At 50.1% G+C, this 262,016-nt stretch overlaps 75 protein-coding genes across 77 annotated transcripts; 38 read left to right on the forward strand and 37 right to left on the reverse strand.

Moving 5' to 3' along the window:
* The first annotated feature begins 308 nt into the window (after positions 1-308).
* On the forward strand, positions 309-2,389 carry PV10_04037 (GTP-binding protein ypt1). The gene is made up of 5 exons (XM_016368557.1): positions 309-563; positions 736-859; positions 911-958; positions 1,009-1,236; positions 1,287-2,389. Exons 1-5 carry the CDS (start codon positions 553-555, stop codon positions 1,479-1,481), a joined length of 606 nt encoding a protein of 201 aa, XP_016224345.1. The 5' UTR covers positions 309-552; the 3' UTR covers positions 1,482-2,389.
* A 553-nt stretch (positions 2,390-2,942) lies between these two features.
* Positions 2,943-5,080, forward strand: PV10_04038 (uncharacterized protein; the record flags this gene model as incomplete). Its single annotated transcript, XM_016368558.1, has 3 exons — positions 2,943-3,730; positions 3,795-3,934; positions 4,214-5,080. Exons 1-3 carry the CDS (start codon positions 3,121-3,123, stop codon positions 5,078-5,080), a joined length of 1,617 nt encoding a protein of 538 aa, XP_016224346.1. The 5' UTR covers positions 2,943-3,120.
* Positions 5,081-5,988: 908 nt separating this feature from the next.
* PV10_04039 (uncharacterized protein) lies at positions 5,989-7,890 on the forward strand (the record flags this gene model as incomplete). Its single annotated transcript, XM_016368559.1, has 1 exon — positions 5,989-7,890. The coding sequence occupies one exon, from the start codon at positions 5,989-5,991 to the stop codon at positions 7,888-7,890; it is 1,902 nt and encodes a 633-aa protein (XP_016224347.1).
* A 405-nt stretch (positions 7,891-8,295) lies between these two features.
* Positions 8,296-10,985, reverse strand: PV10_04040 (uncharacterized protein). Its single transcript, XM_016368560.1, has 11 exons — positions 10,709-10,985; positions 10,620-10,655; positions 10,465-10,558; positions 10,388-10,410; positions 10,306-10,324; positions 10,117-10,239; positions 10,038-10,060; positions 9,948-9,985; positions 9,760-9,897; positions 9,265-9,684; positions 8,296-9,198 (listed from the first exon to the last, which is right to left on the reverse strand). Exons 1-11 carry the CDS (start codon positions 10,748-10,750, stop codon positions 9,150-9,152), a joined length of 1,005 nt encoding a protein of 334 aa, XP_016224348.1. The 5' UTR covers positions 10,751-10,985; the 3' UTR covers positions 8,296-9,149.
* Positions 10,986-11,668: 683 nt separating this feature from the next.
* PV10_04041 (uncharacterized protein) lies at positions 11,669-14,039 on the forward strand. The gene is made up of 6 exons (XM_016368561.1): positions 11,669-12,210; positions 12,264-12,460; positions 12,535-12,893; positions 12,987-13,112; positions 13,215-13,710; positions 13,819-14,039. Exons 1-6 carry the CDS (start codon positions 12,024-12,026, stop codon positions 13,939-13,941), a joined length of 1,488 nt encoding a protein of 495 aa, XP_016224349.1. The 5' UTR covers positions 11,669-12,023; the 3' UTR covers positions 13,942-14,039.
* Positions 13,967-16,161, reverse strand: PV10_04042 (uncharacterized protein). Its single transcript, XM_016368562.1, has 5 exons — positions 16,006-16,161; positions 15,693-15,920; positions 15,139-15,624; positions 14,254-15,083; positions 13,967-14,192 (listed from the first exon to the last, which is right to left on the reverse strand). Exons 1-5 carry the CDS (start codon positions 16,100-16,102, stop codon positions 14,079-14,081), a joined length of 1,755 nt encoding a protein of 584 aa, XP_016224350.1. The 5' UTR covers positions 16,103-16,161; the 3' UTR covers positions 13,967-14,078.
* Positions 16,162-19,313: 3,152 nt separating this feature from the next.
* PV10_04043 (calcium/proton exchanger) lies at positions 19,314-20,711 on the reverse strand (the record flags this gene model as incomplete). The annotated part of the gene is made up of 2 exons (XM_016368563.1): positions 20,251-20,711; positions 19,314-20,192 (listed from the first exon to the last, which is right to left on the reverse strand). The coding sequence occupies exons 1-2, from the start codon at positions 20,668-20,670 to the stop codon at positions 19,314-19,316; spliced, it is 1,299 nt and encodes a 432-aa protein (XP_016224351.1). The 5' UTR covers positions 20,671-20,711.
* A 3,911-nt stretch (positions 20,712-24,622) lies between these two features.
* Positions 24,623-26,123, reverse strand: PV10_04044 (uncharacterized protein). Its single transcript, XM_016368564.1, has 2 exons — positions 25,727-26,123; positions 24,623-25,616 (listed from the first exon to the last, which is right to left on the reverse strand). The coding sequence occupies exons 1-2, from the start codon at positions 26,027-26,029 to the stop codon at positions 24,696-24,698; spliced, it is 1,224 nt and encodes a 407-aa protein (XP_016224352.1). The 5' UTR covers positions 26,030-26,123; the 3' UTR covers positions 24,623-24,695.
* Positions 26,124-26,513: 390 nt separating this feature from the next.
* PV10_04045 (uncharacterized protein) lies at positions 26,514-29,568 on the reverse strand. The gene is made up of 2 exons (XM_016368565.1): positions 28,845-29,568; positions 26,514-28,781 (listed from the first exon to the last, which is right to left on the reverse strand). Exons 1-2 carry the CDS (start codon positions 29,040-29,042, stop codon positions 26,760-26,762), a joined length of 2,220 nt encoding a protein of 739 aa, XP_016224353.1. The 5' UTR covers positions 29,043-29,568; the 3' UTR covers positions 26,514-26,759.
* A 1,175-nt stretch (positions 29,569-30,743) lies between these two features.
* On the reverse strand, positions 30,744-32,823 carry PV10_04046 (uncharacterized protein). Its single transcript, XM_016368566.1, has one exon. It carries the CDS (start codon positions 32,516-32,518, stop codon positions 30,926-30,928), a length of 1,593 nt encoding a protein of 530 aa, XP_016224354.1. The 5' UTR covers positions 32,519-32,823; the 3' UTR covers positions 30,744-30,925.
* A 460-nt stretch (positions 32,824-33,283) lies between these two features.
* Positions 33,284-35,226, forward strand: PV10_04047 (uncharacterized protein; the record flags this gene model as incomplete). Its single annotated transcript, XM_016368567.1, has 6 exons — positions 33,284-33,421; positions 33,469-33,606; positions 33,668-34,108; positions 34,160-34,581; positions 34,632-34,833; positions 34,888-35,226. The coding sequence occupies 6 exons, from the start codon at positions 33,284-33,286 to the stop codon at positions 35,224-35,226; spliced, it is 1,680 nt and encodes a 559-aa protein (XP_016224355.1).
* A 2,529-nt stretch (positions 35,227-37,755) lies between these two features.
* On the reverse strand, positions 37,756-38,662 carry PV10_04048 (uncharacterized protein; the record flags this gene model as incomplete). Its single annotated transcript, XM_016368568.1, has 3 exons — positions 37,756-38,178; positions 38,238-38,554; positions 38,617-38,662. The coding sequence occupies 3 exons, from the start codon at positions 38,660-38,662 to the stop codon at positions 37,756-37,758; spliced, it is 786 nt and encodes a 261-aa protein (XP_016224356.1).
* A 1,380-nt stretch (positions 38,663-40,042) lies between these two features.
* PV10_04049 (uncharacterized protein) lies at positions 40,043-41,998 on the reverse strand (the record flags this gene model as incomplete). The annotated part of the gene is made up of 7 exons (XM_016368569.1): positions 40,043-40,157; positions 40,219-40,633; positions 40,687-40,825; positions 40,879-41,030; positions 41,085-41,693; positions 41,745-41,831; positions 41,881-41,998. The coding sequence occupies 7 exons, from the start codon at positions 41,996-41,998 to the stop codon at positions 40,043-40,045; spliced, it is 1,635 nt and encodes a 544-aa protein (XP_016224357.1).
* A 4,396-nt stretch (positions 41,999-46,394) lies between these two features.
* On the reverse strand, positions 46,395-47,786 carry PV10_04050 (uncharacterized protein). Its single transcript, XM_016368570.1, has 3 exons — positions 47,569-47,786; positions 47,177-47,515; positions 46,395-47,112 (listed from the first exon to the last, which is right to left on the reverse strand). Exons 1-3 carry the CDS (start codon positions 47,673-47,675, stop codon positions 46,533-46,535), a joined length of 1,026 nt encoding a protein of 341 aa, XP_016224358.1. The 5' UTR covers positions 47,676-47,786; the 3' UTR covers positions 46,395-46,532.
* A 960-nt stretch (positions 47,787-48,746) lies between these two features.
* Positions 48,747-50,452, reverse strand: PV10_04051 (uncharacterized protein; the record flags this gene model as incomplete). The annotated part of the gene is made up of 5 exons (XM_016368571.1): positions 48,747-48,787; positions 48,842-49,379; positions 49,476-50,043; positions 50,111-50,209; positions 50,295-50,452. The coding sequence occupies 5 exons, from the start codon at positions 50,450-50,452 to the stop codon at positions 48,747-48,749; spliced, it is 1,404 nt and encodes a 467-aa protein (XP_016224359.1).
* A 601-nt stretch (positions 50,453-51,053) lies between these two features.
* On the forward strand, positions 51,054-52,199 carry PV10_04052 (uncharacterized protein; the record flags this gene model as incomplete). The annotated part of the gene is made up of 5 exons (XM_016368572.1): positions 51,054-51,095; positions 51,151-51,413; positions 51,476-51,630; positions 51,774-51,938; positions 51,991-52,199. 5 exons carry the CDS (start codon positions 51,054-51,056, stop codon positions 52,197-52,199), a joined length of 834 nt encoding a protein of 277 aa, XP_016224360.1.
* A 1,973-nt stretch (positions 52,200-54,172) lies between these two features.
* On the forward strand, positions 54,173-54,554 carry PV10_04053 (uncharacterized protein; the record flags this gene model as incomplete). Its single annotated transcript, XM_016368573.1, has 2 exons — positions 54,173-54,462; positions 54,521-54,554. 2 exons carry the CDS (start codon positions 54,173-54,175, stop codon positions 54,552-54,554), a joined length of 324 nt encoding a protein of 107 aa, XP_016224361.1.
* Positions 54,555-55,037: 483 nt separating this feature from the next.
* On the forward strand, positions 55,038-56,048 carry PV10_04054 (uncharacterized protein; the record flags this gene model as incomplete). The annotated part of the gene is made up of 1 exon (XM_016368574.1): positions 55,038-56,048. One exon carries the CDS (start codon positions 55,038-55,040, stop codon positions 56,046-56,048), a length of 1,011 nt encoding a protein of 336 aa, XP_016224362.1.
* Positions 56,049-60,709: 4,661 nt separating this feature from the next.
* Positions 60,710-62,080, forward strand: PV10_04055 (uncharacterized protein; the record flags this gene model as incomplete). Its single annotated transcript, XM_016368575.1, has 8 exons — positions 60,710-61,106; positions 61,160-61,413; positions 61,466-61,493; positions 61,544-61,612; positions 61,663-61,703; positions 61,755-61,786; positions 61,836-62,005; positions 62,058-62,080. 8 exons carry the CDS (start codon positions 60,710-60,712, stop codon positions 62,078-62,080), a joined length of 1,014 nt encoding a protein of 337 aa, XP_016224363.1.
* Positions 62,081-72,279: 10,199 nt separating this feature from the next.
* On the reverse strand, positions 72,280-74,874 carry PV10_04056 (uncharacterized protein; the record flags this gene model as incomplete). The annotated part of the gene is made up of 9 exons (XM_016368576.1): positions 72,280-72,538; positions 72,609-72,748; positions 72,818-73,502; positions 73,555-73,735; positions 73,806-73,930; positions 74,007-74,111; positions 74,175-74,600; positions 74,674-74,738; positions 74,793-74,874. 9 exons carry the CDS (start codon positions 74,872-74,874, stop codon positions 72,464-72,466), a joined length of 1,884 nt encoding a protein of 627 aa, XP_016224364.1. The 3' UTR covers positions 72,280-72,463.
* Positions 74,875-75,394: 520 nt separating this feature from the next.
* Positions 75,395-76,755, reverse strand: PV10_04057 (uncharacterized protein). The gene is made up of 3 exons (XM_016368577.1): positions 76,139-76,755; positions 75,952-76,071; positions 75,395-75,894 (listed from the first exon to the last, which is right to left on the reverse strand). Exons 1-3 carry the CDS (start codon positions 76,590-76,592, stop codon positions 75,422-75,424), a joined length of 1,047 nt encoding a protein of 348 aa, XP_016224365.1. The 5' UTR covers positions 76,593-76,755; the 3' UTR covers positions 75,395-75,421.
* Positions 76,756-77,286: 531 nt separating this feature from the next.
* Positions 77,287-79,582, reverse strand: PV10_04058 (uncharacterized protein). Its single transcript, XM_016368578.1, has 2 exons — positions 77,848-79,582; positions 77,287-77,793 (listed from the first exon to the last, which is right to left on the reverse strand). The coding sequence occupies exons 1-2, from the start codon at positions 79,009-79,011 to the stop codon at positions 77,563-77,565; spliced, it is 1,395 nt and encodes a 464-aa protein (XP_016224366.1). The 5' UTR covers positions 79,012-79,582; the 3' UTR covers positions 77,287-77,562.
* A 554-nt stretch (positions 79,583-80,136) lies between these two features.
* On the reverse strand, positions 80,137-83,938 carry PV10_04059 (uncharacterized protein). Its single transcript, XM_016368579.1, has one exon. The coding sequence runs from the start codon at positions 83,322-83,324 to the stop codon at positions 80,673-80,675; it is 2,652 nt and encodes an 883-aa protein (XP_016224367.1). The 5' UTR covers positions 83,325-83,938; the 3' UTR covers positions 80,137-80,672.
* A 4,171-nt stretch (positions 83,939-88,109) lies between these two features.
* Positions 88,110-90,680, forward strand: PV10_04060 (uncharacterized protein; the record flags this gene model as incomplete). Its single annotated transcript, XM_016368580.1, has 7 exons — positions 88,110-88,628; positions 88,689-88,918; positions 88,967-89,099; positions 89,157-89,651; positions 89,735-90,049; positions 90,124-90,321; positions 90,378-90,680. 7 exons carry the CDS (start codon positions 88,110-88,112, stop codon positions 90,678-90,680), a joined length of 2,193 nt encoding a protein of 730 aa, XP_016224368.1.
* A 3,539-nt stretch (positions 90,681-94,219) lies between these two features.
* Positions 94,220-95,628, forward strand: PV10_04061 (uncharacterized protein). Its single transcript, XM_016368581.1, has one exon. The coding sequence runs from the start codon at positions 94,316-94,318 to the stop codon at positions 95,045-95,047; it is 732 nt and encodes a 243-aa protein (XP_016224369.1). The 5' UTR covers positions 94,220-94,315; the 3' UTR covers positions 95,048-95,628.
* Positions 95,629-98,666: 3,038 nt separating this feature from the next.
* PV10_04062 (uncharacterized protein) lies at positions 98,667-101,159 on the forward strand. The gene has a single exon (XM_016368582.1). The coding sequence runs from the start codon at positions 98,965-98,967 to the stop codon at positions 101,101-101,103; it is 2,139 nt and encodes a 712-aa protein (XP_016224370.1). The 5' UTR covers positions 98,667-98,964; the 3' UTR covers positions 101,104-101,159.
* Positions 101,160-102,187: 1,028 nt separating this feature from the next.
* On the forward strand, positions 102,188-103,488 carry PV10_04063 (uncharacterized protein). The gene is made up of 2 exons (XM_016368583.1): positions 102,188-102,334; positions 102,422-103,488. The coding sequence occupies exons 1-2, from the start codon at positions 102,303-102,305 to the stop codon at positions 103,209-103,211; spliced, it is 822 nt and encodes a 273-aa protein (XP_016224371.1). The 5' UTR covers positions 102,188-102,302; the 3' UTR covers positions 103,212-103,488.
* A 2,787-nt stretch (positions 103,489-106,275) lies between these two features.
* On the reverse strand, positions 106,276-107,815 carry PV10_04064 (uncharacterized protein). Its single transcript, XM_016368584.1, has 2 exons — positions 107,280-107,815; positions 106,276-107,219 (listed from the first exon to the last, which is right to left on the reverse strand). The coding sequence occupies exons 1-2, from the start codon at positions 107,591-107,593 to the stop codon at positions 106,568-106,570; spliced, it is 966 nt and encodes a 321-aa protein (XP_016224372.1). The 5' UTR covers positions 107,594-107,815; the 3' UTR covers positions 106,276-106,567.
* A 665-nt stretch (positions 107,816-108,480) lies between these two features.
* On the forward strand, positions 108,481-109,780 carry PV10_04065 (uncharacterized protein). Its single transcript, XM_016368585.1, has 2 exons — positions 108,481-108,798; positions 108,855-109,780. Exons 1-2 carry the CDS (start codon positions 108,739-108,741, stop codon positions 109,368-109,370), a joined length of 576 nt encoding a protein of 191 aa, XP_016224373.1. The 5' UTR covers positions 108,481-108,738; the 3' UTR covers positions 109,371-109,780.
* Positions 109,781-109,782: 2 nt separating this feature from the next.
* PV10_04066 (uncharacterized protein) lies at positions 109,783-110,775 on the reverse strand (the record flags this gene model as incomplete). The annotated part of the gene is made up of 1 exon (XM_016368586.1): positions 109,783-110,775. The coding sequence occupies one exon, from the start codon at positions 110,773-110,775 to the stop codon at positions 109,783-109,785; it is 993 nt and encodes a 330-aa protein (XP_016224374.1).
* Positions 110,776-110,862: 87 nt separating this feature from the next.
* On the reverse strand, positions 110,863-114,366 carry PV10_04067 (uncharacterized protein; the record flags this gene model as incomplete). Its single annotated transcript, XM_016368587.1, has 1 exon — positions 110,863-114,366. The coding sequence occupies one exon, from the start codon at positions 114,364-114,366 to the stop codon at positions 110,863-110,865; it is 3,504 nt and encodes a 1,167-aa protein (XP_016224375.1).
* A 323-nt stretch (positions 114,367-114,689) lies between these two features.
* Positions 114,690-115,772, reverse strand: PV10_04068 (uncharacterized protein). Its single transcript, XM_016368588.1, has one exon. It carries the CDS (start codon positions 115,675-115,677, stop codon positions 115,096-115,098), a length of 582 nt encoding a protein of 193 aa, XP_016224376.1. The 5' UTR covers positions 115,678-115,772; the 3' UTR covers positions 114,690-115,095.
* Positions 115,773-115,956: 184 nt separating this feature from the next.
* PV10_04069 (uncharacterized protein) lies at positions 115,957-119,083 on the forward strand. Its single transcript, XM_016368589.1, has 2 exons — positions 115,957-116,304; positions 116,762-119,083. Exons 1-2 carry the CDS (start codon positions 116,104-116,106, stop codon positions 118,889-118,891), a joined length of 2,331 nt encoding a protein of 776 aa, XP_016224377.1. The 5' UTR covers positions 115,957-116,103; the 3' UTR covers positions 118,892-119,083.
* A 21-nt stretch (positions 119,084-119,104) lies between these two features.
* On the reverse strand, positions 119,105-121,109 carry PV10_04070 (uncharacterized protein). The gene has a single exon (XM_016368590.1). The coding sequence runs from the start codon at positions 120,901-120,903 to the stop codon at positions 119,275-119,277; it is 1,629 nt and encodes a 542-aa protein (XP_016224378.1). The 5' UTR covers positions 120,904-121,109; the 3' UTR covers positions 119,105-119,274.
* Positions 121,110-121,397: 288 nt separating this feature from the next.
* On the forward strand, positions 121,398-122,620 carry PV10_04071 (uncharacterized protein). Its single transcript, XM_016368591.1, has 2 exons — positions 121,398-121,980; positions 122,031-122,620. Exons 1-2 carry the CDS (start codon positions 121,929-121,931, stop codon positions 122,525-122,527), a joined length of 549 nt encoding a protein of 182 aa, XP_016224379.1. The 5' UTR covers positions 121,398-121,928; the 3' UTR covers positions 122,528-122,620.
* A 162-nt stretch (positions 122,621-122,782) lies between these two features.
* On the forward strand, positions 122,783-124,714 carry PV10_04072 (uncharacterized protein). Its single transcript, XM_016368592.1, has 2 exons — positions 122,783-123,052; positions 123,104-124,714. Exons 1-2 carry the CDS (start codon positions 123,037-123,039, stop codon positions 124,186-124,188), a joined length of 1,101 nt encoding a protein of 366 aa, XP_016224380.1. The 5' UTR covers positions 122,783-123,036; the 3' UTR covers positions 124,189-124,714.
* Positions 124,715-124,738: 24 nt separating this feature from the next.
* Positions 124,739-127,621, reverse strand: PV10_04073 (uncharacterized protein). Its single transcript, XM_016368593.1, has 3 exons — positions 127,321-127,621; positions 127,031-127,262; positions 124,739-126,818 (listed from the first exon to the last, which is right to left on the reverse strand). Exons 1-3 carry the CDS (start codon positions 127,377-127,379, stop codon positions 125,349-125,351), a joined length of 1,761 nt encoding a protein of 586 aa, XP_016224381.1. The 5' UTR covers positions 127,380-127,621; the 3' UTR covers positions 124,739-125,348.
* Positions 127,622-128,020: 399 nt separating this feature from the next.
* On the forward strand, positions 128,021-129,474 carry PV10_04074 (uncharacterized protein). The gene is made up of 2 exons (XM_016368594.1): positions 128,021-128,162; positions 128,216-129,474. Exons 1-2 carry the CDS (start codon positions 128,122-128,124, stop codon positions 129,417-129,419), a joined length of 1,245 nt encoding a protein of 414 aa, XP_016224382.1. The 5' UTR covers positions 128,021-128,121; the 3' UTR covers positions 129,420-129,474.
* Positions 129,475-129,735: 261 nt separating this feature from the next.
* On the forward strand, positions 129,736-133,028 carry PV10_04075 (uncharacterized protein). Its single transcript, XM_016368595.1, has 3 exons — positions 129,736-130,163; positions 130,218-130,335; positions 130,388-133,028. The coding sequence occupies exons 1-3, from the start codon at positions 130,095-130,097 to the stop codon at positions 132,607-132,609; spliced, it is 2,409 nt and encodes an 802-aa protein (XP_016224383.1). The 5' UTR covers positions 129,736-130,094; the 3' UTR covers positions 132,610-133,028.
* A 462-nt stretch (positions 133,029-133,490) lies between these two features.
* Positions 133,491-134,516, reverse strand: PV10_04076 (uncharacterized protein; the record flags this gene model as incomplete). The annotated part of the gene is made up of 1 exon (XM_016368596.1): positions 133,491-134,516. The coding sequence occupies one exon, from the start codon at positions 134,514-134,516 to the stop codon at positions 133,491-133,493; it is 1,026 nt and encodes a 341-aa protein (XP_016224384.1).
* A 2,075-nt stretch (positions 134,517-136,591) lies between these two features.
* Positions 136,592-138,010, reverse strand: PV10_04077 (uncharacterized protein; the record flags this gene model as incomplete). Its single annotated transcript, XM_016368597.1, has 1 exon — positions 136,592-138,010. The coding sequence occupies one exon, from the start codon at positions 138,008-138,010 to the stop codon at positions 136,592-136,594; it is 1,419 nt and encodes a 472-aa protein (XP_016224385.1).
* Positions 138,011-138,400: 390 nt separating this feature from the next.
* Positions 138,401-139,688, reverse strand: PV10_04078 (maleylacetoacetate isomerase). The gene has a single exon (XM_016368598.1). It carries the CDS (start codon positions 139,549-139,551, stop codon positions 138,850-138,852), a length of 702 nt encoding a protein of 233 aa, XP_016224386.1. The 5' UTR covers positions 139,552-139,688; the 3' UTR covers positions 138,401-138,849.
* Positions 139,689-140,079: 391 nt separating this feature from the next.
* PV10_04079 (uncharacterized protein) lies at positions 140,080-141,463 on the forward strand. Its single transcript, XM_016368599.1, has one exon. The coding sequence runs from the start codon at positions 140,173-140,175 to the stop codon at positions 141,112-141,114; it is 942 nt and encodes a 313-aa protein (XP_016224387.1). The 5' UTR covers positions 140,080-140,172; the 3' UTR covers positions 141,115-141,463.
* A 1,308-nt stretch (positions 141,464-142,771) lies between these two features.
* On the forward strand, positions 142,772-144,558 carry PV10_04080 (uncharacterized protein). Its single transcript, XM_016368600.1, has 2 exons — positions 142,772-142,945; positions 142,996-144,558. The coding sequence occupies exons 1-2, from the start codon at positions 142,832-142,834 to the stop codon at positions 144,196-144,198; spliced, it is 1,317 nt and encodes a 438-aa protein (XP_016224388.1). The 5' UTR covers positions 142,772-142,831; the 3' UTR covers positions 144,199-144,558.
* Positions 144,559-146,230: 1,672 nt separating this feature from the next.
* PV10_04081 (uncharacterized protein) lies at positions 146,231-147,504 on the forward strand (the record flags this gene model as incomplete). Its single annotated transcript, XM_016368601.1, has 2 exons — positions 146,231-146,454; positions 146,517-147,504. The coding sequence occupies 2 exons, from the start codon at positions 146,231-146,233 to the stop codon at positions 147,502-147,504; spliced, it is 1,212 nt and encodes a 403-aa protein (XP_016224389.1).
* Positions 147,505-148,010: 506 nt separating this feature from the next.
* Positions 148,011-149,120, forward strand: PV10_04082 (uncharacterized protein). Its single transcript, XM_016368602.1, has 3 exons — positions 148,011-148,133; positions 148,188-148,714; positions 148,767-149,120. Exons 1-3 carry the CDS (start codon positions 148,052-148,054, stop codon positions 148,983-148,985), a joined length of 828 nt encoding a protein of 275 aa, XP_016224390.1. The 5' UTR covers positions 148,011-148,051; the 3' UTR covers positions 148,986-149,120.
* A 116-nt stretch (positions 149,121-149,236) lies between these two features.
* Positions 149,237-151,653, forward strand: PV10_04083 (uncharacterized protein). Its single transcript, XM_016368603.1, has one exon. It carries the CDS (start codon positions 149,473-149,475, stop codon positions 151,531-151,533), a length of 2,061 nt encoding a protein of 686 aa, XP_016224391.1. The 5' UTR covers positions 149,237-149,472; the 3' UTR covers positions 151,534-151,653.
* Positions 151,654-151,729: 76 nt separating this feature from the next.
* PV10_04084 (uncharacterized protein) lies at positions 151,730-155,914 on the reverse strand. Its single transcript, XM_016368604.1, has 2 exons — positions 155,350-155,914; positions 151,730-155,299 (listed from the first exon to the last, which is right to left on the reverse strand). Exons 1-2 carry the CDS (start codon positions 155,659-155,661, stop codon positions 151,928-151,930), a joined length of 3,684 nt encoding a protein of 1,227 aa, XP_016224392.1. The 5' UTR covers positions 155,662-155,914; the 3' UTR covers positions 151,730-151,927.
* A 789-nt stretch (positions 155,915-156,703) lies between these two features.
* On the reverse strand, positions 156,704-158,706 carry PV10_04085 (uncharacterized protein). Its single transcript, XM_016368605.1, has one exon. It carries the CDS (start codon positions 158,466-158,468, stop codon positions 156,816-156,818), a length of 1,653 nt encoding a protein of 550 aa, XP_016224393.1. The 5' UTR covers positions 158,469-158,706; the 3' UTR covers positions 156,704-156,815.
* Positions 158,707-158,896: 190 nt separating this feature from the next.
* PV10_04086 (uncharacterized protein) lies at positions 158,897-162,068 on the reverse strand. The gene is made up of 5 exons (XM_016368606.1): positions 161,846-162,068; positions 161,723-161,792; positions 161,571-161,665; positions 159,751-161,511; positions 158,897-159,696 (listed from the first exon to the last, which is right to left on the reverse strand). The coding sequence occupies exons 1-5, from the start codon at positions 161,878-161,880 to the stop codon at positions 159,528-159,530; spliced, it is 2,130 nt and encodes a 709-aa protein (XP_016224394.1). The 5' UTR covers positions 161,881-162,068; the 3' UTR covers positions 158,897-159,527.
* Positions 162,069-162,685: 617 nt separating this feature from the next.
* PV10_04087 (uncharacterized protein) lies at positions 162,686-166,214 on the reverse strand. The gene is made up of 3 exons (XM_016368607.1): positions 163,725-166,214; positions 163,511-163,673; positions 162,686-163,459 (listed from the first exon to the last, which is right to left on the reverse strand). The coding sequence occupies exons 1-3, from the start codon at positions 165,328-165,330 to the stop codon at positions 163,354-163,356; spliced, it is 1,875 nt and encodes a 624-aa protein (XP_016224395.1). The 5' UTR covers positions 165,331-166,214; the 3' UTR covers positions 162,686-163,353.
* A 321-nt stretch (positions 166,215-166,535) lies between these two features.
* On the reverse strand, positions 166,536-168,250 carry PV10_04088 (uncharacterized protein; the record flags this gene model as incomplete). The annotated part of the gene is made up of 3 exons (XM_016368608.1): positions 166,536-167,174; positions 167,240-167,993; positions 168,042-168,250. The coding sequence occupies 3 exons, from the start codon at positions 168,248-168,250 to the stop codon at positions 166,746-166,748; spliced, it is 1,392 nt and encodes a 463-aa protein (XP_016224396.1). The 3' UTR covers positions 166,536-166,745.
* A 436-nt stretch (positions 168,251-168,686) lies between these two features.
* On the forward strand, positions 168,687-171,093 carry PV10_04089 (uncharacterized protein). The gene is made up of 2 exons (XM_016368609.1): positions 168,687-168,951; positions 169,025-171,093. The coding sequence occupies exons 1-2, from the start codon at positions 168,883-168,885 to the stop codon at positions 170,891-170,893; spliced, it is 1,938 nt and encodes a 645-aa protein (XP_016224397.1). The 5' UTR covers positions 168,687-168,882; the 3' UTR covers positions 170,894-171,093.
* Positions 171,092-172,765, forward strand: PV10_04090 (the record flags this gene model as incomplete). Of its 2 annotated transcripts, XM_016368610.1 has the most annotated exons (4): positions 171,092-171,406; positions 171,476-171,650; positions 171,735-171,880; positions 171,937-172,593. In XM_016368610.1, exons 1-4 carry the CDS (start codon positions 171,218-171,220, stop codon positions 172,591-172,593), a joined length of 1,167 nt encoding a protein of 388 aa, XP_016224398.1. In that variant the 5' UTR covers positions 171,092-171,217. The 2 variants fall into 2 exon arrangements, with proteins under 2 accessions (XP_016224398.1, XP_016224399.1); XM_016368611.1 differs by having other exon boundaries at positions 171,092-171,650; positions 171,937-172,765.
* A 410-nt stretch (positions 172,766-173,175) lies between these two features.
* Positions 173,176-174,904, reverse strand: PV10_04091 (uncharacterized protein; the record flags this gene model as incomplete). Its single annotated transcript, XM_016368612.1, has 2 exons — positions 173,176-173,372; positions 173,464-174,904. 2 exons carry the CDS (start codon positions 174,902-174,904, stop codon positions 173,176-173,178), a joined length of 1,638 nt encoding a protein of 545 aa, XP_016224400.1.
* Positions 174,905-175,642: 738 nt separating this feature from the next.
* On the reverse strand, positions 175,643-177,004 carry PV10_04092 (uncharacterized protein). Its single transcript, XM_016368613.1, has 5 exons — positions 176,779-177,004; positions 176,557-176,701; positions 176,422-176,499; positions 176,270-176,351; positions 175,643-176,189 (listed from the first exon to the last, which is right to left on the reverse strand). Exons 1-5 carry the CDS (start codon positions 176,888-176,890, stop codon positions 175,761-175,763), a joined length of 846 nt encoding a protein of 281 aa, XP_016224401.1. The 5' UTR covers positions 176,891-177,004; the 3' UTR covers positions 175,643-175,760.
* Positions 177,005-179,578: 2,574 nt separating this feature from the next.
* On the forward strand, positions 179,579-180,721 carry PV10_04093 (uncharacterized protein; the record flags this gene model as incomplete). The annotated part of the gene is made up of 1 exon (XM_016368614.1): positions 179,579-180,721. The coding sequence occupies one exon, from the start codon at positions 179,579-179,581 to the stop codon at positions 180,719-180,721; it is 1,143 nt and encodes a 380-aa protein (XP_016224402.1).
* An 8,612-nt stretch (positions 180,722-189,333) lies between these two features.
* Positions 189,334-191,952, forward strand: PV10_04094 (V-type proton ATPase catalytic subunit A). The gene is made up of 3 exons (XM_016368615.1): positions 189,334-189,976; positions 190,024-190,638; positions 190,688-191,952. Exons 1-3 carry the CDS (start codon positions 189,526-189,528, stop codon positions 191,689-191,691), a joined length of 2,070 nt encoding a protein of 689 aa, XP_016224403.1. The 5' UTR covers positions 189,334-189,525; the 3' UTR covers positions 191,692-191,952.
* A 288-nt stretch (positions 191,953-192,240) lies between these two features.
* Positions 192,241-193,854, forward strand: PV10_04095 (uncharacterized protein; the record flags this gene model as incomplete). Its single annotated transcript, XM_016368616.1, has 1 exon — positions 192,241-193,854. The coding sequence occupies one exon, from the start codon at positions 192,241-192,243 to the stop codon at positions 193,738-193,740; it is 1,500 nt and encodes a 499-aa protein (XP_016224404.1). The 3' UTR covers positions 193,741-193,854.
* Positions 193,855-193,914: 60 nt separating this feature from the next.
* On the reverse strand, positions 193,915-195,771 carry PV10_04096 (uncharacterized protein; the record flags this gene model as incomplete). Its single annotated transcript, XM_016368617.1, has 2 exons — positions 193,915-195,222; positions 195,328-195,771. The coding sequence occupies 2 exons, from the start codon at positions 195,769-195,771 to the stop codon at positions 193,915-193,917; spliced, it is 1,752 nt and encodes a 583-aa protein (XP_016224405.1).
* Positions 195,772-196,422: 651 nt separating this feature from the next.
* PV10_04097 lies at positions 196,423-201,334 on the reverse strand. Of its 2 annotated transcripts, XM_016368618.1 has the most exons (5): positions 201,032-201,334; positions 200,548-200,824; positions 199,837-200,294; positions 199,338-199,572; positions 196,423-199,291 (listed from the first exon to the last, which is right to left on the reverse strand). In XM_016368618.1, the coding sequence occupies exons 2-5, from the start codon at positions 200,800-200,802 to the stop codon at positions 197,240-197,242; spliced, it is 3,000 nt and encodes a 999-aa protein (XP_016224406.1). In that variant the 5' UTR covers positions 200,803-200,824; positions 201,032-201,334; the 3' UTR covers positions 196,423-197,239. The 2 variants fall into 2 exon arrangements, with proteins under 2 accessions (XP_016224406.1, XP_016224407.1); XM_016368619.1 differs by having other exon boundaries at positions 199,338-200,294.
* A 4,275-nt stretch (positions 201,335-205,609) lies between these two features.
* Positions 205,610-209,668, forward strand: PV10_04098 (uncharacterized protein). The gene is made up of 2 exons (XM_016368620.1): positions 205,610-205,784; positions 205,844-209,668. The coding sequence occupies exons 1-2, from the start codon at positions 205,707-205,709 to the stop codon at positions 209,432-209,434; spliced, it is 3,669 nt and encodes a 1,222-aa protein (XP_016224408.1). The 5' UTR covers positions 205,610-205,706; the 3' UTR covers positions 209,435-209,668.
* A 5,659-nt stretch (positions 209,669-215,327) lies between these two features.
* Positions 215,328-219,490, forward strand: PV10_04099 (uncharacterized protein). Its single transcript, XM_016368621.1, has one exon. It carries the CDS (start codon positions 215,489-215,491, stop codon positions 219,278-219,280), a length of 3,792 nt encoding a protein of 1,263 aa, XP_016224409.1. The 5' UTR covers positions 215,328-215,488; the 3' UTR covers positions 219,281-219,490.
* A 68-nt stretch (positions 219,491-219,558) lies between these two features.
* Positions 219,559-221,603, reverse strand: PV10_04100 (uncharacterized protein; the record flags this gene model as incomplete). The annotated part of the gene is made up of 3 exons (XM_016368622.1): positions 219,559-220,678; positions 220,766-221,514; positions 221,575-221,603. 3 exons carry the CDS (start codon positions 221,601-221,603, stop codon positions 219,678-219,680), a joined length of 1,779 nt encoding a protein of 592 aa, XP_016224410.1. The 3' UTR covers positions 219,559-219,677.
* A 1,559-nt stretch (positions 221,604-223,162) lies between these two features.
* Positions 223,163-225,277, forward strand: PV10_04101 (nicotinate-nucleotide diphosphorylase (carboxylating)). Its single transcript, XM_016368623.1, has 2 exons — positions 223,163-224,142; positions 224,202-225,277. The coding sequence occupies exons 1-2, from the start codon at positions 223,272-223,274 to the stop codon at positions 224,276-224,278; spliced, it is 948 nt and encodes a 315-aa protein (XP_016224411.1). The 5' UTR covers positions 223,163-223,271; the 3' UTR covers positions 224,279-225,277.
* A 336-nt stretch (positions 225,278-225,613) lies between these two features.
* Positions 225,614-228,616, forward strand: PV10_04102 (uncharacterized protein; the record flags this gene model as incomplete). The annotated part of the gene is made up of 1 exon (XM_016368624.1): positions 225,614-228,616. One exon carries the CDS (start codon positions 225,614-225,616, stop codon positions 228,614-228,616), a length of 3,003 nt encoding a protein of 1,000 aa, XP_016224412.1.
* An 11,298-nt stretch (positions 228,617-239,914) lies between these two features.
* Positions 239,915-241,263, forward strand: PV10_04103 (uncharacterized protein). Its single transcript, XM_016368625.1, has 2 exons — positions 239,915-240,294; positions 240,521-241,263. Exons 1-2 carry the CDS (start codon positions 240,083-240,085, stop codon positions 241,167-241,169), a joined length of 861 nt encoding a protein of 286 aa, XP_016224413.1. The 5' UTR covers positions 239,915-240,082; the 3' UTR covers positions 241,170-241,263.
* Positions 241,264-241,301: 38 nt separating this feature from the next.
* On the reverse strand, positions 241,302-244,247 carry PV10_04104 (uncharacterized protein). Its single transcript, XM_016368626.1, has 3 exons — positions 244,150-244,247; positions 243,007-244,092; positions 241,302-242,957 (listed from the first exon to the last, which is right to left on the reverse strand). The coding sequence occupies exons 2-3, from the start codon at positions 244,069-244,071 to the stop codon at positions 241,803-241,805; spliced, it is 2,220 nt and encodes a 739-aa protein (XP_016224414.1). The 5' UTR covers positions 244,072-244,092; positions 244,150-244,247; the 3' UTR covers positions 241,302-241,802.
* A 638-nt stretch (positions 244,248-244,885) lies between these two features.
* On the reverse strand, positions 244,886-247,836 carry PV10_04105 (uncharacterized protein). Its single transcript, XM_016368627.1, has 2 exons — positions 247,510-247,836; positions 244,886-247,457 (listed from the first exon to the last, which is right to left on the reverse strand). The coding sequence occupies exons 1-2, from the start codon at positions 247,679-247,681 to the stop codon at positions 244,951-244,953; spliced, it is 2,679 nt and encodes an 892-aa protein (XP_016224415.1). The 5' UTR covers positions 247,682-247,836; the 3' UTR covers positions 244,886-244,950.
* Positions 247,837-248,006: 170 nt separating this feature from the next.
* Positions 248,007-250,135, forward strand: PV10_04106 (uncharacterized protein). The gene is made up of 2 exons (XM_016368628.1): positions 248,007-248,718; positions 248,772-250,135. The coding sequence occupies exons 1-2, from the start codon at positions 248,314-248,316 to the stop codon at positions 249,981-249,983; spliced, it is 1,617 nt and encodes a 538-aa protein (XP_016224416.1). The 5' UTR covers positions 248,007-248,313; the 3' UTR covers positions 249,984-250,135.
* Positions 250,136-250,620: 485 nt separating this feature from the next.
* On the forward strand, positions 250,621-252,676 carry PV10_04107 (uncharacterized protein). Its single transcript, XM_016368629.1, has 6 exons — positions 250,621-250,935; positions 250,989-251,025; positions 251,081-251,177; positions 251,227-251,980; positions 252,025-252,187; positions 252,235-252,676. Exons 1-6 carry the CDS (start codon positions 250,839-250,841, stop codon positions 252,326-252,328), a joined length of 1,242 nt encoding a protein of 413 aa, XP_016224417.1. The 5' UTR covers positions 250,621-250,838; the 3' UTR covers positions 252,329-252,676.
* Positions 252,677-252,693: 17 nt separating this feature from the next.
* PV10_04108 (uncharacterized protein) lies at positions 252,694-253,657 on the forward strand (the record flags this gene model as incomplete). The annotated part of the gene is made up of 2 exons (XM_016368630.1): positions 252,694-253,444; positions 253,554-253,657. 2 exons carry the CDS (start codon positions 252,694-252,696, stop codon positions 253,655-253,657), a joined length of 855 nt encoding a protein of 284 aa, XP_016224418.1.
* Positions 253,658-254,191: 534 nt separating this feature from the next.
* On the reverse strand, positions 254,192-256,093 carry PV10_04109 (pre-mRNA-processing protein 45). The gene is made up of 2 exons (XM_016368631.1): positions 255,927-256,093; positions 254,192-255,872 (listed from the first exon to the last, which is right to left on the reverse strand). Exons 1-2 carry the CDS (start codon positions 256,062-256,064, stop codon positions 254,253-254,255), a joined length of 1,758 nt encoding a protein of 585 aa, XP_016224419.1. The 5' UTR covers positions 256,065-256,093; the 3' UTR covers positions 254,192-254,252.
* A 403-nt stretch (positions 256,094-256,496) lies between these two features.
* Positions 256,497-257,698, forward strand: PV10_04110 (uncharacterized protein). Its single transcript, XM_016368632.1, has 2 exons — positions 256,497-256,904; positions 257,101-257,698. The coding sequence occupies exons 1-2, from the start codon at positions 256,604-256,606 to the stop codon at positions 257,511-257,513; spliced, it is 714 nt and encodes a 237-aa protein (XP_016224420.1). The 5' UTR covers positions 256,497-256,603; the 3' UTR covers positions 257,514-257,698.
* Positions 257,699-257,965: 267 nt separating this feature from the next.
* Positions 257,966-258,786, reverse strand: PV10_04111 (uncharacterized protein; the record flags this gene model as incomplete). Its single annotated transcript, XM_016368633.1, has 3 exons — positions 257,966-258,348; positions 258,442-258,529; positions 258,589-258,786. 3 exons carry the CDS (start codon positions 258,784-258,786, stop codon positions 257,966-257,968), a joined length of 669 nt encoding a protein of 222 aa, XP_016224421.1.
* Positions 258,787-262,016: the final 3,230 nt, after the last annotated feature.

Consider the following 262,016-nt stretch of genomic DNA (forward strand, 5'->3'; position numbering starts at 1 on the left):
GTGATCCCGCCTATTCAATCACGTGAATAGTCACGTGTTTCGCTCTTTCCCGTGAATCCGACAAAGCTGCCTTATGCAGCACCAGCCTGATCACAAGGCTTGGTAGGTGTCGGTGTGGGAGCCTATAAGCGAATGGCGCGTGTCATAGGCGAAGGCCCGGACCCAGGAATGACCCTAAAAACTAGTCACCCGCAGGCAGCCTCCAGGCCTCCTGGCCACTGTGGTGCCCTAAAGCGACACTCCCATGACGTTTCAGCACAGGCTCTTATTAGCTGGCGCTGACTCTTGATTGCCACCTGTTGTTCAAGTCTTGCCAACAGTTGAATCTCCCGTGCCTCCCCATGCTGACCCGCGCTTGATTCCCATTGTACACCAAGACACACCATCATCTGAACACGCTCTCTCACACTCTCGGTCTTCACAAATCCCATTCCTATAACACCACCTTCCGCAATCACCCCAAGCCCGATTCTCTTGTTTGATCATTCCTCGACCCAGGCCTCGATTTGTTATCTCAGCCCTGACTTTTGCCCTTTCTACCCGCCCCTCAAGATGAATCCAGAGTGGTCAGTCACCGACAACCCCCTACACGAGACCCTCTCGTCCCATCGGGTTCTCTTCCATGACGCCTGCTAATTCATGCTGACCGTGAACAGAGTATCCAGATCCCTCCTCTCAGCCATGCTTCTTCCACAGCAATCGCTTCTTTGAACCCAACATTGACCTGGACTGCAGATACGATTACCTTTTCAAGCTCCTGCTTATCGGAGATTCAGGCGTTGGAAAGTCCTGCCTGCTTCTGAGATTCGCCGATGATACCTACACCGAGTCCTACATCTCTACCATTGGAGTTGATTTCGTACGTCGAGCGACGATGATGAATAACTAGGCAGAAGGCTGACATGGGCAGAAAATCCGAACGATCGAACTTGATGGAAAGACGGTCAAGCTACAAATCGTGCGTATTCATTCCTCATCGTGGGCTTCACATTCTAATAGTACATCAAGTGGGACACCGCCGGTCAAGAGCGCTTCCGAACAATCACTTCCTCCTATTATCGCGGTGCCCATGGAATCTGCGTCGTCTATGACGTGACAGATCAGGATTCATTCAACAACGTCAAGCAATGGCTGCAAGAGATTGACCGATATGCCACCGAGGGCGTCAACAAGTTGCTGGTTGGAAACAAGAGTGATATGTCAGACAAGAAGGTGGTCGAATACACTGTGGCAAAGGTATGTCCTGATCCGGATGTTCTTCGAGTGGCTACTCACAAAGGCCTCAGGAATTCGCAGACAGCCTCGGCATTCCGTTTCTGGAGACATCTGCAAAGAACGCCTCGAATGTTGAACAGGCCTTCTTGACCATGGCTCGTCAAATCAAGGAGCGAATGGGCACCACAACGGTCAACAACAAACCTACCGTCCAAGTTGGTCAGGGCCAAGGTGTCCAGTCAGGCTCAGCCGGAGGCTGTTGTTAGATGTTTCGTCTATCCTCTTGACAACCTCACGCCATTACATGTACGGAGAATGAGCATGATGCCAGGTCTATTAGCGTTGCGCGAGGGAGGTGCCCTAGGATCAACAACTTGGGACCATTCGCTGGGATCAATTCGAGGCCTCGATGGTCTCAGCGCGGCTTCTACACCCACTATCCTGCTGGCGTTAGGGCGCAACATCCGGTCGCAATTCCTCCATGTCTAGACTTTTTCCTCTGCTTCCGATAGCCATCCAATCTCCAGGGGTCATGTCTTGCTTTTCTTTCTGGATCGGCTGCTGCTGTTGGCAGTGTAATGAAGACCCACGTGGATTACAAGAGGCATTGGCCTGGTTACCGGACTCAAGGACCCATTATCGGTGCGCAGGTCTTTTTACATTCTTCTTGTCTTCTGACGATCAGGGTATGCAGCTTTGAAATTGATATGGAAGTTGAAAGCACCTTTCATTTTGCGCGTCCTGGTACATTGATGTTGCTTCTTATCTTATTCTTGAGTGGTTGTTGCCAATGATGTATATGTCACGTGACCCACCTCTTCTTTGACCCAACATGGCAGGAGGCAGGAGCCCGGAGGCAGCAAGCAGGAGGAAGGCGCCAGTCAATAGGGCGACAACTGGCAGGAGGGCAGCATGCAATCTTCGCGTCATCCTCTTCTGCAACCTTTGAGATACAATGCTTCCATCCCCTTCCATCTCAATTCTCCTTTGCTGATACTCCTTGAAGACGACAATGAGAGGCACAAGGCCTATGTTGTCTCTGAGCAGGAACTGCAGACGCGTGCCTGTGACAGTGAACCATGTTCGAATCCTGCTTCATCTTTTCGCCACTCTTCAGTTCAGACATCAAGGGAGCAGACTCTCAGAATGAAATTATCTGTGAGCCCAAGGCAAGGTATGACTTGCTCCAGTACCAATCACTCATGACTAAGTGTTCTTTTTCCCAGTCTTCTCTTTTTCGGTGCTAATGATTCATGGCGTTTCAGTGCAGGCGGACTCTGACTCAACATGTGAATGTGCACGATGGTCTGTAACGACTGGTGACGGCCTCGTAATTATTCACTACAAGGGAGGCTTCGTTGACTCTTAGTGCTTCAAGCGTTACTATCGTCTCCAAGACCTGTTCCTAGATGACTCTACATGGCTTGGCCAAGTTTGTCTTTCACTCTGTCCCTTATTTCAAGTCCTCCGCCCTTCAATTCTTGCATCCAAGCCAACCTCCAGATCGGTGCACATCTTTGGTCCCCTATTTTCGATTTGGCGAGCTTCGTCCTCTCCGAGGATTGTGGGCTTTCCTAGGTGTTTCTGATCTCATACCACTAGGTTCGGAGATCCGTTGACCGCGCGAGCTAGGTCCCGCTCTGCTAATCAACTTGTGAGCGTTCCTGGGATTGATAAGATCATTGACCTCAAAAGTTTTATTGTCTACTTACACATGCCAGGGGATTGCGTGAGGGACGGTGTTTCTGGCACGTTCATTCCCTCTTACAGACACGCCAGAGTTCACCTCCGCGAGGAACACCCTAGCCAGCCTTTCTTCTCATACTCCTCCCCTCCAAACTCGCTAGCACGCCCGCTCTCGATCTCGCTCTGTGCTAGTGCTGTGCAAAACACGATCATAGTACTATGGATTCCTACGCAGCACAACCTGCACGACAGGAAGCGCCCACAGCTGCTAGCACATTCATGCACAGCACTGAGAAGGCTCCAATGGCGAGAAACTCGCAGAATCTATTGGCGAAGCATGCTATGAACCAAGTCGGCAAAAGATATCATGGCACTGGGAACATTGAACCTGATCATGGCCAGAAGGACTCCACGAAACATATTGTCTCTGTCATGCCTTTCTCAATCCAGCTGGATCCAACTCTTAGCATTGACAAGTTGCTGCTCAAGAAACCCAACAATCCTCTTGACTCAACAGCAGGGCACATGTTAGTAACATTACAAGTCCCCACTGTTGCACGAACAACCTTCACAACGACTTATGCACAGGTAGCAAGTGGCAGCACCAGTATTCATACCTGTGTCCTTGAGCTGGAGAGAGTAACTCTATCAGAGCCGACTGATCTACCGACTAGTACAAGAGCATCTGACTACCCATCGGCCACAGCTGCAGGAGTCGTCATGCGAATTTTCATGTACGAGCTTCCTTCACTTCCGTCCCAGGAAACGACAGCGACCTATCAGTCAGACAACATAATGTCAGATTCACGTCAGACAGTATCATTTCAAGGTTGGCCATCTCCTCTACTCTTTAAAGTTGTCAGTAAAGTCATCGCCTAACTCGGAGAACACAGGCTCACAAGTCGACCCAAGTACCCATCACTCTAGTGGCGATGTTGCGTCTGTTTGGAATGAAAGTACCTCTCTATCAGCAGAACATGGAGTGACCAGTGCCGCGCTTACCACGGACACGTTTCCATTCTCCCCAACTGAAGTGAGTTCCGCGCGTTGGTCATCGATGTCTATTTGTCCCCCTTTTCCCTTTCCCCTTGCCCGACATCTTTACCCACTTGATTCCATCCTCTTTGTTAGGTTGCCACTATTGGGAGACAATACCACACAACGCGAGGCCATGGACTCGTACGGCAATATCAGTATCAACATCGCCTTCACATCTGAAGTCACAGCTTCTCGTGTCAGCTTTATCCTCTTCTCGCTGGAATGGTTGAAAAATATGAATGTCAGAGTTAGTTGACTGTTATGACACCTCTAGACATACAACACCATCGCCACAAACGATATTCCTACGTCATTTTCTAGCTCAGTCATCCCTGTCAGCTCAGTCACTACTATCTTGGGTTCGGCAATCTCGTTTTCGCCAAGTTCAAGCTTTACGGATCTCAGGCAGTCAACAATATCTACCTTCTCGGCTTCTGGCACTACCAAATCGCCCCTGACAGGGTCTTCATCCCAAAAGACTGGAGCTTATATTGTCACCACATCCTCTGACACTACGGCAACCACAGCCTGGACACCTCTGCAGACAGATGCTCCCACGAACGTCAAATCAGGATACGGCAATCTTATTGTCATACCATTCCTACTAGGTGTGATAATACTTATTCTTGCGTCTTTGATGCTGTGGCGCAAATTGCACAGAAAATCGTTCGACAAGTTCATCCGCCGCCTACCACTTTCCGAAACCTGCATTCGCTTGTCACAGACACGAGCAAAGAACCGCAAAACTCGTCAGATGGTTGAAGGAACTTACACTGGAGATAATGACGGTTTTAGTGACGCCCTATACTCGCGTAGGATGCGCAAGCATACCGCCGAGGCTGAGAAGGCGGCGATGAAACGAGATCTTGACATGGCTTCGCCAAGCCTTTCCACCCCTAGAGCCAGCAGAAAAGCGTCTAAAATATGGCGTGAGACCAAATCTACAACCACATCATCATCCTCTGGGACATCTCACAAGGTTCCAGATCGTGCACATGTTGCGTCGGCAAGTTTGGCCAGCATGGAGAGCTGGGAGGAGAAGTGGCATGCATTGGGCAATGAAACTCCTTCGAGGCCCGCGATCAACCTCTTCACAAGTTTTCACGCGGGCGAGTCGCCAACAAACTACCAACGAAAATGAAGGACTCGTCCTCGATCCGGGCCAGGCTCAGCTTTGAATCAACCTCTGCATAGACGACCATAGGGATCATCATTGCCCAGATGTGGTGACTCTGTCATGGAGCACCTACAGCCTCACGTACTACACACAACACTTCAGACCTTCACATGTTCTACTTTCTGCAGCGATGTCCATGCAAATTTCTCACACACCAGTGCAAGGACTGCTATTTAACTCAAAAAGCTACTACAAAGGACAGCTGGCTTGGTCATACCTATGATCATTTTCTTTAATTACCTTTCAGTTCATCTCTCTTGGTGAGCAATGCTCAATCTCGATATTGGGCAACTGGCTTTGATTTCGGTACGCTCTATTGTCAGAGTCACAACTTAGGTCTTGTCACTCACCCCAAGCCAAGTCAACGACATGGAATGGTGGCTGACGGTGAAGATTCTCGTGGGACCGCGAGGTAAGGAAGCTCTTGACTCCTCTTGTAATGTTCTTTGACTCACAGTTTTAGATCTTAGTCTTAGAGACCTGGTGGATAGTGAATTAATCACTGGCCCTGCTGCCTGAAGGTTACTGCCTGACCTCTGTCTTCAATCTTGCCTTCACATCGTGACCTGCAGGTTTGACCACGCATTGAAGCGAACTCCTAGCTGACTCCCTACCTCGCTCATTCGACCACAAACGCTCTTTTCTATTTATTTCCCCCCTCTCATGCCCGATTCTTATCCTCTCTCCCTATCTCTCTACTTAGTAGTTGAGATTCGGTCAGTTGGCGAGAGGTATTCAGTATCTACCCCTGACCCTTCTCTTCATGTTCAGTATCTCACATCACTTCTCTCGTGAGCTTCAACCATACCCCATATGATTGAGGTTCCCTTCAGGTTTTCCAATCTATCTCAACTTTCTCGCTTTCGTCCACAATGGCACCTCTCCCGTTGAGATTTCATCAGGCTCTGCAACTCGAGTTGAAGAAGCTCGAGCGTGAGCCGCCCGGCACAATCCAGCTCCCAGAAATCGCCGTCGACTTCTGCGGTTGGGCCATCGAGGAGCCGATGCCACAACACCCTCGCGAGCAGCTCATCACGGTCCGCATCGACCCAGAACGAGACGTCTACGACCGCATTAACCACTGTACGGGCAATGGCCAAATCTCTTTTGATTGCGTCTTTGGGCGCAGCCTAAACCTTACTCCAGAGGAAATGAGCGAAGGAGGGAGCGAGGCGAAGTCAAAGACTGGTTCGCAGTGTCTAATTGTCGGGTACGCATCAAGCGTTAGTGCGACGTCATCAATGACTCGAGTCTCAAATCCACAATGTCGTCCAAAGTCCGCCGTTGGTGTGGCAGTCCCGGACAACGTTGCGAATCTTGCAACTACGATAAACTACATGATTGTTGTGACACCAATCCTTAAATCAACTGAGATATCCTCCAAGTCACAATCCTCGTCAACATCCTCTTCAGCGCTGGTCATGTCTGCAAAGAAACCACGATTGTATGCAATGTTACGAAAAAAGAATGGTTCGTGTGTTGCCCATCACATCGACGAGTCGCTCGTTTACTTCCGCCATGAGTTTCGGGACAACTCCATCACACAACTGGATCGCCGCTGGGCTTGGGTAGCAAAAGTATCTATGACGGCGGCCAAAATCTCTGGCAGAGCCAACCTTACACACTCGCGTCAATTGACCGAGAAGAGAAATGAGCGCAATCCTGTGAACCTCGATTACAGCCCAAACAGTATAGTTCCACAAGGTCTCTCTCTTGATCAATCAGAGGAACTGCGACGACGGATTCAACGACAAGTGCCTCTAGTGCGTGATGTTCAAACTCAGACCCAGGTTCTGCCGCTTCTAGCACCTCAAGTACCAGTCCAAAACCCTCACGCCCGACTCGGAGCTCTTCAAGCGCAACCTCAAAATGAGCCTATTCAAGTTAGATCTGACCAAGATCAAGCTCAAGCAAAACTCGTTCAGGTTCAGGCTCAAGTTGAAGCTGTGCCTCATCGATTAGAGATTCATCCTCGTCATGAGCGAGTTCAGTCCTTCGACATGCAGATTCGGCCTCTTAATACAGATGTTCAAGGACCGGCTCAACCTCATCCTGGACTCCGAGCACCACTTTTACCTACAATTCACGGTGAACATGGCATGGGGGTTCCTCCTCGGCCACCAATCCCAGGTCAAGTCCACATAGAACCTCCTCGCACTAATATTGCTCCAAGGGGTCTATATCAACATCCACATGATGCACAAGTCCAAGCACAACCTCGACAGCAGCAAAACATCTACCCACAAGGCCACCAGCAGGTTCCATTCTACAATCAATATCCAGTTCCTAATCAGCCTATGTACCAGGGTCAGATGCCGAGACAGATGCCTGGTCAAGCCCGCTTTCCTCAAATGGCCCAGGCTGATCCAGCAGTTCAAGAGCACCATCAACGTGCGCTTGCTCCTGGAGATATACTTGTCCAGCAAGCTGGATTTGTCCCCTATGAGCAAGGTTCCCCGTATGGGCAGATGATTCAAGCAGCTTACTTCGATCGTTTGACTGGGTTAGCCTATCCTATGCCCTTTGCACCGCAGCACCCAGCTCCTCCATACCAGGATGTTATGAATCTGCAACAAGTTGGTCTTCCAACCCACCACGAGATTGGTCAGCAGCATCCTCGACCCCAAATCCAGGACCAGATCGCTGGTCCAGATGAACTTCTAGCTCAGACTCACGCCCACCAACAAAATAGAGATCCTCGAGATGTCCAGCAACAGGCTCCACGACGGAGGGAACCAGTGTGGGGGGAGTTTGACGCACCAAGACCACGATAGTCAGACGTCCATCGGCGACCATGCCTGAGATCAAAGGCCTGCCATTCTTTTGCTTCAACGATGATCGAGTTCTTTTTTTCCCCTTTCGTTTTCAAGTTTTTTTCGACGCGAACATGGCAAAGTTCGAGGGAAGTTTGACCTCATGTTATCTTGCAGTGTCTAAGGGGTTGTCCACCAATCCACGGAGAGAGTGAGAGAGCGAGATGTGCGCTGGTAGCCAAAGACACTGTGAGCAACGATGATGACGGGAACCACCTGACTGACCTCCGCTACGAAGGCCATGCATGTATCATAGATGGGACTCAAGGAGAGACTGTTTTTCTCCAATTAATGTCAACCTGCAAGGCAGACCTGCCACATACTAGGTAGCAACTAGGTAGCACTCGCCTGCATAGGAATGTATAATCTCAGTATAAAAGCAGTAGAAGCAGTAGAAGCAGTACAATCGTGTGTGCTTGTTAAGCCCAAGTCGGGACGAGGATGTAAACATGGTGAGTCGGTGACAACCCTCTCCTGGCCATCATTCATTGAAAGTGTGCATCTCTATGGACTAGATCATCTTTGATTTGTTGATCACCCTGATATATGGCTCGTGGTCCTTATAGGTGTAGGAGAGAACATCCTCGTACTGCGAACATGACATGGACGATACTAGTGCAGGGGCAAGGTTCAGTTCGTGAGCAGGCTTGACTTGCTTCGATGATACAGCGCCTTCAATCAAAGCCTTTGAGGGCACTCCAGCAATGACGCACAGGCATCTCTCCTGAGGCTGTTTCCTCCTCTCCTCTCTTTTCAGAATGTTCTCTAAATTTTGAAGATGTACTCTTCCTCCTCTGTTGGGACGCGGGTGAGGATCATTATTTGGAGAGTCGATCTTTCATGGTATCCATCGTGCAGGTATGCCCTGGCGGCGATATAAACGACGGAGAGCCTGCTGTACACTATAATAAGAGCCGTTCATGAAGGCTCCAATAGCCTTGTGTCATTGATGAGGATGAATTGTCACATGTCGACAGTTCGTAAGACTCGTGACACCGTGGTTTCATGACTCGGCGCGACCGAGTTGATCTAGAGTCACTTAGACCCTGGATTGGATGTCGGTTCTGACTTGGAGGATGATCTAGGTTCAGCTCTGCGTCTGGCTCGGACCATGGCTCAAAGGCGGATAGGATGATCGAGGAAGACACATGACTTCCTCCTTGGATCTGCGCAGGTAAGTGGTTATCGCCATTTTCACCTCAGACGGCGGATGATGACTCTCATCTGGGAGAGGACGACGATTTTGGCTTTTGGCCACATACGACAATGCTATTGGAAGTTAGTTCTGCGGCACGTTTTGATCAAGGAGCTTGCGAAACGGCATATATAACTCACATAGGCCAATATGCATGAATGGCGGTATTGTGCAGGTCTTTTCGAATATCGGTGAGGTAGGCTAGGACTTGTTCTCTGCTCCAACCATGACCTCTGGACAGCAAGGCCATGCTGAGGCCTTCCAACCCACCACCAATGTTGGCCAGCGTCCACAGGCCCACGAGCTTGTGCCTCTTGTCCTTCGGCCAACGATTGGTGGGCCATTTGTAGTGTCGGATTGTTATGTTCATAAAGCCAGCTGCAGCTAGACGATCGGGATGGTGAGCAGCGGCGCCAAGGGATCGCCCGAACTTTTCACTCGCTGAGAGAAGAAGGGAGGACCATTCGTGGATTGGCTGGCCCTCGTGAAAGGTGCCATCGTCTGTTCCCAGTGGAAAGATGCAATCTTGAAGTTCAAGCCATCCGCCAGGAGCCAGGTTTCTAGAGGAAAGGGGAAGAATGCGTCAGTCCAGAATGGTTTGAATGCGCCCTGCATGTGCCCGAACAGTGACTTACTCGTATGCTTTGGCAACAAAGCCATCCCAGTCAGCGAAGCTGCCCACCATCATTCTCGAGAAAATATAGTCAAACGGGTAGGTCCACGTCCAAGCTTGTTCGATATCATCCATTTCAAATGAACAATTGGGTGGTAAACTGATGGTGTTAGTTTCGGGCGAAAAAGAGCAATCCGATTTCTCACCTACAAGTCGGGTTGGATGGGACTCAGGTCGACGCCAGTGACCTGAAAACATGGTTTGTACGTGGTTAGATTCTCTCAATCAAAAGGTTAATACCTGTGCGGCCGGGTGTTCATCAGCTGCAGTCAAGGTTAGTAAAGTGACGAATCTAACTATCTCCTTAGGCGGGGCTTACCGAACTGGATGGCCCATATACCGGTTCCTGTGCCAACATCGAGGACCCTTTGAGCAGTCTCGGCACCAGGGGAGAAGTGCGTCCTTCCGTTGAAAGTAGCGACGAAGTGGGCATGTTGCATGTCTGCGAATGAGTGTTAGAGACATCAATCGACATGTGTCGGAAGTGGGCAAAGGATGGATCACTGACCAAGTCTTTCATTCTCGGCCTACAAAGAATCATGTCAGAAAACTTATGAGACCAAGGATGTCGGTCTGCAGCCCTGGCTTACCTCGTCGTTGGGTAGGATGTACTCTACTTGAGTTCAGTGACACAGGGCTCGGTCACTAAGGGGAGGGTGGACTTTACTTCCTGCACTGAGGGCGTGGTATGTTCTTCCATTTTCCATCTCAAAGGCACGTATACTTGAAGTCAATGATGCAGTGGACATAGCGTCATCATCCTAGAATTTTGAGACAGTTTAGTTTCTGTCTTTGACTATCCCAAAGAGCATGTGGTCGTACCATGCCCAGGGTAGGGTCCTCCTCAGGGTCTGCCTCCTGTAAAGGGTCAGCGAATCCAAATAGGGGCAGTTTGGTGCACAAAAACTTGCCATTGGGCTTTGACGAGTTGTGTCTTCCGAGGATTCTTGCATGATTACAGTGACTGGGGACTTTTTGGAGGGCAAATGCAAATGCAAATGTAAACAGAGAACAGCGAGTTTCAGCCTGTGGGTGATGGATTGCGGCGAAGAGACAGTGAGACGCTTGCTAGAGTTCCAGGTACATAAAGAGAAAACCACAAAGTCCCACAAAGTCCCAACTGTTAGGGGAGGTGACTAATAACAACGTGGAAGGGAGATGAGATGGCATGAATGAACAGAGCGGAAGGGCTGAGATCTTGAAGCTGGAGTCCAGAAGTACAACAAATGAACAATTCGTCATTTAGCCTCAGCATCGGCGTCTTGGTAGGAACATGACATCGGGTTGATGATTGGCCGCCGCGGACGGGACATCACGTGGGTGGATTCGGACGGGAACACGGGAAGGAGGTTGTGAGTTTGCCAGCGCAGCATCAGCGGCACATCAGTGGATCTTGTTCCACGGGCCATCAACAGGGTCCAAGACCAATCTTAACTCGTATATCCTCATGGGGGGCCTAGGGCCAATTCCAAGCTTAAGGGTCGAGGATCTCGGTACTTATCGTTCTAGGTAACTTCCAGACCCTCCCAACGCGAGACCAGCGCCAGGCGTATATCAAGCAACAAGTAGTACAACCCCTCATCAGTCACCTTTTCAATAGATCACTAAGGGAAAAAACCATTTAGAGATGGTAGAAATAAATGATTAGATTCTAGATCCTTGACGTGGACTTTTCTTATTTTTTTTACGTGTTTCATGCACCCGCGGGACAAGACGGACGCCATATGCATAACTAGCACGGAGTCATGAATTGAACAATCTTATCTATTACGACGCTGGGCTTGTGTGTCTAATGTGGATATCAAAAGCCGTCGCTCTCGATTCTCATACTAAACTGCTTAATTACTAGCTAGCTTCGCTCTGACCCCTCGCTCCCCTTGAACCCCTCACAATTGTCTAGACATACATTGAAAAGCTACATCGCCGCCACTTTGTCAATCAACGTCAACAATCGATTCCTTTGACGGGAACATTAGGAACTAAGATGCGCATCGGATCTAGCCGAGAAATCCCTGAGCCGTGACCAAAATCACCTCTATTCGCATTTCCCCTCGGCCCGAAGCAGCTTAAGTCCAGACTCCATCGTATCGACGCCACCTCATTCGAATACCACAGCTCTGACCGACCGTGCTGATGGTTTGACGGCAACTTCCGCAGATCAGGATTTCGGTCTTGACGTTTGAACCCGATCCTGCCTTCCTCTTTCGGTTGGAAGACTGGATAGTGATGACTTTTTGGGCCATTTGCGTGGTCGTGTTAGGTGGATTTGCATCATTCCGCCGGTTTCAGCAATGGGATCGATTACGACATATTCCAGGACCCAGTTTTTGCGCATGGTCGGGTCTTTGGATGCTTCGTGCTGCCTTCTCCGGCACATTGTATGAGGATTTGGGGAGATTGCACAAACAATATGGTCGGATCTATCTTCCCTCCATTCAGACAAAGCCGCTCATCCAAGCCACATAGGTCCGCTGGTTCGCATTGCACCCAACTATGTCATCTGTGGAGACCCAATCGAGGTCCGTCGTATGTGGGGAGTTCGTTCTCAGTTCGATCGCTCTCCGTGGTACAAAGGCTTCCAACTCGATCCACCGCGAGACTGCACCTTGTCCATGCGAGACGAGGGACTGCACACTGCTCTACGGGCCAAACTAGCCCCTGGCGTGAGTCGAACAACATCTTCTGGCTGACAAAGGCATTATGCCCACCTTAGTGTCTGACTGCACGTGCCTTTTAGTATTCTGGAAAAGACATTGTCTCGTTACATGACTCAATTGACGCACAAATCGCTAAATTCGTCCGCTTCTTGGAAACCAAGTATCTCTCAACTGAGACCGAGTTTCGTCCGGTCGATTTTGCTCGCAAGGCGCAGTATCTGACCTTGGACACCATCTCGACTATCGCATTTGGACGTACATTCGGGTTCATGGACCGAGATGGAGATCTGTTTGACTACATCAAAACCACCGAGGAATCGCTGCCACTGATGCAGATGATCGCCCTCTTGCCATGGCTGATTGGCGTTCTACAGTCGCCGTTGTTTAAAGCTGTCCGACCATCAGCCACAGATGCGGTAGGGCTTGGAAAAGTGATGGGGTGGGTATATCCATGACCATTGCCAAGCCACAATATCTGCTTGTGTTTTGTTATACAAGCACGATAAGCTGACCCGTCTCTTCTTGTATCCAGTATTGCCAAAGAGGTCGTTGCCGAACGGTTTGGAGATTCAAAGATCACCAAACAAGACATGCTAGGGTCATTTGTGGCTCATGGCCTAGACCAAAAGGACGCTGAACAAGAGTCCCTCGTACAGATGTGAGCGCCCGATGTGATTCCATTTTTTGCTTGACCTGGCAGCCATTTGTGTTTCCACCTTGGATGTTTATACTGACGTGTTCATTGCTTGTTACGAATCAGAGTGGCTGGCTCCGATACCACAGCCACGGTAATTCGGATCGGCATGATGCACATCGCAACGTCTCCACTGGTGTACCAGAGACTTCAGCGTGAGATTGACCAAGGAATCAAAGCTGGCAAGATCTCATCGCCAATCACCGACGCCGAGGCACGTGAACTACCATACCTACAGGCTCTGATCAAGGAGTGCTTTCGCATCTGGCCCCCCATCACAGGTATCATGCCGCGCATGTCGGACCACGATGGAGAAGTATGTGGTCAGCGTATCCCTGCCAACACCCATGTCGGCTGGAGCGCTCACGCCGTGCTTCGCGACAAGGCCGTCTTTGGACCAGACTCGGAGCTCTTCTCGCCGGAACGTTGGCTGCGAGCATCTGCCGCCCCTGAGAAGCTGCGTGTCATGGAGAATACTGTCGAACTTGTTTTCGGTCAAGGTAGGTGGGGCTGTCTAGGCAAACCCATCTCCTTGCTCGAACTCAACAAGGTGTTTGTCGAGGTATGTATCGTTCGATTATCCATATCGATCGCACGTCGCCGAGTTCGACTTGCTGCTATCTGTCAAAACCGTGCATACATGTCGATGCTAACTCTTGACTCTCTGCAGCTTCTTCGTCGCTTTGACTTCACCGTCATTAATCCCTCTCATCCTATGGATACTTTCAAGTATGGCGTGTCAATGCAGTCGAACCTCCTGATGCGAATCTCTCGAAGGGATCAAGTTTTATGAAGTGGACTCGGAGCTGTATTGCCGATTGTATGAAATTGTGTAGATTTTGATTGGCCATCTCCCTGGCCTCTAGCAATGAGATCTAGTTTCGTGGACTACGTTTTTCTCGAATCATACATAGCCTCCTCATGGTAAATCTACCCCTGCGAATGAGGGGGCATTTCTCCTTTTATGATGCGCTCTGTTGCAATCTCAATCTGACGAGACAGTCGCCAGGGATAATCATATTTGCCCAAGAAAATTTCGCACAGCTGTGAAGGAACGATTAGCATAACATGTAGGTGTGAATGCAGGTTGCCCAGGGCAACTCACCTGTAGTATATCGCCACTCGCAAAGGCCTCGTCATTCAGGACTGCTTCCAATTCTTCTACTGTTTTTGCCGTTCGACTCTTTGCCTTGATTCCGGTATCCTCTCTTGCTCCAAAGAATTCTAGCATCTTTTGATGATCCCAAAGCATGCTGACATCGTTGTATCCCTGATGAGGGCCGTGAATGGCACGCTCGATGGCATAACCGTCATTGTTGACCACGAAAATAATCGGTTTAAATCCATAGCGGATATATGTGCCGATCTCTTGCACGGTCATTTGAAGACTCCCTTCACCAACGAGGAGGATGACACGACCCGTGTGGTTTTGTTCCTTGGCCGCGACCAACGCTCCCAAACATGCGCCTACTGTAAAACCGATCGATGACCAGAACATCTGTGTGATGTATTGAGTGTTTGGAGCGAATGCAATATCAGGCATCCCGAACTGAGAAGTGCCGGATTCTGCCAAAAGGATATCGCCGTCCTTAAGGAACCGAGACAATCGCTGCCAAACGTAGTCTTGCTTGAGCTCTCCACTTTTCAAATCGAGTAGCACTGGGATCTCTAGCTTCGGACCGGGTAGCGGCCGTGGTAGATTATATTGTTGAGGGCTTGCCTCTAATTTTTCAACCAGGCGCGAAAGGATTGGCAAAAAGTGGAAACCGTCATACTTTTCACCTTTGACTTGCACAAAGTCATGACCTAGTCGGACCAGATGTTCGTCTTTGATATAGCGGGTGAATCCTCCCGTATTGGAGTCCGATAATAAGGGCCCGATATTGAGGACTAGATCTGATCCTTCGACGCCCTCTGCGACTCCCGGGAAGGAGACTTTGGGATGTCAGTCTCGGCTTGGCAGATTAGACACAGCACTTGGATGACTTACCTTGACCATTGTACACACCGTTATAGTAGTCCTTTGACTCATCGATGATGCCATGCGATAGAGGTGTTGAATAGCTTGGGAAATGCGTCAATTCGGCCAATTTCTTGGTCAATTGGAGACCGCCATGACGTATGGCGAGGACATCGCCCAAAATGATTGGCTTGGAGGCTTTCTCAATCAAAGACAAAATCGAATTGACGATTTTATCTTCGACAGTGGTATCGGGATTTCGAATCGTTAAATCAAGCGGCATGTCCAGGCGGCTGGCGTCCAATTTCACCCCCACCACGTCAGCAGGGACGTAGATGTATACTGGGAGGCGGCTCTTGACACAGGAAACAATGACGCGGTCAATATCCTCGGCCATGGTGGCGTCCTCCATGAGAAATGCGTAGTCTTTCCGAATAGGCGCGGCCATTTGGATATAAATGGACTGGTCCATTCTAGGTTCCATGGTGTGGTGAAGCATGGTCTTGTTTCGTTGGTCTGGGTCGATGAGTTAGTTGGGCGTTGAGTTGCGTTGAGAGAGTTGATCAATCCTAAGGGCAACTTACGACTTCTGGCAGGCATGCCTACGATGTGAATCATACCGGCCTGCTCTGCATAGGCACCGGCGACGCCATTCATGGCTGAAAGCTCGCCAACTGCATAGGTAGTAATCAGGGCACCAGGGATTCCCCTGATCCTAGTGTAGCCATCTGCTGCATAGGCACCATTTAGCTCATTACAGCAGCCAATCCATTTCAGGCCTGGAACATTGTAGATCTCATCAAGCAGGGTAACTATTTGGTTTGTTAATTTGGTCAGATTGTCATGCCTCGAGAAAATGTAGTCTCCTAACAGGTATTGCTGGGGGAAGAGACTCACGGTTGAAGTCGCCTGGAACTCCGAGAATATGTTCTACCCCGAGTTGCTTGATCCGATGAAACAGATATTGGCCCATGGGTATCGTATTAGTGGCCATGTTTGCTGTCGACTATATTGGGCAGGTACTTTGAAGTGGAGGTATCAAAGAGACTGAAGAAACATGTGCACGAAGAATAAATCGATAGATCAATCATTTCAGCTTGCGAGATGTCGTCTGTTTATTGGGATGCCGATCGGATTGTGATGTGGGGGTCGTGACAGCATCCCTGCACTGGACGCGCCTTCCCCTCAGCCAACGCCTCATCGATTCGATTCCACTCGATCGCACCTTCCCTTGGATGACCGCGGCATCGCTTAACCGCGGCCCATTTTCAACCACTCACAAACGCCGCTCGGGCTGTGAACGGTTGGTTCGCCCAAATGCTTTTCTCACACCCAACAATCACGCCCTATGCATGTCCTCTCCGCTTGTTTCCAATGGCACTAGCACTATACATTTGATTTGAAATAGATATCCGGCTTGCCCTTGGCTAACCGTGCATATCATCGATCGCCTAGGAGGAGATAAATAGTCAAGGCACGTGACCTTATCTGACATGTATTCCATGATGCTGATGATGATGTGCACTTTCCATCGGCTCTTCACGATGCACAAGTCAACCTGCCCCGTAGATTGACGACCGACACTTTGTTGTGGAAAGTTGTGTACTATACTGCATCTTGGAAAGGCACATATCAGACAAAGCCCATATATTATACCTTGATCTGTCGAGTTCGACTTGTACACGTGACCTATTCGCCGAGTAACGCCATAGCCTCATCCGCTTGTCCAACCCAAGGCTGTCCGTCATCTTTTCTCTTCATACCGAGACAAAGTGTGGCGTAAATGCATACTCCGTACTTGAATCATATTAAAAACACACCATGTGGTCCAAGAGATCACGTTTTCTCCGCGGGCTCTGCCTCATGACCCAAGCTTTCTTCCATGGATCTTTCCCCGGGGGATCATGCTTCACCCACGGACCCTCCACGGAACTCTTTGATCACCTCCAACGACAGATCTTCCTCGGACTCCCACGAATCGTTGGCTGCACTGTACCCTTTCCACCTGATTAGGTATTCGGGTGTGCCGTAGCGAGACGTGCGAGAATCCAAGATTGTGTCCACCTCCCAATACTCGTCTCCACCACCTCTCTGCTGCTTGAAGTACTGAATCCACTCTGGTGTCAAGGCGCCTTCGGGCTCCCACGAGTCCTGATTCTCGTTCTGATTTTTCCAGCGGATCAAATATTGTGTCGTGCCACCAGGAAGGACGCGTGATTTCAGAATGTCCTCCACATCCCAGTATTCCCGACCTTTACTGACCTTGACGGGTGACGGAAAGTTAGCACCTGCCCGAACAGCTTTGCCACCAGATAGCTGGAAGCTTTCCTTACGTGCTCCTGCGTCTTTGTAAGCGCCGTCCTCCTCCATGCGGCTATATTTGCCCTTCCGAGCCCCACGAAGTGAGTACCAGCCAAGAACCAATGTTGCCACCGCCCCGATTTCCAGGAGGCCCAAAGCGAGTGCACCCCACCATGCATATCTCATCTGAAAACACAGAGTATGGAGGTTGGCGGTCCCTTCATTGAGAGCATGTCGACGCGCACAGGTGAATGAAAGTAGATCCCAATGCTCTTCCGGCTTCAAGTCGTCCACTTTGTATACAATGGCCACCGCAACCCAGAGGACGATGCAAATGGAGCTGACTACCAGTGTGAAAATGTTACCGACGTTGGTGACATGGCGGATCTAGAAAAGGCGTGTCGTCAGTTCTGCAATTCGCCCTCACAGATCTGTGATGAGGAATAACTTACTACTGCCGAAAAGCTCGCCAAAGAGATAGCCAGGCTAAGAGCGGTAGCAACGCATGCTGCCACAAGGAGGAGAATGGTCGGCGTCATTTTCAACCCAGTCGGCCACACCGGTTGGTTGTTTTGGATATCATTTTTGCTTGAGTTGTACACCCCAATGGCATGACCGAGGGTGACCACGATGGCAAAGGAGAGGATCAACGAAAGGATGCGTAAAGTCAAACGAAGTCGTGACACGAATGTGCCTTTCTCCGGTTTAGAAGGATTTGCGAGATGAGCTTTGGCCGAATGATGAATTGACATGGTACGTTTGAAGAGCGAGTTGGACGTGTGGCCGAGGGAGCGCAGACCTGCCGATGAATGCTTCAACAATGACTTGCCCGCATTATTGTTGTTCTCATCGTCCTCGCGGTCCCCCAAGTGTTCCTCAAAATGAGATCTCGGCATTTTTGAAGTGGGGAGGTTAATTAGAGGGCGGCTTCAAGAAATGACGGGACTCAATGTCAGTTGTGACTCGAATCGAAAGAAAGAACAAAACAAATGCGACACCAGATCCTCTTGACGAGGTCTTGTGGCAGGTAGATACCTCAAGGTGGCAGGACAACAAGGGCAGAATCGATGGGCGCCCGTTAGGTTCTGTGTAATGATAATTAAATGCCATCAGCACAACTCGAGTCCCTACCTATATTTGCGCGAGCTGTCGGCTAGGTCGAGACCGCAATCCTCAGCCTCAGCCGTCGGGGTAAGAACCTTGAAGAGACGGTCTGACTTATTGGCTCTAACAAGGGGACGCTGTGCTTACGCCCCTCGATCTCGAGTGCTAAACCTCATAAAGCACGAAAGGGCTCCGGAATTTTGACCGTTGGTAGCATGCGCCCCTAGGGTGGGACATCTCACCCAGTGACACATCAATGTTCCTTCAAGGGTAGTTTCGAATTGATGCTGGCGCACAGGCTAGATGATTAAAGGTCTGACATGGCAATTCGGGGGCTCTGGAAGTAGCACGCCTGATAGGCCAAGCCGGGGCATTTGGGTGTCATCTCAAAAAGTGCATTGCCCAAGTGAGAAAGATGACTAGGGGATCAAACCGATGGCCAAGTGGCCGAGTGGCCGAGGAGGCTCTATAGGCGTGTGTACAGTCAGCTGCAAGACTTGAGTTTCTAAGAATAAACCAGTCGTGGTTTGAAATCTAGGCCTGATTTGGATTGGCCGACACCCCGTAGGAATGTATGCTTAGTTCATCTTCGCGTTTCAGGAATCAAGTACATTTAATGAAAAGAGACGCGCATATTGAGAGGCGTCAAGGTTGTTATGGCCTTCTTCATCATTTCCGTTTCTACCCTGCCGAGACTAGGTGGTGTATATGGAGTTTTCAGACATTGTAGCCCCTCGATGAAGATCAGGTATCATCTCAAACACCAAGGCGTAATAATTCTACTGAAGCTGAAATCAGAGCTACTCATGTGGCAGTACCACCACTGCCATAATAACCATAGTGTACAAACCAAGGAGAAGTAACCCGTCAAAGTAAGTAGACCGTCCATTTTGGAGTAACAGCACCACCATCATTGAAGAAATCAAAACAGCCACCATTTCGACATGTCCAAAATATAATGACAGCTCGTTGCCAACAACTCTTCCGACGATAATCAACACAGGAACTACAAATAGAGTAATGTTGATCACATTTCCCACTATGCATCCAAGAGCAAGGTCCTGTTTATCTCTGAATGACACAGTCATCAAAGCGATGGCGCCGCCCGCCCCTCCAAGAAAAGGGAGGAGGATGAATCCGACAGTCGTCCTGCTGAGACTTGACTTCTCAGCCACTTCGGGGATTGCTTGGAATAATGACACAACACACCAGGAAGCTAAGCCGGCCGTCACAAGATACAGAATAACTGCAACGAGTGGCTTCAAGGTGCTGTGACGTTCCTCGCTTGTCATGTCAGAGGAATCTTCCTCGGCAAGCGAGCTCTCAAACAAGCTGACATGGGTCCGGAGTTGGAACATAAGATAACCCCCATATGTCACGAGGAAGATAATCGCGGATCCGCTGGATATAATGCGCCCATCCTCTGTAATATGATCGATGTCTTTTCCAGACCAGGCCACTGTTGCCAGAGCTGTTGGTGTCAACAACATGGCCACAAGAATCATTGCAAAGCCGGACAAGGACGAGAGGATTGGGATAGCAAAGTGCTGCTCCTTGTACCGGACTCCTCCGGCCACGCAGCAGAGCCCCGTCACAAGTACAAGGTTGAACAGAAGACTCCCCAGGATAGCGTCTTGCACGATAAGAGTTTCATCATTGCAGATGGCCACAACTCCAATCTGGATGAGAGTAAAGCATCAGTACTCTGGTGTTTCTGTCGAAACGATTTCTACTTACAATCAGTTCGATGCCGTTTCCAAGGACGCCAGCCAAGATTCCTCCAAGTATCAAACGTTGCTTGGCGCAAAACTCTTCCAAGTAAAACTCGAGCAAGGACGCCAGTGGAATGATGGCGAGGAAGTTGAGTGTAAATCGAACCTTTGCAGGACAATGTACCAAGCTCGAGACTATAGCAGGGAGTAGGAATATCAAAAGTCCGTGAATATGGTTGTGGAGGTATATCTGGCGAGCAGCATGGTAGATTTGATAAGACCATTGTTCAGCTCTGGAGGTAGCTATGACGTTACTCTGAGGCAGGAGTGGCGTTGACTCCGAGTACCCATTCTCACTGATATGGCTACCTCCAGCATCATGAGAATTATGGCGCAATTTCTTTGATGTTAAGGAAAATGGTTTCCGAAACAAGTTAGATGACATGGTCAGGGAGCTCTTGAGGCCGTGGAACTCGTGAACTCTGGATGGCTGCGGAAAATATGGCTACAAGGCGAGCTTAGTGATCGAGCCATGGATAAACTTGTAAGAGCTGTCAAGATTTGAGACTGGGCCTTTGGCAACAAAACCCCATTGGTGCATATACAATCGTCGTGAAGAAGCAATATAAACGAGCCCAGAGCATGAGATTTGATAATGACGTCCAGGTCCAGCCTCGCCAATGGGAAGCCAGTCCGCTTTTGTCAAAAAGCTACGGCGAAGCATCTAGTGAAGCACAGAGACCAGAAGCGACCAGTCTTTGGTAGAGTTTGGTAGAGGGGCACGAGGGGCACGGTGGGGCGCGAGGGGCATCCAAGTCATGATGCCCGGCCTAGGTACACAATGTCAGAAGTGAACCGTGCACGGGCCAGATCTCTCATTATTGCAAGGTCGCAGCTGTATCATAGATGGCTTGCTGGAGGGCCATTCTTCATCTCAATCCCCGCAAATGACAATACTTTCGCTAGCATTGCTGGGCGACCGCTCAGGACGTTGAGACATTCGAAGTCTCCCTTGCCCGTCAAAAGGTCTCGCAGTTGGGAAACGTTAAGTGTAATGACACAGTCTTGGGGAATGACTTCCAGCGTCTTCAGATTGCCATATTGACGGGAGGTCAGCACCCCATTGCTCAGTATAAGTGCCCACGCCTCATGCAGATCCTCCAGTTGGATGCCAATGTGAATTGTGCCATTGTGCCGGCAAGCCTCTTCTCCGTTGATGCTCACAGATAAGGCGGAAAAGGAATCCTGGATTGACAGTTGAGGGGGCAGTCCTGCTTGTAGAGGTGAACCCTTGACCATCTGCCTTGGTCCCTGTTTCAGGTCTCGAGATTGACATAGGTACATGTTTCTCCAAAGAGCATTCTCAGACCCAAGGCCCAGGCGTTCAAAGACCTGGGCAAGCGCCTCGCGGCCTTCTTCTTGGATCGGTTGGGGATACTCCTCTTGCGACGCGACCAAGTGACTTAAAATCGTGGCGGCGAATCTCAAGTCACCATCTGCAAAGAACTGCTTCGCCTTTCTGAGTGTTTCTTGTGGTCCACCAAAAGCTTGCACATAACGCGAGCCTTCTTCCTTGGGCGGCCACTTCCAGAGATTTTCTGCTCGGCCATCATACCATGTCATGTAGCGCTGATAGATTCCCTTGACGTTGTGACTAACAGACCCATAGAAGCCCTGGGCGTGCCATGCACGTCTCAGATTAGGAGGAAGCACAAAAGTTTCGGCGATTTCTGCTCCGTTTAGGCCACAGTTCATCAGACGCACTGTTTGATCGTGACAATATCCATACAGATCCCTCTGTTCGGCGATGTATTTCTTGACGTTCGCAGTCCCCCATGTTGGCCATCCATGACTGCTCAGTAGCACATCGGACCCTGCAACATCGCAGAACAATGTCAAACTTTCGTCGAGATATCGTGCCCATGCTTTGGCATCCCTAACCAGCGCGCCTCGTGGTGTAATGATATTGTGCAAAGAGTGGCCTGCACATTCTGCAATTAGAAGGGCACGCTCCTGGGGAAAGTACATGTTCATCTCTGAAGGGGCCTCAGTGTTGGGAACCATCTGGAAGACTATTGAAACACCATCTATGGAGACTTGCTGAGAAGTGTGCGATATTATGGTGGTCGGAGGGATTAAGCTGACCCTTCCAGAAGAAGTCCCCATACCCAAACCGACGCCAACCGAACCGGCGGCGCATCGCGGAAGATTAGCACCGTACATGTGTGCCGCACGGCGACGCATGATCGGGCCTGCCAGGATATTCTCAGAGAGCGCCTCTTCCATGAAGCCTTCTGGAGCGACAACAGGAAGACCATCAGGAGCAGCATCGCCCTTCAGATCAGGGAATAAGCCAGCTGCACCACCATAGTGGTCAACATGTGAATGTGTATAGATGAGCGCCTTGATTGGGCGGTCTCCTCTGTGTTGTTGGTAGAATTTTAGCGCTGCGGTTGCGCATTCACATGAGATCAACGGATCTATAACGATGACCCCGGATTGTCCCTCGACAAAGGTGATGTGTGAGATGTCAAAACCGCGGATTTGATAGATTGAATCAGTGATGCGGTAGAGACCTTGTTTGGACAGCAACTGGCCCTGTCGCCAAAGCTTCGGGTCAACGGTGGAAGGACATGGCGATGTGTGCATGAAATCGAACTCATCATTATTCCACACTGTCTTGCCGCTCGGGTTCTTGATGACGCATGGCTTTAGGCTGGCAATGAAGCCACGATCGGCGTCGACAAAGTCCTGAACATCTGCAAATGACGGAGTGAGCGCACTTGACGAAGGGCTGCGATAGTCTGCCATTGTGTTGGAAGTTGAAGATGATAGCCACGTTCTGAGAGCCGAGGATCTGCGAGCATCTATCTCTGCTTTTGTCTCCAGGACAAAGTGTGGGGTTAAGACCGAGGGTGCCGACTAGGACCCGCACACAGACGGTTTAGGCTGTTCGACATCGTATCGTCGGCAAAGGTCAAATAGTGTCATTCACGTCTTTTTGCCAATCCAACCACGGTGGAGATCTCGAGCATGGACTTGCTGGCAAGGAAAATATGTCCTGGAGCTTGGACTAGAGTTGATGGTTTGCATGGCACTGCTTACGTGAGTTTCTAGATACTTCACCCGCCTCTAGAGAAGAATAGAATAGAATCTGAAGATTAGAACTAGACATAAATCTCCGTCTAACTAGCCCTAAACCCCACTCACCATACAATCAGTACAGATTTTGTGTAACTACTCCGGCAATTGACGGCATAATTGATCCTAGAAAAAAGTGGGGATCCTCGAACGTCGGCCATCCATGTATGTTCGATAAAGAAGAAAGAAACACTGTTAAAGCAATAGGAGGGGACAATTGGCCGCTGTTCTTGCCATACTGGGGAAGACTGTTGAAGCGATTGACTTTAGATGCTTCTCCACGACAACAAACAAAGAGAACAATCACCTTAACTCCATGCGTTTTGTGAAGTTCGAATACCCAACAATGACCATGACAATGAGAAATGAATGAATCGTTCAGTCTGGCCTCGAGGGTTTTGTTTGCTCTTGAGGTAGGCCACCTCCTGTAGTTGTAGGGCTACGGCGTTTATAGAAGCCTCACCACCAGCACTCTTTAGTCCCAAACGCATACATCACACAATACAATCGAAAAGACTTCCAAATCTATCTACTATCCACATACAATCTCTGAACACAGAGTTTTCCAATCTCTAATATTTTACTCTCTCCCATCCTTCGACCGAAAAATTCAAGAACGTTTGTTAAACAAATATATCCACCATGAAACTCCTAGCCAGCAGCTCCCCGGTCCTCCTGATGATCCCACTGCTGCTCCTCGTCGCACGCATACCCACTACGACAGCAACTGCAGTCGGTTTGCCAGATGATATTTCCCACAGTGGCAACCCATTCGACCTTGGAGGTCGGGACATCAAGACAATGAATGGCCAATGCACTAAGTCCGGCAAATGTCGTGTGCCAGGAGGAATTAAGAAGAAGGGCTATAGTTGTCGTAACTCCGAGTGTCGGCCGGAACATGTTGGCCAGGACTGCAGATTGGCCCGTGATGAGAATGGTACTTTCGTCGGAAAGTGTCCGTTCAACCTCTTGGACTACGATTGGGAATGGCCACCAGTCGACTCCAAAAAGGCCAAGAAGGATGAGTGAAGTCAATAGGGATACTACGTTCAAGGGCGACACCGTGGCATGCTTTGGGATATGAGACAATGAATGGCCTTCTTCGAGCTTATTATTGTTTCAATCATCATTTTGTGCATAAGTTGCATATTGAATAGTACTGAGCTATCTAGCCCAAGTCCATTTGTACTAGTCTAGAAGAGCTGAATCAACATCATTCCAGCAGTTTGCAGCGAGAACTTCAAAGTAGCGGTAGAGTGCTCAATGTGTCTTAATTGATATGTGAGGGCCACTAAAGGCTACCATCTATGGAATTATGGAATTCATCTCTCACAGTTTTACTCCCTGGAGTCCTTTCTCCGCTTCAATGGCTTCTTTGTCCCTTTTCCAAATGCCCCAAGGCGAGTAATCGTCTTTGCTATCACCGTGCTCATGTCCATAAACGTCGCCCACCACATCATTTAGATATTTCAGAACTGCGGCTCTCATTTCTACCAATCTGGCAGTCCTGGCCTCGATACTGTCCCCGGATATGTCATGCAAGGCATGCTCCACCACTTGGGAATGGGGAGAGACTATGGCTGGGCTTTCCTCAGTTGACTGCGACTCGACAGCCTTGGTCCAGCGAGAGAGTAGCTGCAGTTTGTTGATGTCGGAGCTTACATGCTCATCATCTCCAGATATGAGGATGAGCATGGATTTCGATTGGCGTTTTCCTCCACCATCTGTGTTGTCCGCTGGCTTAGTCGGAGTCAGAACCCACTCGCATGCGGCCAATTTTCCGAAAGTGCCTTTGAAAACATCATCCCCCAGGTCTGAAGAGAAATAATCATCCTGAGCTGGATTTGAGGGGCTTTCAGGGGAAGCCAAGCTGAGGAATCGTGTGACAGTCAAAGGGACAGGACCCAATATGGGTATGGTGAGATTCCAGGGCAAGAGTGTTTTGGAGTGAGCCTTGTTTGGTGTTGCTTTACAGAACGCCAATGCGTCGTTATACGCAGATGCTGCTCTTGCATCATGGCGAACGCCGTCAAGTATGGCCTCCCGATCGGATACTGGCGCCTGGAGGATTATACCAGAGATGGGAGGACGGGAGGAAGAGGAGGATTTTGTATTTGAAGATAGAGAAGAGCAGAGGTAGTGCATAGAGTCTTGGCAGCCGGTACTATGACCCATGATGACAACAGGGGCGGATGGAGAGTTGATGATGTTGTTACGAATGTAGGTGATGGCTTCGCTGATCTCCGAAACCTATAGGTGTGGATTGGAGTGAGTTTTGCTGGCTGTGTCGATAACAAAAAGGAGGACCGTGTGATCAAGACTGGGGGTAAAGAGGGCTCACGAATCGCAGAAAGACTTACATCGCGATCCAATCCACCAATTCCAAAAGCCCTTCCCGCGGATGAAAGTTGAACATGGAAGACACTCCATTTTTGGGTAACGTCGTCAACAACACCGCCAGTACCGGCAACATCTCTTGGGAACAGCTTCGCAATGTCATCTACATAGCGCGGAGAACGAAAATTGTCATACATTCCACCAATGAAAAGGAGGACATTGGGCGGTTGCGAAAGTGTGGATTTTGGAGTTGAAGTTGAGGTTGGGATATATTCGAGAAGTAGGAGTACTCGTGTGGGGTGATAGGCGTGAAGTCGGACGTCCATGGTTACTTGGACTATGGCCTTGAATTTCTATAAGATGGTAGGGCCGGAGACAACAAAGGGTGGACAGGGATGTGCCCTCAAGTTGTTGAAAGAGGGATGAGTCGATCCTGAACAATCATCACGAATACGAATGAAAAGAAGGTCGAGATAAAGTTTAGCGTCATGGAAGTTTAACTTTATTAATTGGTTGGAATGGTAGAAACGAGGGAAGGCACCACCGACACTGACACGACTGGCAACCACTCCATACGCGATTTGATAGTCAACATGAAATAGGAGTAGTCATACACATATATGTCTATATAACTATGAGTATCAAACAGTCGATTATGGAGACTGCACACGAATGTGTGTGTTTCTCGGCCCCTCGGCCTCCATCTTTCCCCCCTCACACTATCGTACAAAAGAGGTCACCGAGGAGATTTCCAGCCTATGAACTACCACCGCCATGCCAAAAAGAAAAAACACAATGGAATCGACATGGGACACAACATAGTCTGCTAGAGACTCGTTCAAATGAGAGGAGGCCGTTCAAACTCGTACGTGGCTATGGATAATATAATACATTAGAAAAGAAATTGGGTGTGAATGGAAAAGGTCCAGTCTGCCTCCGCTGAAGATGACACAGGACAGAATAGCTTCAGCTTCACTAGCTGGTCATGATATGCAGCAGTTTGGCGTGTCTTTCCTTCCTCCTGGTACTTTGCTAATTCATTTCACACTTGGTTGTTCAAACAGCAGGCCACCTAACCCTCAAGCCTTCACACCATCTTTCGAACAGACTGTCAGCCAGCTGACGGTTGTGTTCCAGACCACCCTGAAAGCCCTTGAACATATCCCTCTCAAGCTCTGCGTCTTCTTGGCTTAGCCCAGTCTTGCGGTGCTTTTCGGGGCTCGGTAAGAAGACCTGACTCGTCTCTCGACTTTTCACAATGGCTGCTTGAGCTGATTGTCGTCGTCGATGGGATTTGAGATGAGGGTTATTTTGTGCGAGCACTAGTTTGGCCCCCATGTTTCCCTTTCCTGTTGGCGTCAAAGGTGTGACCTGACGTGATGCATTTGCAGTGATGGGTTCAGACAGGGGCTGATTTTGTGGTGAGCTGGCATCCTTCTCGGCCGACGGCGTCTTGTCTGGTGGGTCGGGAAACGACTGATGTTGGTCGCCACCAACAGAGGGCAAAAAATTCCTCAGGTCCTTATCACTTTGCATCTTGTCTACGATTCCTCGCATAATGTGGTACATGCCATCTGGGTCGAGGCTTTCCAAGTCTGAAAACGCTTCAGCTAGTCGAGCCACAGCCTCCCTTTTGACTTCATCTGCGGTGTTGCTCAACACGTCCTGACACGTTATTCCGATCGCATTGGTGTATAGTTTCCTTCCTAGGCTAGCCTCTTTGGATTCCGCCGCAATGGTTGTTGCGGTTGAGGAGAACCTAGAGGTCTTGTCTGGCCTCGACCCATGGAGTAAGGAATTGTCCATATCAACCATCTGGTGTAGGCCAGGCTTTGCCTTGGAAGGTGTCCTGATGACACTAGAATTAGGATCCTCGTTTTCCGAGTTGATGCCGATGGCACTAGGGGACACTCGTCGGAATTGTCGCACTGTACTGGGGCTGTTGCCAAACGACATATTCACCCCTAGAGGCTGTCGTGCTTGTGCACTCGACAGTCGTTTTTTGGCGGTCTGTCTTGATTTTGATGAATCTGTTGAGTCTGTTCGTTCAAGATGAGGTTCGGGAATCCGGCGCATGGTCGAATGAGCTTGTTGGTCCTTTTGGGCGTCCTCATTCTGCAGTGCCATATCATGCATCATCTGCGTGGGACTGGTCTCGTTTTGGTCGCCGAGAACGACCGAGGCCGAGCTTTCTACCCTTCTCCTCTTCTGGGTTTGGAAGCCTCGCAAGTCTATCGTCGGCACGGCTCTCACAGTTTCAAAGACCCAGTCGTCTTCGTTTTTTGAGCCGGACAAACTCCTCAGTGTCTCGGCATAGTACTTCAAGTTCCGGTCGCCGCCTTTACCGGCCTCCCAGTCCTGTTTTCTGACAATCAACTCTTGCAAGCCTTCGATCTTGCCGGCAGACCGAATGAACCGATGCTTGAGTAGTTCTTTGGCGCTCGCTCTCTTGTCCACGTCCTTTGTCAGACATGTGGCAACAAAATCGCGGAAGTCCCGTGACCATTGATTGCCCTCTAGCCTTGGGGCTGACTGTTTGGGAATCAGGAACAGAACTTTCATTGGATGGACATTGGCGTGTGGGGGCTCTCCGTTTGCCAGCTCTATGGCGGTGATACCTAGACTCCAGACATCTGCTTTTGCATCGTGGCCTTCCTGCTGAATGACTTCTGGTGCCATCCAGAAGGGAGTGCCGACGAATGTATTTCGCATACTCTTGAGGCCAACCAACTGTGCGGCGACGCCAAAGTCGGCAAGCTTGACACGTCCGTCCATTCCTAGTAACACATTGGCAGCCTTGATATCTCTGTGGAGTTTGCCTTCGCTATGCAGATAGGTCAAGCCCAGAAGGAGCTCACGACAGATGATGGCAATGTGGGATTCGGATAGACGGTGTGGCGGAGGTTTGAGGAGATCGGCGCATGAGCCACCTCCAAGATATTCCATGACGATCCAAAGAGTTTGACGACGAAGGAAGGCTAAACGATATTTGGTGACATGAGGACTTGAACAGGAGGAGAGTACTGAGAGCTCGGAGAGGATATCTGAAAGGTCTTCTTCTGAAGATTCTAGATCAACCTAAGACATGAGCATGTCAGTGATTTCCAAAGGAGTAGTATGGAGGTAATGTTGGCTCCTCACATGTTTGATAGCAACGATTTCGCCAGTGGCTTTCTCGATGGCTTTGTAAACGACGCCAAAGGAACCACTTCCGAGCTCTTCAAGCATTTGGAAGCGATCTGCCAGAATGTCGCCATTGGCTTCATCTTGCTGGATCTCAAAGTGAGGTGGTTGAACCGCCCTCGACTGGCGAGGGGCGGATTCTGAGTATGTCATCATTTTTACCAAACAGTGTATAAGGCGTTGTGAGCGGCGCAGTCTTCTTCTAGTATATTTTGGTCAATCCTCCGAGGTTTCAATAATGGTTCGATGGATGACCCGCAGGAAGACATGTATGGGAGATCGGTGTATGGTGGAGGAAAGAATCTATGTTTCCCGTCTTGTATGCAGATGCAGGCGCCTTGGAAAAATGCAAAGATGAAGATGAGGGTAGTGATACAAGCATTGAGAGAGTGGAGGAGGATGAGCGAGAGGATGTAAAGACGGGAATCAGGGTCGTGGTCGGGTGGCTGAAATGGAGATGAAACCGAGGGATATTGCTAAGATGATAGCGTCGAGGTTGATTGTGTCCACCTCGTGAGCTGGGTGGTGGGAAGTGATAATGGGTACGAGTATCTGGGTATGGAGAAGGTTGATCTCGAGGGGCAGGATGGCGAGGCTAAGAGTGGTCTACCACGGTAGTCGGCACATGGGGCAGCAATAATGCATAGACATAGAGGTAAGGCGTGGCTGGGTAGTTGATGACAGTAATAGCCGGCAAGAGGATGCATGATATCACGGTGCCATGGTGTTGGTGGTGGCAGTGGATTTGGACGTCGTGTCGATTGAGGGACGCAGTTTGATCGTCTGAGGTGGAGAAGGAAGGTGCTTTGTTTACATGGCAACCCATGCCTAATTCGGATTAGTGCGACGTATCTTCCTGGAGTCTGCCGAGTGTCTGCGCCACAGCGAGGTGCCAGGGCTCCTCCCTCCCGCAGCTTTACCATTTAGGGGCCTTCTAGGCGTTCCCTTGTGCCGGTTCATGCTCGATACGCCCACTTCCAGCTCCGAGGGGCCCTAACACTTTCCTAGTGTTGACCCTAATGCAGGGGGCCAACGCCCCCGAGATCCAAAGCACACGTTTCTTGGTGCTGGGTTCCAGTAGAGAGATTCGTTCATCCACTGTTCAATCCACATCTTCTATTTCTTTCATCTGCACAGAATACGGTAGTGTCACCGGTCCCAGGGTCCGTCCCACCGATTCCAAGCCGAGATTGTTGATTCCTTCCCGTTCAGCGTTAGATTTCAACCTGGATGTCCTGACTAGTCTCTAGCCTGCGACTCGTCATCTTGCAGTCCTCCAGGGGTCGACCGGGTGCGCACCGCAGACAGACATTACCTCTCCCTCGTCGTCAGGGAAACACATGACCACAAGTGCAGGGAATTTCTATCCGTACGAGTCTACACAACGTCGAGTCATCTAACCTGCTCCTCTCTCTGCCCAAGCCGTACAGTCAGTCGTGCCTCATGACTAGGTTGCCAAATCCGTCTAGACCGTCAATATCGTCACTGCGGTGGCCCGAGGTCCCCAACATGGTCTAAAACCTCTCTCAATAGTGGGGGCGTCAAGGACAACGTCCCGACAAGATGGCATTTTGGAGCTGGATACACATCATAAAGGTTGCATAATACATCCACATCCCATCGCCCAACCAGGCCAACCGTGTTGGCTCCTACACCCGCACGGCCCTCCCTCTGTCACCCACGCCTCAAAACCGTCAAATTGTCAACCTCACTGACCTCATCACACTTCATTTCCCAGTGCCTCGTGACACATTTCCATGCGAGTGACTATGGCTCGAGCGTATTTACATGCTCCTTGCTCCCTCTATCCATCTCGATCGATTGTGTCAATAAACCCGGAAAATCCGGGGGATAAACAAAACACAAAGTTCCACTGATAACGTCACATATGTTTGTAACAAGTCATGGCTCATAGGCTGATCCAGAGCGTATGGAGTACTCCGTACTCATCCCATGGTCGCTGGGCCTTCTGGCCCTGTTTTCCCCATCCGTGCTCTTCTAAACTCCTGTCATATGCGTATACCTATATCCATTAATTTTTATATGTGTGGGCTGCTCAGTAATGAATCTGTTCCATTCACCAGAGCCTCTCCAGCTTGGGGCCCTTCACGCTTCTGCGCACCGTCCCATTCTCGCATCAAATCACTGACCGTCCGCGTCAATTTGCTCGGCGTGAGTTTTTGGATCTCAGGCCACGGTAGACTGTCGGACATGGTCTTCTGGCTGGGATCTGGAGACGCACCATTCCTGTTACTGACTGGTGAATCCCAAGTATCCCAACCATCGTCCATTCCTTCTGTGTCGTTCCCATCGGGGAGAAGGCTGGGCGGATTTGATGAATCGGTGCTGCTTTTCTGTTGTACATGACGATTACTTTGATCCCGTTTGATTGAGGGTGCTGTATTTGGTTTATGCGGTGTTTCCAATCCAAATTCGTTCCAGAATGAAGGTTCTCTTTCCGTGGGCAGGGTCTGATCCAGCGTTGGGCTTGCTGATTGTCCCTTGCTGGGTGGGCCAGACACTTTCTTCACCGGCCTTTTCTTTGGTTGCCGTTGTAGCTGTTGTTGAGCTGCGGTGCCACTGACCCCTTCCTCTCCCACGGTTGCCTGTCTTATATCTTCAAAAAATGTCCACAGGCCATCTCTGACCCCATCGTAGACTTGTCGGCCTTGTTTGACCAGCAAATCAGTAGCTGCGGGGGGCAATGAGCGTCGGTGGGCTGCGAGATCTTTGTATGTTTTCCCAAATCCTAAATTTAGAGCATCGATCGAGGCAAAACTTTCCAACGTCGGCATTCGCAAAGGCGTCGGCCTGATGACATTACCATCTTCGTGCTCATCGTACGGTTTGTCCCGTTGATGCTCTGACTCGGTCGAAGATCTCACTGGGGACCGAGCGGGTGCCCCGGCAGTTGGACTCAAAAGACTTAGTGTTCGTGTATGTCGTCCTTCAAACACACGTTTCGACCCTTTTCGGGCCAACCCAGACTTTGGAGTCGACCCAGCAGTGACATTGGCTGCGTGACTTCTCTCGACTATTGCTCGTTTTCGCCTCCTTTCTTCATCAATGTCTTCTTCAGCAATCTCAGTGTGGCGTGACCCGGCCGGCACGTCATCCAAGGCAAGCGGCTGCAGCTTCTTGACCAGCTTGACTTCGTCCTTTTTCTTTGTTGCTTCATAACTGGCCCACTGCCGCTTCAGGGCAAGCAAATCAGACTCTGCCTTTTGCAACTCTTCTCTCAGCTCCAACACCTTTCTCTCCTGGGCTGCGAGGAGAGTAAGAAAGTCTCCGCTGCCCTTCGGCTCCGGTTTGACCTTCACATCTTCCTGTGTCTCGGCGTGTCGGAATTGCAAAGCACGCGTATGAGGCGAGGATCGTGATGAGTCAATCGGCGTTGCCAATGCGGACGATGCTGTCGGCGACGGCGAGAAGGAAGGACTAGAGGTGGAAGGAGGGAGGAGTATCGGGAAGTTCAGGGACAGGCCCTTAACATGTCGTTTCGAGGAAAATCCAGCAGTGCCCGTAGTTCGTGATGGGCTCGCTGGTCTTGCCGGGGATGACTCGTTGTCAGGAGGGGCCTCATTTGACGAGCCCATGGGCTGTAAAGGAAGTGGTCGAGTACCTGCAGCCATATCTAGAGACTAGCATAAGAGACCCATTCGACTCGTGGTTGGTATGTGACAGACGACGTTCAGACCATGTGGGTGGATGACGGAGGAGGAACCTGACAGGAGTGACAGGCAGGTGTGGGTTTGAGGTTTGACGATAGCTGTGAGGACACCGTGAGTTCCTCACACGTCAATTTCCATACTGATGGAGGACATTCATCAATGAATCGATATGATGGGAAGCCAAGGGTTGGCCGGTTCTTTTGCTCTCTGCTGTACAAGAGCCAGAGTCTTGAAGAGTTATCCCTTCGTCAAAGAATCTCGCCAATAGTATCGGAACCTTACGGCGCTTACCTACTCTGTCCTTTGTTGTTGAGAGCCGAAAGTGGATGGATCCCAAGATTGCAGATGTCAGATGCGCGAAAGTTGATTTCGGACATCACTTGACTAGATATGGACTAGCAGACTGCCGCTCTAGCCTCCTGAAAGGATAGCCGGTTATAGATTAGCGTCATAACTAAGTCGTACGAGTATCCGACCAATTCGTACGGAACCTACACGTGACTGTCGTCGCCGCCGAACATGAATCAAACGCGGCACCGAGTTTATAACCATCGTCGCATACTGAACTCTCTGACTGATGGCGAACTAAACTAGTTCTTGCCGAAAGATGCGGTCTCAATGCTCTTAAATCTCAGGTATGTCTGACCGCTTCTTTCAGACCCTTTGGCAGGTAGGACAATATACCTGCATAATTCATCAATCCTTCCCTGGCTTTGGTTATCAGTGATGGCGGCAATGCAAGTTCCTGCTAATGCCAATGCTATTGAAGATGTCTTTTTCAAACCAACCAAGACCGTTGATATTCCAACTCAAGATATACTGTCTTGGATATTTGACTCTCCACGTTATCCCCAGGATCAAGCAGTAAGCCTCATGGTTCTGGTGAGGAGGCTTCTGCTGAATGGCTGCAGATTTACGTCGATCCCGAGGATCCAACCAATTCCATAAACATACAACAAGCAAGAAATCTCACTCGCCGCCTCATTGCTGGTTTTCGGTCAACTTCGCTGCAGACAGGTGACTGTATTTGTGTTCATTCTTTCAACAACGTCTGTCGACCCTAGCATAATCGACCATTTCTCGCATCCACTGCTTACCCCAGGATTCTAGTTATACTACTCTTGCGTGTTCCTCGCTGTGGTTGGTGCAGGCTTCGTTTGGGCAGGGACAAATCCTGGGTATACAGACTTTGAGTTGCAACATCACCTGCGAACAGCACGAGCAAAGCTCGTCCTGGCGGAGCCCGAACTTTACGACAGCATTCGTCCTGCAGCCAATAGGGTTGGGATCCCTGACAACAATATTTTTATTTTCGATTGGTCGAATAGAAGATCAGTACCAGAAGCTCCTCCACGGTCCTGGGCCACCTTATTGCGGTGTGGCGAGCAGGATTGGGTTCGCTTTAATGATGAGGCTGTCGCCAAATCAACCACGGCGTGTCGACTGTTCAGCTCAGGGACCACGGGACTGCCCAAGGCTGCGGCACTTTCCCATTACAACCTTGTTGCTCAGCATACCCTACTCCAGGAACAGGTTCAGAAGCCTTATCAGGTACTCACTAATCGCAAATGATCTGGAGCCGATGCTAATCTTTACTTGCAGGTTAAGCGAATCCTCTGCTTACCATTCTTTCATGCGGCCATGGTTCCAATAGGACACATCACTCCACTGAGATCAGGCCATGTCTCATATGTCATGCGAAGATTCCATCTGGAAGACTTTCTCCGTTATACTGAGAAATTTGAGGTAACAGAGCTCTTTGTGGTACCACCAATCGTGGTCTCAATCCTCCAGTCTCCACTGATCAGGCGGTACTCTCTGAGGAGCTTGAGGTGTGGGATGACTGGGGGAGCAAAGATTGATCTCCTCTCACAACAGGCCTTTACTGCGCTTATGCATCCTGACGGTAGCCTCAATCCCTGCTACGGCATGACCGAAATCAGCTGCATTGGTGCTTGCTACCAGTGGCCAGACCAAGATCTTGATGGAAGTGTGGGGCATTTCCTCCCCAATTTGGAGATCAGGTTGCTCAGCAAGATTGAACATTTGAGACACTATACTAATATTCGATCAGATTGGTTAACGACAACGACGAAGACATCCGAAGTTACAACCAGAACGGCGAAATATGTATACGTGGCCCAACAGTCATCGAGGGCTACTTTGACAATCCCGCCGCAAATGCATCCTCTTTCTTACAAGGTTGGTTTCGTACAGGAGACATCGCTTACTGCGATTCCAAGTCGAAAAAGTGGTACATTGTAGACCGGAAGAAGGTACGGTTCTTTCTCGTAGTCCTGCCACACTTCATCTGCTCACAATGTTTTCAGGAATTGATCAAAGTTCGTGGTTTTCAAGTTGCACCTCCAGAATTGGAGGCTGTTCTGATGTCTCACCCCAATATTCTCGACGCTGCGGTGATCGGAATCCCCGCCCCAAGCACCATAGATGGCGAAGTGCCACGGGCATACATTGTTCCAAGGAATCCAGCTGCAATGGACCGGAGTGGGATTCAGCGTTATGTCTCAGAGAGGCTTGCAAAGTATAAACAACTCAGCGGGGGTATCGTCTTCGTCGAGAGTCTTCCTAAGACGGCGAGCGGCAAATATCTCAAAAGACATTTACGAGATCTATGGAAGCGAGAGTCACAAACAGCTCCAAAACTCTAAATGGTTATCAAATGCCTTGATGAATTTACCTTGTTGGAGCACGGCCAGTATCCATGACTCACGCCGCAGCAACGTAGAAACTTACATAGAATTCTTGATGTTAGAGATTTGTAGCCGATGTAAATATGCCCAGCACCGACCATCCCGTTTCACTCACATATACCTTCGGCGACGTGCAAGACAAATCACTCGTAACGGGGCTGGGCCCGTAGCCCTCTATACCCAGCTTTCTCTAATAGGAGACGTATGCTTCCTGCCAATGAGGCGGCTGCGCCTAGCCGACAAACCGAATATGATTTTGTGGGTACATAGGGTCAAGTAGATCGGAGCCGAACTTGGGCTCGGAGCTTGGAAATTGACCCTTCTACGTACTATAGACGCCGAGTTTGCCAACCGAATAACAAAAGAGACTTCAGAGGCCGAGCTTAGTACTGTCACAATACAATACAAAAGCTCAATACTGGCCATGCAGACACTACCCCATGGGGTTGTCGATCAGATTCATTTCCCGAATCAAGAGTGAACAGTAACTCATCTACTCTCAGCTACGATGTCGACCACCAGACCAGAAGGACCGCAGATCAAGGCAATGGACTCGCAGCATTTCGAAGATGCCATTGGTCCTGACCTCGAAGTAAAACGGCTCGAGACTCTCGAAGAAATCGAAATTGATCCCAGTGCGGAGAAAAAACTTCGATGGAAGATTGATTTGTACCTCATGCCTGCCATCTGGGTTCTGATGGTAATGAGTTATATTGTGAGCCCGCTTCCACAATCCGCGTGAATCGATACTGAGACCTCACTTAGGATCGATCGAACCTTGGCAACGCAAGAGTTGCAGGAATGTACACCGATCTGGCTCTCAACGACCAAGACTACTACCATGCCATTCTGGTGTTCCAGCTGGGATATCTCATCGCCGGGACACCTTCAAAGTTAGTCGAGCCCTTGGCCTGGATCAATGAATACCAGTCGCTGATTTGTTTCTCCCTAGCATGATCTTGGTTCGCGTCCGCCCGTCACTGTACCTTCCAGCTCTTATGTTCCTGTGGGGAACCTGTGCTACATGTTTGGGAGCAATCCAGAACAAAGGCCAACTTTGGGCGATACGGTTCTTGCTAGGCGTCACTGAAGCCGGCTTTGCGGTATGCCATATGAATTCAGTACAGCTCTCTACAGAGTAAAACTGACATTTCGTGAAGCCTGGAGTATTTTTCCTGATCAGCTCATGGTACAAAAAGGCAGAACAGTGAGCGATGGGAAATGCCATATTTTTGGTGCAAGCTAACAACCTCAACAGATCGAAGCGTTTCATCTTCTTCCTAAGTGGCTCAATATTGTCTGGAGCATTTGGTGGCATTATTGCCGGTATAATTGCCGGGAATTTGGATGGGGCTCATGGAATCCGTGGATGGCGATGGCTATTCATTGTTGAGGGAGCCCTGACTGTCGGCATCTCTCTCATCGTCCCATTTTTCCTTTTGGACTTCCCTGCAACCTCAAAGAAGCTCAACGAGGAAGAGAAGAGACTTGCAGTGGCACGTCTAGCCAAAGAAAACATCACCTCCAGGGACGCCACACGTGCGACTAGATTGTCACACTGGAAAGCGTTCGTCTCAGCCATTACAAACTGGCGCATCTACTTCCTCTCGGTACCATACATGCAACTGGTTGGCGCCAGTGCTTTGTCTTATTTCTATCCCTACCTGGTCCAAGGCCTCGGCTATACCGCAGTCAATGCTCAGTAAGTACCCCTTGATCAGAACTGATCTGCTAGGAGTCTAATGCAAGTGCAGGTTCATGACAGCCCCAATCTGGGTGGTCGCATTGGTCATCGCAATCCCAATGTCCCTACTCGCGGACAGATTCCATCAAGTTCGTGCCCTGTTTGTAACTGCAATTATGCTTGCCGGCACATTGTTCTGTGCCCTTGCAACAGGAATTCTGGCCTACGTACCTCGATACGTATTCCTTTGCTTCATAAACTCTGCAATCTGGGCTGGGGCACCCATCGCATTGTCGTACGCGACGAGTTGTTTGGGGCCTGTAGATACAGAGACACGAGCTATCAGTTTGGGAATTGTGAATGGGCTTTCGCAGCTGGCACAGGTCTATGCGTCAGCACTGTTCCCAAGCTCGGATGCCCCTGAGTACTACAAGGGTTTCGGAACATACACAGGCCTGTTCTTTCTGGGAGCCAGTGTCATGTGCGCCGGCCATTTCTTGATCAAGAAATACCCATACAGGGCGGACTTTGAATAGCATCTCACTAAGGGGGAGAGCTTTGAGCGAAATATATCTAAGGTAGCGTCAAGCATTCATAGGGTCATATCATTATCAAGAATGGTAAAACTGGAATCCTCGTGGTCCCACACCTTGAACATCAATGTTCGAACATTCCCGATAGTAATAGGCTCAGAATCTTCTTACCATCGCATAGGACGAGTGGCAGCTTACGTGGATCCTCGTACCAATTAGCTTCAACGCTGATGTCTGCTTTGAAGAGTAGAAAAAGAGCAAATGATTCATCTAATGGTGATACAGCGACCAGCCTCCGTCCACTGGTAGCTCAATACCCGTGATAGAAGCAGCCTTGGGCGAAAGAAGAAACACCACTGCGGATGCCACTGCATCTGACGTGATATATCGCCCACTCGGCGGCACTGGCAGAGAGACCGGCCGCGATGGCTGATGATCGGCTGAAGAGCTGAGATCTTCTCCCGACGGTCCAGGACACACACAGTTGATGCGAAACCCTTTCTGCACATAGTCCATCGCAGTGGCCCGGCTCATGCCCACGATGCCATGTGCAGCTGCACAATACTGAGGGAACCCTCGTTCACTTGCCAGGCCCTGGGCAGCCGCGACATTGACAATACTGCAATCACCAGTGCTTCCTCGTGCAGCCTGAGCCAGGAATAAACGGACCTCAGCTCGCATGGCCAGCCAAACCTAGGGATTTCCCAGTCAGCTTTGTAAGGAAGGCAGATGATAATGACATGTGTCCTTACCTTTCTCTGCCAGGCGTCGTTGAGGCGGGCAAAGTCTTCACGCGTCTTGTCCCCAAATGCCATATTTGTTGGCTCAACTCGCAAACAGTTTGCACAATGATTGATTTCTCCAAACTGTTCAATTCCACGTTCAATAAGCTGGTCGAGGTCAGAAGGGTTGCCGGCATCACAAATGCCTGTACAGATTTTGACCCGATCACCCCCTAACCTCTGACACTCTTTGGCGACTTCTGCTAATAAGGTCTCGTTCTGGTCCCCAAGTACTAATTTTGACCAGCCTTCCTGGGCTAATTGCATAGCCACTGCCCTGCCATCCCCTATTTTCTAGTCAGACCATAGAGCGAGGGAGGAGCCGCGAATTCCCACAAGCACTACTTACCCCCACCTGCTCCGATAACCAATGCAGCACCTAAAGACTTTGACATGGCGGTTGAGACGATGAAGTCGCGGGCTATCAGTCACAGAAACCTCATTTGGTTGCCGTTCACCCTTGATAATAGACCTTTGTTTACTCCTCAATGATGCTCGGCATCGAATCTTGGCCCGAGGCCACCGAAGGTTGAAGGTTTGCGGAACGTTCGGCCAGAGGCCAGACCTCGGCGGGCCGAGAGACGATCTGCACTCCTCTCATTGCGGCAATGATTGCAAAACGTCTTGATATTGTTTGAGCCTTTGATGCACCATATGTGAGTATAATTGTCGGAGCACTTGACCAAAACCACTTATGCGGTGGATCACTTCGAATTCACAGGCGCACCGTGCAAATCAGGAAACAATGAGTTTCGAGCTTCCAGGAGTGTGCTTAGTCACAGGAGCAGCTTCAGGTATGTCGTGCGTGCAACCACATATTTTGAATTGAGACTCAATTGTAGCAAGGAATTGGCCGGGGCACAGCTGTATCTTTAGCGCGCGGAGGATGCGGAAGGCTCTTCTTGACGGACATCGACATTGTCGGGTTAAAAGAGACCTTGAAACAAGTTCAAAATGCAAACTCTTCGATTCAAGCCCACATTCATCGCACCAACATCTCTATTGAAGATGAAGTATCGAGAATGATCAGCACCTGTGTTTCCATCTTCGGTCGCTTGGACTACGCTATGAACATAGCTGGAGTGGTTCCCCAGAGACAAGCAATCGCAGATGTTGATGTCAAGACTTATGAACGAGTCATTGATGTGAACGTACACGGGGTTCGTATCGATAGATGTATTGCAATCTCGTGGTCCACCACATGCTGACTGATGTCATTTCCAGACATGGTTGTGTCACCAAGCAGAAATTGCACAGATGAGGAAACAAGACCCTCTTGACGGCCATGGGCAGACTCGGGGGAGCATTGTTACTGTCTCTTCACTCTCTGGTATGAACGCATCAAGCGGCATGTCAGTATATTGTGCCTCCAAGCACGAACTAGTGGGGATGGCGAAAGCAGATGCCCAGGAATATGGACCTGCTGGTATCCGCATCAACGTCGTCTGCCCGGGCATGATCGACACAGAACTTTTCCGGCAAACAAGTCCTCCAGACGCTCCTCCAAAATTAGCGGCAATTACACCCGTCAGACGACTAGGACTGCCCGAGGATGTTGCTGCACTCATGACATTTCTCTGTAGCCCCAAGGCGAGTTTCATTCAAGGAGCGGTGATACCGTGTGACGGTGGATTGGTCTTACAAAGAGGGGTTATATGACGACTACAATGACCCTACTTTAATTGTGCCAGATAGAAAATGATTAGTCGATATGACTTATGACCATCCTGACATATTGATATCACATTTTGAATATTATGGGGAAATATAGGTCCCTATCTCAGAACGTTCTGCTTGTAGTTACCACGCTCGTCAAGTAATGTTTGAGCCTCGTCCCACTCTTCCCTAGCAATACGAGCGTGCTTCTCACTTCGTGGAACAATACTGCATCTAAAAAATACATGTTAGCAGATTCATCAGGCGGGAAGAAAAGCTGACAGCGAGCGCTTACGGGAAGGGAATTGGACGGGCTGCAATCGACTGGGTAACTTCATCTCGGTCAACTTCAATTTCCTGGCCATATTGGTCCCTCGCTTTGTGGATGTCAAAGGTCCAGAGAATTCTAGCAGCGCTCAAGAAAAGGGTCCTCTCAGCAATATGAATACCCGGACAGATGCGTCTACCAGCGCCAAAGGTCCAATTGTCGCGATTACGGAAATCTGCCGCCGCGGCCGCCTCAGAGAAGGACAGGTTTGGATCATGTCTCTCGGGCTGGAACTCCCGAGGATTTGGAAACAGTGCCGGGTCATTGTTTGCAGACCAGACCGCCAAGACAACGGTTGCACCTTTAGGAATCACATAGCCATCGATAACATCATCGGCGAGAGCGGCATGCGGTATGGCGCCACTTATCGCGGTGGGGAGCCCTGTTACAAGGTCAGAGTGTTGTACTAAATAGAAAGCTTAGACGAAGTCCTACATCTCAAAGCTTCTTTTGCAGTTTGTCGAATATAAGGCAGAGATTCAAAATCCTCGATGGTGGGAAATCGATCTGAGCCGACGATTCTGTCCAACTCGTCGTGACATTTCTTCTGCACCTCAGGGAACAGCATCATAGCCTGGAGGGATTAAGCTTCAGCATGTGGCTTGGAGTCGGAAATGGAAGTAGTACCTTGATCAGTCCTGCGAGAGTATTGCTCGTGGTATCTGCCGCCCCTTCCATGGCAATTCCAGCAATGTACGAAGCTGCATGCTCCGTAAGGAGATCCCCATTCTCTGTGCCCTTCCAAGTTTCCCTAGCCCTGCTGATATCTGCCGCGAAGCCTATCAGGCGTGGTAATTAGCAGACGTAAAATTGACCCTCATGTAAAAACGTACTAGGCAATGAGTCGTCTAACTGAGACGCACGTTTGGAATCCTCATACAGCTCTCTAAATTGGGTTCTTTCGCGGTAGAATACTTGTTTGGCTTTTCTGGCCATAGGGTATAGCCATGAAGGCAGATTCCTGACAAGAGGTCGCAATTGAGGATACCAGTCGAGGAGCTTACTGCTGTTGACCATGACGAAGAATCCGTGCGTGTTCTTCAACAACTCCTGCATTACAGGACTGTTGCGGTCGAGAACTCTAAACCCATAAGCCATGCTAGTTGCAACGCTCAAAGTTGATCTTGTGATGAGGTCCTCGAAATTAGCCGGGCTCGATATCAAGTCGACAATCATTTGCTTGGTCTCCAGGTCCTGGTAGGGAATGTACCGACTCGCCCTGTTGATATTCAAAAACTGATGGTACAGCTTACGTTCCACTTTCCACAACGAATCGTAACCTCTCATGATGATTCTGGAGCCCTCCCATATGTCCTGCATATACAACTTCGGTCGATCTGCGTAGTTCGCACTCTTCTTATCGACAAGTTTCTTAATCATCTCCCCGCTTGTCAAGACCACGACCTTTTGAGAACCTAAATTCAGAGAGATGATGGGGCCATCTGCGGAAGTCAGGCGGGCATATGTAAGCTCGTGTATGCTTGGTCACTCACACTGTTGTCCCCATTTTTGATACTGTAAATGCAAATCACGTTTTGGAATTTGGTGCAAATTTCCTATTATTGGAAGGCTTGGTGGCCCTATTGATGCTCAGTATTCATACCAAGATGCATATGGATCTCAATGTACCAGGAGGCGCATTCTTCCATCGAATTGTTGAAGTTGTGAGCTGAAACAGGAATACCAACAGAAGGATAACTGGCGCAACTACCACGACAGTCCCAGCATGGGTCATGAGGGACGACATTCTGTGCGCTGCTTCGATAGTCATTAGAGATGGTTTCGCCTCAACTCACGAGACAATTATTGATGTCCAGAGCTATCTCGACATGTGATGCTATAATGGTCAATGACGTTGCCCAGTCTTGAGTCTGGAGCGTGGGAATGAGGGTGATCGGCCCTGTGAGACTCTTACAAATACCGTGTACCGGTTGCAAGTGGAGCTAATGAAACAGAGTATCAGAGACCTTCTCCGGCCACATTATGTGCTTTAGTTCTGGCCTCACATTAGCCTCGATATGGCATACTTGCAAGGAGGGTCCACTCGACCAGGTCATGATTGAGGAGTTCGTGTGGGATCCCCGCAACCGAGGGGAGAAATGTGAGGCTCCCTCCACGAACGCCGAGGGTTGTGCCTCATCTCGGTGCCGAGCAGTGGAGTCGGATCTACGAGTGTTTGCAAATGAGGATCCCAAGCACCGAGATGAGATCCATGGCAGGATATTATAGGCGTAGAGTGTCTCGATCAAGACCCCTGATGTTCTCGCCATTTAAGCCGGACGATCCCTTTGGTGAAACCGCTCGACTTGGTGGAGGACTAAGTGAAGAACTTTCCCGTCGACGCAATGTCAGTAATTCCTACCTTTGGCCGATCAGTAATACCAGTAAGTTGTAGAATGGCTCCAGAGTCCTCAATTAGCCAAAGCAGGTTGTCCGTAGAAGAGTGTCGTGGATTTAGCTTGTTAGCTTTAGTCTCGCGGGGGTCGTTTCTGCTTATGTCCGACCATGATGCCCCCGCGAATAGCCCCCGGAAGATATCCGTTTATACCCCGCACATTGCTCAGACGCCTGCCTTACCCCAGTTAAACCCTCGGCAAATCAGGCTGCTCCTGCTGGGGAATTCTAGGTCTCTGAATGCCCACAGAGACTTGGATGATGCCTACAAGCTGAAAAGTTCCAAGCATCACTTGGCCGCAAGTTCGATAAGACTCTTTCTCAGTGCTTCATTCCAGGTCGTCGCAGACTCCCCTTCTCCCAAACGGTGCCATGTCATGAAAACACAATGGCGAATGAACATATGGATGGTCCCGTCAGCCTTGACATTCGTCCGGCCAAAAAACCACGCGCTTGCCTACATTGCCACGTGCGGAAGGTCAGGTGTAACGCATGGGAGGTGGGGATCCCTTGTACAAGATGCAAACGACGTGATCAAGCAGGGACTTGTGTCCTGGTTGATGCTTCTCATAGACGTGTTCCCAGGTACGTAAAACGTTCAGATTTCTGGTCCTCAACTTCAACACTGACTCATTTCATATGATAAGCTCGGCAAAGTACAAGAAACAAAGGCAATGTCAAGTAGGCCCCTCGAGATCGACCTCGCATGCCGGCTCAGGCTTGCCTGGATATGTAAGTCTCACGATCTGTACCTATTCTAAGACCCTTTTTGTTAACAAGCATTATCTCCTAGGAGCCTTTACAAGGTACGAGTATACAGCGAGGTCCTCATCACCACGTGTCAGGTTCCGGACCAACATTGCCGAACGGAACTACCTTTTCACCATCACGCGCAGATCATGACATGCAAACCTCGAACCAAGGTCTACCTCTGATGGATTTTCCGCTGGAAGGCGAGCTTACCAGCGAGATGGGCGAGGCAGGTGATCCTCCCGTTGGTGAAGACGATGTGCATCTGCACATTTGTCAGGAAATGTCCCGTGGCAGTGTCACAGCCATGTCGCCATCCCCCCAGGCACAGAAGCTCGACCGACGAGAAGTAATTGAATTCCATGAAGGAATCAACTCGATGACAATTTTGGGAGAAGTCCTTGGTCACCAGCGTCCCAATCGGCTGATCCGTGTAGTCCTCGCCGATGACCCAAAAGTCACCTCTCACCACCGATTTCCTGGGCTCGATGATGCAGACATGGCGTACATCGCCGCCAAAGGGGCGTTGGATTTTCCCTCGCCACATATTTGGTATGATCAACTCTATTCTATAAGGAACTCCGCTTAACTCTGCCAGCGATGAACTTCTCAAAATCTATTTCTCTACGATCTTCCCATATGCTCCAATACTGGATCGCGTGAAGTTCATGCACGATTACAGGGCAAATCAGCATTCACCGTTTCTGATGCAGTCGATACTTGCCAATGCCGTCCCGCATGCGCCGAAAGAATTGTTGCAGGAAGCAGGGTACAAAGACAGAATCACGGCTCAGCAGTCCCTGTTTTCCAAAGCCCGACTTCTCTACGATATCGGATGTGAGAAGAGTCAATTGTGTCTCTTACAAGGATCGATTATGCTGAGTTCACTGTCATTTTCGTACGCAATGGACAAAGACTACCGCCACTGGCTCACCAATGCTGGCCGCATTGCAACTTTGATGGGCCTTCATCGAAACTATGTATCCGAAGCACTCGGTGTACGAACAAAAAGACTTTTCCGCCGGATCTGGTGGGTGTTGTACAACAGGGACACACTGCTTACCATCTCTGGGATTGATAACCTACGAAGATTTCATGACAGATTTTGTGATACCGCACCACTGACCGAGGGAGACTGGGAAGAGGACGGAGAGATCCCGGAAGAATTTTCAGACATCTTACCACCGATGCCCCGACTCCAGAAGTTGTTCATGGTTGAACTCAGCAAGCTCTCAATTATTAGTAAGTCCCAGCTGCTGCTAGAAGCATCCTTAGTAAATAATGTTAATCTTTGACCTTTCAAGGTGGCAATTTCCTTCGAGACTTCAAGGCTCCTGGCGTGATACCCACGACAGAAGACATCGACCGCATGAGTAGTGAAATAAGTGCATGGAGAAAGCAATTGCCCACTGAAATGCAGCTCGGCACATTGCAGGAATGGTCGTCAGAGAATATCTGGATCCTGGTTTTGCTAGCAATGGGTTATCGCCTCGAGGCGGTCTTTTGCAGGGCCAGCAAAGAGGTCTACAAAGCACTGGACGACTCTCTTGCCGTAAAGCGATTATCTCAGAGGCAAGAAAGCGCCATGTTTGAACTCTCCACCATTATTCAGCGGGCATCGATGCACGAGGTATTGCATCTTTGTCCGCTTTCTTTGTTAGTCATGCCCACGACCCAGGGTGGACTTTTGGCCCGCCCTTCAAAATACAAAACTAACCTTATTGTGACAGTATGACATGCGCTTCGACGATATTAGCCATGCGCATTGAAAATGCGCTAGACCCGACCTTGAGTGCACGAAAGCAACTTGCATCCAAGACTCAGATCTTCGCCGAACTTGAATACCTTCGGGAGAGCTGTGAGTACTGGAGTAGCTTGATCTGGACGCTGCGGATGTTTGAAGCCGTCATCTCACGAACGAGACTTGGCCTGACAGCGGAATCTCCAGAGGAGCTCAGAGAGAGTGATGGCGACACTCCAATAAGGACAGCAGGTGAGGATGGTCGAGATTGTGTTGTGGACCTTGCGAGCCGTCCAAGAGAGGCGCTGAGTGGTAACACATTTACAGTCAGCACTTCAGCCGACTTGAGCATGTCCATGGCCGACGATGTATTTGGGATTCTTCCAGTTACCGATAACTATGACTGGCTGCAGAATCTGCTTGGGTCAGAAGGACAAGAGACTACCACGGATTTTCTGAACGAATTTTTATGACAGTATTGAAGAACTGAAAACTGTAGGCAGCTCGCCTGCGGCTCACCCCGACCGTGCCAATTCAGACAAAGTCACCTTACTTGCCGCCCGAAGAAAGTCCCTGATGCCGCGAGGAAATGGACGACGCTGTCGTGCTGGAGTCTTTTGAGACTATCAAGCTTCTTGACAATGGCGGCGTTTGTTTCTTTGGTGGCGACAACCTCATAGCTGGATCGCGGACAAATGCAATGGTCACAGCTCCCGCTTTATCGTCATGATGAATGCTCTGGTGTGCCTTCCATGGTGATTCTTTCTTTCAGAAGGATGTTATTAAGGCATTATCCTCACAAAGCGGCGCATTGAGAGCCTTCAAAGACAGCCTTGGGGGTGGGCGGAACTGTGTCCTCTCCTGCTTTGCTAGTCTGTCACGAGTTTTGTCTTTTCCCGGCAGTAAGTGAGGCTGAAGTTCACTCAAGTGACCTGTGTCTCACGCACTCGGGAACAGGGTCAGATGTTTGTTGTCCTTGGACGTTGTCAATGAATGGTACTGCGGCATTGATGGAAGAGAAACTCTGGGGATCCTAGGAAATTTATAGATTATGTCACACCACAAGAATGTTCAAAGCCAACACCCCTGGATAAGGGTTGGTAGCAACTCCCGGCCTCCTGTACACCGTAGAGCCCTACCTTTGGCTATAGATATAGCATTGAGGAAGCCCAAGCAACTCATTCACCTCAATCTTTGACAAATAATAGAAATAGTCATCTAGTCGCTTGACTTATAGCATAATACTGAAGTATGTGTTGTCCTCTTTTACCTAAATACCCCTAGCCCTTAAGGTTGGATTCGAGAGACCTAGAAGGTGTAGGGCCAGCAAAGTGAATCTTAGATAAATGTCAACACACCCTTAGTACAGTAGGATTGGTGATCTCTTTTCCCATCTTCAAGTCAAGGGGGCAGTGTCAAGGTATGCCCCGAACGAAGCATCCCTCTCGCCACTCACATCCATCTTCTCCACAATGGTCCTTAGAGCTTCAAGCTCTTCCTCGCTCAATTCAACCGTGATAGCTCCGAAGTTCTCCTGAAGATGCTTTATTCTCTTCGTGCCTGGGATTGGGATGATATTCGAACCTTGTGCTCCTAGCCATGCTAGCGCCAATTGTCCCGGGGAGCAGCCTTTCTTATCTGCAATTGCCTCAATCTTATCAACCATCTCCAAGTTCTCCCGTAAGTTATTCTCTTGAAACCTTGACATGCCCGCGCGAGCATCTCCCGGGCCCGAGATGTCCGCTACGGCTCGTAAATGCCCGGTCAACATGCCTCTACCGAGTGGGGAGTACGCAAATATGGTGACACCCAAATCCTTGCATGTATCCAACAGATACGTTCCCCTGGGACCTTCGATGTCTGTAGTCCAGAGGCTGTATTCTGCCTGTACAGCCGCAATCGGGTGAATGGCTGCGGCACGACGGAGAGTATTGGACGAGATCTCGGAGAGGCCCAGGTATTTGACCTTGCCCTGCCTGTATAAAGGCCAGTCTTGTCAGAACGTAATTCTCGGCTGCGAATTTTGCCTCAACGACGTACCTGACAAGTTCTCCCATAACCGCAATCGTTTTCTCGATAGGGACAGCTGGATCCACGCGATGGACGTAGTACAAGTCGATGCACTCGACACCGATCCTGGACAGACTTCGCGTAATGCACTCCTGACAGTGCTCTGGAGACGAATCTGCGACAATACCGGAACTGGTAGCCTTGAGACCAAACTTGCTTGCAAGGAAGATATCCTTTCGACGCTCCGGGTGAAGCTTGAACCACTTTCCAATAACATTCTCTGAGTCTCCGTAGATGTCAGATGTGTCCCAATTCGTGCATCCTATTTCCCACGCTCGGTCGAGAAGTGCAATACGGTCTTCATCAGATCTGGGATTTCAATGAGTCGTAGAATGCCTTGAGATTCATTGGAGGAGACGTACGCAGCCTGGCCATATCCCACGCTCATGCTCATCAGACCCATACCAATGGCCGGGATCTGAGGACCATCCCGACCAAGTTGGCGTGTTGGTGTTTTCGGAGGAGTCATTATCGTGTATACACTTCGTGTTCTTAAGTAGCCGTATTCAAGTGCAACAGCGTTGAACGGGTCTTGGTTGAATCGGAAAGATTTTCTAGTAATACTGAGGCTCGAACCAACATCAAGAATATATCATTGCAATACATATTCAGCAATCAGTTGAGGTGCTCAAATAAATATTGCGCCTTTTAGAGACGAAACCCTCTATGTGGGTCTTCAAGATCGGCACCCGGAGTACCGAGCGCACATTGATAGTCTGGAGCTAAATGTTCTGGTCTTGGAGAAGAGGGGCTAGGGGCCAAAAGAACTGTCGTGGCGTTTTTGGCCCATCACGGGCTGTGGTCAAGGTAAGTCGAATGCGGAAGATTTGTGAAGTTGACTCGGCTCGCTTGTCACGCCGTCAGATCCCAGCAAGTGGGCCATGCCTGATGGCTTCAGTCATAATTCGCCGCCTGATGGTCGCTGTGGTAAAACTTTTCTCTCAAAATGCAAGGCGCTGTCGGCTCATAAGCGTGGGAGGCTACGTCAGCCTACACGTAGGGCTGATATGCAGCGGAATGCAACGTCAAAGATTCCGTTCACTTGGAGTTCACGACCGGAGCTTGTGAGAATGAATCAACAGCAGTACCGGAATCCTTTAGCTTCTGCTCGCGACTTGTCTTCTTCTGCGCTACATGGCATCGTTCGTGAGTATCGCTAATCGTGTTCTACTACGGCAGAAAACTCCTTGTGCCCTCATACACCTCATACAGTCGTTTCACCCGCGACAGGGTGTAGGATTGTAATTATGTTCTTTTACCGCCTTGCGGTTCGGCCTTGAGGGGACTGGCGCTGGAAGGGTCTCGCCGGCTGCGGGCGGTGCCTTGTTCTCCGTATGGAGGACGCTGTTGAAGCTTGTCATCCGTAGAACCAGGAAATTAATTAGAGAAGAGCAAAGTGAGCATATCTCAGATGATGTCATTTCATGAAAGATTCTAGAGTCGTCGCCAATCATTCTCGGGATTCTTACTGTAGAAGACTCTGCCTCAATTCAACAAACTATGGTGTAAACGATGAAGTACATTAGAGATAGCCATAAAATTAAGCCCTTAGTAATGCCTCCGAATTGCTCCTCGAGTTTACTGTTTCTGTCAGCTGATGATCAACGAATTCGTCTGATAGGAGGCGAGCCTTACCTTCAGCCATAAGCATCATGCCAAATTCATCCGCCTCGGCAAGCCATCTTTCGCTTCTGTCGTCCAAATTCCCTTCAAACGGGATATGAAAGAATTCCCCAACCTTGTAGCTATCTCCCTTCCATAGGTGAAGCCACTCGGCATAACGCTTCTTCCATTTCTTTTCATTGGCGGCTTGCCAAAGGTCCTTGGCTGCGGGAGCTGGAAAAGGCGCAAGCTCAAAACATGTGAGGATAGGGTAGCCATGGCGGACCGACCAGGACCACTCGAGATGATGCATGGCGAGAATAGTTCGGCGCTTCGAAGAGACTATAGCCCATTTTGTCCAAGACGGCATACTGTTACTAGACTCCTCTGGCAGGAAAAGTCCTGTCTCAGCCAACTTATGCTTGATGTCCCAGGCTTGTATGACCAATTCCACTTGTCTTGGAGCCGGAGGCCCTTTCCGCTGCTGCTCCTCTCCAAAACATATGATGATAAGTAGCAGTAACACAGACTGCGCAGCGGCAAGCAGATCCAGTTCCGAATAGCTTGGGTGCTATGTAATGCACTCGTTAGATCACATGGGGTCCGCTTGAGGATTAAGAAACATTTTGGTTGCATCACAACCGTTGACAATGGATACCATGCTCACCTCTTGGAACAACCTTTCCAGTTCGAGCATGATCTTGTTCAGGACAATGTCCTTGCTGCCATCAACCTGCCCATACCACATCTTGCACAGTGTGAAACAGTTACCCAGCGGCTTCGGAATGCCATCGGCTACTTGTACCTTGTGTATCATTGGTGGTAAATTAAACGCGGAATGCGTCGCCAACAAAACAGGCCAGCTTCTTAACACTCGAATAATAAATTGCATTGTTCGCTTTGCAAAATTGTCACTAACGTGCATTCCAGGCGCAAAACCCAGAAGCGCTTGTCGTCGCTCTTCTGAAATCATCGCCGTTGCTGGAATTCCATGATGCCTCGCCTGTTCCACAGTGTCGTAGAGGTCGCTGCCGCTAGACACAGATGTGATTCCTGGCGTCGTCCACTCATCTCGCCAAGTGTTGGACGTGTTGCTTGATGGCGCTGTGTCAACCGAATGGGGAATTCTTCGGTTAAAAACTGAGGCTTCATGTTCGCCAGCCAGCTCGATGCGTCCGCTCCCCGATTCAGGGTCCTCGGATGCTGAAGTGTGCGTGCTTGTACGAGTGCCTTCACTGGTTGGGAACTCACACACCAGCGAACGAGCCTCACAGCGACCGCAGAGTGGGTGTTTGAGGTCACAACGCGCCCTGGCACGCGCGCAACATGTGCAAGACTTTTTCCTTGTGGGTGCTTGCGTGCCGCGCAAACAGCGCCGAGAATGTCTTGTCAAGGACGATTCTGCCAATGACGTTAGCATATTGACTACAACCCTGCGAGTTTGAAAGCAGGGAAGCTAGCTCCATGACCGACAATTCGAACTCACTCTGCGTAAAAGTCTGAAAACAACGTGTGCAGCTGAGCGAGCTGCTCGAACCCGGCATGCTGCAACGCGGCATCTGAGTTCTCCAGTTCGGGTATTCGAGGCTTGTTTGGTGATCTGATTCGACAGATGATAACAGATGATAACGGGTTGAATATCATATTTATGCTCGGAACTCCGGTACCTTGTGGGGCCATCCATGGGGAGGTAAGATTTGAAATCAAAGGTTCCACGTCTGCGCTAATTGCGCAACAACGGGTTCACGTACTTGGCAACTTGCAGGGGCACGGCCTCATACATGCCAGATTGTTCTGTCTTTTTCCTGCCCTGGAACGATGCTTGCCCGCTCCTTCATCATTCACGCAGCCTGTCTTGATTCACGATATTGCAAGTGAGCAGCGCAGCGGACTTCCGGGTTGCATTTGACTAGGAGTGCTCGGTCCATAAGGCGTGGTTCTGGCTGCGCGCCTTAGATCCATTTTCAACAGGTCTATGAATGAATCAGCAGAGGTGGGGATAGTAAACCAGCAGTTGTTAACCAAAGTTGAATCATATCAGGCTCAATGTATCATCTTGACGTAATCTCCAAATGCAATAGACTGGGAGTGGTTTGAGCTTCTCGTCATATTATTAAGCCTGGCTCGTGAAAAGAAGTACCTACTTGTAGCTCTGATGTTGATATTTGACTGTGATCTGTTGTTAGAAGGCATCTTTTCCCAGTTCGATACCAACCATTGATCAACATAAACAACTATATTCACAATGCCGAGCTACGTAGTTACGGGGGCATCCAGAGGTCTTGGTGTACGTTGATAACTGTTGCATACCGTTCTCGATGTTAGACTGACAATAAGAAAAGTATGGCTTAGTCAAGACTCTCGCGTTGGATCCCTCAAACACCGTCATTGGCATGGCCCGCAACGTCGAGCATACGAAGGAACGCTTGGAGCGGGATGGTGTCACAAATGTCCATGTTCTGGCCGCCGATATAACAGATAAGGCAGCCCTGAGAGATGCTGCATCACGGACACGGGAAATCCTTCAAGGAAAAGGGCTAGACGTTCTTATCAACAATGCAGGTTACATCAGTGAGATATCTCATCTCAAGGGACTCGATGAATTGTGAGTAAGCCCTTTCTCGGTGCTCGACATTGAACATATCACTGATGCGACTGCATTTATAGTGAGACTGAAGTAGAAACTGTGGTTGATGATACACATAAGAGCTTCGAAATCAATGTCATTGGAGTCCTCCGAACTGTTTACGCATTTTTGCCTCTTATCCAGGCAGGCAAGGAGAAGAAGGTAGTTGCCATTTCCAGCGGACATGGAGACATTGGTCAGTCTTTCCTTCGTGTCTCTGCCCGTCAATCAGACACGATTCAAGACAGAATATGCTAGCGGCTGATGCTAGCGGCCGATGCTAGGGGCCGATGCCATTCTGCTCGTGTCATTACGACATATACTAATGGGTATTCGCAGACTTTGTCAATAAGCTGGGTATTTTTCAGGGTGCTCCCTATGCCATCAGCAAAGCCTCATTAAGCATCCTTTTCGCAAAGCTCCAAGCCTCGTATCGGGACCAAGGAATTCTATTCTTCAGCATTTGTCCCGGTGGAGTGGATACGGCCGAAGGCCCGACGAGCTGTGAGTAACTCCACGTGCCTCCAACGGACAAGATTCTGACCCCATGGAATAGTGTCCGCGGAGGATCGTGCTCGCCTCGAAAGAATGGCTGCTGTGTTTCAGAAGTATGATGGTCCTGTTATGGCTAACAGGTCACCCACTGAGGCGGCCAAAGGTGTTCTAGCTCTCGTACAGCGCTCGTCATTGGAAAAAGGCTATGGTGGATCGTTTTTGAGCCACAATGGTACTCAGCGTTGGCTTGAGCCGGGCACAGATGCTTAATAGGCGCAGAATGGGATGTGTAACATTATTCCTCAGCTTGGAAATGACTGCATCTTTCTTCCTTCCTATTTTCTCTTCTCTTTGCACTCTTCGGGTCGTAGGAGCAACCACTGATTTATAGACAAACCCCCAAGGGGCGGATGACGTACAGGTTAATTTTTTCCCTTTTCTCTCAACGACCTGTCTCTCCAGTTATCTGACCCAAGGTTACGTTTTTACAGGGCAGTTAAGGACCTTTACTTCAAAGATCGCTAGGAATTACTGGTAGGAGACTACATGACAATAAACCCCCAGGCTTCTCATCAGATCTACTGGGGAAACATGGAAGTCACAAAATCCCTGATTGTAGCGTCCTCTGAGACAAACCCGCTCTGTCCAATCTCCTGCAAAATCTGATTGGCACGTGCGATTGGTCTGGGCGAGGTAGCCAGATCGTGACCCGCCACGGGTTGGTCCTCGCCCTGGACCAGCTCTGGCCGATCGGGGAACAGCTCGCGCACCTTGTGGCGCATCCCGTTCCAGGATCGGCTCACATTATACGAGAAGATGCGCTCGTTGCTGACGGACTTCAACGTCAGAGCGGCGACTATGAGGCGGGCCGAGTCTTGTACGTCCGAGAAGTAGGCTAGCCAAGTCAGCATGCTCAAATTGAATTGCATCTATTCTTTTCCACAGGAGACTTACCAAGCTGAAGTCCAATGGCGGCCCAGTTGCCCTCCATGACGTTTTTGAGCTGACCATTGGAGGAGACACCGTGTTCGACATTGTACATGTCCATGACACGACCGAATTGACCGTCGGGCACTAGACAATTTGCCACGAATGGGACCTCATCGTTTTTCTTTAGCCACTCCCAAAATGCAAGCTCATGCAGGGCCCGAGCGGCGCTATAGACCTCCACAATTCTGCCAAACGAGACATCAGTGGAATCACCATTGCGCATGTCCTCAATGGCTTCGTGGTTGAAGGTGTCGACGGTGAGCTCCCGAGCGGGCCTGCTGTAGTCGGCGGAGTCTACAGCCTTGGAGCTGGAGTTGAGGACATAGCGCTTGACGCCAGCGGCCTTGGCTGCCTCGAGACTGTTGATCAGGCCCCTGATGAGTGGATCAACAACCTTGGAGGGGTCTGGATTGAAGATCGTGGGGACCGAAACAAAGATAACACCAGATGCACCTTTGGACAGAAACGCGTTAGCACCAATATCCTCGGGATTCCGAGTACAATGCAATTTGTATTCTTTTACTTGCCCTTAAATGCGACGTCAAAGGCACCTTCCACTTCGAAGTCCGCGACCTCGACCAGCTCAAACATGCCGGGGTACTGGGGATCGAGAATCCCGTGGAGCCTCTGATAAGCCTCATTTAGTTGTAGCCCAATGTTCAAAGGGAACTTATCCGCAAACAAGTACAAGGAAAAACATACGCTGCTGTGCTTGGATACATCCCGCACCGTTCCCCGGACGCGAAATCCAGCCATGAGAACCTTGTCGCAGACCTCAAGGGCCATGTACCCATTGGCGCCCACCACCACAATGGTTGAGCCAAAGGGAATTGCAGGGTCTTGGATATTCATATTCAATCTACGAATGAGTTAATGAACGGGTAGTGATTGCAACGATTAAGAGGGGAACTTGTGGTGGTGATACAGGGTCGAGACCTACCAACAGTGCAGGCCCAGAGCCTCTTTTAACCCCAGGCCAGATCATCTTGAAATGATTGTAAGGACCTTTGGATGACAAATCTCTGGATCTCTAAACCTACAAAGGCCCAAGATTTCTAAGCTACCATCCACGATTGTGGGAGACGCAGAAACAGGGTTCCTCGCGTGAAACCATTCGGCCGAGCGATAATTTCAACCCGTACTTCCTTCTGCAAGCACCTTCACCACAAGCCTTACCGTCCTCTGAAACGAGCCTCTAGCTGTCAGAAGCTGTCTTATATTCTCAATCAAGGACAGTACCCCCTTGGGCAGCTATGGCTACCAAAATCATGCTCTATGGCGGCTCTGGCTGTAGCAGTGGGCTGGCAGCCGAAGAAATGGTCAACCTCAGCCTCGATTTCACCGTTGCCGGGCTATCTGCTGACAAGGTGCAGTCTAAGGCCGCCGCTCTCAGAGCCGGCTCTAAGGTCTTTGCGCTCGGATTGCCCGCAGAGGTCGATGAGGCCATTAAGGTCTTCACCGTCGCCTTCAACGTAATAAGCCGTGAAGATGCCGCTCTGATGCGACCATGCTCCTTGAGAAGTTCAAGCTTACGACTTGAGTAGTATTGCCTATTGGGATTTTGCGACGCCCGACCCACACAATCTTACGCTACTTCCTAGCGCTCAAACATGTAAAGGCACCAAGGATGAGTGATGACAATGGTTTCCAATATCCCTAGGCTAAGTTAGGGTTGTACGTCGGCACCCCGGCGTGGGAATCCTATCTCGCTATGGTTAGCGTCAGGAAAAGAGCAGGGGTGGACTGATCGTCCCTAGGTCACAGTAGAGGCACATGAAGCACCTATTACGATGGCCCCTCGACCTCTTGTGGAGGATAGTAAGCGCTACAACAAGAAGCGAGGAACTTTAATTTCACGACTAGATTCCCGCAGCGACCAACCAGCAGCCTGGACCCCTTCGCCACGCAGGTATACCCGGAGCTCCGTGCTCTGATTAGATCAATAGTCAACACTGCTCATTCAGGACGTGGTCACCATGATTTATTCGCAGACTGACCAAAGAGGATTAACTTAGAGGAAGTGGCCACCAAAAATATTTAAATAATGTAGATTCACTACACTTCTTAAAAAGCAGACATATAGGCTATATTACTGCCTTCAGTTTAGCCACTTTCATCATGGGTCAGACGAGACATACCCTCCTCATCTACGGCGCTACAGGCTACACCGGTCGCCTTGCCTGTGAGCAAGCTCAAAAGGTCGGCCTGGACTTCACCGTTGCTGGCAGGACAGCATATGGACTCGAGAAACTCGCCAAAGAACTTCAAGTCCCATATCACGCATTCGAAGTCAATGACGCAATTACAACCATGCACGAGCTACCGACCTGTCATACCCTCTTGAACTGTGCTGGCCCTTTCTCTCGCACGGCCAAGCCTCTGATGACAGCTTGCATCAGGCACCACATCAACTATCTCGACATTGCTGCGGAGTTAGACAGTTATGAGCTGGCCGAGACACTGGATCTAGACGCCCGTCAAGCTGGGGTGATGCTCTTGCCAGGCTGTGGTGGAAGTGTTGCAATGCTTGGGTGTCTAGCGAGGCGTACGATGGAAATTGCAGCCTCCCCAGTTCAGAGGCTTAACATCGCACTCCACGTTGCAGGCGCCATGTCTCGAGGCTCAGTGGCCAGCGCGATGGGTGGCATGACGAATGCTCCACTCGAGCGACGAATGGGAGAACTAACTGCGATCGAGGATATTGTGCCGATGGAATTCGACTTTTTGGATGGTAGAGGTCGGGTATCCTGCGCTCCAATGACCTTGCCGGATTTAATTACTGCTAGTAAAGTAACAGGGATCGAGAATATTCGAACTTTTGTTAACGTGTCCGCGGTCGCGTTACCCGCCGAAGGTCCCGAGGGAATCTCTGACGGACCCTCAGAGCGAGACAGAGATTTAAACCCATACCACGCCGCAGCGGTCATGGAATCAACCGACGGTAGTGTGGCAATGAAGGTTCTCCACACCGTCAATGGGTACACGTTCACGGTTAAGGCATCTATCGAAGCTGCACATCGGGTTCTTGAGGGGACATCACAGCCAGGATTTCAAACTCCAGCTGGGATCTTTGGAACCGGCTTCGTTGAAAGCATTGCGAACTCAAAATTTATAGATATTGTACAATAATAGCTAGGGAGGAATATATAAAGTCTTATCTCTAACTTCCAGTCGCTGGAAAAGCCAGTCTTACTAGCCGAAGGACAACATACATTGGTGTCATTTACAGTGTGCATATGAGAGAGCCAGATTCGAGATGTGAGATGTTTCAATGTGTTGTTATTCCCTCTTGTTCCCAGGAGGAGGATATTTGGCTGCTCATTGTGATAAAAGTCACAAAATAAGATTGGAATACGCAATATACCAGATTGTCCAGACACCGAGACTAGCGTTTTGAGGCCCACGTGAGAAAAAAAGTATATATCCATCACCAACTAGCAGCTTTCAATGTTTGCTTCAGAATGGAACCTTCCAAAAGCTTCCTGGTCCAGGGTGCAATCTACTTAAGGGCGCCCCACATCTATATACTTACCAGTCTTCTGGAATTGATAGAACATGGTGCACTATACTGATTGGTTCCCCACCAGCCATGTCAACTGTATGCCCAGGCCAGAGTTTATTGGATTGCGCAAGAGTCAACACTTGATTCTGCTTTTCATCGGCTTTGGATTGGGCGGGAAGTGGAGGACTTGAACCTTAGACCACAATGCTTTCAGAGCCGTCGATGTAGTTATCAGTCGCTGAATACGTAGGAGAAGTCCGATGATTAAAGTACCTTTGTCTGGGATTCACAACCAGGCCTGTGTCTTGAAGCGCCGGCGCATCAATGTTCTCAGTATTCTCCATGGACTCAAACCTATCGGCAATCATGTCTAGCCAATTAGCGACCAATGAGCCGCAGAATTTTCTTTTCGGCCAGCATATCTGACATTTGAGATTCCTTTGCGGTTGCAGTCTACGCTGACTTGTTAAGAAACGCTTGAGCAACTTGGAGGGCATGAGAGCCAGGTATCGTTCATTATGCAGATAATTTCCTCGACGCAATAATGCCTCAAACTCTCTTAGCGTACTGATGGTCACATCGACGGCTCTGAAAGCAATATGGTCTTGATTCCGTGACTGGGACTGACTGGATCCGATCTGGGAGCTATTTCTATCGGAGACATTCGCTTCCGCGTCTCGGTCGGAGGTAAATGTGGCTTTCCTGAGGCACGGGGCCCCAACGGATCAAATCCTCCCCCAGAAGTTGGTCTTGGACGATTGGCTAATGTACACTTGACCTGGCAGGTGAACGAGGCGTCTCGGATTGGAAAAGTGCTCATAATTCGTAACTACCGGCGATCCAAGACCAGCCAAATACTAGACTCTACTCCAGCTTGATATCCTCTGTCCGGCAAAGCACGGCGCGAAACATGGCCTATGAAGTCGTCTCATTTCAACTTCGAGATGAAATCGCCCTCGATGAATCGCTGGAGTCAGTCTTGAAAAAATATATTCTCGACTTGATCGTCTCCGAGTCCGGGGTTCAAAGGGCATATTGGGGCACTACAATCGAAAATCCTCGATTGGTGAAAATGTTTGTCCACTGGGACTCAGTCCAAGCCCATTATGACCTACAGAAGAAAGAGTAAGTAACTTGCATGGAACATTATGACTGGGAAATTATTTTTTGAAGGCCATGTGACTGACTTTTAAACCCCCCTTTTTAAGTTACTATATGCCATTCGTGCAAAAGCTCAATGAAATTACCGACTTGTCCAGACTCACCGCGTTCCATACCCATGTACAACCACATCCAGCCGACCAAGTTCTCCACGGCGAGACCTCACCCGCGACGGAGATCTTCATGGCTTATTTCCCCAAGGAATATTCTGAAGCCAGTCAGCAGGAATTCGGGAAACGGATTGAGGAGTTTCTCGCAAAGTGTCAACCTGGAGAGCCGGTGATTACTGGGTTTGCTGGTGGCTGGGCAGTGGAGGATGACCTGCCCTTTCCCAACATGGGATCGGACCAAGGGAAGGCGTTCCTGGGTCTTTTTGGATGGAAATCTGTGGAAGATCACAGTGAATTCGCCAAGACGGACGTTTTCAAGGAGAATGCTCCTCTTATCAGTAAGGCCGATGGACTGATCCAGACGGAAGTGGTTCATTACAGGGGCAAGCGCTTCAAATGAAGTAGACTAGCATAGAACCGAAATCATTGTGAAACTGACCCTGCGTTGAGGTGAATGTACATACTCTTGTCTTTGGCTCATGAAAATGAGGCGCGGATAGAGCTGTGTTGTCAACCTAGAAAACCTCGTCTTCGACTCACACCCCATCCGAGTTCGTGTCAACCAGAGCGAGAGCACGACATACACTTGCGCTTTGTTCAAAGAATCTTAGACAATAGTCCACCACCACGCGGTCTACCGCCCCTTCCTGTGTCGCCATTTATGCGAGATTGTGTCGAGCAACAAAGCCTCGAATCTTCTTCCCATAAATGTACCTGAAACACTGTTAGACCGAATCGACCCGACGCGAACAACATAGAGCAAGACCTACATTGGAATAGTTGTGACCGTGATAGCCGCGGTAATCCCACCGATGGTGAAGAAGACATCTTTTACACCGCTGCCAGCTACCCAATCATTGAGAAAGTAGGTGGCCCCGAATCCGAACATGTTCTTGATCAAGACCATAACCGACACTGCTTCAGCGGCATGTTCATGATGGCAATCGACTGTGTATGTGATGGCGGCGGTCGCAGCAATCACCACACCAAAATTGACGAAACTGAATGACAAGATCACGGGGATCTCCCATGGCATTCCATGACCGAGTGCCTGTCCGGCAGAGAAGAACCCTGTGGCTGTGAAGAGAAGATAGCACACGATAGCTGGTAGTCTAAATTCGGGCTCTTATAGATGTTAACCATAAGTAGAAAGAGAGATTCATATTTACACAAGGGGACCGCGTACCGAAGATGCCACGATTCTTCTTCGCCATCCAGCGGCTGGCTCCATCAATCAGCGGGTACGCTACGATAGAACCAATAATCGAGGCAACGAATGACGATAGAAACGTATTTCCAACCGCCGAGATGCCAAAATTGTATGGCGGAGCCGAAAAGATCTGCGACGCTCCAATGGTCAAGATGACGATCCATACAACCGCCGTCATATATACCAGAGATGTCCAAAGCACAATCGGTGACCGGAACAAGCGCAGCGGGTTGAGCATGGTTTTACAGAATGAGATTGGATGATAGTATCCGCTGTAGAAGGCCAACTCACTCCAGAACGACTTCCGGGATATTGGTGACGCTTGAGTAGTAGCAGCGCCTGTACGACTGGGCACCTGCGCTGAATTTTTCACGTATTCTTCTAGTTTAATGTCTTTTCTGTCTCCGGTGGATAGTTGGCCAGCAACAGTTTCCATGGGAACAGGACTGTCTCTGACGTAGGCAGTCTCAGGCATGAAAAGGAAGGTTAAGATGAGGTTAATTGCCAGGGCTGCCGCCATGGCGTACGAGCAGATCCTCCAGTCGTAACGTTGGATGAGTTGACCTGCGATGAGTGGGCCGACGCTGATTCCTGCCAAAAGAGCCAAGTTAAAGGTTGCAGTCCTGGTGCCTCGTTCGTGGACGAACCTGATTACGAAGCCGTCAAAAAATGATTTCTGCAGAGGAGAAGGAATCAAAGCAGTTCATACCAGATATCAGCAATCGAGGCTGGAACCAAACTCTCTGCTGGCCCCATACAGAACCCTGCGAAGGCACGAGAGGCCACAAAAGAACCCCAGCTCTTTGCCGCCGATCCCCAAAATCCGGTGGCCACCAGGCCAATTGAAGCTACGAGATAGACAGGGCGCTTTCCAATTTTGACGGCAATAACGTTACCAATGACGGTGGCGCCAGCAAGACAGATGATGAGGGCCCCGTTGATACCGGAGGAAAAGGTTTGCAGAGAAACGTCCCATGAGTCTGCCAGTTGAACGTACGCAGGAGCTAAAAGAGGTCCAATTGCTGATAGCTATTAGAATGGATCACAAATGGAGTAGAGATGGCAGTGCAACAAACCTCCCACACAGCCAACCTGCCAAATGACGGTGACGATGAACATTTCCTTCCGCCATCGAGGCCAATTGAGAGGGTCATTAGGATCATCCGAAGGCTGTGGAACAAGAACAAATTTGCCCGATTTGTCGTGCTTCAATCCGACGGTGTCGATAGCTCCGATCTCGATGCTAGACGAATTTTGTATGGTCTCGAGTGGAGCTGTCCCGGGGACATGCGCCATGCGTGGGTCTTCGAGTATACCGAGAGGCATCTTCAGCAAGAGATCGAGTAAGAGAAAATGGTCGGAAAGGGTTGTGAGAACCTGATTGTGAAGTAATGGTGAGTCTTGCTCCGGATCTGCTGCTTCTGACAGACTGGAGATAGAACCACACGGCGGGAGGGTTTCTCTCCTATGTTATATCCTCACACTCTCCACAAATCTCGAACGATCAAGCATTTTGCCCCGGATCGAACCCGTCGCAAATCTGGGGGAATGTGGAGGCCGGCTTGTGAGCCATCCTCCTTTGCCGGGGAATCTAGGTTTCTGAAGGCATCACTCAGGCAGCCACCCAAGGTTTCGGATGCAAATCGTCAACGCATCTCGGAAGCAAAACTGTGGCTGCGAAAGGCCTCACATAAGGACATATGAGATATCGGACTTAAGAAATAAACTGATAGGGAACAAAAAGTAAACTTATCAATGATTCGTTTCAAGACTATAGCCATTCGTTGACTTTATTTCATAGATTACCATGGCATCAACATTTCAGTCGGTGGTGCTGAGCAAACGACCAGAGGAACACATCGTCCTCGGCGAAACGTTCTCAGTCGTCGATAATCCAGCCTTATCACCGGACGATCTCAAAGATGGCGAAGTCATCTTCCAGACAAAATATATCAGCGTCGATCCAGGCATGAGAGACTGGCTTAACGAACCTGGTTCCTATATGGCTCCGGTCGCAATTGGAGAGGTAATGCGAGGGTTCTCGGCTGGAGTCATCTCAGCCAGCAAACATCCAAAGTTCCCTGTGGGCTCATACGCAACTGGGTTAGTCGGGTGGACGGAGTTCAAGATTGTTCCTGGAGGTACATTGGTGGATCCTGAGATTCCTGAGGGCGGCAGACTGGCTGATGCTTTGAGTCTTCTTGGTAGGACAGCTTGGTTGTATTGATCTCGCTATGACTGATCTCTCCACGCCTAGGATTCACCAGTCTGACAGCTTACTACGGCTTCGAAAAGGCTGCTCGTGTCAAGCCTGGTGATCTTGTCGTCATCTCTGGTGCTGGTGGAGCCACAGGAAGCGTCGCTGGTCAGATTGCCAAAATCAAGGGTGCCAGAGTGCTGGGTCTTACAGGCAGCGATGAAAAGGTTAAATGGCTCAAGGGGATTGGGTTTGATGATGCTCTCAACTACAAGGCTCCAGGGTTCGCCGAGAGCTTCAAGGCTGCTACATCGGTGAGTCTGTGATTCAACAGTCAAATTGGAGTGGAAACTGATACAAGTTTAGGGAGGATTTGATATCTTCTGGGATAACGGTCTGTGGCGGATGAGGTATCCTGCAGGAGCAAGGGGCTAACAAACACAGTTGGAGGCGAGATCCTAGAGCTTGCCCTTGACAACGCAAAGGTCGGGGGACAAATTATCTTATGCGGTGGTGAGCAGTCTGAGCATATTCATCGGGCATGTTCTCATCGTTATTATCAGGAGTAAGCCAGGTCAACACAACAACGCCCAAAGGACCCAAGGTACTTACATCCACCTATCTCTAGTTATTGATTCTACTAAATGGGTGACAGAATTACATGAACATTGGGTACAAGCGATTACGGTGAGTTAGACATTAGAATTAGTGCCTTCAGTTGCGCTGAACCACCCAGGGTACAAGGTTTTCTCGTTTTCGACTACCCTGACGAGAACCCTCAGGCATATGCACAGCTCAGGGATTGGTATAAAGAAGGAAAACTTCAGGCCAAGGAGACAATCATCCCCGGAGGAGTGAAACAAGCTGAAAAAACGCTTCGAGATATCTACAACGGGGTCAATACAGGTAAGACAGATTCTCTACAGTGGATTGGCATATTAGTTCTGACAATAGGAAGGGAAGCTTCTTGTGGAGATATAGACGATATAAGAGGACAGTCTACGCTGAAATTGTCAGCTCTCCGGCTACTGACTGTCGGTTTGCAAGATCTGGGGTGGCGTGGTGGACGTGGCACGGAAGAAGCCGATCCAGTTCGCACAACTATTTCAAATGTCTACCAGTCAAGACCACCAAGCGTCTACTGTTCTTGATTCGTAATAGAACGTTCTATTCGGCATTGCTTGGCTATGGCTTGATGCCGTGATGTGCAGATGGTAGCGTGTCGCAAGAGTAATCCAGATCCCTCCCAGGACCGGGGCTAGGCCCTGCACCGCTTGATGCTCTGGAAGAAGCCGCTATGAAGGAGCATGCCGGATTCGGATGCGTTCATGACAAGACCACCAATTCATGTTACAGCGGCTTGATTCCGGTGTGATCCCTTAGCCCGGGAAATCAGGGTTGACGGCGTTCAAGAGGAAAGATGTTGGGTTTTACATCTTGGTGTTGATGTTCTTTGCTCTCGGACACATATGCATCCGTCCACCAAGAACCATATGGATAGGCCGGGACACATCCGCGGAAACCGCCGTGAACTTCGAACAATGAATTTCTTAAACTTTGACGGGCGTACGATACGAGAATGAGTTAGTGATCGAACCAGAATTTCAGTATTGAAACAAACAGACTTGTAATGATCAATATTTAGTCATATGTCCCAAAAAGGCTTCAATTACCGACCATGCCTTCAATATACGGGATCGGGGAATTTCTCTAGCTGCTTATCCTGACCATCTAACAAACCATAGTACCAGGTTATATCTCTGCCGTCAAACTCACGGACGTCAAATCCATCACCCAGAAAGTTGAATCTGTTGTCCGAGACATACTCAAGGTCAAAGTCTTCAAATCGAGGCTTCTGCAACATGGTCAAATAGTGTACACGAGATCCTGGCCAGCACAAGGGCTTGTTGGCAGAGACACCGTTCTTGAACCAGGAGCTGCAGGGACCAGACCAAGCAGTGCGCTTAAGGTACGCATCTGCATGACGGGTAAAAGCCTCAGCCACCGATTTGTTGACCCTTAGGCTCTTGATGTCTTCGGTCTGTGCCTTTTCTAACACTTGTAAAATGTAGGTGGTATATGCTTCAACCATGGGAATGACAGAGCCATGTCCTAGCGGTCCATAGGCGCCAATGAAGACGAAATAATTGGGAACTTGTGGCATGGAAAGACCCAGATAGCCGGTGAGGTCCGCAGGATTTTGCAGCTCGTCCTGAATATTTTTACCGTCCACAATAATGGGAAAGGCTGGACGGAAACTCGTGTCGAATCCCGTGGCACAAACGACAACGTCCACCTCGTGTTCTTTCCCAGAGGCGTCAATGAACCCAGTTTCTGTCACAGCTTGAATTTCCTCTGTGAGAACATTGGTCTTGTCAAGTGTGAGTGCTTCGAGAAACCCATTCCCAGGCGTGGGCCTTCGGCATCCAACGCCAAAGTTGGAAGGAATCAATTTGTCCATCAATTCTGGCTTTTTCTCAAGCTTCAATTGCATTTCTCGAATAGAATACTCGCGAGCCTCTTTAGCATCTTTTGAGTTGTTGATGTAGAACTTGAAACGAACATTCAGCTCCGACTCGATCGCCTTACAGTATGACAGGTAGAACTCCGGATCGTTGCGGAACTTTTCTTGAGTCTCCTTGCTGTACCAAAAGTTTTCCCCACGTTTACCTGCATATGTTGGTGCAAAGCCTGCGGTGACCCAAATTGGGGATCGAGCAACGATATGCAGCTGATCAACCTTGTCGATAATGGTGGGTACCACTTGAACGCTTGAGCTACCTGCCCCGATAATGAGAACTCTTTTGTTTTGTAGGTCGACATTATCATCCCATCTCGCGGTATGCAGTAGAGGCCCTTTAAAGTCACTGAGTCCTCGGATCTGGGGCCAACGCCAGTTGTTAAGCACTCCACCGCCGTTGAGGAAGAAATCAGCATGGTCGACAAAGATGTCCGAAGGATCATTGTTCCGCATCACAGTTACTTCCCACTGTCCGGGACCGTTGAGCCACTCTGCTCGGATGACCTTGTGGTTAAGATGTGCGAACTTCAACACGTCTCGCTCTTCGGCGACCTGTCGGAAATAGTCAAAGATCTGCTTGGATCCTGAGTAGTACCGTTCCCAGTCGGGCTTTTTCTGCCAACTGAATTGATAGCAAACGCTTGGAATGTCGCATGCGCAACCAGGGTATCTGTTCTCCAGCCACGTGCCTCCGATGTCACTGTTCTTTTCGTAGATTACGAGTTCGATATTCTCCATCAATGTGTTGACTTGATGGGCAAAGTTGATGCCACTGCAACCCATGCCCATGAATATGACTTTGAGTTTGCGCTTAGTTCCCATAGGGCTTTCACGGATCTTGTAGTCATCTGCACCATTGACATGATGAATATGGTTCGAGACGGCAGCGGTCGATGCTCTCAGGGTGGGCTTCAGATCACCGTTCAAAGTAGGCTTGAGCGATCCGTTGAGCAAGTCGCCTTGGTCGGTTGCTACTACTGTAGGCTCGATTTGAGCGACTGAAGGAGCCATTGTGGTTGTTGGTGATTTGAACAAAATGGAATAATCAACTACCAACAACGAAGAGACTGATTTTCATCTTCATGATAAGTGTCACCCACCAGCATCCTCGGCTTCCTTTTGGAGCCTGCGCAATTCGGCTTTCGGTTGGCGGTAGACGTTTGTAGTGATGAATCCACTCATCATCAGATCCCGACAAGTCAATTACTAGGGAATGGAAGACTGGTGGCGCGATGGTCGCCGAACCTAAGGTCCGAGTACAGGGTCCGAGGGCCAAGATTCGATTGAGAAGTTCGGCACCGCCGTGGTCGAAAGCGATCGCCATTCAGACAGCAGCTTTGGCGCATCTAAGTTTACAGCCCAAAGCTTGTCTGTGATCTGGTTTGAGGGCGTATCGCAACGTCTTTAATTTTCCTGCCCACAATGGGAAGATCCAGGGCGTGGAGGGGATGCTGCTGTCAAGCGATATGGTCGGTAAGAGATTTCAAGCATAAATCATTATCATATGCTATGATTCTATATTTGTCTTTCGGAAACAAGCCTCAAATTTTAGCGCCATTAGGCTGGCGTTGTTGTAACAATCTTCGTATGACCTTTCCACTTGGTGTCCGAGGGACTGCGTCAATGAACTCAACGCCAGCTGTAAGCCATTTATGCTTGGACATTCGAGATTCAATAAACTTTTGGATCTCCTCCGCAGAGACCTGTGCATTTGGTGCTTTGACGATGAAAGCTTTGGGGTACTCGCCATCAGCTCTACTACATAGTTAGCGGGTGATCGAAGGGGGCTATGGTGTGTTCGAGGCTGAAACAAACCTTTTCTCGCCAATGACTGCAGCATCCGCGATAGCGGCATGTGCGAGGAGCGTTTGTTCAATCTCCGCTGGAGCAACTTGCAGTCCTTTGACCTTTATCAGCTCCTTTGGGAATCGTCAGCTATTTTGCATGGCACTTCCCAGATCAGTTCCACTTTACCTTCATTCTGTCGACGATGAAAAGACATCCTCGATTATCCACGTATCCGATATCACCTGAGCGAAGCCATCTTTGACCATCTTCATAGACGATAGTCTCGGCGGTCGCCTGTGGCTTCTTGTAGTAGCCTTTCATGATGTTAGGCCCAGAGACCCAGATTTCTCCGATCGTGTAGGGAATGGTGTCATCCTGTTCGAACCCAAACTCATGCATAGGAACAATCTTTACGGACAGATTCGGGTTGATCCAGCCAATGGAACTGCCGTCATCCTCGTCGTCCTGTGCAAACCCGGTAGCCGAGCAGGTCGTTTCGGTCATCCCCCAGCCCTGTTTGACACGGACGCCCGGTCGGAGATGACTTTTCTCGACGAGTCGTCCGATTGCTGGATTTAGTGGTGCAGATCCGGTGACTACTGACTCTATGGACTTCAGGTTATAGGACTTCGCCTCAGGGTGCTTTGATAGTTGGACCATGAGAGTGGGAACTCCGGTCAGAAACGTGATCCTGTAGATGTCGAGGAATTTGAGATATCTTTGAATAGTGTATTCCATCATGATGAACACTTTGACACCCATACGTGCTGCCGTTGTACAGTAGTACATTTGGCCCTGTTGAGATCATCAGCAGACCACTTCAAAATATATTGGTGCATCATATCTCACATATGCATGAAACATGGGCAAAGGTGCAAGCCATCGTTCACCAGAAATGTCGATTCGAGCCTTTCTTGCTCTTCCCTGTTCCGTATCTGCCACCATCTCCCTCTTGAAGATGACTTGTAATGAGTTGGAGACAATGTTGAGGTGGGAGATCTCCACCCCTTTGGGAACGCCTGTCGTTCTTCAATGTGTCTCAGTATTGTGAAAACCAACCACCATCAGAGCTGCAACATACCCGCTAGAATAATTGATCACTGCAGTGGTTGACTCAGCCTCCTCACGAGTTGTGAACCTTTTCCACGACCATGATCGACTATCACTCTCAGCAGCCCAGATGTCAGTCCATGACGACAATCCAAGATTTGATGAACCCTCGTCAGGGCTCAAAAACTCAAAAACCCTCGTCTTGGGGATGCCAATCTGTGAGGCCGCTTGAAGCGCTTTAGAAGCGCATGCAGAGCTTGTCACGATCACTGAAGTATCTGAGTCCTTCAATTGATATGCCAATTCTGAACAGGTCAAATTAGCGGGTTGAAGAGCACGTAGAATTGCCAGGTGTGGAGGTTACATACCTGTGACAGATGCACTTGGGGAGCAGCCTGTAAAAACGCAGCCCGCTGCAACTGTTCCCCAGAAGAGAATAGGAAAGTACAATGAGTTGCCGGAATAAAGCAGAAGTTTGTCGTTTGGTTTCAGACCTAGGTCCTGGAGACCTTTTCCCAATCGCTTGACGAGGATTTCTGCCTCGTGCAGACTAAAGCACTGATCTGGTCGATCAGCATCAAAATATTGAGGCTTCAATCGATCTTCTGGCGTTTGCGACGAGAATATAAAAGTCGCCAAGTCGATCGGAGGGATTTCCACCTTGTATGGCGACTCGTAGCGCTTCGCCATTGTCGAGATACTATGTTGTCAGGCCATCAGTTTTGCATATTGTCAAAAGGTAGCTTGTCTGCGTCAGCAGGATATGTGGCTAATAACATAACACCACCGTCAATTCAAGGTCTTGTCGACATCAAATTTCCCAATTAGGTTCATCTTCATTTTTGTGCCTCGGATGCTCTGTACCGATCACGTGTGTTTTCATGCACTTTCCATGAGAACAGCCTGCCCCCCCATGACGATGCCGAGAGCAAGCGGCCGAGCTCTCCCTAAAGTCCCCCACATCTCGGGCATGTCAGAACAAGCTTGTAAGCTTTGGGATGCTGCCGAGCTTCGGCGCCGCGGTTCAATCAATGTTGGAAGGAGAGTGAGGAGAAGAGTGACGCTGACTCGGAGGGGCCTCGTCGAAGCAAAAAATTGACTAGTCAAGGTGAGTAGTACCTAGTAGCTGTGTGATCGGCCTTTGCCTAAGTCTGAAACCATCTTTCTGTCGTCAAAAAGTTGGGGTAAAATTCTTGGAGAGTTGTCTCATTCCTAAAAAGGCCAGTGGCCGATGTTTTGAATCTGTGTAGTTCTGGATTGACGCCCAGCCACGGCCATATTCCCAAAGAAGATAGAAGTGCCTCCCTCTCCTTTGGCTGTTCGCCATGGGGGAACCAAAGAAGGCCGAAAAGGCACCACGATATACGACAGACCTGTTGAGCATACCAGGATTCGCATTTCACATTGACGTGCCGGATCCCAAAGACCGGATCCAGGCATATATTGACGAATATCGAAATGCGGCAGCACCAAACCAACAGGTACAGAGAGATCCTTGAAACCTCTTCGGAATTTCATGTTGATATCATGCTTGGCACTACATTTTTGTAGAGGACCATGATGCTAACTAATCAATTGGCAGGGGTTCGATGAGACCTTTATGCGTGAACATATCAAGGTGGTCAGCGCAACGAGTACTCCGGCGGGCACGACGGCAGTGTTTGAAATGAAGGCGTCTCCGGCATTTACGAATCGTATGGGGAATATGCATGGTGGCGCGGTTGCCATGATCCACGACATGTGCACGACTATGGCGGCGGCACCGCTAGCCAGGAAGGATTTCTGGTGGTTTGGTGGTGTGTCGAGGAATTTGCTCATCACCTATCTCCGACCGGTACGCAAGGACATGGATCTGGTCATCGAGTGCAAGGTTCTGCAACAAGGGTCGCGTCTCGCGACGATTCGTGGCGAGATGAAGGATAAGAAAACGGGCTCGTTGCTCTCGGTGGCTGAGCATAATAAAGTCAGCATTGACTTTGTCCCAGCGGAGCCAAAGTTGTGACAGCGACTACGTACTTAGTACTTCTTGTTGCTCCTCGGGCGTCACACGTTTAGATATCCCTCTTAACTTAGACTACTGAGGCGCCTTTGGAATAGATCAAGCAAATTGGCTTTGGATTCGTGAGGCTATCTGCTGGGAAGAATTCTATCTGACGACACCTGTCATGAGATCGTCTGGCCACCTCGCCTGGTCTACTCCATTTCCTCTTGTCCCCACATTATAGCCAAGCTTGACAGTATCTGGGGGAAATTGGATGATAGGTCGTGGGACACGGAAAGTCAAGCCTTCCAAGGCGTCGGATGTGCGAGTTTCGAAGAAATCGAGATTCAATAGAGTCTTCTGTTCTCGAATCATTGCAAGATAGCGAGGAATGGTGAAGTTCATGCTGTGGTAATGGCGAAACACCTCCTTACCATTTCGAGTCCAGACCTCGTTCCAGACATCATCTGGGTACTCACCAACGGTCGAGGCGAGCCACTGGTTATAATAGTTGAGCGAAGTGTCCACTAGATACGAACCACCGCTGCGGGCGCGCTCCATCAAAGCCTCCAGCACGCCGCATGTGCCTGCAATTCCTGTGCAGTAGTCGGAATTGGGGAACACAGGAGTGACGGCTTCATCATTTCCCATTGCTCGCCCATAGCCCATGGAGATGCCGGCATGAGCATCACTTATAGGCTGCCACCCACTTCTGTGCGACAGGGGGCCTTCCCATCCAAAACAGTTCTCACGTACGTAGATGATTCCTCGACCTCGCTGCTTGACCAGTTCGAACACCTGGTCTTGACCAAACCCATACTTGACAAACACGTCTGGCCGATATCCATTCACCACGACGTCGGCATCCATGATCAGCTCCTTTAGCTTTTCTCGATCGCCAGCCTGACGTAAATCTAGATTACAATTCCACTTGCCCCAGTTCAAATCTGGCTGCAAGCCTGAGAAGTCTGGCAGATGTGAGGCTGTGACTCTCATGACGCTGGCGCCGAGCTCTGCAAGACCTCGACCGATGGCAGGACCTGCGATAACGCGAGTCAAGTCGACAATCTTCAATCCAGCAAGTGGACGATGGGCGTTGGTTTGACTGGTTGACGGCCACCAGCCGCTCGGTTGCTGACTGGCAGCATGCTTGGTGACTCGATACAAGTTGACAGATGAGTTTGCTTGTCCTTGAGGACTGTTCCTGTACTCATCGTAGCTCAAGCAGATCGTGGCTGCTTGCCTGAATTTCTCTCCAAGGATATCATCCCATTCTTCTGCCGTCTTTTGGCTTATTCGGTCGATGAATGGAGCCCAGGAATCCTCCAAGGTCACAAGCTCAGGCTTATCTCTAGGAAGACCAGCTCCTTCCAATGATGGATCCGGGTTCAGACTTCCATGAATGTGAAACCATCGTCCATCTTTGGTCTTGTAGATGTTAGAAGTTGCGCGTCGGTATAGTGATGAAGCCATCTGGTGTAGATCTCCGTTTGGAAAGTACTTTGCATATTTCTCGGTCAGGTCACGGATAGGCGTTGGCGTGACAGTCGCATTGAGGTCCGGATTAATCTCAAGCATCAACGATGACATGAAGAACAGCTGAGCATGGTCGGTGTTGATGATGACTGGCTTTGGCTCTTCTCCATATTTCCGCTGTACTAGGGCATTAATCAAGACCGACTCCAGGCCCTTAAGAGTGGCAACACTCTCAGCGAGACGCCAGTTTATGGGAATTGATGGACTCGCTGTCCCTTGGTATGTAACCAGGTCTCCCCAATTAGTGCATTCCCGCGGAAATGTGCTGCTCTCGCTGGCTTTACGAGATATTTCCTGCAGAAGTAGTCCTTTGCATTCCTCAGGAATGGAGTATTGCTTAGTGCGTTCGATCATGATAGCTGTCGTTTCACCGTCTTGTTCATGTGCAGTTCTCGCTTATAGTGTCAACAACCAGACATTTCAATAACTCTGTTATGTCTAGCATGCACTACGTCAGCCAAAATTCCCCATGTGTTGATACGAGAGGGGCTGTCGGTGCCGAAACGTGGAGAGAGGGGGCGGAATCTCCAATTTGATCAAGTTCGGTATGGAAGGACAAGATGGAGGTGTCTTTCGGATATTCGGCTTACGGCACCTTGAAAATCAACTAGCACAAACCCTTACTCATTGTTGAGCATGTCCTTTGGTATTGAGCCAAGACGATTCGTCCTAATGGTCCGATATCAAATTGCTACCTGCTTTGATTCTGTTTCTAAACCACCGCCGCCGAGAGTGGGACTAAATGTGGCTTTCACGAGGATTACAGTTTAGAGGCTGGTCTCACCAAGCCACCATCACGGCGTGAATAGTTCGTTCCCTCCGTCCAGCCCAACCACGCCGAGAGGACCTCATTGCCGCCATGACCCGGCTGCAATCCAGAAGAGACCCAGCCTTGGCCTGGATCTCCCGGTCCCTGACCCCTGACAGCATCCGATGTTGAGGAGCCTGCATCGGCGGCGATGGCTAGGCCCGGAGATCTCGTCAGTGTCACAATAGGCCGTTGTTGATAGTCCTGATATTCCAACTCGGACTGTGTCTTGACAGGCACGGTACATGCGTCGGTGCCGTCGAAGATGGCCTCCCATTGGTCTCGAGTCTTTGATTTGAAGATCTGAGTGAATTGTTGTCGTAGCCATGGCCAGGTGCCCTTGTCATCGCGGGGTCCCGGTAGACTTGAGGGATCAAGTGGAAGACCTTTGAGTAGTACGGCAAAGAACTGTGGTTCTAGTGCCCCTCTGAGAATAGGTCAGTGTATGGGAGACACTCAGGGACTAACACGCTTCGGCTATTGGACTCACACTGCCATGTATCGACCATCACGGGTTTCATAGGTGTCGTAGTATGGACAGCCACCGTCGAGGAGATTGGTCCCTTTGGGACCCTGCCACAAGGGCGTCTTGAGGGCCATGCGAGGTAAAGTGGCGATGAAGGCACTTCCATCCACCATATTTGCTTCGACGACCTGGCCAACTCCCGTGTTGGATCGTTCGAACAAGGCCAGCACGATGCCGAGGAAACAGACCAGGCCACCGCCAGCGAAATCACCCAGCAGATTAAGTGCTGGCAATGGAGTTCGGTCTTTAGGCCCTAGCATTGACAGCACGCCTGAGACTGCAATGTAATTGATGTCGTGGCCAGCCATGTCTTTATACTTGCCGTCTCGACGAAACCCCGTCATTCGTGCAACGATCAGCTTTGGGTTGAGCTCGAGCAGTGTAGAAGGTGCCAGTCCCAGTTTCTCCAGCACGCCTGGTCGAAATGGGTCAATCACCACGTCGACTTTGTCGATCATATCCTTGATCAACTGTCGCCCTCCTGCTGATTTCAAGTCGACTTCAATCGATCGTTTTCTTCGTGTCAAGTGGTCCGAGGATTTGAAGTATTGCCCCTGGACCGCTGCCCGGTCAACTCGCAGAACAGTCGCGCCCCAATCTGCACAAAGCATCCCGGCGAAAGGTCCTGTGGGTTTATGGTTAGGATCTGTTGGTTTCCCGAGTTGGTCTTCTTTTCTGAACCGTACCAGGGGCTAGTCCCGCAAACTCCAGAACATTAATTCCACATAGGGGAGGTGCTGAAACCATGATAATGCAACTGTGATGATTCCACAGCCTAACGACTACGTATTTCTCTCTTGATTTGTGAGATTTGTCTAGTGATGTTGTGAGAAAACATGCTGACGGAATATGAACTCGGATGATATATGGCTCGGCCCCGCCGCCGGCGTAGAACGACCCAAGGGAGGGCAGGGTATTGACCTCCTTAGACTATCCTCGGCCAAACAAGGTCGAAATTCTATCACACCCTAGAAAACTTTGGCTTGATCCAGACATGTGAGCTGGTTTGCTTAACGACTCTTGGTTTTGGATAAGCAGTGAAACATCGAGCTGTGATATATCCCCCTTCTACATGGTCACATTCGAGCTTCAAACCGACCCTGAAATGATCATTTATGAATTCTATATCCCGGCTCCCGACGATTCGGCTATAGCTACATAAGCGCCTCTTTGGCCAGGAACTTTTGTGGCATATCTACATGCTTCGCACGAAGATACTCGGCCAAGTTCTGGGTCACGGCGTTAGCACTTCTTTCCATCTTTTCTTGAGCGAGATTGAGTGAGGACAAATTCACATACCTTTCCAAGTGAATCCATCTTAACCGAGCTACTGACTCCAGCACCCAGGATTCCGTGAATAACGAAGTGGACTGCATGCACATTGGGGAATTCGCAACGCTCGATAAATGTTTCTGGGGTTGCTTCTTCCGCAAGAAGTCCTAGAGGTTGACACAACTCGCGTTAGACTCGGTCGTCAACTGAGGAATTCACTTTAGAGAATGACTTACGGCGCAAGGTTTCAGTAGTGAGGAAGCTTCTCAGCCACTGAAATTTCTCTCCATCGTGTAGACCTCTTGGGAAGAAGAACCCGACATTGACGTTGGCACCCTTGTCGCCACTGCGGGCATATACTGCCAGACCTAAGGGTGATCGAACAGTAGGGCCAAAAGAAGATAAAGATACTGGATTTTGAGAGTCGTAGTTAGGCTGGACAGGCAAGCTAGCGACACGGGTCAGATTGACCAATTTCCGCACAGGTGAACCTGATGACGGAGTCAATTTGCCGTTGGGCTCGACATAGTGAACGACCTGCTGAACGTGGTTTTGGTGAACTAAGCCTGGAAAATAAGTACAGAACAACTTGGGCTCCGCGGTGCGAAAGTCAAAGTTTGCTGTCAATCCAGGATAGCCCGATAACTGATTGCTCATGAGAGGGCCCAAGAAACGCCCTGCGGTAAGTACTTTGGGGTCTTGAGCTTGCGCAAATACTCGTAGCTGTAGCGTGGATTCGAGTTGATTCTGTGGATCTTCCTTGGGGCTACCGTATAGTTGGAAATCAAGTACGTCCAGCTTGTCGGCATCAATCATCTTGCGTGACATGATTTCGAAGCTCTTGGCTTTCTCTTTTGTGTCAAGTCCAGTCACATATACTGAGAATTCTGCCTGGTAGCCGCCAATGGCCATGATGGCGATCTTCAGTGTTTCTGGTGCCGCGAGCCCTGTCAAGTATAAGCAATGATAGCACAGAAGATTTTGTCTTGAGGTATGGAGGAATGGACCTGCCTTTGATCCCTGATATTCGGACTTTATCTTGCGATAGCTGCTCCATAGCAATGCCGGACAAGTCGGCTATGACATCGGGGTTGTAGTAGAAATTGCCTTGAAGCTCATAGACTAATTGGCCGCGAAGGGTATCGGTGGTGACGCTGGTGATAGAATATCAGAATTCCCGATTTTACGCTCATGCGACCCCTGAAATAGCCATCGATCACCTACATTCCGTTCTGATTGCTGTGCTTTTGCACAACGCTGGTACCATCCGCTGAAATGGCTGCGACAGGATACGAAAGGCTGTAGTATCGCGGAGCCAGCTTTTGGAAGCCGCCGAAGTTGCCACCAGTCTGTGCAAGGCGAAAATGTCCGTCAGCAAAGAGATCATCAACGAAGAATAAGCTGGAGATTCTTAGAATCACTCACAGCATAACAGCCACACTCGATAAGGTGGCCTGCGACGAGAGAACCTGCCAGTTGATGAACATCGTGCTCTGTCCAAGAATGCCACCATGCTGCGACTCCCATGACCTGTGAAACCTGTGTCAACTGATACTCCTTTCAATTGATGCTTGTGCACAAAGACAGACTCACGGTGCTTGCATCAGTACATCGACCACAGATTACAATATCGGCACCATCGTTGAGGGCTTGCACGATACCCCAACAGCCGATATAGGCATTTGCCAGGACAATGTCTGGATACTTGCGTCTCCAACTGTCAAAAGGTCCTGTTGCTCTGGTGAGAGGCTGGATCTGAAGTGACTCCAAATCGGGAAGAAGGTTGTCACCGACGACGTAGGCGACCTTCTTGGTGGCACCTCGAGAAGAGAGCAACTTTTGCACTTCCTGAGCTAGCCCTTGCGGATTCAAACCACCGGCGTTGACAGCGATTCGGACATTAGGGTTTCGATACTGTAGGTAGTCGTCTATGGCGAGACGGAGAGAATGAAGAAATCCAGGTTCATAGCCAGCCTTGGTTGATTTACGTCGTTGAAGTGCTCTGCTTGCTAAGTTGACCTGGAGAGGTAGAAGAAGGTTGTTAGCCCAGTGGTGCTTGGTGTGGCTCGTATAGTGCTTTGGTCGTACGAACTTCAGAGAGCCAATCCCCTATGATGGCGTCCACCGTGACATCGCCGTTGAGCATTGACTTGAGCCCTGTCGGTTTGGTCAGAGTCTTTCTTCGAGAGCCAGCGTGCTGGCATTACTCACCGTCTAATCGATCACCTGTTGATCCAGATATGTTGCCTATGAGGACAGGCCTCGGTTCTGGTTTCGAGCGTGGTCGATTCATCGTGGTGGAATTAATGATCTTGCAGTAATTCTGGACAGGCCAACAGGAGGTGACTTCGGAGCCAGAAGTCTAGAAGATCGACCCATCGATCGGCCATCAAACCCTGGTGTGGAGATATAGTGTAGTAGTTGATTGTATCCTTCCTCGATATAAATCGACGAGGCTCTGATGAGTGGTCGATGCAACACGGTTGTCCGTTGTCCGTCAATGAACCAAGCCTTCGGAGGACTAACAATGCCAAAAGTGGTTGTTCGGTTGGAGAAGAAACGGCGCCGAGGTTGATTTGGGACTGGATTACCATTTCGGCACTCGTTCTTTACTCCAGGTATGTGGCATTCGTCCAAGTGGGGCCGAGGGGAAGTAGTCTTGGATGGTCTGGATACTTCCTGTGACACCTTGAATACTTCTTAGGGACGCTTTGTTCACGGGTACGTACATTCTACAGGCGAGAGTCTGGGTAATGGAGAATTCTGAAATGTTTCCACGACCGCTTCAATTGCCTTCTAGTCTTATTCCTGTGCATCTATGTCCCTAGTCAAGGACCAATCTAAGGCACGTGCTGTTTGATCCAGTCGATGATCATATTGTCAGTCTTGATCCGGACAGTCGGGTCGACGAACTTTGAGCCGACCGCATAGATATGCATCTGGCCCCATTCTATCGTCATGTTGCATTTGACCTGGGCCTCACGGCACAACTCAGCCCATTTTTCCGAATCGTAGCGCGCAAACTCGGCGGCGCCGGTGAAGATTAACTGTGGGCTGAGGCGACTGATTTGTTCCGAGGTCGAGTGTAGTGGGTTGACGTCTGGTGAATCTGGTGGGTTGTCGCCGATGAACAGCTTGACGAGGCTGGGGACGGCGGTGTTGGCCATCAAAAAGTAGTCGCTCTCGACGGCGGCATTTCCTCCTTCGTAGGCTCTGAGACACATGTCAATCCAGGGCGAGATGAGAATAGTCGCTGCTGGTTGTGGTAGTTGCAGTTGATGGAGTTCGAGGCCAGCAAGAATACTCAATCCACCTTAATGCTCGTGGTCAGTCTTTCAAAGCAGTCTATTTGAGCCGAGGGACCACTGACCTCCAGCCGAGTCTCCCATAAAAACAATATTCTCCGGTCTGATATCATGCTCGAGGAGGTATTTGTATGTCTGAATGAAGGCATTCTTCTGCGCTGGATGACGCTGACTAGTCGATAATGCTATGGAGATGGATCAGTGGTCCAATCAATCAAATTGCATGTCTAAGGAGGGTTGCTGGTTACTCACGATACTCGACACTCACAAAAACCAGGTCAAGGTTGGCTTTAGCGGCTTCTCGTATCCATCGCTCCATGTAATTGACATACATCCTGGCCTCGCCTCGGGCATATCCACCGCCGTGAGCATAGAGAACTACGGACGCTTGTCGACCCTTTGGGGCTAGGTGAAACTCGGACAGAAGTCGAGCTCCCGGGATCAGGTAAGCAGGGACGGCATCGTCCAATTTGCGAGCCCGTTTGAGGCTGAGGTTGGTGACTGGGAGTCGATGTGTGAGGTCTGGAAAGGTCAGCGCAGCAGCTGCCTGGTATGCCCGTTGGACCTGCAGTCGCAAAGACTGGTACTGAGGAAAGTGTGGGAGCAAGACTCGTTTCAGCAGAGCCAGCAAGACTTGGGCCAGGAATGAGTGAGAGAAGATGATGGTGCGCAGCGGATGCCGCAGCAACAAAAGGACGAGTCTCATGGGTCTAGATGTATGCTGTAATCATCTAACAGAGAGTCAGCCCTGGCAGCTTTGCTGATACTGGCCATCACCGTAGCTTTAATTTCGAAAACCACCTTGACGGCTCGAGACTTCTTGAACAACGAATGGTCAGAATGTTCTAAACCTCTATCCTCGGTGCCGGTGCGCGGGGGGAGAGCCTTGGATTCGGTCATCAAGAACGGGGTGTGATTCGCGTTTGTATCCCGTCAAGGGGAGACGGGGAGAGGAGTGAGGGGCGAGGGGAGGGGGGTTTCCCCAGTGCCGCTCACGGGAGGGTGCCTCTTTAGGTGTCATCCCATCGCCCAGACTTTAGACACTGTTATCCATGGGAACGATTCATGGGATTGACGTGTTCATACCTTTGGTGCCTCGGTCATTCTTGAGGTATGCTGGAATCCGATCAATACTTATCAACGGCGAAGCCTATCACCTCCGCTCTCCACCTTGCTAGGGGGAATGTGTAACTTTGGTGATTTTAAGTAGGGTTCTAGAGACACTCTAGGCTTTCCAAGACCCTAAAAGCCCCCGGGGGGTCATCTGCGTACCCAAGGTACCAAAGCAAGTAAGTACTTCACAGACTCTGGGGGATTATTGCTGACTGGAAGCCCAGCCCAAGCATTTTTAGGGGCCTGTCATTGTTACATTTGGCCAGGCCATCTTGTTTACAGTAGACTTGATGCGGCGAAATTATTCGATCAATTCTGAATGTCATTCGACAATTTATATGTTGCAAGATGAGGTCTTCAGACTAACAGTCAGACAGATCTGTGCAAATGATGCATATCTTTGCCCCTCCCCGATTGAAGATGATTTTGACCAGAAGCCGCCATCAATAGTACCGTACGCCTCCCTATGCCAAATCTTGTCGCAATCGTAAGCAGCCACTCGGCCAACTCAAACAAGTTGGGCATGCGTGCCAAACAAAAACAGGATACAACTGGTAACAGGTTTACAAAATGATCCAGATGCCTCCACCAACCAGTGCCACCACCACCAAGATGGTAAGAATTGCAGCTCCGGCCTTATCCGCCGTGGTGATGGCGGAAAATTGAATGTCGGGCGCTGTGCTGGCGTCTCCGCCGGCTCCAGGGTCACTCTTGGAAGTGCCACCGGACGCTGCGCTCTTAGGCACGAGGGCTTGGTTCATTTGTGTGGCACCGACAACGGCGAGAGCGCACATCTAGAGACGTTGTCAGCTTGAAGTCCATTTCTGTGCGAGTTGGGCTATGCTTACCTGTTGACCCACACCCTGACTGCCATCCCAGGTGGTTGAATACCACTGTCGACCACACTTTCTTCCATTCTCTCCTCCAATGCATTGCTTGACGGCGCCCTGGGCACTGGCTTGTAATTTAGGCATGATTAAATCCCAGGTGTCTGGAACGAGGACAGCGGTGACGGCCATCCATCGCGTTAGATAAGCTTTGAAACTGCTCTGGTCATTGTTGCAGATACTCGTGGGCTCACACTGAAATTCGGTCATAATGTTGCCGCCATATTCTTGGGGGAAGAACAAGAAAAAGGCGCCTTCGAGGATCTCATGGACACGGGTATTCCACGGTTCAGCGCCGTCGGTGAAGTTATACATGTGGGCAGCTCCAACCAACATGGTTCCATAGTTGTAGCTCCAGGCATGCCGCTCAACATCAGAGCAGTTGTTCTTGTCGGCGTCCGTGTTGTCCCAAATATACAAGATATTGTCCTGTCGATAGAACAGAGGGCTGCCTTCGATCCAGTTCCACATCTTCTCCGCCCAGTCTGCGTAGGTTTGGTTGCCGGTATAACGGGCCAGTCGAGCAGCAAGCTGGAAGTTGCCGCCATTGGAAATGGTGTTCTTGAGATTGTAACCGGCGTTGAAGGAAAAGACTTGCCATCGCATACCGCCGCCGCAAGTGGCGGCATCCCAGAGTGCGGATTGGAAGTTGTACACCGCTTGAGCGAGAGCGAGCCAAGACGGGGCGTCACCACCGACATCGGGCAGGTTCGCCTCGGCGGCATCCATGGCGGCAAAGGCCCAGAAATCTTGATCATCCACACCCATGTTCCTGCTTTGGTTGGGGGGATTGAAGTTCTGATCAGGGCCAATCTGGAACTGCAACGCTTGAGTAACAACATGGTTATAGCTGTCATCCTGTGTGTATTCCCAATAATTAATCAAGGAACCGAACATGGCGCCGGCTTCCCACCAATAGTAACATGCGTCTGACTGGCAGGGACCTGGCAGGAGTCCAGGAACCTGACCAGACTGGTTGCCAGAATAATAGGTCATCATGTCATAAGCGAGAGTAGATGCAGTTGAACGGACCGAGTCGACGCTGGCGATGTCGAGATCGAGGGCATGAGTGAGGGAGAGGATGCCGGCCAGCGGCGCGAGGACCAGGGGTGAAGGTAGCCTCATCTTGTCTCCGTTTAAGATGGCATACAACGACACCTAGATAGACTGTGTGTTGTGGCCGGTCGGATGAGACGACCAACACCAACAGAAGGTTGTCGACGTCTTTTGGTGTTGCGAACGAAAGTTGTTGACGGAAGAAAAAAGAGTTTAGGTGGAAAAGGAAAGGGTGGACGTTCGACACCGGCAGGAAGTGTTTGAGGTTTCGAGAGGGGCGCGTCGAGATTGAGGAAGCGAGCGGCAGGGGTTAGCGTGAAAAATGGCAGCCCCGAGGGATGGTGATGGTAGGGCGAGGTATGTGAATGCGAGTGGATGCAAACGAGCGTAGGTAATAGTCGAGAGAGACAATATACAATAGGAGAGGGTTGAAAGAATGAGACAGCAAAAAATGGTGTGGGAGGGAAGAGTAAGTGGAAGTGGAAGTTGGATGCTGATGACGACGACGAGAATCAGAGAAAAGAGATTGTCAAACGTGGAGGAAACCGCGACAGGGTGAACAGAGGGAGAGGGTGAGGAAGAAGCGAATGGGGCAGGCACTGTGGCACTCGCAAGGAGCAGGACAGGCGTTGCAAAAGCAGGTGCAACCAGAGTAGCAGCAAGACGGGAGGAAGGAACAACGGTGGCTGTACCTGGCAGCGAGGTTGATGATTGGAAGGAACAGCGTCCAGACCACTAAAAACTGAAATATCACCAATGAGAATCTCAGTTCAAGTCCGTGATGATGGGGCAAGTGTCGTCTGACCAACAAATTGCGAGCTGGACAACGGCTGCCATGGTATTGTGATTCGTGGGTAATTTAAATGGGTCGACAAAAGGTTTTTTTAGGGGGCGTTCGGGGCCACTACGGGGGGGAAGTACGCGTAGGTTAATGTCTGTGAGCGGCGACTCGATGCGGGCAAATCCCTCGTCCATGGCCCCGGATTTGGAGTGGAGGGACTAAGATTGGGTCTGGGTTGCGACACCCGAGAGCTCGAGAGCCCGAAAGAAATAGAGGCAACGTGGGAGAGCAGGATTTTCTTAGGGCCAAGGGTTTACCCTCTAGCTTGAGGCGCAGCAGAGACACGATGAAATCACCAGCAACCCAAAACTATCAACAAGTTGTTGTTGATGATTCCAGTGACAGATGGTGTGATACAGAATGTCACACATAACTCAACTCTCTACTCCACCGGTTTCAGGCTTGAGTTGGAATGGGCTGGTGAAGCATTCCTGCCAATGCAGACTTTTGTCTGTACATTAGACCTGTGTGTTGCTTGGAGTCTTGTCCCCTTCTTTCACCGCGTGTTCCTCCCCTTCCAAGAAAAGCGCCAATAATAGCCCAAGGAATCCACTACAAAGGCTTACCTTGGCTTCATCGAACCCAACACAAACCCAACACATTCTAGCCACGTGACATTGCACGTGAGATTCTTTGCCTTTACACGTGATTCAACCCATGCGGTCGATATCATGGTTGATTTCGCTTTGTTCCATCCTACATTTATGTTAAGGATACAATACAGGTGCAGCTATAATAAACCCATCGTCATCGTTGTCATTGAAACCATTCCATTAGCGCCATCGCTCAAGTACTTGGAATATTTAGTTGCCAGACTTATCAACAAGTCGGCTAGACATGTTAAGACAGCCTCCCCACTATGCACAGGTGTCGCAACATGTCACGTCCATCATGACTCGCGGCTCTTCTCTTCCTTGATAGAATCGATTTGATTGGCAAGTTTGTACATGGCAGAACCCAGGCCATGCTGACCCGAATGCGGTCGAGGATGATGTGCTGTATGGGTTGGATACGCATGATGCTGCTCTGTATTGCTGCTCACGCTCACGTCTGTTCGATTTGTGTTCGTTCGGGCCTGGAGTGGTCGGACGTAGGCTTCGCCTTCACCAACGTGGACTGCCGTTGCCAACCCGGTTTCCGGGCGGAAATGACGTCCATCTAGATTTCCATCCACAGCTGAGAGCATCGACTGGCCCGCCGATGACCGCCGACGCCGCATCACAATTCGCTCTCCTTCTCTGGCCTCTTTTGCCTGTAGGCTCTCCGAGGGCAGCAAAATGGCTCGATCAACTTCATATGGTAGCCCACGATGTCGTCCTCGAATCTGCATGGCGATCATGACCAATTTCGACAGCGTCCGAAATTGCGCCGAAAAGGACGTGTCGGTCCCAGGATAGCCCAGAGAGAGGCCGACGGTGCCATACGCCGAGATAATCTCAAACAACACCGAAAAGAGGGTAAAGGCGTATTCGTTGGTGTTCTCCAAGCGACTTCCTTCAATAATTGCGATGATGAAAAGACCCAAGAAGACATACCACAAGTCGAAACTCAATTGTCGCCGCAGATGGGCTCCCACATAGCTAGCTTCTTTTTCATCTTCGCCTTCTTCGGCGGGACTACCATAGATGCCCAAACTCTTTTCTTCGTACACATTGGTTCTTCTCATAGAAATAGCAATGGGAAACACCGAAATGTACATCATGATCAGGTAACTGACCTGAATGGCAGGATGCAGGTCGGCCAAGTTCACCACGGCAAAACCAGCAGTCCGTGTGGCGGCAGCTTGGAAGAGGCCGGCGAGGAATCGGATGCCACTCGGCAACTGGGTGACGGTGGCATCGTTCAAGTCGAGGATGATGAAGAAGATCAGGTCGACGCCGTTCAGAAGAACCAAGATGCCGAAGAGCACCCAGGTTGCGGGACCAGGAAACAGCAGGGTGAAACATCGGCGGGGATGGTCCAGCAAAAACCGTAATTCTTCGTATGTCGGCGAGTCGTCGCGACACAGCTTAGACATGATCCAGATGACGGCGCGGAGCATGCAAGGGAACCCCGTATTGCCGATGATGATCAAGTACGTCATGAGCAGCAACGGCCACACGGCTCGTTGAAAGGAAATCATCGAATCTGGCGTCAGGGTGAACCCCAAGTCATTGAATGCAGAAGCACTGGTGAAAAAGCCCCACCAGACACGATTCTGGGCGACTTCGTCCACGACTTGGCTGTAGGTACGAGAGCGGAGAATCCACGGGAACAGACACAGAGCGCCAAACAGGTGAAAGACAAAGAAATATGCCACCAACACCTTAGCGAGGAGCTTGAGGGAGCGGTACTCGATGCCGCCCAATTCTTCTCGCTGATCCTCCGTCAGGTCAAAGAAGAAGGAATTACGACCAATGGTAGGTTGCCAGCTGAGATAGGGAGCCGGTTCCATAGTGCGGCCGGTGTTGCTGCGCAAAAAAGAGCGCGAGCTGTTGACGCGGGGCCGTTGCGCATATGGACCGGGTCCAGCACGATCATGGGACTGCTGCTGGCCGGAACGTTTGGTGTTGACTCGAGGAAACGTGATCTTTTCGGATCGATCACGCACCACTCGTGGCTCGTCGATGGTGATGTGGGTGGCTGCACGTTCCACACGTGCATGCATGTCACCGTTGTCATTGTCGGAGCTTGGAGCGAGGTCAGGGTCCATGGTCATCTGGCGGAGGAGATGATTGTCGATACCATCGAGGTGTTCTGGCCGGCTGCCACGTTCGAACTCGCGGGGGCTGGGGATCCGGAGGGTGGTGGTGTCGTGGGGATTGCGTTGGTTCTCGAGAAAGAGAATGTGCTGTTCACGAGGCCTTTGCTCAGGCAGACGGACGTCTTCGGCGGACCGTGACGCTGAAAAGGGGAAGCCACCCTCATCCTGCGGGTTTTGCTTGGGCCCATCGTCACTGCTGTCATCGTCTTTTTGGGAGCCGAGGGACGACTCGACGGCTTTGCCATTGGCATTAGGGGGGTTATCGAGTTTCTCGTCGGATTGGGAGTGTTGATTGCGGCCAGTACGGCGGCCGGTGTGCGGTAGCAATTGGATGACTCTGCCACGGATGCTCAAGGTGGGATTGACATTTTCCAGATCATCTTTGGTGTTTGCGCGGTTGCGAGACTTTGTGCGTCGCAGCTTGCGGGCCTCGAGGACGATGTCTTTGAATCGTTTCTCGAACCAGTATAATCTGACAAAGACGACAGCCGAGTGTATGACGATAGGGTTACACATCATTGCGCCAAGATACAGGATAGCCTGCTGGCCGGTTTTGAGGTCGTTGACATTGACGGTGTTCAAACCACTTTGGGTGCAGGACCCGGACGCAAAGAACAGGGCATCGATGTAAGAAATGTCGCCTATGCCGAAGATGACGACGGACAAGAGTAGGGACATGCCAATCATGTAAAGATAATGGATGGTGATAAAATTCAGCCTCCTCTTGATGAACAGATCAGGGATCACATTTCTTTTGAGAAACTCCCAAACGTCCAGCATCAATTCCTGGACAGCCATGATGGGAGCCCCAGGGTGCAGGTTGTGTGAGGCCAGGGAGGCGGTGAGGACAAATCGAATATGGTTCAGATATCATAGGATGGCATATCTAGGGTTTGGTTGAGGAATCAGGAAATATCGGAAAAGAGATTAAAAGAATGAATGGCTGTGATCCATGTTAGTGTTGACGTTGAAGGCAACAACCAGAGGAAGAGTGACGAGGGGCATGATGAAGTGTTCCGCAGGGAGGAGCGAGTGAAGGTATGAGATGACAGTGTAGAAGGAGTAGAGTATGGAAGAGTTAAGGTCAAAGATGCTAATTGAGAGATGAGGAATGTCGAATCTGGTTACTCGGTGCTCACAAAGCAGCTGGTCATTTCAAGTTGCGATGGATTGGAGCAAAGGTGAAGTGAAAGCGGGACGAAGGAGGCGCAGCATGAGAGTCGAAAATGTGAAGAGGCATGATAGGGTTTTTGGGAGGTGTGGTGAAGGTATGGTTGAGAGTGTGGCGAGTTAATATGGAGATGAAGAGTCTTTCCGTTCAATTAGACTCATGTACCATCGACAAGCATCCGCGTGGAGGTCAGGAATGAGAAAAATAAAACAGTGTGAAGAATGCAGTAGATGGATGAGGGATGAGGAGGCAGGAATGATGAATGTGGATGAATGTAAAATGTCAATCTGGCCAGGGTCTGGGTGTTAGGGCACAAGGGTTCTTGGTTAGGGTCAGGATTCCGATCCCAACCCTCCCTAACCATCCAATCCTAGAGGCAACTGTAGCCCGAGGCGCCTGTCAAGAAATGCCGAACATGCCTAAACTCTTGGGAGCAAGAGCTTGTTTGAGCCAGAACAAAACTCCACTAGAGTCCAGCTGGACCTGGACCTGAAAGTCCGAAGCTTACCATGCGTTTGTAGCTGCAGGTAATCGCGACACTTTACAGCCAAATAGGTACCTACCTAGGTAAGGTAGGTAGGTTAGGTATGCATACATTAGCCCTAGAGCATGCCCATGATCCGGAAAACCCCGTCGTCCCTCGGTTCAAGTCGCTCCCTAAGGTATCTACGAGCACTTTGTACTGTAGGCGCAGACAACGCCTGGATTATTAGACCTCGCGAAGAAAATAAGCATCAAGCATTCTGGTACTAAGGAGTACTTAGTGGTGCTAACATCGACCCACCTGCAATTACATAAACGAAGTACTAGCGTCACTTCTTAGGCGAAGTACCTAGTACCTATGAGGACTTGTAAGGAACTCTCGACTTGGACATAAAGGCCGAGGAGACACCTCGACCCCATGATGTCCTTATTATTGTAGTCTTATCCCCAGTTCCTTATACCCTTAGTAAAGCTCGTCACCCACCACTGCTGCAGTAACTATAGCACCTAACCAGCATCACAAACAGTCTCCCATAATGCCATCATCCCCATCTCATGACAGGTTTGATCTTCATCATAATCTCATCAACAAGGTTGTCATTGTCATACAAGGATGATGAGGGATATCCTAGATATCTATCAGTTTTCATTTTCGCCTCTTTTTGAGCTGTCCATCCACAAGAGAAAGACCGTCCATGATACAATCAAAAGCCGACTCAAATGCAAAAACGCGCGCTCGTCAAAATGCCTAATGAATGTGACATCAACCCCTCAACCAACATTCCATCCGCAGTCGTTGCTCGATTCGAGCACCAAACATGTCTGGGCCAATTTCGTCCTGAATTCCATCCTCCTTCCCACCACCTCCCCTCCCTGCGAAGCCCTCCATCACTTGTTCGACTTTTTCCTGTTCTTTTTCTTCTGTTGCTTGTTCGATCCCACCGCTGGCGGCGGGCTTTCAATCGCTGTCTGGAAGGTTTCGTGCTTTGTTGGCATAGACATATCCTCTTGCTGCGGTGGTCCCACTTCTTCCACTGCTGGGCGATCTTCGTATACTTCTGGAACTGCCTCGTCAATCGACGCATCTGCAATGCTCTCATAGACCTCCTCGTTGGTCTGTTCGGACAAGATCGTCCGTCCATCAGCATCTGCCCAAGATTCTGACTCTCGAGGCTCCACGCTTTCTGACGTCCCACCTGCTGTTCCATTGACTTCGTCCTCAGTCCCATTGTCTTCCTTTAGTAGCCACTCCCTGGCCCGGCTTTGGTCAGTTGGGCCATCATTGACGTGTTCTCCGACGTGGACACCAGGATCATCAGCAGCCGTTGCGTAGTCTTCAGCACCATGCAGACCATCACCATTCACCATGGCTCCTTTGCTCTGGTTCTCGAATTCCCCTTCTCCCTTCAACTCTTCTCCATTGACCTCTCCTTGTTCCACTGGATAGCATTCTTCCTCACGATAGGGACATTTGTTAACATCGGCCGGCAGCACGAGTTTGGTCACGTCTTCATGGTCATGGAATCGGCACACTTCTGCCAGATACTCTTCGACCGACCATTTCGTCTCACCCACCTCGTTATAATCCCATCCTATTTCTGAATGATTCAGGAAAGTTGATTTCCACCCTTCTCCTCTCGGTTTGGGCGATTGCCCAAACGCAGCTCGTATCACCTCTCGGAGCGGGCTGCCAGGCATTGTCGCAGCATAGATGTCATTCACGATATTGGGACTGAGATGCCACTCTTGGCTCGCCAAATTCTTTCGAATCTGGTCCGTGATCTGGTTGCCCAGGGCCGGGATTTGGTACGTAGTTGCAAAAATCCCCAGCTTCACCGTATCATCAAACGAGCCTCCTGCTTCAATCTCCGGCGTGCATGAATGGCTCCAGATCAAAAAGTCTTCGATTGTTTTCAGAGATGTGGAGTCCAGCTGTAGCTGATCCGAGTCGGACAAAGAGGATGCTCGCTTCAGGAGGTCACGAAATCCACGAGATCTCCGCAGCAAGAAGTCTCGAGGTATGCGCACAACCTTTCCTCGCCTTCAGGAGTCTTCACCACCAGTTCAACCCGGTCGCTTTGGAGCGACCTGACGACATGTGAGCTCAATCTTGATCAACCTGAGGGGGAAGTGCATCTCGGAACATACTCAAGAAACTGCCGACGACGACGGGCAGCCATCGTTTTGACTCAGAACCCGCTTAGATCATTACCCAAGTCGCAGCCTTCTTCATTCGATGCCTTTTTATTCGCTCTTCTCCGACGTAGCTAGAAGGCAAACCAAGCTAAAAGATTTGAGGCTCTCCAAGAGTAGATCCGTGAGACCATATATCTCCAATGCCGCCTACAGGCCTCAGAGCCGCAGCCTTATGGGGAGAGAACTCTTGCCTGCCAACAGCTGCGTTGCTGCAACACACGTGTAGTTTGTCTTGTGGCATTTTCTTATTGGCTTTAGAAGGTAATGAGGCTACGTAGCTTGCATAGGCTTGCGAATAAAGCAACCAGTCGAAACCTCCGACCTCGCCGCCTCCCCCGGCACATTAATCGTGGATATGCTTCTACAATCAATGATGAACAATTAATTACGGACAGGTGACGCTGAAATCGTATCTGCCTCCCAACTCTCGATTCGACTTTGCCCTCATGTCATGCGACGCCTGTTGTTAGGAAGTTGGATTAGAGTTACCGGTACTGAGACTCTCGTGACACCCTCGTAAAGACGATTTCTCACACCAACTTTCAAAGCTTGATAGACATCAGGAAGTAGAAAAGAGTGGTCACGCGAATTATGAGCTGCAGCGCCTGTGATGACGTTCTCGCATACTATTAGGGCACTTTCAGGCGATGAGGCATCCGTGCTAAACCTCGTAATATACCTAGTACTTGTTGGTCGATGCGGAGGTGATTGGGCCAAGTAAGCGACAGGCTCGCCCCAAATCTCGAACGTACCATATGTACTTGTCGGGCCTCGCTCCTTCAGGATTAAGGCCTTCAATAGCCGACTGTGTAAGAGGCATTGTGTTTGCTCGGAATTAATTGGCTATCAGAGCCTGCTTTGACTCCCATGCCAACAAGACGACTCGATCTCGTTGCTGCCCAAACTAGATCAACGTGGCAACCTGTCAACAGCAGATGCAGTGCAGTCTTGGAACATCCTTGCGATAACCCCCAGTCGGGCACCGCGGTGTGTGAGGTGCCTGTTCGGGCATCATGTCCCATGTTTGGCTGCTTTGTATTAGGGACGCCTAAGCATTGTGCCCAACCTAGAATAGTTGGCCACATTGCCCAACCTGAGTCTGTAAATTGTGCAAGTTGATGCAATAATATGCTCCCCCAGTAGAGCCGGCCCATCGCCTCCCTGGTATCTTGAATATATTGAGAGGAGGCACAGCCACCACAGCAAACTTAAGGCTGATTGGATCTCACCGTAATTGCAGTACTTTTGCGCATACGTGTGAGGGCAATGGTTAGCTGTCACCACTCGCGATCGGACTCCTGTCATTGTTGTTGAAATAGTCCTGGGCGCATGTGCATTGGTGACCCCGTGGACAATCGGCTCAAGTCATTCAAACTTGATTAGAACCACGAATGTGGTGTTGCTGCTGTCGTGAGGCATCAGGCAATCAGCTTGGGTAGCAAATTGATTGTCCCAAAGTTATGTCCCATAACAAGGGCATCTTAGATTCAATTGCAGGGTCATCTAACGTGGACTCTCTGCCTTCTGTAATGATCCGTAAGATAGGTGCAGTAGAAAACGACGCCCAAGGTCGAGAAATCCTGCGGCCGAACCATCCCAGCAGACTGTGGCGGTGATTCTTGCTACAAGACTGCATATTTCCCTAGTTGTCACGCACCCTGCAGATCGAGCATCTATTGAGACAAAATATTGAATGCCACTGTTCTCACCTGCTCGGTTCCGGCTTACCAAAAATGGCTTCATGTAAGATGCAGCCGGCTCATGGGCTCCCTAAGCCTTCAGAGGCAAATAGTCCACGGAGTCGGTACGCTATGCATCACGAGAAAGTGAAGGAGGATGGGGTCAGGAGAACGAGAGGAAAAAAGCAGAAAACCGAAAAGGTACAAGCAAATAGCCATCTCCAACACGGCGAAGAGCTGAAAGGTTCGAATCGAGATGGGAACCCTGGAAGCCGGCCATTCGTCGACACGAGTATCTTGAACAACCCGTATGTTGATTCGAGCAATGTCCCTCGCCATGACGGAATCAGCCTGGTGCGAGCCTTCATGTTCGACCGAAACATGTCAGAAGCATGCCAAGCAGTGGCGGACAAGGTCGATGAGTTCTGCGGACTTGCCGGCCTAGATGACTGTCCTCCCGACCATACAGTCTTTCTGGTGGACGATCGATGCTGTTTTCCGGGGCGTGAAGGAGTAAGACCCAATCCAGGGCCTCTTACCCCACAAAGTTACTTGGAGCATCGCTCTCAACCGGTGAGTGGAAAGAACATCGAAACCGATCCTTGGAATGAATACTAACCCAGCCTATTGTAGCGTTTCCAAAGTTGGCCTAGCCCACGCCAAAAGGCGTCAAATCACGAAGCCCTGGCAGAGAGCGCATCTCCAGATCCTCGCCAGCGGCCCGCCACGGCGACTGCTGACCAGGCTATAAAGAGATATGACACGCCCCAAAGCTGGGAAGAGTTTGCCGAGCATCATGGACAGCCTATCCACTGGCCTCAACAGGAGAATGGACAACTACCTGATGCAGAACGACGGACAGTGTATGTATTCGATACGAGGCGAGAACTTCAGGAACTGACAAGACCTAGCTTCACAACAAATCTCGACCGTTGGAGCATCCATGTGCTTGCTGCCACGGCGTCGAGCCATGAGGTCGACAGCCTTCGAAGTGCATTTTATCGGCATCTGCTTTTCGAGCCCCTGATCGGAATCGACTTGTCGGTAAGTCCGAACGATCCATTGTCTGCCCTCGATAGATAATCGCTGACATCGTCTTAGCAAACTGGCATGCTCACTTTTCAACTTTCTTTCCATTTCCCCTACTATGCGTGGCGAGCATTTGACAGCCCGAGACCGCCTCTAGAAGACAGTCGCCGCTTTCTTGGGTGCGATGACGACACACCTCTGAGAGGATTCGAAGACGTATCCTTCCTTAATGACTCTGTGCTTGAAGGTTCCCACTATCTCTACCAATCTCAGATATCATTGACTATCACCGGCTCTGATTCTTGGAGGTGGACAGCCTATCTTTTTGTCGACACTTATCATGACCATGAGTCAAGAGAAACGGTGCAGGAGTATCATGAAGAAGCCGTTGGGGAAGGTGGTTTTCTCATGGACCCCTTAACACTTGGGACAGTGGCTGCTGACCAGCCAATATGCGACCCCCGAGCATACTTTCTTCTTATCACCCACATCCGGCTCAACCAAGTCAAACTTGAATGGCAGACAATAGAGGACAGAATATGCAAAGCAGTCCGCGCTTGTCACGAGGTATGTATGTTCGTAGCTAGCCACAATGTCGCTACATACCAAGACGCACCCACATACGCAGTCTAAACTAATACATCTGATAGGCCCCAATCATTCGGCGGCGGACGACATCGTCGACCAGTGCGATTGAAACTAATCGCAGGCATGGCAGGGCGATCATTGACCGGATAGGCCGAGTCCGGCTTTTGGCGGTGCGTATGGCAGATGAGCTAGGCAAGCTTTGCCAAAGTGTCGAAGGCTTTATCCAAGAGCACTCTCGTTCTTTCGAGGACCTTTCCCAGGATGTTGTTCCTGGTAAACGCGCTCTTTTCACCATCAAAGCACTACATAACGAGCTGAAGACTTCATGGAAGGCCCTTCAATCACAGGTGATTCGTTGTGACGCATCTTTGAAAGAAGTGAGTTATGGACCCAAACGCTGAATCACCTTTGAAGGTTTTCATGGGACCAACATTATTCTAACACAATGCAGCTCAAACTACATTTTGCGGAGCAAGCTGCTGGAGCATGCACCTTCCAGACACAGCTAGCGTACCAAAGAGTTGCCATCGATCAATATCGAATTCTACTCGCCGAGCAGCAGTGCATGGCCACAATATTAAATACGAGACTTGCAGAAGAAAACAAATGTTACACTGTAGAAGCCAGAGCGATGACAGTGTTTATGGTGGTCAGTCTTCAAGCTTAGCAAGCCACCGCATTATTGATGTACTAACATTATACCAGTGCTTTGTGAGCCCATGCGCCCTGGGTATGAGCTTCTTCTCGATGCAAGATACAGTGACACCTTTTGTGCCACCAACCTTGGCCTCATTTCTAGTCATGACGGGTATTCTTATTGTCTTTAGCACAGCTGTGACGATTTTCCGTCAACGTGTCTGGTTTTATTTGAAGATTTGGGCGACATTCATCATTCACAAAGTGTTACGAAGGCAGCGGCTGCGGTCGGGGGATTGGAGGAGGAGGATACGCTATGACCCTGATCTTGAACACGGTATTGGAGGCGACGTGCCTCCCAGAACATGGTAAAGATACAGCAGGATCCTGTGGGCATACTACCTTATGCGCATGCCTCAAATTTTATCGTCATAACAAGAACTCATGCCAGCATTCTCAATGTCAACAGCATCGTCCACTACCCAATTGACAGAGTACTTAGAGGATTGGATCGCCATCACAACTGATCATGATATGTCTGTATCAACGGGTCATGTGTTATCATTAGGCAGATGTTTACCGAGAACTTGCATGTCGTTGCCAACACATTGAGAGCTAGATGCAGGTATTACTGGCTCGGTACTTGGCTCATGCCCAAACCTGCACAAGGGGTCATCATATGCGATGCATCGAGGCAGCCAATCAGAGGTCGTGGCCATGGCTTCAGGTTGAGCCTCCATTCATGGATATATGTCTCGTCGGCCACGGCACGGACGATGTATTATGTGTCTTTCAAGGCTGAGCTTGAGAGCCGCTACACATGACAGCACCATGGCAAGCTGCACCCTGCAAGGATTGCAAAATCTCCTCGAGGAGGTTGGAGTGTCTGGAAGCATTCCTGAGTTTGCATCTGCAGACGTTCTCAGCTGCCCAACAGACATATATTTGTCCACTCTAGCAGACATAATTGTGCAACTGACAGGTTGCGACAGACAAGTGGCCTATGATTCGGTTTCAATTGGCACAGATGTTTGGGATCTGGTGACCGTAATCGCCCGATTGCGATTGAGGGAGGACCCTGAGGAATTGGCTCAGCACATTGCCGACCAGGTGAGGCTTGGATCTATCTATTCTTGGGGAGATTTCTATTACAAGTGTCATCTTCTGATATTTTTATGTGGCCATTAGTTTCCCGAGTCGCCCCTGCTCGAATGTCCTGTGGTAGACGGCATTCATTTGCGGATTCTGTTCCAACGCGAGAATTTCGGTCACATACTACTTCCCTATATCCTCGACAGGGCGGAAAAATATGGCCAGCACCTGGAAGACGGCGCTTGCCACAGCCCGAACACCAGCAAGGCAAGGAAGAAGGTGGTCGTCGATTTCTCGTCTCCCAACCTAGGCCGTGAGTTCAGTGGCCACTATTTCCGCAGCACTGTTATTGGAGCCTCTATCGCCACCTTGTATGAGAGCATGGGATGGGATGTTGTGAGACTGAATTTCGTTGGAGACTGGGGTCAGCATATCGGGCTTCTGGCAACTGGATGGAAAAGGTTTGGTTCTGAGGCATCTTTGGACGATGATCCGCTTCGACATCTTCTCGACGTATATACACAAATCGACGAACTGCACAAAGCAGAAGTCAAACTTCTGAAAACCTGCCCCATGCCGACAGAGGAGGATCTGGAGGCTCTAGACAAACCGATTGCGGAAGAGAGGGACGAGCTTCTCAAGGCGATGGAAGACGGAGACCCGGAAGCTCTAGCGTTGTGGAAGCGGTTCCGACTAAGCTGCATCTCCAGATATGTCGATCTATACTCAAGACTGGGGCTCGAGTTTGACGATTATTCTGGAGAGTCAGAGATCAGCTACATCGCCCTTGATGAGGTAGAGAGAATTCTGAAGCGCAAGGGTGTGTATGAGGAAGGGGAAGATGCATGGATCATTGATTTCAGCAAACATCCGACAAAATGGGTCAAATCTGGTATTGCCCGAATCCGCAACAAGAACGACACAACAACCTATCTTCTCCGTGAAATTGCCGCAGCAATTGAGCGAGATAGGGAGTATGCTTTTGACAAGATGTTATTCGTTGTTCTGTCGAATCAGAGTACACACTTCCAACACCTTTTCGGGGCACTCGAGCTCATGGGCTACGAAAGCTTGGCCAATCGACTCCAGCATGTTAGCTTTGCCGATGTTTATGGACTGACTCCAAATTCTGGCAATCAGGGCCTAGTCTTTAGCGACATTCTCGATCAGGCAGAGCGTTCCGTTCAACAGTATTTCCAAACTCACCCTGACGACTACACGCAACTTCGACTGGTCGATGACCCTCAAATGGCTAGCAAGATTGGAATTCTTGCACTTCTGACCGAAACTTTGTCAGTGAAAAAGAAGGATAAACTCACTCTTGATATGACCAACTTGATCAACAATGAGAAAATGTCTGGAGCCTTTTTACAGACTACCTTTACGAGGGTCAGGGCAAAAGCTGAGAGTACGGTGGTCAGTCGTGAGCAACTGAGAACGGCGGATTTGTCTATGTGTTATGAAGATCCATATCTCGCGATCCTTCGACAGATGCTTCTTCTGCCTAACACCATCCGATTAGCATTTGAGAAGCTCGAGCCTTCGATTGTCCTAGAATACCTGTGTAGTTTCTGCAAGTTGTTGGATCAAATCCTGGACGTTGGAGATGTCGGAGATGACGGAGGGCAGGGGGGGAAGGAGGAGAAAGGAGAAGGACCCGACGAGGCGGCACAGTCAGCCACTTCTGCATTCGAAGCAGCTCTCTACCAGTCCGCGCTCCACGTCCTCGAAAACGGTATGGGCTTTATTGGGCTGGCATTCTTCGGGCGGGACCATGCGGATAGCGTTAACGACACTCTCGGACAGGCTGCAGTCGACTTAGGAGGCTTGTCTGAATCAGAGAACCCATTGAAAGGCGGCTCTGGAGTTGCTATGGAAGAGGAAGTGGGAATAACCACAGAGGTTATGAAAGATCCTGCCGAACATAGGGATGTTGTGGAGTATTCTGCCCTATCTCTCAATGTCTCTCCGTCAGACCACCACGATGGCTTGCTTGGATCTGACGAGATTGACACGCATGAAGGTGGAGAGCTACAAGTCGGAGCTGATGTGGCAAATGTGGAAGAAACGAGGCAGGTTGATGTTGATGCGCCGGCTGTGGTGGCCAGAGACATGCCTTCCGGTGATGAAGGGAGTACACCAGATGAGAGCTCTGATCTCGTTGGAACACTGCCAACTCATGGTCGTGCACAAACACGAGTGGACTCTGGACTTGGTATTGGTGATGAGAAATTTCTGGAAGAACTCACTTCAATATTGACAGCAGCTGGGGTGAATGAGAAGTCGATTGATGGCAGCACGGATGAGTCCAACGATGATGACAGTGCTGGGACAGACCATTCGACTACACACGAGCTCGAAATCCAAGGAGCACACTAGGCATGGGCAAAGAAATTGCAGAGATTCCCATGGACCGATGGGGGTGAAGATGTGTAGGAATGAATGATAACGGCATGCCTGTCCTGTTTTATTTCTGTGATGTGAAGGGGCTTTGCATCCATTTTTACGATTTATGTATGGGAGCTTTTTCTCGGTACTCATTTATCCTATAGCATGAGCAATTTGGACAGTTTGACGTTGAATCGATTTGAGTGTTTAGTCAAATCTGCGTGGCTTCAGTCGCTGGCATAAATCTGCTGCGATGGAGATCGCCTTCTTGCATAAAAGGGGTCATTATGTCGCCGCTTTAAATTTGGTTCAAACAGTGATGTAAAGCGGCAAGCATTTTCCTCAAAAGGGATTGGCTATCACGGACTCCCAGAACTCTATGTTCATCGCCTGCGACATCCCACCAGCCTGACACCATAGAAGGGAAACATCCGCGGCTATCAACATTTCAATCGACTCGAATTCCAGCCAAGTATCAAAGTCGAGCCTTTCTTCTTAGCCTCTCCTCTCTTCCCATCCGTACCTCCATGGCCAGGCTTCTGGTCTTCCTCCTCACCCTCTGCCAGGGCTTCATTCTTGCTCACACGGCGTCTATCCGTGTTCAAATCCCTTCGTCCAACCTCATCCCCAATCCCTATACGCTTCCTTCTTCGACCCACGCAACGTTAACGTCTGGTTCGGGTCCTCCTCTCAAAGCTTCACTTCGACGCGGCAACTACTTCCAGTTCGACAATGTTACCACCGTTGGCTCCCTCCTACTTGATGTCTATACTCGAGATTTTGTCTTTGCTCCCTATCGCATAGACATTGCTCCTTCTGCTGATTCCACGGGCACTGTTATCATTGGAGCTTGGGAGACATATCGTGGGACAAGATGGGAGGACAAAGGAGTCGCTCTTGTCGCCGCTCCCACAACCGATCTGGCCTTGTCTATCAAGGCCTTGACTTCCAAAAACTTTTATGAGCAACGACAGGGCTTCAATCCAATGAGTCTACTCAAGAACCCAATGATTCTGATGGGTGGCGTTGCTCTACTTTTCACCTTTGGCATGCCCAAGCTCATGGAGAATATGGATCCAGAGATGAAGGCCGAGTATGAGGAAATGCAGAAGAAGACTTCCATGGGAAGCGTTGCGAGAGCTATGCAAGGTGGAGGCTCCAATCCTGCCGAATTTGATATTGCAGGATATCTCGCCGGCACTGGGAAGAGCACGGGCAATGATCGAAGCTCAGGTTCTACCCGAGAACGTAAGCGTTAAACTAGAAGGAGCTCGTGTTGACTCTGGTTTCAATGAACTCTACCTATCCCTAAATCTTCAAGCGTTGATTCTCTTGGCCACAGAATCGTGTCGATGTCGGTGCGGCGCCCCCACCCCGTTTGCCAGAGCATCCTCAAGCCAGATCGATAAGAGCGTTGGCACGCCTCCAGCTCCCGCTAGACATACTGCATATGTGCTCTGACAAACCTTTGAATGCGGCATGCGTGCTCATATTTGTCTCGTTTTTATGCCTATTTTGATGGAGGCGGTGAGGGTTTTGACTACCGTGTGGGGGTGGTGGTTGCATTACGATTGGTCGTGGAGAGAGAGAATCAAAGGAACATGCCAGGGAAGGTGCTGGCGTGAGTGAGTGCATTGAAGCGACATGCCAGGGGACGTTGTAGCATTGTTGAGCGCATTGAATCAACAGTTTGGCATGGTTGAGTGGGGGATTTTGGTGAAGATAGTCAGAATGGTGCTACAACAGATAGATATTTGGTGGGGTTGGCCATGTGTGACAATGTCACACTCTGTCCCATCCGAGTTACTCCTTTGCCTCTGACACTGAGAGATATATAAACAGCTGTTGCATTCTTAATGATGCTGAAGTTTCACAACTGCACATTCGGCTGGTGCACGGCCAATTTTTAAATTTTGTTCGCTTCCCGTGATCATTTTGGGGCTTGCGCTGGCCATCTTTTGCTGGCAGCTACATGCAGATGCCCGTATCCATTCATGCGCCTCCCACCAGGAAATCGCCTGAATTCCAGCGAGATTCGACACTCTCCCGCGCTCTCTCGACCTTCATAGGTACAGTCATTTACATACTCCGTAGATTACGCCCTAAACCATACTTGGCATCCTGCAGTAGTACATCCGATGACAATCCAAGTCTTCACCCGAAGGACTCCTTAGTCACGTGATGCCAATTTCCCCCACTGGATCAGCTTCCTTGACACTGCCGACACAGTATCTCAGAAGCACACAGTTTGGAAATCATTACATCTATGTTACATACGCCCGTATCTATTGTTGAACGGAAATCCTTGTAACCTCGGTTTGGATAGACCACACCGCTACTTCAGATATGTTTTACTTAAAGATGGTCAACTGGAGCTGCTCCGATTAGGGGTTGTCCGTTCATCGTAGCTGAATCGTTGTCCATGGATACAGACTCAAAATTTACAATTGATCTATGCCTCCTCATACCCCCTTCACCACCCTTCCTGAAATTGCAGCCAATGCCCGTCCACCGACAAAGTCCAAGAAGAAGCCTGTTTTCATATGGAGCTGTGTGAGTTCTTCTCTTCAACCCCGAGATGATCATCTTATGCCTTCCCGTCGCTGATATGAAGGCTTATATAGTGTTTGTGTGGCCGAACGGACATCCCCATCCTTACACCGCGTTGCCCGACTTGCAGGCACGGCCGGGACAAAAATTGTAAAACGGAGAAAGTCCTGCAATAGGGGGACGAAAATGAGACTCATCTGTACGATACATGGGGCTGGGGACATTTGGAGCATTTCTCCTTCCTCCCAAGGATTTGAATTCGCAGATTGCAGTTGTGAAGTCAGGCTAGCAGGCTATAAATCATTCTCAGAACACTCACCAAACGCTCTGGCTTGGACCGCGCAGTACCTCAACCCGTATCTTGAAATTTTTACAAATCAAGCAAGCTGGTCGAGTTCAAGGTTTATGCCCCATCTCTAACCCCGACACAAACACTGTGGCCTGTTTGCGAAGCACTTAGTGCCGTCAGAGAGTGGGGGTATGACGGAAGCCGATGAATGGGTGTCGAACTGGCTTCGACCTTTGATTCTTCAAACCAATTCATTGCACATAGGGTGGAGAGTACCCTTGGTGGTCTTTTTGGAGCGACAATTGATAACAATCAAGGTTTCGGTTTACCAGGGCCTGTTGACAGCCCTTTTATTGGCGCTGGTTCCGGAAGCAGGAACCCGGAACATAGGAGCTTATGCTTAAGCAGTGCGTTTTTAGGAAGATGGACGTATCCGTAAGGTTAAGTCGCACAAATATACAGACCAATCACCAGTGCTTGGAACCATATTGGGTCGTCTGGTTCTTCTGGTGGCGGAGGAACCTCTGCTTTCCGACCTGTAATGTGATATATAGAGTACCCTCGACCCACATGGAAAAGTCATATCACGTGACCTAGAGTTGACCCTTTGAGTCCCTAGTAGCATCCTGAATATATTCTCCGTACTATATAATTCACATGTATGCGCTATCAGGTGATGAGCCTGTGAAAGTCGCTTCATATCGACATTAAATCGTCCTCAATATTGATCCGCCCACGGAGTCGAGAGAGGAACCAGTGTTCATCTTCACAGGCATTCAATCGGATGCGACCCACATTTATTGGCAAATGCTGCCCGAGGCAATGAACTCGAGAAGCCAGAAAAGCTCGAAGAGGAAATCAGTCACAGTGTAAAGGTTCGGTAATTCTTCCAGCTAACCCCTAATAAGTCGTCTGCTTAAGCCTCCTTCAATTCGAATTATACCGTACATTGCTGCGGGGGCCCGGCAGTCGCCAGCCACGTATCTCATCTTCCGCCTCTCATCTCTCTCGTTGCTCCTCTTGCGTCTTTACATACAAATCTTTACCTAGTCTTACGACTCAGTACCATCTCCACTTTGACTGTTCCCTCTTGTCGGTCATGTCGGCGACGTACATCGCTAATATAGAAGCTTATTTAGTTCATTCGCGGCAGATCGTATAGAGTAAGAAGTCCCGCGCAAACTTGGTAGGGATAATCCTTGCAAATCCGAGAAGATTACGAGTATGTGATAGCAGTGCGAAGAGGAGACTCGTTAAAGTCCTTTATGATCTCCTAACGAACTCAACTCGCGGAGTATGATGGCAGCGCAGCTAAGCAAGCTGTTAACTCCCCTGAAACACATCCACTCATAACGATTGCAGAGGTCAACGTAAAAGCCGGCAGCATGGTACGTTGCAAAGCAAGTCCAACCGCAAAAGCGAGCCTGGTGCGTGTTTGGTAGAGGCACTACTTAGGCAGACAGATCACTGGTAAATATCTTGTCCCGAGAGGCCAAGAATGGCCTAAGGAGCCTATAATCTGACTGTTCGGAGCTCTTTCCAAGCTAGGCTTGAGCGCAGAATTTCACATGCAGTGGGAATAAGTGGAGGTATGAAACAACTGGTGAATCGGAGCTGAGCGAGGTCGACGTACTGCGTAGATTCCATGGTGGTCGATCAATCAATGCTCTACGTACGCAACAGTTCTGAACATGTCTTGCAATCACGCAGCTTCTACTCGTACTCTACATACTTACAACGCTAGGGAAGTGAATAAAATTCCACCCAGCTTATTTGTGCAGTAGAAGAGACATCCACGGTAAGGCAGTCCAAATAGTTCACCTTCCCGTGGCGCGATGGTTCGCCCGGCCCTAAGCCCAAGTCGCCAATGCTCCATCCCCATAGTCTAAGCCCAGAGCATGGCTAAGCAAAGCCAATCATGTGAGATCTCACGGTCAGAAGCTGGGCACAAACACTCCAGAAATGCAAAACACCGAGGCATAAACGTGCTGAGACAACGTCAGACATGTGTGGACGTGCCATAATGTTGACTGCCACGACTGCCTACGCTGCCATCATCGTCACGCGCACTGCGTAAAAGAATTTCCAAGACCATCAACATGTGTCTCTTCCGTCGCTCCTTCTACTTCTGCTCCTGCCACTTCTCCATCCCCCATTATCTCCGTCCACCCACGCTCCTTCCCCAGATTCATTGAGATCCTTCCTTCATCCTCAGGATTTTGACTTGATCCCCTCCTCCCCGCATTCCTTCAATCCATCTCGCTACCGTGTTGCTACATCATACTTCCATCCTCCCACCATCCTCCCACCATCCTCATCACCATCCTCATCACCACCATGCCCTCTCTTCTCTCTTCTAAACCTGCCTTCCAGCAAAAGGCGGATGAGTACTACGAGCCTCCTCCTGCTGGCAAACCCTACTCCATTGCCATCCCAGGCTCCGAACAACCAGGTCGATCACCCATTTACCGTCACCACAAGAACAAGGATGGCCTCTTACAAACCCTCGACCCAGCTGTTCAGACTGCCCATGACATTTTCGAGTCCTCGGCTCAAAGATACCCCCATTCTCCTTGTCTAGGCTACCGGCCGTACGACTCGGCCAAGCGCGCTTATGGCAGCTACGAGTGGCTCGACTATGAAACCGTTCAAAAGAGAAGAGCAGATTTTGGTGCAGGCCTTGTTGAAATCCACACCCGCCAGGGCATCACTGGTTCAGGATATGGCGTTGGCTTATGGTGTCAGAACCGACCCGAATGGCAGTTGACCGACCTGGCTTGCATGTCCCAGTCTCTATACACCGTTTCCTTGTACGATACACTCGGCCCCGACACCTCAGAGTACATCATCTCTCACGCCCAACTCGCCTCCGTTGTCACCTCTATCAATCATGTCCCCACTCTTCTCAGTCTGAAGCCGCGCCTGCCTAACCTCAAGATGATCGTCGTCATCGATCCTCTCGAGCCGACTATCAATGAAAAACCTGAAAATTCCAAACAAGCTCTCTTGGACGGAATTGCCAAAGACCTGGGCCTGTCCATCTATTCTCTTGATGCTGTCGAGAAGTTGGGCGCGGCGTCTGGCAGACCTTGCAATCCTCCTCGTCCTGAAGACCCCGTCACCATCAATTACACCTCGGGAACAACTGGTGCTCCCAAGGGTGTCCTTCTGACCCATGCTAATGCCGTTGCTGCCACCTCGGCATCCCTGGCCATCTCTCGAACGGACAACAAGGGCGCCGCCATCAGCTACCTCCCTCTAGCGCACATCTACGGGAGGCTCCTAGAGCACAGTGCTTTGTGGGCCGGTGCACGTATCGGATACTTCCACGGCAATCCTCTCGAACTGGTCGATGATCTGAAACTCATCCGCCCCACTGTTTTTGCATCCGTCCCTCGACTCTGGAATCGCTTTGGAGGTGCCATCAAAGCACAAACCATCGAGCAGCCAGGTGCCAAAGGCGCGCTGAGTCGGCATGTCGTCAAGACCAAGCTGGCAAACGCCAACCCTAACAACCCCAATCCAACGCAGTTCCATGCCTTGTGGGACCGTGTCTGGGGTCGCAAGGTCTCTGCGGCACTGGGCCTGGAACGTGCTAGGACTATGGTGTCAGGCGCCGCTCCGCTCGATCCCTCGTTGCAGGCCTTCCTCCGAATCGCCTTTTCGACTCGCATCCTTCAAGGCTATGGTCTCACTGAATCGTACGCAGTTGCACTTGCCCAGCCAGCTAACGATTTTACCCTCGGGAATTGTGGCGGAGTAGTGGCTTCCCAGGAGGCTTGTCTGCTCAGTGTTCCTGACATGGACTACACTATCGATGACAAACCATACCCACGAGGTGAATTGCTGCTGCGGGGAAATGCCACCTTCAAGGGCTATTATAAGAACGAAGAAGAAACCGCCATGGCATTCACGGAAGACGGTTGGTTCAAGACGGGTGATATCTGTAGCGTGGACGAACTTGGCCGATTCACCATCATTGATCGACGAAAGAATGTACTGAAACTCGCCCAGGGAGAGTATCTCTCTCCAGAGCGTATCGAGGGGGTTTATCTCTCCTCGCTCAGCTACCTGGCCCAGGCGTTTGTCCACGGTGACAGTGTCCAGACATTCCTAGTTGCCATCTTTGGCGTTCAGCCCGACACCTTTGCCGTCTTTGCATCTCGGATTCTGGGCCGTGAAATCTCACCTACGGATCTCTCGGCCATTAAACAAGCTGCGGATGACCCCAAGATCAAAGCTGCCGTCCTCAAGGACTTGGACAAGGCCGGCCGCAAAAAGAAGTTTGCTGGCTATGAACGTGTCAGGAACATCAAGTTGGAGTTGGACCCTTTCACTATTGACAACGACCTCCTGACCCCGACCCTCAAGTTGAAGAGACCTGTGGCGGCTAAAAGATACCGTGACATCTTGGATCAACTCTATGCCGAGGCACTGGCAGAGGAAGAACGCACTGGTGGAAAAGCAAAATTGTGATTCAACAACGCCCGATATAGAAATGTGTTATATAAAATGCAATACACCTCTTTGAACATATATCATCACGTGATTCCCCTTGTTGTTGAGGCAGCTGCGAGCCTCTAACGTCATGGACGTCCAGTAGTCTTCGTCCACGGAATTTACAGATGCAGAATGGAATAACATGTGTCTGGTTTCCTCAGAAAGGAGGACGAGGGGCAATTCTAGCACAATATCCAACACAACCACTTACCTTATCCGTCACCGTCTCCGTCACCGTTACCATGAACCTATCCACAGTCCTTTTACATTTAGTGACAAAACAAGGCATAAAGTGGGATTCACGGCGCTCTACATGATTTTGTCTCACCTAGGAATGGCGAACAATTCCGAGGGAAATCTGAGGGACGAAGAGGTAGGACGAATGTGTTGGTCCGTATCGAGTGACAGCCAGTAAGTGCTGGTAGAGCAGAACCAGAAATTCCAGTTTGAGGGCTGATTCCAATTGAATTTGTGGAACAGATGAACCATTCTTTATTGCTCAAACGAATCCACCGATGTGATAGATCATCGTCTGCAGTTTTGGAGTCGAAACACAAAGAGGCCAGACCAGACTGGCAAGGAAATATTAAATGGTGGTGGTCATATCACATTCAATCAAACTATACTGTTCCACTACTGTGGAACTCAAGTACCTCGTATTACTCGTGACCACTTGTGGCCCTTCTGGGGTTGGAAGGAGGGATCCCCAGGATCACAATTGAACACATGTCCATGCAATGGGTGGGACGATGAACCCGCGTGGTTGGCATGATTCTACAGGCTTAACTGGAAGTGCAAGACGCTCGATACCATGTCCTGTAATGTAATAGTGGTTTGAGGTCGTATCTCCAGGTCTTGTATACTTGATGTCTATGAATAATATTCAAACACAACCTCGCGAAGACACGTGGGAGGCAGAGGTCAGACAGGCATGTCCATTCCTAACAATTGACAACAATGGGGGAAGGGACGTTACCCCTCGTCTGGCTTGGCATTGTTCCGCAGCCTCGCCGGGGGAGCCTGATGATCAACGTTGACAACAATCGTCATCCTGCCATTTCACCATGCCAGTCACTACGTTGGTACCCGACAAATCATCCCATATCGTTGAACCAACTCCTTTTGCTTTTTGAGTACTGCAAGCGAGGTTTTTTTTACGTCGACACGGGAGCATCATGGCGGACGATGCACAGTTTGACGCAGCATTGTAGGTCTCGTCCTGCCAGAGACCAATTCACCCTGACCCTTGGTCTGTTAACCTGGATCCGCTGACCTGACCTTCCTCTTCTTGTAGAGACCTCCTCCGGCGATTATCCCCCCTCTCCGTTGCCGACAACCTCAAAGCCATCACATCACTTGTCCCAGATCTAGAAGAGGACTTGCTATCATCAGTCGACCAACCTCTGACTTCGGCTCGATGTAAAAAGACTGGACGAGATTACTTGCTATGCGACTACAACCGAGATGGCGACTCATACCGCAGCCCCTTTAGCAATGAATTTGACCCTCCTCTAGATGATGCCACGTATCAGAGCGATCGAGTGAGAAATATGGAAATCGAAGCCAATGGTGCATTTGAAGTGTACAGACAATTATACTATGAGGGTGGCACTGGCAGTGTCTACTTATGGGATCTGGACGATGGCTTCGCTGGCGTTGTCTTGCTCAAGAAGAGCGTCAACAAAGAAGCTGGCTGGGATAGTATCCATGTCTTCGAAGTTGACGAGCGGAGAGGAACTGGACGCACATGTCATTACAAGCTGACAAGTACTGTCATCCTGCATCTCGGCAGACAGAACGATTCGGTGGGATCTTTAAATCTGGCAGGGAGCATGACTAGACAAGTTGAGGCTGATCTGGTGGTGGAAAACATTGGATCACAGGGCAAGGATGGCGGTCATGTCGTCAACACTGGCCGCTTGGTGGAAGACATGGAGGGTAAAATGAGAAACATGTTACAAGAGGTGTACTTCGGCAAGGCCAAGGATGTTGTGGGCGATCTGCGAAGCGTGGCACCATTGACCGGTGTCAATCGCGAGAGACAGGCCCAGAGAGACATGATTTCCAGCATGGCTGGGAAATGAAAGCGACAGGATGTGATGAAGGAATTTGGCGTCGATGTGGCGTTACATACGACGTCTGTCACCATGCATATCTCGCTCAAGGTCAGTAGATAACCAGGTCATTATACGACAACTTGCAAAAGCAATCAGCTGGGTTGGTGCCTTCCAATGACCAAGTAGTTGAGATTGCGGTCGCACTTGCCGTTTTAACAAACAACCAGATTAGTTAGACAGGCACATTCATGATCTGGAAATCAGGCAGGCGCCAGGCACATAATACATGCACCTGCACCACTACATGATATCAAATTACTTAGTTACGCACTCTTACACGTAATGGAGACTAGCCTTACTGAGCAACTACGAGTGATAAATGAGAACAACCATTCGAGTAAGGAGCCGTGGGAGTTTCTTAGTGGGCGTTAGTGATGCACGCTATCGAATTAGGCAGAAATGAGAACGACCTGACCACAGGTCTCGATCGAGAAAATATCAAACATTTGTTCTTCTCTTCCTGACGAGATTTTCCAAGGAAAACCAACATGCAACCAGGACCGTGCTCGATACATCCTTTTATCGCCTTGAGTCTTGACTTCCGAGGCTGGCTGCTGGTCAAACTTCGATGCTATGCCAGATCCAGTCTCGCGGGGTAGCCGCATTTCCTGGCTGAGTTTCCGCCACCAAAGTTCATCTCCAGAAGGCCATTGATGCCGAGCCTCAAGATGTCTCCTCTAGCTCAAAGGTTGACCTGTGATTCTTGGTCCGGTATCAATGCCACAGGAGAAAATTGCCTTGTTTTACAGCAACGAGAGCATACTTTGACTACAGGGGTTATGCGACTCTATTGTTGCGCTGCTCTGACAGCTTTAATGACATTTTTCACTTGAGCGCTCACGCGACGCGAAGTCCTGGACATACACAGACACTCTCGCTGTCCAACCATTACTCAAAATGGCCACCCCGCCGGTCAAGAAGGCCTGTGATGCTTGCCATCGAAGAAAGGTCCGCTGTTCGGGGGGTTTGCCGTGTACCAATTGCAGTCAAGCAACTCTACAGTGTACATATCTTGCCATCCCCCAGAAGAAAGGGCCCAAAGGATCTCGCGCAAAGGTGATATCCGAGATTCGCGACACACAACAAAAGCCCACCTCGCCCCGGTCGACGCCCACTACTCAACACGACTCGTCCGAGTTCGATTTCAACAAGTCGCCAATGTCACCCCCAGTCTCACGCAACAACGCGTTGTTGTCTCAGCAGACCATCGACCATTGCCTTGAATTTTTATTTACCTACATGTCGACAACCTCATGGATCCTCGATCGACACGTTCTCTCAGAGACTCTCCATGCACAGCTTGCTGTGAATCCCGAGTTTTATTGTCTTATCGGGTCCCTGTGCGCCTTTGTCATGGTTCAACCTGGCATGAATCTAGCGGTTGCTCCTGGGAGCCATCATCAAGGCGAACCTCCGCGGAACCGTTATGGATACGCCAATATGGTGCTAGACGACGTCACGCGCGTCCGCAGAACCATCAATTACGTGGAAAACCCGACTCTAAGCTCGGTACAGATATCATTCTTTCTCTTTTGTTGCTACTTCACCCTCGAGAAGCAAAATGTTTGCTGGTTTCACCTTCGCGAAGCCGCAACCTTGGCACAACTCATGTCACTACACGAAGAATCCACCTATCTCAATGTGGATATGACAGAGAGCAATTTCCGCCGTCGAACGTACTGGCTTCTGTTGGTCACTGAACGGGCTTACGCCATGGAAAGACACCGACCTCTCAGTCTCCATCCCACGATCGATCTCCCGGTTGCCCGAGAACCGTTCGAAGAGGATGTGATCTCGGGGACTATCTATCTGGTCAATTTATTCCGCTGCATCGACGACAAGTTCATGTCGTTGTGGAACAAGGATAGGAGCCAATGCTCCTCCGCATGGCTTGCGCGCCTGCAACAACGCCTCATCGATGCAATTCCCCCAGAACTGAAAACCACCGAAAGCCAGTTTGCTGACGTCAAAGTCACCCAACACTGGTTGAGGGTGATGGTCTGGCAACTCTCCATAACAAATGGCTACCTCTCGTCCAATTCTCGCGACACATCCATGACTTTCAAATTCCCCATCGAGGTAGCTCGAGATCTCCTCAATGACATTTCCAACATTTCCCTTCTCTCCATGGAAGTCCATGGCGTCGGTTTGATCGAGAAACTCTTTGACATTGCATGCACATTGACGGATGTTATTGCATGCGTGCCTATTGAACCATCAACTACCAGTTTACCTTCATCTTCCACTTCCAGAATCAACCTCAGCAGTCACACAGCCACACCATCATCAACTACCCCTACCTCCTCCATTCCTGCTGCTCGCGAAACACCTTCAGAAAACTTAAATCGACTCGTGAACCTAATCTCTCAACTCCGCGGCGGAGCATCGCGATATCTTCCACTGTTACTGGCCAAAGTATCGGAGAATCTACCCAGCATGACCGCTCCCCTCAACCCTGCGCCACAGATGAATATGCAAATGCATATCAAACAAGGCTATGCTGGAGCACTAGATCACGTTCCAACTCCGACACCACCAGCAGGCGCTCTGGGACATGTACAATCGCAATTCAGTGCTGGCGAGAGTGGATATGGACCTGGGACAGGGAATGTCAATGGCCACGACACTGGTGATTTCAATACTCCGTACCCTGCCAGCCTTGGCCACAACGTACCTGGGTCGACGAAACACAAGCCTCTCGACACCAGGTTGATGTTTCATGACTACAGTCCAAGTATCCAAGAGAGCACCGATATCGACATGACGCCCGGTTCGGTATCGTCATCGAATGCGGCAAGTCCGTATGGTATTCTCGGTCATGGCCTCCGCACTACGCCGCAGAGGCCACAGGAGGAGCCGTTTACAATTCTGGCGCCCGTGCCGAGGAGTATTCCTATGAGCCTGGCGGCTGTCGATGTGGAGGATCGCCATCGGTGAAGAGTGGCATGCAGCAATGGTGTTGGGTCGTTTTATATTTGGGGCATTGAACATAGCCTAGCATATTCACATCGCGACTGACTCACGTGCAATGATAAGACGCCTCTAAAAGCACTACATGAAAATAATATCTGCCTGGTGGCAAGCTAGACATAAAGTCTTCGTTGGGACCATGATACGCCTTGCATACCTAGCTAGGTAGCCATAACGAAGACCGATTCAGCTTTCGACCTATAAACCCTTTTTCTCATCGTTTTATCCACATGGAAATCTTGTACCCGGAAATCTGCAGATTCGCATTGTAGATTCATGCCTCAGATAACTTTCCTAAAAGTGCCATCGCGATGTGGCAAGCCCTTCTCCGCCCATGATCTCTTACAAGGCACCTATAGCTTGGCCGGAGTCTTCGACTTCTTGCCACCGGCTACTCCAGTGACCTCGGCACCACTCAGGATGAAATCGGGGTACTTGAAGTCGCCTCCAGGGCTGACGGCTCCGATTCTCCAGGCACCGCCGTCTACGACCAGATTATCGGCTGAGACATAGTTGGCAGCATCACTAAATAGGTAAACGGTAGCATCGGCAATTTCCTTGACCTTTCCCCATCTGCCCACCGGGATCTGCCGTCCAGGTGTTTCGCCAGGTGCAACCTTTTTGGCCAGTCGGTCCATTCCTTCGGTGTTTCCAATGGGTCCAGGGGCTATGATATTGGAGGTTATGCCCAGGGGACCATATTCAATAGCGACGTTGGCGGACAGGGCGTCAATGCCGGCTTTGGCAACACTGACATGGGTTTGCAGCGGTAGCCCTGTGTAGTGGATGGTGGCTGACACGTAGATGATGCGACCGCCAGGCCCAGAGGTGGGAGTGTGTGGGAGTGTGGATGTGGAATTGTATTTCTTCGCAGAGGCCACCAGGTGGGGAAGGACGAGTTTGGTGATGTTATAGCTGCCAATGATGTCGATATCAATGACAGTCTTGAAGGCATTTTCCGAGAGTTGGGACATGGGCACAAGGAAGTTGCCTGCGGCACCGGCGCTGGGAAGTCATTGTCAGTCGAGAATCAGAGCAGCTGGAATATCAGTCGAGTAGGCTTACATCAAGAAATCAATACCACCAAGTTCCTTGACTGTCCGGTCGACACTCTTGCGGAGAGCCTCAACATCTCGAACATCGATGCCACCGATTCCAAGGACCTTGCTACCAGGACGCGCAGTTGCAATGTCTTTGGCCACTCGTTCTGTCTTTTCCACGTTGCGGCCAACAATACAAGCATCAGCACCTAAGTGGACCAGAGCGCGCACCTGGGCGGAGCAGATGGATCCGTTACCGCCGGTACAGTAGACGACTTTGCCCTTGAAGATGCTGTCCTTCCAGACCTCAGAGACATATTCATGCTTGGGAAGAGGCATGGTTGTGGTTGAGAAAATATGATGGGGGAACAAGGGTCGAGGAAGGAGCGACTATGAGTTGGGAAGTGAGGAGAAGGTGCCGAGGGGTATTCTGATGAAGGCACTGGAAAATGAGAAAAGACCAAAGGGTAGGAACGACCGATCTGTGTTGAGTAGCACTGTGAGTTATTGTGAACAAGTCAGGAGTACGAGTATATCATAATATGTTAAACGGGTCGCCCATCAGACTGCCAGCAATCCGGCCGTAAGCATGGAGGAGATGGATCTGGGGAAGATACCTCGGTAGCTGGGGAGGGTGGTCGTGACTCGTAAAGCCGCAACCAAGTCAAGACCGGGACCTTGTCATCCCCAAATAGCCGATACGCAGTGTCGAATCGAGGCTGTTCAAACACATGCCAAAATAAATCCAGGTTATCCCATATTAAGTCTTTGATTACTATCCTGGTTAAGCCGACACACCAAAGCTCATCATGATTCAAGCAGTCGCTGCTATAGTATAATTAGATAGCCGATACACCGATACACCGATTTTAGGTGCTTGTTGAGAACAACACTACCTAGGTACCTAGGTACTAGGTACTAGGTTCCTAATATCTTTTTAAGTATGCCATAAGGGCCACGGTGCCCCCAGTAACAAGGGAAAGCACTGTCACAGGATGAGATGCTAATGTGCAAGAGCAGATTGGTGGTTGCAGGCAGTCACTTCGTCAGCACCTTCCATCCTTTCGCTGAACTCAATCGGAACAACGTATCACCTTGCCGTGCAGTCAATAATCGTGCCTGCCTTTCATCGTCCACTCGCATCAAAGCTTATGTAATGGCAGGCACCAATCAAGCTCTCATCTCATCGACTCCCTTGCTCCCCTCCCCTCTTCACCTCACCTTATCCCATTGACCGTCCACGCCATCTTTTGATCGCTCCATAACTCATCCTGCCCTCCACTCCGTAGCGTCATCTAGACCTCAAGGCTCCATCTTTCAACTTCAACCTTTCTTTCCAACCTCATCGCCATCACCTGTTTCGCTTCACACCTCCCTCTTCCACCCTTGTCCGCAGCTTTCGCCCTCACCGGCCCTTCCTACTCTTCCAGGTTCAGCTGTCACCTCTCTGTATACTTATATCTGTCGCCACCGAGCACAAGAAAATGCCCTGTCCTATAAGCATCACCAAGTTTGTCGGCACCATATCCTTGGGTCTCTTGACCGTACGTATATTTTGAATTCCCACAGTATTCCCATCTTGTCTAATCGATACCTCCAGGGCACTTCATACACACTCACTACCATCACTCTCCCCTCCCTCGCTCTCCTCCCCTCTGCTTCGATCGCCTCCCGGACCCTCTCCACTATCCAAACAACATCAACCCGACAAATACTCACCCTTGCATCCATCTCGTCACTATCCCTCATCACCGCCTACACTCTTGCTTCTCCACGAGGGAAGCACCCATACCTTTTGTGGACCGCCTTGGTCAGCTTCATTGGAGGCCAAGGTGTTGAATACTATTACAATGGCCTTTCTCGATTTCCAACAGTGAGCCGTCGAGCAGGTCGCTGGGGATCTTCCACCGCCGCTCGAAGAGGCGCTAGTCCCGCCACCAGCTCTGACAGTGGCTATATTGAAGTCGATCCACTCAGTCAGAGCGAGGAACAGATCAATGGTGAACAGGTCGAGTCAGAAATGTCCCGAGAGCGAAAGGTCCAGAAAGTCCGGAGTTGGATCGCAGGAATTGGATTTGCAATGGGCGTGGTTGGTATTTGGGGTGATGGCGCCTGATCTTTCGACTTGCATCGTCGATCTACCAAATCCCACAAATATACTGTTGTCTCGCAGACCCAAAGTCATCAAATTCCATGCCTTCATCCAACCATTGGATGCGCAGAACAGAACTTGACCAAACTCCGCTTCTATCTGAGATCACTACCATTACTTCACCTAATCCCCGTCTCTTCTCAGCTCGATCCCTCGATCAGACATGCAGAAACAAAAGAATCGACTTATGTGAAGTCTTCTGCATGGCTTTCGGACTCTGCTCTTACTGTCAACACCTGTCGTAATTCATACTACCTGCTACTATACTATATGGTTGACCATGTAGCCAAACAAAGTGGAATACATTATGAATTGGATCTGTTGAGACTTCACTGCCTACTCACGAGCTCACGAGCACTTGATCTGATCTACCCAGCTATCTTCCGCTCCACTCCCGATGCCTTCTGCCAGTGTACGCGCCCCCAATTCTGCTTCTCTGATCAGATCTGATGGCAAGATCGAATTCTTCCAGCACGCGCCTCTCCTCGCGATCTAGATGAGTATTGCGCTGACCACAGAGATTAGAAAGCGGAGCGTTCACATTATCTCGTTCCCGGTCCGACTCGTGATCTGAGTTTTGGTAGTCTCGGGCATTAAAGTCGTTTTGTTCACTGTCTCGATTGTCATCTTCCCGTTCTGCAACGCCTTCCCAAGCCTGGTTGTATGGGCGATATGTATCCGGTCGCAAGACTTCGCCAGAATCATTTGAACTGTCGTCAAGCCAGTGTCCCTCACGCTCCAGTCCAGTCTCAGTTGCGGTTCCCATACTAGCCCCACTCTCAATTTCACCCACATCATTTCTCCAAGAGAAACTTTGTCTCAGAACCTCCCAGAATCGGGGGTCACGCGACGAGGGGAATTCGTCCGATGGTAGCGGACGCGCTGGAAACAGCGACGGTGACGATGGAGCTGAGGACAATGCCACAGGTGATGACGCTGTAGAGACCGCCATAGTTCGGTCTGGACTTTTATCCGCCTGTTGTTCTCGATCTCGATCTCGATCTCGATCGTGCTCAACATCTGGGTTGTTCGGGACGGTTGGCAACGATAGAATGAAATCATCATCATATCCTCGCAACTCAGGTTGAGAACGCCGAATGTTGTTCGCGGCTGTTCGATCGGCTCTGCGCCTGTGAAATATAGCGTGTTCATTCACGGACTGTCCAGGGCGCTCATGGAACCATGATGGAAGACGAGATGACGGCAGTTGGGACCTCTCGGAGGAGGCGAGTGCTGACTGCGTGGCACCACCGTAGAAATGTGGTGGGAGATTAAGATCGTCGAAATTGACCGGGTTTTCCTCCGTCGTGCTAGTGCTAATGCTATCGCCGGCATCGTCATAAGTGAGTTGGTCTGACAGTCCGGGCATGAACCTTGTACGCGTGGTAGGTGTAACATCCCCATCCCCTCCCTCTTCATCACGGCTTGCTGTAGAGTAACGCGCCAATAATGGCCCCTAGCCATTCTGCCATGCTTCAATGTTCGCTGCGTCAGCAACTACCCATTGCGGTGTGGGTGCAGGCAATGGTAAGGCAGTCTGCGGTCCACTACTGTTGCCACCAGCATTGGCTGTGGTCGTGTTCACAGCGCCATTAATCCCGTAGGCGTGATTACTGGCATTGGTACCCGAGTTTGAGCTTATTCCATTGGACGGAAGCTGGTGTTGTTGCTGCTGCTGCTGCTGCGAATAATGGAAGTTGTTTGTTGGTGCGGAATTCGCAGCAGCATGGGTCGCTGCATCTTCACCAAAGGTAAATCCATCTGCATCCGTGGCAAGGTGCAGATTCGCCAGTCCCCAGCCAAGGGCGTCAAGTTCTCGCTGGAAAAAGTCCCGCTCTTCGGGATCGATCTCTTGACCACCTTCATCTTCTGCTGTTGATGCACCGCCATGATCCTCACTAGATTCGATATCGTCATGGTCCACATCATCACGAGTCTCTGTATCATCTCCCAGACCAGGAGGCTGCCCCTTTGTCGATTTCGCAGCAGTTCGCCTCATAATACCCGGGTACATGCGTTTCTGCCACCAGAAAGTCAGGCCTCGTAAAGCCCATTCAAGTGGTACGGCTTCGTCTAATTCGCCTTCAACGTTGGCATCATGCATGCCCGCCAGCCACTCGTCTCGCAGTTCCGGTCGGCAGTGCAGGTAAATTGCAGTGATGACTCTCATATTGCTTTGCCGCCACTTTCGACCACAGTAGGGGACCTGTGATTTGAAGAGTTTCAAAACATACAACCGTAGTGTCGGATCGGGAACACGAAGTATGCGTCGCAGAATTTGACTCGATTTGAATGTGACAAGAAACAAAATTCGATGGGATTTGCCACGAGTAAGCTTTTGAAGAACTCGGAGCAGATGGATCGAGGTCTGAAATTGCCGGAAGGAGAATTCCTTGATTGGTGTTGTCGGGAGTGGACCCAGTGGGTTACCCAGTTCGTCGACTGATGGACGAGACTGTTCTGAGTTGTTGGAGGCTTGTTGGCTTTGAGTTTGCTCTGGTGAAGCCGGTGCCTCTGATCGGATGGACGGGGACTGTCTATGACGAGAGATTGGAGGAGGAACGGCATCTTCTGCTTCTGAGCTGTCCGAATGCTCATCAGGACTTGTGGGTGACAGTGGTGGGTGGTCCGAATGAACGTGACAATACTGCCATACACTGAGGTCATCGCGATCATACCTGAATGCCACGAGATCTTCCAGATTCTGATGGGCAAAGAACTTCAAAGTGAGTTGGACATAGTTGGAGTCCAAGAGAAGTTGTGTTAAATACTCGAACTTCAAGACGTGAGATATTTTGAACCATTTGAGAAGCAGGAAAATCGCTCCAGAGACTGCTTTCTGGCTTATTTCACGCCACCGAACGTTGTCCAGATCTTCCAAAGTCATGTCTGCGGGGAGTGGGGGTGGAGGTGGCATGGGCAAAGATTGATTCTGTGCCATGTTGGAATTTGACTTGCTCCGACTCAGACCAGAAGCTTGAGACGTGTCTTGCAATCCGCCATTTCGAACAGCAACGTCTTGCACGTTGTTGAGCATCACCTTCATCATGACGATGATCAGTGACTGCAGATCTGGCAGAGCATTTCGAAAGAAATCTTCGACAGCAGCCATGCGCGAGCGGAGGACGTCATCTCCTAGGCTGTCGAGATCATCTTGCTCTTCTGCTGTCGTCATCTCGGCGCCAGGTCTCTGGGCCAGGTCCGCAAGGCTGCCCTTCCAGCCCCGTTCATATTTCATGAAGAGGTCTCTCTCCTTCCAAAGCTGGCGCATCCCTCTTGTCATCCTCATACGGCTTGCAAAGAGCTCTCCAGCTTCGATAATGGAACGAGGAACATCGCTGCCTTCCCACTTTCTTCCTACCATAAGATCTTGGAACTGCGTTGAACCTTTGCCTCCAATGGCATTACTGGAGCTGTCGAGGGGAGGGTAGAGGAAGGGAAAGTTCTGATTGGTCTGGTAGTTTTGCTTTTTGCCAGTCTTGCCACCAGGCCCAACAGGGGACGGTGGCGGAGATGGCGCTGGCGTAGCAATATGCACAGGTTGGTGTAGAATAGAGCCTCGAGAAGCGGATGCAGCTCCTCCAGTGGAAGTTGAAGCAGCAAAACTATCCAACCTGGCATTGTAGGTGGTTAATGGAGGTAGCATGGTCTTGTGCTCTAACTCGAGGGGAACGAGTGGTAATGGAGGATTGTACGCAGGATATTTGGAAGTGATCTCCTGCCGAAAGAGGTGATAATCCAGTGGCGATGCTGTCAGGATGGGGTGTGCAGCTTCGGAGGAGAAGGGATCGTCCTTTGGGTGTAAGATGCCTTTGATTTGAGCCAAATGGGTTTTTGAGTCGCCAAAGAACAAGAGAATAGATTTCCAGAACAACTGCAATGCGTGCATGAGGGGTATATTGTAAGATTCATCCCATCGTAGTCGTGAGATCGCTTTGACAAGGAAGACCAAGAAATTGGGTTGCAATGAAAGAAAGGCTTGTCGGCATGCAACGCCGCGCTCAGTGTCCATCCTTGACCGCACTGATTCAACGAGGATGTAGAAGCAGGAAAGGCATATAAGAATCTCCCTATACTCGGTTTCTCCAAAGTCGCCTTCGGAGGCTTCAGCGGCATCCTTGTTGAGAGGAGCTTCTTTCACAACAGGTGGTTCTGCTGCTTGAATCAAGCAATTGAAGAGGTTTGGTAATGCTTTCTCTTGCGTCAAAAGATCAACCCCTTTGTGCATCCATTGGATTTGAACGGTGTTGGCCCGAGTGGACTCTGAGACTGGGTCATCAGCAACACCATCGCCTTCTGCCTGAGTGTCTAAGCCGGCTGTAGTGCTCCAGGCGCCCATCAAAATGTAGTAGAAGGCACAGAGAGCTTCGATACGGCCGGCATAGTCATCATCCGAGATATCATCGGCGAGGTCCGCGCAGAATTGTTTTCTGTGCTGGTCGGTGACGGCGATCCATGTCCTGTCTTCAGGAAAATCGTTAGATTCACAGTAAATTCTCCACTTCTGCTCAAAAGCTTCAAGCGAACTCAGTAGATAGCCCCTATCCTGGTCGATTTCCGTGTAGTGAAACCACTCATCGATTTCATGGGCGAAGTCCTGGGCGTCGGCATATTGGAAGGCGTAGGCTCTCTGCTCTACTTTAGGGAACTGGCTGACAAGCTGTCGCAGTTGAGGAAGGCTCAGAGAGTCCGTAGGATCAGACTGAGGCGGAATAGACGGGGGCGGCTGTGATGGTGGTGGAGGCGGAGGTGCCGCAGAACCTTCTCTCTTCAGACCTGGACGAGCGGGAGGTTTGGGACGTGCGGTACCTGAGAGAGCAATGTCCGCAGGAGTCAAAGCACTCAGGGGCAACTCCTTACTCGGTGTTAATATTGAAGTCCCTGCGTCGATTTCATCCGCCCGAACAAAGATTTGTTGTGGTTGATGTCGATCCTGATCTTGGGGATTCGGAGTCGACATGATCGAAGTTGACCTAGCCACAGGTGAGGTTCTCTGCTTGGCAACTCCAAGAGACCGTACGATTTAGGAACAGGGGTCATCCATCACGGAAACTTCAAGTCTTCCACCGGCTCAGCGCTGAGGGATTGACGGCATTTCGTTGGATTGGGCAGTGGATATTATCAGATCAAGAGTCGAGGACAACGGAGTCTCAGACTCGCGGTTCGCGCCAAGCCGTGTTATTATTGGTTGAATTGAGCCCCTTGACGCGTTGGTGTTCACGTGGTGCACGTGACCCTGCTATACTAAATGCAAGAAAGATTTACAAAGTACGAAAATGGATGTATCTCTTCTTGTGGCATTCATGAATTTAATGTGTACATAATGCCTGTTCTCTGCCTCTGGCTTCACTAGAGCTAGGGTGACCTACTTGATGTAGGATGTGGTATGCCATGAGCTGCCGCGATGATTTCCAGGCCACGGGAGACCTATGGCACACGTCCAGCGACATGCCAGTGACTGGCGCACTTGAACATGCGACAGTATCGGGTGCGCGCCGCTGATGTGAGTTAGACTTGCTGCTTCGCAGTGTCGTGAACACAAGACGAATAAGACGCAGTCAGCATAACAGGCAGACAACGCGATTGGCTCAACAAAGGCCTGCGCCACAACTGCGGTGGAAGATCGCATGAAGCCTTCAACGTGTGGAGAGTTGACTACTATGGTGTTGATTAGACCATAGAGGCTGACTCATCCCACATCATGATCTCGACGGTCCTCGCCACTTGTGCTTCGAGGTAGATCTGTCGAATTCTCATCGAGATTCTTCTCTGCTGAACGTCCTTCCGATTTCTCAATGAATACTCTCGCCTGGGCCAGGAGTTCAGCCTTCATTCCCGAGCCTACTTTGTCACTGGCCCTAGCACTCAGCCAAGAGGGATCGAGTGGGCCACCTCCTGTTCTCTCAATTCCATATTCCCCGCCAACCTTTCTGCCTCTTTTTGGATCCCTGTCGTCACCCGGTTTGACTAGGCCGGCCTCCTCCAGAGCATATACCTGGCGACGTAACCGAACATCGATCGAGGACAAGGTAGTGAAGTAGGTGGAGGCGGCATCCTGGAATGCGGATCTAGCAGAGGTTGGATTTCTCAGAGCTCTTTCTTGGGTTTCAGAAGATGGCTCGTTAGAAAGAATACCGATCACATCGGATGCGGCAGATAGGAGGGTGGAGATGGACTGGTCAATCGCGTTTAATTCGGCGATGCGCTCGGCTGGAGTGAATGGAGACTCATGGCCCTTGACATTGGCCGACTCCGGTGGATCAGCTTCCATAGTGGTATGATATGGTAGACAATGCCTGATGAGAGCGTTTCAGCATCTTGTAAGGATCAATTTCATTGTCAATGTCACAGTTAACAGACAGTTTCTTTTCAACGATTCAGAGACAAGTCAAGCGTTGATGTTCGGTTGTAGAATCTGGGAACACGCTTCAGCCATATCCGGAAGGATATCCGACCAAGCTATACCAAATAAGGCTAGCGCAATATCTCGACTTTGGCTGCCACTCTTTCAACCTTCACGCCGTCTTCCTGAGACGACATTATTCCCAATCTCTTTCAAGCGCAGGACCAATACCATCTAATCACCTGGTTATTCGCCACTATCGGACTGGGACTGATCTTCAACTCTACTCGCCTGAGGCTCATAGCCTCCAAAAATTTCACAATTGTCGTACAAGGTGAATGAACGAAACACAACATGTCGGGCCCCAACGCGCCTAGCCCAGCACCTCGCAGCGCAAGCACAGGGCCAAATGGGCTTCTGGCAACTACCGGCACATCACTTGTCAATGGCGTCGGCGCTGCAGCGGTTGCCGGCTCAGGCGCGCCGGTGCAATCCACAGGACCGTCTACCGCCACGGGTGCCAGTACCATCTCACAGCAGAATCTAAATCAAATTGTAAGCAAACATCCCATTTCCTTGGTGTCCCGCAGTTCCTTTGGCAACGCATTTTGGACAAGACTCTCGTGCGACACTACATCCAGAAGACCATTAGTGCGCCCGCGCCCTGGCCTTGTCAGCCCATAATGAGTCGCAGTCCCAATCTCACATTTCTCGCAACCCGCGACATCAGAGGCCTAGACAACATATTCACTTTGTACACTTGACGCTTCCCACACCCAGCCCCAACCCCACGTCCTTCATTTATGCTCTGTCACTGTCAAACGGCCATGAATATCATCACGGCAAACACTTTCACCTGGCGCGCTCTCGGAAGATAGCATAACATCACAGGCGAGCGTTTCCCCTTTGTCCATTCCAAGCTAGATCAGCCATTTCTCTTGGCAGCCTTGATCAAACCACTTTCTTTTCTTCGTATGGTGAATTCAGTCAAGTCAAGCTGACAGATCTCTAGGTGATAGACTACCTTGCGAAGAAAGGATACCATAGAACAGAAGCCATGCTTCGGGCGGAGTCATCAAATCAAGAGATTGCGCGAGAGTCTCCATTCCAACCCACTGGCCCTCCTGCTAACCGCTACTTCGAGACATTTGTGCGCTTAAAGGCGTGGACCGATGATGCTCTTGACATTTACAAACCGGAAGTATCACGGCTCCTTTGGCCATTCTTTGTCTACACATACTTCGAACTCATCACACAACTGCATGCTAAAGAAGCCGCACGGTTCTTCCAGAAATTTTCGGAAGAGTTCCGCAGAGAACATGAATATGACCTGAGAAGTATGGAGCGCATCACCCTACCAGAACACTCCGAAGACAAGGTCGCCAGACTCTACCGCGAGAACAAATATCGCCTGTCGATCAGTCAAGCCGCATTCGTATACTTCATGCAGTTTCTAGAGTCTCTCCCAGAGTTTGGTTTCAAGCTTCTGATGAAAATCGTCGAGAACCATCTAGATCTCAGACAGGTCGATCGTGGTGCCGATGATCGATTCAGTTTTGCGGCAGTCATTGCCCGCGGTGCTGAAGGTCAGGACATGCCTGCAGAGGACGAAGGAATCCCTGGTCATCGCCCTGGCAATGCGGTCTCATCAACAGATCCCACTGTCGGTAACAATCTGGCGACTCTGAAGCTTGGTAAGCTTCCTATGGAGAAAGAGGCTGAAGAGGATGTGCGTGCCGAAGTCACCGAGCTTGACTCTTCCGCCCCACCCCGCCCCGGTCAGGACAGTCTCCTGCAAACTCATGAAATGCTCAACATTAAGCAGGAGGAGGAGGATGAAGGTCCAAACAGAGCCGAAATTCCCTTTCCTCCTTCAACTGCTCGGGATGTGGCCATGGAGGTTCAAAAGATTCGAGAAAATCGCGATCGCTTGAAGATTGAGACTCGGACAGGGGGAATCGGACCCGCTCTCAGCACAGTCATGTATACATTTCACAACACACACGACAGCATCATTTGCTTGGACTTTTCAGGCGACCAAAAACTCGTTGCTGCAGGTTTTCAAGAATCATATATTCGTCTCTGGACGATGGACGGCTCTCCACTTGGTCCACCCGTCAACGGCCAGGAATCGAATTCTCAAAGACTGATCGGCCATTCAGGACCAGTCTACACCGTTTCATTCGCACCTTCGACGGTGAAACCTACCGAAGAACTCGGCGACACCGACACAAAATGGCTGTTGTCTTGCAGTCAGGATGCTACGATCCGACTCTGGCACCTTGAAACCTTCCAATGTATGGTGGTATACAAAGGTCACGTCGGTCCCTGCTGGTCAGTCTCGTGGGGACCCTATGGCTATTATTTCGCAAGTGGTGGCCACGACAAGACAGGAAGAATCTGGCAGACTGATAAGATTCGTCAAATCCGGATCTTAGCAGGCCATGACGACGATGTCGACGTTACAGCATGGCACCCAAATTCCACCTACGTCTTCACAGCGTCTAGTGACAAGACCGTCCGGATGTGGGCCCTTAACAATGGCAACCCTGTACGGATGTTCACTGGTCACACTTCGATGATTACCGCCCTCGCCTGTTCCAAGAATGGCAAATATCTTGCTTCAGCCGACGATACCGGCGTCATCCTCATCTGGGATCTTGGCCCTGGTCGACTTCTCAAGAAAATGCGTGGTCATGGCAAAGGCGGGATATGGTCGCTGTCTTGGTCGGCGGAGTCGACGGTCCTAGTTTCGGGGGGTGCTGATTGCACAGTAAGGGCATGGGATGTTACAGGTCCTGCCAAAGAATCCACCACGACTGCAGCACACAAGGCTGACGGAACTGGCAATCCGGCGGCAAAGACCGACGGCAGCGGTGGTACAACGACAGCCTCGGGTGGTACAGTCGCAGGGACCGGTAGCACGTCAGCAACCACAACAACTGCCCCCAATATCACACCGATGACTACCGGCACCACTGGTGGCGGAGGTCCTCCCAAGAAGAGAGGCAAAGATGCTGTGGTCACCAGTGACCAGATCTCAGCCTTCCTCACCAAGCAAAGCCCTGTCTATGTCACCAAGTTTACGAATATGAATCTTGTGCTGGCTGGAGGTGCTTATTTGCCCGAACAGGCCAAATGAGACGGTGCCTTTCTATGATCGCCGCAGCACCCTCTTGTCTTTTTAGATGTATTTTAACCGGCAAAAGGCACTTTTAGTTGAATGGTTCACAGAGCAAGTCGATGGTTCTACGCGCCCAATAGTAGTGCCATGGAACTCGATGTCATCAGCGTTAGGTCTAGATCAAAATTCATTCTGCGTGGAAGCTGTTGATGCTAAATCTTCTGACAATTTCCATTCCACATTGATGAACTGTAATAGTAGATACTTTTGCTATATGCAGGGTCTGTACATTTTTCAACATGCTCCAAGACCAATGACATGCTCCAAACGCCATATCTATTTCGCAATGTCGCTCAAGGCCTCAGATTGCAGGGATGACAGGAATATGTCAAGGCAAAGTGCTAAACAAATGAGCTGGCAATCTTGCTCCTAGCCCTGATCCTTGGCCCGTAAAATGCCAGAATCCAGGGGACCAGTGTCAGAGCCGCCCCAATCGCCCCTAAGGTGCTGCTTGCCGCCTGGAATCCCATTCCCTCAAACATCTGCACTGTGACGAGGGGAAAGGCACCGCCGAGCAAATTACGACACAATCCCGAAGCCGCAAGGGCTGAGCTGGCGTAAACATGGTAGACGTCAGCCGTGTAGTTGAAAGTCGCGAGGAAAATGCTGAAGATGCCCATGGTTGCAATGCCGATGCCGATAGTTGGAACAATCCAATGAATCGACGAGACACAGGTCCAACCGAACCAGAAGATACCAATGGGCATCAGTGCAGATTCAACACAGGTGAATAGCAGACGCCCTTCGGGACTACCATTGATTTTGACTGGATAGTGCTTGACAGCCCACTTCTCTTGAACAATGCTCAGGATCGTTGACAAGATCGCCGCAACACACATACACGCGAAGACGAAGCCGGTTTGTTCTAGGCTGAAGCCGTGATTGACTCGGTACACGAGGGGAACGGATCCGAACTGCAGATATAACACAGCCCAGGAAAAGCCGATCCAGAGGCTGAACCAGAAAACAACAGGTTCGGTGAATAACATGTGGATGGGGCGGTAAAGGGAGGTGGCAATCATGCGAGCCAATGATGCGCGGTCTTCATCAGCTTTTACTTTCCAGCGAATGCGACGAGGGTTCGATGGTTGCGACTTGTCCTGGGTCGTGCAGTCCTCCATACCGAGGGCAACCATACCGAGGGCACCAGCTTCTTCAAGGGCAGCGTACCACCTGTTGAGAAGTCTGGCCTTTCGACTGAGGATGATGCTGCCCCGGGTTTCTTTGAAGAAGATAATGACAAGGGAAACGAGGACTCCACTGGTAATCACTTGGATGTACCACACCCAGCGCCACGATAATCGTTGAGCGACCACTCCTGAGACTAGAGGCCCTAGACCGGTGCCGAAGAGGGTTGCTCCTGTGAACAGGACCATGGGTGTGTTTCGATCTGCAGTGATCCAAACATCGGCGAGGATGCCCCCTACCATGGTCGAAAAGGTTGAGCCACCAACGCCAAGGAAGAAACGAGCCGCCAACATGCCTCCATAAGATTGAGTGAGGGCACAACATAGCTGACAGATAACGAACAATATTCCTGTCACGATAAAGACGGGTCTCCTTCCATTGATCTCTGAGAAGGGCGCAAGAACCATGGGTGCAATACCGAAGCCAAGAGTAAAAATCGTGATTCCGACGTTGTAGGCGACGTTCGACACATTCCACAGCCTCATAAGCTCTTCAGCCGGAGATGCATATGACCCTGCCGAGTAAGCTGCAACAATGTTGACTGAGCAGGACAAGTAGGTCAACAGCCTCTTGCGAGTGAGAGACCACGCAAATGGATCACCGTAATCGTGAAGTTTTGGGCATGGTGGTAAGTCCGCCCTTTGAAGTGTCGGGGGCAGGATTGGAGTGAGCGGTATATCCGTATCGAACGTCAGATAACGATGCTCAACGCCGTCTGCATCGGTGTCCTCATAATGAATAGGAACCGGTACAGCGTCGCTCTCCTGTGTAGAGACAGCCATGACATTCCCTCAAGCGTCGCAAAATTGGTCAGACTCTGCTCATGATTACGAATATTCGCGGAAGCAGATTCGAACAGCTGCCGTGGACGGAAGAGAAAAGGGGCCAGCGTCGATATTCAGAATTGACCAAAAAGAACAGCAAATTGATAGGATGAAAATATCGGTATTGAGGGAATGTTCTTGTGAAGAACGACCCATAGATTGGCCTTCTGGGCAACAAAAGGGTTTTTGGTCGCCTTCCAGAACATGACTGGGCTCCCCCGCGGCTGTCAGCCAGGGATACATCTTGTTTTTTTTAGTGGATTGGAGATTTGGAGTGCACATCTCACCGTGGCGGGGTTGCACTCAAGCGGGTACCTTGCCGAGCTTGTTACGCGAGCGGGCCTACGGAGTAGACAAGAGTACAGAGAGGGCGCGTAAATCCGGGGAGTCCCGTGGGGTTTCCCATAAAAACGGATTATAACAAGTGGATGAGGTTTTCTTGATGGAATGAAGTGGAATTTAACTCTGTCAACGCAGATGAGAAGGAAGGCGCGACTCAGCCTGCAAAGACGACATGTCAAATTTGGCAGTCACGACCACGCGATACTGTTGTTTTATGCTTCGCTGTAGTATCTGCATCAAAGCATCTAATCTAATCTAGACCGTCACGAGGGCAAATTGAGCATACCTCGTCTCACTTGAAGTCCATTCTACAGGCAAGAATCAAATTGTCCGAGACGAATCGAGCTCATATTACACCCCTGATCGACCAACTAACTGATTCCCGATGTCTTTGGCAATCTGGAAGACTAGCGAGTGGTAACATCATCATGTGGAGCAGGCGAACTCTGACTTCATGATGTAAGATATTCACAACGTCATGATTCCATCTACATTGATTTTGGTGACAGCCCGCTTGACACAAAGTCTCAAAGTTGATAACTCGAGCGGGTGTTTCAGTCAGTCGCCTATCTCCTCGCAGTTTCAGATTCCTGGACACATTCTCCAAGGCAAAGCGTCCGACAGCCTTTCAGACCAGTAAAATGGCGTCACAGAAGCAGGTTTCAAGCAAAGAGATGATGAAGAACAAGAATGGTAAGGTAACATCTCCTAGAGACACATTATCTAACATGGTCTCGTGACAGTCGTTGGTGGCCAGTTGGCCCAATTCTCCAGAGACCCGCCAACAGGATACTACCGCGACGGCTATTGCAGAAGCGGGCCTGAGGATCAGGGCAATCACTCGGTGGCAGCGACGGTAAATGGTGAATTCCTCAAGTTTACCAATTCAAAGGGAAACAACCTGGACAAGGCCGGAGTCAAGGATGGCATGAAATGGTGCTTGTGTGCTGGTCGATGGAAGGAAGCATTTGATGCTGCACAGCAAGGCACCCTGCCCAAATCAGCAGTGCCCAAGGTTCATCTGCATGCGTCGCATGAAAGAGCATTAGAATCGGTCAAGTATAGCGATCTGAAGCAGTACTCTGCAGGAGGGGAGGCTCCGAATGACACGAGGAACAGCCGACAGGCATCACATCATGATCCTCAAAGTCAGGGTGGTTTAGCCAAAGAGAGCACGGAGATCAGCGGCTCTTCAGAGACGACAGGGGGTGGAAAGGCCATTCTACCCAAGGACAGGTAATCCAGACATGATGCCATAGATTATGTGAACAAAATACGTTGTCGTGGCATGTCCTGGGGTGCTATAATAGTCCGCCGTACGGCTGATGCCAAGGGCCGAGGCAATCGACCGTCATTTAGAATTGGAAGGTGCGCTCGGATGTAAATTCATGTGGAAGGAACAGGTACTCGCAGGGGACAGCGTACGCATCGCCGGCCCAGCCCACCACCATTTCCATCAACACTACCGCTACCACTACCACCACCACCACTCACACGACCACCATAGTCATCATCACCATCAGTAGAATTCTGCTCGCTTCCCTCCTGAATACGACGGCATTTTCTCCCTCTCTCTTCTCCCCCTCCCTCATCCATATTGTTTAAAGCCGCAAACATGGTTCGCTATCTCGTCAATTTTGCATAACCGGCAAGACCAGACAGCCATTTATGACACCCTGACTTCTGACAGCACCAAAGCCGCCTACCTCATACTCGAACATTATCCATCTTCCGACGCCTAAAGGCGTCATGTTTGACTCTGTTGGTTAGTTTTCCGGATAGTTGTGATGTTGCAGAGAATCCTAACGACAGCAAGATCGCGTCTTTACCCATGCTTTAGCCACTGTTCGTCGCCTACCGCGGACCGGCTCTTCCAGGCCACCCCCTTCCGCCCGACTACGCCTCTATGGCCTCTACAAACAGTCGATGGAAGGCGATGTCGAAGCCATCTTGCCCAGACCAACTCTCCCCTCTGTCTCACCAGATCCCAACCCCAGATCGAGTAACAATGTCCATCGTTATGCATCTCGCGACCTACGAATAAGAGAGGCCGAAGCCGAGATAGAGAAGTGGGATGCGTGGCATGCATGTGCAGGAATGTCCAACACCGACGCAAAGAGGAAGTACATCAGCACCCTCATTGAGACGATGAAGGAGTATGCCAGTGGAACCCAAGAGTCACGGGAATTGGTTTCTGAACTCGAGTTTGTTTGGAATCAAATCAGGAGTCAAAGCGGCAGCGACCCCGATGAAGACGGAGACTCTCCTACGCGCCAGCTCGAACGTGCTGGTCTTCGACAGACCCAAAGCTTTGCCAGCAATGCAACCGGACAGATATCCGCCGCTGCTCAGAGCAGTGGTCTTCTCAGCAGAACCCATTCAGATCCCAACCGGATGAGAGTCTTGTCACCAGTCTCTCAACGGGACAGCGATGATGTCGTTGAGGCAGAAGAAGTTGATCCCAATGCCGAGGCTCTCAATATCCCCTTACCTTCCAGTTCCGGCACCACTTCCGATCCCCACTGGAAGTCTCAGATGGAGTCACATCTACGACAGTTGTCTATCGAAGTCGCCGCGCTTCGCGAAGAGCTGTCAGCAAATCATCTCTTGTCGTCCTCTTCACTATCTCCATCCCTCACCTCTCGCCGAAGGCGCCTACTCTATCGAATAACATCGTGGATAAGGTGGTTGACGTGGATTTTTCTGCGGCAAGCGCTCCTCAACGTTATATTCATCATCATCTTCATACTCTGGGCAAGATGGAAAGGCCAGAGAGACCGAAAGGTTGAACATTGGGCCAAACGAAGATATAACGAGGTCATAATTGTGTTAGGGGGCATCGGCAATTGGTTAAGAGAATCCGTGGCGGTGATAAACTTTCGTGCTGTACCAAGGGGCTGAATGAGGCCTTGCCGCTCCTTTACAGCCCATGTACAGCAGCGCGAACTATCTATCTGATGCTGCTACATCCGGCAGATCGTGGACAACCGACCAAGATGACCGAAGATGCTTGGTCGATCTCAGTCGTCGGCGACAAATGAGTTGAGGGAAGCATCAATCCAAGTCCAATATCATGTGCGCATGGCATGGGCTTTTGTGCCACATACACACATGGCTTGGCAAATCAAATGATTACGCAGATATGCAAACAGCCAGGCTGCACTCCAGCCGACAGTGACGAGGCACTGTACTGCTGTGATTTGTACTCGGACGAAGAAGTCAAGTCAGGATTGACTCTACAATGGGATGTCAGCAGATCCGGAACCAATTTTTTGGTCATATTGTGATGGAAATGTCTCGGCATCGAATCTATGTTGAATAATTGATAAACCAGGCTATCAGGGGATGTATGTACTGTACGAAGAAGCACGAGTAAAAACTACGGTGACGAAGAGAATGACTATCATGTTGCCCAAAGTCTTCATCTCCTTTCATTCGATATTCATGCCTGATCGACCTTCCCCCCAGACTTGTTTCTACTTCCAGGCAGCTCCAGGGATCAATGACGGATGTAGACACAGTGAACAGGCAGAAGCAAAATGAAAGTTGGCATGCAGGAGGAATTGAGTATGCATTTGATAGTGTACTGCCAGGGGAATGATTTGATAGACTAAGAGCACAAAGCACAAAGCACAATCCCCTGAACAGCAGGCTTTATTTTAATTCCTCAGTTTCAGGTCAGAGCAGTCGACCGTCTCGAATGAACTTTGATTTCTTAGGCATCTGCCGAGAAGATGCTGGCTCATCAGACTCAGACCACCATGGCAGAGCTGTCGCTTTCTCGTGTGACTTTTGCACACATGCGCGCATCTGCATCAACTCCATATCGCTTTGTGCCATTTCATTTTCCTAGGCATCCCCGAGTCTCGTCGTCCCATGTGCATGATTTCAAAGCCGCTTCATCATATCATCATACCCGTGTCTCGGTTCGAATGAGGCTGCGCAAATGACGTCTCCATGATCCACCATGTATTCCCCCGAAAACATAAAAGATAAATTCGAGCAAGAGCGGGCCGTCCGTCATTATGATACAAGAAGCAACCGAATCCAAGACAGCCTGACTATGCTTCAGATGCCGGCACCTGACCCTGTCCCTGACCCGCGCGACCTCGAGTTCCACGATAACCGCTATTGCCACCACGGTTATTGCCGCTATTGTAGCCACCGCGATATCCTCCGTAGCCACGGCCTCGGCCATAGCCACCACCTCGACCTCGGCCGCGGAAACCTCCATCCACATTACCCTGGCCAAACGTCTCCACATTCTTTTTGAATTCTTCACTTCGCAATTGTCGTCCTTGTGTCCGCGCCTCGTTGGCATCCACGCGATCTTTAGCTTCGGATGAGATGTTATCGAAGAATGAGGATGATTTGTTGTACGCGGCACCGGTGTTGGACGGGATACTGTCTTTTCGCTGGAGCGCCTGCAGGCTGTCGTCTTTCTCGCCGACTTCCACAGGGGTTTCTTCCGCGCCTGCGACTGGAGGCGAGCCAGTGGCAATCGCCTCTTTGATCAAGTCCTCCTTGTTGAACTTGGCGTTGGCAGATTCAAAGTCGAAATCCGATTTTGGAATTTCCATCCTCTTCGCGGGTCCCGCCCCACGAGGGTGGGTGCCACCTCTGCCAGCACGGTGTGATCCTCCTCTAGCCCCGCGTTGGGCACCATCGGGCACGGTCGAAGTCGACAATGCACTGACTCTCTGAGAAAGGGCATCGACGGCCGCGCCTGAGGGCACTGACTTGGCTTGCGCAGTCGCGGCTTGTGGGTTGAGTTTGGCCATAGCTGCAGCGACGGCTTCTTTGGCCTGTCGGGCAGCTTCTTCCATCGCAGCTTGAGACGACTGTGGCTTCGCAGCCTTTGCGACGCTTCCATTTGTAGAAGAAATGGGCGCGTCTGTTGAGGGTTGTACGGGAGGTGTGAATGATTTTTGGTTAACGGTAAAGGGAACAGCGGGCGCGACTCGGTTGTTCTTGGGTCCTGTGGGTGCGCTCTTGGGTGCAGGAGCTGCCGCCACGGATGCCATTGTAGGGACTGCGGCAGGCTTCTTCTTCTCGGGCTGTGGCTCTTTCTTTTCGGATCCAGCTGCATTACCCGTCTTAGGAGGTGCAGCAGCGGAGGTCGCGCTCGGGGCCTTGTTATCGACAGGAAGCTCGGATGTCGGAACAGAAGTAGGGGTCGGGCCTACAGAATTTCCTTCTGAGGGTTGCTGGCTATGCTGGGGATGCTGCTGAGGAGGACGCTGGCCGGGAGGACCGATAGGCGGCTGTTGATGGAAACCAGGAGGACCAGGGGGGCCAGGGGGGCCAGGTGGAAAGCCTTGTCCTGGTGGACCGCCAAAATAGCCCGGCGGAGGAGGGCCATAAGGACCGAAACCTGGGCCAGGTCCAAAGCCTCCTGGGGGAGGTCCGTAGCCCCTACCGAACTGGCCAGGAGGGTAGTAGCCACCGAAATGTGGCGGCGGCGGAGGAAATCCCTGCGGTGAAAATGGACCATCAGGTCCTTGTGGGGGAGGTCCAGGGCGAGACGCATTCTGAAATCCACGTGGAACGTCAGTATCATGATGGAAAATAACAGTGACGCAAAAGTGTGAAGTAGAAGGGGTTTTTTGTGAAATCAGAAGGAAGGCAACGGAAATATCCACATGGGTTTGCGCATTAAGAACAGGTCTGTGAGTTTACATCCGAAATGTTTCATCATCTTCACTGGTTGTGAGAGCGAATAAGGGAGAGAGAAAACACGTACCAGGATAGCAGGGTCGTTGGGCATGTTTTGCTGCGGCGAAGGAGCTGCAGGTTCTTCGTCGGCAATCTTGATGTCCTTCACATCACTTCCTCGAAAAACGATGAAACCATATTTTTCCTGAGAAGGGGGGATGAATTTAGCGACTTGACGGTCCTCGGTGCCGAAGGAGAAGACGTTCTCGAGAGCAATAGTGGACTGTTCGGCATTGATCTCATGAAGGGTGCCAACATATCTAGAAAGAATGAGTTAGACGGTGCAGGGAATGCAAGTCAGACAGGAGAAAGACGAACCGAATTTCGCTCTTAGAAATGAGATTGAATCTCTGACCGATTAAGTGATCCATGCTCATGGTGAATGAAGAAATGAGGTGCAAGGTAAAAGGTTTTTGGCAGGTTGTGGTGTTACATGAAAAGACAGGTGGAAAAAGTTTGGTATTGAAGGAGCTGCAAGAGGCGCTATGATGAGAAGAGGAGTGGCAGAGGAGGGATCAGATAGAAGCTGAGGTGCGGCGCGCGGGAGGAGGGAGATGGTGGGAGGTTGTTGGTTGAGGGATGGGAGGCGTGAGTGGTAGAGAGGAAGAGAAGAATAAAGTAGTGGCAGAAGTCGAGAATTGAAGTTGCTGTGAATAAAGATGGACAAGTACGACAAGGATATTCCAGGTGTCTGTTTGTGAGGCTGCGGCGTGCACTTGACCCCAAAGTCTTGGGCAATTCACAGCCACAGGGGCAGAGAGGGTCACTTAAAGGCTGCAGGACCAAGACTCCAGGTATGCCTATTAACGCCTAAGGCCAGAAAGTCACCCCCAGTCCGGGTTTCGGCCAATTAATATTCCTTTGTGTATCCAGATTTGGGGATTGTGTGGCACGTGTGAGCCAGCACGACACTCAATACTGCACTTAGTCCACCGTAGTATTCTTGGCGTGATATCGACTCACGACTCTCCTGATTCTCTACGTTGAAACATATGACCAGAAGGGGCTTCGTGGACAGGCTCAACATATCACCAGGATTTCATATCCTTCCATCGCTGTCGGTTGATGATTCAAAATCAGACGGTCTCCTTCTTGACCTTTTGACGAGGCTCAGTGGATATGACCACTATCGACCGGCCAGACAATTATTTCCAGACTGAGTGAGTCCACTCTCAGCCTCGCCCCTCCCATGGGTCTGACTGTGTTTGTCCAGCACTTCTCTAGCAGAAAATGATCGCAAAGCTAGGAAAGCTGCAAACACACAGGGTCAGCCTGTGCGCTTTGGCTCCAAGATCCTAGATGTTCTAGTCAATTATGCTTTTGACCCTACAGGGGATGTGGTCTTTGTCGCCGAGGCCGCTGGTCAAGTCACGGCATTGAAACTGTCGACCAACGAGTTTTCGACGACCCTCAAAGGGCCACGAGCTCCCCTAACTTGCCTTGCCGTCCATGCTCAAACCAATGCTACAGATCCATTCACCTCCATGAGACTATTTGCCGGATGTTGGGACAAATCGATCTGGCAATATGTCATTCGCATCGCCGAGGATATTCCAGCTGGTCGGACTGTCACCGGCCAGACTTCCTTCCCAGCACATCAGGATTTTATCAAATGCCTACTGGTAGCGTCAACTCCTGACAAAGAAGATATTTTAATCTCCGGTGGAGCAGATGGTGATATTCGGTTCTGGTCGTTGGATGGTCGTTCATTGGGATTCTTGAAACCTGATTCGCGTGGGATTGAGCACCTTGCGATCGATCCTCTCTCTTCCCCAGACAAAACATCCGTGTTTTTCTCCACATCAAAACGAGACATCTACCATTTCACTTTACCGGATTCCAGTCAGCTTAATTCCAGTGGGATCAAGCTATCTGGCCCGATTCTTGCACACGATACTAGTGTGTACAAATTACATTTCGACGAGGACGGTGACCTGTGGACGGCCTCGGCAGACAAGACTGTGAAACAGCTGTCCCGGAATCGGAATTGGGAACCAGACATGACGCTTCTCCACCCCGACTTTGTACGTGATGTTGTCACACATGAATCATATGGTTGGGTCATTACAGCATGCCGAGACGAACAGGTACGAGTGTGGGACAAAGCCACGGGAAATCTCCATCATGTATTTTCAGGTCATTTTGAAGAAGTGACGGGGCTGGCCGTGATTGACGATTTGGTCATCAGCGTCAGTATTGATGCAACGCTGAGAAGATGGAGTCTAGAGCCGGCAGCATTACGCAAAGCGGTGGAGGAAGCCAAGAATCCCCAGCTTCTCGAACAAGAACCAGAACCAAAGAGTGATCTGCCCATGCTAACAGAGGAAGAAGAAGCCGAGCTACAAGCATTGATGGAGGAGGACGAGAGTGAGACGCTGGAGCAGATGGTTGAGGATGTCCCAATCACTCGCAATTGATGTAAACTTCCTCCTCGTAGCTAGCTACATCTTTCTCTCTCCAGCTTCAGAAAACACTTCTTTTTCTTCTCACTCCTCATTATCTCTTGTTGTGGGTCTTTTTTGCCACCGTGGCCCCAAGCGTCCTTTTGGTGCCTTCCAAAATAAGAACAAAATCAGAAACAATTCCTTATCACTCACGTGACATTCCCCGGATTCTGCAGGTGGGGCGCTATCAGGCCAGCCTCCCAATACACAATCATGATTGGCTCCTCGCAACCTCCCGCTTTTTTCCTCTGCTTCAGCCTCTTCTCTTTCACTCGACCAACAGGAAAAACTCTGTCGGACGCAATTCCAATGTCCACCAGGCTCCTGTCATCATCCTGAAGATCTCTTTTACTGCAGAAAACTCTGCATCACTGTTACACTGCATCTGCTCCCCCATCTGTGCCTGACATATCCCCGCTCAACCGGCGGTTTCCGGTCCCAAGCGAAGATTCGCTCAAGGCCTCGTCCGTGCCCAATTCATCTTTCCAGAGTCCATCCTTACTCCCATCATCTTTTACTCACCTCCGTGGTCCTCTTTGCTTTTATTTCAAGGCTTCCTCGTCAACCATTGACGATCCTGCGCTGCCAATCATTTCCTAAGCCTAATCGCCTAGCCCCAAAGAGCCAACCAACCAATCACCAGCCTCGATGGTCAGCAATCCGGCTGGACGGCCTCTGCAGCTGCAGAATGTCCTTGCTCAGAGCGCATCGCCCTATGTGAGTGATGTTACGTCTGTCAACTGGCATGAATTGTTTTCTGATTGAGTACAGCTACGTTCGCACAAGGACAATCCTATCGCATGGCAAGGCTGGTTCCCCGAGACCATCGAACTCGCCAAGCAACAAGAACGTCTCATCTTTCTAAGCATTGGCTTTGCTTCATGTCATTGTAAGCTCCGAATGCATTCTGCGGCCCTGGATGAAACTGATCGGTCCTCAAGGGTGCCATGTCATGGATCGAGAATCCTTCACTTCTCCCGAGGTGGCCCAGTACCTCAATGACAATTTCATCCCTATCATTCTTGATCGAGAGTCCCGTCCTGACCTTGACGACATCTATATGAATTTTGTCACCGCAACGACTGGCGCTGGGGGCTGGCCTTTGAACGTCTTCCTCACGCCGGACCTGAAGCCGGTCTTTGGCGGAACCTACTGGCCTGGTCCCTCCACCAGCACTGGTCAAGCTTCTCAACAAAGCACGCAATCGCACGTGACTTTTCTCGAAATACTCCACAAAATTCAAGACATATGGACCTCTCAGCGCGAACGATGTCTCCAGGCCTCTGCTGAGATCACCACCCAGTTACGAGAATTCTCTGCCGAGGGAACTCACTCCCACTCCTCTGTTCAAATACAGGGCGGCGCTCCCGCATCCATCGAAGCACCTGAACCTCTCGAACTAGATCTCTTTGATGATGCCCTCGAACATTTCATCAGTCGCTACGATCCTGTCCATGGCGGATTTGGCTTGACTCCTACCTCTCCCAAATTCCCCACGCCGGCCAATCTGGCCTTTCTTCTCCGTATCGGCGCAGCTGTTGCGACCCCATCGACAAACACCAGGTTCGGCTTTTTCGCTCCTGTCTCAGACATCTTGGGCCACTCTTCTTGCGTCACGGCTGCTACAATGGCCTTGCATACCCTGCTAGCTATGTCAAGATCTGGCTTGCGTGATCAGCTCGGCTATGGCTTTCACCGATACAGTGTAACCCCAGATTGGAATCTACCTCATTTCGAGAAAATGATGTGCGATAATGCCCAGCTCCTTGGTGTATACTGTGACGCGTGGGCCTTAGGTCGGAACCCCGAAATCCTAGGAGTCATCTACAACCTCGTCGAATACTTCACCAACCCTTCCTCACCGATTGTTCATCCCGCTGGTGGCTGGTATGCCAGCGAAGACTCGGACAGCTCAACCCAACCCCATTTGACGACAAACGGGACCACTGATCATGACAGTAAAGAAGGTGCCCACTATGTTTGGACCTTGAAAGAATTCCAATCTATCCTAGGAGACACCGCAGCCCCAATTCTGGCTCGTCACTTCGGTGTCAAAGCCGATGGCAACGTCCCCACCGAACACGATGTCAACGACGAATTTCTGAACCAGAATGTCCTCAGCATTCAAGCCACCCCGTCTGTACTCTCCAAAGAGTTCGGCATCCCCGAGGATGAAATTGTCCGAATCATTAAGAACGGACGGGCACAGCTCCAAGCATATCGTAAATCACAACGGTCTGCGCCGCAGGTAGACAACAAGATCATTGCCTCTTGGAATGGGCTAGCCATATCTGCCCTGTCTCGTGCAGCCAACACGCTCGCTACCATTGACAAAGCCCGTGCAGCACGCTGTGCTGCCGCTGCTGAAAAGGCTGCGCATTTCATTCGATCCGAGATGTTTAACCCAGCTACTGGGGAAGTTACTCGTGTATACAAAGCACAAGGCGTTGTTCAAGGCCGGGAATATGGCACTGCATTCGTCGACGACTATGCGTACCTGACACTCGGATCCCTCGCGCTATATGACCTCAACCTCAATCCACAATATCTCGAGTGGGCAGCGACGCTTCAGACCTACCAAGACACTCATTTTCTTGCAACATCCCCAGCTCCACCTGCCGAGCTCAAGAGTCAAGGTGGTGCAGGATACTATCAAGCTTCGGGGTCGCTTGATCAGGTATTAAGGCTGAAACCAGGTGCTGACACTGGACTCCCCTCTCCCAACGGCATCACGGCGCAAAACCTGCTGTACCTATCGTCATACGCTCCACAGAATGCCGAAACATACACCCTACGGGCAAAGTCTGTTCTGGATGCCTTTGCGGTCGAGATCATCCAACACCCTTTCCTTTATGTCAACATGCTCGCCGCTTTGGTCATTGAACAAGTCGGGGTCAAGCGTTTGATTGCGCCCAAGGCTATGCGTGAACGCGAAGTCCGCAAACTCAAAGGATTTGGGAGGACTCTGATTCGAGGCGATGTTAGCGCAGTCATGATCGTGACCAAGTCCGGTGAGGTCCGTGAGTTGAGGGACAGTGATTTGAATGATGTCGATGATGACAACGCAGATGACGCTTTTGTCACGGCAGCGTCAGCGGCCATTTCATCTGGCGTCACTAGTGGCTCCCCGCCCGTGGTGGGCAAGGGCGTTACCACAGCCTAGGCGTAGGAGAGTTGGTTCTGTTGAGGCCAGAGAAGCAACGAACAAATGAATGACGGATGAATTGGAACGGACCACATAATCAGGGCCCTCTGAGACTGCAGATGGATGGATGATTGATGGACAGAAGGCTGCTCTGCTCGAGATGCACGTGATCGTCTTGGAGGCATTTACTGTTGGAGTCGGATGGAATCGGTTCAGGGGGTTGTTTCAATCGTTGGAAAGAAGAGGTCAGAGCTTCGAATCTGATCTATACTATTTGATCAATTGGGCAACCATGATAATGCGATGGACGAGGGCAAGGTGTCCGTTTATATAGGTACCTCGGCAGTTTCGAAATATTTCCTTTTCCCTGGCTATACTTTCATGGACCTAGATATTAGACACTTAGCTATCCACGACGCTGCTAAATTCAATCATGCCGTTGGCTTACATTCGCTTTTTCAACATAGAGTCAGTAGGGTAAGATTATCTGTCTATGAATCTGTACTCAAAGTGTGCATGTGGACTGATCCGTCTACGTAAATCTCTTTGTCTATACACAAATAGACGAGTGCCGAGGGGTTCGCCCACCCAGATAACCTGCCCAAATTTATTTCTTTACCATGTCTTGAGCCGTGAGAGCAATACCGTTGGAGCAGGGTAGTCCCTGACGTGTGTGCATATTGATAGACAAAGGTTTCTGCTCTGGTACAACTAGCGATGTGACGCGGCCCACGACTAATTTGCGGGTAGGAACAGCAGTATAAATGTAGTGGACATCCGAGAAAGAAGCTCGTCGTTATCCTACTTTGAGGTTCGACTGCCGGGTAGGAGCCGATGCACCAACATGCGACGGGAAAAGAGAGCGGCAGTGGATGATACGGCAGCTACCTACCTACCTCCTATGCTCCAAGATACGTACGACTTTGCCAGACAGGCCGGTTCCCGCTGGCATAAATGACCAGATTGCGGTCATCCTGAAGAATTAGAACCTGACCTTCTAGACCTCGCGTACCAGTTCGCCAGATGGCTAGGTCCTCAGAGTTATGACGGCCGTACTGCACAACGTTTCCGTCATCTTGTGCCACGATACGATAGGGTGGGCTTCCTATACCATCTGTAGAGCTGGACCAAAATGGTATGTAGCCAGGACCATACATTACGACGTTGCCATCTGCTTGACAGATGAATTCGTAGAGACCATTTTCGGACTGCATGAAATCGCCTTCATACATGGTCGCATTGTCCAATATCAAACGCGACCCCAGATTTCGCTTCTTCAAAGTTGTACGGCCCAGAGATAGCTGGCGACCCTCCGACATAACTCGGTCGATCAAGCTGTTTGCTTTGCTATCGGCGTCCTTCTCCAAATCCATGTTGTTGTGGACTTTGAGGACGAAGTCTTTCCAAGACTTTCCAATCTTCTGAAGTGACTCGAGACTGCCGACGCCAGCTTGTATGACATACTTAAGAAGGAACGAAGTCACTCCGCCATGCCGTTTGTATTGTACCACGTGCTCCAGTTCGTGAAGCATGGTCTTCACATCGTATTCACTACCTGGGCCGTTTTCACCGAGATTGATCGCCCCTGGGAAATGAATATTGTTGCCTATGGTGACTGCAAATCCATCTTGCAACGTGTCGACATTTTCAGCGTAACCAATCGCTGTAATCTCAACATCATACGCATCAATTTCTTGAAGCACGAGCTTCAACCAGCGAGGTAAAGGTTTGTAGCCATGAACTTGATTTTGAATATATCTGATATATTCTTCCGCGACAGGTTCTAAAGGATCTTTGATGAAATCCCAAAGACCCTGAAGAACATTCTTGTCGATGTTGGCCAACTGTTCACGCACTTCTGAATTCTTGTTGAAGACATCAAAGTCTGTTGGGTTGAGCTTTTGAATCTTTTTCCACCAGCCCATAGTTGACTCAAATTCGAGTATTCAGACACTTCAAAGGCAGGATGAAAAGTATAGACGGTATTTTTCAAATGAAACAGCCACTTTTGCTGACTGCCAACGGAACTGGTTGCGAAGTTGTGCAACTCTGAGCTTCTGTGCGCTCCTTACCTTAAGTACGCAGCCTCCTAATTTGTCTTGATATCCTTGTCCTCGGTTAGGAATTATGACGCTTTCTGGCGGCTCGACGAGACCGAAGACGGTCAATGCGGAAGGGTTGCATAATATAATACGAGAGCAGCTTTGGGCAGATGGCCTAGATGAGCCTCTTAGACCTGGCTTTGTTCAGCTGCCAAGAATCGAGTCGAGATGGCGCTTTATGCTTACCTTGAGCAGGATCCCCCAAGATTGATAAAGCCAATGGATACGTCTCCTTTCTCTTAAAGAGGTAGAAGACGTGCGTGGTAGTTCAAGGAACATCTGCCCTTTACGGTCAAGGGGACACCATACAGTAGTAGATCACGAAGATCTCTATCGTCGTTTCCACCGGGCTCATGATCCGCGACCCCATGCGCTAATGCATTCTGCTGCTGAGGAGCAATTTCGAACTTTTTCCATCATGCTCGGCTCCTCCTGGTGGTCATTTCCTCCACCTGCCTCGGACCCTGGTCGAACTCCTCCAATCATGTATTTATACCAGCAATCAATAGTGTGGCCGCCACACCTATCAACTTGAGTAAGTCAGCTCTCTCTGTCGTCGAGAATCTGTCGATGTCGAAGTCTGTCGTCAGTTTGTCTTAGTTGCTTCGTGTATGCAAATGCTTGATACGGGCTTTGCCGAGGCCGAGGCGAAGTTTATTGGCTGAGCGAATCTTCTTTTCTCACCGTTCGTATACTGCAATCCAGCTTTCAGCTCGCTTGTCGACACGCTAATAGCTGGCAGCAGCATGGTACAATCAACCCCGCCTCAAGTCTACTGATCTCGGGTGATGGCGACAAGAAGCGAGCTATACATTCAGCTTGCTATCCAGCAAGTGACCCCAAGAGACCGAGACTTTGATACACAAGATTTGTGAAATAAACTTCAAACCGTGATACTTTGAGGCCAAAGTAATTTTAAAAAACCATCATGTCTACTATCACCGTGACGCCCAGGTGGCGTGGAAGTCATACCAGCAGGAACGGCCCGAAGATGAATGACACAAAGATCAATGTACTCAGACAGACTCAGGAGCAACTGGCGGCAAAACTCCTCAATTGTCCAGGTGTATCATATGTGGAATACATCGTTACAGTTGGAGACAAGAATGCGACAAGTGGATGGGCTTGTTACTGGACAGGGGATGAGACATATACCTTCAGTGACGAGGACGCCTCCAACGAGCCAAATGGCCATTGGAGAGGCACGTTAACATGTCATCTCTCAGCAACTTTCGACAGAGAACGCCTCGAGCAACTCGCCAGACTGTAATAGTCAGAGCAGGGGAGAAGACAGACTTTGCCGTATTGGGTCAAAACTGGGATCATGGATGGGAACTACATGCCCCCATCTGCAAACTGTATCTCACGCTGTGAAGCCAGAGGCCCACCTTCATCTAGTTGCGCAACAGGCCTACGAAAGATCTCCCACTAAGAGAACTCTCTCTCTTTTCTCTATAACTCTTAGCCAATCAAAAGTCATTACTAGCTAATAACGCCTATATGGTCTTCACAGGAGTCGTAATTGGATTCGATTAATCAGCATGGGTTGTTGTTTTTACTTCTAGTGATCGTGAGATGTTTACTATAGTCTATATAGACATAGCGTAGAATGACCTCTGGCCATTTTACCCTGTCCCATCACAACCCAGCCGAGCCTCTGTCCCTTGCACAAGTGCACTTGTACGAACAAACCACCATCGAAAAATTCGAAGGGATTTTGATCCCAAGGTCTTAGATATGCTCCTCTATTAAGACAATTGTACGCCATACTTACCTGAGCTGCCTATCTAGATATGCTCTACAATACAAATGCCCACCACAATGCACTCAATCCTCTTTCTTACTTTGTTTGGTCCAAAACTTAATCCTGGCCCTTTTGTCGAACTCAGAGCATGAGATCAATCCCTTCCTCGCCATTGTGCTCGACGTCGGGCTCTCTCGTCACGAGCGAGTTGTTGAGCTTCTTGCGCTGAAGGAGTATCCGGGTCAGCATCCGTGTCTCTGGCCTCATCTGCTGCTCGAGTGCTACTTGCACCTCGACCTCTGCCACCTCTTCCTCTACCTCTTCTAGCTCTCTTGCCTCCAGTGGCTCCTGTGGTTGCTCCACCTCCTTCAGTTCCCGTACCCGTTTCACGCGCTCGACCACGACCACGACCACGACCTCGGCCTCGACCACGAGCTGTTGCTCTTGCTGCTTCTGCTATAATTCTAGGGTCAAAATGTGATGGCGATTTACCTCTGCGATATTCCAGTGGCGGAGTGGCTCTTGGAGGGGATCGACGAGCTAGATTGTAAGGCTCCGTTTGCCATGCCTGTCTCCGTCTCGCTTCCGCAGCTTCTTCCGGTGTACTATACATCAACATTCCAGGATTTTTGCGCCAGAACGTAGGCGGGCCTGGAGTGGGTGGACGTGACAGTTGACGTTCTGATTGTTGCTCTGAAGTACGAGTATTAGTACGCTGGCGCTCTGGCTGATCCGGTGACTTGGACTCCTCATCGGATCCATCGGCGGGCTCCGCGAGTTCACCTTCATCTGGGAGGGATGACAGCTCGGAGGACGAGTCTTGCTCAACTAGAGGCTCCTGTGCGGACTGCGAGGAACGCTCTGCCGGCGAGATACGCCGCTGGGAAGCTACCTCCTCTGGGGCTGGCTGATCATCTTCGATGGATTGGTGTGGTGGCAAGGACTCTTGACGTTCGAGACCGTCATCCGAATCACCATCGTCGTTGGGGGACTCGGATATCGAGAGAGGGTCAGATCGACGGCTTCCAGGTAAATTAGCAGCCTGTGAGACATTGTTAGTACTTTCAACCCCTGTTCGAGCTCTCTTTCTCTGAGCCTGATCCTCGTCGTCATCAGAGATTGATAAAGGTCTTTTAGTCCCGTGAGGGCCTGGAGTAGGGGTTGCTGAAAAGTGAGTACCTGGATTAGGAGGATTGTCATTCAACACATCCGCATCGTCCGCGTCGTCACGGTCTGCTTCCTGCGGCTCAGATTCGGACTCGGATTCGGATTCGGACTCTGACTCGGCAGGCCTAAACAGCGCTTCCGGCAAAGCCAATAGTCGGGCTCGGTCATCAAATGATAAGAATATTACCACATCGCGAATTCCCAGCAGGATTGCATCGGGGATCTCGAGATCACTTCCAAATTGTTGCTGGGCCCGATGTCTTAGTCTTGGCCAGCGGCTGTCATTACCTCCCCGTGTGACCATCTCACGGAGTAGGTGTAGGTAAAGCCAAAAGGGGATGCTTGATCTGGGCACACGATGTGTGGTCCACTGACCGTTCGGGTCGTAACACAAGAGGACATCCATGATAGTAGATTGCAGTGGTAGATGATGATAAGTGTTCAGTTATGGTGTCAATGTATGTTGTTCTTTGCTGGTTTCAAAAGGCAGCACTTTGATATATATAAAAGAAGAATGTGTAAGAGAAGAATATAGAGGGGATATTCACAGTGGAGAAATGGCAAGCTTTGCCTTTTCTTTGCGTTTTCAAACAATGGCCACGGCCACTGCGACTCTATTTAACCTGGCTTTGTTCTGGATGCAATCAAACGTTAGAGCTGCAGCGAGAAAACCAGGAATTGACGAGAGCGATTCTTTGTGAGCAAACGTCTGTGCTGAGATACAGGGAAGACAAGAGCCTATGGGAAATGTTAGAACCTCCGGAGTGCTCTACCATCTGGCTTTGTTGATGGTAGACCGAGCTCTCAGATGAAAACGGCCGGCACTAAGAAGGCGGTCGAATCACTTCATCTGAACAAACCGTTTGCGTCTGTGGAATAGCTGTTCCTGGCATTTTTTTTCGGTAGCTAAGGACTAATGCTCATGTATACAAAGACAAACTTGATGGAACAGAAGTTCTTTGAGGTCTAGAAGAGTACGCAGAAGGTCGAGTCAAGAGGGTCAAACCACTGCTCCTGGTCACTCATCAACGTAGTAGGATCATTGAAGTCGACTTTTCATGGGCTCCAGGTAGAAAATGGACAAAGAGAGTCCGTATAGTTCGTGACGACGTTGGCCAGAAAGACGTTGAAAGCGGATGGTCGTATACTCCCCCGTAATATACTGAGATTGATAGGGCGGAACACAATGCATCTGTAGAGCCACGTGATATCATTGGTAGTCATCTACGAAAGCGAGTAGATGATTCATTTGCCCCGAAGGTCTTCTGGTGTATCGGCCTGAGCATTCCATCTGCCCTTTTGAAAGGCGTCGAGTTCGTTCAGATTTTGCCAAACTCTCCAAATAGTGGGGAAGTCTTGCTCGACCTCTACACCAAATCTCACGGCACCGTCGACAGCAGGTGCCAGGACGCAGTCAGCCATGGTGACCTGGTCGCCAACACTGTATTTACCGGCATAGAGCTTCAACAGTTGTTCGTAGGCGTTGAAACCCAGCTTCATGAAATGCTGCTGCCATTCCGGTCCATCAACGCCACGTTCCTTTGCAAAAGAGAGGGTGCGGAGATTGGTGATGGGTTGGACATCGTTGGAGATGATGTTGACCAGTTCTCTGACTTTGGCTCTCCCAATTGGATCGTTGGGCGGCAGCAATGGTGGTAGATCTGGTCGGGCTTCTTCAATATATTCGAGAATAGCCACGCTTTGTCTGATGGTGAGGATGTCCTTGCCCGTCTGCTTGTCGATGACAACCAATGTTGGGACAGATTTTGAAGGGTTCAAAGTGCAATAGTCACTTTCAAGTTGATCGCCTTTGACGAGATGGATAAATGAGTACTCCAGTGGAAGTCCTTTGGAGTGGGCTGCAATGCGAACTCGTGCGGAGCATGATGACCTGAAGTATGTATATAGCTTGTAAGTGTAGCGAGTATCTGGCGAGGACGCAGCCATGTTTGGTGATGCCAATTTGTTCTTTGGGAATTGACCAGGATAATAACTAGGTTCCTACTATGAAGAACAAGCAGTGTAAATAGTGTAAATCTTGAATTTGGGATTTCAAGATATTATGATCGTCACTTTGATCTGAGTTGGCAGCGGAATTCAGCTTCAGGTTCCTCCGCAGTTTGCGGACTGGTATTCCGCTCTTGTGGGCCTGAGAAGAGCCTCAGATTCACCTGGGGAGCAACGACGAATAGGGCTCTCCAGGATACGATAGAGGTTGCTAGGGGACCCTGGTCTATGTACGATAGGCAGGCAGAGAGGCCTAAAAGGCCGAGAAGCGCCCCCCAAAAAGCCCCTCGGCCCTTGTACATGGGCTTGGACTCTTTCAAACAACCAAAAGGACCGTTGCGGGGTAACTACGAGGGACCTTATCGCCCGGAGGGGGCAAGGGGGCACCTGCCCTTCAGCTTGCGTGGGTTGTTCCTTCCCCTCATTCTAACTGCGTCAACATTTGAAATAATTTATTCATCACCTCAACGACCTCAACCGCCTCAACCGCCTCAACCACTTCAACCACTTCAACCTCAACTTACATCGCGCAGTCCTTAGATACTACTGTCGACAGCCAACATGGCCTCGGAAATTCGTATTGGCTACGTGCCAGAGCATTATCTGCTCCCCCTGCACATTGCCGCCAGAAACTCTCTGTTCCCATCATCTCTGAAAATCACCCTAGTACCATTTCCCTCCGGCACCGGACATATGATCACCTCCCTCCGAGCCAAAGAGATCGATCTGGCAATTGGACTGACGGAAGGATGGGTGGCAGGCTTACTCAATGACAATGTTAAGAATCAATCGCTGCAAGAAAAAGGTTATACCATCGTTGGCTCCTGGGTGTCCACGCCCCTGCGATGGGCTATTGTCACAGGTCGAAATCGACAGGATATCAACTCGGTGGATGATCTCCAAACTCACAGAAGAGTGGGTGTGAGCCGCATGGGCAGTGGGTCGCACGTCATGGCCTTTGTCCTAGCTCAGCAACAAGGATGGCTACAACAGACATCAGATGCCTTAGAAGTGGTACCTTTGGGGCCCTTCAAGGATTTGCGCGATGGCGTGACCAGCTCGACCGCCGACTTTTTCATGTGGGAACACTTTACCACCAAGCCATTCTTCCACGCGTCAGACAGCCCGCTGAAGAAAATTGGAGAGATATATACTCCCTGGCCATCATGGCACATTGCAGCATCCACATCCACGTTTCCCCCGGACAGTACATCGACAGCCGAGGTTCTGGGCCAGATCTTCCAGGCCCTGGATCAAGGAATAGCTATATTTAACGAGACTCCAGACGAAGCAGTGCGCATGCTAGGGACTGGGGAAGCAGGCTGCCATTATACCGAAGATGACGCGCGAGAATGGCTCAAAGACGTCAAGTTTGTGAGCAAGACTCAGGGCGTGGATCAAGCCGTAGCCAGTGGCGTTGTCGACGTCCTCAAGACCGCTGGTGTGATCGGACAGAATACACAACTGGGCCAAGGCGATGGGGTAATTGGTATTCCGAGGTAGGGTCCAGCGACTGCCTTACGCTGTCGTCGAGCCACTCCATTGTGATGTCCGTGATCAGGCTTGCATGGCTGGGGATAGAAAATGATATCTTATAGCCTGGACATGCCTAGGCTGCACAAGCTGAGCCTCTTCGACCTGCCCTCCAGGTGCCGACCCAGGCCCGGGCACTCCTGGCCAGATACGTACCACGTTCGGTACCTACCGAGCATATGTGCTGAGTGTATCATGAGCAGCCTTGACTGGATCGGTGACTTGTGTCAAGTAATCATGTGCTCAACAGCATGCGTAGTCGTGCAAGAGGCAAAACGCGCAGACATGAGAGGCAGGGAAAACACGTAACCAACCATCCACACCGGATACGAGATCCTTGTTTCAAAGGCATGTTCTCTATGCCACGTCATGCTGTGATGGGCTGTTCACCAGAAGACGAAAAGACCCATGGGCGCTGGGTGATCAAAGAGGGAGGCGACATCCCGCCATGAACACCACAAGATCAGTGTTAAGACGTGGACCACACTGTGGTCAGGCACCCCGCGTGGCCCAAGTCAAAAGAATTCTCCGGTAGGTCGTATAAAGTGGATGATTGTAACGAACTGAGAGTTTATGATATGCGAGGCTGGTAACTTGGGAATCTGGGCTGAACTTTATATAGACATCCCTTTCCTAATTGGGAATAGTCCACCCTTGCTCTTAATTTCCGACCTCCTCTCACGGACCAGAATCTCAACATCGCTCGAACTCTATCCTCGACCTGACAACAACAACACTGACCTCTTCGAGGCCTGATCCTTGCTCTCAGTCGCAGGCATACGCTGCTGACCTGTAAAAACAGTGTGTGTGCAACACTTCGCCCCTCAAAAACGTGAGGCTGGTCCCATGCCACGTACGCTCCGTACTCCGTAGTCCTGTCCTTGGAGAGCTTCTGGGTGTGATTGCTCCCGTCCAGCTGCTAAGATTGCCAACGATAGGGTGTTTGAAGGGTCTCGAAACCTCTCCAAGACTGGGTCAACAGAGATGCCGTCTGAACAGCCTCAATCACGCCCTAGAATGCATCAGGCCTTCTCCCAAGCTGGGTTCATCAAAGCCACTATCTTGCCCTCACCATCATGGAAACTTCTTTGAAACACAGAGTCCACCCAGAACGAGATCTGAAGTTGGACGCGCTTATCATAGAGTCATTTGCGACTGGCCATGCCAGCTTCGATGAGGAGACCCACCACCCAGCGACTTCAGGGTTCGCCTGTTGCCTCTAGCGCCGATCTCTCCACCCTCCGTTTGTCCCACGACCCTGGGACGCTCTACGAACGGCGTGATCATCACCCAAGCTTCCTCCAGCCTTCTATCTCGCTCGTGGCGTCCCACCTTGAGGCAAAGTCTGTTCAAGCGCTACCAACCACACGTTGCTATGGCCACCATGCCCCCACTTCTATACTCAATACCCTCCGGCTGTTGGTTCAAACGCTTGCACGCCGTCGTCAACCTCTGCGGCACGAGCCGCATGGTGATCAACAAGCACAAAACCAGCGCGCGCATTTTTTTTTGGTAGGCTTGGTGGCTTCTATACCAGCCTCGCCTCTTGGATACGCATGAACCAGGACGAAGCTGGCTATAACAGCAGACGTTCTAGCCTTCGATATGTCGATACTAAACACTGTATCAACTATCTCCTCATTGTCAGTGTTGAGATTACGATCGACACACTACTACATCTTTCACAATGCGTTCAACATTCTCCGTGCTCTCGCTACTGGTAGCGAGCGCCACTGCCTCTTACGTTCTAGAAGATGACTACGCTGCCTCTTCTTTCGCGAGCATGTTTGATTTCTTCACAGTAAGTCATCATACATCAATTACTTTGAATGTCAGACTAATCAGCCGCAGGGAGATGATCCAACACATGGATATGTAAATTACATCAATCAACAACAGGCTCAAAACCAAGGAATGTACAAAGTCGAAAACGGAGCTGTATACATGGGTGTGGACTCATCCAACGTTGCATCCGGCCGAGGACGGGACAGCATTCGGATAAGCAGCAAGAAGGAATACAACCACGGCCTCTTCATTCTTGACCTTGCACATATGCCCGCTGGAGCATGTGGCACATGGCCTGCATTTTGGCTCCTTGGCCCCAACTGGCCCTATGGCGGAGAAGTCGACATCATCGAAGGCGTCAACACACAGTCAGCCAACAGCATGGCATTGCACACCGACGCTGGCTGCTCAATCAGCCACACTGGCGATTTTTCCGGCACATTATCCACCGACAACTGTGATGTCGCCGCTCCTGGACAAGGAACGAACGTTGGCTGTGCCATTCACAGCCAGGACTCCAGCAGCTTCGGCCAGGGGTTCAACAACAACGGTGGAGGAGTTTTTGCTACCGAGTGGACCAGTGACTATATCAGCATATGGTTCTTCTCGCGAGGCGCCATTCCCTCCGACATCTCCGGCGGCAATCCTGATCCTTCCAACTGGGGACTGCCGGCCGCCAAATTCGCCGGTGCTTGCGACATTGACGCCAAGTTTCAAAATCAAAAGATGATCATGAACGTCGCCTTCTGCGGTGACTGGGCCGGCAGTGTCTGGTCTACCGACTCCACTTGTGCTCCACAAGCGTCAACCTGTCAGGACTATGTCCAGAACAATCCTTCCGCATTCCAAAACACATACTGGATGATCAACAGCTTGAGGGTCTATTCTGAGAATGGAGCCGGTCCTGCACCCACTCAATCACAACCATCAGCTTCCCCGACCGTGACCTCGCCGGGACAGCCTACTACCGAGCCAACAGCCAGTATCACGACCTTTGAGACCATCACCAATATTCCAACGGTGACCAACACACCAGTTCCTCAACCGACCACCGACCAGCCACAGACCACTGGAAGCGGGGGCAATGGCAATGGCAACGGTGGAAACAACGCCAACTGGCAGGGATGGAACGACAACAACAATAACGGCGGCAGTGGCGGTGGTGGCTTCGGCGGTGGACGAGGAGGCAGTGGAGGCAGTGGAGGCAGCTGGGGCGGCGGCCGTGGAGGAGGCGGTGGTGGTGGCCGCGGCAGCTGGGGTGGAAGATGAAATTGACGAAGCCTCGACTCTCTACCATCAACATCGATCACACAACTTACAGACCTTGTACAAAAGACGGACGATACGACACGACACGACGACATTTCGGACATATTTGTCCACCTTGACACACTGATACCACCTACCTGGCCACGGGCCTTCTGAGACATTACTTTTTGCATTTTCATAGCGGGATGGGTTTGTTTGGAGCTTCGGATACCACGGTATGAGACACAGGAAAATTTGTGACTACCCTATTTTGGAATGTCTTCATAGAGATGATATTCAGCCTTCAGTAGGCTAAGATCATATCATTTTGTCCCAAAGGGCATAATAATATACACTTGTTCTAATTGAGAACCAAGACTCCTTGCAAAAACAAGACGCTCTCTAATTGCATTTCCCATACGTTCATTGGCTTTGTAGGGTGTGTTTGCAGTCAAGATAAGTACGTCTTTATCCAGCGCTGTGGTTGTCAAGTTTTATTGTCTAGCTATTCAATCACTGGGAGATTGTCGAGTCCGCGGGGGAAAGCCTTATCTCTGCATGAACGAACATGTGACCCACGGCAAGTTGGTAGCCTAGGATCGAGACGGCATCTGCAATAGAAGCATCTGCCTTGCGATACCGCGCATTTCTCGTACTTGATGACTTGGTCACGGGTGTACTCCTGTTCCCAGTCGTATACTGGAGCTGGCATTCTGAAGTCGGCTGATGATGGTAGCGATATGAAATATCGGTTTCAAGAGTTGAGTTTTGATGGTCTTGGTATTGTAGAATCCAAGTTTATCTTTAGATATTGTTCAGGATGAGGATCATGATATACAGGTATGATTATTGAAAATACAGATATTTATAGTTCTTCCAGTCGAGGCGTTTGACAATGACAACGAAACAAATGATTCCACGGCCATATTGTAGATGAGCCACTGGTGACTTTGTTGACGCCTTAAGAATCTGGTGAGCAGGGTTGATTATCAGCATATAGTCATGCGAATATAGTTGGTATGATGGATTGAATGTGGTGAGTGACTGTTTTATCTTTTCTGTGAGAGGATTAGTATTTTGCTCGGACTAAGAGGCCGTTCAGAATGTGAGCCCCCATGTAGTTTGAGAGTGTCCACCCTGTTCGATAGATTCATACTCAGATCTCTATGACCAACGGAGTTGAAGCGACGAGCAAACAATGTTGCTCGCTACTAGGATTCAGGTTGTACTCGTCGTATTCGGTGCTACAAGGGGCGTGTGTCCGTCTCATGTTCACAGCGACATAAGAGTGGGTCACTCAATGGATGTATCACCACTCATATTCAAACTCGTTCCAAATGTCTGTAACAATGATGTCGGTGTCTCTATTTAACATACTGCCATTTACTTGTCATGCAGCCTCGTGCATGATGTTTAATTCAAAGTACCAAATAACCACTTCCACTTGATCGATCATCAATGACGCACAGTAAGGCTTAAGAGATATCTTTGGCCCCAGAAAGCCACTTTACTTTGACGCCTGTGGAGGTCAAGGCGACCAATAAAGCGGCCCAGGAGTTGGAGGGGCAAACTAGGAACCTTTGCACGCTATCCGTTAATCTTTCTCCATCCCAAACGCGTCCAACTCTCATCTTTCAATCATGCTTGTCCATGAGTCCACTGCAAACCGAGGCCCCTGAACCTAACGTGATCCTATGCGACTGATCTCAGTACAACTCAAGTGTTGTTCAGAGCTGCCCTACCATCCGCCAATTGGTCAACGGCCGCAAGGATTTGTCGGCCCTCAGGACTAGCCCTGCCGCTACCACCGAATACGACAGTGTCCGCCTTCAACACGTTCCTTATTCAATCCACACTTGAATCCCAACCGGGGGTCGACTGCTCCACTCTGAAGTCCGTCAGATACGATTCTTTACCTTTGTTGGTTGGTGGTGAGGTCAAGCACTACTACCCGCCTGGCGTGGAGACCTGTTCGGATGGTGAGCGCACTTGAGGAACCTAATCGCCTTACGGCCAGCGCATTACATGCGCGGATGCCAGCTCGGCTGTCGCAATGTCAGACGAGAGTCCTGTAGAGCGCCGTGGAAGCGACGATACGTCATCATCATCAAATGCCACACCAGGGACAACCACCCCAGGGACAACCAGACGACAGTCGCACGCCCTAACAACATGGAGTCGTCATCGTCCGACAATCGAGCACCTCTACATCAATTTAGATATGCCTCTTCGTGACGTGGTCAAGAAAATGGAGCAAGACCACGATTTTTACGCTACGTAAGTAGTCCGCCTCAGATCTCGTCCACAGAGCCAAGTAACTAACTGTGCATCATCGGTAGCGAGAATATGTACAAAAAACGATTTCAAAGGTGGAAACTTGCGAAACACATCAAGGCCGACGAGAAAGAAATGGTCCTGGCTAATCTGCTTCACAACAGCTCCTCCACAGTCGAGACAAGGCACATTCGGCATGATAAACTCGTGCGATATGCCAAGTCTCGTGCTCGATCTGGAGATCTGGACAGCCACGATCTGGAAAGGATTGTCCACCGAGACCAGCAACCAGGAAGTAGTCGACCGGTAGTTCGGATCCCTGTAGTGAAACGTAAGGTTTCCGGCTTTGGGCGTCACTCGGGGGCTCATAGGACTGAGAAGCCGTTCTCAACATTTCTGCCACCATCTCCCGCACCTCTAGATGAGTTGGATAGCTTTGATCGATTTCTCCGCGCGATGCAGATGCTTATTGTGCGAGAACGGCAGGAATATTTGACAGGGTTGCAACAGAACCCCGATGTCATCTTCACATCGCTATCGAATGGACTAGCATATTGGCGAGGTGACGCATACCCGGCGGCTCGCAAGTCGTTTGGATGGGCAGCGCGAAAGTTGACTGAGGATATACGAGGGTCCGACGTGTTGGTTTCGCGCATCACATTTTGCATCAGTTCCATTATATGGGGAGGCCGCCGAGAGGAGGTGTTTCAGAAGTTTTCAGAATTCATGGCAAAGGTGGCACTGGAAGTGCTAGGACCGATGAGTCCATTGACTATAGTGTTACAGCATCTGCAGACGGAGCAAAGCTTGGATGCACAGATCGCAATATGGGCGTGCGCTCTGGATGACTACCAGGTCACCAACGAGAATTTGAAGCATTGGTGGAATATGGCTCAACGACGCTGGCGTTGGTGTCGGCGTTCTGGAAGGGTCGATCTGGCCGAGATGTATTGTCGTCGTGCCACGAATCAAGTTCGCGAGGTCAACCTATTGACCAGTGAGATGGAGTCGGAAGCGCAACAAGACCTCGATGGAACGGCATCTCACTCGTAACAGGAGTTAGAATACCAGGAATTTCAATACTTGAGGCTGAGTACGATGAGGGATTGTATCAGCAGGCTAGACTAGGTGACTAGGTACCAAAGGATTGGTCATGCGCCACAACACTTCAGCCGCGCATAGCTGTTGAACCAGATCCAAGAGCATATTCCCTCCCTTTTGTATGATCAACAAGTCGATCACTTCTCATTGTTCAGCCACCGAGGCGTGGACGAACGCCATGTCGCCACGGACGCTCAAGTGGTCGAGGCTGAAGTGGAAACCATGGTTCAGCCCAACGAAATTGGGGAAAGAGCGAGGCAGTGCACTCCAACTGGCAAGAATGCGCTTGGCTCCGGTTAAGAGGAGTACCAACCACCAATCACAAATAGGTGGAGGATGGATAGTTTAGACTATTTCCTATAGATCTTATGGAGGAGGGAAGGCACGGGAGGTAGATCAGAGTATAAACATCGCTTGAGAATGTAAACCTCGATCTTGACCAACCTTAGATTCCATAGTACTCAATCACTACCCTATTTTATTATTCTTAGCCTTAGAAATGTCATATCAACAAGATCAAAAGTATGGGGAGGCATATGGACAGGGCCAGTATCAGCAACAGAACTGGAATCAGCAGCCTGGTATGTGAGATGAGAACGGGTCAGCTGATTGTTTATTTCAACTGACAGACGTAGAATCTCAGCAGTATGGTCAACAGCCGCCATATCCTGGTCCTTCTCAGGGCCAACGACCTCTAGGCCAACAGGACCATGGGAGCTTCCCCGGTGGAAGCTACTCCATCACACACCGTGACACAAATGCAGTGCTGAACATTGATCTTCAACAAGGGGCGTCTGTCAAGTCCAAGTCAGGAGTCATGATCCACATGTCAGGGACTGTCGCCATTCAAGGCAACATCAAATTCAGCATGCGCAAGATGTTCACAGGAGGCCAGATGAGTGAGACTACGTTTACGGGTCCCGGCAGGGTTGTGCTGGGTCCAACTCTACTGGGTGACATCGTCACATTACCCATCGACGCCAACTCCAACTGGCTCATCGGCAAGGACGTATACCTGGCGTCGACGGTCGATGTCAAAAAGGATACCAAGAGTCAAGGATTCGGCAAGGCTTTTTTCAGTGGCGAAGACCTGTTCGTCTACAAGGTCATGGGACAGGGCTTACTGTGGCTGACCAGCTATGGGGCGGTTGACAGAATTGATGTAAGTGGAAGGAATCTTGGATACTGCTGAATGAATCATTGACTATTGCCAGCTTCAACCAGGGGAGCATCACATCGTCGACAATGGGCATCTGGTAGCATGGAATTGTGAGTATCGAGTTGAAAGGGCTGGCGGCGCGACTATGACCAGCTTGAAGACTGGAGAGGGTTTTGTTTGTCGATTCATCGGGCCTGGATCCGTCTATATCCAAACGAGGAACTTGGACGACTTTGCAACATGGGTTCGGACTGCCGCGGGGACTCAAGGATAGGATAGAGGAGGGGCAGGGGAGTCGGAGGGATCCCAGGATATCTTGAGGCTGCGATGAGGGCCGAGGCGGGCGTTGTCGCAGCATCCAAGCATCCAATGGTCTACCGTAGAAATTATTGCTCTGACTACGACTTACTCCACCATACTTCACGTGACCTGATTTCATCTGTAATGGTTCCTTCCTTGTCTTCATCTGCAGTCGTGGCTGCAAGAATGGAAGGAAGTCAGATATTTGATCATGTTGGGAAAATTCAAACACGTTGTAGATGTCACCTTCATCATCCCTCCTCTCATCACAACCCATCACAACCCATCACAACCCAATGTCAATGTCTTATCTCAGACGGCTCCCTTACGCCATCTGCTCCTCAGCCGAGACGCCTAACGGCAATCCACATCAAAAGTGACATCAGATCCTCTCCAGACGCCGCCCCGCCACCCGAACATCAAGTTCCAATGTTTAGTCACCATTCCATCATCCTAACAAGATGCATCATGTCTTGACCATAATTCTAAATTTCAATCAATCTCTATTTTCCCTTCTCTTCTATACATTCGTTTTCATCTCTACCATCTGCATGCTCTTCAATCACGCCTCCCGTCTCGTCCGCCCGACCTTGAAACCCAGGACCCCAGAGATCGCTCGTCCCGTTGCCCGCATGAGACTTGCCCAGATGGCCTCACACATTGCCAATGGTCACCATTCCAATGGCCACCAGGAACCCAGTGCCACCCTAGCAGACATCCCCAAATCCAACAACTTCACCACAAACCTCCCACCGGATCCTCAGTATCCCACCCCTCTCGATTCTCACAAGGCCCCGCGACAAAAACTCGGCCCCCGCCTCGTCAAAGGCGCATTGTACACATATGTCAGACCTGAGCCTACGGAGGAACCTGAACTTCTTGCAGTCAGCAAGGCAGCTCTGCGAGACCTTGGACTCGCCCAGTCCGAAGCTCAGTCAGAAGAATTAAAACAAGTCGTCGCCGGCAACAAATTTTATTGGGACGAGGAAAATGGTGGCATATATCCCTGGGCGCAGTGTTACGGAGGTTTTCAGTTCGGCTCCTGGGCTGCCCAGCTGGGTGACGGCCGTGCGATTTCACTATTTGAATCCACCAATCCAGCCACAAAAGTTCGTTACGAATTACAATTGAAAGGTGCCGGAAAGACACCATATTCCCGCTTCGCCGATGGCAAGGCCGTTCTGCGATCCAGCATCCGCGAATTTGTTGTTTCTGAGTACCTCAACGCCCTGGGAATCCCCACCACACGCGCTCTCTCTTTGACTCTATGTCCCAAATCTCAGGTTCTCCGAGAGCGCATTGAACCCGGCGCCATCGTTTGCAGATTTGCCCAATCGTGGCTCCGCTTCGGCACTTTCGACCTGATGAGATCACGCGGAGATCGAGACCTGATCCGTAAGACCGCCACTTACGTCGCCGAGGAGGTCTTTGGAGGGTGGGACAAACTTCCTGCAGTTCTCGGAGACGACAAAGAAGCGTACCGGGACCCCGCTCGGGGTGTGGGCAAGGACGAGCTTCAAGGAAAAGAAGGGGCTGAAGAGAATCGCTTCACTAGACTCTACCGCGAGATCGCAAGGCGCAACGCTAAGGTCGTGGGCATGTGGCAAGCATATGGATTCATGAATGGAGTGCTCAACACCGACAACACATCCATCTTTGGCTTGTCCATGGACTACGGTCCATTTGCGTTTATGGATAACTTTGACCCGGCCTACACACCTAACCACGACGACCACATGCTGCGCTATAGCTACCGAGCACAGCCATCTATCATCTGGTGGAATCTGGTACGGCTGGGTGAGGCTCTTGGTGAGCTGATCGGTGCCGGCGAACGGGTTGATGACCAGGTCTTTGCCGAAAAAGGCGTTGAGGAGGATTTTGCACCAGTGCTCATTAAACGAGCCGAGACCATCATCGACCAAGTCAGCGACGAGTACAAAGCCGTCTTCCTAGGCGAGTACCGTGACCTGATGACGCTACGCCTGGGACTCAAGACCCAGAAAGACAGCGACTTCGACAAGCTTTTCTCGGAGTTGCTCGACACCATGGAAGCGCTGGAGCTTGACTTCAATCACTTCTTCCGTCGGCTGTCGTCAGTCACACTACAAGACGTATCCACCAAGGAATCCCGTGAAGCCACAGCCGAAAAGTTCTTCCACACCGAAGGCGTCACCGGCTTGAACGAGACCAACGAAAGCGGCCGCGTTCGCGTGGGCAAATGGTTAGAGTCGTGGCGCGAACGCATCATCGAAGACTGGGGCAGCGACGACGCTTCGGCCGACGCTGAACGTGAAAAGGCCATGAAGGCCGTCAACCCCAACTTTGTGCCTCGCGGCTGGCTACTCGACGAAATCATCGATCGAGTGGAGAAAAAGAATGATCGAGAGATCCTCGACGGCGTCATGCAAATGTCTCTCAACCCCTTTGAAGATTCTTGGGGCTGGAATCAAGACACAGAGAGCAGATATACTGGCGATGTGCCTAGACTGCAACGCGCCATCCAATGTAGTTGTTCTTCTTAGCGTGTCGTGTTGGTCTCCATGCTGAAGCCATAAAAGGTATACACATACATACCTTGTCTTATATAATATATCGATCTATACAACCATCGATAGATCGATCCATCCGATTCTACTTCTACCATCGACTTGCTCCCTAAACATCTTCTTTACCTTGCTTCTTTGACACGTCTACTCACCTCATTCGAGGGACTATGTGGTTCCAAACATCACTATGCAGCTAATTCATCCACGCATTATGCCTTGCAGTTTGTTCTCCTTGTTGTAATTGTAATTGTTCTTGTCAACTCTACTGCTCTATGCTCTGCGTCTGTCCAAAACACTGACCGACATTCTCCCACCACAACCTTCACCACTTGTCATGTTCTCGATCGGTGACAAAGCTGCATCATATACGCTAACGCTCATGTCTCAGCAAGCTTCCTCGATTGGTCCCGGTACCGTGGTGTTGTCCAAGCAAGCCAGGTGCCGGACTACCTTGTCTGGACCGAGTCCCACGTCCTGGAACATCCATGCTCGGACTGCCAGGTGGCTGTACACTGCTTCCTCGGGTTTGAACTCCTCTGCTCTTCTTCAACTGTCGGTTTTCCTCTTCCAACTTCTTCAATATACTATCCCTTGCTCGATTCTCCAGTTCTAACGCTTGCACTTTCGCCGTGTGCCGCTTGATTGTCTCTTGAAAATTGGTCTCCTTGAGACGACGCTTCTCCGTACTGGCTTCTTGACTGAGTTTGCTCGCTTGCTCTTCAAGGTCCCTGACCTGGTTCGAGAGTTCAACAGCCTTGTTGGAGGCATTCTGGTACTGTTGCCGAGTAAATTCGAAATCCTTGCGCGTGTTCTCGAGCGATTTCTCCAGATGAATCTTCTTCGCTAGCAGGGTACGTGCCTCTTCTCTGGCAACTTCCAGCAAAGCACCATCCCCTCCTCCAGCTTTGATCTCGTCGCGTGCCTTTGTCAATTCTTCCTGCAACCCTTTCACCTTCTCTTTGAACGTCGTGATGTCCTCTGCGGCTTTGGTTTGACGAGACTTGTTGTTCTCAATGGTCTGCATAAGCTTCTTGTTGTTATCCGTCAACTCATGTGATTGCTTGACCCTCTTCTCGTAACGTCGTTGGAGGTTGGCATGGTCTCGTTTCCACTGATCTAGTAGCCCCTTTACCTCGTCACGCTCTTCCTCGGCCTTTTTCCTAGCAGTCTTTTCCAGGAGAAGATCCGCTTGCAGCCTGCTGACAATATCACGGAGACTTTCGGCTTGAGACAATGGAGTGGCGGCACCCTCTACAGTCTCTCGCAATGGTGTTGGAGTCAGACGTTGTCGCTTGCTCAAAAGCTGGGGAACATCCACATCCAAGAGCCTCTTCTTACCAGACGGCGTGTCTGCTCGAGAAAGCGGCATCTCAGCTTGCGAAACCAAAGGTTCTCGAGGTGTTTCGGCGACGCTTGTAAAACCACTACTGATGATCGGAATCTCTTCAGCTTCACTGAGTTCCAGCTTTGGCATCGTGGTGAATGGCCAGTGTGAATCAAAATCTAATGAAACGGCGGCTCGAGCAATGAGATTGGCCAGCATGACAAGTTTGCGTTCTGGGCTCTTTCTGACCGCACGTTGGAAGTCGGCCATGTCAATGGGTCGGCCATCTGGTCCATCCGAGGCATTGGGGATATAAGTGACTTTACCACCCAAGTTTGGTCGAGCTTGCCAGGTTGCGCGCAGGAGCAACTTCAGGCGTAGTGGAGAAGGCATACTCTTGGGGATACATAGATCCACGTGCTCTGAAGAATTGGCAACCAACAGGTGCAACACAGGGATGAGCTGATTGTTTCTATTAGAGTAGACGGTGCGCATGCGACGAACCCGTGGATCCTGCGCATCGAATGAAGCATCGAAGGCAATGATCAGGGGTGGCTTGCGGCGAAGGGTTACATCGTAGCTGGTCACCGTGCTGACTAACTCCACTTCAAATTCGCTTGTTGAACGTTCTGAACCTGGCGACTCGGAAGGGGACAATGGGTGATGTCGTTTGATACTGACATGTTTCATGGTCAAATACTGCTCCAACAAATCTTGGATAGGGCCAGATTGCGCCATGACAACGATAGTACACTCGACAGGTTTGAGGACATCAACTAAATGGCCGAGAAAGGAGAATTTGGATCCGGCGTAATTGGCGTAGGCGGCATGCTCTTGGGAGTCAAGTGAGTATTGTGTGGAGAAGCCTGGTAGTCCGAGATCAATATGGGTGGTGGTGTCATGTAGACGTTGAACCAGCTCAACGATGTCGTTTCGCTGATGGGTCCTGTTAGGAGATCCATTACCGGATCCGATCGCTTCATGGCGATTGATAAACTTGGAAATGACCTTGCGCTTCGCTTTCATGATATCAAAATACGTGGACTGTACCTTGCCCTCAGCAGGAAGAGCAAGGCAATACTGGGCAGGACCGACAATTGGCACGGTAGGCAGGATGAGACCGTCAACGTGGTCAACATCTTGTTCGTTTTCCACGGACTGTTGACTAGAGCTTTGTTTGGAATCAGAAGATTCAGCTTCTTCGTTAAGATGCTCGTCTTCGATGGAATCTTGAATAGGAAGTGCAGGTTCTGTTGCAGAATTGTCGTCAATCGAAGACGAGTAACCATTCTTGAACACAGCGTTAGGATTGACGGTCCTGATGACGGGAGAGGTATCCGCCGGCATCGAGTCCGAGCTTGGCTTTGACTGTGGAGTGCTTTCGTTTGGATGCACCGTTCCTGCGGCACTACTATCTATCGAGTCGGTTGCTTGAGAGGATTGGTTGTCCATTATTTGTATGAAGGTCCTGCCTGCCTCGAATAATCTCTGGTCTCGCGAGTGTGATTGTTGTGGGATCGAGGAAATGCTTGATAGAGGGAGCTGTGTTTGAAAATGCCAAGACGGAGATGGTGCAGACGGCTGTGTTGCAAGGAAACGATCTGATGGTGAAGGAGGAGCACCAGTAGTGTATAGAGGCGATACCGTAGTCGATTGTGTCGATGTACGGATATCGTGGAGTTTATCACTTTGCTCTGCCAGATCTGGCGAGAGAAGTGGAGTGGAGAAGTGCAGAACAATTGGATCAGATCCTAATTCAACACTAGCTTGACGGCCTCCTTGGGTACTTGGAACGTATTCCGGAGTAGCAAAGCTCCCTGTTTCAGAGGATGACTCTGAATCTCGGTCTTCAAAGATGGCTCGGGGGGCAGGAGCCCTAGAGGAGGAATGGGCAGATGGTGAGGAAATAGATTTCTGATGCGTTGGACGACGGCTGGCGTGTACTTGGTTAAGGCTCCCTTGGGATAGATGATTGATATTATTGGGCAGTCGTGAGGGTATAGCTAGAGAGGAAGAGTCTGACAGAACTGGAGCTCGTCTCCTTCGAATGTGAGGGCCTGGTGTTGCGTCTGGTGGCGGATCGGGATCGCGTAGCCCAAGATCGGCGGCGATTTGGCTGCTTGGAAGAGATTCGTAGTCTGATTTGTTGATGCTCGGGGTCGGGATGCTCACAGAGATGGTGTTTTGTGGGGTGGGAAGAGTACGCTGCGAAATGTCTTGCGGAGTTTCTGCAATCTCTATAGAGGAAGGCGCCAAGGTACCGCTTTTAGATGACTTTATGGTCGAGTGCGCTGAATCATCGATGTTCTGAGAGTCGTGTAGTCCATTAGAGAGCGAAGTGGTGTCTAGCGTAGATGATTGAGACTGTCTCTTATTCCACTCGTTGAGGAGATCGTCGCCTAAGTCGGAGGCTGGACACTAGAAAGCGATTCAGCGATAGATCGATAAAGGAAGACCACGAGTCTTACCCAAGTTGGCTCGAATCTCTCGCCGGTTAGGGGATGTTGTAGCCAGTCTACTAGATATCTCTTGCTCTTGCCTGTTCCACGCTCTTGTAATATACAACGCACCGGCCAGGCGTTTTGACCTGATTCTCTGAACCGTTGACCAAGGGTCACCTGTTCTTCCCAGGGAATGTCTCGAGTAGAGTAGACCAGATTATCGGCGACTCCTTTTGAGAGGATATTGGGGGATAGATCGTGTGAATTGGAAGACTGCCTTTTGCGCTTCAATGTCTTGTTTGACTTGGGGTTGGAGTGTTGGACAGGTGGTGGCTTCATAGTTCACAAGGTGAACGAGTGCAGTCGCTGGAGGCAGTCATTGTCAGCTCGGGTTTCTGGTTGAGAAGTATAGAATGAGTAAGATCGAGTCTTGTGACAGTGATGGAGAGAAGAGAGACAAGTGGGATTGCGTGGGATTGCGGTGGTGCTACTCCGTACATCGACGGTAAATGGCTGCGACTTGTTTACCATTCGGCAACGGATGTGGCTTGATGAAGATCCCAGGGTGGATTGGAATCAAAGTGGATGTGCCGATGGAAGCGGAAACGCGGGCGATTCCAGGGAGGAAAATGAAGAGAGTTGGAGCGAGTGAGTGGATGGTATCACGTGTTGGGGCAAGTGGAGGGAGGGTAAGTCTGCCGAGAATGAAGTCGCCTTCAAGTTGGGTCGCAACTTCCTCACATGAGGAGGTGGGGATGCGCCTTCCTCCAATGACTCCCGCCCGATATGTCCATATATGTCCATATATGTCTTCTTGTGTATAGAGAGATGAAAATGGAAAAATGCAAAGAAGGCGTACTCACCTAGAATGTCAGCCAATCTGAGCACCGTTTAGATCAAGATATTCCAGATATCCTGCTCTTTCGATGTAACCGGCAAGGGAGGTAGGCTTCCTTCTCATGTGATACCAGTCGGTCCTCGGAGGATGATGACCACGGGGTCGTAAGTCGATGAGGTGATATTGATCTGCCACGAGAAAATATGGTGATGACAACATAAGATGGAAGTGCAAACGTTCCTTGAAATTGTCAAAACATGTCCGCGTGATAGATTGTCAGGCAGAACGTTCTTGCATCACCCAGTCCTACACTCGAGCGTCAGTCTGAGTGAGTGGGTGAACGAATTAACACCAACTGTGTTGCCTCTACTTGGTCAGGTAGATGAGGATCTTAGATCTAGATCGCCTTGCCTAGATATGATCTGACAGACTTTCACAAACAAATGAGGCTTAGTCAGTTGAACACCACTGCTAGAATGCACAAGACTAGATATTATGTACAAAGAGTTGAACAGAATGGACTAAGTGCAGTAGACCCTCTACTATTGAGTGATTTCATGCATTTATTATTCATGTCCTGAAGGGGGCATGTGATTCAAACCTCATACAATACTAATTATCGTCATCTATGCTCCAAGTAGCCAAACGCAGGCCATCATGAATAACAACCTCCTTTATGAAACATTTCTAAATCTCCCTCTGCAGCCGTTTTCCTCCACTCGTCAAAATCGAATCCCATCTCCTCAGCCGTCTTGACCTTGACTCTATCATGGCCTCTTGTCATAAACGCCATTTTGATGCTAGGCAACCTAGATCTCAACCACACCAATTTCTCATCCCACCTTGTCAAGCGAGAATCTTGACTAGGACTGCCCCTAGCTTGACATGCCCATCGATACAGATGATTGATCTGGGCAGCGTCTTGAGGGAACATCTTCTGGTGGAAGTATTTGCCATCGCCATTGGCCTTGATCTCTTGTTGTTCCCATTGCCTCATCTTGTCTTTGGACGGTAAGTCCAAACGCCCAGACCATACGCGAGCGACCACGGCAGCCTGATTCTCCGCGAGTGGGAACGGGATGACTTTGAGATTGACGACAGGGAAGACCAGGGTCGGGTGGTCAATGAGGAATAAATGTTCATAGAGGCCCTTGACCCTGAACCCATCGTCCACAATCTTGGATCCGACCTTTGTCAGGAATGGGTAGCTGAAGAAATACCCCGTTGAAAATATGACAGCGTCTAGATCTCGTTCCACCCTTCCACTAGCAAATCTCACCGCTCTGTCGGAGTCGAGGAACTCGACAACTTGGTCCACATCTTCTTTCCAGTCGACGGCGGGCATCGGTCCAAACGCGCTAGCAGATCTGGCCGACAGAAGGACTTTCCCCTTGGGTTGGCCCATGAAACCAATCTGAGCGGCAATGTCGAGGCCTGATGCACTGTTGCCGATGACGAGGACCTTTTTGCCTGCAAAGTCCTGAGGCCGTCGGTATGCCTTGGAGTGCAGTATAGTGCCTGGGTACTTTCGATTCCACTCCGCGGCACCTTCAATCTCTGGGATATACGGGACCGTGTAGTGCCCATTGGCGACCACCACGGCGTCATAAGTTTCAGTCTTGATATTTCCAGAGGCGAGATGCTCCGACTGGATTTCCCAGGTGTCCTTTCCGCTAGCTCCCTCACCTTGCAGCAATGCCACTTCCCGAATCTTGACCCCGAATCTGAGATCTGCAGTGGCACTAGCATCTCCACCCAGCACATTATTAGCATAGCCTTGCAGGTATTTCAACACGGCCCCATGGCTTGGAAACAAGGGATCCTCGTCAGGGAATGGAACCCCGGCATACGGCATGAGTTGCTTGGGAACATTGGTCTCGAGATAGTCATAGAGTGGAGATTCGAGTTCCAAAGAATGGCTAGCCTTGTCCTGATTCTCGTCAACGCCGGTGCCATAATTCTTGTCGCTCTGTGGAACTGCAACTGTCTTGCTGATGACATTTGCACTGAGGTTCCAGATCCCACCTACTTGGTTCCTTTGTTCGAAGATTGTGATAACGAGATTTTGAAAGGACGTCTTCTCTGCTAAGAGCACTTTGGCAAATGCCAGGCCACTAGGGCCGGCGCCGAGGATGGCGACTCTAGAAACTTGAAATCCTGGATGGATGTCGGGTACGCTAATGAAAGGAGAGCCTGCTGTTGAAATGGACTGTGGTGTTGATTGACTTGTCGGAACTGTAGAGGATGGCGCTGATTGTGGCGATAACGATGGCGATGTCGACACCGATGCTTCAACGCTATCGCCCATCGTGTCTAGGTCGAGTGCCGCGATTATACAACCTCGGAGTAAAGCAGGATACTGTATCACCGTTCCTTGGTTGAATACTGAAAGGATATCAAGGTGTAGATCACTCGTTTGAGAAAATAAAATTGATGAATTCTCGCCTCTCTAAATGTCTTGAACTCATCTAGACCATCTTTGAACATTTCTGAGCAACATGCTCAGAGACTGTTTGGTACAGGAGTCGAGCAATGAGAGATTTGTGCCGTAAACACTACAGCAAAGGATCCCAGGACAGTTCCGTTGTCGGAGGCGACAAGATGAGTTCAGGAACTGGGGCGTTCAGTCTGGTGATGATGCCCGATTGGTCCATCAATTCTGATTCCTGATTTACACATGAGCTGACAATCCACATGGTGACTTTATTGATACAGATTATTGATACAGACCCATTCCTCGTTTATACCACGTTTGCATGTAACATGAGTACTCTGGCTATCTCAGAAAGTAGGCATCAACCGTGTGCAACATTTCGACTATACAACTCTCTCAAAACTGGACCTTGGCGATCTGATTATTGACGCTTTGTCGTCTACGGTTGGCAATACATCCTACTCAAGCTATGCACTTGTCACTCTGGCGTGAGGCAATGATGGGACTGCAACATGACCAAAACGATACAAAAGTCGAGACATTTGTGCCTGATCACGCCTCGCTCGCTGTCGCAAACCAGCCCAATCATACCACCATCCAGTGTCCTCATCACCACAATCCGCAAATCTAGTCAGTCCGTGCCAAACCAATCCCAACATCGACCGCTCATGAACTCTGCGAATCATGGTATCATAATTTCCAAGGCGCCTGAATACAATGTTGGTCTCGTGCAAATTGCGGAAGTCGGTCAGAACAAAGGAAAAGGAGGACGTCCACGTCCCACCAGCTCAGTTCCTCCGGATCGTTCATGGCTGCTCGTCGCTCGAGGCTGGGGTCCGGAAATCCGTAGAGACACCATTGATACCGCGCCCGTGCCTTGCCAGCACTCGTTGCGTGTGTAAGCTATCGCTCGCTTCAACAGCTCCCACCGTTTCACTGGACTTGGCTGACAATCTCGCTCGCCTTGGACAAGCTTTCCACCATCTGTTGACACTCTTTACGTCTCCGCACTGTATAGTCGCTTTCTTTGAGAAGTTCATCAAACTCTTGGGTTCTGTACATCTGCTCCAAGAGCTCTCGCTGCATTTCATCTTTGGTCAATCTAAAGGAAGCTGGTTAGTACATGTCCCCAACGTCATCTATGGGCCCAACTTACTGGACAAGGTTCAACATGATGGCCTTGGGGACCATGTCAATCATGGTGCGTCGGGTGATGTTGAAGTAACTGTTGATCAGCAGTTTGATCACCTCGACTTCTTGGTTTTCTCGCTCAGACAGGGTTCCACTGGCTTTCAGAGTGGCTGGTGGTGGTTCCATTGCTGCCATCTTTTTCTTATTTTTGCTGGCAAAAAACGAGCCAAAGAAGCCCGAGTTCTGATCCGAGCCGTCGACTGGAAGACTAGGGGACCCTGATCGAGGGGGGATAGATGGTGGCAAGGGCTTGCCTGTCTTGGGGTCAACTTGGGTGGGTTTGGCGGCGTTGTGGCGATCGTTGACAATGGCCATGGCACGATGCCCGTTGAGGAAATCCGGATGGCCGGTGTTGATATAGCATGCTTCCATTGCCACCAAATCTTTGACGAGCTTGTTTGTCGGTTCCATGGCTTTGCGGAAGAATGCAATGACCACGGAATGGAATCTCTCCTTGAGTTGGGGATATCGTCGGAAGAGTTGCTTGCCGAGGATCTGACCAAGAATGCGAACGAGTTCGTCGTAGACGAGAGATACACACTTAAGAGAAGGTTCCTCCAGACGTCGGATTTGTTGTTTGACGATCAACTCAAACGCGGTGGTGCCAACAAAGAGGGCAGGGGATGAACCGGAGGAGTTGTAGAGGATAGTGCGAATGTCAATATCTTTGACTTGGTCGAAAGGATCGACGGCCTTGACACCATTGGAGTAGAGTTCGTGATAAACAAAGGAGATTCTGGCGCCGCCGGACAACTCGTTGCTGGACAGGTCGGCGCTGTTTCCTTCCAAGACGGTCCGATACTCGTTGGCGAATTCGGTGATGATGTTGAGGATAATATTAGAACTGTTGTTGCCGCCCAGCAAGTCACCAGCGCCTAATTGTTCGAGTTCGGAGCTATACTTTTGCAGCGAATTGGCAATTCGAGTCTTGATGTCGGGCAGTGTCTGCTTGATGTGCATCATCAAAATCAAGTTCAGTTTGCGGGCCAGGTAGGGTGTTCCGCAGTATGAGGCCTTGTTTTTGTACGAAGGATGGTTTTCGAAGAAATCCTTCTCCGCCTTGAGGGCCAAATCTATCCGTTTCTTATTCTCAATATCGCGTTGACCGCGGTTGACCACAGGAACGTAGCCCATGCGAAGGGGAATGATGCGGCCGGCTAAGATGTCGACCACATCGGTGCCTTGGTCCATGAGATCAATCTTTGTCAAGACACCAATTGTTCTCTGACCCTCGGGATCGACCTCCCTGGCTAGCTTCAAGCCGTCGGAATTGGCTAAATCGACGTTGGCAGCGGTGACTGCAAGAATGATTGCATTGGGCTTGGATATTTGTTTGAGAACCATCTCGCGAATCTGTCGCTCGATATCTCTTGGTTGATCGCCGACCGGAACCTTTGTCAAACCAGGCAAATCGACCAATGTGAGAGTTAGGACGTTGGGGGAGTAGATGCGTAGGTTGATTGGGGCCGGGGAGATGCCGACATTTCGACCAGCTTTTGCTTCCGTCTCTTTGACAATCTCGTCTCGGATCTTGTTGAAATCATGGAACTTTTGCCCTGGCAAATGTAGAAACTCTCCCCACTCGTTGACGTTGGCCTCCTTGTCAGAGCTCTCTTGTAATTCTTTCTCGGTGACACCGTTGGTCTGTAGCTTAGCAGGAGAAGGTCTGTTGATGAGCTGAAGGACGAGCGGCCGTCGTGTCACGATACCGGCACCACGAGGGAGGCTGCGATAAGGGTTAGTAGAAGCGGTGGGGGAGGGGGTAGGTTTGCGCTGGAAACTCACAAGTCTCTCCCGACGATGTTTTCCAGGACAGAAGATTTGCCGCTGGACTGTGAGCCAACAACGACGATTTGAGGAAGATCTATAGGGTTTTGGACCTGTTGAAAGGCAGGGGTTAGTGGGATCGGGTATGATGGCAGGGGTGAGATTCGTACTCCGACAGTTGTGAAGACATCTTGCAATCTGTTGACAAGAGAGATGAGGGTTGGGTCATTGACATTGATGCTAGGAAGAGAGTCAGCTGCCGGATGACTGAGATTGCGAGCAGGTGAACTCACGAATAACCACCGGCGACCGGCGATGCCGCAGCCATAGCTGGAGCGAAGGTCAGAGGAAGGGGATGGGGGAAGAGAGAGGAAATGCCAGAACCGGAAGTGATGGATGGATACAACTGGAGGGCGAGATTGACGGTATTGGCGTATAGAATGTAGGGTGTGAGATGGGTGTGGGTGGTGGTGTTGGTTGTGTGGGAAAGTAATGTTGTTGACGAGAAGATGGAAGCGGAAGTGGGAGTTGAAGCAGCAGCAGAAGCGGTGTTGATTGTGCAATGGAAACGTGGGTGTGAGTGGCACTGGCGTGGCAGTTGACACGGTCGACTACAGCGACTTCTTACGACAGGCTACAGCGACTGCACAGCGCTGGACCAAATCAGGATCAAAGTGGCGTTAGGGGTCAAATAGGGACATGAGTGCTGCCTTGGGGGGTATCTTCAGATGATTCCCTCAAGCCACGGGCGACGTCTTGGGCCCTTGGGCTCTGACTATAGGGGTACTCTCCAACAACACCCAACTCGTTGGGCTTCAAAGCCACAGGATGGGTTCGGGTTCTGGTGAGTCTTGGCGGTAAATAGTGAGGAAAAGTGTGGCTTACATGTAGTTCTTTGGTCTTTGGACTTTGGGCACGCGTGACTCGGAGGGCAAGGCTCCTGCGACCTGTTGTCAGGCACCCTTCATTCCAACCAGTCATCGACATGCGGGACTGACAACACAGTCCAGGCAGGTACAGTAAATTATTCCTACGACGTCACCCTGGTGGCGAGGCGCCCATAAGATTCATGTACTTACACACCTTATTCATGTAATACAGGCAGCATTCAATCCTGTAATCATTTTATGGAGCCAAATCTTAGAACCAAAGGTGATCGATCAGTCATGGGCGTCGTAAAGACGCTGCGCAGCATCTTGCCAAAGTCGAAGCTTGTCAGTCACATGATATGGCGATTTCAAGAAACTACAATAAGGAAGGGACGCGTCGACGGTGTTACACGGCGCCTTCCTCTTGCTTGAGGTCCTTTGGCGACGCATACGCGTCCCTATCAATCCACACTCGATCATGACAAGATCACCTCTTCCTTTAGTTGTCGGTGAGATGAGAATGTCCTGTGATAGTCTTGTAAATACTGAGGAGCCAGATTCTAACAGCAATAGTGCAAAGGGATGTCGAGCATCGCATGTACCACCTGCGCCTGCCCTGGTTCGCTTGTCAAATGCCAAAAAAACACACCATTGCTTCAGCCTGCTTCTCGCCCCCCATCCATGTAGATACTCACATGAGACCTCATCGCGTTCCAATCAAGGTCTGCTGTTTGGCTGTTCCTAGTCCTTGTGTCGCTTACGACTGGCTTGCAGTTTGTAACGATTCAACAGAATACTATCTTCCATGCAATGCCCTACCCAAACCTCTATACTCTGTGCAAATTCAACCGATACCCAGGGCAACGTGTTGCCGACGGAAGCCCCAAACGCCATGATCCGTTCCAAACCGTGTCGTAATGCTGCGTCTCGTTTCAAAGGGTTGACCTTAATGCGCTCGTTCGTCCTAGATCTTGCCGGCTTTGTGGTCTATCGGACCCAGCGGAGAAACTCTCGGTGGGAGGCATTGCATTGGTCCATCTGTGACAGTCAGCATCACTCCCACTCCATCAGCAGATGTCAATCGCTTACATGCGAACCTTGCGGTCGTCTCCACCAGAAGCAAACATTCCTGCATCTTGCGAATTCCAGTCCACTGTGGTCACACACTGCTTTCCACTCTGCCCTCTCCCGTGTCCAGAGAGCCTCTCAATCAGCGATTCGTTTTCCTTGTGCCAAACATATATATTTCCATCTGCAACGGAGATCAGCATGCACACATTTCAGAGGGGGAGAATGCACTCACCTTCGGAACCACTCACGACAAAGTTCTCGGCAGCTCCTCCAAAGCAGCTCCGAATCACGAACTCGCCTTGCTTCTGGCCTGTAAACCTGCGAATCACTTCTCGGCTAACCAAGTCAATTAGGTGCACTTCTCCCATAGCAAAATTTACCAAAACTGTGCTGCCGTCTCGACTTAGAGATATACTCGTCATTTTGCCTGTCGTCTTGATCGGAGGCTCTTCCCGGTACGTGTGAAGGTCGAACACGCGAATGATGTTTTGCGGGTCAAGGACCACGAGCCAATGACCGTCTTCAGTGATGGCGACGTCCTGGACTCGAAATCCCGACGGCCACACGTGAACCGGTTGCTCAGGCGTCGATGCCAGGAGATTCCAATGGCACAATTGTGAATGACGGTCGTGGCTTGATGTCACAAAGCTCATCGAATCTGGACCCCATGCCGCAGCCGTGATACCGTAGTTCTGATCGACCGTCTGGTGCTCCAATGTCACACGGAGCCGACCAGACTCGACATCAAACACGCGGGCTTTGCAGTCTTGACAACACGTGATGATTTTGGTGTCGTCAGGACTCCATGACACATACGTCACTTCACCTGAGTGTTGTTTAAGGCTATGCAGAAGCTTGAACGTGACTGTCTCATAGATGTTGACAGTCCGGTCCTGGCTCGCTGTCGCCAATTTGGTTCCATCATGAGAGAACTGCACATGCCACACCTCACCCGTGTGGTGCTCTAGCTGCAGCGTTGTTCGAGCGGGGAAACCATCGCGGTGACAGTGATGGTCGGAAAAGAGTGACGGGGGAATCGAGGTGTTGTGATAGAGACATTGATTGATCTGGGTTTGCTTGACCAAGTCGAAGAGCTCGGCGAGACGGTGATCTCGGATCATAACCGAGGGAGCAATAGATCTTGAGAGATCCTGGAGCAAGGCTCGTCGAGATTCATCTACGGTGCCAGGCCAATGGGCCTTGGCTCGGAGATCTTCCGGGGGGCACATGAGCAAGGTGGACAGAGCATGTAGTTGGTGGATGTCGTGTTCCAAGGGCGTCAACTCCTGCCGCAGAACCATCAGTGCTAGGCCAAGGTCCCGGCGCTCCAGAAGCTCGAGGAATTTCTGCTGTCGAATGGAAAACAACATTTGACCTCTGTCAGCCCCATCGGCAAGAACCAAGCCATCGCCATTTTGGTCATCATTGAGCCGAGACCTGCTCTGCAAGTCGAGTTGCGGCGAGCCGAGTAAGATGGCTTCTGCTTCGGACCATATTCCTTCGAGGATGGCGTTTCGAAAGGCGGATACTGTTGGACTCTCCAATTCGTAACCACTTTCGCTGCCCAGGAGATTGGCAGCATTCGGGTAGCCTAGGTCAAACAAGCCTTGTATCATAATCCTAACCACCTCTTCTCGACTGTGTCCGCGGTAGGTAGGTGCCCGGACTACAGACTGCTTCTTTGCTGCACCGTTAGTGTAGGGAGACGTCGACCGGTTCACGGCGCCCGAGGTGTGACCGTTGAGTCCATTCTGTACAGGCTTCCTAGGGGTAGACCCGTTGGAGCTGACATTGTGGCCATTGGCAAAGATCTGATCCACATCTTCCTCTACTCTCATATTGGAGTGATGGACTCGCCTGCGTTTTGCTCTCGATGCTATCGTGGAATCTTCTGCAGAAGCCGCTTCTGTGTTTGTTTCAGCAGGCCCGGACAACGGAAAGCCTGAGTGGTCTGGGTCGGACTGGTCTGACAAGGAACTTCTTCTCCTGCGCCTCCCTCTGAGTGTCGATGGGTCTGGTGGAATCGGCGAGGGTTGAATGGTGAAGGTTGGAAGGCTCAGTGTGTTGTCTTGAGGAGGGGAGGCAGAGGTGGGGTTAACAATAGGTGTGTAGGGGAGGTGGGAATTAGTATTTCTGGTGGTAGTAGGTTGAGGGGAAGTCGTGATGGATGGGTCGTCGGCAGTGATTAGGTCGTTCGAACTGGGATGGGCTGCCAGTTCGTGATGGCGGCCGAGCCGCCAGGATCAGGGTCAAGTCTGATCGAGTGCGAGAGGGGACTTGCTGGAGACTGACTGGAGCAGACGAGGTGCAAGTTCAGTAGCACTAGTGCTTGTCGGCGAAATGTTCGAGAAATGCAGCATTCGAATTACGTATCGGTCTTGTCGTTGAACCACGATCTGGCAAGTGATGGTGACAAATGGTGGAGGAGGCGTTTAGGTGCCAGGTTTCCAGTAGAGGCGGATAGGGTGATGATGGGTACGGATGGAAGGCGAGATGGAAGTCGTATGGAGATTTGGCTCTGGTGAAGAAACAGGAAGAATTGATGTTGAAAGCAGTGAGGGGGGAGAGAGATAGAGAGCGGTGTTGTCGATGGTGATGTGTAAGAAGTGCCTTGGAGTGGTCGTGGAGTCGGACAGAGAGGATCATGTCGGGGCGAGGTTCGTCGATGATCGGAGTTGGCGAGGCCCCTCGGCCTTTCACATGACTTGTTTAGTGGGTTAAGTTAGTGGGTTAACTTGCCTACGGAGTACTTGGTTGAGTTAACGTGGTTAATTAAGTTACTCCGTACTCCGTAGCTCTGTTGGTTGGGATCACGTGCCACTGCGGAGTATCCAACCCTCCAACCGCAAAAGTTGTTGTAGAGCACCTTCCTCTACTAATAGAGATCTCCCAGATCTCCCACCAGAGAGAACTTCTCTTCTCTCTCTCTACAACTCTTAGAATGCCAGCAGTCTTTACATCTCTATCACTAGCGTCAATGTCAACACCGCCTTTGGTTTAGGCGACCCTGCCAGGTTCGGGTATGGTCGCAGGCTGGCCTCCAGTACCTGGAGGCATGCCCGTGCAGTGTGTGGACTGTATATCATGATGCCATAAGGTCTCGCCGCCTCTGCTAATTTACCGCCGAGATGGTTACTTTAGGGGCCTCAGTACGGTGCTGATAGACAAGTCCAGAGACGCAGAGATCGATGTCTGACTTGATCTACATAGCAGCACGGCTCTGAGAGCAATGTCCGCTTTGATATTGTGAGCGTCACTGCTTAGAGGGGTATGCACGGTCCTGAAGAGCCCGTCGCAGGACTCTTGTATTGGGCCATTTCAGTGCGCATCGGTCCAAGACTCTCATTCCGAGCTGGTAGCCTTGTTGGCAAATCGTGTCGCCTGAATTGGAGAGCAAGAATGTTACGGCATTGTACGTCCAGCGTGAGACGAAGATGGTCAAAATCATGCCGTCGCCCATGTATGACTCTAGTAATTGCATGGCCGATTCTTGAGTCGGCCGTAAAAGAAACCGTGTTTCACAGAGCGATGTTCGGACTAAGGGTGACCATTCCCGAGCCATTGACTTGGTCAGGAAGTCCAGCTGAGCAGGGTCAATTGGCCTGTCACCGCGCATGTGCAGCTGCAGTGCGGCCAGATGGAAGAGGACATCAGCTTCATCTGTCGTGCTGGTCAAATTCTCCTTGTCTGAAAGAGCCTAATTTTGATCAGCATCCTCACTTCCCAAACACGTCCAAGACAACGTACCGGTGCGGCCAGACCAGAAGGGCGATCGAGAGCCGTGGAAACTTGATTGCTAATGCAATAAATGATACGCTTCAGACGCTGCAGAGCTGGAACTGCCTCGTCAGCCTCTCGAGACGTCAACTCGGTCTCTAGGCGGTGGGCGAAAGCGATCTGCTGGCCTGCACTTCCGTTTCGTCCATCAAATTGGCCTCGCAAAGCAAGAAGGACGATGGTCTGTAAGGACTCGACATTCTGATCGGCGGTGATCTCCTCTACATAGCCAGTGGCTTCTTTATAAAGCACGTCGGAGAGAAGAACTAATCGAGTATCGTTGGCTGGAATACAGTGGCACGCAATCGAGTATACCATTTTGAGCGAGCATGTCTCCCAAGGCGAGAGTTTGTCGCAATGGGATAGCGGCCTTTGCAAGAACGGGCTGTTGGAGTCCAAGATGGGATACGGACCCTGCAAGGTGTCGACAAATGTGCTGATCAGAAAGTCGTGGAGGTCTTGGTCGATCAGAGCCTGACAAGCGGTGCTCAGAGGAGGGCACGGCACCGATGCTGCCATGTCATCTCTCCATCGTAAGGTGAATTCCCCGTGGACAGCAGCTGGGCCGTCCTCACCCAGGTCACTGATGGAGTGTCGGACGGGAAAGACTTGGTGGGATTCGAAAGAAGACAAAGAACCAGCCCTTGATTCCATGCCAGCATCCGACTTTGCGAGAGAGCGCGCCTCAAGTTGTTTCAGATGGGAGATCATCGAAGCAACGTACCTGGCAGCCGTCAACACGGTTGGTGAGAGTCGACCACAGAGAGCTTACCTTCGAGGAAGCATCTCCTTGGAGACATGGTCAAAGAAGACACAGTCGGTGCCCGCCCGGCTGCAGTTGGCACAGGCAGGTAGCTGGGTATCACACCGCTTTCGGGACTTGCGGCATCTTTTGCAGGCCGAGAGCAGCTGGACAAGCGCCTCAAAGTCGGTAGGTTGAAGCTCATCGCTGTCGACGGCATCGCTGGAAGTTGCAGGCATGCCTCAAGCGCTGTTGGGATTCTGGTCGACGTTACTTTGAACGGGTGAGACGATAGACGACATGTTCTGGGGTCCTTGTCTGGTTGCTGGCTGTCCCTTGTGGGCCCCTCGGCCGGTGGGTGCCAGGCGCCGATAACGAGGCCGAGGAGCCAAGCAGGCAGGCGGATGGGCCTTGCTGGCCTTGAACGGCAGATCTCATAGGGCGCACGTCCCCTCTGATAAGGGCCAAGGGGGCGTCGCCTTAAGCTTCCGACGCCCGACAAGTCAAATGCTAGGGGTCGAGGGATCGAGGGGGCCCGAGGGCCTGGGGGCCACTCTGGCGGAATATGTGGTCAACTTTACCGCCTCCCGGCCCAACTGGGAATTTCTCCGAAAAGGCGACGGGGTCTCTGTCAATCGTTGTAAAGACGCTCGGGTGAGAATCCGGGTTGTTATCACCAAACCTTCTTGGTACCAAGCCCTACAGTACTATGTATCGACGCTAGTAGTTCTAGTAGTCTTTGTAACTCGTAGTCTCGCAGCCTCCCGGCTATCATTAGCAATCCTGATTCCTCAGGACACTTCAACAATCACATCTCGACCACGACTCTCATGCCTGCCCAGCCAGAGTTCTCCTCTCCTCAAGCTCCTGGATGAGCGAAACACGACGAGTCAGGAGAACGGCGACGTCGTGCGCTCGATGTCGACACAGAAAAGTCACGGTAGGTGGCTATCTTGAAGCCTCCATCTCCATTGCGCGGACTGTGCTGATGGAACCATTTCTCATTTCTGCAGTGCGATGCCAACACTCCGTCATGCTCGTCGTGCTACAACGCCGGAGTGCCGTGTGTGGCCTGGAACTCTGCCACTAACAACACGGCACCCAGGAGCATTACACGATACTTGGAGGAACGCATTGCTGCTCTGGAGAGTCCCCAGCGGCCGTCGAACGCGGCCATGGCTGAGGGTCGTGGACCCCCCGGAGACATGGGGCTGACAGTGCCTTTGATAGTCGACGATGCCATTTGCGACATCATGCCCTCCTTTCTCGGCATTACGCAGGATTCGTGCCTGGCAGGCTGTGTTGCGGCGCCCACTGAGATCCCTTCGGCCAAAAAGTCCTTTGGCATGTCGGACCTGGACCAGAGTCATCCTCGTACCATCCTCAATCAGCAGTCCTCCAACATGTCCCTCACCTCGATCCCCATCCGGGTCGCTGAGTTCCTGCTCACTACATATCTCACTCGCATCATCCATCAGTATCCCATCTTCCACATTCGCCAGGTGGAGAATGCTTTTGCCCATGTCTTCTACAGCACCACAACTGATTCTATTCCAGCGTGGGATGAATACATTGTCAGTATCATCATGGCCATCTCACTCTCTACTGCTGCCCGGAATAAGCAGGCGCACGCCAACTCCATTGCCGCCAAGCTGTTCAGAAACGCCATGTTCCATCGGTCCACCGTCATGTCCTACGACATTTACGGGCTACAGGCTCTCCTCTTGCTCATCCAATATACCTTTCTAAATCCCAGTATGGCGAACCTGTGGCTGCTTACCGGAATTTCGAGCGAGGCCTGTATTGAAATGGGACTTCACCGGGAGGTCGTTGACTCTTCCGAGCGGGACCTGACCAAACAAGACATGAGACGCCGGATCTTTTGGTGCGCTTGGGAAATGGAAGTGGCCGTCAGTGCTGGCTTCCACCGGCCGATCCGGACTCTGACCAAATACATTCATGTTCCTTTCCCATCCCAGTTTGACGACTCGGCCATCCATAAAGACTATATCGACACGACTGGATCCAAGGTCAAATTCGTCTCACACCGGATTCGCGGCTTCCGCCTGGTCGAGTCGGCAGCAATCTCAGTCCTCTACCAAAATGAACCCCTTCCGGCGGATTGTCCTTCCCTGGAGTGCTGGATCACGCAGACTGAAACCGAGATTCGCACGTGGTTGGATGAAGTCCACAAGTCCGCGAGCTGGAATCAGGACGCTGCACTCAAGCCACATTGGGATGAGATGGTGCTGTATGCCGAGATTGCCTACCACTGGATCATTGTCCTGTTGTTCGGACCTTCCCCACGAGTCAAGACGTTCAATACCGAAAATCTAATGAAAGCACTGCGGTCCAGCGTACAGGTGGCAACCGGCTATTGGCAGCAGGCAAACACAGAATTCGGGCGGATCAAATACGTGTTTCACCCTCTCTATCATGCCTTCTCTTCCGCCGTGGTCTTCCTGCAGGTTCTACAGTCCTGCACGTCCGAGGTGGCCAAGACATACAGCCTGGAGGAAGTCGAAGAGCTTGCCCACTGTTTTTCTCGGGTGTTTTCTACCATCTCGGAACGGTGGCCAGCCGCAACACGCTGCTTGCAAGAGTACGATCGACTCTTAAGTCCCATTAAAAGGAAGTACTCCGACTTTCTCTTGCAGGAGAGAGGCGCCCAGTTCCACAGACTCGGCCACGACCCCGAGAATGACCCGACCGAAATCCTCGGGGACGTATTGGGATTCACAGACACCATGAATTTCATGCCACCGTTGGAACCCTTCATGGATATCAGTGCAACTTCCGTGGATCCCTACGCCTTCATCCCACACGACTGGGATGCAGAATTTGACTTTGGCATGGACCTTGACATCCACGAGTACATGTGATCCAAACATAAATTCAAACGTTGGAATCGAAATGATTGGCGTCGACTCCCCCTCTGTCCAGAGACCTTATTCATGATCGGCAGCATTGAGCCTGGTGCTAATCCGTAAAGTGCTACGAGTTCCCATTGTGGTGACCCTGGCCTGGTCCAACTTGCCTGGACCTTTTCGGACCTGGACGACAACCCTCGGACCTGGGCGACAACCCTCGGACCTGGGCGACACCAATCCATCCCGCTCGTCCCCACACGACTCCATACTAAGACGGATTGAATATACCTCCGGCTCTTGGTATTGAACCAGGTGGATACCGCAACGCGACAGGGCATGTCAAGGTCTTCGTTTGACGGGCCTTTTAGAATGCCATATCACTCATGGACAAAACATGGTTGCTGCCCCCGTTGCTACCCCCGTTGCTGCTCGCGAATTATTCAACACGAAGCACTCTATCCGCCTTCTGGTGCGAGAGCCGATAGTATCATGCTCACTATAAAGTGCAGTGGCACGCCTTACGAAGTGAATTCCTACCTATCCCCGCGCGTGTCTTGTGTACTGTTTGGGGTTTTTTTGGCCTGACTTTGATAGATCGGGCGCCAACATGGTTCTAGTGCGCAATTGCAAATTCAGCGATGCCTTGCCTTCTACGCAGGAATGTTCCAAAAGGCCAGCGCGATGGACTGGGACGAGGTTCGATGCGTCGCGCAAACCTTTGAGACCAAAGTCAAACGCAAATGGCCACATTACCTGGAAGAAATGAAAGGTTTGGAAGCCCAGTTTCCCTCTAGATCTCCCCCGTCGAACATTTCTCGATCTCCATTTTATTCACCTGACGGCGAGCACACAGGTGTGGCGGACGGCGCCGGAGTTTCGTTACTGGACATCCTGGCATTGAATGTCCGGACCGAGATTGCATTCGGCCGGTGGACCGACGGCTGTACCTCGCTGTCGTGGCAGACCGAAAAGCACAGTTTTCTGGCCCAGAATTGGGATGTGAAACTCCCCACCCCTGGCGATGAGAGTTCCTGCGCCGCTGACGGTTTCAATAGTGGGAGATATCACAGCAGGAAAACTTAATCGTCCTTGAAATTCGCCAGCTGGACAAGCCAACCATCCAAATGGTGACTGAGGCGGGCATGGTAGGCAAGATAGGCTTCAACTCGGCCGGCGTCGGGGTGTGCATGAATGCCATCAGGACAAAAGGCGTAGATCTGGATCGACTCCCCGTCCACCTTGGGATGCGCATGGTCCTCGAAAATTCCACAGCGAGGGATGCCCTCGAGTCGCTGAAGCAATCCGGTCTCCTCGCCGGACCCGTCCATCTGCTGATCTCGGATGCTCACGAATCGTACGGGTGTGAGTACACGTCCACCACCCACGCGACGCTGCCTCCCGATTCCCGCGGGCGCGTGATTCACTCGAACCACCTACTCATGTCCCACCCAGGGGTCGTGGACACGGTATGGCTGTCCGACTCGCCTTTCCGTGTTGAGCGAATGCGCGAGTTGACGGACGCGGTGGAAGATCCTTCGTGGACCGACGTCCATTCCTTCTTCACCGACCGCAAGAATGCTCCGGCAGCCATTTGTCGAGTGGGTGATAATTCGACTTTGTTCAATATCATCATGGATCTGAAGCGGCGAGAGGCCGTCGTTCGTCTAGGATTTCCTGACGCTCCTGTAGAACGGCTGGAGTTGAAGCTGTGAGCTTTTGGCGCCTTTATCTTGACGGTGGAATGTGTTGGATGCTAAAGTCTGGGAATTCCTTTCTGCTCTACTAGGTTTTATTCTGTGGAAAGGAGACACACTTTGATACATCAATGCCTGGCTTCTGATGCTATGCGTGTATATGAGTAAATGATCAAGTGTTCATATTAGATCCATGCTCTTGTCCCGCGGTGCATGACTGGTATTGACCTGTGTGATCAGTCCAGGTGAAAATCTCCCTCACATTCAACTGGCCGATCCTTTCAAGGTCTGGACATGGACACGGGGGCTTTGGACCACGATGAGTCACACCACGATGAGTCAGACAGCCGGGCGACGTAAGCCAACGAGCTTTGGGTAAAATTGACCTGGTTCTTCAACAACTAAAGACTGGAAGCCTTGTCGCAAACATCTATTGTCTCTCTATCAAGCACACCAAGGGTGGCTCTTACAAAATTAGAACAATCTCCTCCCGCATTGCAAGCCGCTATCCTCAGACCAAGTAGTGTAATATGAAATCGACTCGAATGGCGCTCCTCCAGCAGTGGCGCCTTAGCATCAACGTTAACGTCAACGCCAACCTCAGTGAGCATGGAGTCCATGTTCCTCGACCAGTTTCCAGTACGCGGCGGCGGTCTTTTGGCGCCACTCTTTCCCCTTCCATATCATCAAGAAGCAAAGACACCAGAAACCTGCTCCCAAGCAACCCACCAAGATGAAGCTGTTCTGCAATCCGAGAGACGAGATCATCGGAGCAATGGCGTAGGCGAAGGCGAAACCTGCAGGGAAGACATGTCAGTGCTTTTTGCAAAGCGCTTTTCGGAAAGTGGGACAAGCAGACGAGAGGCGCTGGGAGCGTGGGTGACTGACCTATGGTATTCCGAATGAGGATGACGGTGGTCATGGATTCTCCCGCGACTTCTTTGTACGAGTCAATCACATATGTCAGGCCAATGTTGGAGCCGGTGGGCAAAGACAGCGAGATAAATCCGATGCCAAAGGCGAGTCCGATCCAATGGATCTTCTGAGTGGCACCGATGCCATACAGAAAGCACCCGAATGGGTGGAGGAACAGCGTGACGAGGGCAATCCAAAGTCTGGCCTCGGGCTCCTTGATGCCCTTGTTTCGGCGGGCCAGCTTTTCCGAGACGATATCGCTGAACCAGCCAGACAGGAAACAACCCACTGTGGTGCCGATAACTGCCGCGAGATATATCAGGCCGATTTCGTTGGTGTCAAAGTTGTATGGCGCGTTACCAAAGACTTCCGCGATGGTGGCGTTCAAGACGTTGAACCATGCCAGGATGCTACCCACAAGCAGACCGGCAAACAGCATGGCCGGGAACCGCACCAAGGTGAATGGAAGAAGGAAGAACTTCCAGAAGGTGTTGGGCTGGTCGGGAGATCGTAGCCCCCACATCCTCAACTTGCTGAGATAGGTCTTGTTGCTCTTTCCCAGGGTCACTTCCTCCAGTGCAGCCTCGGGAGTCTTCGATCCGGGGTCATTGCTCTGACTCTTCTCGTTCTTCTCAGCTCCCACTTCGGTCGATGACGCGTGGTTGGAATTGGAGTCGAACTCGTCCAGGAACTCGGCCTGGATGGTCTGTCGGAAGTACATGGTCTCCTCGAAGAAGAAGAACATGAGCACGGTGACCGTCAGGCCGATAATGGTGCCGGTGTACTGAATCCAGCGCCAGCCGTGATTCTGGGCGATGTACCCGGCGGCGATGGGGCTAAGAAAGGCGCCGTTCCACAGGGTCCAGGAGTACACCCCCATGTAGAAGCCTCTTTCGTGGGTGAAGGATAGATCGGTGACCAGAATCTCGACCAGGGATTCGACAGGGGCATAGAAAATGCCCATGAGGATGCGGTTGACGAACCACACGCCGCTGTTCTTGATGTAGGCCGACCACAGGATCATCAAGGAAGTGCCCAGGAGCGAGAAGATCAAGACAGGACGTCGGCCGAAGTTCATGGCCAGCGGCTGCGTCACCACATTGCCCCAGCCCAGGAAGAGATACATGAGGCCGATACCCGTGTTGAGGTCGGCGATGGGGATCCCCGTGTCCTCCTGGATGAGCAAGTAGGCTGGCGACAGCGAGCTGATGATGGCGCAGCCGACCACCGTCCACATTATCTGCCAGAATCGGTTGTGGTTCTTGCGCCACCAAGTCCAGTTCAACGGGTCATCGGGATCCGAGCTAGGCTGGGGGATGAGTACAATCTGGTTGTTGCCGCCTGCTTCATGTTTGGCGCTCAGGTTGCCCGCCAAATCCACCAGGTGGACGGTGCCGGGTACAGGGTAAGTCATGTTTGACCGGAGATGAGGCCTAGTCGGGGGGGAGGGGAGTCAGACACGATGCTTCCAGTCTCGGACGCACAGGAAAACGCCGTTGTGGTATGAATCTTGGTGTTTGTTCCCTTGTCGAGTGTCAGTCGCCTGCAGTCTGACATTACTCCTTCAAATGGGGCGTGCCGTCTTTGATATATGTAGACGTCCACGCATAGTTCGAGTTCCAGAGATCCTTCTGTGCGTCCATACGCCGCCTGGTGTTTGGGGGTTTGGTGGTGTCGTGGATCCCCGAGAGGAGGATTATCACTGTCGCCTAAGCCCGGGTGATGCACCACCCCGGTATACGGTATGAACATGCACATGCACCCGGACCTGGGCGGTACTTGTAGCTTGGTACTCTCGTTGCTGTATGGAGTACCTCGATAGTCTTATCATCCCTCTTCCCTGTCAAATCGACAGCCCGGTGGACAAAATAACAAGAAAGAGAGAAGTTGAAGGGTAGAACAATCACAATGATTGAGACTGGCTAGCTACAATAGCTATCTGTCTAAAGGACTTGTTGTTGGTTGAGCTACTCCACTTCAATCTCAACTCTCCATTCGACGAGGTCTGCATATCTAAGTCTAGACCAGCGATTGTCAATATTGGCTGGAAGCAGCCAGTTACGCTGAGAGTGAGAGTACACAATCTGTCTTGGGCATGGCAGCATTCGATCTTGATGTTCGAAGACGGCGACGTGGAGTGAAGCGGATCATCCACGGGTTGACTTGGTCGTCGTCGACGAGGAAAAGAGCCCTTGTGTCTACTGCGGACGGATTCAAAGAGCAGCCCAGACCCAAATACATAGTCGGCCATCCATCAATTCAGAGGCTTTCTAGATTCTACCGCACGTCATGCCGCCGTCTACCACACACTCTGCGCCAGTAGTGTAGGCTGCTGCGCCACTCAAGAGATATGCCGTGATGCCTTTCAATTCCGCCCGGTACCCGATCCGTTTCAACGGAGGCCCGTTCTTGATCCCTTGCCACACGTTTTCATTCTTACTGGCCTGATCGAGAACCATCTCGGTCGCAATAAATCCTGGAGATACACAATTCACACGGATGTCGAACGGGGCGAGTTCGACGGCCAAACTGCGTGTCAAGGAGAGAATGGCGCCTTTAGTCGCGCTGTACATGGACATGCGTCGTGAAGGGGTGGCTGCGTGCGCTGCTGACGAGCAGATGAAGATGATACTCCCTCCCGTGGATTGTTCACGCATCACTTGCGAAGCCAACTGGGCCGAGAAAAAGCTTCCCATCACCTGCTTACGGGACAAACTCTTCTGATTAGAAGGTGGCTTCTTTCGCGGCGATTGTCTTCGGGGAGGAGCTTCTCACATACGTTGACGTTGAGCATTCTGGAGCATTCGTCCCATTCGTGGTCGGAAAAGGGCCGGTCGACGACGATGCCTGCGGCGGTGATGCTGTTTTCCTGCTGTCAAAATTTGATCGCATTATATGTATTTGGAATTTCTCGCTCGCCCATCCTCTTACCAGTTATCGATGGAGCCGAAATCTTCTTTGACACGCTTAAACGCATCTGACAACGCGCTCATGTTTGTAACATCGACCCTTCCCAGCGTCAATTTCTTATTCACCCATTGGTCCCAGAGACAGAGGCGCACATACCGATAGTACCTCATTCGGATCTGAAAGGTTTGTTCCATCTCTCCCAGATCGTCAACAGACTCGTCCAGCCTGTCAAGCAGAGCCACGTCACCGCCCATTTCAACGACTGCCCGCGCCATGGCGAGCCCAATGCCTCTTCCACCACCTGGATACTCCCCGTCAGGCTTCCATGATTGATTGATTGATTGACGGACTGGAGTAGTTGTGAATCGGTCACCATACCTGTAATGACCGTGACCTTCCCCTTCAGCGACAGAAGATCATGCACCCTCAGGGATTGAAAACTCTCCTCATCTTTGGCCTGCGTTGCCTGTATAGAGCCGTCGTCTTCCATTGCTGATCCAACGCGGTGGCAGATCTTGAGAGAGAGTCGATAGCTTCGGGTGTGTTTGTTGGTTCTAGACCCAGGGTCCTTAGGCAGTGGTCAGAACTTCTAGAGAGCGAGTTTGACATGTTCAAGAACCTTTACAGGGAAGGATGTATTGTCGCCCATGTCCGAAAGCAGACTTTTCCACTTGGCCCCGCAAACCTGCAAGGGAAGCAGTTGAGGCTTGCGGCTGGTTGAGTTCGGCAGCCTCACAGCCAGCAAATCAGCAACAAATGATCCAGGGCCTGCGAATGACGGTGTGGACGTTTCATCTCATTGTCAATTACAGGCCCAAGGCACAGACCTGTTGGCTTATCGTATGCCTTCTACACTCCTTCATTCAGCGTCCATCACGAGCTTGAAGGTCAACATGACCTTCCCTCCCCCCAGCCCATATCCCTCGCAACTGCCCCCGTTTCCTCGTGTCGCCCAACTCCGTAAATTGTCGCCTTACACCGTTGTGCGACGATGAGACCCAAGGGGAGCAGCGGAGATGGTGGACCCTTTTGGTCGTCCACGTTGGTAAATTATCCACCCGTTCATCACGCGCTGCTCCCAGTATAAGTCTTCGACTTCCAATGCCGCATTCTGTCTGCAACGTCATAGAGTCAGACTAATCGCCCTACGTCAATCAACAGCGCCTTAGGAAACGGGAAATAGCAAAATGGGCAAACGCGTTCTTGTAGGATACGGTGTCGATGTCGACGCTGTCAGCGGATGGTGCGCATGTCCCAAATCCAAACGCGTGTCTGCAACTTCTGACCCTGCACCAGGCTGAACACACAGGATGGCTCTCCCGCTAATATGACCGACATTTCGCGCGGCATATTTGGGGCCACGGTGGGCATTGACAGACTGCTCAAGCTGTACGCCAAATACAACATCAAAGCCACCTGGTTCGTCCCTGCCCATTCACTGGAGAGTTTCCCCACCCAGATTGCCAAAGTCCGCGACGCGGGACATGAAATGTCAGTAGTCATACCCCACCCCATGTGATTCCGACTAGTTTTGACGGGAAATCCAGCGCTCTTCATGGTTATACGCATGAGTTTGTGGCCAACCATAGCGAACAATCGCAAAGAGAGATTTTAGAGACCTCGATCCAAGTGCTGACCGAGTTCATGGGCAAGAAACCCAAGGGTTGGACGGCGCCGGCGTGGTCGACCTCGAAAGAGTCCATCAAGCTGCTGGAGGAGTATGGGATTGAATATGACCATTCGCATATGCATCATGACGCACAGTTATACTATGCGCCCGATGGCATGCAGGAATTGATTCCGACCGACACCAAAAAGTCTCCTTCGGCGTGGATGAAGCCCATGAGCGCGCTGAAGCCGTCCAACGTCGTGGTTGTCCCCGCCAATTGGCATCTGGACGACTGGCCGCCCTTCGTCCTGTCCTTGAAGCAGGCCTCTACCCACGGCTATGTCGATACTTATTCGGTCGAGCAGACGTGGAAGGATATCTTCGCATTCATGTACCAAGAGTACGATAGTTTTGTTTTCCCCATGAGCATCCACCCCCAGGTTAGTGGGAAAGCCCAGATCATGCTGATGCAGGAGCGCATCATCAACTGGATCAACACCCACGAGGGCGTCGAATGGGTCACCATGGAGACCATGGTGAAGGAGTTCAAGGAAGGACGGTTTGCGGGTGCAACCGTGGAGGGAGGGAAGCCATGAAAAGGACATAGTCATTCAGCTAAAGGTTTGGTAGCATTTCGGAGACGACATTCAAGCATCTATTATATAGTCAACTGATAACGGGCAAGCAAGACCTTGAACTGAGATTTGTATAGCCATTCCACTCACAGATTCGAGCAGTCCTTCCCCCCTTGCTGACTTGGATCAGACACTCATCTCTACACGTCTCCTATCCGCCGTGTTCCCGCAACCCTCGTTATGTTTCGTCCGTAGCTCCGCGTTCGGTGACTCTGACCCAATCCTCACACGTATGTGTTCTTCTCCGTCTTCAGTGCGTCTTCGGGCGCCACAGGATCTCTTGGCACGAATCTGATCAGGTACTCTCGAGGAGAATTGGTCAGGCCCCGCGGCGTTTCACCATATATATATCATAGTTTGTGGGTATGGACGAGGACAACGAACCCACCGAGCGTGGCTAAAAGACATACGATATATCCGATTTCTATACCTACCTGCACATACAATACAGGGATTAAGCGACGTATCGGATATAGAAGCAGCCATGATGCCTGGTCGTGAATGTTGATGTTGGATCACCCGCCATCTTCACTCAGAGCCATCGTCGGACGAAACGCTACGGGAGGCCTACACATCTCATACTGTGGCACACCTCAGTCGACGGCGACGGAGCTGGGCGACTTGCTGGGCGAGAGAGAGGCCAGTCTTCCAACCATCCGATACCATGAAGTGGGGCCGGACGTGGGCGACCCTGAACACCAAGAATACATGGGAAGATGGGCTTGACCTTGCCTTAGATGTCCAAAGAGGCTTCAAACATTTGTCAGCGATCAAAGTTGTCGATGAAGAGCAATATGGAGTCTCTTCAAAATGACCTGTCCTGAGGGTCGCTGGGCCATAGTAACGCAAAGGATAAGTACACCCGGCATTGCGTCCGGGGTACTGTCCCGTCGACGTAGATTTTCAGTCCTTCACGCACAACTTTCGAAGCAACATGCGCGCGCCCATAATGACGCCTCCCCAATGGCAGGATTCGAAGCTGTTCAAGCCTCTGCAAATTGGACAAGTGAAGCTCGCGCATCGCATGGTCATGGCGCCCATGACGAGGTTTCGCGCCGACGACGCATATGTCCCATTGCCGTTCGCAACTACCTATTATACACAACGCGCCTCGGTTCCCGGTACCTTGATAATCACTGAAGGGACCCTGGTCTCTGAAAATGCTGGTGGTTACACCAACGTACCGGGGATTTGGTCCGAGACGCAGATCGAGGAATGGAGGAAGATCACGAAAGCGGTGCATGACCAAGGGTCCTATATCGTTCTACAGCTGTGGTCACTCGGCCGCACGGCCGACCCGACCGTCGCAAGCAGGATTGGGATCAAGTTTGCATCTTCCAGCGCGCAGGCCATCACTCCCGGAGCAACGCCCGTCCCAGCCGAGCTCACGAGGGCAGAGATCCAAGGACTGGTCCAAGATCACGCTAAAGCAGCTTGGAATGCCGTAATGAAAGCGGGCTTTGATGGCGTCGAAATCCACGGCGCCAACGGCTACCTCATTGACCAATTCACCCAAAATGTCTGCAATACCCGGACAGACGAGTACGGCGGCTCCGTGGAGAATCGATCGCGCTTCGCCCTGGAAGTGGCTGCTGCCGTGGTCGCCGCCGTGGGTGCGGACAAGGTCGGGATTCGCTTGAGCCCCTACAGCACATTCCAGGGTATGGGGATGAAGAACCCCCGACCGCAATTTACCCATCTCCTGCAAGGCCTCAGGCAGCTGAAGCTAGCATTCATTCACCTGGTGGAGTCGCGGGTCTCCGGGAATGCCGACGTTGAGGAAGGCGAGAACCTCGACTTCGCCATCGATGCCTGGGCCGACACCAGCCCGATCATCATCGCCGGCGGGTTTCGCGCGGAGACGGCGAGGAAGGCGGTCGATGAACAGTACCCAGCCAGGGATATCGCCATCGCTTTTGGCCGAAGTTTCACTTCCAACCCTGACCTGCCTTTTCGGATCCGCAAGGGAATAGATGTCGTTCCCTACGACCGAGATACGTTTTACAGTTCAGGTTTGGAGGAAGGGTATATAGATTACCGATTCTGCCCGGAGTTTGAGCGGGAGAGCAGGGTTTAGAGAAGTTGAACATCTAGTTCATTATCCATTTTACTAAAGAGACTTCAATGCACAGTAATTTGTACAGTCAGGAAGGAAGGGGTTGGAAACGGTTGTCGTGATTTATGCTGATAGGTAGCACTCAAAACATCGTTACATCCGTACAAGATGCAATTGGTGGAATCTGCAATCTGAGCCCCCGAAGCAAAGAGTCTTGCCCAGTGTCAACACCATTGTTGCCAATTATCTAAGTGGCTTCCAGGCGAAACTTCACCAAGAACCTTCGGTGGCGCCAATGGCTAGCAAAAAGGCAGTAGATTGCGAGTCATTGCTCCGACCACCAGGAAAGGGGATGGGCGGTTTCTTTCGAAGACTGCCCTTTTCTTCTCGACCCTATGGTACTTTTTTCGTGTGCAGTTCCATCATTGCGCCCTCAAGCCGCAGTCAAGACGGTGCCAGCGGCACCGTAGCTCTGCACATATCTATCCACAATGTGCTTTTCAACCTTGAGTGGCGGGTAATGCGCCTGATCGCCGGCGTTGATGCATGTTGGCAAGCATTCGATGATTTTGTCGAGAGCTCCATCGTTGAAGAAGGCGCATGAGTATCTATCTTTTCCACTAAATGGAGAGATGACCCTGTGCATCGTCGACTTGTACCGGTCATTGGTCCATCGCTGCATCAGATCTCCAATGTTGCACACGTAGGCCCCTTCGACCGGTGTCACGTGGTGCCAGGTGTTCGTGGCCCGGTGAAGCACCTCCAGACCGCCGACTACGGAGCGGAAAAGGGATTAGCACAAGCATTCGCAGTCACACGCGGGTAGTCAGAGAGAGGAAGGGGCAAGGGGGGCTCGAAGCAAATACCATCATCTTGAAGTAGAAGCGTGAGGGCACCAAAATCGGTGTGAGCACCTACACCTCGAGTCCGACCAGCAACATCGGCAGGGGTGGGAGGATAGTGGTGAGCTCGGCACAGGCAGAGACCTACGGCACCGTTAGTCGACAGCAATAAGAGGGACTTTTTGCCAGAGGCAATCAGATCTATTACCATCAGGGTCAGCTGAAAAGTCATCGAAGTATGCTTCGGGCAGGTCCAGCGACAGAGCAATCAAGCGAAAGACTGACTGCGACAGTTGATGGACTGCGTCGAAATAACGCATATAATTCTCCTTGAAACCGGGCAGGTTCTCCGGCCACTGATTTGGCCCTTGCAAGAATCGACCGATAGGGCGCTCTGGTCGCACAGAGAAACCTTCCTTCTGGTCAGGTGTTGCCGAATCATCAAGCTCATCCAGCTTCTGCCCGCCGATGCGCTCATAGCCACGGTAACACTTCGAGTTCGACTGTGAGAGCTTCTCCTTCTCTGACAGCGGCTGGGCGAAGAATTGAGCGACCGAGCTCAGGAAGTCCCTCTGGACTTGCTTGGAAACCTGATGGCCAACGATCTGGAGAAACCCCTGCTTCTCGCAAGCTTCGCGCATTTGCTGCGCGATCTGTATCGAGGCTTCGGCATCTCCGTCCAGATAGCCCGAGATATCGATGATGGGAATGTGAACGAGAGACTCGGTTGGCGACATGGTTTTCTGCTAAGTGAGAAGTATGTAGCTACGTAAGTAACGTTTGTCCCGGCCTGCCATTCTGGGGAGAGGGGTTGACAGGTTATATACTCTTCGGGGCGGCGCAAGCAGTAGACAGTCCCCTATGTGGGTGCCGGGTCGTCACTTTCAATGTTGTTTGGGACCGAGTTGAGGCACGAGTAGCTATTGGCTTGGACGAACGGTTGCTACCTCGCAACTTGTCTTGGTCGGATGAGGCCGACGGGGGAGAGCGACCATGCTAGAAGATCGGAGTGAGGCGCTGGTGGGTTATCACGCGACTGTCGAGAAGGCTCTATGTTATCTACGGACCCGAATTTCTTTCCTTTCATAGATAGCATCAGATACTGCTTAAGATGGACTCCTCCTACTTGATACCTGACAAGATGGAGGTTGATATAGAATGACAATATGGAGGATTGTGGGGCGACTTAATGCAGAAATGCATGATCCTGTTCATCCACTAAGCCTAATTTGGAGATTGTAAGCATTGTTGATGATTCATACTGAAGATTAATATGTGTAATAACGGAGGAAGCCAAAGTGGTTCAATTCTCGTATCTGAACACCCTGTTGGCAGGAGCTGAGCCCCTCCACTCCTTCCTAAAGTCTATACCGAATATGCTTTGCACCTGCCTGTATATAGCCCAGGAAGAGGTTTTCCTCCTCTTCCTCCTCCTCCTATCTCTCTCTTATAGTCACTAGATAGAATGGCATACAGTCATTCCCTATAGTTCCTATGCTCCTATATCAGGTTATAAGACCCGGAATGCACCAAATCCGTTACTGCTGATCATTTCCATCCATTCTATCCATTCTCAACCCCACCCTCACCACCCCATCAACCTTCCAAAACACTACTAAAATAGCTTCCTAAGGCTTCCAATTCAAATTAGACCCCTCCTCCTTACTAAAACTAGGCCTAAGGGGCGAGAACTACTCCGAATAGAAGTCTACTTAGTTACTAGTATTCAAATTCGCTAAGTTATAGGACAATATCGATAGAAAAAGAGGGATATCTACTAACGAGGACTAGGATAAAAATAATATAAAGGCCTTAGTTATACTATTAAGTTTAGTCCACTAGGACCTTATAATAACGGTTACTAGCTATAATACTCCTATAAAGGCCTAGTTATCTCTTACCGAGCGATTTAACTAAGATACTAGTAACTCTACTATCTATCTATTTAGGAACATCACCACCCTAAGATATAAAGATAGAGAAGACCTCTAGAAATACCTCGATAAATTTAATTAACTCTAGCTAAAGATATAAAAACGTTACTAATCGTCCTAATAGGAAGTTATAAAGGCTATAAAGATAATTTTCGAGTCTAATTAAGTTAAAGGCTTATTCTTTCTTACTATACTTCCTAATACTATAGATAATACTATTAATAACCTTAATATAAAGGGTATTACTAAATATACCGAGATCGAGCTAAAAATACTTAATATTACTAATAGAAACCTCTATACTAAACTATAGGCTACTTATTTCACCTCTACCTCTAGAAAGAACTCTCTAAGGGAGTTAAATACTTTAAAGGCTCTTAATAAGTATACCTAGTATCGGAAATATAACCTTACCTTCGTGGGATACGTTTATACTAACTATAGAGCCCTGAAAGAGTATAAAGCTAAGTAGAAGAAGAATAATAGATAATTATTCCCTACTTAAAAGAATAAATAATAGGATAATACGAGGGCTAAGGCTAGAAATACGGTTATTATCGATATCCTAGAGGATAACGATACTACTATTACCTTTACCGCTAGCTATATTGCTATAGACTCTAGAAGGAGACCTATTCCTCCTCGTCTAAGTAAAAGACCTATATAAGACGATAACGAAGTTATTAAAGCGTATATAGTATAACTCCCTCTTTCCCCCGCGTTAGCCTAGATCTTTAATACTAGTACTACTCGCTATATATCGGGTTATTTATCTAATTTTATTTCCCTTACTCTATAGAACGGGACTATTACTATTACTAGCGGCTATAAACTACTAATTAAGGGTATCGGAATTATTATCCTACGAGTTTTACTACTAAATAGCGCTATAAAAGATACGAAACTTACTAACGTCCTTTATAGTCCTTACCTAAGGGATACTCGCCTATTTAGCTAGCTATATATAGCGAAGATAGACTATACTATAACCGGAAAAGGTAACGACGTCTTCGTTAATACCTCTAATAGATCGACTATCCTTTAGGCGTAACGAAGAAATAGAAATCTCGAGATATAAACTAAATACTATATTACCGCTAACTTTATAGCCTACTTTACGGACTATAAAGACTTCTACTAGGCTATAGGCTACTCGAATATTAACGCCACTACTACTAAACGTCTCTATAACGATAGCGATAGTGTACTAATAAAGCCTAGAGACTTCTACTATAAAGCTTACTATCTAGTAAAATCTACTTATAAAGTCCCTAATTCTATCTCGATAAAGAGATCTAAGGGCCTATTCGACCTTATTTACTTAGATCTATCCGGTAAATTCTCCCGGCCTTCGCTAAATAAGTCTAGATACTTTATTTCCTTTATTAATAACTTTACTAAGTTTACCTAGGTCTACTTCCTTCTAAATAAAGACGAGGCTACTAAAATTATTAAGTATTTCACGGAATATATAAAGATATAGTTTAAAATAACGACTAAAACCCTATAATCTAATAATAGAGGTGAATATAAAAATAAGGAGGTTAAGGAGATCCTAGATACCGATAGTACTATATACTATCTCACCCCTCCCTATAGCTATAAGAGTAATAGTACTACTAAACGGTTTAACCGTATAATAATTACTAATACTAGGGTAATAATTAGCGATAATAACTACCTCTTTCTTTAGGTAGAGGCTATATTATACGCCGTATACCTAAGAAATATTAAACCTTACTCGGCCCTATAAAATTATATTACGCTATTTAAGGCTCTCTACGGCACGAAACCTCTTATTACGTATCTTAAACTATTTATATAGCCGTGTTATGTCTATATCCCTATAGAGGTATATAAAGCGGGAATAAAACTACTAGACCGCGCCGAAAAAGGCTTTCTAATCGGCTACTAAGGTAGGTCTATTAAGAGAATTTATATCCCTAATAGAAATATAATTATCTACTTAAGAGATATTAAATATACCCCGAGACTAAAGGTCTCCTAACCTCTTATTATATTAATAGAGAAACCCTTAATTAAAACACTGAAAGTAATAATCCCTAGGCTACTAGAACCTATAGGACCTCTTAGTATAAAGACTCCCCCTCGGAAGAGGGCTATATCTAAAATCCCTATCGCCTTACTATCGTCCTCGCCCTAGGCAACAGTATCTCCGGTTAGAAATATTTCCTCCTCTCCGGTTAAGACTAGATCCGGTAGAATAGTTAGACTATTATAGAGGGCACTTAGGAATATAGCGATAGACTCCGAAGAACCTATTAAAGTAATAGTATTAATTACCTAGGGAGACAACATCCCTAAAATATTTAGTACTACTATGAAAATAATAGATAGTTATAAATACTAGAAAGCTATTAATATAGAACTATTATCTTATATAGAAAACGAAACCTAGGATAAGATATAAAACCACTAGATTAACCTAAAGTATATTATCGATTCTCGCTAGGTCTTCGTAAAGAAGTATAATACCGGGGGTAAACTTATTAGATATAAAGTAAGGTTAGTCGCTTAAGGCTATATATAAATTTATAGTATTAACTATAATAATATATACTCCCTCGTCACTAAATACGAAAGCCTATAACTTATTATTCGTCTTATAGCTTTATATAACCTAAAACTCTACTAAATAGACTTCGATACTACTTACTTAAATAGTAACTTATTATATAAAGTCTATATAAGATTACTAAAAGGCTACTAAGTAAGAACTACTATATAATAGCTAATCCTCCTCTTGAAAAAGGCTCTATATAGCCTTAAATAATCAGGTCGTGAATAGTTTAGAACCCTAAAGTAAGTACTCGTTAAATATAGCCTTAAACTAACTAACTTCAACCCCTATATATTTATAAACCCTATATAGACCGACTTCTTAATTATGGCGGTATACGTCGATAACCTACTACTAGCCGGGATAGATAATAACCTTAAGTTATTTAAATTAGTAATTAGCTAACGTTTTAAATATAAAGACTTAGGAATAGCTAAGTATCTCCTTAGATTAGAGATAGAATAACACGACGGCTATATTACTATCTTATAGTAGAGCTATACCGAAAGAATCCTTAAAAGATTCGGTATAAATAATTATAATCCTAGGGCTATACCACTAGACCCTAGATCTTACCCTAAGAAGTCCTAAGAAGGGGACGAAATAGTCGATATAAACCTATATTAATAACTAATAGGTTCCCTAAACTTCCTCGTTATTAGAACTCAATATAACCTTATATTCTCGGTTATATTAATATCTAGCTAGAACTTAGCGCTAAATAAGAGCTATTTAAATATAGTACGATAAATACTAAGATATCTAAAGGGAATAATATTATTTAAGATTAAATACTATACTAGAATACTATTAAAGCTTTAAGAACTTTATATCTACTCCGATACCTTATATAGAAACGATATCGATATAGCCCGATCCTATAGTAGCTTTATCGTCTTTTATAACGGATATCCTACCTCCTAGAGCACTAAAAGGTAGTTATTAGTCGCTAAATCGACCTATAAAGCTGAATATATTACTTACTCTTACGCCGTAATAACTCTCCTCTAGATAAGATAAGCCCTTAAGGAATATAAGGCCTTACCGAAGTCTATACTACTATTCTGCGATAATAACCCTACGATATCTCTAATAGAGAATTACCGCGTTATAAATCGATTAAAATATATTAAAATACACTTTTATTTTACTAGAGAGCGAAATAGTATCGATTTTGACATCGAAAGAGTCTCCTCGAAGGAGAATGTCGCTGATATCTTTATAAAAGTATTACTAAAGCCGGACTTCTAGAGAATATTAAATATAATTATAGATAAAGGCATTAATTGAGAAAAATATAAGTTATAACACTAAAATACTAAAAACACTAAGAAAAGCCTATATAAAGCCTTATATTTATCTTAATTAGGGGGTGTGTTAGTAGGAGCTAAGCCCCTCCACTCCTTCCTAAAGTCTATACCGAATATGCTTTACACCTGCCTGTATATAGCCCAGGAAGAGGTTTTCCTCCTCTTCCTCCTCCTCCTATCTCTCTCTTATAGTCACTAGATAGAATGGCATACAGTCATTCCCTACAGTTCCTGTGCTCCTGTATCACACCCAACTGATCGCTGTTCCCAAAGGCCAGAACAACACCACGGTCCAAAGGGACGGACAACGCCATCATTACTATCCAAGTTTACTGTGTCTTGTGACTACCTAAACGACGTCGAGTAGGCACAACTGTCGTAATGAGCAATCTATCCAGTGATTTAAGATGGAAATTTTGCTATTCAGGAGATGCAGGAGTATTGCACTCGTCCTTTCATTACTAGACTTTGAAGTGCGAAGCTAGGGACCTCGTACATTGGCTCTTCAGCAATGGAATCACGACGCTCCCTACCAAGGAATTTCACTGTTCAGCAGGAACGCCTCTCCTGAAACTCCTTACCGTAACCTATACGGTGACAAAGTTCGTTGTTCCTGCGCACTTGAATGCTTGGACTGCCGCTCAATAAGATCGACGGACCATACGGCGTTGAAACGCAAGATGTATGTTTGCACGAGTGGTCGAGCAACATTGGAGCCTTCGTCAGACTACCTTAGATACCTTATATATACGTACGTACAGGAAGGTTTCGATACTCTACGCGCTTGGCACCTTGGCATGTCAGGTCATTACAACTTTTGAGGTGCTAAGATGACACATAATCACATCCACCACACTTCATGGTCACGTGTGCGAAGCTGTCCATTTCGGTAATCCTTCCCCCTCGGGTTAACGACTGTTTTTGCTGACTTTGGGTCGTAATCCTAGCCTATCTCAGGTACTACGGGTACCTAAGGGACCCTGAAACTTTGGGCTTAGGCGCCTCGTAGAGTCGAGAATGGGCGCCGCGGGGCACAGCGTGACCTGGAACGTGTCTTCTTTGAGCGGTGACAGCGACGGTGATAGGCACAGAGACGGACATTCACGCCCAGCACTACCTAGCGGTCAGTCAGGGGATGAGATGGTGGATGGTTCATCTGCTTTCCTCTCTTCCCATTCAATATTTAATGTCTGAAGAGCACCGTGCTCCAATTTTAGGAACCCTTCGATGGTCGTGACCCCCAATGACCCCTCATTTATAGTATCAGCGACCACGGAAGCTCTTGCTCGGGAGCAAGCTATTCGATGTGAGCAGCTGATCCGTCTGTCCTCGTGCGCACCTTATAAAGCCTTTACAATTGCAGCCTGTTATCTACTGGAGCCTGGAGCCTGAAAGCTAATTTTCCTCTATCGTGACATGGCGAATTGTGACAGGCAGTACTTCTACCCTTCGACTAGGTAGCTAGCTGTTCAATGGCCCTAAACTTGTACACGGCCGCATTTGAATTGAGTTACTACTAGGTACAGTTCATCTCAGAGTGAAGATTACTAGTGTGACATCCAGTTGTGCATGAGCAACTGTGCCAAATCGGTCAGCATTGCCTATCTGCAGAAGAAACTATTGCTAGTTCCGAGCTTGCGTATCGTTAGACACACTCCAGTTGATGCTTTTGTGTTTCCATCAAGATTCCCATCTGGTTCTGGTTCTGGTTGGCGGAGTGAGAACTTGGCCGAATCTACATCTGCAGCCTGCAAGACTAGCTGGGTACCTAAGGTAGGCATTCTAACGAATCAATTCATGAGCAACTGCTGTGGTTGGAGGGTGCTTGGGTAGAAACGTGGAATTCCAAAGGAAGGAAGGGTTGACTGGGCTGCATAATCATTGGCACCTGGCACAAGGAAAGAAGCTCACAATCTTTCGTTACGTTGTAGCTTCCATCACTCTTGCCATTTGATAAACCTAAAGTGACGATTTCATTGTGCAAGTGCGACCGAGAGCTAAAGTTCGGTGTCGGTATCTGCTACTACGATTGTGACTGCCTGTGCCTGTGCCACTGCCACCGGTTGTCCCTGCCCTTTCAGCTCCACCGCCTAAACCTTCCCCCAGAGCTTCCTACCAATTGGCAATCGCTGCCACCTCCAAGTGCTTGGTTGATTGCATGCTTGGTTTGGGACGTCCTCGATTGAAACACCATTCCTCCTCCATTCTTGAATTCATCACTGGCAAGTCCATCGACCAGATCTCTGACCTCAAATACCTCCAGCTTCAGTTGGGCCTTCCGGATCTTCTTGAAGACGATCTCGACGACGACTTAGCTGGCCCAAGCAGCTTCAACTCCTCCTCTGTATTTGCTTTTCCGCAACCTCTCCTTGCTCTCCCCACTACCTCGACAGTCTACCGCAAGATGCCTGCCGCAAAACCCTCCAACAAGGCAGGCGACGATGAACAGACCGGATCCATCTTCTCCGTCTCTGGTCCCGTCATTGTCGCCGAGCACATGATTGGTGTGGCCATGTACGAGCTCTGCAAAGTCGGCTATGATGAGCTTGTCGGAGAGGTTATTCGTATCGAGGGCGATAAAGCTACCATCCAGGTCTACGAAGAGACTGGTAAAGTGTCTCCTACCACTCATATCCTCATCTCTAATTCCCTCTAGCTGGTGTCACTGTCGGCGACCCTGTCCTGCGCACCGGCAAACCCTTATCAGTCGAACTTGGCCCTGGCCTGATGGAAACCATCTACGATGGTATCCAACGGCCTCTTAAGACCATCGCCACCGACACCTCCAGCATTTACATCCCTCGCGGTATTGCCGTCCCCTCCCTCGATCGGAAGAAGAAGTGGCCTTTCACCCCAACAGCAAAAGTTGGCGACAATATCAGTGGTGGTGACGTCTGGGGTACCGTCGTCGAAAACTCTCTTCTCAATGAGCATCGCATCCTGTTGCCCCCCAGAGCTCGAGGCACAATTAAGAAGATCGCCCCCAAAGGCGACTACACCGTCGACCAACCTCTCCTCACTCTTGAGTTCAACGGCGAGACCAAAGAATATCCCATGATGCACTCCTGGCCTGTTCGTGTCCCTCGACCTGTCAGTGAACGCCTTCAAGCCGACTCGCCTTTCATCGTCGGTCAGCGTGTCTTGGATGCCCTCTTCCCTTCAGTCCAAGGTGGTACTGTTTGTATCCCAGGAGCTTTCGGCTGCGGCAAGACTGTCATCTCCCAGTCGGTCTCCAAGTTTTCAAACAGTGACATCATTGTTTACGTTGGATGTGAGTTCTGCCCCAATCTCCTTGCTTTATCTATTCTAACAGCTCCAAGGTGGTGAGCGTGGTAACGAAATGGCCGAAGTCTTGATGGATTTCCCTGAACTCTCCATTACCATCGATGGTCGTAAAGAGCCCATCATGAAGCGAACTTGCCTCATTGCCAATACCTCAAACATGCCTGTCGCCGCCCGAGAAGCCTCAATCTACACCGGAATCACAGTGGGGGAATACTTCCGTGATCAAGGAAAGGCCGTTGCCATGATGGCTGATTCATCATCGCGCTGGGCTGAAGCACTGCGAGAAATTTCGGGCCGTTTGGGAGAAATGCCTGCGGATCAAGGTTTCCCCGCCTACCTGGGAGCAAAATTGGCATCTTTCTACGAACGAGCAGGCGCTGCCGTGGCCCTAGGATCGCCGGAACGCAATGGTAGCATTTCGATCGTCGGAGCCGTGTCGCCACCAGGTGGTGATTTCTCCGACCCCGTCACCTCTGCCACTTTGGGCATTGTCCAAGTCTTTTGGGGCTTGGACAAGAAGTTGGCCCAGCGAAAGCATTTCCCTAGCGTCAATACTTCCATGTCGTACAGCAAGTATACCAACATCCTCGACAAATTCTACGCCAAGGACCATCCCGAGTTTCCCAAACTTCGAAACCGCATCAAGGAATTGTTGACCAACTCGGAGGATCTCGACCAAGTTGTTCAATTGGTCGGTAAATCTGCCCTAGGCGATTCGGACAAGATTATCCTTGATGTGGCTGCCATGTTAAAGGACGACTTCTTGCAACAAAATGGGTACAGTGACTATGATCAGTTCTGCCCCCTGTGGAAGACCGAATACATGATGAAAGGCTTCATGACTTTCCACGACGAGGCTCAGAAGGCAGTCTCAAGTGGACTCTCATGGGCCAAGATTAGAGAGTCGACTGCAGACATTCAACATGCCCTCAGAAGCATGAAGTTTGAGCTGCCCGACAACCAGGAAGAAGTCACCAAGAAATATGACAAGTTGTTGCAGAACCTCTCGGAGAAGTTTGCAAGTGTTTCGGATGAATAGAGGAAAGTCTGATATCTGGCTGGCCGGGGAAAGGGAAAATGGAGGAGGAGCTCCATCAGCAGCCTCCGTATACATACAAGTGCGTGCTAGAGGCTCAGAGACGATTGTGTCATCATTCACCGATATAGAAATAGTGTGGCCAGATTGGTTCTGTACTGGCGTATAATCAATGGAGTACTTGTACACGTCGACTCATCATCGTATTTGTTTTGATGGTGATCCAAGGGGACAGAATCAGGTGACCGTAGGCGAGTGAGGCGCGAAGTGCATTCATTGATGCCAAGACCCTGGCAAGGCTGTGCGAGTATCAATTCTCTTCAAACGACTTCTCAACGTCCAACTCGTTCTTACCATTGATCATGTGTCTCTTGTCTATTCACCATTTTCTCGGTACCTTTACGGACTGAGAATCAGTCTGTGCCTGCCATCCGTGGAGAGTTACTGTTCCTCTGAATTTCCGGCAGGCTAGGTTGACCCAGGTTCCTCGGTCGGTATGTCAAGCAACATTCAATATTAAAGGCTATAAAGCCTATATCCAACAGTTTCACGATGCCGACCGAAATACCGGGGTATTATTTTGATTCTTCCAAGAACCGATACTTCAAAATTCAAGCCAACCATGTAGCTAGCGGCTCCTCATCATCGGCTGCAACGAAATATAGTCGACAGGCTGTTAATGCAGAGAAACTCATCAAGAAGACCAACAAGCGAGAGAAACGCCACAAGGCTTCAAAGGTCGCTCAAACGGTGAAAAGGTCGGTTCTATCTAAACAGTCTCTCCTCGAATTTGGCTGGCGATTAGGTGACAAACGCAAGACATCAGCTGAGATCGTCAAGACCTTTTATGCAACAAGTATTTCGGGCCATAACATCTACACTGGACCCAGATCGCCATGTGGTCAATTTGCCTTTGAGCATGCCACCGGCAACCTATTGACCGCAACCAGTTCGGACGAGCGTCAGGTCGATCCAACGCCTACTATCCTGATTTCCAAGCCAAAACGACCCCGACAAGTCATTACTCAAGCACCCGAATCTGCCTGGTCTGATGTACAGATCGATCTGTGGAGGCAACTCCGACACAACATTACCCATATATTGAGCCTCCGTTATGGCCGATCTGTATGGGTCAGTCAAACTCACCTGCCCGACGAGTACTCTGCGGTGATCCTTGCAACGCACGACGAGCCTGATCCTCATGCCCACGCTCTCGCCGATATCCAACTTGTGTTCCAGGGCATCATCACTGGGTTAACGAAATCGCCAAGCGGCGAACGTCTTGCAACATCAGGCGACCGAGCGAACTCGTACGTAGCGGAGATCGATCACTTCCGACCCGCCATTGAGAACTACCAGAAACTCAAGGACCAAACATGCGTCAAGTTTCAAGACGAGAACGTTATCGTATTTGGTGGCCGCAACGGACAGGCGACGCTGTGTGACGTGCGCGATCAGTCTGCCACTGTGATGCGGCTTCAACACTCGAGTGGCGTGGCTCACATCCAGCCCCTTGCCAATTCAGGCCAACCCAGGCTCCTGATTCAGGGAACTCAGGACATGAAAGTCTACGATTTGCGTTACTGTCCCATCCCGACTCGTCAGCCAGGGCGCTCTTCATCAACAACAGCAGCACGCAACTGGCACAAGATGCCTAGACGCTATCTCAACTCTCCTCCAGTCACGACCTTTTCCATGTCTGCCACTCGACAGCCCAACAATTTCAACCTCGGCTTCGCCTACGACCCCGAACTCAATCTCGTCGCCAGCGCCAGCACCGACCACCATTCCAACCACCGCATCGGCCTTTGGGACGTGGCGAATGGTCATATGGTGGAAAGTCCGTTGAATGCTGTCAGATTTGGCTCCCAGGTGACTTGCGCCGAGTTTGTGGACTGGAACTGCGGCACCACCGTTGACGGTTCTCAAGAGCTCCCCAGGCTCCAGACGTCAAGGCGATCTGGCGCGAAATCGCTCCTTCTAGCTACCGCGGCTGGTGTCAAATCGAGCCAGGCAAACCCCACGGGCATGTGGGAATGGTCCGTCAATTGAAGAAATATCACACAACAAGGACCTCTAGAAAGGATCCTGGAGTTCGATTATCCCTCCATATATGCTCAATCGATTGATTGTGTGACTGTCCTCGTAGAGCTATGTGGAGGGCCATACCATTGTTATTTGAGGCAGCGACACAACACCTACCATGGACAGATGTTATGTGCACATTTAGGCTTCGCCCTCAATCTCATAATCGTTGACACTCATGCCACTACGGTTTCCCACATCGACAACCCACTGTCGGCCGACGTTGATCCTCCATTTCTCCTCCATGGCATCTTCGGCCGCTGTGTTGGCAGTACCAGAGGCGCCAGCGCCGCCCGCACCACCTGCTGCCCCATCTGCTCGGACAATCAGCCTGAGTCTCTCCAGCTCTCCTAATTCGCGGTAGACTCTATCACAGATTCCCCGCCCGGTTCTGTTCTCCACGCCTTCTGGATGGATGGCACGCAGAATGGCTAGGAGTCGCTCTAGCGAGAAGGACTTTTGGAGTTGATTCATGGCCGGATTATTATTCCCTGACGCCGATGAAGACAGAATTGTTTTCATAATCCGATTCTTGGACTTGCTCGGTGTGCGATCACCTCCAGCACCACTTCCAGGAGTGGTGCCGTCCATGGCCGACTTTTGTGCCTGCTTCTTCCGGCTCGGCGTGTTCTTGAGTCGGCGTATCTTCTTACTGATATGACTTGATGAGGATGAAAGGCGTGAAAATAGAAGAATGTCGTGTTTGGGCGGCGTGTTGCTTGCGAGGTAACTTGACAGGAGGACCAGGGTTGGGAATGGTTTGAGAAGGCGTGTCTGGCCTGCCGATGGGATTTTTGATCTCCTATTCAGACGATTGTGTGGGTGAATATCATTATCTTTGTTCATCTTGCCAGTCGCTGGACGGGTTGTCGAGCTATATCGTTTTGTAGGCGTGCTCGGAATGCTTGCTGGGGCAGATGAGTCTTCCTGCGGTATCGTAGAATGAATTGTTGCGAGATCTTCAAATGTCCACGCAACGTCATCGTGCCCTGCTCTCGACCTAGGAACATCGTGGAGAGCTGCCTCGCCTTCCGTCTGGAAAAGGCCTCTGTTTCGCACCAGCAGTCTTGCAAAGTCCCATGTCTTGCGACCACCACCTGGAACTGGCTCATCGATGACCAAAGGCCAAATAAATCGTGGCCATAACCTCTCAGTTGTGTTGCGAAAGGACTCTAATGAAGCTGATTTTGTGGCGAAAACAAGAGAATCATAGACTGTTGCAACAAATTGGGCATAAATCTTTTTCAGTGCTTCTTCGTTAATTTGAGGTTGGTAGTCGGGGAGAATCGTTGAATTGGGGAGGAGATTTGACGGAGGTGTTGTGGTGGTTAGGATGTATATAGATTCGGTGCGTGTGTAGGGAGGGAAATGTAGATATGGCACCCCTGATTTGTGCAAAGCAAGGGGACGGGGAGAGGTTGATGTTAGGATCAGGGACAAAGACGGTATCTATATGAGCAATTGGCTCATGTTAGCATGCGAACGTGAAATCCTGTGGATGCTGCCTTGCTTGTTTTATTTGATTGACAGGTTTTCCTAGTCAGATTAACATACCATATCTCCCAACCTGGCCAGGGCAGGCAATAGATTTAGACTGCCGCCTCGCAGCGTATCGATCCCATCGAGAATCAAAATCAGCCTCGAAGAAATCCTCTCCTCCTTGCTTTGCTGAGGTTGAATGTCAAGTAGCTTGTGCAGATTGTGCACCAGGGCATTTGTGCTGTCAACTCTATCGTAACGTCCCTCGTCAATAAGCTGCTGGAACCTGTCCTCGGGATCGTCTATTTGCTGAGAACCTGCTCGCGCAGAAACGCAAGCTGCAAATATCTTTGACAGGAGGTGTCTTTGCGACAAACAATCTCGTACTTTGACTAGCGCGAATGAAAGATTGCGAGAGGCGAGGCAGGTGGTGAGGACGTGGGTTTTGTTGAGTTGGTCAAGGCCGGATACGACCAGCAGAGGAGGGGATGGATAAATGGCCTTGATAATAACACACATAGGTCAGTCATTGAGGTCTAATAAATGGCTTCAACATGATAATGGTTGTCGTGTCCGGAAGGGGTTCTGGAGCATCCTGGTGATGTTCCTGGGTGAAGCCTTACATTGTAGTAGGTCAACAACTGCTTGACTTGGACCTCTCGACATGGACAAGACTGTAAAATCGAATGAACCACTTCAAGTGGTAGTTGAAGAGACATTTTTGGTCATTGTATTGTCATCCCTGGGCTGGTAGTCGCAGTGTAGTGGGGAAATAAGACTCGATTGTGACTTGCGGAAGTCGCTATTGAAGACGCGTCTGCAGAAACCACTTAACGCGTCCTCTTCGCCAAACCTTCCGCGTTCGTAACACCATGTCTTTGAACGGCCTGACGCCTTGGAACATTTCTGTGTCACCTTGAACGATATGACGACCAACGGACACAGCACCAGGAGAAGACCAAATACTTCTTCAATTCTGAGCTACAAAGACTAACAAGCATGTAGCAAGCAAAGAAATCGGCCATATCGTTTGTGACCATTGCTCTGCATTGCTTCAGGAGGATTCTGGGAGCCTCCATTTTTACACCTTTCTGGTATCTATATCCGCCCAATTTAACGCGGTAAGATGTGAAAAAGAGCCCAGGCAAAATACAAAATAAAATCATGATCTTCAAGTACAATTCTCTAGCTATTGCTGTCTTAATGTTGATTTTTGGTGGTACATGCTCACTGAAGAACTCACTGCAAGCTGAGCTCCGCACACAAGGTGCTGGCCAGAATGACTCTCGCAATCATCCATAGGTATGCCTGAGTTTCCCGTTGCGATGGTCTTTTGAGCTGTCTTGCTCCAATAGGTTCAGAAAGGAAAGGAAATTCCCTGTCCATTGTCCAGTGTACAATCCCCAGATCCATCCTCGTCGGTCCATCTCACTTGTGGTTCCGTTGTACATGATGACAAGGCTGATGATGATCTAGGGGATCGATACCTCCAAGAGCAATTCCTTCACTGTGTCCAAACCCTCGTGATGAATGTTCAAGCTATGGGTAAAAGAAACAAAATCGTCTCAACTCCGGTCCGATCCCCATTCCACGCCCTAAAATGTTGATGTAACATGTCGCAAGAAGCCTTTTCGGTCCCTCGTAGGCTTTGAAGCCATATGAGTGAAAGAAAGCCATGCCGACTGATAAACCAAGCTGATATTCTGCCAGACTGATGCTGGTCTGATTGCCTAAAAGGCCATGAGGGGCATAATACAGAAACAATGGCCGTGATACCTTCGTGAAAACATGTTTTCGGGTGCTTTTTAATGCAAGATGATACACGTGGGTTAGATGTAAGCATCGCCAGAGAACGAGCATCTCTAGCTCAAGTTCCGACGAGCGTCATGCGTTGTGTGGATAAATCAAAAACAAAATGACAAGTCGCGAAGTCATAAAATCATAACTCGTAGACGCGTTGACTGCGTAGGTGATGGACATGGCAGCATCAGAAGACATTGCCGTTGCCCACTGGTCCGTTGTGATAGCCATTGAACCCATTCTGAGAAGCGTCTCCTGCATAGCCTTGAGGATTGAAGCTAGCACCTCCGACGTCCTTAGAGCCCGGGGAGAAGGCGTTTCCATTACCATTACCCATGACGTTGGTTGACAGCTCCGCGTTCTCGGTCCCGTTGTAGACTGGGTTGGGGCGAAGTCCGTTAAATCCGCCGCCAACAATCTGGACGTTGCGACGACTGTTGGTGCGGCCACCTGAGAAGCTTGCAAGATAGTTGTCCGAAGGTGTCATCTGGCCGCTCGACGTACCACTAGTACGACCTTGGACGTCGTTGCCCATGATTTTGCTGGCAATGCGACGACCATGAGGGGTTTGCTTGATCAAAGGAAGGATGGGGCGAATCGCATCCACCAACCGGGCTTTGGTCTGTGGATCTGCAAAGTCCATCGCAGTCTGAACAACATAGTTGGCAAATGAGTCACGCAACATCTTCTCCAACTCAGCGCCGTTGAGCATTTCCTCGACCATCTTTCTCTTGGTGTCCATATCAGCGGTGCGAAGACACTTCTCAATGACGTTCGAGCTGAATTTCTGCTTAGACAGTGCTGAAACCCGACCAGCAAAGCTCTCACAGAGTGGTTTGGTGAAGGCCGGCTCATCCAGGTCAAGGATGTATTGAACAACGTAGTTGCCAAAGGGGTCTTGAACAAGGTCGAAGGCGCAGTTAGTGATCCGCTGGATAAGCTGGGCACGCTGGAATCCTTGGGCGTGGTCAATGCAACGCTGCAGCACGCAGCAACCATGGCGATGAGTTCCGACAACGACGCAGTAATGACCAACAGCATCATAGATGAATTGAGATCGTTCCGCTCCCAGTCGGGTAAGACACTTCTGAATGACATGATTGCCATTGAGGTCTTGGACGAGATCGACCACGCGATCCGCCAGGGCCTTGATAATGGTATCCACTTGCTGTGGGGTGTGGACGAATTCGATCATCTTCTGTAAAGCTCGAGTGCCATGCTGGTTGAGAGCAATGGTGGTCAGGGCTGGAGCAGCGGTGTTGATAAGAGCAGTTCGTTGATCGTCGGTGCAGTGCTCAAATAGCTTCTGGCATAGGTAATTTCCAAATGGGTCCGTCATGAGCTCGATGATGTGTGGGCAAGTCTCAGAAAAGATCATTTGGGTATTGTCTGCTTCATTGTCTTCAAGCTTGCGTTGGAGATATCGGCAACCATGCTGATCTTTGCACAGTTCATACAAGCCACCTTTGTAGGAATCGAGAGGAACGTTGTTGAATCTGGCCTCATCGTTCTGTGGGCGTCGTCCACCACGTTGGGGCTGATTGCCGTACCCATTGACATAGGTGTTGCCGTTCGGGAATCCACCAACGGGTCCTGCCATGGCAGGCGGGGCCATCTGGCTGACATTGTAGTTCTGCATGTTGTAAGGATAGTAGCCACCATTTCCAGGAGTCGTGGTCATAGAGCCATCAGATCCGTTGAAATGGGCATTGAATGGAGCAGCACCAGGATGTAGGGAAGACATGTTGGCTGCAGACGATAGTAACTTTTCGTCGACTTTGGTGCTTCCGTTGGCTCCTTCACGACTCTGACGGTGATGAACGGCGTTTGCCGGGATCCGACCGAGACTAACGTTGTGGTTGTGAAATTGTTGCTCAGCGTGAATCTTGGAGGGGGTTGTTTCTGACGTGAGGGATTTCTTGACGGTGGGTACGTCGTTTGTGGAATAGGAAGTTTGAAGGGACGAAGGACGAGTGACGGGAAGAGTCGTAGGAAGAGGCGAAGAATCTTCAAAAGTGACTCCCAGAGAGTGACGTTGAGATTTACGACGGTTGAGATCAGCTGGCCGATCTGATGAAGGACTGGTTAATCCACTGAGATTGCTCAGGACAGGTCGGTACATAGACGAATCAGTATGGGGCATGCTCTGATGAGCAGGACGATAGCGAGAGCCTAGGGTCCAATCCAGATCAGGAGTCCGAGAATTGGCAAGATCCAAGGCAGCTGAATTGGCAGAAAGCTGGAGAAATTAGTAAAAGCTCACGTGATAGTGAAAGGGGATGTACCTTAAGACCGTCACTGGTCAAGGTTGGGAACGTATCGTCGCCTTCCAGCTGGGCAAAGGCCTTTGCAATGGGAGACTTTAAATCGATGGCATTCAGGGACAGATGTTTGTCTTCATCCTCGTCAAAAAGGAAGCTGGTGGTATTTGCAAGGCCGTATGCAGATGCAGTTTTGTTTGAGAGACTTAGTCTTTGCAAGGGGCGATTGCTGTGAACTGGCATAGAAAATCTGTTTAAACTGTGGTGGAAAGTCAGGGGGAAACTTCGGCTAAATAGGAAGAAGCAGTACAAGGCTAGTAGAAGGTGACTAGGGACCTCTGAATTGTTGAATAGGTGAGGTGAATAACAATCACATTGTGAACACAACGTGACTTGTCCACCGCCGCAAAGAGTGGATATATCACATTGTGATCAAGAGTTCCCTTGTTTCATACAAAATTGATGACAGAGAGAAGAATCAACACGCGACAGGCAGAACATGTAAGGAGATAACGGTACGTACGTTGTTGCGAGGCCTCGTGGATCTGGAAGGTCCTCTGGGTAATACTCATCCTCGTCTGACCCTCGGCGAGAGCCAGGGACGGACTTGGCTGAGGGCTTTTGGGACTGTCCGAACATCCCATTGCCTGAGAGCCGATTGATTGGGGGCGAGGTAAGCTGAGTGCTTGACGTCGACACGCGCTGGCTAAGCCCGGGGGGAGAAATGATGCTGTTCATGGACAACCGGCTCGAGCGGGAAAAGCGACTGCTAAAGCCGCTGTCGGCGTATTCTGGAGGGGTCGTTGGCTCGCTGACAGGGCCAGTGAGACTCATCCGGTTGACTCTGCTCGACAGACGCTCGAGATCATGGGCGCCCGATCCCAATTGCAGACTCCGTTCCTGAAGCTCAAGCAGCCGTAGGTGCTCCTCGGCCTTACGCTTTGCATTCTGGATTTCATCGTACATTTGTTTATTCATGGCCTATCACACATCCTTATCAGCGGCTATTCCTAAATTGCAAGGCAAAATAACATATGATGTTGCACATCTTCACAGTCAGACCCCTGACTTTTCAACGGATGTGAGGGACATATGGAAATGCTTATCGACACAGTGTCTCGGAATGTTTCATCTTGCTAGATTTCTTCTGGTTGCATGGAATTTCACAATGACATTGTCCCTCAAGCTCAACAAAGGCAATTTTGACAGGGTCACACAGGGGTATGCAACATACCGCGGTCGAGGTCATGGCAGTATACTGCTGGCTAAAGGGGCGGGTGGTTGACATTTTGCTCGAATCAGTGGTAAAACGTCGTTGCAGACTTGCTCTTGCATCGTTCGGGGACGGTTGAAGGGCCGTGAAGTATGTGTTCGGGTCCCTAGGCGATGCACCATTGGGAGAGAAGGAGCTGTCTACCTCGGAAGGTGACCGGAGGTTGGGAAAACGCAGTTCTTCCATGCGGCCGCTCAGGGAGTTGGAAAAGGCCATGGTTGAGGTCTACACAAATAGCCTAACAGGGTCAGTATGATCCTTAAGATGAAAACCAGGCTGGGCCGCGCCGCCACTTGGAGAAGACAGCTCCTTGCTCGAGTTAGGCAAGGCTGAAAGAATACAAATTCGCTTTCCTGCACTCGGGACTGGCAGCACTTCGCAGGCAGTCTCTCGAGGACCAAGGGTTTTCTCGAGACATCCGGGTGCATAGGTGAGGTGAACGTACCTAGTACGAGAGACGATGAGGGAGATACTGGATATAAAAAGGGGGGTTATGGTGGTGAGGGTGGTCGAAATTCAAACAGCAGCGTTGACGGCCGGGGCGTGGACGAGAATGAGCCGATGCCAGACAAGCACACTCTGCAAAGGAGAGGTGGATGACAGGTGCCGCTGTGTGCACTGAGGGCAGCACAGCAGCTTCTGCCTGATACAGATACAGGAACGGTGGCGGAAAATCAAAACACCAACGACGTAGGAAAAAAGAAGGATAAGTATAATACTAATACAAAGTGCGATGGATGGGATGAACCTGGATGGAGGAGGAGAGGCCTCAAGGAAAGGGACGAAACGAGACGAGTCGAAGCGGGATGGATGCAAGCCCCAAGATGGCAAAGGCACGGTAGCAACCATGGAGGTTGGCGTCTTGGGGCTCGGGGCGCTCTTTTGGGGCAAGCGTCAGCGCCAGCGCCAGCGTGGATACTGAGGATGCTGCACAGAGGCTTGATAAGTTGATGGGTCTGGAGAGGACCGAGGGGCCAACTCTGGTGGGAAATGATGGCCGCAGCTAACCAATGACTACCTGAGGTAGCTACAGTGCAAAGACCCAGGCACCCAGGTCCTTACATGGATGCTATGCCAAACCCATTAGCCCTGCGATTTTGGCACTACTGGCCACCTGAAGGGTTGTCATTAGGGATCTAGACAAGCGTGATGACTCCATCCATGGGCGAGTCGACCTGCAACCACCAAAATTGCAATGCAGTATTATCTAGCCTGTGAAGAAGCGTGGGTTGTGGGCGGGGATGGGGGGAAGGAGATGAAAGGAATGATTTTCGCTGGGGCAAAAAATTGGCACCTTCTGGCCACGGTACCTACCGTAGCTGCCTAAGTATTCCCTAGACAATACACCCGAGGGGCATCTACAGTAAGCGGACGGCAGAGGGACAATTCCTTCACTCTACCACTCAGAATCAAGACTAGGATAACACCATACAATGTGTACCTAGTAACAACAACCGCGGGGTTCTCAATCAACCGTTGACGACACCAACTAACTACCCAGCTAGATAATCGTCACATTACAGATAATAATAATTCACACCTTGATCGCGTATCTTAATACAGAGTGACACTTGAAGCCCGAGAGATGGACTCCCACCGGCCGGCAGCGGTGGAGGCCCAGACTCGAGTTTCGCCGCGCCGGCCTAAGTACCTACTGTACTCCGTAGGTGAACTTGCATACGTGCGGTTAAGCCTCGTCCCTGGCCTTGCCTCGTCGTGCTCAGTACGTAGACTGGACTTCAGTGGAGGTCAGTCAGCTTACGCCCGGTGCAGTCCTCACTCTGCTCCTCATTCTCATTTTCGAGGCACTCAACAGCCACTCGGCTCGGGAATCGCCATTCTCTGGATCATCTGCATGAACTCGTCACACTTCCTCGTACTGCATGGCAACTTTGGAATTACACTTTGATGCTTTCAGGGTCAGACTTCGCCTCTGCCCAACTAGCTGCAGCCCCCTGGAAGTCACCAACCTTGTGCGTCGGATCCACTGCATTTAAGAGTGGACTGGCACTGGTCTTGACACCACTTGGTGGGCCGTTGGTGCCGATGGCGCTCATGCAATACTGGGCGCCACCTCTACGAAAGGTGAATTGGCCATACTGCAAGCCCCAATATGCCCCTCCTTGACAGTGGTTTTTGAACCTCAAAGACACGATGGTGCGTTGGGTGATGCAAGCTCCAATCAAAGATGATCTATCAAGTCAGCTGTATATGGTCGGGCTTGACCGGGAGTATTGGATTGGCAGGCGCATCCGTGGGAGTCGCCCTGTGACCTTTAGAACATCCATTTGGCTGGCCAGGCTGTGCGGACGGTGGGTGGACTCGACAGATGGGCAAATGGGAGTGGCTGGGGACACGACTGCCGGTGTTTCTGTGAATGGATTCAATGCATCCTTGATCGAATAATGGATCAGAGGAACGCTGGCAGGAAGCATCTATTAGGCACCCCAGGTGGTTCCTTCCTCAGTATGCAACATTCCACCTGGCCAAAACTCATTTTTGCTTCTTCCTGTTCTGCCGTCACTTGGTCGTCTGAGACGGTGATCTCCCTTTACCACTCTTTCAACTTTGTTGCGCTTCCACGATAGCCTGTTCAATAGTGCCGCCGTTGCTTTAGTCGAGGATGTCCTCGCGGCTACCTAGCCTTTTGTGTGTGCGAAATGGCGGTCAAGAAAACCACAGACTCAGGAGAAGACATCGCCCCGCACCATGTAAAAGTCAAAAGGCTGTTCCCGTGGATCGAAATCGGAGCCAGTCATTTCTCTCCTGCTGAGGGGTGAGGTCGGTCCACACACGAGGGCACAGACCAGTGCTCAAAATTGTCGGGTGGAGGTGTGTCACTGCTCCGACTGACTCCCACAAGTTCGCAAGCGCCGCCGTTGTTGGGAAGAGCGAATGAGCAAGAGAGGACCATTGTTGTCTGGTGTAACTAAGTCTCAATCTTTGGAAGGTTGCCCACGGAGTACGGAATATGTCCTCCGATCTGCAGTCCATGGCGCAATCAACCCACGACTTGCCCAAGTATGGGTACGCATACACTCCGTATGTACGTACTAAACGCCAAGGGGCACCGGGGCTCGGTGGGCTCTCATATGGGGGGACGAGGGGAGTTCAAATCTCATTTCCTCACCTACGAGTATACCATTCAGGGTAGCCTGTGGACTAGTGAGCCTTGAGAGATCGATGATGTAGGATAATGGTCCCAAAGCCATCGAGGTTGTCAGCCGAGACAATTCTCAAAAGATTTCATCCTTAGTACTTGACTACTACTTATCCCCATGATTGTCCAAGAGACAAGAAATGTCGCCCACGCCCAGCGGGCCACGAGAAGCCCACCACATGGTCCAGTCGGCCCACAGTTCGAGGTCCTAGTTATAAATTAATCGCCACCAACCAACGTGGGGATACGCACTGCCAAGCCATTGCCATTTCTCAAGGAAGGAACCACCTTTAGCACAAGAGGACAGTATCATCGGTTCCTGGGACAGGCAAGTGCTACCTGGCGATCGAGTACTGTGACATACACCAAGGTCCAGTGATAGTTCTCGAGTTACTGTCCCTACCCAGGTATAGCCCAGAGGTACCCTTCGTAAGCCAACTTCCTTTATGTAAACACATGTAGATACACTCGGAGACCTGTTCAAGCTACTTACTACCTTTCCACCTTTGTCAGCGGAGAAAGCTGTCCGATAATGATCCATCGAGACAACCCAACACCATTGAACATGACATGATGTCCACCAATTGTGCCGAAGTAGAGCCATCCTCTGCCCTTTCTCCTTTCCCTTGCACGCCTCGTCACGAAACGGTGCCCTGGAATCCATGGTCTGGGGGTTGACTTCTCGCTGCAGCATGATGAACCAGACCCTCGTCCCTGTGTCTACGTGTGCCGATTGACTGCAAGCACATGGTCTACCCATCTACCTTGACACGTTAGGTTGAAACAACGCTCCGATGATCAGATCCATAGTCGACTCCGGTGAGCCGAAGAAGTTTCCTTCTACTACTTAGTTCACCACATAGGTGAGGCGACGATCTTACGAGACTATCCCTCACTCTCATAGCAAATTGTCGTCAAGAAGTCATCGCTTTTGTCCCTCTAACCTAGGGATACCGTTGTCAAAGACTTAGAAACCCCGGCACCCCAGTCATGGCACTCGCTCTTTGGCTGTGAGTGTGCTGTCCCTGCATCAAAGGCGTCTCTCGCCAACCACTACCTATTGAAACCGTGCCCCACTACATTGGCTTCGGCTTCCTCTGACCTTGGGCCAAGGCCAGTGACACTGTCGTGACTAGCTACATCCTCGACTCGCCAACGGCTCCGGTTGCAAGCATAATCCTGCCTGGCTCTACCACTCATACAGCATATCTGCTGCATCTTAGCCTTCGACATTGCATTGCTTAATGGCAAGAATGAACTTTGTTTCGGACGTGGCCAGGTCAAAGTGCAAAAGAGTAATATCTGTTAACAACGGCGATCGGCCCATGTACATATGTACACTCACTGGCGGCAATATCTACACATGTATTATATTGGCTGTCGTGTACTTATCATAGCAGCAAAAATTCAGGCGAGTTCTAGCCTCCGTGCCTCACAGTACGTATGTCCTGTAGATGACTCCACTTCACAATGGGTGCAGTTTCCTACCTTGCCAGGCATCACCAGCCACCCAAGGACGAGGACGAGTAATGAATATCAATCTGACCTGTTCACCATACATATACCTTGGTTAGTTAATTATTCCTAATGTAACATCTGTGCCTTTCTTAATTGTAGCAGTGTTCTTTGTCAACGCTTTGGGGTCGTTAATACCAATGAGACTCTGGGATGGTTGATAATAAAATGAGCCGAAAAGCGAGGGATGAAATTCTAGGTCACGTGAAAGTCCAATGCCCCTCTGCTTGTGAGTCATGGTCGCAGCCGCAATCCATTACCCTGAGTCAGGCCTCAAGTGGATCTGCGCCTGACATCCAAATAATTATGTTGCCCACCTTCATCGAATTTTGTTGCACGCGAGATTAAGCCCAACACCACACCACATCAGCAAATATGAAGTGAACGTGCTATAAACTTCCTTGCCGCTTACACTGGCACCTGGCATTCCACTATTCGAATAGTCATGCCCCCTAAACGGAAGGTAGACGGTACAAATGCCGATCAGTCCTCTTCCACATCAGCGGCGAAGTCAACGTCCAAGGTGTGTTCTTTTGCAACCTTTCACGGCCTGAGAGAGTACCTAACAAGAGTGAGAAACAGGTAGCACGTAAGCCCTCTTTTGTGTCCAACCAGTCTTCCCTCAAAGAGACTGCGGCACAGTCATCATCTGAACTTCCAAAGACCGACAAACCCTCCCGAAAACCTCACCATCATACCGATAGCTTTAATGCCGCCCTGGAACCCTTCTACTACGACAAGTCCCTCACTGATCCTATCGACACCGCTCGTGACAAATGGAACCTCCTCCCCGCTTTCCTCAAAGTCAAAGGCCTCGTCAAGCAGCATATCGAATCTTTCAACCATTTTGTAGAGGTCGAGTTGCAAAAGATTATTGACGCCGAGCCCGTCATCACAAGCGAGATCGATCCTGACTTCTACATCAAATACGAAAAAATCTACGTGGGCAAACCGTGCCGGGTCGAAGAACAGCACAACTATGGACTCACAGCCAAGGATGAGTCGACCGTCACCCCAAACGAGTGTCGACTGCGGGACTTGACCTATGCAGCACCAATCCTGGTCGATGTGCGCTACACAAAGTCTAAAATGGCATATCGACGGAAAGGTCTAGTCATTGCGCGCGTACCGATCATGCTTCGAAGTTCAAAATGCTTCTTGGCCAACAAAACAGAGACAGAGATGTGTGCCATGGACGAATGTCCATTAGATCCGGGCGGATATTTCATCGTCAATGGCACTGAAAAAGTCATTCTGGTTCAGGAGCAGTTGAGTAAAAACCGCATTATTGTCGAATCCGATCCCAAGAAAGAGTCCATCGTCGCATCCGTAACAAGTTCCACACATGCTCGCAAATCGAAATCATACATCGCTCTCAAAAAGGATCTTCTGTATATGCGCCACAACATCCTCAACGAGGACGTCCCAATCTGCATCTTGCTGAGAGCCATGGGCGTCACATCGGACATCGACATGATGGCCATTGTCGCTGGTACCGATAGTACTTTGCAGGAGGATTTCGCTATTAATTTCGAGGAGACCATCAAGCACCAGATACACACTCAGCAACAGGCCCTCGACTATCTAGGCCAGCGAATAAAGATCACAAGAAAGCCGACACCATTTGGTCAAGCACGCAGGAACTATGTTCAAGAAGCCATTGAGGCGGTTTGCAACGTCTTTGTCGCTCACGTTCCTATCGAGAATCTCAACTTTCGACCCAAAGCTCTTTATGTTGGCCACATGGCCCGGCGCGTTCTTATGGCGAAGCAAAACCCTGCGTTGGTGGATGATAGGGATTACGTCGGAAACAAGCGCCTTGAACTTGCAGGTCAATTGCTGTCATTGCTGTTCGAAGACCTTTTCAAGAGTTACAATTATGCCGTCAAGCTGGCCATCGATCAAAAGCTCAGGAAACCAGTGAAAACAGGTGTCATTGACCCCTGCGTCGAATTGCAGAGCAAAGGTCCTTACATCACGCAAGGTATGATCCGTGCCATCGCCACGGGGAATTGGAACTTGAAGCGTTTCAGAATGGATCGTGCCGGTGTCACTCATCTACTCAGCCGACTAAGCTTCATCGCTTCGTTAGGAATGATGACCCGGATTTCAAGTCAGTTTGAGAAAACACGCAAGGTCAGTGGACCTCGTGCTCTTCAGCCATCTTCCTTTGGCATGCTTTGTCCGGCCGACACGCCCGAAGGCGAGGCCTGCGGCTTGGTAAAAAACCTTGCCCTCATGACTCATATCACCACCGACGATGACGAGACACCGGTCAAACGCCTGATCTTCATGCTCGGTGCCGAAGACATTGTTTCCGTGGGCGGTTCTGAACTGTATGCCCCCGGCACATATCTTGTACTCCTAAACGGCACACCAATCGCCTGCACTCGCCATCCTTCCCACTTTCTGACCTCGTTTCGACGGCTCCGCAGATCAGGTCGTATCTCAGAGTTCGTATCAATTTTCATCAATCATCATCACGGAACAATACATGTTGCCACTGACGAAGGTCGAATCTGTCGACCACTCATCATTGTGGAAGACAAGAAATCAAAGGTGACAAAAAGATACCTCAAATCCCTTCGACAGGGATCTATGGACTTTGACGACTTCTTAGCCAGAGGCCTAGTGGAATACCTGGATGTGAATGAGGAGAACGACAGTAATATCGCCATGTACGAATCAAACATCAACTCGTCCACCACCCACTTGGAAATCGAGCCCTTCACAATTTTGGGTGCTGTTGCTGGGCTGATACCATATCCACATCATAATCAATCACCACGTAACACATATCAATGCGCCATGGGCAAGCAAGCGATAGGCTTTATTGCCAACAACCAATTTCTGAGAATTGACACTCTGCTATATCTGATGGTCTATCCTCAAAAGCCGCTGGTCAAGACAAGAACGATCGAACTGGTCAATTACGACAAGCTACCAGCAGGACAGAATGCGACGGTTGCTGTCATGTCTTATAGCGGCTACGATATTGAAGATGCTCTGGTGTTGAACAAAGCATCCGTTGATCGAGGCTTTGGTAGATGCCAGGTGTTACGAAAGTACCCCGTGACCCTCAAACTCTATGGCAATGACCTCAAAGACCAACTGTACGGACCGACTCTAGAGGAAAATGGGAAGCCTGCCAAGGGTCAAGCATTGTTGGACGAAGACGGCATTACAGCAGTTGGCGCAAGAATTAGCCAGGGGCAAGTCTACGTCAACAAATTCGTGCCCGAAGCTGCCAATTCTTCGGGGCTTTCTGACAACGGTAAGAAATCCGCCACCATCGCGCAGCCGCAGAAGTACCGTCTTCCAGATCCGAGTTATATCGATAAGGTCATGGTTTCTGAAGTGGAGTCGGGCAATCAATTGATCAAGGTTCAAACCCGGCAGACACGGGTACCAGAGGTCGGTGACAAATTTTCGTCCAGGCACGGCCAGAAAGGTGTTGTTGGAATCATTGCCGAACAGGTGGACATGCCTTTCTCAGACCGAGGGATCACACCTGACATTATCATGAATCCTCATGGTTTCCCTTCTCGGATGACGGTTGGCAAGATGCTAGAACTTGTGTCCGGGAAAGCAGGAATCCTGAAGGGGCAGTTTGAGTATGGAACGGCGTTCGGCGGAAGCAAACTCGAGCACATGTCGCAGGTGTTGATCGAAGCAGGGTACAGTTACGATGGCAAAGACTACCTGACTTCCGGCATTACAGGCGAGCCGCTCCCGGCCTACGTCTTTACTGGTCCCATCTACTACCAGAAACTCAAGCACATGGTTCAAGACAAAATGCATAGCCGATCCCGTGGCCCGAGGGCAATCTTGACTCGACAGCCAACAGAAGGTCGGTCTCGAGATGGTGGCCTTCGTCTGGGAGAGATGGAACGAGATTGCCTCATCGCCTACGGTGCCTCGCAATTACTCCGCGAACGACTCATGCTATCCAGCGACAAACATGAAGTTGATGTGTGCGAGTCTTGTGGCTTTATGGCCTTTGGACGAGTCTGTCAGCGTTGTACCAATGCGGGTGATTTGGAGGCCAACGTTGTTCGAATGACGTTACCATATGCATTCAAACTCCTACTCCACGAGCTAGGAAGTATGAACGTCAATACCCGCCTTATCGTTACGGACGAGTTTCCAGCCGATGGATCAAGGAGGGCGTGACGAAAGATGCGATGACAGCTTTGTTTGACTTTGTCGTAGGACAAGGTCCGCACCTATTTCGAATCACAATATGCGCGCAGCAGCCGCAAGATAGACAACACGAGACGTAAAGAAAGACTTGTAAGCATAGCATAGAGATGTAATGAATTACACGTCGCAACGAATGCGATCAGTGATGATTAGTGAACTAGCAATTTTCAGGGATACTTGAATAAGAAAGAATCAATAGCCCCCTCTTTCTAAACGCCCAAAGAAAAAAAAATGAATTCCACACCAAGTGACGAGCATCTGAGGTCCCGCAGTCTTCAGTCTCGCAGACTAGATATCGTTTTACAAGCAGGCGCGCCAGCTAGCTTTCCTCCCTAGCCAGCAAACAAGATTAAGACTGACACTGAGGGCTTGAAGGTGGAAGTCTCAGGCCATCCTCCCCGATCAGGGTTAAGAGGGTGAATCATCCCTGTTCCAAAAGCCAATTCATGAACCTTTGTCCCACGACAGACAGCTTCAGGTGACAACACAGGAAAGCATCACTTTGGCGGGCTGGGGTCATCAAAGGCCGTCCTTGAACCACTTGTTGTTAGTGACATTACCAGACTCCCACTTCTTCCATAGAGGGCCTTTGCCAGCCAATTCTTTATCGAATTCTGCGGCCGCCTCTGGATTCTCTGGTCTCAGAGGATCGAATTTGCCAGGAGGAATGCGAAGACGGGGAACGTCAGGGTTGAGAAATTCGTCACGGAAAGCTTCACGAACATCGTTCCAACGAAGAGGGAAGTTCGCCTGGCCACGAGGCATGTTGTTGATCTCAACGCCGCGGTAGAAGAGCTTCTGAGACGGACGAGGGGGCTTGGCGTTTGGGTTGTTCTCTTGATCGGACACATCGAGGATGGTCTCGTCGTCCTCTTGCCTGCATTTCTCTACGAACATTTCTAGGCCGCGCCTGGTTCGGTCACGCAACTCGTATTGCGACGGTCGGTTGGCCGGATTCGGATCAATGCATCGCCAGATCAAGTGTCGTAGTCGTGGGCTGTACGTCTTGGGGAGCATTGTCCGCACACGCCGGACCTGGTGGTGGTAGCATGCCTTGTATTGCTGGGGGTTCACCGCCCGTCGCTCGGCGAACCCTCGTTTCGGGTCCCCGTGTAATTCATAGTCGTCTGCGAGCGTCGCCAACGAGTACATGGTACGTCCAATGCCATAGATCTAGATAGAACGGAAGCCTCGTGTCAGTGATCGAATTGCCAACAGCATTGTGAAAGAGCACGAAAAAGACGAAATCAAAGACGAGTTAACAGCACAGCTCAATTTGAGAAACTTACATTCAGTGAGTGATCAAAGACAATCTCGCGCTGGCCATCGTCTCTCTGGAGCTCAAAAGCCTGTGTGTCAGAATTGGGCTCTACTTGACCGTTCTCGCCCCAGCGCATTTCCCGTATCACAGCTCCGGTTGGAGGAGTATTCCAATTGGCACCGTAACCCATTTGTTCCTGTCAGAAACCCCAATATAGTCAGCAAGTCTCTACGTAGACAAAGAAAATGTGTTTGTCAAGTCATCAAGATTGATGGAGAAAATGGTGTCTTACCGGTCCTTTGAAGCTTTCTGTCCCACGTGTCCAGTATAGATCAGGGTTGGCACGGTGAAAGTATGTCGTGTACTCGGCGATACCGAAGTCACTCATTTTGGCCAATGGATAATCGGGGTCGTATAGATCACCACGATCAGGCTCTTCGTTGTCGGCCAGTGTCTTGGAGGTTCGGGGCCTTTTCGTAGCTCGATTCCCAGGCGAGTCTTGATCCTCGCTTTGAGTAGTACCGCCAGATCTCTCGGCGGTCTGTGTTTGCTGCTGTTCATGATGCGAGCGTTTCTTGCCTGGCCAATTGGGGTCTGCAAGCAGGACGTTTTTCGGCTTGATGTCCAAGTGCAGGGTATAGTAGTGCTGAAAGTCAAATTGTTTCGTTTCCGTGTTCGGATCGTAGTGAGGTTTCTCTGTAAGCAGCATAATTCCATAGAGCTTCTCCTCTTCCTTTAAACGAGCAGCGTCTGATAAAGGCTTGTTGAGACGGCGTCTCTCCGCTTGGGCCTTTGCTATTTCGTCGTGTTTAGCCATCGCATCAGCGCGATCCTTCAGTAGATGTTTGAGAACCAGGCTCTTGGGTGGAGGCTGCTCATGCAACGCATCACCTGCCATTGCTAATCGGTGGAAGACTCGCCATATAAAGAGCTCTGGCAGATGTTGGTCCCAGAGGCGATATCTGGAACGCAAACTATCAAGGTCGCCGTGCTCGCAGAACTCTAGGTACATCCGCTGTGTGCGAGGAACTCTGAACCGATACAGCGACGGATTCTGGCCCGGGTGATATTTATATCTGCGCAGCCAGGGGAAGACATCGGCATTTTTGGTGTTGAGGTCGTGGTGGACAACCGCTTCTTTCAGAAGGGGCGGCGAATCACCCAGGTATAGGCCCTTGTTATTGAGGACGTTTGCATGTTTGATTGCGACTCGATCGACTGTCTTATTGTTGATGTCGCGCTTCTCCCAGAGTCCAACAAGGCCATATCCGCCCTGGCCCAATAGTCTGACTGGACCCCATTCTTTGTCTAACTCCTCACTGTCCTCAATCATTGGATATCGTCGTATGAATTCCTGTGGCGTTATACGACGAGGGTTGCCCCAGGCCCCCCGTCGCATCCGCTGCTCGTACCATTCATCATCAAGATCTCCTCCTTCGGACCGTGGCGTTCGAAGCTTATAGTTGTCTGAAGCTTGTCGCAGGGTAAATGCGAAGTTGTCAAAATCGGGTACGTCTTGAGGAGATGCCATTTTCTGGAACTTTTGGCAGTAAGTGTTATTGTCCTACCTGTGTGGCTCAGCGACAATAGGAAGGCCGATTAATGACAGACAAGATACCTTGAGCAAGTGAAATCTCAAGACTGAAATGAAAGAGGAGCGGTAGCCTGCCAGTACTTACCGTGTCCTTATGCGTAAAGCAGATGAAGACGGCATGAGCCACAAAGGAATTGTCTTTGAAACTGAAAACAAATCAGGGACAGCAAGGGCAAACCCTCAACAAAGAGCATCAAGAGGAGATTCATGGTTTAGGAAAGGACGCATGCAGAATATTGGTTGATATGGATATCTTTAAGGGAACATGGCAACAATGCGACAGGCTTGATGAGTTCGCACTGGCCACTGCTCTATCGTGAATGGCGAATGCTTGGTGTGGGGGTAGCTTCACATGCCGTAATTGTATGCAATTATCTTGAGCGGCAATTTGACAGATGGTGTCCAATACTGCCATATTTCGATATGCAATCTGCTTTCATGGCCATGAGAATGAGTTGGCCACCAGCTCCTCGACAAGAAACTTCACTCGGATTAGACTTTGTCAAGAAACAAAGGGATTCGGGTTTGGCCAAGATTCCAAGATTGTCTACTTCGTAGATTGGAATTTGAACAAGGGACGTGAAGATGGACAGGCTCAACCCCAGAAATGAGATTTAGCTCCTGAACTCTAGATAGGCAATCGAGACCTCTTCAGATGGAATATTCAGCGAGCTTCTAACATAAAAGTATGCCTCAACAAATGGGGCTTGACATTATCTCTGCTTCATTGGTAGTCACATCACTCGTTCCATCTGATTGCAGCCCTTTGTTTACTTCTCTCCCACGACAGATCTGGCTACACATTCTTTGTGCTTCATTGGCTCGAGTACCTACTGGACAAAGCCCAGAACAGGCGGGGGTGGAAGCATGATGACTAAGTATTCGTACGCATACACCCGGGGATACCCTCGTGGCAACGTCATAATTGACGGCAATAATAACGGAGTTTAAATAAAACCGTGAGAGGTAAATGTGGTGGGGAGAAATACATTTCGACATCAACGTTCTCGGTGCTACGTTTTATCGTCACAGTAAAGTCAGGTCTAAAGTGCTTCCCTTGCCTACGCCCAAAATACAAGATATCTGCAATGATGATCGAAGGAGTGCCAGAAGAGATGCTTGCAGTGCAGGTAACAGAGGTAGGAGTTGCTCGTTCATTATCTAGATATTTTCTCATACACAATGGCATCTAGTTCAACAAGCCATATCAGATCCATAAGGTAAAAACACCGACAGAGTTGAAAGAATACGAGATCCTTCTCAAGACGGTCGTGGCGTCGCTATGCCACACAGACTCGATGGTGGTTGCTGGGAAGTTTCCCATCAAGTTACCTTGCACTGCTTCCCACGAAGGCACTGGAGTCGTCAAAGCAGTTGGCTCCAAGGTGACCAATTTCAAGGTCGGCGAGCGAGTCATGTCGGGTCTGCCGAAGAATCCTTGCGGGAAATGCTACAACTGCACAGGACCCAACGACTGGCATCAGTACTGTGAACACCTAGAGGGCCACATTGGAGTCATGGTTGATGGGGCCTTTTCAGAGTATCACGTTGCGGACAGTCGCACTTCCTGTCATATCCCCGACAATGTCAGTTTTGCAAGTGCTGCACCACTGGCGTGCGCCGGATGCACCATCTACCGAGCCATTGTTGTAAGCGAGGTCCAGAGGGGTGACTGGCTGGCCATTGTCGGCGCCGGCGGTGGCCTCGGTCACCTCGGCATCCAATTTGGCCTTGCACTGGGGATCAACATCGTGGCAATCGATGCGCGGGACGAAGGGATTGCGTTGTGCAAAAAGGCCGGAGCGAAGCACGTCTTGGACGTAAGAGACGGGACCAACAAAGTTAGCGAACAGGTTCGACAACTAACCGATGGTCTTGGAGTGCATGCTTCAATCAACGTCAGTGAGCATGAGACTTCAGCTGATTTAGCTTGCAATGTCACCAGAATGCATGGAACCATGGTACAGGCCGCGCAGCCGGATCAAGTCAGCGTTGCCTTTCAACAATTGGTATTTCGCGACATCAGGATCAAAGGCACCTTGATCGCTGGGCAGGAATACAGTCAACAAATGCTGAATGATGCTTCCAAGCACAACATTAAAGTGGAAACGAATATGTTTTATGGGCTGGAAGAGGTGCCCAAGATGGTCGAATTGGCCCACTCTGGAAAGATGAGTGGCAAGGCTGTATGTGTGGTTGACCAGGAGGAGTTTGAAAAGGAGAATGCCCGGGGGGTGACAGCCTAATATGTCTTCTATAGTGATGCCGGGCCTAGCGTTCATCGGTGGTTCCATTTATTTATTATGTGATCTTAATGGCATTACTACTAGGTACTTGATGCATTCCTGATTACGATACATGCAGAGGACTTTGTATAAACATCAAGCATGGAATTCCTCTTACCTGATTCGGTCAGCGCGTGCTTTCCTTGTCAGGAGTCGATGTGCAAAGTCGTGCCTTCCCTTCTTTACTTTATAGTCTCTAGCATCGCTCCTGCCGTCTGCACCTCCTTCCTTCCCATACACACAAAAAGAATCTCGCTCAACACAATCAATTTTTTCAACATTTCCAAAACCTCCAGAATCACATAATGACATCTTTTTCTTCTTCTAGTGTGTCGACTTCGCCACCTGAAATATTAGAGCCACACGAGGCGATGCCTACAAAGACAAGTGCCGATCTAGGTGTAAGGTTCGATCTGTCTCCCACTTTCTGCCCATCGAAAACCTTGTGCTGGACTTTAAAAGCTTGAGCAGGCCTGGACTCTGCCCAGGGAGTTCCGGTGCCCCCGGGGCGCCCATATCCGGACAAAGACAGAGACAAGCCGCCATGGCTTCTGTCATGAGCCAAGGAGCCGCCACTCTTTCCGAGGCAATATCCCCCAGGATATTACTTCCGTAAAGGTGCCACAAGTTGGGCTACGCCCTCCACGTGGGACGTGCCCGGATTAGTTCCTCACCAACCTTGGCTTGCGCCGCCGCAATATTGGAATCAGATCCTTTCCGCAACACGTGCCGTACACGACAGACACCCTCATTCTCATACTGCTTTTGCGCGACTGTGAAGACCTGAACTTCAAGTGCTCTTCAACTGAGGCCATGCGCATCGCAAGATCCTGAAGTTTGTCCAATAAGGGCTTCCCTGCCGTTCGTTCCCAGGTATCCCAACAATGCCGCCTCAAACTCCCATCCCCGAGCCTGATATCAGAGCCGAGAAGCCTGCCGATGCGATCAGAAGAGCAAGGGAGTTTTACAGATATCTCGAACCACAAGATGTCGATCAGGTTCAGTCACGATCGGCCAATACCTTCTTCACGGACCAGCAGAAACACCTACCGAAATTGTCCTCATCTCTGACGCCGTACTGCCAACTTGTCGCTCTCCGCTGCAATGTACCCAAGGTCATGCTCAGCTTTATCGACCGTGATACCATGTACATTTTAGCGGAAGCGTGTCAAGAGCCTCATGGAGATCGCACTTTCTCCACTTTCGAGTTTACTGAGGATCCCATCTTGTCTAGCTGTGCATCTATGCCTTCAAAGGACAGAGTCTGTGAAATGACAATCGCTCTCAACCCTCTCGCTCCAGAAGGCCGCTTACCCACCTTCCAAATATCCGACATGCGCGCATCCCGATTTGCCTCAGTTCCCGTCGTCGCAGGGCCGCCCTATTATAGATTCTACGCAGGAACTCCCATTACCACCAGAGACCAAATAAATATCGGAAGCCTGAGCGTTATGGACACCAATGTTCGCGAAAGATTAACGCAGCAAGAGGAAGCTTTTCTCTACACAACGGCCCGTCAGATCATGACCCATTTAGAGACAAACCGAGAAGCCATCGAGGGTAGACGATCACGCCGTATGGCCCATTGCATGAATGCATTCATCGCCGGCAGAAACAGTTTACAAGAACACCGAGAGCAGAATCGAGGATCCCGCTCCAGCCATACTGATCGTCGCCCGTCGCTTGCTCCTGGCGAAGCGGCAAACATTCCAGGCGGCAGACCTTCCGAGTCTGCTTCAGATGAAGGCATTTCTTCAGAAGGTCCCGATAACTCGATCGACCAGCAAGATAAGTTGGACTCACGTTCACATACCAAAACACTTGCCCGTGCTGCCAACATATTAAGAGAAGCCTTCGGAGAGTTTGACCAGGACGCCGCCGTTGTTTTCGTCAACTTGAAGGGTACTGCCGCGCAGCACTCAGCCCATCACAGATCCAAGTCCTTCCAAACAAGTCCCACGGAATTGCAGTCTCCGCGCCAGAACCCGAATAGCCCTTACAACGAGAATTCCGAAAGCATTTCGAGCCCGATCCAGTCTTCGGAAGACTACTCTGTCGCATCCATTTTAGCCTCCTCATCACTGAAACTAGATTCCTCTGAAGCAAAACCAGCGATCCCAAGATGCTCAGTAACTGACCAAACACTTCACAGCTTGGTTAGCCGCTATCCTGGTGGAACTGTCTGGTCCTTTGACGACTACAGAGGCTCCTCTTCCGATGATGATGATCCAACTTTTGCCCCACGACCTATCAAAAAAGTTAGCCCACGACGCAAAATGGAGAAAAAGATACTCCAGTCCGCCTTTCCCGACGCGCGACAGTTACTATTTGCACCAATATGGAGTCCGAGCCTTGGAACTTTTGCCCATGCTGTTTTTGTGACGATAAAACTCGAAGTCCGGAGCCTGAGCACCAGCACCGATCTAAGCTTCATCAATTCCTTCTGCAGCACGCTCATGGCCGAATGCAGTAGAATCGACACAATTTTAGCAGACAAGCAAAAGGACGACTTTGTGGGAACCATATCACATGAAATGCGGTCTCCTCTTCATGGAATACTTGCCAGTACCGAGTTTCTATCTGAAACCGAGCTGGATAGCTTTCAGCAGACTTTAGTCGAAACGGTACGGAGCTGTGGCCAGACATTGTTGGATACCATCAATCACGTCTTGGACTATTCTAAGATCAATACATTTCAAAAGCAATGGCAAAGTTCCCAGAAGAAGCCGCACCACAAGGCTACGCGAAAGTTGCAAACAAACATTGACGGGGCCTCTAAACCCTTCACGTCAGGTGCACCGCCTCTACTGCAGCTCTTGGGAGTCACAAGCATCTCTGTGGTGCTGGAAGAAGTTGTTGATGGCCTAATCCTTGGTCACACATACATATCATCCGGCCTTGACATGACTGATTTATCTCGAACTGCACGAGGTAGGGGACCAGAACGAAAAATGAGCCCGGCGGACGACCAGGACAACGACGTTGATCTCTATATTGATATCCAACACGCGGACTGGACTTTTATGACGCAACCTGGTGCGGTGCGAAGAATCATTCAAAATCTGGTGGGAAACGCCCTGAAATACTGCAAAAGTGGCCATATCATCGTGAAGCTTGAGCTTATCGACAATGCCCCGGAAGAGACTGACCACGAAACTATGCTCCTGACTGTCGAAGATACAGGATGTGGGATTTCCCAAAAGTTCATGTCCTCACGACTATTCCTCCCTTTCGCGCAGGAAAATTCACTTGCGCCCGGTACAGGACTGGGTTTGTCTATTGTTCACAGCATCGTCACCATGCTTGGTGGTACAATCAACGTCAAGAGTGTGGTTGGCCAGGGTACTACTATGCAAGTCTTTCTACCTCTAAAGCGACCTCTTCCGGGACAGGTTTCAACAAACACGGCGCCCAATTCGGGCACCACCAATTCTGGTTCTTCTCTCGGTGATGAGGTCGTCCAGAATTTGCAAAGCATCTCCATCGACACGCCTGTTCTCATATTCCGCCCTCGCCTTTTCTCCAAGCGCGACATGCTTGCTCATGTTCTCTCCAATTACGTAGAGGACTGGTACGGACTTCGGTTGGTAAACCGGGAGCATCTGTATAGCGCCCAGATCATTCTTGTCGAGGAAGATGATCTCGATGAGCTTCTCACGGCGTTTGGTCCCAGCTCGAATGCAACGCGTATTCTGATTGTACTATGTTCTGTGGTTAGCAGGCACAGTACATCCTATGTTTCGAAGCTTCAGCATCGCATCTCTGGACCAGTCGAGTTCGTTTCGAAACCTTGCGGCCCGTACAAATTGGCCAAAGCAGTCCAACTTTCAATGCACAGACTGGCGGGGGTGAGCCAAACTGCACTTGACCACGAGGTAGCAGATGCTCTGGATGAGCAGCAGCAGCAAGCAGAAGCTACGCAAGTTGACAATTCCCGTGACCGCTTGGCTACGGAGGGCGATCTGGATAATCTCAAGGAGATGGATTTGAATAATCCAGGTTTCGACGAAGCGTCGCAGATGGTTCAGGCGACGGAGACATTAGCAGCATCACAGGTGAGTCAACGAGCACAAATGGCGATCAGCGATCCGTCGATCGATCAACCCAAGCAAGATCTCGCAGAGTCCGGAAACGATGAATACCCGTTCCCGGGCCAAAGCGCTTTACAGCCTTCGAGTCTGCCGCATCGACCGGCACCACTTGTTCCAGCCACGCCACCAGAAACACCAGCTACCGAGATTATAGCGAACAAGATTGACGTCAGAACGGACAATCCTCGAATCCTGGTGGTGGATGACAATACTATCAACCTGAAGCTCCTGGAGACATTTCTCCGCAATAAACGGAAGTATACAGATATCGTATGTGTGGATGACGGGCAAAAGGCCGTCGACATGGTTACGTCGACATCTCGGCCATTCCAAATTATCTTTATGGATATATCTATGCCTGTCATGAACGGGTTCGAGGCAACTCGAGCAATCAGAGACGTGGAGGCAACGCGTCCTGGGGTTCCCGGATCGCTTATCATTGCATTGACGGGTCTTGCTAGTGGCAGAGACCAGGCCGAAGGATTCGAATCAGGGTGCGACCTTTACTTGACCAAGCCCGTGAGCTTTAAGGCGGTGGGGAAGCTATTGACGAATTGGGAGATGCATCAACAAATGAAAACATAGCGTTTACTAATTGATCACAAGAGGGATTTGAAATGTCGTTCCCCTGCTGGGACATATTATGGCATTGAAAAATATAGCATGGCGCAGCAAGATCTGATGCCATTATGTGTATGACTTTTGTTGGATATGATTGACGATATAGTATTACGAGGCGGCAAGTAGTATCTTTGTACCATTGTCGATCATGTGCATTCCAAAGCTCGCCCAGATGGAGACATCGTGGGCATCATGATGATATAGGCTTGAAAGCTGGACAATCAAGTACGTATATTTCATGGGTGGAGATTAAATATAGTAATGAAGATCCAGCGTTTTATTCTATAATCTGCTTGAGTTTGAGCAATCACCAGAGTCAGTCAGCAGACTAAAATTGCTTGCTTGTCTGATAGTTGATCCGTTATGCCGTGATGTGGGAATGTCTGCGGTTTGGATCATCCGGCAAGACATCACCTTCGATATAATTCATTTCTTCTTCCTTGTCATTGAGGTTATGGAAGAGAATCCAGATGAGAACACCGACTGCAAAAGTGCCGATGCAAAGACCAACATACATCCACAGAATGGCTGGGTCGTAGGCAGCAGGCACAAAAGCCTCGCCGAGAGCGGAGCCAAACGCGTTGGTGAGCAGGAACAAGGACTGGACAAAGGACTTCATGCGTGGTGGAGCCTTGGTGTAGGCGTACTCGTAGCCTGTCGCCGAGGCAAAGATCTCAGAGATACCGATCAACATGTACGCGGGTGTCTGAACGGCGATATGGATATTGTTGCCCTGTGCGGTGCCGGACGAGTCGATGGATGCGTCGCATAGTGGATGCTCATAGCATGGGCCGGCGCTGTAGATGAGATGCTGCACAATGGCTGCATACATCATGGCCAACGACGCCACAGTGAAACCGACCACGATTCGACTGATGGGCTTGAATGGAATGCGATACTTGCGAAGTAGTGGATAGACCAGCCTGTCGAGAATCGGCACGAAGACGATAATGGCAATAGGGTCAAAGTTCTGCATCAAGTCGTTGGGAATACCATGTCCGCGCATCTGTAGCGCTTGTGTCACAAAATTGTTGGAGAATTGTCCGTACACGACCCAGTAGATCGGGTAGAAGGTGAAGACCTTGCATGCCGTCAGAGCTCGAGTCAGTTCATTGACGAAATGGTCGTCCCATGCCACGGTCTTGGAGATGCCATGTTCGCGCAGCCAGGATGGTTTCGGTGCGTTCATGCTTCGATGGCGGATCATCATGCCAACGGCTTTGAATGAGTCGGTCACAATGCTTCCCTGTGGTGGTCGATCCACATACATCTTCCGTCCTAATACTAGGACGGTGACGCCGACGGCGAACATGCAGATGCAGAGGGTGAAGGCGGACCAGTATCCAATGTCGCGTTCCATGTCTGTGAGGATATTAGTTAGTATAGGGGTTTGATGAGAATTGTAGGATGGTTAGGTTAGAGGAGCGGGAAGGGAAGGGGAATGCTTACATGGCGTTGCGAGCAGAGATAGAGCGCCAATGTTGATGGTCCAGTAGAAAATCATATAGATTCTCTGAATGGTGACGTAGGGGTCAATGACCACTCTTTCACCTTTCTTGGTGATGCTAACTTCCATGGTCCGGCGAGTGTACTGCTCGGCGATCAAAGGAGCGACGTTGGCTTTGATGCCACCAGTGCCCAAGCCGGTGAGTAAGATGGAGGCGATGAAACCTCCGAGACCAGCGCCATTGGCAAGCGAGCTGGGGATCGAGGTACACACCAAGATCAGCAGACCGACCATGTAGACGCCGGCAAAGGTCAAGATGGTTTTGTACTTTCCGAGATATTGATCGGCGATGATACCACCGAGGAGAGGAGTGGTGTAGCACCAGAAGGTGTAGAATGTGCTGAGGCCGGTGGCGCCCTGATGGCCCAGACCCAGACCACCGCGGCCGAGACTGCCGTCAAGGGGCTTCTGGATGTAGTTTTGGAAAATGCCCTGGCATCCATAATAGGTGAAACGTTCGCATAGTTCGATGATGGCCACCAGGAAGACTGAGTAAGGGAGACTTTCACCAACGTGTCTCAGGGTCGATTTCTCGTATGCTGTGGGGATCCCACCGATGGGAGTCTCTTTGAGTTCCGCCTCATAGTCGTTGACAGAGTCATGATCTTGATTGGCTTCAATCACATCTTTTTCTGAGTATTTCTGGTCGATTCCAGATGCTCGCCGCTCCTGCTCAACCTCCGCGTGGAGACTACAAGATAACATAGGTTAGTGGAAAGGTTTTGACACCGTATCTGGTGGATCAACGTACCGAGATGCGTCTGATTCGTGTTCGGCCATTTTAAACAGCGTTGGAAGGGTATAAAACAAGAAGGACAAGACGTGGGCAAAGAGAAGCTGGTAGAAGATGTTAATGATGCCATGGTGATCAGAGTGAAGTATTTAATCTGGTTGATGCTGGAATGTCGGTATGCTGGTCAAGGGGGGGTATTGACGCGATCACCTAATGATTGTAACATGAGGTCAACGCCCCCCAAACTAAGATATGGGCGTTACATTGTCGTGGAGAACCAAAGATCCCTGACGGTGATATGGTTTGTGAAAAAACAATGGAGATGATATCAGTGGCTCCACGATTGTCGGATAACCAAGCTACGCCGAGCAAGTGCTTGGTAGATCATCAAAAGCTTAATTCAAGTCGTTTGAATTGCTTAGCATTTTGACCCAATTGCATTCATGCCCACGTTGAATGGGGGACCAGGTTGTGGTTTGATAAGCGGGAGGGAATGCTACCGTCTGGAAAACCGGCATTTCGTGACCCACCTGAGTGACCTTGCCACCAATGTCGATGGTAGAAGATCCTTCCGCCTCACCCGGCCAGTCCGTCGCGGGAAGGCCGTGTGTGAGGTCTAGATAGCCTTGCTTCTTGACGGATACATCCTGGGCAAAAGGACAGCCAGTCAGACCTGCAGGGTTGCTTCTTGTCAATTGGAGAAACCCCTCTCTTGATTGGATTGGACTTGGTCTTGAATGCAACGCTGGGAGTTTTGATAAGTATTTCGACAGGGTGTATGAATCTATCCGTGCATAGGAGTTAGGTGGTAGCCGAGGACTTACGGATGTCTGGATACTCGCGGTTATCTTGAAAGATGCACGAATTCTATTACTTTCACACTTGTTGGCCAACTCCGTCTTGTCATGAGCATGTCCTTCTCGTCGTGAATGGACTGCCCTGAGGTTGATGAATCTGAGAAATTTTTTCTTACCGCGATGGAAGTCCTTGTATGGACGGTGAAAGGAGGTTCTGAATAAGGATGCATTGAGGAAAATCAACTTGGAACCTATATTCTAGGTCGTATAGACTTTGAACAAGGAATGGACTGTCATATCTGATGGTTTGTGAATCCCTTAGCATTGCCATCAGAGGCTTTCGAGCATGGTCAGCAGGGGCAGTCAAACGCACACAATTGACCAGGTTGACGATTATAATGCTCTGTCAAAGCAGGTTCATGATATCTAGCGAGACCTGAGATATCCAGCATCGACACTACAGGTAGAAAAAGTCCTTCTGTTTTAGATATGGCAAGAGGCGGTTAGAAATGGCTTGATCTTGCCGCACCCCCAGACTCGAAAATGAACAATTACCTAAGGTACAATTCAGACTGACTATTGTGGAGACTATTTCAACTTCAACCTCGGTTGCCCGCGTTCAAAAGATTGAAGGCCTTATGGGAGAATAGCAAAGAATGAGAGTTTCTCTGAGGGTACACGATGATCCCGGGGTTCTCGGCGAAGTTACTGTTTCGGGTTAGCGTTGAGACCTGAACTTGGAAGGTGAGCCGCGACCCCTCCATCTTATGGTGGGAAGGTGCGAACAGTCAGATGCCCGGCTGCGGTGCCTGCGTTTGCCTGCGTTTGCCTGCGTTTTTCCTGACCGCAGGCTGTACTACTGTGCATCCCACCAGTACCAAGCAACGAGCCTCATCTTGGTCAGCCTGTCTATTTGCGATGGCAGGATCAAAGGGGACACCTCCCACGGCGGTCGACCTTCCTCTCCCGACCTCTGCCAGCCACTCGCACGGGACCCTAGCAGACTTGCTCCCTTCCCACTTCACCACTGACATCACCAGCTGGTTGGCCGAAGACACGCCATCGTTTGACTATGGAGGCTTTGTGGTAGGGTCCTCACCAAGGACAGCCCAGCTCCTGTGTAAATCTGCCGGAGTGCTCGCTGGGGTTCCCTTCTTTGACGAAGTGTTCCGACAGCTTGACTGTACCGTGACCTGGCATTACAATGAGGGATCCTACCTGGACCCCGACAACTTTGGGGGTAAAATCAAGGTCGCCACGGTGACAGGTCCCACGCGGAAGCTGTTGCTGGGCGAGCGGGTAGCTCTGAACACACTGGCTCGATGCAGTGGGGTGGCGACCAAGAGCCGAAAAATGCTCAATCTGGTGCGAGATGCAGGCTATACTGGGGTGTTGGCCGGGACGAGAAAGACCACCCCCGGGTTCCGATTAGTGGAGAAGTATGGTATGTTGGTGGGTGGCATCGACGGACATCGCCATGACTTGAGCAGCATGATCATGCTCAAAGACAATCACATCTGGGCCAAGGGCAGCATCACCAATGCGGTCAAGGCGGCGAGGGCAGTCGGTGGGTTCGCGCTAAAAATCGAGGTCGAGGTACAGACTGAGGAGGAAGCGGACGAAGCGATCGAAGCCGGAGCGGATGTGGTGATGCTGGACAATTTCGACGGGCCCGGGCTCAAGGTGGCGGCGAGAAGTTTGAAGGAGCGCTGGAGAGGTCAGAGGAATGTTTTGTTGGAAAGCAGTGGCGGTCTGACAGAAGCGAACGTAGGGGCATACATCAACAATGGTGAGTGTGGTGAAGCATTGACGTGCAGCGCAGTTGGACGAGTGGCTAACATAAGCAAGACATTGACATTATCTCGACAAGTGCTGTCCATCAGGGTGTGTCTCATGTCGACTTTTCCTTGAAAATCGACCATTGATCGTCGATCGACTCGGAGAGATTGGAGTGCTCCATACTGTATCTCTCCAGCCTCATGCAAGGCAACCGACCCCTCTATCATAGGGGCAATACGACTCCCATTGACTTGGTAACGGGCGGGATGCCTTACCCGAATTTCCGGGCATGTAAGCGAGAGTCCTCGAGCTATACCCCTGTTCTCCGTACTCCAAGCATGGTGTGTTGGCAAGTTGTCACAGCCTGCTCTTGTCAACGTCGAGCATGCTCTTTGAGGTTGTTTACATATGCACGGTATGATCATGAGGCTACGTCCACATGTGTATGTACTCCGTACGCATGCATCCGAGTCTGCGTGTATTGACCCTTGGAATCTCCCCTGCTTGCACAGTGCCCACACAGTTCTCCTCCAGTGGGGCTTACAAGGAACATGTACGAGTTCTCGTAAGTTGGGTCCAACGCAATGCATGGCTTTTTCCCCTTTTGAACTTTTTAACGGGGTCGGATGACCAGGCATGTGGCAGGCACGACTGGCAGGTATATGTGCGCGGGCACCTGCCCATTTGAATGCGTGCTGACCGCATTTTCTCCGAGGCCCTTCGGGCCCCACCTCCTCCCAAACTCGTGCATAATTCGCCAGTTAATTCGCGCCCCCCGCAGCCCCCAAACGGGAGCAGCCGTGGACCCGCGAGACCTTCCCAGGCGCTAGTTACAGCCACGACAGAAGCGAGGAGAGATGGCCAGTAACATTCCTGGCACCTCCTGGTCACAGTTGTGATAGACAGCAGTCTCTTGTCTGAGGTTGCCGCTCTCTCAATCCTGCTTTCCCTTCCAAGGATCACAATGTTGTTTCTTCCCGTCGCTAGCCAGGTTGGTAAGAGGTACCTAGTACCTAGTATTTCATGCACAACATTCTCGTATATCTTTGTCGGCAAGTTGGTCCAGGTTTTGGAGCCTTGCCAGATGAGTCTCTATCCCAGGACCAAAGTATCGCCAAACCTCTGGAAACCTTTGGAAATCACCGTCTTGTCCTTTTTTGTTTTGGATCTGATCATTTCTGATCATTCTCATAAAGTCTCTCCTCCTCTGCTCTTTCCATCTTACCTTCCCCCTGAACTGTCTACACTCGCAGCTTCCTGTTTTGCATTCCCTCTAACCTCAGACTACGTTCTTGCCATCTTCTGCCCATCTTCTACATCATCTGGCAACCACATACACGAGCAGGGGCGACCCGTTACGCCTTTTCATTTTATCTGCTTTTCTTTTTCCCCTCCTTTCACACATTCCTTATTAGTCGCCTTTCGATCCATTCTCTGATCTCAGCCTAAGCAACGACCACATGAACCTACCTCCTTCCATCATGTCATCACAGTCCAAGATCAACCGTCGCAAAGAATCTCTCAATTTTCTCGACAGCCTTGCCGATCAAATGAATCAAGACATCGAGTACAATGAGGATGTGGCCACAAAGCTCCATCAGTTCAGCCAAAAATTGGATAATATCTCTCGCCGCCTTATTGATGCAAATACCGATTCGCAAGCAGAGTTGGACAAGATCTCTCGCCGGCTTGCTGATGCAAAATCCAATTCGCAAGCAAATTTACACAAGATCTCACGTCGTGTCATCGACACACAAGCAGAGTTGCAAAATCTCACCAACTCGATCAATCGCCGCAATAGGGCCGAGTTCAATTATCGTAATGATGCGAGATCCCATATCACAAGTGTGATTTTTAATGATCTATGTCTAGACGATAGCCAGTCCAACGACTCTACAGAGGCCCCCTCTACACACTCCTCTCACCCAGCCGATTCCACTCATCTTCCTACCCAGCTTATCCTCAGCCCTATCTCCATTCACTCTACCATTCAAGGTGTCGAGCAGCAAGCCCAAAGCCACCACGAAATCCATGGCGCTGACAGATCGCCTCCCACTCCACCTCCAAGACCTCGTGCGGTACCAACCCTCCTTACCTACTCAGACATCACCGTCGTAGCATCGATCAACTCTACTGTGGAAGTCGTTCGAGATCAGACTATTGAAGTTAACCCCTCGACACTGGAAATCCCGCAGAAAGATGCTTCAACACCTCATATCCTACAGAACGACAACTCGACACTGGAAACCCCTCAGAGAGATGCCTCGACACCTCACATCCTGCAGGAAGATGCCTCGACACTGGAAATTCCCCAGCGACATGCCTCGACACCCCATATCCTACAAAACGACGCATCAACACCTCTCATCCCGCAATCAAATACTGTGGTCGAGGGTGATCTGATGCCACAAGCACCGCCTCTCGAGGAGCTCGCTTCAGAAGCTCTGACATCACTGGGTCATGCTACAGAGAACTCGCCGATCCTTCATTCTTCCCCCAATGATCAAATCAACAGCTGGACTTCAGTCCCGAGTCATGGTCACGGAAAAAAAAGAGCGGCTGACACACGTCCCTCGCTTAGCATGACTCCGTATGACAACCTAGACCCAAGTCCGCAGACACCTTCTTCCCTACCTCAGTCCCTTCCGTCGATTCCTGCAACTCGGCTAGACGATGAACCCCCACTGGTAAACGCACAAACAATGCCGTTGTCGCCCATAGACGAAGCAGAGATCAGCTTGGTCCATGACATCTTCAGTGAACTCGGACCTGGGGCGTCGAGAACAATCCTCTGGCAGCGAGTCTCGGACGGCTTAGCACTTTTGGGCTTCTCACGCATACCGGGCTCATGTGGTAACGCATGGTCGAGCTCACTCCGAGATGTATGCGAAGCAAGAGGCTATATGTGGGCAAGGGAAGTCATGCAAAAATACGCTTACAAGCCTCGAAAGAAGCGGAAGCGAGACCTGAGTATCATGTCTCTTTCATCGAGCCCAGAGCCCTTCGTCGCTCGATCCCTCCACAAACGACCAAAACAAAAGCGTAGAGGCCAGGATACAGCCGCCAACTCAGTGGCAGCCCAGGATTTTGACTTTGACCCACTGATCTTTCAAAAAGCCCTTTCGTGGAAAGGTGCATCCTGGGACGTCAACGCCCTTGCGTGGTCATCTAGCGGCACCCATTTCATCGCCGGTGCCTGCGTCAATGGCACGTCCCATAGTTCCCACAATCTCGTCTTTGGTTCTGCTCTTGATGGTGTCCTGACTCAACTCCCCGGTCACCAACTACCTTTGGAAGGATGGTCGGTCACGGGCCCGAAATACTATTCTGTGACTGCTGTACGCTTTTCTAGCAATGGGACACACGCATATACTGCCGGATATGACAAAACTGTTCGTGTCTGGGACACTCGGCCTCCCGTTCCCCGCTGCGAGGGTGTGATCGAGCACACGGGCAAAGTCGAGGTCATGGACGTTTCGACTACTCATCGTCTTCTTGCCACAGGGGCCACCGATGGACCAAAATCTATCCTAATCCACAACATAGGAAGGAATGGCCTCCCTGTAAACGACGCCATGTATCCTCTGAGAAAGCGCACCCATTTTGCCTACAGTCCAACATGCCTTCAATTTGGCAGATCCGAACCGAATAAGAACTTCCTTGTTGCGGGATTTAGTGCGGCCAGCACGGCCTTTGAGTCGCTCTCCGATGACGGTCATTTAGCATTGTTCCAAATCTCAGAATCCCGCCTATCACCCATCAAAATAGAGTCTGACAACACCCAAGTCTTCTCCGTCGCATCGTTTTCTAACCGTTCTGGCTTCGTCTGTGGGACCATGTCCGCCCCCGAGTTGACACGTCAGCAAAAGCACAAGACGCAGCTGAATGTCTACGATCTCAAATGGAACCGTCCTGTTGCACGCCTTTATTGCAAGGCCGCAGATATCAACGACGTCACCATTTGTGAAACAGATGAAAATCTAATATCTGCCTCCTACACGGACGGATCAATTCGGATTTGGGACTTGCGCCAACCCTCAACCATTCTTCTTTCACTTTCACACGGCTTGCCTTTCACCTATTATCGGAATAGTCAAGACAGAGAGCTTCATGATGTCGGAGTCAGGATGACTGACTGGGGTGATGGTGCCGGTAGACTCTTCACAGGCAGCAGTGATGGCGTGATACGATGTTGGAATCCCAAGCTTTCCCGCCAGGACGCTGAAGCACCAACCGTGTTCAAAGGCAACAGTGAAATCATGGCTGGCGTCTTCTCGCCCGACCGCAGATCGCTGCTTATCGGTGACGGCGACAGAGGCCTGTACTTACTCGCCAAGACTTTGGAAGATGTTTCTCCCAGCGAGGCTTATGGAAGTTTCGTCTATCGCGAATTCAAGCCAACGACCGTTAATCCTATTGGTCGGCGGGAGTCGGGGGGTTCAACTGTACATTACATGGCTGAAAGACTTGGGCGGCGAAGCTGAATTTCTGTCAAGTTGGAGCTGAGAACCAAGGTTCGAGATTTATTGAGAAGAATAAGGAGTGGCCGACCATTTGACCTCTTCGTTTCATTTTAGGCATCGCGACACTAGAGCGTGAAGGGGACGCGGCAAAGGATATCAGAGAACCTCATGCGCACACACCAAGCCCCGTAAGATCCAGCTTTGAGAACGCCTATACGTGGGAGCATATTGCTGGAAATATTTGCACAAAAAGCCCAAACTTCATGTATAGCTGTCAGTTTATGGGGGGTTGGAGTGCATTTACTGGTCATGGGTACTAGACTTGGGTCCTGTTATGCCCGTAGAAACGTAATCTCAACAAATTCGTGCGCCCCTATGTCATCAAGTCCAGTACATTTACATTTTGACAAGATAAAAGACGTGTTTACGGGGAGCGAAAACTCCCATTTCTTCACAAACTCTGCGTAAATAAGCCACTGTGAAGTATCCCAAGGTTGAGCCGCCCCCTGACGAAGAGTAAAAGAAGTACCCATGTTGAACAAGTCGGCCATCGATCGATCCAGCTGCAATCGGGAACAATCAATTCAAGGGCGTGGGTGTAAAACCTCTGGGATGGCAACGCTGGGCAGTGTCTATCTTCACTTCTCATGCACATAAGGCTTATTGGGCGAGGGAAAGCTGATATGGGCCGCCATAGCCAACATACTAGTTGACTGACCTGTCCACTTGGGATCTGCACCGGTGAAATTGCCGGGGAAGCCAATGTCAAACTCGGTTTGGCTTTCGAGGAACTTGATCTGCTCGTCACTCAACCTTAAACTCAACGCCTGGATGTTATCCCTGAGATGCTCGACTTTCCGTCCGCCAACGATAGGGACCACATTCGTAGTTTTCTGTATAACGTACGCGAGTGCCACGGCCGTGAGCGATTCAATCCCATGTTCGCCTGCGACCTTCTCAAGCGCGGCCGACACTTTCTCCTGCTGGGGCGATTGGGCATCGCCCATGAAGCTCCGTAGTCCCTCGCCTGTCTTCTTACGCTCCTCGATCTGCTTCTTAGACTGGAACTTACCGCCGCCGAGGACGTCCCAGGGCGCCAGAGCCATACCAAAGTGTCGGGCCATCGGGATAATATCTCGCTCGAAGTCGCGCGACATGATGTTCCACCGCCCCTGATATACGCTGAATGGCGTTTTTCCTTGTTCGCGTGCGTATGTGTTCGCAGCGGACACGATCCACGCTGGCGTATCGCTGATGCCTAGGTATAGGACTTTACCTTGCATGACTAGAATATGTAGTGCGTCTACGATTTCTTCGATTGAGGTTGTGTGGTCCTGTAGGGGTAGGGTATAGGATATCAGAGGCTTATTTTTAGAGAAGCAGACCAGACTCGACTGCCCTTTTAGTCGGACAATACGAGGAAGAAAACTCACTTACCCACCAATGCAGATATAAGACGTCGATATAGTCTGTCTGCAGCTTCTTCAACGAGTCTCGCACCGACATGTGTAGACTGCGTTTATGGTTGCCTGAATAGTTGACCGTCTTACCCTTGCCGAGCTCGTAGCTGCGGTACGGAGTCGTGTACCTGGAGAAGAGGTAGCTTATCAGTGACAGTCCCGCGGCATTCAGCTGATGCTAATGTCGTAGACAAGTGCCACAGTCAAGAATGACATACTTTGTGCCAAGCACGATCATGTCGCGGTTGTCGCGCTCCCTCATCCATTCACCGATCCATTTCTCGGATTGTTCGTTTTGGTAGTTATTCTAGAGCGGGTGGAGAATGGAAGTCAGTACTATATATAATTCGAAGGGTTGTTCAGGGATTTCCTGATGATGTTTGAGAGGGCCTCAAGCTATCGACAGCCATCTTGCTACAGCAATCTCTAGAGTTTTGGGCTAGGTCTTCCGGCATGACTGGACAGGACTTACAGCAGTGTCGATGAAATTTCCACCGGCCTCGTAGAAGGCGTCGAGGAGTTTGAACGAGCTCTCTTTGTTCATGCTGCCCATGGCCTTCAAATTACTTCCAAGTTAGCGATCTGCCTCATGATGTTGCCGGTGAGTCGCCAGGGTTTTAAAAAGAAAGTGCAGGAACCGAGTAAAGCGCGATTGGAATGATACTTACTCCAGCCCACGCATCTCCAATGGATGCAGCTCCCAAGCATAGTGGCGAGACCCTGACGCCAGCGGTGCTGGACAGCACACGATACCGTCCCAGCTCCGTCGCTGGCTCAGGGGCCGGGGCAAACATTTCGTTCAGCACCTCCTTCGACATGTTGTGATGTAGCGTGATGTGAGATCGAGTTAGTTGGGGTTCTTTGGGCGGTGATGCTTGAGGAAGTATGAAGTATTGAGGGAGGCAGGTCTAATTATATTCTGTAGGTAAGTATGTTTAGACAAGAGAGGAGATGGGATTGTTCCATTGAAACAAAAACCAATAGCGACAAGTCAATTATATAGGTAGGCAAATACTACGTACTCCTGATCTTTACCTTTGCTTCCTTAGATGGAAATTGTATCAGACGTGGCTTGAATACACCAGTTCTGCTCCACTGCGTCAAGAAGCTAGACCACTGGATGCGGCACCATTGTATTCACGGTTCACTCCGCCGTCGCCATTACTTACATAAGTATCCTTACCAATCAACAACAAAACTCACACCAAAATGAATGAAGCGGAGTATACAATATACAAATCGCATTCTTGTCCGAAGTCTCATCCGATTACTGAAGATCCGCATCCGTCTAACGGGGGAACACGTCCGAGATTCCGAGTGCGGGCGAGTTCGGTAACTGAACTCTTTGGAGACGTTTAAGCTTCATGGGGTGCATGCTCTGATGCAATTTACGGAGTTCAAGGGTAACGCGAGTGTCAGAATGTAGAAAGTAATGTCAGAATATAAGTACCAAGCACAAAGACAACCAATCGTCATTCATGGTCTCCCCGGATCTTGGGTCCCATGCTGCATATACATCTGTGTCTAGATCCGTACGTATATGAAGACTATGTGAGCCTGTAGACATCTAGGCCTTTGCTCTGACTGGATTGGATGAATAATACAAATTTGATCCGAGCTCAACACCAACATGCCTGCCCGTTATCCTTCTCAGATCAAGGACCCCGGCCCTCTCGCTGAACCCCTGACGTTCGCCTTCAGTGGAAAAACGGCTCCAAACAGATTCATGAAAGCGGCTTTGACTGAGCGCTTGTCTTCATGGCATCCCACAAACAAGGAGACCAGGGGAGTCCCCTCCAAGGAGTTGATTCGAGTTTACCAACGATGGGGAGAGGGTTTGATAGGCGTCATATTGACGGGCAACATCATGGTGGATTTTGATAGTTTAGAATCAGGTAATTTGAGACAGATACCTTGATACAAGGCAGCACATCTGGCTAACTTGTCGGACTCTCATATAAAGCGGGCAATATGATCATTCCACCTGGATCAACTTTCGAGGGTGAGCGTTTTGAAGGATTTCAGCAGTTGGCGACACGAGCCAAGGCACATGGAAGCCTGGTCCTCGGTCAGGTCTCCCACCCAGGAAGACAAGTTGAGCGAAGCCTCGATCCCAATCCGCTGTCCGCAAGCGATGTTCAGCTTGAGACTGAGTTCGGTGGAATGAAATTCAATAAACCGCGTGCTGCTTCGCTGGAGGAGATCAAGGACATCGTCAATCGCTTCACTCACGCAGCCGAATACTTGCACCAGGCGGGCTTTGATGGGATCCAGCTGCATGGTGCTCATGGATATCTACTGGCCCAGTTTCTCTCACAGACCACCAACAAACGTTCCGACCACTATGGCGGTTCGCTCCATAACCGGGCTCGGCTGATTTTAGACATTGCTAAGTCAATTCGGCAGAAGTTGCCCTCATCGTCGGGCTTCATCTTGGGCATCAAGATCAATTCGGTCGAGTTCCAACAAGATGGGTTCACCACCGAGGAAGCCAAAGATCTCTGTCTATTGCTCGAACAGCACGAATTTGACTTCATAGAGCTCTCTGGAGGGACATATCAAGCTTTACAATTTGTGCACAAGCGGGATTCGACTAGGAAGCGAGAGGCTTTCTTCCTCGAATTCGCCGACAAGATCACCCCGGCCGTGACAAAGACAAAGACATATATCACCGGGGGATTCAAGACCCTAGATGGCATGGTGAATGCTCTCAAGACCGTGGACGGCGTTGGCCTGGGTCGTCCCTTGTGCCAGGAATTCCGCCTGGCCAAAGATTTTCTCCAAGGCCAAAATTCCAGTGGAGGAGCCATCTTGCCAATACTCGACCAGGACGATTTTGGAACGACGGTGGTTGTTGCGCGTGCCCAGATTAAACAGGTCGGTAGGGATCAGGAGCCGACTGATATGTCTGTCCAGGAAAATGTCGATGGTTTTCTAAAGGATATGGGTACTTGGACGGAGAACGTCAAGCTGGGCGTCGACCGTGTTGACGGAATAGTTGATCTCATGAGTGTCAAGACCATTCCTTACGGAAGTGTTGCCGCAGAATAGTTGATCTGTGTCAGATATAAGATATGCGAACTGTCATATACTGCGTCCCAGGCATTCCTACTTTTAAGCGGCCTTCTACGGCTAAAAGGTTTCACTGGAGTGGATCTACATGTGACTCCGTACCCAGAATTCCGAGTATTGATGGCAAGGCTGTCTCTGAATTTCGAACAGCTATGAACTGCTCTCGATCGGGGTAAAGGAAAGTAAGTACAAGTTGTAGGTGGAGGGAAGTACTCCCATGGCATGGAGTTTAGTGTTGGAAGTGGAAGTGTTATTCTGTACCTCCACTCCGCAATACTGATTAATTTAACCGAGGGCTTGCCGAAGCATTGCCCCTGGCAGGTCAGAAAGGGTTGTCAGAACAAGGGAGGAGGATGTTTTGATACGTCAACACCACCATTTCTATGCTGTTCTCTGACATGAACAATGAGTAATATCGCCAAGGTAGTATGCGGAGGAAAGGTACATTACAGATCAGATTTCAGACGTACGGTAGGTTTGGCACAAGCAGAATTTGATTTCTAATTCTTGAGTGAATTGAAAGGCCGAGCATGTAGAAATATACATATCGGCCTTTAAATCTCTTTACCGTCAAATTTAAAGCATACCACACCTAAGGCTACCCGTATATCATAGGCGAAAGAGGGTTAGAGGCTACAGCACCAGGCTCAGCTCCGCACAAAACCGTCATCAACCAGAATGGTCCAAGACACTTCCAAGCTCAGCAAGCCCGCAATCGTGGTGATCCCGGGCGGAGCATGCCCGGTCGTATTCTACAACGATCTGGTGTCTAGCTTGATCAAGCACGGTCACGAAGCAGAAACGCACAACTTGCGATCGTACACCGACGACCCCAAGGGCTCAGAACCTCTGGGACTAGCCGACGACGCGGCGTATCTACACGAAAAGATCGAGGCGCTAGCTGACCAGGGCAAAGATGTTGTTGTTGTCGGCCACTCGTACGGCGGACTCGTCACTACCGACGCGGCGCATGGCTTGAGTAAAGCGGAGCGAGCGAGAGCTGGGAAACGTGGCGGCATAGTCCGAATCATTTACTTGACCTGCATTGTCGGTGCCACTGGGTCGTCGTCTGCCGAGACTTGCGCCGGTCGATTACCGGAATTTTCCTTCATGGTGCCTGCTGACGAGGTTTGTGTCTCTAATCTCCGGTTTCCATCGCTGACAGGAAAGGAATTTCACCTCGCTAACGCTTTGCAAAAACTAGAACCCCAATTTCCTGCAACAGGCGCCCGAGAAGTCTGCACCAATCGCCTTCAGCGATCTACCACTGGAGCAGGGCAAACTCTGGGTTTCGAAGATGTGGTATCACTCAGTGCGTAGCTTTACCGATAAGATCCAGCATGCCTCGTATCTGCAAAATCCCGTGACGTGGATTCTGTGTACCAAGGACGAGTTGCTGACACCGAGCTTTCAACGGGGGTGTATTGAGTTTATTGAGCAGGAGAAGGGTGAAAAGATTGATGTCGTTGAGTTGGAGGTCGGGCACTGTCCCAATGTCAGTGCCACGGAGTTGACGGCCAAGACCATCGTTGAGGCGGTGGAAAGGAACGCTTGATAGGATGTAGAAGTTGACTCTGGTTCTACTGCTCACCAAGTCGAAAGGTGAATATCCGCAAGTTCAAGGATCCATAATAGAATGGGGAAGGGAAGCCGTGGACCTGCCGAACATGAAAACATGAAGATGCTAGGCATTGCGACCTCCACCATCTCAACATTTTCGCTTCTGAACACGAACCCGCATGCATTCTTCTCTTTTACCGAGAAACAAGGCACGAGTCTTCTTGTACCAATCCTCCCGCCCCCAGACTCGTCCGTTTCGTTAGACTCGGGATTGCCGAGCCCACGTCACTGGTCCGTTTCGAAAAGGTGGTTCGTCACGGTATTAGACCGTTCCTCCATATAATTATAGCAATACTGTAAGAGCTTATAGCTTAGGCAGTCATATTAATAGAGGAATATTAAGTCTCTATCTTAAGGAACTTCGAGAAACACCCCCGAAAGGTGTCCATCTTGTGTGTGCGCCCTTTATGAAGGCATAGCTCTTGGCGCTGGGGAAGGTGGCGGCGTGATAGTAGATTATTAACTATTTTCGAAGGAGAACTGTTTCTGATCCCTAGTGATTACCTAGTGCTACTCCCTAGGTACATAGTAGTTATATAGTTACGTGGTGTGAGAGGGAAGACGATTAATGAGGAGTGCGGGGCCCGGACGCGAGGGCCGAGGGGCCCCAGATTTGGGTCAAGGCCTAATTTAATTGTGGGCCATGACCTGAAAACAACACCAAAGTACCTAGAAGTCTACTACTCCGTAGATAGGACTTTAGCTATGGGACCGATTTCTCTCCTGCACGGTCAGAATTTAAGCAGTCAGAATTTAAGCATGCAATAAACCTTCTCCAGGAAATCGTTGAAGAAACCCCCTCCGAATTTGATTCTCGGCCGAGGTTTGCAATGTTTTCTCTCTACTGTATCTGGCATTCTATCTCGTTTCAGTTCTTCTTGTGTTGTGTTGATTGGTGAGTGTTTACCATGAACCGTGATTTGATCTTGTCGAGACCGGCTCTTACATCCAATTGAGTGCGATAGCCGCCTCATAACGGCTATTCTATGCACCTAAACCTCTTCTCATTGGCTTCTCAACCCTTATGTGGTTTACCCCACGATCTCGTGTGCCGAGAACCATTCGCCTTTACGGTCTGCTCATTTTTCGCGGTCTAGATTTACTTTGACTCCAGGTTTTCCGGGGTTTGAGTCTGATGTGGAGGTGATGGTTAGAATGCCCAATGCGGGCTCTCCCGTCTTGTGATAGCCGTGGAGAATCTGGGGAGTTGGGAGCCAAAGGAATATGAGGGTAGATACATAAGAATCTCACATGCTTCTTCCAAATCCTTCCCCCTTTCCTCTTTTTCTTTGTCTGGCTCCCAATCGCAGGTCTGCCTATTCGTTTTCAACACATCATTACTCCAGAATGCCGAAAATCCCTCTCTATGTCATTACCATTTCATTGGTCGTCGGACTCGGCTCCTTCGAGTTTGGCTTTGGAAGTGCCGTCTTTGTTGCCAGTCTCGGTCAACCTGGGTTTTACATGTTCTTTGAGCTCGATCCAACTGCCAAACGTGAGTGAACCCTCTGAAGATGGTCTCTCTCCCTGAGCTGTGGAATCAATGCTGACCATTCTGAACGGCCGAATAGATACCGCAGATATAATCAGCGCAGTCAATGGTCTCTTCTACTTTGGAGCTGCAATGGGATCCCTCTTACAGAGCTGGTTTGCCGATCGATGGGGTCGCAGAGTCGCTCTTGCTGTTGCTGCCGTAATTGCTCTCATCGGCAGCGCCTTGGTTGCTGGATCAGTCAATATTCCAATGCTCTGTGTCGTCCGCGTGCTGCAGGGCTGTGGACTGGGTATGCTTCTCACTCTCGTCCCGCTTTATCTGTCCGAGGTATCTCCTCCGGCTCAACGCGGTCTACTCACGGGTCTCTCTGTCCTGAGCTTTGGGTTAGGATATGTTACGTGAGTCATGTCCTCCATCATTCTCTGAGACTTGTGACTCATACTGACGCACGTATCAAGGTGTTCATGGATGTCTGTCGGTTGTTACTTCGCCAGCAATTTGACATTAAGCTGGCGTCTTCCACTGGCTCTTGCTTGTGTGCCTCCGTTCCCTCTCCTATTCGGACTTCGCTTCGTGCCTGGTAAGTCTACTTTGTTCCATTTTCTAAGACATATCACTGACAGAAATCTATAGAATCTCCTCGCTATCTGGCGTGGCGAGGAAAACTCGAAGAAGCCTGGGCCGTGGTTCAAAAGTTGCATAAAGACAAGGATGATCCCAATCAGGAGATTGCCCAGGCGGAATTCACTCAAATCGTCCGTCAGGTTGAAGCAGAAAAGGAAGAGCAGGCAACATTCATCACCATGTTCAGGAAACCGAGCTGGCGAAAACGATCATTACTTGCTTTCTTCGTCACGTAAGTCATGTTCTACCATTGTCAATCGAGATTATAAATGCTAAAACTTGTCCAAAGATTCGCAGCTCAGGCGGCTGGTGTAAGTTATGCTGTTCTGTCATCAATTGTCGGCCCTATACTCACATAGAATGATAGATATATGGCATCACAAACTATCTCCCCGTGATCTTTGCATCCTTGGGAATGACAGGCTCCATGCCCTTGATCATGTATGGTGAGTCAAGTCTATGCAATCGCCAGCATGTCAAAGATGCTGACCAAACTAGCGAGCCACACCACTGTAGGAACGTTGGCTGTCCTTCTCAGCATTGTGATCGTGGACAAGTTCGGTCGACGCAGACTCATATGTGAGCAACGGAGTACCGACACTCGTCAACCAGCACCTACTAACGATGACAGTCATTGGCTACATCTCCCTGACTCTGATACTTCTGGCTGAGGGTCTTCTGCAGTGGAAATACGTTGGGACTGATAACAAAGCTGGAAACGCAGCTTGCGTTCTCTTCATATTCCTATATATCATCTTCTTCCAGGTGAGTTCTCGCTATGATCTACACGCATTTTCTACTCCACAGCTGACACGTCTCCAAGTGTGTGGATGCACCGGCATTCATTTGGATTGCAGAAGCATTTCCAACTCACTTGCGAGCCAAAGGCGTGAGTCTAGGCATCTTTGCACTCTTCCTCGGAACCATCACCTTCTCAACCCCAGCCCCGGTTGCTTTCCAAACCATGTAAGTCATACCACTACTCTACATTGATTGTTGTATTGCTAACATGAATTTTTCAGTGGATGGAGTATGTTCATGATCTATATGGCACTGTCGGCCATAAGCGCTGTTATTACCTATTTGTATCTGCCCGAAACCAAAGGTCTTCCAATCGAAGAGATCGGGGCACTGTTTGGCGATGAAGTCGTGGTTCATCTGACACAGGATGGACATGGCCTAGTTGAGGACAAGTCTATCCAAGTCGACCACCGCGAGATTGCATCTGAGAGTGCGACAGCAGCCAAAAAGGTGTAGTGGAAGGAAACTAGGTGCAATTGTCAAGATCAAAAGCTGTAGCCAATCTACAGTGTTAGATCATATTGATCAGTTTCAGAACAAGAGCTACTTCCTGTGAACGCCTGAAGTAATTGTAGCGTGAAGATTATCTGGACCTGGAGTGTCATGACACTTGTCGAGCAAAGGGTCTCAGCCGCATAATTCTGACCCACGAACGCCCAACGCTAGATTCTGACCGTGCAGGGACCCATCATACCGTACTCCGTAGTTCCCCACAACTTTATCCAACGCTCTTAAGTAAAAAGGAGCAATGCGGGGCACGCTAACTTCATATGTGTTATCTGCGGGTAGCGCTGGTGAGGCCAATGTCAGAAACTGGCTTCGTCGTGTGAGACTGAGAAACATATTATTAATCCCTGATTTCACACAATCGCGCGTGCACCATTTCCGGGCTTCGTTCTTGAAGTCATGATCTATAAGAAGGCTCGATTGACCTTTGTTGGTCTCTTCCAAGCTGACAATCCGCCTGCCGTGAGGATTTAGCAATCAATCTAGAATTGACCCTGTCAAGTGCGTCTCAAACATGGGCAAACCTTCCATTCTCCTCTTTCCTGGCTCCTTCGTGGGACCGGTCTTAGGCTACCAACCAATCTTTGACCACATAACGAGAGAAGGATATGAGATCAAGGGTCTCCACCCCCCTAGTGTTGGCATTGCCCCAAAGAAGGGCCGAGATGGTCCAGCACCGAATATGTTTGAGGATGCAGCTCTCATTGCCAAAGAGGCGGAAATACTGGCGGACCAGGGCAAGGATGTGATTGTCATTGGTCACTCGTATGGCGGCGTCCCGGTAACACAATCCCCAAAGGGACTTAGCAAAAAGGAGAGAAAGGCACAGGGAAAATCTGGTGGAATCGTGAGGCTCGCTTACATTACATCACTCGTTCCTGCCCTGGGACAATCAGCAGTAGATGTTCTGAGCCAGGGACCGAAGGAGAACCAAGTGAATATCGTGCCAGATGTAAGTTTCAACCATTTTTGCATCGTGTGGGATTGACAGAGTACACTAGGAAAACGGCTGGATGTTACACGAGGATCCCGCGTCAACGGCAAGGATTTGTCTGAACAACCTCTCCCTTGAAGCTGGCACAGCAATCGTCAATCAATTTCCTCGACACTCGTTTCCAAGTTTCAACGAAAAGACAACATATGCCGGATATCAAGACATCCCGGTGTCTTACCTCTTCTGCGAAGAGGATATCTGCATTCCGACAACTGTGCAGCAAAGCGGTATCGATGAGATCGAAAGGGTTAGCGGTCGCAAGGTTGATGTGACAAGAATTCAAGCTGATCACTGTCCCAACTGGACAGCCAAACAATGGGTGGTTGACTGGATCTTGAGCGTGATCAAAAAGTCCGAGGAGAACTGAAATTCAGGAGGTTTTGAATGCTTCCCTATCCATCGCTAGGAAAGTTGCGCCGGAGACCTGTGGAATGACCGTGGCATATAGAGTGATAGAATTCGAGATACAAATGCAATCAAGCACATAAACTTGGAAATAGCTGCAATCTGCTGCCTTTACACCTACCAAAGTATACACATGCATGTATATAGAAATGGACACTAGGAAGGAGCGAACAGAAAAGAATATTATTGCACTGGGAAGGTGCAATGGGAATCAGCCCTTGGCATCCGGAGCGGAAGAAGATTAATTCCCTACGGAGTAGATATGTGCTTACCTAAGATATCTGTCACTGTAATTTATTCCCCTCATTACCCCAATTCGTCAATTCCAACTACCTACCTACCTAACACATGCTTCAGACCACGCCTCGGATCTCGCAAAGCTCAACATATTGCAGCCATATTCGGACGAGTTTTGATCGCATGCCTACACAGAAACGGTGAGTTCTCGCTGTGAGTCAATCTCCAGGAAACTCCGCAACCCTCAAACTATACCACAAACCCCCAAAGACATGGCGACATCGACAACACCCTCACATCCACACCCGGTCCCTACCGAGGCCCAGATCTTCGAGGCTCTAAGCCGCTATCCTTTTGACGCAGACTCCGAATATCAGTTGGGATTATCGGCGATTCTAGGTCATCCAGAGACCCCTGCGACGAGAGAGGAATTGGTCGAGAAGGCTGACCTAGTGAGGAGCGCCGAATGTTTCTATTTTGAAAGGTGAGTTACACTGGTGGAACGACCGCAGTCGGCTGCGGCCAATTAAATACAACTACGATATGGCAAAAGAAGGAAAGCCTCAGACAACGAATCAAGATAAATGTGGCTACAGACATTTTGAAACAACTCGCAGAATGCAGTGGTTCAAGCAAGAGATCGCGGGCAATACCCAATTGCTTCAGACAAAACATGCCAGAGGCTAACACTGAAGAGCATGGCTTAATAGGAAATACAATCTTCCCACACCAATCGACGCACGCGCGTATTCCACATGGCAAAACACTCGATCATCATCTCAAGCGCAGCCTACTTCACAATCTTCGCCTCAAACCCAACAATCACCTGCCCCTCCCCCTGCCCATACTGATTCGTCGCTCGATGCTCAATCCTCCCAACAAACAGCAAACACATCTTCATCATCCACGCTTTCTCCCAATCCCCAGCCACAGTCAACCGCAGATGAACCGCCACCCTACCCGACCTCATTTGCAGCGATAGTTGACCTGATTACGCGCAACATTCCCGTTCCAGGCATCGAAGAAATCCCGACGACAGTTCTGGAGCCTGGGTCGAGCAAGATAGATAAGACACCTCGGAGACGGAAACCTTGGGAGAAGGATGGTGCGGACGCAGTTACAGAATCTGGGGTGGGGGAGTCGACCGAATCGACAGCGGCCTCGTCGACAGTGGCAGAACAACTCGACCACCCAGAAGCCGGTCAAGCCGTCAAATCAAGTGTGGATCCGTCAGCTTCGGCAGTCCAGAACACAGCTTCCCAGGTTGACGTCAACGGCCATAGAGAAACGGGAACCGGCGTCGTCAATATACTCAAGCCCAATGCGATCCCAGATAGTGGACTGTTAGGCAAGGACTAAAATCAAGTCAATACATCTGAGCGACCGAGGTTTCCGTCCGATCCTGTAAGAACGCCATAGCCAAATCTGACCCAATGTCGTATTGTGCTAGCCATAAAACGTGTACATCTGCCATGATCTTGTGTGATTCATGCCTATGCTAACTAATTACATGCTCTGTGACTATTCCGCGTGCTTGTGCATGACTTGACTCGATAACAGGACATATCCTTTCACTTCCAGTACCATGCATCTGGCTAGAATGCACCGTTAAGAAAGATAGATATCCTTGCTCCATGGTCACATTCCGCAACATACTTTTGGCCCTGCCCCACGCCCCTGGAGATATGGATCACCACAGCCAATCATCCCTCCACTGCCCAACATTGATCACAGGTGCTCGTTCCATGTGCAAACGCGTGTGCTGATAAAAGAAATACAAGTATGAAATATGCCAACATGACTCGTCGAGGTGGTTCAATCGCATTGGTCGAGTTTCGCTGCTGTCCTACCCTGCCGAAGAGCGAGTATTCAAGCCGTAGGATATGCTCCTTATTGTATCGACGATTGCTATCATACCGTGCATTTCGACAGAGATGTTCCATAAGTAGATGAGATTGCCATCATGTCGATTAGTGGCATGGTGCTTGGCTTTCAGCGATACCGAGCCCACTGGTTACGTGGCTGACCCGGGGCACCGAATGGATTCACGGCTGCGCCTGGCCCTGGTCGAGTGACAGAATTCGGGTTGCAGCAGAGCATCGCAACGCGGGAGCCAAACTTGGAACCACGCAGCGACACCATGTGCTTTCGAATATGAATCGCCACTTGCTCTCGCTGATGGTGATGAGTGTTCATCAAGATCCATTGGATGAGATAGTTGCCGTACTGATCACCAGCAATGTCAATCAGCGGGATGCGTGGTCGATCCGGGTGTGCTGTCGTAATGACACTGAGGTAGCGATCCAGGAACTCGGGACCCCCAATTTTGAGGCACTTCTCCACAACTTTGGATGCAAACTGGTCGATGCTGTAGTTGTATGCATTGTGAAGAATGTGGTCGATGACTCGGCGTTTGTCTGGGGGAGATCCGTGCTCACACAGATGTTGAATGCACCAGTTTCCAAACTGGCCATGGGCGATCAGGTCGATGTTGCTGATCACCTCTTCAATCGCAGGTCGCTTCTCATCTTCGACGCAATTCTCGAAGATGTTTTGGACAACAAGACTTCCTGTCTCGCCCAAGGCCACTTCATGCCACATTCCACGCAAAGCTTCGTTGACCTTCAACATGATCTGAGGTGGTTCTCCACTCCATCTGAGCTCGAACAACTTTTGCCAGACGTGACAAGCATAACGATGAATGACAGTGTCTGGAATGCGTCGGAGTAGCTCGCGAACCATCTCAGCCTTGTGGTCCTCAGGAACTGAGTCAAAGGCTTTCTGCACAACATGGCACCCGAACGGGTCCATGCTCAATGAAAGGACGTTGCCATTGATGGCATTAGCAATTGCAACAACCTGTTCTGGAGTTCCGTGCTCGAAACAACGCTGGACCAGAAAATTGCCGAAGCGGTTGATCATCAATGGATAGGCCTGGTTGACGATCGATTCGACAATCTCATACTTCTGTTCAGCAGTGCCGACCTTGAGTTTCTGTTGCAAGAAGATGCTTGCTTGCTGGTCGTTGTTGCAAACAATCTTGTCCACAATGTACTTCCAATCACATGAGACCGACTTGTCGAGAAGACGTCGATAATTCATGGGTTCGAGAGACGTAACATATGTCTGACCACCAACGCCGCCAGCCTAGTATGTGTAAGTCTCCTGAATCATTGGGTTTCAAAGTTTTACTTACCGAAATGGGCCACGGAGTGGCTGGAGTTTGTCCAGACGAACCTGGAAAGTCAGTGACAGCAGGTGAGATCGGAGGCAGGCCACGTTGCTGATAGTTGTAATGATTGGTTCCATAGCCCATGGAAGGGGTAATGGGCGGTGGAGTCAGTGCTGAGGACGCAGGAGCAAAGTTTCCGAGAGCAGCCAGGCTATCATTCATAGCTGAAGTGTTGATCCGAAGTGGGTGAGCGTTACGTCTCATTCCGAGTTGAGACGTAACACCCAACAGATCGTTGCCTCCATAGGATTGAGCACCATTGGGCAAAGGCAGGTTTCGTCCTTGCTGATAGCTGGCATCAACAGGGGAGATGGGACCAGTGCTGTACACACCACTGCTGGTTTGGCTAGAGAGTCGGACATCGCGACCGTTGGTATAACTTGGCCCGGATAGACTGGTAGAAGACAAATTGGTCATTGAACCTGAGTGGTTTTGCCAAATGCCGCGACCTCGTCCGAAATTTCCAGCCAAAGGTTCGGATAGTTCCTGATGTACCTGAACATTGCCATGCATGGGCCAATGGTCTGCATTTGAGGTGAAGGGATGAGCTGAAGCATTGAAAGTGCTCTGCAGATGACCAATGGTATGCTCAGAGATTTCATTGCAAGAACCAGTGTCTCCAATTTCCGAAGGTGGTCCCATAGCTTGGTCCATGGTCTGCTTCAACGTACGAGTCTCAGCAAGTTCTTGCGCTTGGCGAGAGATGAGAGATCGAGCATCCTCGAGTTCTTGCTTGACACGGGCAATCTCAGCAGCGTCTGCTTTGGCAGTGGACATCGAAATAGCCGGACCAACGATTTCAGCTTTGGACGAAAGAGCAGTTGTAACTCCTCTGTCAGAGTTATCAGAACCACCGCAAGAAACAGGTCGATGTCCATCGGAGCCACAATCGTTCTTGATTTCCTCCTCTTGTCTCTTCAGAGCTTTGTTTTGGTCTTGAAGATTGGTGAGGAGACGGTCAAGTGAGGCGTTTTCATGACTGGACTTGCGTGCATCATTCAGCTTCAAACGTGCCAAGATATCCTCCATCTTTGTTGTGTCCGCAAGAGGCTAGATGAAGTCAGCGAGTGAGATCTTAACAGGGCTTACAAAGGCAGATCAACAGACCTTGTCGTTGCGATTTGACGGATGAATGTTGTTTGGAGGTGCGGCACAGGGTAGGCGAGCAGTGTTTGAGTTTGTGATGGTCTGTTTGAAGAGTTAGTAGTCGAACAAGCTGAAGGGACAGGCGTTGAGGGAATTGGTTCATGTTGTGAGAGGACAAAGGTTTGCCTAGTTGGTTTTGGGGTTGCCAGCCATCTTCTCATCAACAAGATCGGGTCTCACCTTGACTGTAGGAGTAGGTTTACGATTCAAGGATCTTGGGGAGCCAGTAGAGACAAATGGAGCCATGAGAAGGTGACACCTCTAGACCTGCTCAGGCAACATGTGACGATCTAGGAAGAAGTTGAAGTGAGCAGTCCAAGAAGGCAGGTCAGTGCGATCAAGCAAGGGAACAAGGCGCTCCCCGCAGTTGATGAGATTCTCAACTTCAGCCAAGGGCGAAAGGTTGAGATTTGATGGGGAAAGAGATGAAAAAGGAGGGAATGGTGAGGGTGATGAAGTGGAAGAGAAGGGGGAAAAGCAAAACAGAAGGCAGAAAGAAGTGGACAGAGTCTGTGAAGATCAAAACACAAGCACGTCAACAAAACCGCACCTTCCTCTGTGACGATGCGATGGCAAACGCGCCTGCCTAAAACAAATCCTTCACTTCGTGGAAAATTAACACACGCCGAGACTTTTGTGGGAAGAGAAGCCCTGGAGACGCGACGGGACAGTATGTCACGCGATAGCATGACTGCGACTGCGACTGCGACGGTGAGCTGTATGCGCGGATTCAAGAAGCGGCAGTTCGAATTCCAACTTCAGCTATGGAAGGTATGAGCCTCCTGACACCTGCCAGGAGCGATCGAAGAATCCCATAGCTATGGATCCTCCATGGCCCTTCCACGTTGCGCTGGCGTCAAAGACAACGAAATCAGGTTGGCCAACACCGGTGAGAGTAGGAAGGAGTCGGGCAGCATGTCGCATCCCAAGTAAGTCAACGCCCCATACCACCAGTTCCAATCGCTCACCGTGAAGTGGACGCAGCCAAACACCACCCATACCCTTGGAATATGGAATCATAAGCCGCCCTGAGTCTCTGGTGTTGATGACAAGACCTTCGTCTTGGACATCAACCGGGAAATTGAAAATTCGCGAAGATACGAGCGATTTTCCCTTCGCGAACAGAACCACGTTGCTCTCTCCCTCTACAGCCTCTCCGTATCTGGAGCTTGGTAATATCATCGAATCACCACCAAAGTATTGCAGGAAATTTCGGCTTGCTTGAACGGCAAGTTTCAGTGTGTCGTTACAGCTGTACACCAGCTGGAAGGATCCATTGCTGCGAAGAAGGGCATCTAAGGCCCCGCGTTGGCGACCATACCTATTTTCCGGAGTGCGCCAGTCCGAAGCGACCTCCCTTGACCATAGATCTGATTCAAGCTTGACAAAAGAGTTGGTTGCATTTGTCTCATTGAGGTCAAACGGAAAGACCATGCCGTCAAAAATAACCTGGTCCGGGTTGTTGATCACAGAAGGGAGGCAGAGAATATGCAGGCGGTGTATATTCCAAGACCGAATTCGCCACATCGTCATGTTCTCAGTCTCTTCAATTGTAATCTCAAGCTTGCCCAACCTGTCGGGTGAGACTAATTGATCGACAAAGATACCATATCGCGACCCTAAGTCATGACTATTGGGTACGATAAAAGTGAAGCGCTCAGGTGCTCGTTTAGGAGAGTCATGGCGTCGCAAACTGGCTTCGTAAAACTCTACCAATGGTTGCGTTGTCATTGCTCCATCAAACCAATGCCCTTTTCCAAGCATTTCGGAATAGTTGACGTGGTGTCCACTTTGAGCCAGCAAGGAGTTCATTAATCTCGAATGATAGGGCGGGACATTGTCGTCTGCAGAGCCATGTTGCTGGAAAATTTGCAGTCCTGCCAGGTTTTCCACCAGTAGCTCATGACGGAAGCTGCTTCGAGCAGTCTGAAGTATAGCGGTTTGCAAAGGATCTGCCTCGGACCACATCTCATACGGTACATAATTCTCAATTGAGGTGTATCCGGAAGCTGCGGCTGCGGCGAGAATATGATCTGGCTGGTGCGAGGCAAGATACCAGGTGCCTTGCCCACCATTGGAGTGTCCCGTGACCAGAATTTTGTCGAGGGAAATGCCTTGCCCGGTCCAATTCACACTCTCGAGCCAGTTTGGGACCATCGATACTGCAGCTTGCGTATCTGCAAAACCCCAGGTGTGCCAGTCGTCGCTGCTCCACTGGCTCATACCCGTGGGAAAGAGCAACCATGTTGGAAGGTTCGGTACATCGTCGAATGAGGCACGAACCTGATCACTGTCTGCTTCCACTCCAGCACCATGGAGGTTTATCATAACAGGGAGGACACTTTCTGGAGTTGACGAGGTGGAGGAAGGAGGCCGCAACATGGCATACGAAACGACCCCGCTAGGGTGCAGAAAGGTGACCTTTTGTACAGAGTCAATGGATGCATATTGCAACCGAACATCAAACGATTTGGTGGCCGTAGAGGCATTGGCGGTTGTGTACTTCAAACTGAATTGCACAAAATCCTGGCCACAGGCGTCAAGGCTGAGTCGCAGGCGTAAAGGCCGACTTTGTCCAGGAGCGAGGCAGAGGCCATCGTCGACCACAGACGTCTCTTCGTTGGCACATGGTCCCAGCTGATGAACACTTTGCACACAGATCCAATGGTCAGCTTGATTCCTGACCGTGATACTGCCATATGGACTGCAAAAGCGACCTTGAACAACATCAGGAAGCAAGACGGCCGAGGTATCGAGGTAAAGGCTCTCCGTGGCTATGAAAGCCTCGAGGGTAGCTCGAAGAATTGGCGGATATGCTCCACCCATGGAACGAATATCCCCCACTAGTCGAGCACTGACGGTGTTTGGGCCAGGTTCCAAATCTATGACGATCGGGGCTCGTCTAAAGGCATAATAGTCTCCTCCAAAGTAATGGTCATGGTTGATCCAAAGCTCCAAAAGATTGTCGGTAAACAAATAGACCTTCTGTTTGGAGATGCCAGCATTGAAAATTTCGCCCTTGACCCATGCTTGATATTGGAAGGCTGCCCAGCCGTAGATCTTTTGAGAGAAATGCCAGTCCACATGAGGGTAATCAACGACTAGTTCAACCAATGAGCTATCTTCGGTCCTATGAGCATCAAAGAAGCGGCGCTCCCAGGTGACGGTCGCATTCCGGGTCAAGGGGCTCTCAAATTTAGTAACATCGTCAACTGAGATGTTTTGAATACCGCCATATCGCTCAGCAGGATCCGCGCCCCATACAGCTTCTGTTTCGTTGTCAGTGACACCATGTTCATAGCTAGAGGGTTTGTAATTCACCTCTTGTTCCAATCCTGAAAGGACCAAGGGTATGCCAGGTTTGTGAGAAGGAAATCTGTCTGTTATCCACCACGCTGCTCTGCAAGACATCCTGTTCAAAGTGGGTTCTGTGAAAGAACTGACAGGCAGCTGTCCACCCGAAAGTTAACTGGACGATCAAGCTTAACCTCATGGTCACAATATATGACCCTCATGACTTCTGCGTCATCACTGGGTCGGGCACATCCTACTTTGTTGTCGGATCTCACAGCAACCTTTGAACAAACTGTGATGTATTCGTACAAAATCAGAAGATATCCTAGACCAAGAGATATTAGCAATGGCTGGTTAGTGATTGAATGGAGGTTCGGATATAGTCTCCAGAGATGTTGACTGGAATAATGTTGCTCCGAAAACGACAGATGTCAGGTGCCGCAATAGGAATAGCGTCACGTCTTCCACGCAATGCTTTCGCCATCACTGACTGGTCACAGCATCTGGTGGCTTTGAAAGGACGCAAGCCATGTTGCGACAGCCTCAAACTTGCAAACTTGCAAACTTGCACCTGCGCCTTACCGAGTCGAACAGACAACCTCGATTTGATCCTGTGTCGACAGCATTACCTCGTTCGTTACTTGATCAGACAGAATACCCCCATCTGTATACCACCACTCGTTGACTAAAATACGCCTTTGTCTCGCGCTCATAGACAACATGGCAAGCATAGCCTTGACGCCCTGAGATTACATTGATCCAGTTGGCAGCAGCCGATTTCGCAAGTCGACACCGTTCGTTTTTACCCATCGACTGCCCACAATCTTGACTATGAGCACCACGATGACCCAGAGCTCAGAATCCAAGACTGTCATCCAGCGATCCTTATCTCCTCACAAAAACCCTGAGAACCAATACAACAGAGAACGATTTCCATCCTTCGACGCCGGTGGAAGTGAACCTCCGCTCAACAACTCCAATGGTTCCGCAATTGTCGACAGCCCTTCTGATTCCTCTCCTTCGCTCGGACAATTTCCCCACCCCGACTTCAAATGGCCCTCGCGAAAGGCGAGCCAGAGGTTACGCGATGCCCGACCACCAGGGGTGTTTGGACATCGATCTAAGAGAAGTGTCAGTGATGCAATCAACAAGTTCCGTACCCGACAGGGGAGTGTCAGTGAGAATGCGCAGGAGTTGGCCGAGGCCTTGAAAGCACCGGTCTCTTACAAACTCATTGTCAGTTGTCCCTTTTTCATATATGGTGCTGGCGGTATGCTGACTCTAGCTAGATTCTTTGCATCGTTTGGTACATGACATCAGCCTTGACCAACACATCTTCAAAGTCCATCCTGAACGCATATCCAAAGCCGGCCACATTGACAATTCTGCAGTTCTTCTCGGTCTTTACCTGGTGCATCATCCTGACGAGTCTGTCGTCCCTCTTCCCGAGTCTGAAAAACATGATTCCTGCACTTAGGAATGGGCTGCGACGGCCCACCTGGGATGTCATCTATACTGCTCTTCCTCTTTCGGTCTTTCAACTATTGGGCCATTTGCTGAGCTCCTATGCAACGGAGAAGATTCCAGTCTCACTGGTACACACTATCAAGGGTCTATCGCCCCTCTTTACCGTCTTGGCCTATCGTGTTGTGTTTCGTATTCGGTACAAACGAGCGACATATCTATCACTTGTGCCGCTGACGCTGGGAGTCATGTTGGCATGCTCGACGGACTTTTCCACCAACTTCTGGGGCATCACAGCCGCGTTCATTGCGGCCATTGTTTTTGTGACGCAAAACATCTTCTCCAAAAAGTTGTTCAATGAAGCGTCGCGTGCAGAAGCTCACAATCAACTCCACCCCTCACGAAAATTGGACAAGCTCAACCTACTCTGTTATTGTTCCGTCGGGGCTTTTATGTTTTCGGCTCCGGTCTGGATTTACACCGAGGGATTTGAGATTCTCCAAGATGTCTGGAGAGACGGGTCCCTCTCCCTGTCAGCCAAGAAAGACACACTCGACCATGGCGAACTATTGTTGGAGTATGTTTTTAATGGAATATTCCATTTTTTCCAAAACATTATGGCATTTGTTCTGCTATCGATGATGTCACCGGTATCCTACTCTGTGGCTTCACTGATCAAACGGGTCTGGGTTATCATTGTGGCAGTCATCTGGTTCCGTAGTTCAACCACGAAGGTGCAACTGTTGGGCATCGGATTGACGTGCGTCGGTCTGTATCTTTACGATCGGACCAGTACAGAGGATGCTGCAGAGAGACGAACAAAAGCTGATCATTTCCGTCACAAATCGGCGTTATTACCAGTGACAGAAGTTCAGACGCCTGGAATTCACCAAGGCTATCCCAGGATTGACGGAAGAGGGGACTCGCAAGGCAAGAGAGATGACAGTCAGAATCGAGGGGCTACTGAGGCAAAGCATGGCTGGTTGGCCCCAGGAACCAAGCAGGAAACTACCTGGAATGGCGGGGAGAAGTCATAAATGATGATTGATATGTACCACTAATTGAACGCACAGCTTCGGCGTCAGGAGCGAAGGGTTTGGGCATTTCGGATATTTGAGTAGCAATGATCTGAAGATACACGTGAAACCCCTAGATTGATAGATCTGAAAGTCTGCGAATTGTGCCAAAGAGCCAATGAATTCCAAGTCGAGATCGTGCAGGCGTTTAGATTTTCTAAAAAAAAAATTGTAGCGACCGTCGGTAAGGAACAAAAGCATCATGGGAAGCGAGTCCTTGCAAGCTCCAGCTACGGCGCAGGAATAATTGATCTTGGAAACACATAGCAGAGGAGAAAGAGATGTGCAGTGTCATGGACGACTGCAACCCTGGCTCCTACAATAAATCATGTCCGTGAATGAGTTTGTATTGTACAAAGAAGAGAAAAAAAGGAAGAATCTCATCTGGATGAACATGAAAAAGCTGAGGGGAGTTGGTGCTATTCACGCTAGTATAAAAGGGGAATAGCTTGCTCTCACGCGCTGTTAGAGGAACTGGCGGAAGGTGCGCAGGCTGGACAGCCAGGAGAGACACTAATTGGCCAATCAGGCGCAGCTTCTGCTGACTGGACTGTGGCAGGGGAGGCACGGCCGGAGAACTGACACCCTGACTTCCCAGGCTCCTTCCACCACAGCCTCCAGAAGAATCCCCTCGACGACAGCCACCATCGACCCTCGACCCTCGACCCTTTTTTCTCACTCGATCGAATCTCCCCATCATCCTCATCGACGTCTCCATTGACTCGGCAATGCCCAATTGACCCAGGTCTCTCGCGACTCAAGCCCCTTGACTGACGTCCGCTGCCAAATTATTCTTCCACCACATCCGGCCCCATCATGTCCCAAACCGAACTGGAAAGACCAGACTCAATACAGGAAGAAGATCCTCACAATGAGGCACCTGTGAAGAAGCAGAAGAGCAGAAGACCAGCTAGCAAGTCCATGTTGGCGACCAGTCTACGATCTCCATCACTAATACCCGCCTAGACACTGCATTTCGTCAGCAACGTTTAAAAGCCTGGCAGTAGGATATCCTGCGCCCTAATATTAATTGTCGCTGTTGCTGACCCCCGATCTAGACCCATCCTTACTCCCAAGACCGTTCTACCCATCCTCTTTGGCATCGGTATCATCTTTGCTCCCATTGGCGGTCTACTGCTCTGGGCGAGTGCTTCCGTCAGTATGCGCCCGAGTTGACCGAAATGTTGCCTAACCACTTGACCAGATACAAGAACTAGTCATCGACTATACAGACTGCACGAGCACCGCAACAAGTTCTTTCACTCCTATCCCAGAGAACAAGGTTTCCTCGGAGTTCAGGACTACAAACAGTTCGATCCGCCCTCAATGGAGAACCACTGTCAACTCCACCACTCCTCCCTATAGCGTGACCATCGACGAAACAAATGTCTGCACCCTTCAATTTTCCATTCCCAACGATATCGGCCCCCCTGTCTATCTTTATTACCGCTTGACCAATTTCTACCAAAACCATCGACGATATGTCCGATCCCTTGACACCGATCAATTGAGGGGCGCTGCACTTTCTGCGGGGACCATTGACTCGAGCTCATGCGATCCTATCAAACTTGCCCCTGATGGCAGACCGATCTACCCATGTGGCTTGATTGCAAACTCGTTGTTCAATGACACCTTGAACAGCCCCGTTTCTGTAAACTCCGCTGGAGGACAAGAGCGCCAGACCTATACCATGACGAATCGAAGCATTGCGTGGTCCAGTGACGCGGAATTGTATAGGCGGACAAATTATCGCAACGATGAGGCTGCGCCCCCTCCAAATTGGGCTCTTCGTTACCCAGACGGTTATACCGATGAGAATCCCATTCCCGACTTGTCGCAATACGAAGAGTTCCAAGTTTGGATGAGAACCGCTGGCTTGCCTACTTTCAGCAAACTTGCTTTGCGAAATGACGATGATACTATGACCGCCGGCATCTATCAAATGGACATCTATGATTGTGAGTGACCCTTTTTAGTATTCTCCTCGTACTAACTGTCGCAGTCTTCCCAGTCGATGTCTATGAAGGCACCAAGAGTGTCTTGATTTCCACCAGAAGTGTTATTGGTGGAAAGAATTCATTCCTAGGGATTGCATATGTTGTTGTCGGCGGTCTCTGCATCGTTCTCGGGGTGCTTTTCACTATTGCCAATCTGATCAGGCCAAGGTATGCTACAGATCCCAAAACTACCAATTGTCGCTAACAAAGTGCAGGAAACTTGGAGACCACACCTATTTGTCTTGGAATAACGACTCAAACCCCACAGCAACTAGCACCGGTCGCGAAGTTCGACCAGGGACGTCGTGACACGAGTGTTGACCGCATCGTGTGATTTGACTCTTGATGTTGATGACGCTGGTTGAGAATCTGGCAATGGCGTTGGGGTTTTCAGACCATCCGGGCTCTCGGCCAGAACCCCAAATATTGGGAAGCCTCGCCATTTTGTGGACTTTGGCCGATTACGATTTATATGGCGTTTGTTGTTGTGGTTCTTGATGTTTCTGTAGAGAATTTGAATGGAATGTCAGGTTTTGGGTCGTCAACATTCCTGCCACGTTACTCCCCTGTCGTGCATATGCGCTTATTGGAGACAGGTTTCTTTGCAGCGTTCCTTTGGTCTCTTCATCTCTTTCCTTTATGCACATCTGTGATTTTGTGGTGATCCTCCAATCATGCATATGTCTCTACATCACTATGGCATTGTGTCCATATACCTGGTGACTCTCTTCTGTCTACCTATCGCCCTCGCAGGACTACCTCGATATCGGCCGATTCGACGCAACTGTGGTGTAGACCCCCCTTCAGCCAGTCTTCGGCACTCCCACCGATGGCTGAGGGAGAACGAACCACGAAACAATGAGCTTTGGAACGCCACATTGGTAAAAAGCCGGTATTGGACCATCGACCACAGTACACACAACCACACACACCGCCAACGATCCGAGGCCTTAGCAGTCTTCACCGTCGAGACATACATGCACATTGTGTCAGACACAGAGAGTGCGTCGCCGTCGTCTCGAAATTACGTGACAGACGAAACGATTCAACGACAATTCAACTATATCGTCGAATCATTCGCCAACTCCAGCATCGGCTACCGACTGGCAGGGGTGACGCGGACCACCAACGACGTATGGGCACGCAACGGCGACGACGTCGCCATGAAACAGGCACTCCGTCAAGGCACCTACTCAACTCTCAATATCTACTTTCAAAGCCAACTGCGCTCCAACGATGGTTATCCCGACACTCCCGATGGCAGCACCTTGCTGGGCTTCTGCACGTTGCCCACAGCTGGCATCACTTCCTCCACCAGACCGGCTCGCTATATCACCGACGGCTGCAATATTTTATCCGCCACCATGCCTGGCGGTACCTATGGAGGGTATAACATGGGTGGTACCACCGTCCATGAAGTTGGTCGTGAGTCCACCTTCTGCTCTCAACGTGTTTTGATTCTCATAGCCGAGCATAACATATTGCACATTGTAAATCCTCGGAATCGTCAATTTTCTAACCCTGGGATAAATAGATTGGAATGGCCTTCTCCATACTTTTGAAGGCGAAACATGTTCTGAGGATGATTTCGGTGATTATGTGGCAGATACGCCGCAACAACGGATTTCGACCAGTTGAGTCCCTCCGAGTTTGTTTCATACTTGTCACCCCTCTCCCTCTTTGTTCTTTGCTACTGTATTGCTTCCCTATACTTACCAGCAAAGCTCATGATTATATATACATATATAGGCTTCTGTCCCTCAGTCGCACCTGATTCGTGCCCTACGAGTGGGAAACCTTCGACACTGTATCCAGGCACAAGCGGGTCTTCATCAGGAGGAGGAGGATCAGGTCAACAACCAGCATCTCCATACCCGCCCACGCCATACGGTCCACAGGGATTCAGTGGTGTGGATAATATTCATAATTTCATGGATTATAGTTCTGATATCTGTTATACGGGATTCTCGCCGGGTCAGGCAGCGAGGATGATCAATCTTTGGGGGATTTATCGGGAAGGGAGGTAGGGTGATGATGGAAAGTATGGTCATGGGGATGGGTTGAATATCTTGTGGGCAGTATTAAGTAGAGATCTACAGGGGTTTTCTGGGTGGCTTTTGGACAAGAGGAGGACAAATCACCAAGGACACGAGTCAAGAACGTTTCTTGTTTGTTTACGCATGTATGTATTCATACCTCGACAATATAACAGGTATAACACGGTGGATCTATGTTAGTTATCATGGTCATCGTCATCAACTCGAGCTCTCTTCTGACCTCGGGTACTGGGACCAGCCTCTTCAAGACCATATCGCTTCTTGCTTTGACCCTGGTCGTGTTTTGCAGAGGCTTCACCAATCAGAGAGTCAATTCCAAAAGGATCATCCTTGTCCTTTTCAAACTGCACGGGACCTTCATGTCGCTCGGACAGTTCGGAGCCCTTGAACGTCTTGGAAGTCCCCAGACTGTCGAATCGATTGGATTTCTGAATCTTGCTCATAGTGGCATCGGCCGCTTCCTCGCCACCATCGTCGTCGTCTTGGTTCGCTGATGGACGGTAGATGCTGTTGATGGCATCTTGTGCGGCGAACAGAGGTTTATCGTAATGTTGGTCTTCATTGAAGCCACTGTCGAAGCCCGAGGTTTGATTGAATAATCGAGAATCGTACATGGTCTCTTTGTTCTGTGTTGGTTTGGCAAGACCCAAGGCCACCTTTTCTGAAATGTCTCGGTTCTGTTCTCGCGCCATCATCTGCACTCTCTTCTCTGCTCCCATTCGACTCTGACGAAGCTTCCTCTCATTTTCTTCGCGTCTTTCCTTCCGCGCTAATTCACGTTCACGAGCAGCCTCATCATCACTTCCGCTTGCTGACCTAGAGTCGTATGAAGAGGCAGAATATGACCTTGATCTTCGTCGTGATCCGGAATCTCTGCGCCCAGGAGCTGTCTTTTGTCTCTCCTCTCTTGCCTTGCGGGCCATTTCCCGTAAATGGTCTTCTTTGGCCATCTTTTCCTTTTCCGCTAGCTTCTGTTGCATTTGTGATCGTAACTTGACCTCCTCGCGCGCATGTCTGTCGGCTGTGAATAAGGCCTCGGCGAACTGGGCGAATTTATCGTTGATTGTGACATCTTGTAATCCTCGTCCATCGGCTGCGAGACGCTTATCCAGAGGAACGGTGTAACCTTTGGGATTTTTCCAATTGGACACGGGTGGGGGGATCTTCCATGCCTCTTGGTCTTCGGCTGTGAGTTTTCGTGGAGGAGAATGCATGACAGGAGGAGGAGGGCTCGGCGGGCCACGAGGGATTTTCTTGTGCTTAAATTTTGGTGGTTCCATGGGATCTTCTTGCCTTTTCACAATTTTGAAAATTCTGTCGTTTTTCTTGGAGTTGTCGCCCATCTGGTTGGCCGGGGTGTAGCGTACATATGTCGGTTCTTCTCGATTGGCACCTTTGACGTTCTTAGGCTTCTGTGCGGCCACTGCCCCCGAAACCAGTTTTTCCAAGGCAAGTCTGGTCTTTTCGGCACTTGCAGCCACCTCTTCTTGACTGGGTCGGTCCAAACTCAGTTCGCCTGCGTTTGCCTGCTGTCGAAGAGGGATCAAGTCCTTGAAGCTGGAATGGATAATTCTACTATCGCTATGCCCTTGTCGAGCAATTGCATCGTATTTAACTTTTCCTTCGGCATCAACCTGAAGAGTCAAAGCATTTGAGCTCGATCCGCTACCCTTGCGGCCCATGTCGAGAGGATATTGCGCTACCGGTATCTCGGGGAATGCACCACCGTCGCCAAAGTCTTCTGCGGATCGGGGACGCCATCCTGATCGTTGTCCGTATGCAGGAGGACCGGAGCGCTGTGATAGAGAAATGTCAGGAGTGTGCCTAGATGTCGGTGGGCATAGACTGACCTTGAGAATGACCTGCGACTGATCAATCACGCCAGGACCAACAATTCGTGGACCCTTGGGTTGGGCATGAAGTGGAACTTCTTCATGTTCGCCGGAGTATTTTGGCTTGGGGAGGGAAGCGAACAAGCCTGTTGCCATTTTGATTTGGCGTGGGGGAGGAATGAAGATGTAGGCAGAGATGTCTGGATAGAATCTGTCGTAGAAGGAAATGATGCAAAGTTGAATCAAGAAATGTGCATGTGATTGTATGCTTTGCCGTGGTGTAATAGGGTGGAGCATTAACCCTGCTGTGGGTCCCGTAAACACGTGCCGTTTACTCGTGAACTTCACCATGTCATTCAAGAAGGTTGACATGTGTCGAGAGGCAAGGTGTTATCAGAGAATAGATGTAGTTAATGTGAATACCTTGGGATAGTAACGGGGAGAATGGAAGTTGATGCATTTCAATGTGACCCAGATCACGGTTCTAGCACTCGGGGGACGTTGGACCGAGGAAAAGAGCTAAATTAGGTCGTCTCTTGGTCCCCGTATAGCCTTTGGACCTCTGATCAGAATATCTGCGCTATATTATATCTATCTAATAATACTCGATATTCAGTTCGCAAATTTCTTAATAGTCCAGAACATCACTCTATCGAATTGTATCTGATGATCTACTGAATTCCGGTCACATCAAAATGCCCACCTCATTGACCTCGAAATTTCTGCAAGGAGTGGGGGTAACGACCTTGAGCAGCATTGCCGGATTCTTCGTCTGGACCAAGCACATTCAAGTAAATGATCTGAATCCAGTTACCGATCCGGTTTTTGCGACCAAATGGTACAAAAAACTCAATGCCAATGGCAATCCAACACTCCATGATGAAGTTGTGCGACGATTACCGTTGTGGACATTGCGTCCGGAGTTGGTAGAGGATGCGAAGAACGGTGGATCCAAATTGGTCGAGGGATTCAGTCAAGGGGTTTGGGGCACTTTCGGTATGTTGTTCTTCGTCTCAGTTCGCAGTCTGTGTCTATCCAGAGCCTTCTGGCGATGGATCTGGCCATTAAAGGGGTTCTGCAAGTCCTAGACATCTCACGTGACATCTTCCAAGTGTCGCCGAGGAGATCGACGTTCGAATCGAGAGAGATCTGTGAGTTTAGGACAAGCAGATCTAACTTCGCTTTCAAATAGGCTACAGTATCCAACGGAGATACCTCGCGGCCAAGTATCGCAACACAACCACCACGGCGCATCAGCTGTGGGACAAGCCCGACCTGTTGTCATCTCCCTACAACATCGGCACCGAAATCACGGACCACTTCGTCGTGCTCGACAAGACTCCGACGAGCATATTGATCCGCTGTGGTGACTCGCCGCTGAAGTCACCTGATGGACAACGCCCGTCGGATGGTCTCTTTGAGATCTCAGCCGAGACAGACTTTGACAAAGGGTTTGCCGAGTTTCGACTGAAGAGTGTATTTTTCCAGGGAGAAGGTGTGGTTGAAGACAAGACTAAGGAGCCCATGGATGCACGTACAAAGTGGGCACACCAGCAATATGCAAAGTTGTGGATGGAGAGTGCTGTCAGGCATGTGCGGTCTTGACCTGGATTACAACAGCACCAAAAACCTAGTTGAATTTCCCCTGTGTCTGGACACGAGACGACTAGTCTGGTGCTGGCACAACTTGCAGAACAAAGCGGGATAGACAGCATTCTTCATTGATATGACACTGTGGCTATGAAGGTTTCTTGTTCACTGCAAAGGCGCTGTCCTGCGTATGCACCAGCATTGTTGTGCTACCAATGTAGCTGTGGTTTGATTGTGGTCATTGAAGCGCAAGCCTTGTTTTGACTGCCCCTGAAGCGTAGGCTCCCGTAGGCTCCCCGACTAGCTAATCCAAGCTAATCCAAGCGAGTGTGCACTGTCAGCCTTGGGCTTTGATTTCAACCGGGACCATGATGCTCGATCAATCCTGCCAACGAACTTCCTTCCATCATCAAAAGCCATGAGTTACCCTCATCAGCTCCTGTAGACTTTTCGCCCACCCACAACCTTCACGCAACGTGCTTGATAAAGTACCAATACTTGCTCACAGCATGTTGTTCCCAGTGACCAGGACCCAAATCGATCGCATCAGTAAGATCCTTCAGTGTCCAGCTTCCGTCAACCTCCTTGACCCAGACTTGAGAGCCATTGCCGGGCTTGAATGGTGCATGTGTGGTGGGTTGCTGAGCTGCAGAGAGAGCAGCGAGGTTTGCTTGAATGATGGCGGCTTGGGTGGCAATTTCAGTAGGGGTACCACCGACAAAGTACGATGGTGCATTGGGCTGCTGAGCGAGTGCTGTATTGGCGGCGATGGCAGCAGCAACCTGGGCTGTGGCGCTTGCTGGGCTCCAGAGGGTACCGGGGGTCAGAGGATTACCTGCTAGCCCAGCAACTGCGCAATATGGTGAGTAGTAAGCCCAGGCGTTCAAAGGTGATGTAGCTGCCGTGGCAGAAGGTAGGGGGTAACAGGTATATGAGGACGCACAGGGCCAACCAGAAGCGGGTGCAGAAGGTGCTTGACTACCGTAGTACATGCCATTGGCATAGTATCCTGCGGCGAAGCCTTGTCCACCCTGACCAAGGAGAGTCAGTTGGTAAGATAAGATAGATCAGGGTGTCCGAGGTAACTCACAGGGTAGTAGTACATTGCGGGTTGTGCAGATGTCGTTGTAGGTGCGGCAGAGTAGATCGGTCCTGGTGGGTGAATTCCCTGTGGTGCAGGGCTCTGGTTAGGAATGTAGTAATAGGATTTTGGCCAGTCGGCAGTGTCTTCCCAATGACCGGCAGGAGGGAGATACGTGGTAGCAGGCATGCTGTAGTACATATCCATGATGGCAAAGGGTTGGGACGGGGTGTACTGGTAGGTTGGGGGAGGCCGAAGACGATGCTTGCTTGATAAGAAGAGGAGGGACAAGGAAAGAGATCAACAATGAGGGTTATGGTGATTGAGAGAAATTTTTCAGATTGGGATGTAAGGGTAAGCAGAAAAATGGCCAAAAAGGAAAGAGCGAGGCGAGCTATTGCTTCGCCATGCTTCACTTACAGTTCTGGTGTCCTCGTACCAACCAGTGTTATCGTCAAGGAAAACGGTGTGCTTTTGAACAGGTTCGGGGGCAAGTTGGACACCTGGTCTACCCCAGGGCCAGCCTGATCCACAGGATAGACACATGATAGGATATGTGATGATCTGGATGGAGAGAACGAGAAGATGGAGGGATCAGAAGAATATTTAGAGGTTTGTAGACATGAGGGCTTCTCGGTGTGGCAAAAAAAGGTCTCGAGGCCAAAGGCAGGCACCGACAGCAAGTGAAAAGAAGACGCGGGGAAGGAGCGACTGGAGTTTCAACATCCAAACCACGTGAAGAGGAAGGAGAAGAGAAGAATTGTCGCCTTGTCACAGTTGCACTTCATTCAAGTTGCACCGCAGCTTCAGTTGCTCAGATTCCCCTTGGCTTCGAAACTGTAGCACCTCTAGCCACACTCACACGAGCTCCCTTCTCAGAATCAACAGTCCTGCGCCTTGAATGAGAAGGCCAGGTACCCAGCCCAGCAACATATGCCCCAAGCTCCGTCCTCGAAGTCCCTATTCATCCCAAGGTCGGACACGTGGTACCAGACATCATGCTATTTGTCCAGACAAATAGTCGTCAATAGTCCTACCACCTGAGACTGTTCATGAAGTGCAAGATTAACTCACCAGAATCTGCCAAAGCCAAGTTGCTTTGATAATCACCGCAACATTGAAGAAAGTGAAGATCAGATGAAGTGATGTTGAAAAAAGCGTGGGCCACGTAAGTGGAATAACTCATCTTGGCTGGCCAGGGCATAATCTGCATTGCACTCCTCCCAGCCTTGGGCCTTCGCTAACTTCTGGCAGATCGACCACATCGTAGACCATCCTGGTCTTTCTGGCCGTTGCTATGGCTGGCAACGAGGCTGTCGCTCTGAGCAAGAAACATTTCATCAACAGGTCCATCCTCAGGCTCGAACTCAGTTCCACTTCATCCCATTCTCGACCACCCTCCATCCAGGGCGTTGCAGGAAGGCCGCAACTACCTTTCACCCGCCAGGCCCATGTTCCTCGTCCCTGTGTTGGTCTTCCATAAGCCTAGCCCTACTCAGGACTGTAGGTCCAATGACCCGAGAAGCTTTGGAAATATAACCTAAACATTATGAGATTATACCCTTCAAATGCCCTCTATCATTGATTGGACAGCCAACCGGACATCATGCGCCTGAGAAACAATACCGGCTGGTAATACCAGTCTAGCCTCTCGAAGACAATCTTCAGGTCTGTTCTCTCCCCACGCGACCTTAAACATGTCATACTTTCTGCATGTCTCTCTTGTTAGAAGATTTCTCGAAAGCGGATCCTCGTAGGAAACCATGCATACATATGCCCGGCACTAGAAATATCATCTCCAGTCGGCGGCCAGGGACAGCGTTTGACCTGAACCAGTCGAACACTATAGGAGGAAAGTGTAAACGTCACCTGGCAGCTGACATGGATCCCCCCGGGAACTTCAGAAGTCCCCACCTAGTCCAAAGCGTCATCGAAATCCGGGACAGCGTGCGTTGGGAAAGATTGAGGGCTGTGAGGGGGGATGCAATACCTAACGCCTCATCCTGGATCCCCTACGCTGTCCCATCTGCACTCTGTACCTGATGACAGTTGATTGTGGACATGTTGGAGAGAATCGTTTCCGTTCATGTTGTGTCTTTCCAGCCAAATCAACACTGAATGCCGTCTTGTACGGAAGACTAATTCCATGCTTCGAGGCTTGAAACGAATAAAGTCACTTTGCATATGCGGGGTCGAGGCTTTGCAACAAACTAAAACGCTTGGTTGATCCGAGACCAGTGGCCGGTGAGGTGCCTTGTCGATATGCTCGCTGCAAAGTCACCAACTCCACAGCTTCGCCACGAAAGAGTCCCCTGCCCACACAAACCCGTATTGCACGGAGAAAATACATCGTTAGGTACGTTAAGCCGACATTGTCTACAATATTGTAGACAGTTGTGGAGCTACCAGTCACTACGGCGTCACGATCACACTCGTCTTTGACCTGTTTAACCAAGTTGATATGGAACTGTTTCACGAAAGTATCAAACAAGCATGGATCGCAAATACAGGCAAGATCAAGGAAGAACCCTCTCCCGGTGTGCATAGCGGAAATTGAGATTCTGGGACTTTAATATTCAGCTGTGGCTGGTGCCTTCAACACATATACTTAAATGTGATGATCACATCAACAAAGCCTGCAACTTCGCAGCTGTAGGGCCACAGGGCTGTTTATTTTTAAACCCACTGATCAGATCGCCCACCACCAGAATAGAAACCCTACCAATCTTGAGACAATGATGGCTGGAGGCCAGATGGTGGGGGCCACTTTTCTCTCTCCGCAGTCACAATGGTGGAAATGTATTCGTCATCTTTAATGTTGATCGTTCATTGACGACAAGGGTCTCTCACATCGGCCGCCAGGGCCGCCATTGGCTTCCCCGAGTTACCTACAGGACGCTCATACATACATACAGCAGCAGAGTAGGTATATTCAGTACAGAGTCTTTCCGAGCAATAGGTCCACACCTCCACTATCAAGGCAAAGCCACCATGTATGCATGGGTATGTATTTGCAAATACGCATAGACTCAGAGCATGATCCTTGCGATATTCCAGGATAGGTGCCGCTGATCGTTGACATGTCCGGCAGCCACTTCTTGGAAGCCGACGCCGTAGTAACCAGGCAGTAGACAATACATCACAGTACGTAGAACATAAGTTCTTGCCACGAGCCATCACAGTAACCGTCTCCATCGTAGCTGCTCAGCTGATAAAAAGCCATCTGGGAAGCAGCTTCCTCTCTTTTCAACCTCTTCCGCGCTGCTCACTGTTGGATAAGAAGCGCAGTCCTTCTCTTTGAGCTTCTTTTGTTTGTCCACCCCCATACTGTCATTTCTCGTATTCATAATGGTCAACACGATCGTATCCCTGGCCACCTTGGCCCTTTGTATGGTACCATCTCTTGTCCAGGCGATTCCAGCAGCAATTCCAGGACG

The sequence above is a fragment of the Exophiala mesophila genome (genome assembly GCF_000836275.1).
Source record: "Exophiala mesophila strain CBS 40295 unplaced genomic scaffold supercont1.3, whole genome shotgun sequence".
Lineage (NCBI taxonomy): Eukaryota > Fungi > Ascomycota > Eurotiomycetes > Chaetothyriales > Herpotrichiellaceae > Exophiala > Exophiala mesophila.

What these genes read in the sequence shown, in the direction of transcription:
- PV10_04037 (XM_016368557.1), top strand. An exon ending in AGACGGTCAAGCTACAAATC is followed by an intron (nt 959 to 1,008) that starts GTGCGTATTCAT and finishes TAGTACATCAAG; the next exon opens with TGGGACACCGCCGGTCAAGA. An exon ending in TCGAATACACTGTGGCAAAG is followed by an intron (nt 1,237 to 1,286) that starts GTATGTCCTGAT and finishes CAAAGGCCTCAG; the next exon opens with GAATTCGCAGACAGCCTCGG.
- PV10_04040 (XM_016368560.1), bottom strand. Translation starts at nt 10,750, where the DNA reads ATGCAAGAATCCTCGGAAGACACAACTCGTCAAAGCCCAATG. An exon ending in AGGACCCTACCCTGGGCATG is followed by an intron (nt 10,559 to 10,619) that starts GTACGACCACAT and finishes TCAAAATTCTAG; the next exon opens with GATGATGACGCTATGTCCAC. An exon ending in ATGAACACCCGGCCGCACAG is followed by an intron (nt 9,986 to 10,037) that starts GTATTAACCTTT and finishes CCATGTTTTCAG; the next exon opens with GTCACTGGCGTCGACCTGAG.
- PV10_04041 (XM_016368561.1), top strand. Translation starts at nt 12,024, where the DNA reads ATGACTTTTTGGGCCATTTGCGTGGTCGTGTTAGGTGGATTTGCATCA. An exon ending in GGGCTTGGAAAAGTGATGGG is followed by an intron (nt 12,894 to 12,986) that starts GTGGGTATATCC and finishes TCTTGTATCCAG; the next exon opens with TATTGCCAAAGAGGTCGTTG. An exon ending in CAAGAGTCCCTCGTACAGAT is followed by an intron (nt 13,113 to 13,214) that starts GTGAGCGCCCGA and finishes GTTACGAATCAG; the next exon opens with AGTGGCTGGCTCCGATACCA.
- PV10_04042 (XM_016368562.1), bottom strand. Translation starts at nt 16,102, where the DNA reads ATGGCCACTAATACGATACCCATGGGCCAATATCTGTTTCATCGGATC. An exon ending in AGGCATGCCTGCCAGAAGTC is followed by an intron (nt 15,625 to 15,692) that starts GTAAGTTGCCCT and finishes TCATCGACCCAG; the next exon opens with ACCAACGAAACAAGACCATG. An exon ending in CGGTGTGTACAATGGTCAAG is followed by an intron (nt 15,084 to 15,138) that starts GTAAGTCATCCA and finishes GACATCCCAAAG; the next exon opens with TCTCCTTCCCGGGAGTCGCA.
- PV10_04044 (XM_016368564.1), bottom strand. Translation starts at nt 26,029, where the DNA reads ATGGACGTCCGACTTCACGCCTATCACCCCACACGAGTACTCCTACTT. An exon ending in TTGGTGGATTGGATCGCGAT is followed by an intron (nt 25,617 to 25,726) that starts GTAAGTCTTTCT and finishes CCACACCTATAG; the next exon opens with GTTTCGGAGATCAGCGAAGC.
- PV10_04045 (XM_016368565.1), bottom strand. Translation starts at nt 29,042, where the DNA reads ATGATGACATACTCAGAATCCGCCCCTCGCCAGTCGAGGGCGGTTCAA. An exon ending in AAATCGTTGCTATCAAACAT is followed by an intron (nt 28,782 to 28,844) that starts GTGAGGAGCCAA and finishes CTCATGTCTTAG; the next exon opens with GTTGATCTAGAATCTTCAGA.
- PV10_04046 (XM_016368566.1), bottom strand. Translation starts at nt 32,518, where the DNA reads ATGGCTGCAGGTACTCGACCACTTCCTTTACAGCCCATGGGCTCGTCA.
- PV10_04050 (XM_016368570.1), bottom strand. Translation starts at nt 47,675, where the DNA reads ATGACTCCTCCGAAAACACCAACACGCCAACTTGGTCGGGATGGTCCT. An exon ending in GTGGGATATGGCCAGGCTGC is followed by an intron (nt 47,516 to 47,568) that starts GTACGTCTCCTC and finishes TTGAAATCCCAG; the next exon opens with ATCTGATGAAGACCGTATTG. An exon ending in GTTATGGGAGAACTTGTCAG is followed by an intron (nt 47,113 to 47,176) that starts GTACGTCGTTGA and finishes GCCTTTATACAG; the next exon opens with GCAGGGCAAGGTCAAATACC.
- PV10_04057 (XM_016368577.1), bottom strand. Translation starts at nt 76,592, where the DNA reads ATGAGACTCGTCCTTTTGTTGCTGCGGCATCCGCTGCGCACCATCATC. An exon ending in TTTTGTGAGTGTCGAGTATC is followed by an intron (nt 76,072 to 76,138) that starts GTGAGTAACCAG and finishes CCATCTCCATAG; the next exon opens with CATTATCGACTAGTCAGCGT. An exon ending in TATGGGAGACTCGGCTGGAG is followed by an intron (nt 75,895 to 75,951) that starts GTCAGTGGTCCC and finishes ACGAGCATTAAG; the next exon opens with GTGGATTGAGTATTCTTGCT.
- PV10_04058 (XM_016368578.1), bottom strand. Translation starts at nt 79,011, where the DNA reads ATGAGGCTACCTTCACCCCTGGTCCTCGCGCCGCTGGCCGGCATCCTC. An exon ending in GTCAGGGTGTGGGTCAACAG is followed by an intron (nt 77,794 to 77,847) that starts GTAAGCATAGCC and finishes CAACGTCTCTAG; the next exon opens with ATGTGCGCTCTCGCCGTTGT.
- PV10_04059 (XM_016368579.1), bottom strand. Translation starts at nt 83,324, where the DNA reads ATGGCTGTCCAGGAATTGATGCTGGACGTTTGGGAGTTTCTCAAAAGA.
- PV10_04061 (XM_016368581.1), top strand. Translation starts at nt 94,316, where the DNA reads ATGGCCAGGCTTCTGGTCTTCCTCCTCACCCTCTGCCAGGGCTTCATT.
- PV10_04062 (XM_016368582.1), top strand. Translation starts at nt 98,965, where the DNA reads ATGCCCTCTCTTCTCTCTTCTAAACCTGCCTTCCAGCAAAAGGCGGAT.
- PV10_04063 (XM_016368583.1), top strand. Translation starts at nt 102,303, where the DNA reads ATGGCGGACGATGCACAGTTTGACGCAGCATT. An exon ending in GCACAGTTTGACGCAGCATT is followed by an intron (nt 102,335 to 102,421) that starts GTAGGTCTCGTC and finishes CTCTTCTTGTAG; the next exon opens with AGACCTCCTCCGGCGATTAT.
- PV10_04064 (XM_016368584.1), bottom strand. Translation starts at nt 107,593, where the DNA reads ATGCCTCTTCCCAAGCATGAATATGTCTCTGAGGTCTGGAAGGACAGC. An exon ending in GGTGGTATTGATTTCTTGAT is followed by an intron (nt 107,220 to 107,279) that starts GTAAGCCTACTC and finishes ATGACTTCCCAG; the next exon opens with CGCCGGTGCCGCAGGCAACT.
- PV10_04065 (XM_016368585.1), top strand. Translation starts at nt 108,739, where the DNA reads ATGCCCTGTCCTATAAGCATCACCAAGTTTGTCGGCACCATATCCTTG. An exon ending in TATCCTTGGGTCTCTTGACC is followed by an intron (nt 108,799 to 108,854) that starts GTACGTATATTT and finishes CGATACCTCCAG; the next exon opens with GGCACTTCATACACACTCAC.
- PV10_04068 (XM_016368588.1), bottom strand. Translation starts at nt 115,677, where the DNA reads ATGGAAGCTGATCCACCGGAGTCGGCCAATGTCAAGGGCCATGAGTCT.
- PV10_04069 (XM_016368589.1), top strand. Translation starts at nt 116,104, where the DNA reads ATGTCGGGCCCCAACGCGCCTAGCCCAGCACCTCGCAGCGCAAGCACA. An exon ending in AGCAGAATCTAAATCAAATT is followed by an intron (nt 116,305 to 116,761) that starts GTAAGCAAACAT and finishes ACAGATCTCTAG; the next exon opens with GTGATAGACTACCTTGCGAA.
- PV10_04070 (XM_016368590.1), bottom strand. Translation starts at nt 120,903, where the DNA reads ATGGCTGTCTCTACACAGGAGAGCGACGCTGTACCGGTTCCTATTCAT.
- PV10_04071 (XM_016368591.1), top strand. Translation starts at nt 121,929, where the DNA reads ATGGCGTCACAGAAGCAGGTTTCAAGCAAAGAGATGATGAAGAACAAG. An exon ending in GATGATGAAGAACAAGAATG is followed by an intron (nt 121,981 to 122,030) that starts GTAAGGTAACAT and finishes GTCTCGTGACAG; the next exon opens with TCGTTGGTGGCCAGTTGGCC.
- PV10_04073 (XM_016368593.1), bottom strand. Translation starts at nt 127,379, where the DNA reads ATGAGCATGGATCACTTAATCGGTCAGAGATTCAATCTCATTTCTAAG. An exon ending in ATTTCTAAGAGCGAAATTCG is followed by an intron (nt 127,263 to 127,320) that starts GTTCGTCTTTCT and finishes CATTCTTTCTAG; the next exon opens with ATATGTTGGCACCCTTCATG. An exon ending in CCAACGACCCTGCTATCCTG is followed by an intron (nt 126,819 to 127,030) that starts GTACGTGTTTTC and finishes CGTGGATTTCAG; the next exon opens with AATGCGTCTCGCCCTGGACC.
- PV10_04074 (XM_016368594.1), top strand. Translation starts at nt 128,122, where the DNA reads ATGACCACTATCGACCGGCCAGACAATTATTTCCAGACTGA. An exon ending in GACAATTATTTCCAGACTGA is followed by an intron (nt 128,163 to 128,215) that starts GTGAGTCCACTC and finishes GTGTTTGTCCAG; the next exon opens with CACTTCTCTAGCAGAAAATG.
- PV10_04075 (XM_016368595.1), top strand. Translation starts at nt 130,095, where the DNA reads ATGGTCAGCAATCCGGCTGGACGGCCTCTGCAGCTGCAGAATGTCCTT. An exon ending in CTCAGAGCGCATCGCCCTAT is followed by an intron (nt 130,164 to 130,217) that starts GTGAGTGATGTT and finishes GATTGAGTACAG; the next exon opens with CTACGTTCGCACAAGGACAA. An exon ending in TGGCTTTGCTTCATGTCATT is followed by an intron (nt 130,336 to 130,387) that starts GTAAGCTCCGAA and finishes TCGGTCCTCAAG; the next exon opens with GGTGCCATGTCATGGATCGA.
- PV10_04078 (XM_016368598.1), bottom strand. Translation starts at nt 139,551, where the DNA reads ATGGCTGCGTCCTCGCCAGATACTCGCTACACTTACAAGCTATATACA.
- PV10_04079 (XM_016368599.1), top strand. Translation starts at nt 140,173, where the DNA reads ATGGCCTCGGAAATTCGTATTGGCTACGTGCCAGAGCATTATCTGCTC.
- PV10_04080 (XM_016368600.1), top strand. Translation starts at nt 142,832, where the DNA reads ATGCGTTCAACATTCTCCGTGCTCTCGCTACTGGTAGCGAGCGCCACT. An exon ending in GCATGTTTGATTTCTTCACA is followed by an intron (nt 142,946 to 142,995) that starts GTAAGTCATCAT and finishes AATCAGCCGCAG; the next exon opens with GGAGATGATCCAACACATGG.
- PV10_04082 (XM_016368602.1), top strand. Translation starts at nt 148,052, where the DNA reads ATGTCATATCAACAAGATCAAAAGTATGGGGAGGCATATGGACAGGGC. An exon ending in GAACTGGAATCAGCAGCCTG is followed by an intron (nt 148,134 to 148,187) that starts GTATGTGAGATG and finishes TGACAGACGTAG; the next exon opens with AATCTCAGCAGTATGGTCAA. An exon ending in GGGCGGTTGACAGAATTGAT is followed by an intron (nt 148,715 to 148,766) that starts GTAAGTGGAAGG and finishes GACTATTGCCAG; the next exon opens with CTTCAACCAGGGGAGCATCA.
- PV10_04083 (XM_016368603.1), top strand. Translation starts at nt 149,473, where the DNA reads ATGCATCATGTCTTGACCATAATTCTAAATTTCAATCAATCTCTATTT.
- PV10_04084 (XM_016368604.1), bottom strand. Translation starts at nt 155,661, where the DNA reads ATGAAGCCACCACCTGTCCAACACTCCAACCCCAAGTCAAACAAGACA. An exon ending in AGAGATTCGAGCCAACTTGG is followed by an intron (nt 155,300 to 155,349) that starts GTAAGACTCGTG and finishes ATCGCTTTCTAG; the next exon opens with TGTCCAGCCTCCGACTTAGG.
- PV10_04085 (XM_016368605.1), bottom strand. Translation starts at nt 158,468, where the DNA reads ATGGGCGATAGCGTTGAAGCATCGGTGTCGACATCGCCATCGTTATCG.
- PV10_04086 (XM_016368606.1), bottom strand. Translation starts at nt 161,880, where the DNA reads ATGGCTGCGGCATCGCCGGTCGCCGGTGGTTATTC. An exon ending in AACATCGTCGGGAGAGACTT is followed by an intron (nt 161,512 to 161,570) that starts GTGAGTTTCCAG and finishes CCCTTATCGCAG; the next exon opens with CCTCCCTCGTGGTGCCGGTA. An exon ending in ATCATGTTGAACCTTGTCCA is followed by an intron (nt 159,697 to 159,750) that starts GTAAGTTGGGCC and finishes AGCTTCCTTTAG; the next exon opens with ATTGACCAAAGATGAAATGC.
- PV10_04087 (XM_016368607.1), bottom strand. Translation starts at nt 165,330, where the DNA reads ATGAGAGTAGAGGAAGATGTGGATCAGATCTTTGCCAATGGCCACAAT. An exon ending in TGTCGTGAGTGGTTCCGAAG is followed by an intron (nt 163,674 to 163,724) that starts GTGAGTGCATTC and finishes TCTCCGTTGCAG; the next exon opens with ATGGAAATATATATGTTTGG. An exon ending in GACGACCGCAAGGTTCGCAT is followed by an intron (nt 163,460 to 163,510) that starts GTAAGCGATTGA and finishes TGACTGTCACAG; the next exon opens with ATGGACCAATGCAATGCCTC.
- PV10_04089 (XM_016368609.1), top strand. Translation starts at nt 168,883, where the DNA reads ATGAGCGAAACACGACGAGTCAGGAGAACGGCGACGTCGTGCGCTCGA. An exon ending in GTCGACACAGAAAAGTCACG is followed by an intron (nt 168,952 to 169,024) that starts GTAGGTGGCTAT and finishes TCATTTCTGCAG; the next exon opens with TGCGATGCCAACACTCCGTC.
- PV10_04092 (XM_016368613.1), bottom strand. Translation starts at nt 176,890, where the DNA reads ATGGAAGACGACGGCTCTATACAGGCAACGCAGGCCAAAGATGAGGAG. An exon ending in GAAGGTCACGGTCATTACAG is followed by an intron (nt 176,702 to 176,778) that starts GTATGGTGACCG and finishes GGGAGTATCCAG; the next exon opens with GTGGTGGAAGAGGCATTGGG. An exon ending in TTCGGCTCCATCGATAACTG is followed by an intron (nt 176,352 to 176,421) that starts GTAAGAGGATGG and finishes GCAGGAAAACAG; the next exon opens with CATCACCGCCGCAGGCATCG.
- PV10_04094 (XM_016368615.1), top strand. Translation starts at nt 189,526, where the DNA reads ATGCTTGGTTTGGGACGTCCTCGATTGAAACACCATTCCTCCTCCATT. An exon ending in CCAGGTCTACGAAGAGACTG is followed by an intron (nt 189,977 to 190,023) that starts GTAAAGTGTCTC and finishes AATTCCCTCTAG; the next exon opens with CTGGTGTCACTGTCGGCGAC. An exon ending in CATCATTGTTTACGTTGGAT is followed by an intron (nt 190,639 to 190,687) that starts GTGAGTTCTGCC and finishes AACAGCTCCAAG; the next exon opens with GTGGTGAGCGTGGTAACGAA.
- PV10_04097 (XM_016368618.1), bottom strand. Translation starts at nt 200,802, where the DNA reads ATGGCCTTTTCCAACTCCCTGAGCGGCCGCATGGAAGAACTGCGTTTT. An exon ending in CTGCCATGACCTCGACCGCG is followed by an intron (nt 200,295 to 200,547) that starts GTATGTTGCATA and finishes GATGTGTGATAG; the next exon opens with GCCATGAATAAACAAATGTA. An exon ending in CCACGAGGCCTCGCAACAAC is followed by an intron (nt 199,573 to 199,836) that starts GTACGTACCGTT and finishes TTTCCACCACAG; the next exon opens with TTTAAACAGATTTTCTATGC.
- PV10_04098 (XM_016368620.1), top strand. Translation starts at nt 205,707, where the DNA reads ATGCCCCCTAAACGGAAGGTAGACGGTACAAATGCCGATCAGTCCTCT. An exon ending in CGGCGAAGTCAACGTCCAAG is followed by an intron (nt 205,785 to 205,843) that starts GTGTGTTCTTTT and finishes AGTGAGAAACAG; the next exon opens with GTAGCACGTAAGCCCTCTTT.
- PV10_04099 (XM_016368621.1), top strand. Translation starts at nt 215,489, where the DNA reads ATGCCGCCTCAAACTCCCATCCCCGAGCCTGATATCAGAGCCGAGAAG.
- PV10_04101 (XM_016368623.1), top strand. Translation starts at nt 223,272, where the DNA reads ATGGCAGGATCAAAGGGGACACCTCCCACGGCGGTCGACCTTCCTCTC. An exon ending in AGGGGCATACATCAACAATG is followed by an intron (nt 224,143 to 224,201) that starts GTGAGTGTGGTG and finishes AACATAAGCAAG; the next exon opens with ACATTGACATTATCTCGACA.
- PV10_04103 (XM_016368625.1), top strand. Translation starts at nt 240,083, where the DNA reads ATGGCGACATCGACAACACCCTCACATCCACACCCGGTCCCTACCGAG. An exon ending in GAATGTTTCTATTTTGAAAG is followed by an intron (nt 240,295 to 240,520) that starts GTGAGTTACACT and finishes ATGGCTTAATAG; the next exon opens with GAAATACAATCTTCCCACAC.
- PV10_04104 (XM_016368626.1), bottom strand. Translation starts at nt 244,071, where the DNA reads ATGGAGGATATCTTGGCACGTTTGAAGCTGAATGATGCACGCAAGTCC. An exon ending in CCACTCCGTGGCCCATTTCG is followed by an intron (nt 242,958 to 243,006) that starts GTAAGTAAAACT and finishes TACACATACTAG; the next exon opens with GCTGGCGGCGTTGGTGGTCA.
- PV10_04105 (XM_016368627.1), bottom strand. Translation starts at nt 247,681, where the DNA reads ATGAGGTTAAGCTTGATCGTCCAGTTAACTTTCGGGTGGACAGCTGCC. An exon ending in TTTCAGGATTGGAACAAGAG is followed by an intron (nt 247,458 to 247,509) that starts GTGAATTACAAA and finishes ACAACGAAACAG; the next exon opens with AAGCTGTATGGGGCGCGGAT.
- PV10_04106 (XM_016368628.1), top strand. Translation starts at nt 248,314, where the DNA reads ATGAGCACCACGATGACCCAGAGCTCAGAATCCAAGACTGTCATCCAG. An exon ending in CGGTCTCTTACAAACTCATT is followed by an intron (nt 248,719 to 248,771) that starts GTCAGTTGTCCC and finishes GACTCTAGCTAG; the next exon opens with ATTCTTTGCATCGTTTGGTA.
- PV10_04107 (XM_016368629.1), top strand. Translation starts at nt 250,839, where the DNA reads ATGTCCCAAACCGAACTGGAAAGACCAGACTCAATACAGGAAGAAGAT. An exon ending in TCAAATGGACATCTATGATT is followed by an intron (nt 251,981 to 252,024) that starts GTGAGTGACCCT and finishes TAACTGTCGCAG; the next exon opens with TCTTCCCAGTCGATGTCTAT. An exon ending in GCCAATCTGATCAGGCCAAG is followed by an intron (nt 252,188 to 252,234) that starts GTATGCTACAGA and finishes AACAAAGTGCAG; the next exon opens with GAAACTTGGAGACCACACCT.
- PV10_04109 (XM_016368631.1), bottom strand. Translation starts at nt 256,064, where the DNA reads ATGGCAACAGGCTTGTTCGCTTCCCTCCCCAAGCCAAAATACTCCGGC. An exon ending in AGTCGCAGGTCATTCTCAAG is followed by an intron (nt 255,873 to 255,926) that starts GTCAGTCTATGC and finishes TCTCTATCACAG; the next exon opens with CGCTCCGGTCCTCCTGCATA.
- PV10_04110 (XM_016368632.1), top strand. Translation starts at nt 256,604, where the DNA reads ATGCCCACCTCATTGACCTCGAAATTTCTGCAAGGAGTGGGGGTAACG. An exon ending in AGGGGTTTGGGGCACTTTCG is followed by an intron (nt 256,905 to 257,100) that starts GTATGTTGTTCT and finishes GCTTTCAAATAG; the next exon opens with GCTACAGTATCCAACGGAGA.